Source organism: Engystomops pustulosus, chromosome 4, assembly GCF_040894005.1.
Source record: "Engystomops pustulosus chromosome 4, aEngPut4.maternal, whole genome shotgun sequence".
Classification (NCBI taxonomy): Eukaryota; Metazoa; Chordata; class Amphibia; order Anura; family Leptodactylidae; genus Engystomops; species Engystomops pustulosus.
The window spans coordinates 50,443,427-50,731,784 of record NC_092414.1 but is presented as its reverse complement, the minus strand read 5'-3'; the positions used below and the strand labels follow the sequence as shown (position 1 = coordinate 50,731,784).

At 40.0% G+C, this 288,358-nt stretch overlaps 1 protein-coding gene and 1 long non-coding RNA gene across 2 annotated transcripts; both read left to right on the top strand.

The window, feature by feature from the left end:
• Positions 1–102,319: 102,319 nt before the first annotated feature.
• On the top strand, positions 102,320–197,726 carry GABRA1 (gamma-aminobutyric acid type A receptor subunit alpha1). The gene is made up of 10 exons (XM_072145894.1): positions 102,320–102,811; positions 104,388–104,476; positions 145,917–146,026; positions 158,071–158,138; positions 161,361–161,581; positions 166,904–166,986; positions 169,788–169,931; positions 185,598–185,750; positions 192,058–192,260; positions 194,197–197,726. The coding sequence occupies exons 2-10, from the start codon at positions 104,403–104,405 to the stop codon at positions 194,500–194,502; spliced, it is 1,362 nt and encodes a 453-aa protein (XP_072001995.1). The 5' UTR covers positions 102,320–102,811; positions 104,388–104,402; the 3' UTR covers positions 194,503–197,726.
• A 65,116-nt stretch (positions 197,727–262,842) lies between these two features.
• LOC140128955 (uncharacterized) lies at positions 262,843–268,721 on the top strand. The gene is made up of 3 exons (XR_011855211.1): positions 262,843–262,965; positions 265,533–265,659; positions 268,648–268,721. It is a non-coding gene; the product is annotated as an uncharacterized lncRNA (long non-coding RNA).
• The last annotated feature ends 19,637 nt before the right edge of the window (positions 268,722–288,358 follow it).

The window sequence follows — 288,358 nt, the reverse complement described above, 5'->3', positions numbered from 1 at the left end:
TCTTGTGACATTTTGTACTTCAAATTAGTGTAAAAATTTTGATGATATCCCAGACAACACCCAAGTAATTAACCTCACGTCTCACCCCCTAACTGCTGCTGAATTATCTTTACTCCAAAAAGGCCTTTCATTTGTACCAAGTTCTTACCTGGATATCTTTGAGTGTATTAAGGACTTAAACCTCTTTGTGAGTAAACTCAAGTGGAAGAAACACTTTGTTAAAAAAGATACAAAAATGTGTAAGGAACTAGGTATACCAGCAGTCCTTCAGGAAGATGTCAGACTACTGTACGGGTTAGATAAGTAGATCCCTTATCAAAATGGTCAGTGCCCTTTTACAGATTTCAAATTGAGGAGCATAAAAACTCCTCCAGTTTCTGATGCCTCCCCCATCAATGTGCTTTTACGTGATGTCACAAATGAGATCTTGTCCTTTGAGCAACCATTTGTTCCCTTCAATTGCAATAAATTGGAAATGGAGGCATTACGCTCCCTTGAGGTCAATAAAAATCTTCAGATTTAACCATCTGATAAAGGGGGCAATGTGGTTGTGATGCATTCAACACAGTATGTAGACATGTGCACCTATAGAAAACCCACAGCAGGAAACACAATCTTATATGCCAATTGTCAACATCCTAAATACACAATTAGGTCCCTCCCTGTGGGGGAGATGAAAAGGGCAAGACGCAACTGCAACAATGATGAGGACTATGAGAGAGGTGATAGGAATAAAAAAACAGTCTGAAAAAAAAGGCTACCGAGATTGTATGCTTAGAAGGGCTAAATACATTATGGACAGTAAAAGATAGGACCCCTCAGGCACAACCAATTGAACTGGCAAACCCACATAGCAACAAAGAGACTAGAAAAAATAGAAAACCTACGGTGGTTCTCAATTATACCCCACAATTTAGTGAGATCAAGGATATTATTCTAAAACATTTACCACTGCTTAATGAGAATCCCATTCTAAAGGAGATATTGATGGGAGGATGCAGCACAGTGCCCCCAAAAAACAGAACTTTGGGTAATATGATCTCACCCTCTGAATTGTCATCATAGTCAAGGAACATGGTTGCGCACCACAGGCTTTTACAGGTGTGGCAATACCCCATGCAAAACATGTACCTATGTAGATAAAGAAAAAAAACACTCACGAACAACACAGTTGGAAAAAAATATACCATTCGGAACTTTCTTAATTGTAACAGTAAGAATGTTATTTACACTGTGTTTTGTAATGAGTGCTAATTACAGTACATAAGTCAAACGAGCAGGAAATTTAAAGTAAGATTTTTAGAGCATCTCCGGGACCAACACCCAGAAGGAAAAAACCTGTCAGGTGTGTCCAAACATTTTTTGGACAAACATGGGGGAAGTACAAGAACATTGAGTGTATGCGTTTGAATAAGTCTGTAGTCCGAAAAGAGGAGGTGACATCAGCCTACTTTTAAAAAACATGGAGGCTTATTGGCAGTTTACACTGAAAACGATTTTTCCTCAGGGGATGAATTTCAGAAATGAATTGATGTGCCATTATTAAATATCTTCATCAAAAAGTCAGTTTGGACTGTGTCATGAATTCTGCTGTATATTATTTGTATATATTGTAACTTATGTGAATAGAAATGTTGTTTTTATCTAAGATTTTAATATTTCAATATTTGGTACATTCTTTTGTTTTTTATCCTTTATTTGATGACCCTATTTTAGTTATGGAGGAGCCTTTACTGTTCCATAGGATCTGTAGCTCTTTATACTTACCTGTATTATGGGCTGAGAGGTAGGTAATGCTAATGTAAACAGACCTAATTGTCACTCCCCCTCCACGCCCATTGTGGTGACATCTGAGAAGGGGTGTGTCTGCAGACTCCGGAGTACGGAGTGCTCACTGAGTGTGAAGCACTCTTCCTCCTAAACCTATGATGCGGTGGACAGCCGATTTATCTGGCGCATGCGCAATAGAGTGGCGCGCACGCTCAACACAGCAAGCAGCATCGCTCTGCCACGCCACTGAGGTAACTCTGACCACAGCTACCAATGTATCACTGTAGCAGTTCTTGCTGAGTGTAGTTTATTTGATTTTTCAGCTTTATCTTCTTGGCCCCTGATGAATCCATGCTGAATATTGAGGAAATGCGTTGGGCCTTTTTTTGTAGGGAGAGCTTACTGTAGGTGGAGTTGTGTACTGTCCTTCTGAGTACAGGAGTCTCTGGGGATCAACAGGGCAAGACTAGCCCACAGGGATTCTTTAGTGAAGCCTGACATAGCCTAATCTGGATTTTCAGACGATGGGACCACTAATCAAAGTGACCTAATATTCCCCCCCCCCCCCCCCCCCCCGAAGGTGGACTACCTTTCTGCATTGACTTGATGCATATAACTGTATTCCCCTGCATATTATCTTGTTTTTAAGCTGTTGTGTTGCCGATCTTCCTTGGCTTCCTACACCATTGCTATAGGAAACCAATATACATGAGAGGCAGAGCCATTCTCTGCTTGGTTCACCACTGTGACAACTAGCAATTCAAGTTATTTGTGAGACAATTAGAAGAGGATTTATTAAGAATGTAATTAAATGTTAAGTTTTATAAATTTTTTCATGATATCTTTGGTGTTTATTTATGAAAAAACTAAATTAAAAAAAAAAAATCAGAAACCTTATTTAGTTGCAAATTTCTTAATTCTCAACTTTTAAAGCAGTCACCCAAATAAATTCATAACTTACATTTCCTAAAATGTCTGCTTTATGTTGGCATGTTTTTTTAATATTCCACATATTTTACTAGACTGGATTTGGGGGCATTATACCAAACCTGTATTTAGATGGGCCTGCTCAACTTTGAGGGTGCCGTCACAGGTCCCGTTTAACGCATGCATTGAAAAACGCATAGCAACAGCTAAAGAGAGATTTTCCGAATTAAGGAGCTGTTAACATTTGTGTTTACTGAAGGCAAATGTTAACACTCATGTTAACTTTGTGTTTAAAAATGCATGTCTAAGTCCAAAGTTAATACATGCTTTAACAATGTGTTAACAGTTGTGTTTTGTAAACGCAAGTGTTAACAGCCGTTTAATGAGGCAAATGTCTCTTCATCTGTTGCTATGCACCCTCACTGAGAGGCCAAAATAATAGCGAGACTCATTAATTACCCCATTATGGATTCTACACCCCTCAATGTATTCAAAAGCTATTTTAAGAGGTTTGTAAACCCTTTAGGGGTTTTATAGGGGTTAAAACAAAATGGAGGGGTGGTCTACAAATTGTAATATATTTTAAAAATAAATTTGTTTTGGGTGGAAAATTAAACCTTTATAATGGATTAAATGAAAAAAGACTCCACAAAGTTACCCAAAGAAATATCCAATTTCTCCCATGTGTGGTGGTGACTGCTGTACGGGCACACGGCAGGGCATAGAATGGAGGGAGGCACCATCCAGAGCAAATTTGCATTGTCACATTGTACAGGCTTTAATTTTTTTCCTTTCTTAAAGTGGACCTATAGGGTTTTTTTTTGTTTGGGCACATGAGTTGCGCTTTTCTGGTACATACTTTTGGGGCATCTATAGCTAATTGGTGAGATTTTATGAACCCTTTGTTGGTGGAGGAAAGGAAAATCATCCACTTTTACAAAGATTTTTTTTACAAAATCTCTATGGGTCTCCACGATTACAAAACTACCAAATTTATATATCTATATATTTTTATATGTTCAAGAAAGCGGGCAGCACTCCAGGTTGTGATAAAAATTAGTGTAGATTCTTTATTCCATAATCAGCAACAAAACAGCGACGTTTCGGCTCCAAGGAGCCTTTTTCAAGCCGTCTATACAGTGTAAATGGCAGTGTTATATACATATCCCCGTGGTCACATGACCCAGTAATCCACGCCCACCATATTACCATATTTGTGATACAAAACTCTGATATACATAAAATTCATTAATGTACAATGACAATATGCATACAATAAAATGTATAAATACATACAACGTTAAGGAGGTCAATATTTAATAAAAGGCCTGTAACAGTGTTCTCACCCGGGTGTCAAACACTGACCTCGCATGTGAGGGTAAAGTGCTATCGTGCTTCTGTGCATAAGACTTAGATGCTGTGCATGTTCTCCAGGTGTCTCCCCGTGTTGGCTGTGTCCTCCGATTTCCACAAACATGATCACCTGGAGAACATGCACAGCATCTAAGTCTTATGCACAGAAGCACGATAGCACTTTACCCTCACATGCGAGGTCAGTGTTTGACACCCGGGTGAGAACACTGTTACAGACTTTTTATTAAATATTGACCTCCTTAACGTTGTATGTATTTATACATTATTGTATGCACATTGTCATTGTACATTAATGAATTTTATGTATATCAGAGTTTTGTATCACAAATATGGTAATATGGTGGGCGTGGATTACTGGGTCATGTGACCACGGGGATATGTATATAACACTGCCATTTACACTGTATAGACGGCTTGAAAAAGGCTCCTTGGAGCCGAAACATCGCTGTTTTGTTGCTGATTATGGAATAAAGAATATACACTAATTTTTATCACAACCTGGAGTGCTTCCAGCTTTCTTGAACATATTGCTGAGGGACCCAAGGCCCAGTCCCAGGACGCCTGCACCCACTATACTCAATGGTCTGTGCTGCTTGGACTTTCTCTTTCTATATATTTTTATAACCATTTTTATGGAATAAAAAGTAATCAGTAGCAAATGGTGTCAATTTTAGCATCACCGTCTTTCATATGCATTACTTTTTTATTTTTCAGCTGACAAATCTGGTTAAGGGATTATTTTTTCCACGAAGAGTTGCTATTTTTAGTAGTCTTATTTTGGAGTGCGTAACATTTTTAAAATCACTTTCTTAAGCATTTTTTTTTAAAGGTATTAATTCAAAAGTTTTTTTTTTCGGAAGGTTTTTTTTTTTCCCCACTGTTTACCGTGCAGGTCCAGTAATGATTGTGTTTTGTTATACAGATTGTTACGGATGCAACAATGCCAAATATGTTCAGTTTTTTTTGTGTGTTTGTGTTTATTATACTTAAGTGTTTTAAGGGGAAAGTGACATTTTAGGGGCTTATATTTTTATGTCTTTATTTTTGATTTTTTTCTAATTTTTAAGCTTTATCTTTATTTTTTATTTTACTTCTACAAACTTGAACTAGCTATACTCTGATTCTCTGATGCTCTGCTCGCTGGTTTAAGTCCAATACACTGCTCTACAATACTTATTCATTGTAGAGCTGTGTAAATATTATGGTGGTGGAGACGCATGCGGAGATAGCTTACAATCAGACCCGGAAGGGGTCTGTGTGGCAAAAACATCTGGCAGCCCCGGGGCACTTAGCAGACCTTGGGGCTGCCCAGAAGTCGATCGGTTCCCCCAATAATGGCTACAGGGGATCCGTTCCATAGGCGGAAGACCCTTACATGCAATGGTCATGCTTGAACGCGGCATGTAAGGGGTTAACACTCGCGATGGGAGCCGCCTCTGATCGCAAGTAATACAGTGCGGTGTCAGCTGTAATATACAGCTGACAGCCGCTGCTTCTGGTGTCAGCTCCATTCGTGAGCCGGTGCAAGAAGCGGGATGTTAAAGAAAGGCCCCATGCAGGAAGTATCTACCCAAGGCAAAATACTATAACATCCCAGGTGCGCGTAGGGGTTAAAAGCACCCAAACACATGGTAAGCATTCAAAAACCCATGCTTTAAAGTGGCCCAAAACCGAAACATGTGGCATCACCCTGAGGCACATTCACATGTTACGTTTTGGTTGTGTTTTCATTGTGATTTCGCTAATTACAATAACTTACACATTTGTTTACATGATGTTAATGTAGAAAATTTTATAATTTCATGTGTGAACACATTGTTAATACATGCAGAACCATTGCATTTACAATGCAATTGTAAAACGCAAAGTTGAACACTAATGTAATTATGTAAATCACCTCTCCTTAGCTTGTTAAATGTTTTTTAAAACACAATCAAAATACAATCAAAACGCACCGTGTGAACAAGCCCTAAGCCTTTACCAAGGAGACTGCAGACGTGTGATAGCCAACCCAATTGAATAGCACAATGAGAACTCAAATTACAGGGTAACCCCAAAGGAAAACATTTCAAAAACTCTAAATAAATGATTTTGAACGTTCAATATTTACCAACTAACAAATCCTGCGTTCTTGAATTTTACAGATGAAAGCCAGGCAGGCACCAGAAATGGCAAAAGCAGGCAGAAGAAAAGTGCACCATTTGATTGAGCAGAGCTCGACGATTTAATTACGATCTGTGACCAGTGAGGCTATGACCCGCTCCGTGAGACTGGAAGCTATGAAGCGAAAACCAAGATCATGGAGCGGGTTCAAGCCCATCTGCTCGACAAATACGGTCGGTACCATTCACACCGACAATTGCAGAAGCGGTTCACGAACATCAAAGTCCGCCAGGAACGGCTTTGGCCGACTCTCCCACTCCACCAAGCCCTGTGCCGCCTGGCCAAGAGGTAAAGACTGACATCCTTTTAGGAATAAAAGATGTTGAAAATGAATCTCTCTAAATTAATTAATAATAGTATTAATTTATATATATTTGTTTAATTTTATTATTTTTTTTTACAGGTTGCCGTGGATCCTGAAGGAGAGGACCTGGTTACCCTGGTGCTGTTACCAGAGGTCCAGTAACCAGAGGTAGCCACCACAGCAGGGGCGGAAGGACATCAGGTGTCCATAGGTGAGCAGATTCTCCATGAAATGGATCTGCTGAACCAAAAGATGGATATTCTGACGTCCGAGTTCGAAAGGTTATTTCACCCTCCTCGTTCATAATTTGTAGTTGTAACCCTTTATTACAAAAATGTTATTAAAAAAAGGGATGTCAAAAAACACAAAAAAATTATAAAAATTTAAAATAAGTTTTGAAAAAAACACAAAAAAACAAAAATGTTAAAAAAAAACAAAAATGGTGGAAAAAAGTTTGATAAAACTAAAAAAATTGTTTAAAAATTTTTTTTTAGCAAAATATTTTAAACAATTAATAAGAGGCAACACTGTCAAAGTTGCCTTTTTACCATGATTATCCCAAAAACAGGCAACGCTGTGTGGAAAGTTGCTTTCAAACAATAGTGTGAGTTGTATTTCTTAAGGTATAATTATTTTACTTTTATGGCTGAATTGAGAGAAATGTAATGTAATTGTTAAAAAATGCTTAATTTTTTTTATTACGACAGGCACACACTGTGGGGGGGGGGGCACGGTGACAAACACTAGGGGGTAAAGGACAGGGACACACAGACACTTTGGGTAAAGAGAATTTACAACCAAGGTGTCTTTGGCTGTGTTCACACCATATTCATGGTATAGGCTCAGCGTGTATGTAACCAAAACACCAGCCATGTATTCTTAGTGTATACATTGGCAAATAGGTGCAGACGAAGGCTAAGTTTTTGGCTCCATCTGATGCTAAAACTTTAAATCAATGACTAAAGGCATGTTGGCAAAAGTTAACAAGATAATAATCCTTATTTATATAGCACCAGCAAATTCTGTAAAGCTTTATAAATCAATATACATCTTTCCATTATGCAGCCTCCACAAGAGCAATGTATGCTGGGTGGCACGGTGGCTCAGTGGTTAGCACTACAGCCTTGCAGCACTGGGGACCTGAATTCAAGTTCTATGTATGTTTTATGTTTGCATGGGTTTGCTCTGGGTTTTCCGGTTTCCTGCCACACTCCAAAACATACTGGTAGGTTGGTTTGATTGTGAGCCATTGGGGACAGGGACCATTTTGATAAGAAATGATCATTAATTATTATGTGCTCATCAAAGACAAGCACTTACGTCACTCATCAGGAGAGAGGAGCAGTGGGGAATGCACGTACATCCCCCCATATCCCTTTAACTGGCAATTTATGAGTGAACATACATGCAGACACATCCCTTTAACTGGGTCTGGTGGAGGGAACATACATGCAGATACATCCCTTTAACTGGGCATGTAGGAGTGAATATACATGGAGACACATCCCTTTAACTGGGCCTGGAGGAGGGAACAGACATGCAGCCATATCCTTTTAACTGGGCATGGAGGAGTGAACAAACATGGAGACACAGCCTTAACTGGGCCTGGAGGGGGGGGGGGGACAGACATGCAGACATATCCCTTTAACTGGGCATGGAGGAGTGAACAGACATGCAGACACACCCTTAACTGGGCCTGGAGGGGGGGGGGACAGACATGCAGACATATCCCTTTAACTGGGCATGGAGGAGTGAACAGACATGCAGACACACCCTTAACTGGGCCTGGAGGAGTGAACATACATGGAGACACATCCCTTTAACTGGGACTTCTTGCTTTTCAAAAGCAACATTCTCAAAGTCGGATCGAAACCAAAAAGAGGAAATTGCCCGACATTCACCGCTTAGTTGGTGGTGTATGTAAGTGCTTGTTCTTGTGATTGTTCCCGTGGTTTGTGGGAATCAGTCAGATTGTCCGATAGCCACTCCCCCGTTTTGTGTTGCATGAAAGCCGGCGCTGATGCGCCACAATCGTCTGACGTGCGACAAAAACCCCCGAGCGATTCAGGGCAAATCATAAATATTCGGGAAACCCGACGGAAATGCGTCCGACGGACCCTTAGTAAATGTGCCCCACTGTCTTTATTAGTGGGGGGTTAACACAGTAATGGTAGTGTGAGCTTAAAGAGTATATATGATACTAGACTGACTTGTGTACAGTAATAATGGGAATGTCCGCTTTGTTATTCTTCAGGTATTTCGTATGGGAACAGTGTTTATCCTCCTAGTAGCTAGGTCTGTGAATAGGTAAGATGTATCGCTCTGTCCACATGACAGTATAGAAAATATCACTGCTGATGCTAGAACTGTCCCTTACTACAGCATCTTGTGTGTACCACTCAGGTCTTAGCTCAGTAGGTCGATTTATCCACCCAGATGACTATAGGTGCAGTCACTAGGTAGGTAAATATTGTCTCACTCCACTATCACATACACACTACCCAATTCACTGTCTGCAACTCCAAGTAAACCTCCAACTCCTAATATTCATACACAGTCCCCTAGTCTAACTTGCATGCTCATGGTAGCTACTAGAGTGGAATAGGGCACTGATCACAACTATATTACTGCTAGTTACAACTGACACACACAGTGCCCCCCAAAAATGTTTCACCATATATACAGCTTCATCAAGGGTTTGGGCTTATGCTGGTGTGCGGGCTGTAGTACTGCTTTATATAAGATTAGGGAGGTCCCATCTCATCCTAAACTCTCCAATCAGGTCCAAGGAAACACAGAGGTGTAACCCTGATGTCATCAGTGATGTAATTAGCTCCTCCTAGGTCTGACATCATGAGTCATATGATCAAGTCACATGACTGTTGTGTCATACAGCCTTCCAGGGGCGGCAGCTCAATGAGTCATCTGATGTAGTCACATGACTGCTGCATCATTCATCCTCATCGCAAATCTTTCTTAGGAGCAATGGAATGTTATTAACTCCTTAACCCCTTAAGGACGCAGCCATTTTGTAGCTTAAGGCTCAGTACCATTTTTTGTATTCTGACCTGCGTCGCATTATATGGTTATAACTTTTGAACACTGTTACTTATCAAAACGATTCTGAGATTGTTTTTTCCCCACATGTTGTACTTCATTTTAGTGGTAAATGTTGGATGAAAAGAAAAAATAAAGGCTTTTCTTTTTAAATTTGCCATTTTTCAAAATTCAAAATCATTGCGCTTTCAGGCAGATAGATTTACATTATTTTCATCATTTTTGTAATGTCTGGATAATTTATTTGATGTTGCGCGGCTTACAAATCGAACATCGCTTTTCCGTATTTTCTGAATTGACTATTTTGGGGATAAATACAGTTTTGAATGAAATTTTACATATTTAACATCAAAACCGCCTATATAACCAACCCATTTTCAAATCTTCACCCCTCAAACTATCAGAAACAGCTTTTAGGAAGATTGTTTACCCCTTGAGGTCTTCATAGTAATTACATCAAAATGGAGGTGAAATTTAGAATGATCAAATTGTGTCTGTTATATGTGCATTTAGCCCTAAAATTTACACATTTCCAAAAGATAAAAAGAGAACACCCACCATACAATTTGCGGGACGAGATGCTTTTTCCATTTTGGGTTAGGTATGCCCTATTGTTGAAAATTTAGGAATTTGTTTTCCTTTTCCTGGATTTTCCTTTTTCCTGGATTTTTTCCTTTTTTTTTCATGTTCACCATAAAGCCCAATAATCATGTTATATTTATTCTATGCATCAATACAATTACAGGGATACCATACATTTTTTCTTACATTTTACTAAATTTGCCAAATAAAACCTAATGTGGGGAAAATCATATTTGCATTGCCGTCTTCCAAGTGGCATAACATTTGTATTTTTTTGGCTACAGAGCTGGTTGATGGCTTGTTGTTTGCAGGACATGTTGCATTTTACAACATTATTATTCTTGAGTATGTTTTTTTGATCACTTTTTATTGCATTTTTTGTGTGATTCAATAGGTAAAAATCATAATTTTTTGGAGAGTTTAAAACAGTTTTTTTAACGAGTTCATCGTGTGGGTTCAATAATTATTTACTTTTATTCTATGGTTTGTTACGGACGCGTTGATGCTATGTATGTGGGGTTTGTGTTATGATTTAGACTATTTTTAGCTTTATATGTTATGGGGATGATGGGAATTTTTATTGATTAGTTACTTTATTTTTTATTGAAAAAACTTTTTTTTTACTTTTTGACTGTTTCCACCATGGGACATGAATAAGCAATCATCTGATTGCTTGTTCATGATAATACTCTGCAATACTGATGTATTGCAGGGTATTAGCAGTGTGAGCCTATGCACATGCATAGGCTGACACTGTGCCTTTAAGATGACATCACTGACACCATCTTTCGGGCACTGCCCACAGGCAGCTCCGGGGTCTGGACCCCAGAGTTGCCATAACAACAATCGGCACCCCCCAGAAAACGGCGCGGGTTGGGGCCTATCATGGGGGAAACTTACAAAGGCAAAGGCATGTTAAATGCCGCTGTCACACTGACTGCGGCATTTGATGGGTTAAACACCCACGATCGCATGTTAAAATATATATAACATGCCAACATGTAGTATAAAATGCATAAACTGTACCACCATGTAGTATAGGGATGAGCGGAGCAAGGGAGACAGGAGCAGAGGGGAGGATGAACGGAGAGAGGGGGAGCTAGGAGCGGAGGGTGGATAAGAGGAGAATAAGAGACAGGAGCGGAGGGGGGATGAGCGGAGAGAGGGGGAGCCGGGAACGGAGGAGGGATTAGCGGAGCAAGGGAGATGGGAGCAGAGGGGGATGAGAATAGCAGGGGAGCCGGGAGCAGAGAGGGGAGACTGGAGCAGAGGGGTTTGGAGACGGGATTGGAGGGGGGTGGGGGGATCGGGAGCAGAGGGGGGTATGAGCAAAGTGGGAGAGATGGAAGAAGAGGCATGGAGACTGGAGTGGAGGGGTTTTGGAGACGGGAGCCAAGGTGGGCTAGAGCGGAGACAGGAGTAGAGGAGGGGGGCGGAGCGGAAAGGGGGGCGGGGACGGAGCTGAGAGGGAGGGCGGGAGCGTAGTGGGGTAGGGGGTTGGGAGAGTAGCATATCAGAGTGTGGGGGCGGGAGCATAGCGTGGGGGCCAGGAGCGGAGCAGAATGGAGCCGGGAGCGGGGGGCAGGAGCAGAGCGGGGGGAGCAGAGCAGAGCTGGGGGAGCGGAGCTGGGAGAGCCGTGAGTGGGAGGAAAGCATGGAGTAGGAAGGGAAATCAGGAACGGAGGTATGTGGAGAGTAAGGGGCAGCCAGGAGCACAGTGCCCAGTGGAGTACTGAAACGTGTGCCGGCTGGCAGGCAGGAGCACAATGCCAATGGCTGTTGGAAGCTTGGTGTCGGCCGGGGGCGGGAGTACAGTGCTGGCCGGGGGGTGGGGAGGACAGTGCCGGCAATGGTTGGGCTGCTCGGTGCCGGTCGGCGGGGTCCGGAAGCGCAGTGCCGCCCTATCATCCAGCAGGAGGCGCGCCGGCTGAGGCGAGATGTTTAACTCACTTCATGGCGGGTGCACCTCTGGTTAGTGGCCTTAAACTCAAAAAAATTACAAACTAAGATACTTTATATTTTTATTTATAGTTTTATTTACAGAAAAGGGGTAAAGGTAAAGCCCTCAAGAATTCCTACTGGGATAAGGCTTTTGAGTCGATGGATCCATCTTGCTTCTGATTACAGTTGCCTAGCCTAGGACCTATTTTGACCTGATCAACACCCCAAAATTTGAGAGTGGTCGGGTCACCCCCATGGTATTTCCATACATAGCCTGAGATCAGTGTGTCCTTTTTAGTGTTGATAGAGATTAGATGTCCAGAAATCCTTCTCAATTCCTGGATTGTCCTCCCAAGATTCGGGCCAGAACAGGATGCCACATAAATCACATTGACACTTTTTCAGTTGTAGAAATCTTTTATTTTAAACATTTCATGGTTAAAGGGATTTGTAAAGTTTTCAACATGCGGTATTTATCTACAAAAGGTACATGTCCCACATGTGAATGACCCTTTCAATATCTAATAGAGAATTGCTTTATGTAGATTATTGCTCCAGAATGGCAGATTTACTACCGCCTAATGGTATTCTATGCTCTTTCAGAGAATATACTGATATTGAAACATAGTAATCTCTTGAATATAACTGTATTTCCCCATCATGCATGCTTAATAACATCCCATCGCTGCTATGACAGCTTTGCAATGAGGTTGAATGATGAACCAGTCATGTGACTTGATCATATGACTCATGATGTCATCAGACCTAAGAGGAGCTAATTACATCACCGATGACATCAAGGTTACACCTCCGTGTTTCCTTTGACCTGATTGGAGAGCTTAGGATGAGATGGGACCTCCCTAAGCTTATATAAAGCAGTACTACAGGCCGCATGCCAGCATAAGCCCAAACCCCAGATGTTGGGGGGCTGTGTGTGTCAGTTTCAATAAGCAGTAACATTGTTTGGATCAGTGCCCTATTCCACTCTTCTAGCTAGTATGAGCATGCAAGTTGGACTAAGGGACAGTGTATGAATATTAGGAGTAACAGCTGTAGGTTTACTTGGAGTTGCAGGTAGTGATTTGAATTGGGTAGTGTGTATGTGATAATGGAGTGAGCCAATATTTACCTACCTAGTGACTGCACCTATAGTCATCTGGTTGGATAAATTGACCTACTGAGCTAAGACCTGAGTGGTAGACACAAGGGAGCACATTTACTTACCCATCCCTGGCACGTTCACTGATGTGCATTGTCCGACCAGAAGGCTCTGTGCCGCGATTCACTAACATTGTGCGCCCGATATCCTGCATGTGTCGCTTCCCCAATAAGGTCCGCCAGAGTTCACCATCTTCTACCTGGTGTATGTAAGTTCTTGCTACACAATTTAAATGTTAATTCCCGAAGCTCAGTCCGAATCAGTCGGATCGCCTGAAGGCCCGCACCCCCGATTTCTGTCACATGACGAAAACGTCAGGAATTCTGACGGAAATGCAATCCGCGGACCCTTAGAAAATAAGCCCAAAGATGTTGTAGTAAGGGACAGTTCTCTAGCACCAGCAGTCATATTTTCTATACAGAGCAATACATTTTTTGTGTGTGTAGATGAATATTTACCTAGTCACAGACCTGGCTACTAGGAGGATAAACACTGTTTCCAGTGTCTAGTATCATATATGCTGTTCAAGCTCACATTACCATTACTGTGTTACCCCTACTAATAAAGACATTGATCTATCATTACACACTTACCATTAGAGACAATCCTCCCAATGGGTGTTTCCTCTGGAAACTTTTAAAGTTTGTGTATTTCACAGCTAATGTAGTCCATTTTAAAATGATGAATTAAGCCCTTAAAGGGAACCTACCACCACAAATCTACCTATAAAGGTAGATCGGGTGGTAGGTGGATCAATGGGACGTGAGGATAGCCCTTTTAAGGGCTAATCCTCACTTCCCCACACTTTTTTGTTAACTTTTATTAAACTTGTATGCAAATTTACTTATGCAGCTACTGGGGCGTGGAGTAGCCGCATCTGAGGTTACACGAGGCGGCTACTCCACACCCCGGTAGCCTCTTTTCCCCTCCTACTCACCATCTTTGGCGCGCAGCTTCGCGTAGCTGCGCGCCCTCGTCCGGCGATCCTACCATCTGCGCATGCGCATCACTGCTCCGAAACAGGCGGGGGCCTGCTCTTCTGCGCATGCGCAGACGTCAGTATCGCCGGACGAGGGCGCGCAGCTGGTGAAGTAGGAGGGGAAAGATGGTGAGTAGGAGGGGAAAAGAGGCTACCGGGGTGTGGAGTAGCCGCCTCGTGTAACCTCAGAAGCGGCTACTCCACGCCCCAGTAGCCGCATAAGTAAATTTGCATACAAGTTTAATGAAAGTTAACAAAAAAGTGTGGGGACATGAGGATTAGCCCTTAAAAGGGCTATCCTCACGTCCCATTGATCCACCTACCACCCGATCTACCTTTATAGGTAGATTTGTGGTGGTAGGTTCCCTTTAAGGACGCAGGGTTTTTTCTCTCATTTTTCGCTCCCCATTTTCAAAAATCCATAACTTTTTAATTTTTGTTTGCGTCACGTTCTTGTGGGCTTAGTTATGACTACTTTCACTTTGCATTCCAAATGACACAAATAACAAGCTTTATTCTTTGGTTTGGTACAATCATGATGATACCAAATTTATATAGGTTTTATTGTGTATTAATACAATTTCAAAAAAAAATTTCCGAAATACGCCAATGTTTTAATTCCTACCATTCTGAGGTCTGTGCGACATTTTGTTAATTTTTATCCCATTTTATGTGATGTAAAATGGCGTAAAAGTCGCATTTTGGACATTTGGGCGCTATTTTCCGTTATGTGGTTCACTGCCGGCAATAACAGTTTTTATATTTTGATAGATCGGGAATTTTGAGAAGCGGTGATACCTATTCTTTTTCTCTTATTTTTCTCTTATTTTTAAACTTTTTTTAAACTTTTTTTATTAGACCCTCTAGGGTACATTAACCCTAGAAGGTCTGATCGTTCCTACCATATATGGCAATACCACTGTATTACAGTATTTGGCGTTTTTGCACTGTATACATTACAATGAGCCACTGGCTCATTATAACGAAACTGCAGAAACCATGCAGCCTCGGGTCTGACAAAGAAGCTGTCATGGCAACCGATCGCCTCCCCCCCTGATGACGATTGGAACCAAGATGGCGGCACCCACGTGCCGCCGTCTTTTAAATGCCAAAGGCCGGCATCGGAAGAGTTAAGCTAGGACAAGGTGGGAGGTAGGACATTTCAATATTACACTCTTCTCTAGTTACAAAAATTATACCAGAACTTTGCTTGTCATTGAATAAACCTTCACCTCTTCACTTATTTTATATACATGATTCAGCCCCTTAGCTACAAGCTCCACACTTGCCAGTGTGGGTGTGTCCAAGATGCACAAGCGTTGGTCTCATAGGTCAGCAGCATGTGCTTGCGATAGTGTTACAAGAGGCAGATCCCTCCCCTCCATCTTGCTGATTTTAGGCTTTTGCAGACCTGAAAAACATGGTTGCGACTAAAGCTTCTAAATGGGGACTGAGAGGCAAAACGCTTTGAGGAAACAATTCCCAGGGACCCCTGGAGCAAACTCATAAGTGTTGTTCTGGGTAAAAAACAAAAACAAAAACTCAACCTTTAAGGTTTTATTTAGTGATGAAAATCCTATTGTTTGTGGTCTAGCACCCAGAATTCGAAGCAGTTAATAAATAGAGAATGGAACAGGAAGTAACTCTGCTAAACATAACTTGTATGCATTAAAATGAGATCAAGAAAGAAAGCACCTGTCACATTTTGTACACGGTGCTTTCATAGTAATTATCTAGAACTAATGGCAGCATAAAACATGACATGCTTTGTTTTAGTACAGAATATCGGTTACACGGGGAAGTATCTGTAGGACACCTTGAACTTGGTTTTCTATCTATGTTGTTTAAACTTGTGGATGACATGTGGTTTCCACACTTTAATTTGTACAATATCTTGTAGCTGAGCCTAACACAGTTTTGCTTCAGTGATAATGATACTTCTTTCAAGAGACAAATGGCTAACTTGAGTTCTTAATCGCTCCCCTTGGGGAAGAGCTGTCATCCTATAAAACATTGTAGTTGTCACCCTTATCACTTTTTGAGTGCCAGTGAAAAAAGATTCCTAGCTGCAAGGCAAACATTTAGTATTCAAGATGATATCAGTGCTGGGCCCCAAATGGTCTGTTTATTTTATGATTATTGGGGGGATTTTCAGAAGTGAGTAACTCCAATTGCCATGAAAAGTCATTCTGAGGAAAAAGGACATTCTGAGGCCTCCTATGAATTTAAGACACTTTTGTAAATCAACTTTCTTTTTTTGTAAAGCCAAAGAAAACATGAGTAACTAGATAGTCTGCATCTGGTCTTTACTCCAGCATCAACAGCAGTACAGTGTTTAACATGTTTTATAGGAAATTTCACATTAAAATCCATCAGGATAAACCAGGGCACTTATTTATAGATCTAGGCACTGTGACTGGGGTCATTTTCTTATACAGGCGGTCCCCTATTTAAGGACACCCGACTTACAGGCAACCCATAGTTACAGACGGACCCCTCTGACCTCTGGGGAAGCTCTCTGGATGTTACTTTAGTCCCAGACTACAATGATCAGCTGTAAGGTGTCTGCAATGAGGCTTTATTGATAATCCTTGGTCCCATTACAGCAAAAAGTGTTTAAACTCCAATTGTCACTGGGGCCAAATTTTTTTGGGCTGGATCTACAATTATAAAATATACAGTTTCGACTTACATACAAATTCAACTTAAGAACAAACCTCCGGACCCTATCTTGTACATGACCCGGGGACTGCCTGTAGTTGTTATCCATGGCCTCCTTCCTTCTAAAATTAAATTCTAAAATTAAGCTAATGAGCTTGGCAAAGATTCATTGTGAATTGAAACGTTGCTAAGATTATATCTTGGTGAATAACAAAAAATATTTTGTACTTATCATTGGAAGTGCTGTGGCTTCCTCTAGAAGATTGGTCGGTATTAGATCTGAGCACCAGGATCATTGGCAGCGGGCAGCTATCGTAGATTGCTTGAATTTGAATCTATGAGTAGATTAACTGGTCTTTCATGCTTGATTTTGGTGTCCCTGGTTTATCATGCTTGATTCTGATGGTAGATTTTCTTTACGATGTTTAATCTGATATATACACATTGGGGCAAATTTATCAGGGCTTTTACACCTAAAATCTGGCATACAAGCCCTGACATAGTTGCATTTGGCCAGGAATTGTCCCTATTTCTTCACTTATGCCACCTCCACAATGGCGGATCTTCATATAGGTGGTGTGGAGCCTATATGAAGATCCAACATCAATCTATAGTCATCTTCCAGCTACTTCTCCCTGGCCCGGCGGCTCCGTGTTCTGCTCTTCCATCCCAGGAGCATCACTATGCCGCTCAAGTTCACTGAAAGTGCATTGTCCGTCTATAATGCTGCATTCACTAAGATTGGACGCCTTAAATCATGAATGTGTTGCTTCCCCACTAAGGGCATGTGAAACGATTTCAAAGTTAAATATGGTGCTTAGCCTGAATCAGTCAGACCGTCCAATGGCACGCCCCCAAATTTGTGTCCCATGGAAGCCAGCGCAGCTGCACCACAAAAGGGTCACGTGTGACATAATCTCAGTGCTAGACACTTCTTAAATACCTGTGCAAGCCATTTTAGCCATGAAGAAAGTGAACAATATATCTAAAGTGCGTCGCAAAGCCCTTACTATACACTAACCGGCCACATTATTAGGTACACCATGCTAGTAACGGGTTGGACCCCCTTTTGCCTTCAGAACTGCCTCAATTCTTCATGGCATAGATTCGACAAGGTGCTGGAAGCATTCCTCAGAGATTTTGGTCCATATTAACATGATGGCATCACACAGTTGCCGCAGATTTGTCAGCTGCACATCCATGATGCGAATCTCCCGTTCCACCACATCCCAAAGGCCATTTGAGTACATTGAACTCCTTGTCATGTTCAAGAAACCAGTCTGAGATGATTCCAGCTTTATGACATGGCGCATTATCCTGCTGAAAGTAGCCATCAGATGTTGGGTATATTGTGGTCATAAAGGGATGGACATGGTCAGCAACAATACTCAGGTAGGCTGTGGCATTGCAACGATGCTCAATTGGTACCAAGGGGCCCAAAGAGTGCCAAAAAAATATTCCCCACACCATGACACCACCACCGCCATCCTGAACCGTTGATACAAGGCAGGATGGATCCATGCTTTCATGTTGTTGACACAAACTTCTGACCCTAGCATCCGAATGTCGCAGCAGAAATCGAGACTCATCAGACCAGGCAACGTTTTTCCAATCTTCTACTGTCCAATTTCGATGAGCTTCGATGAGCAAATTGTAGCCTCACTTTCCTGTTCTTAGCTGAAAGGAGTGGCACCAGGTGTGGTCCTCTGCTGCTGTAGCCCATCTGCCTCAAAATTCGATGTACTGTGCGTTCAGAGATGCTCTTCTGCCTACCTTGGTTGTAACGGGTGGCGATTTGCGTCACTGTTGCCTTTCTATCAGCTCGAACCAGTCTGCCCATTCTCCTCTGATCTCTGGCATCAACAAGGCATTTCCGCCAACAGAACTGCCGCTCACTGGATGTTTTTTCTTTTTTGGACCATTCTCTGTAAACCCTAGAGATGGTTGTGCGTGAAAATCCCAGTAGATCAGCAGTTTCTGAAATACTCAGACCAGCCCTTCTGGCACCAACAACCATGCCACGTTCAAAGGCACTCAAATCACCTTTCTTTCCCATACTGATGCTCGGTTTGAACTGCAGGAGATTGTCTTGACCATGTCTACATGCCTAAATGCACTGAGTTGCCACCATGTGATTGGCTGATTAGAAATTAAGTGTTAACGAGCAGTTGGACAAGTGTACCTAATAAAGTGGCCGGTGAGTGTATGTGCCCCAATGTCTTAATCTTATAGTATGTCTGCAGGTATGCCAGAGATGGTCTGAGATGGAGTGTGTATTAATTAAAATCACCAGTCATTTATTATATTATAACATGTAGATTTGTATTCATCAATTGCATTAAATGTGATTTTTAATTGAAGTGACATCACTATCTGTAGACTTATATGGTCCCATTAATGGCTTATGGTGTTTTTATTTCAAAAATTGTAATTTTACAATGAAATAACGTACTTAGAAAATTATGTTTGTTTTCTAAGTATATTCTAATTGATTTGCTTGTTGATTGACAACTTTTCATCATAGAGAAAGTTGTCCTATAATGTGATAAGTGAATTGTTCTGCATTTTCCAGGAGCTTAACAGTCACGTTTACATGCAAATTGGATATGCACTGCTTTGCATGGATTTTAGTTGCTTAGCAACCAAAGTGTCTCTGTAATTACACTCCTTTTACACAAGACGATACTGATATTAACTGCATGATAATCCTCTAAAATTAAGGACCATTCAGTTTGTCACGTGCTTATCCAAAAAATCCACTGAACAAAATTTCTGGGACAATGCCAATTTAAATGAGAGAGAAAGATACATTGGTCCGGGAAGATAATAAAAGAATCAGACTGATGTTTTGTAAATGAAAACCTGCTTAGCAGAGGACAGAAAAACTTAAATGGCTTTTGATTTTTAGATATCTATAGATTTTATTTTAGCCAGAATCTTATAAACAAGAAAACCTGATTTTCAAGAAGTTGGTAATGAGTATATATCCATTAAGCATTGACGTACCCTGCCAAAAGTCTTAAAGTCCTGTTTTTAAATTTTCATTGAACATTGAGCTTACTAACTGTACTTCTTTTCTTTCTCTGTGTCTTAGAAATGTTACTCCCATAGCTTTGCCCTTGTGACTTCAATGACCTCCTGGCTGATACAAAGGGGCAGCCTAAACATACCCTGGAAGTTGGCAATGTAATAATGTAATCTTCTCCACATAGACTTTGCATTTCTTTTAATGAATTTACAGCCTGCATGAAAACAAGAAATGGCAGGGATTAACAATCTTTGTCCTACTTTATAGAGTATGGGTAGTGGGGAAATGCAATTCATTCCAGTTGTTTAATAGTCGGTCACAGGCCAATGAGGAAGGGGCTGTCTGACCTCCTAGGATATGCAGATTTCGTAGACACTTTTACGACTAGTGTGAAAAAGGTTGTGGCCTCACCCAAGGAATGATGACTTTGAGTGGTCCATGCTCCTAAAAAATATACAAATGTGTCAACACTTTGGTGCAGCTTTCAAGAGTAAACTAGACCAACTACATTGTTAAATAAGAGTTTGTTAAGTTGAAATACTGGTTATTTACCTATCTATGATTATTCTGACATAGGTTCTTATTCATTAAACTAATACATTTTGTTCTTGTATGCGTAATTAATGAGTTATTAAATTAATCATACTAAGGCTTAACTTTTAACATTTGTACAGTATTCTGAATAAATTTGTGTCCCTCTGGGGATCAGATATGAGGTCATTTGATACCCAGGAATACTTACTCTGATGATTCATATACTAATCCAATAGGTTTTATGTAAAGCCCAAGCACACCTTAAATGCAAACAATTTTTTTTAATATGAAGTAAACAGTTAATACAACTTTTTTGCAATGTGTCCGGAACTTCTCGACTTAGTGGCATCCCTTCTCATCTATGTATCCCTGTTATCCACTGTTAAATCTATTACCCGTTCTTGCTGGAATTTGTGTCCCTCTGGGGATCAAGCATGCGGTCATGTGATACCCAGGGATGATGATCCATATACTAATCCAATAGATTTTATGGCTTACTCTTTAACTGCATCATAAGTTTCTTCCAAATTCCTCCATCCCACTCCTCCATGTTGTGTATGACGCAAAAATGTATGACACAAGGAGGAAATTAAGACTGGCCTGTCTTAATAATCCTTGTACTGACACACAACTTGCTGAAATTACTGTTCCAGTCTCTTGTAGATTTAGCTATAACCTGTATCAGTATCCAGTTAAGTCAGTGGGCCGTCCCTGCACAGTCTGCAGGGTGGGTGACAGGTCCATGAGCCAGGAATTTTCTAAGCATCTTTTCTAAGCTTTGTACTCCAGATAACTGGCATGTGAGGCATGCTAAATGATTCTCAAGGAGTGAGCAGTTTTAAGTCAATGAATATGTTGAAAAGATCCTTTTCATGGTCAATGGGTAAAGAAAATATGAAAATGGCACCTTTTTGACAAATACCAAAAATTATTAATAAAATTATGTAACAACAGCAACAAAGGCACTACAAAGTAAAAGGAGAGAAGAAAGATATTGTTTAACTATGTTTGGATCAACCACGGTTATGATTTACAATAATATATAAGATTAATTCTGCATTCATGTGTTCGGTGTTCATAGAGTAGATGTTATATTCATAAGCTTTAAAAAGGACATTAAAATTCATAGTAACTAAAAAAACTACTCAAGTGTTAAATAATCATTTTCACTTGCACATTTGTTTCTTGAAAATTTTCACACCAAAGATAGGAAACAGGTTAATTCTACTGTAACCTCACATTGCATAACATACTAGTGAATTGTTAAGGTGCAAAATAAGATAACGAAATAAGCTAGAAGAAATAAATCTAAAAATAATAGATTGAAAAGGTGGATAACAGGGATACATAGATGAGATGGAAAAGTCACGTTGGGCTACGCCACTAGGTCCAAATGTTACGCACACATTGCAAAAAAGTAATATTACCTGTTTACTTAATATAAACAATTTGCATTTGTTTACGGAAGAATTCTGTTGCATTAACAGTGTGCTTGGCTTTACTCTTTTAAACCCCTTAAGGACGCAGGGTTTTTTGCTCATTTCTCAATCTCCACCTTCAAAAATCCATAACTTTTTCATTTTTCCGTGTACAGAGCTGTGTGAGGGCTTGTTTTGTGCGTAACAAATTTTGCTTTCCCAGAATATTATTTATTATTCCATGCTGTGTAATGGGAAGCAGGAAAAAAATTCCAAATGTGGAAAAATTGAAAAAAAAAATGCACGTTCTTGTGGGCTCAGTTTTTACGACTTTCACTCTGCGCTCCAAATAACACGTCTACTTTATTCTTTGGTTTGGTAAGATCACGGTGATACCAAATTTATATAGGTTTTATATAAAATTTTAATAAATTTTAAAAAATTAAAGAAATTTGTATGACGCTACACAATCTAACAGGCTTCTACTACCCCTTCACACTCTGTGACGCATATGAGATGACATATATATCGGATATATTGCAGCAAAGACCCATCGCTGTAACCCGCGGTCGGTGCTTTCACCAACCTCGGGTGTTAACCTCTTCTCTGCCGCCAGCAAAGTTGCTGCCATGTTTCTTCAGATCGTTGCTTCCCCGAACGTCATCGGGGGGGTGGAGATTGGTTGTCATGACAGCCTCGGGTCTTCGTCAGACCCGAGGCTGCATGGTTTCAGGCAATTCGTTACAATGAGCCAGGGGCTCATGTGCAAAAGCGCGATATACGGCAATACAGTAGTATTGCAGTAAATGGTAGGAGCAATCTGACCATCGATGGTTAATGTATCCTGGAGGGTCAAGAAATAGTGAAAAAAAAAAGTTTAAAAAAATGTAAAAATTAACATAATATAAAACATAATGGCAACTTCTGACGCTAATAACTTTTTCATACTTTGGCGTACGGAGCTGTGTGACGTGTCATTGAGAAATGAGCCGTCATTTTCAATGCTACCATTTTGAGGTGTAAAAGTTGCATTTTGGACATTTGGGCGCCATTTCCCGTTTTGGAGGTCACTTCTGGCAATAACCGTTTTAATATTTTGATAGATCGGGCATTTTGGGACACGGAAATACCTAATGTATTTGTTATTTTTACTGTTTATTAAGTTTTATATTATGTTAATTTTTACATTTTTAAAAATTTTTTTTTTTTCACTATTTCTTGACCCTCCAGGGTACATTAACCATCGATGGTCAGATTGCTCCTACCATATATTGCAATACTATTGTATTGCCGTATATCGCGCTTTTGCACATGAGCCACTGGCTCATTGTAACGAATCGCCTGAAACCATGCAGCCTCGGGTCTGACGGCTGTCATGAAAACCAATCTCCACCCCCCGATGATGTTCGGGGGAGCAACGATCTTAAGAAACATGGCGGCGCCCATGGCGGCGACTTTGCTGGCGGCAGAGAAGAGGTTAACACCCGAGGTTGGTGAAAGCACCGACTGCGGGTTACAGCGATGGGTCTTTGCTGCAATATATCCGATATATATGTCATCTCATATGTGTCACAAAGTGTGAAGGGGTAGTAGAAGCCTGTTAGATTGTTTTTTTCAGCACAACATAAAAAGTGAAAATCACCAAAAAACATTGCATATTGGGGATCAACACTTCCGTAAAAACATGTCTAATAAAATTGTCACTTAACCCATATGGTGCAAAAAAAAAAAGTTTAAAAAATACAATATTTTCATATCTGACCTCATAAAAACTGGATTAGACTCAGTTCACACTACGGGTTTATGATTTCCATCTCTAGTATTCATTGTCATCAGTGATCCGTTTTGGATCAGCTTTTTCATGGAACAAAAGATGGAGCTTGCAGTACTTTTTTCCATTTAAAAACTGATCCAAAACTGATGTTGCCAAGCTGACCACTATGGATGACATTAAGTTTTTTTTTACATTGAAGTCAATAGGACAGATAGTAAGTGTCAGTTTTTTTACATTCTTTTTTAGATGAAGACAATAGACAGATATAGACAGAAATAGTTAATACACAGGGCCAGATGTATCACTTGTTTTTTCTGTTGTTTTTGCACCTTTTCATACTGTTGCACTGTTTTTGCGCCATTTTTGCGACTAAACACCAAGCTAGCTGCACAGCAAAAATAACCATGTTTCCCTCATTTATCCTACCAGTCCAGATGTTTTGCTGCTCCTAATGATATTCATCATTTGCGACTTTTCATTCAGGCACTTCAGGCACGTGCAAAAACACTCCAGCCTGAAGGTGGTGTAAACTGAGAAGCAACACTGAGCTCTTCTGCAAAGCCGTGTATCCCCAGCAGCAGAGCTCAGCAGACACTAGTACACACACTACAGACACTGGGGGTCATTTACTAAGGGCCCGATTCGCGTTTTCCCGATGTGTTACCCGAATATTTCCGATTTGTGCCGTTTTTCCCTGAATTGCCCCGGGATTTTGGCGCATGCGATCGGATTGTGGCGCATCGGCGCCGGGATGCACGCGACGGAAATCAGGGTGCGTGGCCGAACGAAAACCCGACGGATTCAGAAAAACCGCCGCATTTAAAACAAAAAATGTGTCGCGAAAATTACACTTACCTTCACCAGGTATAGGCCGGTGAATTTCAGGGCATTCCAGCGCGCCTCCGGGGAACTTCAGCGCAGCAGCGCCACCTGGTGGACGGCAGAGGAACTGCCTTAGTGAATCCCGGCCGGACCCGAATCCACCGCAGAGAACGCGCCGCTGGATCGCGAACGGACCGGGTAAGTAAATCTGCCCTCTGCAGACTCTATTTATAGTTCATGACCTTCTATTTACAAAACAATCTGCAAAAGCCTCAGCTCAGAGCAGGAGAGAAGAGAAGTTTGTAGGATTTTGCAGATACTACAGAAAAGTGTCCCCCATGTAGCAGGATGACCACACTGGTGTTTGAGGAGGATACTGGACAGAATTACAGAGGTTCAGCAGGTGATCAGCACTGGAGGATCCTTTCCAGGAGAAGCCACTGCACTGGGTGCAGGGTGTCACACACTTGGGTGCTGCTGTGAGTTTTATCTTCATGCTGGGGAGTGGGAGAGAAGAAGAGAGGAGCTTGAAGGAGGATCACATGTAACTGGACTTAACAGGAACGATGGTTGTAGCTTGTGATAATAGTGCAATAGTGCACCAGAATATAGGCGCAGTAGCTACACTTAAGTATAAAAAAGTGATACATCTGGCCCACAGTATACTGACACTAACTGAAAGACAAATGTCAATTTTTTTAACCAAAATAAACAGACACTGTGTCATCAGTTACTGTCAGTTTACCTATCTTTATTTATCATCCTTTTTTTTTAAACAGAGATAAAGAACAGATATGCCGACAGTAGTGTGTACTTAGCCTAAAAGGTAACATTTACCTGACATGATACCAATATAAAGTACAGTTTGTCCTGCAAAAACAAGCCCTAAAACAGCTCTGTAAACAAAAAAAGAAAAAAATGTTATGCCCATTAATGTATGTATGAAAAACAAGTACATTTCTCACAAAATGAGTTCTCTATTCTGCAAAACAAGTCAACCATAAAAAAGCTATATAAATGCGTATCGCTGTAATTGTGGTGACCCATAGAATTTAGCTTAAATTATTGCTATGCAAGTGGTAGATTTCCTTTAAAATTTGTTCACTAAATTACATCAAAAAGACCTGGAGAGTCATATCAGGAGTCATGTGAAAAGCAAACTAGTATCAAACAGCCATTTTTTTTTTCATCTTTTATTTCTAAGAAGTTATGCCTACTTTGAACTTGGCAAATGGATTAAAAGTTCTTGTTTTTTTTAATAAATAAATGTAATATTAAAATACAATTTGAAAAAGATTTCATAATCTAGAAAGTCTAGTTATATTTATTTTGAAGAAATAATAAATAATAGATCTAAAATGCATTAAAATGTTGACTTTTCATCATGAACATCCACACTCGTACTATAATTCTACAATTGTCTTCATCTCATTTAAGTTTGTGAATTTGTCTTTATTTTGTAGCTTTTGTTTTGTTGTTTTCGTGTCCCAGACCTTCTTTATGTTTACCTCACTTTTATAGCCTATGAAACAAATGAGCCATTTTAACCAAAGGGAATGCACATTAGATGTTAATACAGTCTCCCTGTGTTATCATGCTTCAGCTTGTCTCAATTTCCTCTACTACCGTGCAAGTGTGGTACAATCACAGAGGGGACATATGGTATCACCAAAAGGTGGGAGCACTCATATAAATTGCCATATGGCTCATGCAATGCACTGAAATCATCTGCAAAACATCTTGTGGAGGAAAGCTGGTGGGAGGCATTATGTTAACATTGGAGATCTTACAGGCATTTACAAGCTGCAAGTAACAATTCAGTCTGTTTGTTTATTTACTTGAACGTAAATAGATTGAAAAAGTTTTTGTTTGGTGAGATATTGTAGATATATGGATACAGTATTATTACTAGAAAAAGTCAATTTGTTTGTACCATTTACGATCCTCTAGAAAAGTGATATTGATGAGCTACAGCCTGTTGCAGGTGAACTATGTATATATAATTAAATTAATGTACTGTATATTAAGAAAGCTTCAGCTCTCACTAAAGGTGAAACTACATAAGGGGGGGGGGGAGGGGCGTGTGGTGGTTGTTGCCAGCTGCATCCACTAAAGGAATTTTGATGATCATTCTCTAAAAATTATTGTGACAATTTTGTATAGAATTATTATCAAACTTTCTTAATTGGACAAACAACAGAGAAGACAGACAAGTGAAGTAAGGCAGAACTGAGTCAAATCCGAGCTGGTGTTGGGGTACAGATGTGATAAGCAAGAGACAGTCAGGTAAATATTGCAGAGGTCAGATACACAGATGAAAGGGTGAAATGGGCACCACCCCCAGAAGCTGACTGGATCAACCGCCCATTACTAGAGCACAAGTTTCAGGTACAGAAGCCTGTGATCAGCTTTAATTCAGAGGGTTCAGACAGGAGAATACTTACTTCCCCGCTCAGGTCTGCCAGAGTTAATGTTCTTCTTCCTGGTGCATGTAAGTGCATTGTCTTGTAACTAGAGATGAGCGAGTATACTCGTCCGAGTATACTGCTCGGTCGTGTATTAGCATACTCGGACCGGCTCGTTACTCGGACAAGTATTTCCCCTGCTCGCGATCGAGCATTAAATTAAGTGAAGAACAGTGTTTTTATTGTTTAATAAAATATAACAGATGTTTTCTGATGTTTTGCTTGTAAGAACACATTGAAATAACACTATTCTTCACATTGCAGGTGTTCGCGCGTGTCTCCCGCTAGGTTCGGAGATGTTCGGAACATCTGGAATGTGAAGAATATTGTTCTTCCAATGTGTTCCGAACATCTCTGAACCTAGCGGGAGACACGCGCGAACACCTGCAAAGTGAAGAATAGTGTTATTTCAATGTGTTCTAACAAGCAAAACATCAGGAAACATCTGGAATATTTAATTAAGCACTGTTCTTTTACTGTTCTGTTTTAGCAAAAAAATGCTTGGGTCTCCCATTGACTTCAATGGGGCTTGTTATTCGAGACAAGCTCAAGAGCATCTGGAAAAGTTTGTCTCGAATAACGAGCACCCGAGCATTTTAGTGCTCACTTATCTCTACTTGTAACACAATTTAAGAGTAAAATCTTACGCTCAGTCCAAATAAGTTGGAGCATCAAACAGCCCGCCCCCTGATTTCTGTCGCCAGTGCAGCTGCACCAAAAACTGATCACATGCAACACAATCCCAGCGTAGACACTTGTTAAATACCTGTCACGGCCGCGCAAAACCCGAAAATGCCGGAAAGTCAGTCGAAAGTGCATGCATGGACCCTAAGTCAATAAGCTCCAGTATGTACATATTGCTGCACATCCTCCACTCTTTAGTGTGTCAGATGAGATGACGGGACCCCCTGCTGTACCGCTGTAGTTATGACCCTGCTGAAAAATTACAATTAGGGTCGCTAAGAATTTCTTTTTGGCTTCTATAGCAGTCACAAGCAACCAAATTCAATTGAGTCCTGAAAGCTGTGCAAGAAAAACACAGTGACGGTAACAGAACATCAGAGTAAAGCAATAGAGTTTCAAGTTATACAGGTCACTTATAAAATTGTAAATGTTACATGAGGCATCATTTCTTTATACGTAATGAAAATATTAATCAGCCTTTGCACACCTCCTGTCTGTTATCCAACAGAGGCACCAAATACCAAACTACAAACTTCCATGCAGTTCTCCTGACCTTGGACTCTATGTAGAAGATGATGGCTGACGACTGGTTCAAGCAACAGCATTTTTATTTGTCAAATTATGTTTATTCTGTTCACTTATAAAGAATGTCTGGACCATTATACAAGTTCTTATACCTCTTGCATCATTCCCTTCAACCTCAGATTGTAAGCTTTTGTGGGCATGGCCCTCACTCCTATTGTCCTACATTACTCTTTTCACTCTGTATTGTCTTATTTTATTTGTATATGTCCCCTATGATTTGTAAAGTGCTACAGAATATGATGGCACTATATAAATAAAGATCAATATTATGTTGTTTTATCTGTAATATTGCAGCAAATGCTAATGTATCTGTTATTTTAATTTTTTAAAAAACATAGAAAAAACAAAAATGCTTCAATAGCAGCAGAACAATAGCACCAGAAAATGGAACACTAATTTTTCAACTGTATAGACAAATTTATTATGAGGTCTGTAGGTGGAGAAAAATGTCATAGCATCCACAACTTACTTAGTGGCATCGGCTTACCAGCTTTGTTGTTACACTGGCACTAGATAGCTATAAACTTTTATAGAATTATTTAATCTGCGGTGCTGTGCCTGCAAGGTGACAACAATATCAAAGGCAATAAACAGCAGCAATGTCCAGGGAACACATAGCTTCACTTACCTTTTATTGCAAAAATCAATGGTTTCTATAGCTGCACCTACATTCAAGGCACAAAAACAATTATGATGGATCCTTGTTTCAAAGTTGACATTTAATAAATTCAAAAGAAAAGCACATAAATGTTTTCTTACATTCTACACTGGTTGTCCGAGTTAAAATCTAAGTTTTATCTTTGTTTGACCTATGTAACTGGAAAATGGTGAGAATTATTACTCCATTGAACAGAAATATATGTTTCTGACATTATTTCAGCCCAAAGAAGTAAATATGAATGTTACAAGATAAACAGATAATGGGACATTATAAGGCAGGTAGCATTGTGGATAGGCATATGCGAAAAAACTAGAGGAATAGCTGGGTAAAAACAACACAAAGGGTAATTGTATATGTGGAGTCAAGATCTTTTCCCCATGCTAGCATGTATGGGAGTTTCCCCATTTTATTCTTATTCTCTAGGCAGTTATAGAAGAAGGTTATTCCCTTTTTCTCCAAGGGCATACCCTCTAACCAGGAGTGTACTTGCGGATTTTGAGGTAATTGAATACCTCCTCTTGTGCAATTAAAAAATTCCTGCCTATTGAGGTGAAGGGTTTCAGTTTCCCCTCTTCAATCAAGAGCTCTAAGTTCTCAATCCCCTGTTTTTCACAATTATTTAAATTTATTTCTTGAATGTTGTATTCTAAGAAGGTGATGGGGATTAGTTTAAGTGAAAGTTTTTTAGTGCCTTGACTTGATGTGATTAGTGTTTTCCATGTTTGATCAGTAGCTTGAGTTGTGAGAAACGGGGACGGAGGAGGTTTAATCTGCCATAAAATACTGATTAATCTCATTTGTAATGGGAACTTTTTGTTTTGATGTTGTTCTATTGTGGTCCATTTGTTATTGTCAGAGTGTTTCCACCAGTGTCTTGATTGATCTAAAATTGCTGCTGTATAGTAATCTTTAATTTCTGGTACTCCTAATCCTCCGCATGTTTTGGGTCTGACTAAGGTGTGAAGCGAAACTCTGGGGTTGGTGTCTTTCCAAATAAATTTTCTAACTATAGATCTTACTTTCTTAAAATAGGCTTCCGACTCAGGAATGGGGCGTGTCCTAAATAGATAGAGGAGTTTGGGGAGGGTCATCATCTTGAAAGCTGCTATTCTTCCACACCAAGATAAAATTCCCTTGGAGTGTTCTTTTCCTATTTTATCTAGCATTGGGACATAGTTGTGTTTAAAGGAAACCTACCATTTAGAATGGTAGGGGTAAGCTGTAAGTACCGAGCACCAGCTGAAGCCCCTTCTGCTCTAAAGTTTAAAAAGTGTTAAAACCGCGATACCGCGGTTTATAACACTAACGAAAGTAAGTACTGGCACCAGCTCACCCTGAGCTGGTTCTTGGTACTTACAGCTTACCCCTACTATTCTAAATGGTAGGTTTCCTTTAACTAGATCAGCCATCGGATATGCCAACTCGATACCCAAGTATGTGATGTGTTCCTTATGCCAATCTACTAAATAATCGCTTTTTAATTTTTTTATTGTTGTTGGGTGTGTATTAACTGGTAGTATTTGGGATTTACTTTTATTAACTTTATAGTACGAGTTGTTCCCAAAACCGTTTAAAATTTCAAAGATATGTTGTAGTGATGTTTCTGGATTTGAGGATGTAAGAATTATGTCATCTGCGAAAAGGGTGATTTTATGCTCCTCCTTGCCTATTCTAATTCTTTAGATATTCTTGTTCATTCTGATGGTTTCCGCTAATGGTTCAATTGTAAGAACGAACATTATGGGGGACAGGGGGCATCCTTGCCTAGTTCACCCGACAGGGTGAACGATTGGGATAGCGTGCCTTCTAGGCCAAATTTTTGTAGCACTTGAAAAAAAATAGTCCCAGTTCACCCTGTCGAATGCCTTTTTGGCATCAACTGTGAGAAATGTGGCAGGGAATTTGTTAATCTCACAGATTTGGAGGATATTAATCAGTTTTCTTGTGTTGTCTGAAGCTTGCCTACCTGGGGTAAAGCCTGACTGGACGCAAGCTTTAATGCCTGGTACGATTCTCTTAAGCCTATAAGCTAATATTTTTGCATAGAGCTTAATGTCCTCAAACTCTATCATTAATCCACAGTACATTTCGCAGCAGCTCCCACATAGAGGCAATTGTAGTCTCACATGAGGTGGTATTTTACCCCAGCGAGACTAAGTAAAATATTCCCTTCTTCCCCCCAGGGATGCTGGCGCATTTGCGGACAAAAAGGAACCCTTTTACACACGTTATGGGAATGCCCCAAAATCCAGGGACTCTGGCATCAATCTTTTGACTTACTCCATAAACTTGGCATAAGAAACATGACTCTCTCTGCAACTGCACTCCTTCTGATGGGTCTGAAAGAATTCCCATCCAAAACCAGAACCATAACGGCCCATATACTCCTTGCCACTAAAATGGTCCTCACAAGATATTGGAAAGAACCAGACTGCCCAAAACTGGGTGAAGTAATCACCCAGGTCAACAAGATATGTGGGTAAGAAAAAGCTATAGCAATTCAAACAAATAAGCTTAAAGCTTTCCAAATACAATGGGACAAGTGGACACAGAGTTCATATTACCAAGAATAACAAGGAACTTACAACTACCTTTAGGCCTGATTATACGTTAATTAGTATGCTTAACTGTTTACTAAATTGTTTACTAAATATATGTTATGTTAAGTGTTAACAATACTGGACTTTATGAGCCTCCTAAGGCAAAATGGAAATATCGTCAAAGTATTTGAAATCCCGCTGGACCCCCCCTTGACCCATATCATAAGGTCCTAAATGTAGTATCTAGAGGGATTGAAACAAATGAACACTAATATCCAGCAAGAATCAGTGTGAATTATAAAAACTAGCTGTAATATGACCGTGCTCATTTGTCTGTCTTGATTGTAAGGTGGCCCATTGGGTCATAACTCGGTATGTCTTTACCTTTGTTATGTTGTAAAAAATTCAATAAAAATTTACTTAAAAAAAACAACAACACAAAGGATGTCTGGGCTGGTCTGAGGAAGATCGCTGACCTTGGAGACATACTACCCTGTTTCCCCGAAAATAAGACAGTGTCTTATATTAATTTTTGCTCCTCAAGAGGCACTAGGTCTTATTTTCAGGGGATGTCTTATTTTTCCATGAACAAGAATTTACATTTATCGTTAAACAAAAAATCTACTTCTCTAACATTCTTGTAACTCTCCAAACTCTGAATTTCATGCTGTATTTATTGTGACTCCATTTCTATTAGAATCATTGGCCCCAATGTCTCATGTTAAGTAAAAGCAGTTTCCATAAATGACCCTTCTTATCTTGGTAGCTAATGGTTTCACATTTGCAGCACAACAGTCAGTGATTTACTTCCATGAATTCTTCCCCACAACCTTCTGCAGTATCTAAAAGATCTACCAATACTAATATATGGCGTGGGGGAAAACGCTGCAATGACTGCCGCTAGGTCTTATTTTCAGGGGGGCCTTATATTTCTAAGCCGGGGCAAAATTGTACTAGGTCTTACTTTCAGGGGATGTCCTATTTTAGGGGAAACAGGGTAATACAAAGCTCTGGATGTGAATAGGGTATTATGGTAGATATTGGGATGGGTATTCTAAGAAGCACCAGGGGGCCCTCCAGAGCAAACAACGAACTACAACAACTGGTTGATTAGAATACAGCTGTATTAGTGGCCCTGAACCCAAAAAAAGCTACTGGCCCAACTGCCCCCAGCATGAAACTTTGGCTAAATAGTTATGCAATGAGCTTACTGCTTTAACTGTGAGACTGTACTAAATACCTGGAAAGTCTCATGTATACACCCTCTACAGAAAAGAGCAAACAACTATGGTGATTTTAGGCTTAGAGTCACACATAATGAAGGGTCCTTATACTTCACCTAATTGAGACAAGGAGTGGAAGCATTGATCCATTACAGTTTGCATATAACAACAAGATGAACAAAGAAAATGCTATTCTTTTCCTTTTCTTACACAAGACACACTCATATATAAAGCTTAATGTTACTTCTGTGCATTTCACCTATTTCAAATTTCTAGAGCATGTTGAAAAGCTTGAAGCTTTTACTGCAGTGCTGCTCTGAATTTTCAGTTTTTTTAACTACATATACAACTACTCATAAGCAGATGCCTTAAACATATATATAAAACTTAGCATTTATTACAATAATTGTTAAAAGACTTAGTCTCAGCGCCGAAAAAATAACAAACAAACATGTAGGTATTGTCACACCAAATCGAGGACAATACACCATAGCGGGTATAGGTACATATCAGACGTATGGTCAAGCAGATGGGAAAAGATGATATTCAAGTACACATCATAATCAACAATAGAAAAAAGGTATAATCTCACCAGTCTTCATGTTGGGTGCAGCAAACAACATATAGGCTCTCACCTGTCTTCATCCAGGGAATGGGAGTAGGGAAATTGTGCTGCAGCACTAGCTTATAAACCCTACTTACAACTTGGCCCTAAGTCCGTGGATTTGCTCCCAGCCCTTACAAGGGCGGTCCCAATCTGTCCCTCAGTGTACCTATTACGCCCTAAAAGCTCAATAACATGAACAGTTAATTTCCCTACGCGTTTCATGTACCGGTAAAGGTACACTCCTCAGGGGATTATAGAGCAAAATAAAAGTTGTAGAAATCAGCTCAAAAAACGGAAGATAGGGAACATCGGTTCCATATCATGATACAGGACAAGCAGTGGCTTATCCTTCCTCAATGAGCATAGACCCAAATAGCAGGACGGCATGGCCGATGCCGTCCTGCTATTTGGGTCTATTCTCATTGAGGAAGGATAAGCCACTGCTTGTCCTGTATCATGATATGGAACCGATGTTCCCTATCTTCCGTTTTTTGAGCTGATTTCTACAACTTTTATTTTGCTCTATAATCCCCTGAGGAGTGTACCTTTACCGGTACATGAAACGCGTAGGGAAATTAACTGTTCATGTTATTGAGCTTTTAGGACGCAATAGGTACACTGAGGGACAGATTGGGACCGCCCTTGTAAGGGCTGGGAGCAAATCCACGGACTTAGGGCCAAGTTGTAAGTAGGGTTTATAAGCTAGTGCTGCAGCACAATTTCCCTACTCCCATTCCCTGGATGAAGACAGGTGAGAGCCTATATGTTGTTTGCTGCACCCAACATGAAGACTGGTGAGATTATACCTTTTTTCTATTGTTGATTATGATGTGTACTTGAATATCATCTTTTCCCATCTGCTTGACCATACGTCTGATATGTACCTATACCCGCTATGGTGTATTGTCCTCGATTTGGTGTGACAATACCTACATGTTTGTTTGTTATTTTTTCGGCGCTGAGACTAAGTCTTTTAACAATTATTGTAATAAATGCTAAGTTTTATATATATGTTTAAGGCATCTGCTTATTAGTGTATAATTCTTCTGTGCCTTCTTGAAACTCCTGGTTTAATTTAAACAGGGTTACCCTTTGCTTTAATAACATATACAACTACCTATCTGAAAGACCTCAATAAGTCCTAAAGGGCAATGAACGGGGCACCATACTATTTCCATTCCTGTTTACTTTATACACTGTATTTCTTATGTGTACTCTAAAATCAGGTAAGTTGTAAAGAGATGGAAAAAAGTATTTTTCTGCAGCCTGGAAACAGTAGCATTTAGATATTACTTAGAGGATGTCAGGATTCGGCATGTGTGGATCCACTGGACCACCGCGGGAGGTGGTACTAGCCGACACCTGGGATCGGAGTCTAAGTCTTCACCAGAGCTTGCCGCAAAGCGGGATGGACTTGCTGCAGCAGGGTACCACCGGGTCATTCTACAAATGCAACTAGCTTACGGTGGCAGCCGAGGTACTTTAACGAAAGACAGTCTTGTGGTCGGGTCCAGGCAGAGATGCATGGTCGAGTCCAATCCACTGTCAGCAACGGGAGGTCCAGGCAGATGGGAACGGAAAGACAGACATACAGGAACACAGCAACGCAGGAACACAGAAACATGGTGAAACACTGGTAACACTGCAAGACAGGACTCAGGAGCAGGAACACAATGGGATGCAGGAATACACAGGAACACAAAGGAAGGCTGGAGGCACAGGAATGCTCAAGGCACAGGAACACAGGATAATCGCTGGGGACCTTTTTCTAAGGCTGTGAGGCACAAAGATCCGGCAGGGGACACAGGAAGGGGCAGGGAATTCATCTGGGAAGGCGGCAGGCCAGCGGCAATTATCAGCACGCTGGGCCTTTAAATTTTTGCAAGCCAGCGCGTGCCCTAGGAGACGGGGACACGCAGGCAAAACCACGGGAGCCACAGAGACCGCCGCTGGAGCCAGGAGAGGTGAGTTCTCCTGCGGATAGGGTCCGGGGGCACACAGAGGTACACGGGTGTGCCTGCAACCCGGGATATGGCACAAATGACAGAGGATAAGAGATATTATTGGTAAAAACCCTTTATCTGTAGCATAGGGGATAAGTGACTGCTGGGGTAACAACTACTGGAGCTACAACAAATAACTAGAATGGTGGTATCCAATTTCCCATTAGTGCCTCATATGAAAGGTGCATTGGTCAAACAGGCAAACTAATGCTCTATATGTATAGGACACTTAGGGGACTTCTGTGTTTTTGAAAGTGTGTCCAGTTCACCCATAGGATTGGCCAGAATAGATACATAGAATAAAGATAGATAGATAGATAGATAGATAGATAGATAGATAGATAGATAGATAGATAGATAGATAGATAATATGTTGGATAGAATATACGTTGGATAAACTCTGGACACTATCCATTTTCTAACATTCATGTTCTATCATATTTCAGATGTGCTTATTATCTAATCATAAGTACATTTCAGTCAGTAAGTAGTTATGTTTCTACAGTATACCAGTATTTTGCAGAATAACACCTGAGTAACTGAGGACAGTAAATAAGCTACTCGCTGACATTATGGTAACTTAGAACAGATGATGTCAAACAAAATGTGTTATTTATGCATTGTTATTGTGTGCACAAAAGTGCCAGTGAATTGATTTCTGAGGATTTTCATGTCTGCTTTAGGAAAATGAAATAACCTTTCCTACTTGTGAAACATTGCTGTTTACTTTCACCAAAATGATAATATCCACGATGACTCTACTGTATACATATCTTCCAGCAGAGGAAGCAATAACAGTTTTCTTGCTTAGGCTGAGCCTCAAAGGGGATTATTTTCTATTCCTTGTTTAGCTCAGTAATCCTGGATCTGCACATTTGTTTTGTGCTAATTCAAAGATGAAGGTTTTGTCCCTTAATTGTATACAAAAACACAGCTGACTATTAAAATGATCTGTCATCTGTTTCTTTGAGTCATTTCTTTCAGGTTGTGATTGCTGGGAAAAGAAAATGAAGCAATTGCTCTGTTCAGAACACATTTTATAAATAGAAAAAAAAGACTCAAGAGATTGAAGGTACAATGTGGGAATATCATAAAATATTAATATACCTTATATACTCGAGTATAAGCCTAGTTTTTCAGCACAAAATTTGTGCTCAAAAACCCTAACTCGGCTTATACTCGAGTCAACTAAAAAACAAAATTCACCTTTCTGACGTCACCCATAGGTCCTCTTCTGTCTGAGACAGTCTGAGACAGAAGAGGACCTATGGGGGACGTCGGAAGAATGAGTACAGTGTTATTTTTTTCCTACTACAGGGGTTGGGCAGGCTGTATGCTACAGGGGCTGGCAGACTATATACTGGGAGGCTGTAACCAATGCATTTCCCACCCTCGGCTTATACTTGAGTCAATAGGTTTTCCCAGTTTTTTGTGTTGAAATTAGGGGTCTCGGCTTATACTCGGGTCGGCTTATACTCGAGTATATACGGTAGCTAAAAACCTTCCAATGACCTTTCCACCATACATCGTGGTCAGAAGCTAAAAGGAAACACTTACTTTCCAGGTCAGAAACCTAAATCTAAGGTGCACATTGACCCTTTGATAATATAGTGCAAGCGTATTACAATTACTGTGGGATACAAGTCTTATTTAGATGGTGTATGATGGTATAAGACCAAATTGTTTAGGAGCAGTACACAATACTGTATTTGTTCAAAGTTCTAAGATGGTACACTAAGCTTCTGAAACAACTTAGTGTACCATTTTAGTAGATTATAACAATGGTTAGCTTTAATGAAGTTGTGATGGGAGTATACAATATACAGCCAGGGCTTTGTTCAACAGTGCCAATGCAAATGCCACTCACTTCCCTTAGCCTAATCTTGAATAGCTTGATTAAGTCAAGAAGAAAAGCTGGATAGCGTCATTTGACCAATAGAGGGGGGTGGATTACAAGTGACAATGATAGCACCGGAGTTCCCTCCACCTTTCACAAAGAGAGAAAGAGTCATAAATCCAAACAATATGTCAGTTATGTATTCAAAGCCCATCACAGCCAGACAGCAAATACATATATGGGTCAGTTTAACAGGCCGAACGTGAACCTGTGTCTACATTTGTTTTGGTGGCTTTAGAAAAGTAGATATAAGGAACTCCCAATGTGAGCATAGCAAGTTTGGTCACAACAGACCCTAGGGAAGTGGACAGGTCTGATGTGACCAGAAGCATAATCCTATGACCTCCCATTGAGAAGTTGAAGTTAGAACTCATCCAAGGTCCTGGATCTGATCCCAGGTGAAATTTTCTGTAGAACCACCTAGGGGTAGAAGGATGGGAAGGGGTGTGTCTACAGCTAATATAAGCAAGTCACCTGTTCTGTTCATTGTTCTTTTCTGGGAAACCCATTACAAAAGGCCGGAGGAAGTACAGGCCATCCATCTCAATTGATCAGCACAAGGTAACTGACTCACTGATTTGCTTAGACTTGTAGTACTCTGCTCGCAATATTCGAGTATACTCTGTTAATATATATACTATATAATTATGTGTGTGTGTTATTATAGTTCCTTTTATTAATTACAGATTAATTACAGATTACAAGAATCAGAATTCCTTCCTCAAAAGCCTCTAAATGTTCTAATCTTACTGAAGTTCACCAGAAAGTCTTATCCAGATGGTACTACACACCTGCACATCTGGCCCGAATATACCCAGGATCCTCAGATAGATGCTGGAGAAACTGTGGCCACAGAGGTACACTAGCACATATTTTTTGGGAGTGTCTGTAATAAAACCTTTTTGGAAAAGAATAGGAGACATCATACCTTCCTGTAATAAAAAAACAATATGGCTAGACCTGGCATTAGCACTATTAGCCACATACTCCAGACAACTAAATTATTGATCGCAAGATCCTGGAAGTCACCAACCTCTCTTTCAATTCCAGAATTTTTTGCCACTGTAAACCTACACTGTTTACTGGAAAAAACATGTGCCCTTAGACAAGGTACTTTAAGTACATTCCACAATATGTGGGACCTTTGGATTGAAGTCTCTAATACTAATAACCCATCTCTCAACTCAATAACAATTGACTGAAATTGGGTTTAACCCAAACAATCATAACCCTGGTGAAACCTTACCCTCCCCCCCCCCATTTTAATTATTAACATTACTTACCCGGTTGAGTACTTTCTTTGTTCTTAACTAAACAATATCTGCTATTATAAGCTAATTTTATGTGAAAAAAGACAAACATACAATATGTTCTGATTTGTATAATCTGTTAGTCTCAATAAAAAGATTCAAACAGAAAAAAGAATGAGAATTCCTTTTGATGGCAACAGATCAAATACAGAAGAATTCAAAGTCTCAGAGCTATACATCCACAAGAAATACAATGTTAACAGGAGACAATAATTTTAACACGTCTTTGTGTAAATCAATCAAATAATTTTTATATTGTCTGCCTTTTTGAGTTTTCAAACAGTAAGTTTAAACAACAAGCCCCATTGGCCTCAAAGGGGCCTACATAGGGCTCAGAAAAATATTAAGAAAGAGATCCAAGAAAGAGGCAAGAAAAAATCAGGAGCTAGAAAAAAAGGGGGAGGTATATCTCGATCAGGAGAGACAGAAAGTATCTTGAGGTTTTACAATAGCTCTCTATATTCAGGAGACAGTTTGAATTGGATCCAGGGTTGCCATGTTTTGTGAAATGTATTATGAGTTCCATGAATAAGTGAGGTCTATTGTCATTGTTGTTGTTACAGTTTGCTTCCATAACATCGGGATGCTTGCCCTCACAGCAATGATGAGGAAACAGATAAGAGAATTCTTATACCATTGTAAAAACATGTCACAGTGGTGAAGGAGAAAGAGTGAGGGCTGCAGTCTGATCGACTCTTCACACAGTTGGGAAATAATTCTCTCCAAGTCTCGCCAAAATGAGGACAAAATGTTACAGGACCAGAACATATGCAGAAAGGAACCATCCTCCTCCCCACATCTCCACATGTGTCAGGAACCTGTGGAAAGATTGTGTGTAGTCTGGTATCCCATCTTGCTAAAAATTTAAAAAATCCTGTCTTTTTGTTCAATAGTCAATGAGATGTTCAGGTCTTCCTCCCACATCATCCAGAATTTAAAGTTTGCATGAGTAAGTTAAGGACAACATGTGTCTTAGGCCATTTACATTACCACATAGGAACTCAAAGATAGTTTTCTCTTTCGCATACTGTTTGCATGGGGGTAGGGAAGTTAAGTAATGCCTCAGCTGACCTATTCTCCATGCTTTAGTAAAATTTTCTTCTCTGAACCTTCCAATCCCTCTCCACTGCTTGAAGACCAGATCCTCATAGCCAGGGATGAAATCAGGATTGCCAAGGATCGGAGTAAGAGGAGACTTTGAGGGTAGGAGACTGTCTCATACTGGCTAAGACTGAGAAATTAACAGTGTTGGACCAATGGTAGGATGGCATTTCAAAGATCTAGTCTTAGAGGGTTCTAACCAGTGTAAGACCTGTAGAGATGTTTGTGTAAAGGACTGCTCTAAACGGGTCCAGGGCTTAGTGCTTTGGTTACAACACCGATCTAGAATTCTCACCATATGTGCTGAATTGTAATAATTTCGAAAATCAGGGAGCCCCCCACCAGATCGTTTAGGCCTAAGCTAGGTATTGCAACTAATTCTCGCTGGCTTGCCCGCCCACACAAATCCATGCTGCAGGGCGTTTAAGGAGCGGAAGAAAGCCGTGGGTAGATGAATTGGGACAGCCTGAAACAGATATAGTAGATGTGCAAGGATGTTCATTTTAAAGATGGCACATTTCCCAAAGCACGAGAAGAAGTGTTTGGACCACCTAGAGCAATCCTTTTGAATATTTTGAAGGACAGGCAGGAAGTTCAGCATGCATAGTTTGGATAAGTCTGCCGAGAGGTTAATTCCAAGATATTTGATTCTTTCCCCAGCCCATTTGAAGCCAAAGGAGGCTTGAAGCGTTACCCAAGAGAAGTGGGTAAGGACACATTCAGTGCTTTGTACTTCGACCAGTTCATTTGAAAGTTAGATAGTAGAGAAAAATGATGTATTTCCCGCGTGAGGTTGGGTAAGGAGACCTGTGAATTTGAGATGAAAAAGAGCAGGTCATCACCATAGGCTGCTATTTTGTGAGTTCACCCTCTAATTGTGAAGCCCTAAACATCTGGATTGTTGCGAATCCTGTGCAGAAAGGGTTCTGTTGCCAAAACAAATAATAAAGGGGATAATAAACCCCTGTTGTGTACCATTTTGGATGCAGAATTGTAGTACAATATAGTCCTTATCTGAAGGGTGACGCAGCCTCCACATGTCTATTAACTGGTGTTTGTGGAGAAGACCTTTGATTCTGCGCAGGCTAGCATGTGTAAGTGCCGAGGAGTCAACAGATGTGTCTACTAGAGGGTCAAGTGTTACATTAAGGTCACCACCAATTACTACTATGCCCTCTGCGAACTCATCTACCATATCAAGAAAGGAGCTTATAGCCTGAGCTTGCCCTGTATTTGCAAGGTACAGAGAGGCAAAATTATATAAGCTGTCTGCTATTTTGCCTTTTATCATAACTATATGGCTATCACCATCGTTGTGACAGTCTACGAAAGCCCACTGGAGCATGCTCGACATAAGAATAGACATGCCCCTGGACCTTGCGTCGTCCGTGTAGGTATGTGGAAACCATCTGTTCTTATAATTGTACGGTCTCACTTCAGTGAGGTGAGTTTCTTGGAGACGAAGGCTACTTGAATAGAAATTGAATAAATTGAATAGAATAGACCGCTTTTCCGGACTATGACTATGGCATCAAAGCATATATCATAGGTACTTACAGTAGATAGCAACAACCTGACTTGTTGGCCACCAACCAGTTACTCTACATTAAGGCCAAACAAAGAGATAAAGTTCAAATAGTCAAGCATCTTGTCAAAATGCTCAGCAGAGAGTCGGGAGGTAGCACTAAGGTCCGGCACATCACCAACACAGGCCCCCAGCTAATTTAATCTAGAAAAGATATGGTTTCATTTAAGCATCAGTATAGAGGAACAAAGGAAAAATGTGCTTTTGATAAAACTTTTGGAACATTTTTGGACGGTGGAGAAAATACATTAAAACTGGTGTTTTGAACGCCAATTTTAATATTCCCTCCCCATCCCAATGACTCATTGGGGCAGATTTACTTACCCGGTCCATTCGCGATCCAGCGGCGCGTTCTCTGCGCTGGATTCGGGTCCGGACGGGATTTATTAAAGTAGTTCCTCCGCCGTCCACCAGGTGGCGCTGCTGCGCTGAAAAGCATCAGAACGCGCTGGAGTTCACCGAGCCGGGCTGAGTGAAGGTGAGTGCAAGCTCCGCGACAGATTTTTTTTAAAAAATGCGGCGGTTTTTCAGAATCCGTCGGGTTTTCATTCGGCCACGACCCCCGATTTCCGACGCGTGCAAATTGGCGCAAATCGGAAATATTCAGGTAACACGTCGGGAAAACGCAAATCGGGCCCTTAGTAAATTACCCCCATTGTGTGCCTCTACTAAGAGGCTTTTTATTACTAGTGGATCAGGATAGCACACCAGAATGAATTTACACAAGGTTAGACCTGTTTAGATCAAGTGTTATTTGGAAGGGATTTCAGCAAGTTGGTTTTCTGACTCACTGCCCCGTCACGCCCAAAGTAGCACGCGGGATGTACAGGCCTTAAAGCAAATGGGGACTTATATATGCCTTAATGTTTAGTTTATCCCCCCTGTGTCCTTTTGGTTTGGTTTTGAAGTTTATTAAGGATTTTGCCCATGAGAAGCAGCTTGAAACATTTTTGTAGGTCTTATTTATGAATATACAAAACAATGCCCAGTAGTACAGACATTCCCAGGGTTATGTACACGATCGGTTCTGTAGGTTTGCTCTCAAGTTGAATTTGTATGTTGGAACTATATATTTTATAATTGTTATCCCAGCCAAATGTATTTTGGTCTCTGTGACAATTGTATTTTAACAATAAAGCTTTATTAGAGACAGCTTTCATAACTGTTACAGCTGATCATTGTAGCCCAGAGCTAAAGTGCAGTAAATAACCAACATTTAGAGGTCCGTTTGTAACTAGGGGTCGTCTGTAAGATAGGTGTTCTTAAGTAGGTGACCGGCTGTATTAATTGGCAACTGTAGAAGCATTTAATCATTTATATACAACATGACTTACTGAAGAGTGTCAGTGGCACAAGTTTATTTCTGTGAGGAAAAACCTTTGAAGAGATCCGTATCATAATTGATGTATACAGTGTACATAGAGACATCCCATCTATAAACCTATGTAAACCCATTGCTTTCTAGTAGCTCATGATACTGCACTCCAGTAACCCACGAGTAAATGTGGCCATGAAATGTATCAACTCAGTTGCTCATCTACAATCTAAATGTAGCTGCCCTTACACCCACTTCTATACAGCATTACAGATTGTGCATATGGTAAGTTAACCCTTGTCATAACAAATACATGGAAAGGAAATTCATCATCACCAAATAAAAGCAAAAAGTAATCCAGTAAACCTATAGCACACATATAGAAAATACTATTAGTATGCAGTATCTTATGTCCTTGATTTAAGAAAGAATCTCTGAAAATGAAGCCAAAACAAATCCTGCTTATACAAAGGGTAATGGCTGTGACATTAATTTAGTAGACGTAAACATGAAATGCAGGCAAGTGATGCATTGCAGGCTGTCTTGTAATTGTGTATACATATGTACTCTCTGGCTTGTTAGCACTGTCACGTGGTATATGTCTGTTATCTTCAGTGATGTCCTAAAAGTCCTTCACGTAGCTTAATGGTAGCGCTGCTCTCTCGGTTCTAATGCTAATTCTCTGAACAAGAAAATAACTGTGTTCCATAGAGAGAAATTTTTTTTACCAAACAAATAATGAAATATTGTATATATAATTATCCACAATTTATGACCAGAACCTATGGATATCACTGTTAGCTGCTTTACATTGTGATCCTACAATAAAGGTTTCAAGCAAGTCCATATTTTCAAATAATATGATGCCATTTCTAAAGGCTGAAATCATGATATAGGGCACATGTATCATAATTTTTCGGCTGCCACTGTTTCAAGCTCCCTGAAGTTGGCCTACTTATTAATTGTATCTTAATTTTTTCCCTTTGTGATACATGTGATGAGTTGCCTGTTTAGTCTCACTTTTTCAACTTTTTGCTTTTTGTTCTATGGGACTTTTTAGTCCCAAATAGTAGTTTACCAAAAGTATGTCTTGGTCTAGCATGCTCTGTTTTGTGCTTTATTAGGCGCAAGAATGGGACAATTCCAAGCCCAAAAGTTGCACAAGTTGCACAAACATGTGGGCTACACAGATAAATATGGCTACTGCCTTACATCCTTGAGGCTGCTAACTTTGGTACGCTGCTTGATTCTCCACCTAAAAAGACGAAAACTGGTAAAAGTTGAACAAGGTGTAAAGTTACTCCTAATTCTCAAATTTAGGTGTTAATTTTAGTTAATAGCATTCTTTTTTATTTGTTACACAAAAATCTGTAACAATTTGTCTTATTCGTCAACAGTTTTAGACCATTTTATACACTTTCACAATGTGTATGACAAAAAGGTGTGTGGGAAAAAAGTTATTAGAATGTAGTTTATGACATACAGTATGCTCACTCTTACAATAAAATGCTGTTTCATGACATGGCTTCCCTTACAAGGGTCTTACTGATTTTTGTTTTAGCTTGATCAAAATTGTATTACTTTGTTTCTTTGCTTTATGGCCTCTTTATTCTTCTCCACATTTAAGGTTTGTTCTGATAACTTTGGTCTGCAATGAGCCTACCATATGAAGTCTTTGGAAATAAAAAATAAATAAGGGCAGAAGAAGCAGAGGCACATTTCAATCAACTATAATACTATTGCATTTTGAAATGTCAGCATTGGAAAGAAAGATCAACAAAAGAAGCATTTAACAGTAGCAGCAAGTATATAGGGAATCTAAACAGAGAGAGGAACCGCAAAAGGCTCACTCAGAGAACAAGCTAAAGGTCAACTTTTCAACAATAACATCCATTTTGTATGTGTTAAAATTTCTCAGTAAAGTCTGGAAATGCATTTTCTGAATATGGTGAAATAAGGGATTGTTTAGGACTATTATGCATTTTTAACATCTTACATACATAAAATATTGTAAATTATATAGACAGGGAAATAGATAAAGAAATTGAAGGGGATAATATATAAAAATCATTCATGAGTAAACGTCAACAGTTAATATCTTTGGTTAAAAAGGAAATAGAAGTTTTTGTTTTCAGCTCACTGTTAGTTGTCCAAAGGCTGTACGAGTCGCTTGCTCTAGGACTGCGAGACCAAAACCGGAACAAAAGAAGATCGTGTTCCGCCCCAGACATGGATTAAAACTAGAGATGAGCGAGTATACTCGTCCGAGTATACTGCTCGGTCGAGTATTAGCATACTCGGACCGGCTCGTTACTCGGACGAGTATCTCGCCGGCTCGAGATCGAGCAGTAAATTAATCAATTAAATTGAATAAAAGTATTTTTATTGTAAAAAAAAAATATTACACATGTTTGCAGATGTTTTACTTGTAAGAACACATTGAAATAACACTATTCTTCACTTTGCAGGTGTTCGCGCGTGTCTCCCGCTAAGTTAGGAGATGTGCACGAACATCTGGAATGTGAAGAATAGTGTTCTTTCAATGTGTTCTGCACTTAAATGGTCCTGTATTCACTGTTTTTAATGTTTTAATTCTATTCTTCACTTTGCAGCTGTGCGCGCGTATCTCCGAACCTAACGGGAGACACGCGCGCACACCTGCAATGTGAAGAATAGAATTAAAACATTAAAAACAGTGAAAACACGAACATTTAAGGGCAGAACACATTGATATAACACTATTCTTCACTTTGCAGATGTGCGGGCGTATCTCCGAACCTATCGGGAGACACGCGCGCACACCTGCAATGTGAAGAATAGAATTAAAACATTAAAAACAGTGAACACAGGACCATTTAAGTGCAGAACACATTGAAATAACACTATTCTTCACATTCCAGATGTTCGTGCACATCTCCTAACTTAGCGGGAGACACGCGCGAACACCTGCAAAGTGAAGAATAGTGTTATTTCAATGTGTTCTTACAAGTAAAACATCTGCAAACACCTGGAATTTTTTTTTTGCACTGTTCTTTTACTGTTCAGTTTTATTAAAAAAATGCTCGGGTCTCCCATTGACTTCAATGGGGCTCGTTATTCGAGACGAGCACTCGAGCATCTGGAAAAGTTTGTCTCGAATAACGAGCACCCGAGCATTTTAGTGCTCGCTCATCTCTAATTAAAACATGTTGTCTTTATTTGGAAATCCATTTAAATCCAACAAGAATATATTCCATGGCAGTATCTTCGGGTCCCTGGCACCTAGAAGTGAATCTAGGGTGAAATAAGAAGAACCCGAAGTTATAGCCCTCTGAAGTGAGCCCCCTCCAGCTTCTCACCTCACAAATAAAGTTAATATGGACTTAAGTTGTTTTAGTTGACATAACATCAACTGATATTCATTTTATAAACACTCTTCAACCCAATACAATCTGAGAGCAATCTAACAGCAATCTTTTTTAATGTAGATTAAGTGAAACTATGAATCTATGCCTATGTCTTTAAACTTTTTTTTTTTACAATTTTGAAAATTGGGCAGGTGTCTGGTTTCAGAAAAAATATGGTTTGTTGGGATATAGTATAATTCTTTATGCTGTAATTTTGGTTTTATTTTTCTACTACAAAATTGTAAAAATAGCTCTGGCCAATAACGTGACAAAACTTTCAGAAATGTCTAGCAGAGTAAGGGTTATAGAGTTCACCCGACCCCAAAATAATTTTAAGGTTCTGGTTCGGCCAATGTCTTTAGCTATTTCCCTGTCTAGTCCTGGAAATTCCACTTTAAACATCCTTCAGTCTCATTAGTATAATTTTAAATGTTGATTTTTAGAAGGAAGGAATCCATGGATAATAAATATGGTAAAAGCACGTGTCTGGTTCTATGAGTATGTGTCTTTGGTTTATCTTGTTTGATTTTTATTTCCGATTTCCTTTAAGTTCTGTTCACTATGGAGCATTTAGATAATCAGGGCTAGTATTGAAGACAATGAGGCCAGAAATAGGAGAGGCAGAGTCTTTCTTCTAATTATAGTAGTTTAGGCTATTACTTTTTTAATTGTACTGAACTAGCTTAACATTGGACCATTTACACCGACATTTTTCACCCTTTACCCTTTCACAAGGATCTGGAATTTGTTAAAGGGATATTTATACACTTACTCTTAAAGATTATTCAATGTCAGAGCAAATAGAGTTCATTAAGTGTTGATATTCAGGACACAGGTGTATTACACAGTTGACACCCGCTGTGTATGGAGAAAGCTAAGCCTGTGAGCTCTCTCAATATACCCCCAAAGCACCAGGACGTTATAATATGTCCTGGTGCGCATAGGGGTTAATAATACTCACCAAACGACAGTGTCCACCTCTCCAGTGAAGGGTGCTCTACTCCATTGCACTTAACCTTCTGCATTTGATCCAAAGAACAGTCTCACCAAGTCTCAAAATGGTTAAAAATTGAGGAGTTCCTCAGTAATTTTTCCTGGCTCTCTGTATCTTTCCTGCAGTAGTCTCCGTTGTGGACCTCGTTCCATTTGCGTGTCTGGAGTCTTACAGAGATCCTATGCTGGAAATTTAGTACAGGAAGTGAGGATTACCGGGGTAAACAAGTAAAAGCTTTTCATTATCATATACTCACAAAAGTACATTTTTAAAAGCGCGCATAGCATAAAAGTCCATAAGGAGGCCAAACACCTCGACCCACTGCCATTTTTGGCTAATTGGGAGTAGGCCTTGTTAGTTGCCCCTCTGCTTTTAATCCCTTTATTACAAGCATCAAGTTATTTGAATATTTTACATTGGACCCCAGGATGCTGGCCTACAGGGCAGAGTGGCAAAGAAAAAGACATATCTGAGACCAGCTAATAAAATAAAAAGATTGATATGGGCAAAAGAACACAGACATTGGACAAAGGAAGATTGGAAAAAAAGTGTTATGGACAGCCAAATCTAAATTTTAGGTGTGTTTGGATCACACAGGAGAACATTTGTGACACACAGAACAACTACTAAGATTTTGGAAGTGTGCCTGACGCCATCTGTCAAGCATGGTGAGGGTAATGTGATAGTCTGGGGTTGCTTTGGTGCTGGTTAAGTGGGAGATTTGTACAAGGTCAAAGGGATTTGTATATGGAAGGCTATCACTCCATTTTGCATTGCTAGACACTGTGGGTAGAGCTTGATTTGAGCCAATTTCATCCAACCATAGGACAATGACCCAAAGCAGACCTCCAAATTATGCATGAACTATTTAACTCCTTAAGGAAGCAGGGTTTTTTCATTCATTTTTTGCTCCACCTTCAAAAATCCATTTTTTTCATTTTTCCGTGTACGCAGTTAGCTGTGTTACACATTTTTCTGTACGATCACAGTGTTATTTTGTTTATGTTATTATCTTATTTTATTGTGTTTTAATACATTTTCACGACTGCTTTATGGCTATATACATTCTATTTGCACATGCCCCATACAGAAAGGACGTTTATAAACGCCTTGACAGTGACCAACTGCAAACGGCCATGTCTCCTGAACCCTGGCACATAGAAACACAATTTTGGCCTTTTAAAAAGAAGAATATCCCCTTTATTTGTCTGTGAATGTTTAACAGAACTGGAGATATTCACCCTTAAATTTACGCTAAAAAAATATATTTTCATGTACAGCTTTCTATTCCCGGTTGTATATTTAGGAATAGATATCTCCAGTTCTTTTAAGCATCCATGCCCAATCCATATATCATATTAAAGAGGAGACTCTCCTGTTTAATATGACAGCAGAAATGTGTTTCTGTGTGCGAGGTTGCAAGAGAGAATGGTGTTTGAAATGTTCCCTCCTTTTAGCCTGTCAGCTGAAGGCAGACTATAGAAGAAGCTGCAGGAGTAGATGCACCTTCTGCATCTGTAGCTGAACCTGGGAAAGGGTGATGGGATAATGCTGTCCATATTTATAACATATTTTGGTGAAAGTTACTACTTTAGAAAAATGGCAAAATGCTTAATTTTTCATATTATGCCAATTATTGACAAATTTTAAAGAAAAAATATCATAGTATCATAGTATCATAGTATATAAGGCCGGAAGGAGACTCAAGTCCATCAAGTCCAACCTTTAAGAATTAAATAAATGTTTTATCCCCGTAACCCGTGATATTTTTTCTCTCCAGAAAATCATCCAGGCCTCTCTTGAACATGTACATAGAGTCGGCCATAACAACCTCCTGCGGCAGAGAGTTCCATAGTCTCACTGCTCTTACACTAAAGAACCTTTGTCTATGGTGATGGTAGAATCGCCTCTCCTCTAGGCGTAGAGGATGCCCCCTTGTCCTGGTCACAGGCCGAGGTATAAAAAGATTAAAAGAAAAAATATGTAAATATTAAAATTATTCTTTCAAGTGAAAGTCTCTCATGTCACGAAAAAAAACAAAGTAAAAATTGTTGCAATACATTAAGCTTTCCCAGAGATATTTAGAGAAGCGCATAGAAGAACGTCAAAATTGGACCTGGACATTCAATAACCATTGGTCATGAAGGGGTTAAACGAATGTGTGCGGAAAAAAAAAAAAAAAGTTTTGCCATCCTCTGATGCTAATAATTTTTTCTTCCATGGTGGACGGAGCTGCGTGGGGTGTAATTTTTTGCGAAATGAATTGATGTTTTCATTGCTACTATTTTGAGGACAGTGTAGCCTTTTTATCGGTCTTCATTACATTTCTTACGTGATGTAAAATGGTGAAAAAGTAGCATTTTGGACATTTGGGCACTATTTTCCATTATGGGGTTTTCCGCCATCTTTTCTGGGATCGCCGCTCCCCGTGACGTCATCGGGGAGCGGCGATCCGTCGCCATGGTAACCTCGGGTCTCGCGAAGACCCGAGGCTACTTCTGGTTAACCCATGCATTACAATGTGCTATCAGCACATTGTAATGTATGAGGAGTAAAATCCCCATATACTGCCATACTGTAGTATGGCAGTATATGATAGGATCGTGCAGACCCCCTAGGGTTAAAGTACCCTAGGGAGTCTGAAAAGTACTAAAAATAAAAATAAAAAAAAGTTAAAAGAAAAAAAATTATAATAAAAAACCCTAAAAACTCAAATCACCCCCCTTTCCCTAGAACTGATATAAATATAAATAAACAGTAAAAATCCTAAACACATTAGGTATCGCCGCGTCCGAAAATGCCCGATCTATCAAAATATGATAACGGTTTTTCACTGTGTTTAATCCCGTAACGGAAAATCGCGCCCAAATTCGAAAATGGCACTTTTTTTGTCATTTAAAAAAATTAAAAAATTCTATAAAAAGTGATCACAAGGTCGTACAGTCCTAAAATTGATAACATTGTAAACGTCATCAAAATCCGCAAAAAACGACACCACTCACAGCTCAGTACACCAAAGTATAAAAAAGTTATTAGCGCCAGAAGATGGCAAAATCCCCCAAAAATTTTTTGTACAGGAGGTTTTAATTTTTTTAAATGTATGAAAACATTATAAAACCTATACAAATTTGGTATCCCCGTAATCGTACCGACCCAAAGAATAAAGTAGACATGTCATTTGGGGCGCACAGTGAAATCCGTAACATCCAAGCCCACAAGAAGGCGGCACAAATGCGTTTTTTTACCAATTTCACTGCATTTGGAATTTTTTTCCCGCTTCCTAGTACACGGCATGGAATATTCAATACCATCTCTATGAAGTGCAATTTGTTACGCAGAAAATAAGCCGTCACACAGCTCTGTACATGGAAAAATAAAAAAGTTATGGATTTTTGATCATGGGGAGTAAAAAATGAAAATGAAAAAACAAAAAAGGGCCAGGTCCTGAAAGGGTTAACATGATTTTTGCTGTTTATTACGTTTTATATCAGTTCTAGGGAAAGGGGAGTGATTTGCATTTTTAGGTTTTTTATTTTTTATTACTTTTTAAACTTTCTAAAACTTTTTGTTTTACTATTTTTTAGTCTGACCTCATGAGCCCTGTTAATACAGACCCCGCACCTGTACACCACAGAGCATGAAAGGGTTAAGGAAGAGACAGGCAGCTGGTATTCGCTCTGGAATGGAGTGGCCAGCCGTCACCAGATCTCAACCCTATTGAGCTGTTGTGGGTTCAGCTTGACTGTATGGTACACAAAAAGTGCCCAATCAAGCCAATCCAACTTGTGGGAGAGACTTCTGGAAGCCTGGAGTGAAATTTCTCCAGATTACCTCAGCAAATGAACAGCTAGAATGCCAAAGGTTTGCAATGCTGGAATTGCAGCAAAAGGATCATTCTTTGATGAACACAAAGTCTGAAGGAGAAAATTATTGTTTCAAATGAAAAAAGAAAATTCAAAACCTTCTCATTGTCTGGTCTATATTTTCTTTTCAAAATAATTCTTAAACCTTCACTTGCTTGATTATTCAATTACATTCAAATGGCAGCAATAACTGCTACCTTGGTACTAAGGATAAATAAATGTATTAAAATGGAAATTGTTATGATAGCGCTTTGTACTTTACTAAAAAGTTAATAGTACCTTGTGTCCAAATGTGAGCGAAGATCCGGTGACTGCTTGATGTCTTATTCAAGATTCCTTGAGTTATAAGTCCATTTAGGGTCCACAGCATACTCCTAGATTGTATCGATACAGTACTGGCGGGTGGCTTGTATCTGGCAGATCTAAATACACGTGTAGCATTCACGGGGTCCACTTTGGTGATGTTACCCGCAGCTACGGCAAGCTGTAGAGAACAACTGAAATTCCTACGTGAAAGATTTGTCTTGCTTCATCAGGGATCCTGTACTCTATTCCATGGCTTCCTTCTATAGCTTCCTAGTAGACATCTGAACGGTAATTGTGCTCCAGGGGTATGCATGTATGCTATTTAATTCAGTTGGGATAAGTGTATTCAATCATATATCCATTTACACTCTGCACAATTCATCTTCTTAATAAAGTTTCCCCCTCTCTGACCAGGTTTTATTTGTTCTATGCTAAATATTAGTGTGCCTGTTACTTTGCCTGCATTTTGGTTTGTAAAAAACGACGTGCTAATGCATGGCTCCCTTCATTTTTCCTTATGTTCCTCAAATGTTCATTAATTATCATATTCATTGATTGTTTTGTTCTTCCTATATATGTTTTTTCACAGGTACAGTTTATTCCATAAATAACACGTTGTGTGTAACAGTTTATATTAATCATAAAAGTCATCTGAACCGCAAGTTTTTATAGTGTGAACAGGGTTTTTTGATTTCAGTATCCTACACGCTTGGCATTTTTTACAAGGAAAGGATCCATTTACTTTTGTTACTAACATAGTGGGGCAGATTTATCAAGCTGTCTGAAAGTCAGAATATTTCTAGTTGCTCATGGCAACCAATCACAGCTCAGCTTTCATTTTACCAGTGCTCATGAATATTTTAAAGGGGAGCTGTGATTGATTGCCATGTTATTCTGACTTTCAGACAGCTTGATAAATCTGCCCCAGTGTTTTTATTTGTATTATTCCTAGTATTTTTTTTTTACCATGGGGACTACCATGTTACCAATATTTTTTGCTCTTTTAAAGATAAATGTTGGTTTCTTGGGATAAGTTCTCCTATCAATTGATCTTCTCTCAAAATTTCCCAGTGTTTTCTTATGATTTTCTTAAATATACCTCATTGTGCAGTGTATTTAACAATAAATGGGATTTTGATTTACATTGTTTTTTGTTTTTTTTTACTACAATGTTTCTCCTCAATTTTCTTTAGAGACTATAACTTCTCCAATTCATCTGCCTTATAACCCTTTTCCTCAAATTTATCTGTAGGTCTCCTGCTTCTTTCCAATAATCCTCAATGTGTGTGCAATTATGCCAACTACAAATAAACACACATTTTGGTATATTTTTAACCAAATTGGGTAGTGGCAGCTGGTCAGTGGAATATAACTGTTACTGTCTGTTGGTTTGCTATATGACTTCATTACTATTTTATTATCTTTAACCCCTTAACACAAAAAGACGGTCCTGAACGTCTTGTAGCACTAGGGAGAGTATGAAGCGGGCTCATGAGCTGAGCCCTCTTCGTACGCACTGGGTGTTTGCTGCACAATGGCACAAACAATCATCGCTAACACCCGCGATCGGTGCTAGCACCTATGGAAATTTGTTATCCCTGTGATAGTACCGACCCAAAGATTGAAGTAAACATGTCACAAAGTGAAAGACATAAACTCCAAGGCCACAAGAAAATGGCTTGAATACGGTTTTTTCATCATTTTCACTGCATTCAGAATTTTTTTTACCGCTTCTCAGTACAAGGCATAAAATATTAAATACCATCACTATGAATTGCAGTTTATTATGCAGAAAAGAAACCCATACACAGCTCTTTACATGGAAAAATAAAAAAGTTATAGATTTTTGAAGATGGGGAGGGAAAAATGAAAACACAAAAACAAAAAAGGGCCTGGTCCTAAGGATGTGCAATAAATATTTACAGGGCAGTTACTTATTTCCTCTATTTTTTCTAACATATCCTATTCTAAATAATCCCAATTTTAAACCAGGAAGAGAAGATCGAAGCTTTAGAGAATGGACACAGCATGGGAGGGTGCAGGCCAGGGATTACATAAGGGAGAATGCTTTGTGGTCATTGGAGGATATAGTCACATAAGAGATGCCTAGCTACTTGGGATACTGGAGAGCAAATCAATTACAGTTAAGAGATGGGGAGATAAGAGGCAGACCAAATTTTATAGAGAAATGGGAACGAGATCTTGAATCAAATATAACAGAACAACAGGAAAAACATATGCAACATCCCCCACTGGGGCCTAGCCTTTTTCTCTTGGGGCCTGGAGACAGCCGGGGGCCCGGGATACCGGAATGGCTGGCGGTTGCGGCCTAGGCACGCTAGTGTCACGGTGCTTGGTATGGGGACCGGAGGGCTGTCCTACAGCCTGACAGGTCTCCAGCAGGTGGTGTTGGCAAGAAATGATGAGGGAGAGACTGTTATGATAGTTCTCCCTGGGGCAACCCTTTGGGGTCTGGAGTATGAGTCCTTGTGTAGTGGATAGGGTGCCCGTGATGGTGACAGCCGTAGTAGCAGGGATTAGACGGAGGCAGACGTTATCTAAAAGCAACTTACAGTTCTTTATTGGAACAAACAGGAACAGTGGATAACGTACCAAACGAATCTTGACAATGTTAACAGACTGGGGATGCACTTGAAGAGGGAACCACAGGGATTGATCACCAGCCTGGATGCAAAGGCAGGCTGGGAGATAGCTGTGTCCTAGTAGGATGCTTTAGCTTGTCCTGGGTTACTTCAGATATCACCCTTGAAGGTAGGATGATACCCCTTTTCTCTCACTAACTCCTCAGAGCTGTTCAGGCAGTCAGCTAAGCTCTCCTCTGTCTGACTAGACTGGTCTGATCTGGTTTACTGGCTGCATTGTACTGGTCTCCCTCAGAGACCAACTGAACTAGTCTGTCTGAGTGACACTTGTCAGTCTTCTGATCTCTGACTGACTCCTGTCAGACTGGACTCTCCTGACCAGAGGTTTTATTACTCCCACTGGTCAGGTGGTGGTTACTCCTCCAATTACATCCCAGCTTACAATACAATAAGATAACAGATGTGATTGGCCGATGGAATGGCATCACATTAAACAGGCAGGATCTACCGCTGTTGAGGGGTTTGTCAGACTCTACATAGGTTGCGAGCTACATATTGGGATGTATTCGCAACAACCCCTCTGCCTTGCATCTGCAAGGGTGTTGCACATATCTATAACCCCTCCATAGTCCCTAAATAGACTCCAATACCCAGGAGTTAGGGTTTAAATTATTATCTAGGTGGTATAGGGTGCCAGTTGTATTGAAAAAGATGCATTCAACCATTTCACCACTGTGTTGGAGATGCGAGGGGGAAAGGAGATCTCTGATACATATCTTTTGGGAGTGTCCCAATATCTGTCTCCTCTGGAATTTAGTGGGACAAGTGCTAAGGCAACTAGATGAGCGTGAAATAGAAATATATCTACCACTTTGCCTGCTACATATGTCAAAAATCTCATTGGAGAGATATAGATCCTCAATTGTGGGCCCTTTAGTTAATGCAGCAAGAGCATGCATATCCTCAAATTGGAAGAATACAAGTGTGCCTATGTGTAAAGAATGGATACAGTGAGTTGAAGAGATTGGGAGGATGGAGGAGTTAACAGCGTACATAAAAGGAAAATATGTGTCCTACCAGAAGACTTGGGAAATTAGGTAGAGTTCCAGGCTAGATTAGACTATAAGAGGCTTTTTGAAGTATAACACCTTAAAAATTCTTGTGATAGGACAGGGAAAAAAACAGATGATTGGGGGACAAGGGGGATGATGGGTGTGTAAGGGGGAGAGGGGAGGGGTTTTCCTTTTTTTTTTCCTTTTGTGTGTAATTGGCAGGATCAATATCTACATGCTAAATATCATTGCAGGGGAGGGAGAAAGGGATTGTTATAGACATATGGAGAATGTCTGTGTTGATTAAGATCAATATTCTGAAGCTAGAGATTATGGGGTGTGAGGGAGGAAGGGATTGTTAGATACATATGGATTGTATTTGGTTTGTTGAAGCATATGTAAATATTTGGAAAAATGTTTAAATAAAGAATTTTTTAAAAAAGGCAAGGAATAGAAAGTATATGAAGAATCTAATCATAATACAGAAAAATGATCAATTCATGTTTTCCATAAAATAAGTCAGTGTTTGGGGTATTATCCACAACAATAGAATCAATAGACAACAGAATCAAATAGCCTCAGACATACTCTATTATATACTATTAAATATTAAAATATTTTGAAATTTCAAAATTGTCATTTTTGGTTGATTGTATTATTCTTTCAATGTTGGATTGAATAAAACATAACATTCAAAACTTTAATTTATTCTAAACTATGTACATAACATATTTTATCTCCCTTTGCATGGAATTTAACCTACCTTTGCACCGCTGTTTACAGCTTTAAACAAACACCCTGAAGTGATGTTTCTATTTCTGTTGTTTTAACAGCTACTTATTTTGGTAATAGGTAAAGTATAAATCCTTTCTTGTTTGTTGTAGGTTTTAGGTTTATAGGTTTTATTCCAGCAATTTGTGAAAATATATTGTGGGATGCATGAGAAAAAAGAAAAGAAATACAATGGGGCAAATTTACTTACCCGGCCCATTCGCGATCCAGCGGCGCGTTCTCTGCTCTGGATTCGGGTCCGGCCGGGATTCATGAAGGCAGTTCCTCCGCCGTCCACCAGGTGGCGCTGCTGCGCTGAAAATCATCTCCACGCGCCGGAATGCACCACCTCGGACCAGGTGAAGGTAAGCGGTCACCAAGCGACACTTTTTCGGTTTTTAAATGCGGCGGTTTTTCCGAATACATCGGGTTTTCGTTCGGCCACGCCCCCCGATTTCCGTCGCGCGCATGCCGGCGCCGATGCGCCACAATCCGATCGCGTGCGACACAATCCCGGGGCAATTCAGGTACAATCGGCGCAAATCGGAAATATTCGGGTAACACGTCGGGAAAACGCGATTCGGGCCCTTAGTAAATGACCCCCAATGAGTTGTATGTTAGCGAAGGTCACAGAAATTAATTCAAAGTTTTATGTTTAACTAATCATAGTTTGGTAAAACTTTATTGAACGAAAATGGTTTGTCTCCCAAGTCATTCTCAGTAATAAATCAGTAATAGAGATGAGCGAACATACTCGTCCGAGCTTGATGCTCGATCGAGCATTAGCGTACTCGTAACTGCTCGTTGCTCGGACGAGTATTTCGCCCGCTCGAGAAAATGGCAGCTCCCGCCGTTTTGCTTTTTGGCGGCCAGAAACAGAGCCAATCACAAGCCAGGAGACTCTGCACTCCACCCAGCATGACGTGGTACCCTTACACGTAGATAGCAGTGGTTGGCTGGCCAGATCAGGTGACCCTGGGATAGACTAGCCGCTGCCCGCGCTGCTCGGATCATTCTCTGTCTGGATGCCGCTAGGGAGAGAGCTGCTGCTGCTCAGGGAAAGCGTTAGGGTGTTCTATTAGCTTACTGTTAGGCAGGAGTGATTCTTAAAGAACCCAACAGCCCTTCTTAGGGCTACAATAACGTTATAATTTTTTTTTTTTTTTATTTGCAGCTAGTACCATATTGTGAGGAATTAGCAGGGGGACTTGCTACCGTTGTGTTTAGCTCTTAGTGACACACATATCCACCTCAAACACCAAAGTGGGAAAATTTATTAGGGGTTTGAGTAGAATTAGGCACAGTCTGCCAGTTTCTTTTTATTTTACGTTTATTTTTTCATAACTCAGCGTCATCTCATCTGGCATAGTAGTGTGCTGTAATACTTGGCTAGAAAATAGCCATAGGAGAATACAAACGTCTTAATTACGCCTACAGTAGCGTTATATATATTTGATTTCTGGTTGATCTGCTGGTGGCTGTACTTGCTGCAGTGCATCTACTATCAAATTGGGAGCAATTTGGAGTCAGACTTGCGACCACTGTGTTTTAGTGACGCACATATCCATCGCAAAGACCGAAGTGGGAAAATTTATTAGGGCCCGGGGTTGTATTTCAATTAGGCACAGTCTGCCAGTTTCTTTTTATTTTACGTTTATTTTTTTCATAACTCAGCGTCATCTCATCTGGCATAGTAGTGTGCTGTTATACTTGGCTAGAAAATAGCCATAGGAGAATACAAACGTCTTAATTACGCCTACAGTAGCGTTATATATATTTGATTTCTGGTTGATCTGCTGGTGGCTGTACTTGCTGCAGTGCATCTACTATCAAATTGGGAGCAATTTGGAGTCAGACTTGCGACCACTGTGTTTTAGTGACGCACATATCCATCGCAAAGACCGAAGTGGGAAAATTTATTAGGGCCCGGGGTTGTATTTCAATTAGGCACAGTCTGCCAGTTTCTTTTTATTTTACGTTTATTTTTTTCATAACTCAGCGTCATCTCATCTGGCATAGTAGTGTGCTGTAATACTTGGCTAGAAAATAGCCATAGGAGAATACAAACGTCTTAATTACGCCTACAGTAGCGTTATATATATTTGATTTCTGGTTGATCTGCTGGTGGCTGTACTTGCTGCAGTGCATCTACTATCAAATTGGGAGCAATTTGGAGTCAGACTTGCGACCACTGTGTTTTAGTGACGCACATATCCATCGCAAAGACCGAAGTGGGAAAATTTATTAGGGCCCGGGGTTGTATTTCAACTAGGCACAGTCTGCCATATCCTTTTTTATTTTACGTTTATTTTTTTCATAACTCAGCGTCATCTCATCTGGCATAGTAGTGTGCTGTAATACTTGGCTAGAAAATAGCCATAGGAGAATACAAACGTCTTAATTACGCCTACAGTAGCGTTATATATATTTGATTTCTGGTTGATCTGCTGGTGGCTGTACTTGCTGCAGTGCATCTACTATCAAATTGGGAGCAATTTGGAGTCAGACTTGCGACCACTGTGTTTTAGTGACGCACATATCCATCGCAAAGACCGAAGTGGGAAAATTTATTAGGGCCCGGGGTTGTATTTCAACTAGGCACAGTCTGCCATTTCCTTTTTTATTTTACGTTTATTTTTTTCATAACTCAGCGTCATCTCATCTGGCATAGTAGTGTGCTGTAATACTTGGCTAGAAAATAGCCATAGCAATAGGATAGCATCGTTTGGTTTTAAAAACTAAAAAACACAAAAAAAAAAAAAAAAAAAAGTTAAAAAAAAAATACAAGTTATAACTCTCATTTTCAAAATGTTTAACCCGAGGGCTAGGGGTAGAGGACGAGGGCGGGGACGTGGGCGTCCAACTACTGCAGGGGTTAGAGGCCGTGGTCCTGGGCGGGGTGAGACACCACCTGCTTATGAGGGAGCAGGGGAACGCCGCAGAGCTACACTCCCTAGGTTCATGTCTGAAGTTACTGGGACTCGTGGTAGAGCACTGTTGAGGCCAGAACAGTGCGAACAGGTGATGTCGTGGATTGCCGACAATGCTTCGAGCAATTTGTCCACCAGTCAGTCTTCCACGCAGTCCACCCATGTCACCGAAATCGGCACTCCTCCAGCTCCTGCACCTCAGCCTCCTCCCCCCCAGTCTGCCCCCTCCCAGCAAAATTTGCCATTTGAACCGGCATACTCTGAGGAACTGTTTTCTGGACCCTTCCCACAGTCACAAACCACTTGTCCGGTTGCTGATGAGCAATTTTCTGATGCCCAGGTTTTCCACCAGTCGCAGTCTGTGGGTGATGATGACCTTGTTGACGTAGTGGAAGAAGTGTGTAAAGAGGTGTCCGACGATGAGGAGACACGGTTGTCAGACAGTGGGGAAGTTGTTGTCAGGGCAGGAAGTCCGAGGGGGGAGCAGACTGAGGGATCGGAGGATGATGAGGTGACAGACCCAAGCTGGGTTGAGAGGCCGGGTGAACACAGTGCTTCTGAGACGGAGGAGAGTCCTCGACCAGAACAGGTTGGAAGAGGCAGTGGTGGGGCCAGACGGAGAGGCAGGGCCAGAGCTGGTGCATCAGCGCCAAATGTGTCAACTAGTGAAGCTCCCGTGGCGAGGGCTCCTGCGGCGAGGGCTAGATTTTCAGAAGTCTGGAGGTTCTTTAAGGAAACACCGGATGACCGACGGACTGTGGTGTGCCACATTTGCCAAACCAGGATCAGCAGGGGTTCCACCACTACTAGCTTAACTACCACCAGTATGCGCAGGCATATGAATGCTAAACACCCCACTCAGTGGCAACAAGCGCGTTCACCTCCGGCCGTGCACACCACTGCTCCTTCCCCTGTGTCAGCTGATAGTCAGCCCCCTGCCCAGGACCCTGCCACAAAAACCCCATCGTCACCTCCACGATCCTCCACAGCATCCACCAGCGTTCAGCTCTCCATACCCCAGACGCTGGAGCGGAAACGCAAATATAGTGCAACCCACCCGCACGCCCAAGCCCTTAATGTGCACATTTCCAGATTGCTAAGCCTGGAGATGCTGCCCTATAGGCTAGTAGAGACCGAGGCCTTTCGCAGCCTCATGGCGGCGGCCGCCCCTCGGTATTCGGTCCCCAGCCGCCACTACTTTTCCCGATGTGCCGTCCCAGCCCTGCACCAGCACGTGTCAGACAACATAATCCGTGCCCTGACCAACGCCGTTTCTGACAAGGTCCACCTGACCACGGACACGTGGACGAGTGCTGCCGGGCAGGGCCACTATATATCTCTGACGGCACATTGGGTTAACTTGGTGGAGGCTGGGACCGAGTGTGACCCTGCGGCTGGTCATATACTGCCGACGCCGAGGATTGCGGGGCCTACCTCGGTCCAGGTGTTTGAGGCCTACTATGCCTCCTCCTCCTCCCACCCCTCCTCCACCTCCTCCTCCGAACGACCATCCGTGGGCATGGCGCCATCAGTCGGTAGCTCTAGGCACAGCAGCAGTGCCGTCGCTAAGCGACAGCAGGCGGTGCTCAAACTGCTGAGCCTAGGCGATAAAAGGCACACCGCCCAAGAACTATTACAGGGCATCACGGCGCAGACTGATCTGTGGCTGGCACCGCTGAACCTGAAGCCAGGCATGGTTGTGTGTGACAACGGCCGTAACCTGGTGGCGGCTCTGCAACTCGGCAGACTGACACATGTGCCATGCCTGGCCCATGTGTTAAATCTGATAGTTCAGCGTTTCCTCAAGACATACCCCAATCTGTCTGATTTGCTCACGAAGGTGCGCCGCATCTGTGCGCATTTCAGGAAGTCCAGCACAGATGCTGCCACTCTCAGGGCAGCGCAGCGCCGCCTCCAACTGCCCGCTCACCGACTGTTGTGCGACGTGCCCACGAGGTGGAATTCAACACTGACCATGTTATCCAGAGTTTACCAGCAGCGCCGAGCGATTGTAGACTGCCAGATGTCAACTTCCACCAGAACTGGTAGTCAGGTCAGTCAGCTTCCTCAAGTCTACAATGAGGAGTGGACGTGGATGTCTGATATCTGTCAGGTGCTGAGTAACTTTGAGGAGTCAACACAGATGGTCAGTGGCGATGCCGCCATCATCAGCCTCACCATCCCGCTGCTTGGCCTGTTGAAAAACTCTCTGGTCAGCATGAAGTCGGAAGCTTTGCGCTCCTCACAAGAGACAGGGGAAGAAGATTCCCTTGTTGATAGCCAAAGCACCCTTAGGTCTGTTTCTCAGCGCATATCGGAGGAGGTGGAGGTGGAGGAGGATGAGGAGGAAGAGGAGGAGAATGTTGGCGAGACACAAGAGGGGACCATTGTTGAGTCCTACACTGTTGAGCGTGTATGGGCAGAAGAAGAGGAGTTGGAGGAGTTGGAGGAGGAGGAAATGGACAGTCAGGCCAGTGAGGGGAGTGAATTCTTACGCGTTGGTACTCTGGCGCATATGGCAGATTTCATGCTAGGCTGCCTATCCCGTGACCCTCGCGTTCAAAGAATTTATTCCAGCACCGATTACTGGGTGTTCACTCTCCTGGACCCACGGTACAAGCAAAATCTTTCCACTCTCATCCCTGGAGAGGAAAGGAGTGTGAGAATGCATGAATACCAGCAGGCCCTGGTGCACAAGCTGAAACAGTATTTCCCTTCTGACAGCGCTAGCAGCAGAGTGCGTAGTTCTGCGGGACAAGTAGCGAGGGAGAGTAGGCGAGCAGGCAGCTTGTCCAGCACTGGCAAGGGTACGCTTTACAAGGCTTTTGCCAGCTTTATGTCACCCCAGCAAGACACTGTCACCTGTCCCCAGTCTCGGCAGAGTAGGGCTGATCTTTACAGAAAGATGGTGAGGGAGTACGTAGCTGACCATACCATCGTCCTAAATGATCACACAGCTCCCTACAACTACTGGGTTTCAAAGCTGGACATGTGGCACGAACTGGCGCTCTACGCCTTGGAGGTTCTTGCCTGCCCTGCCGCTAGCGTCTTGTCAGAGCGGGTTTTCAGTGCAGCTGGTGGCATCATCACCGATAAGCGTACACGCCTGTCGACTGACAGCGCTGACAGGCTGACGCTTATCAAGATGAATAAAGCATGGATTTCTCCTAATTTCAAATCTCCAGCAGGTGAAGGAAGCTCAACCTGAATAATTTATCCACTCCTCCTCCTCCTCATTTTCCTCCTTCTCCTCCTCTTTCTACAGTAAAGCAGAGGAAACTGGCTGTTTTTTGACAGGGCCCACTGGCTCTAGGTATAGTACTTTATGCATTTAATTTTTCTGGAGGGCCACCGACACGGTCCTCTGTTTTAAACAATTTTTGGGAGTGCCACATACAGGCACTCAATCTATTCAATTTTTCTGGAGGGCCACCTTTCCGGTCCTCTGTTTTAAACAATTTTTTGGGACTGCCACATACAGGCACTCAATCTATTCCATTTTTCTGGAGGGCCACCTACCTGCTCCTCTGGTTTAAAAACTTTTTTGGACTGCCACATACAGGCACTCAATCTATTCCATTTTTCTGGAGGGCCACCTACCTGCTCCTCTGGTTTAAAAACTTTTTTGGACTGCCACATACAGGCACTCAATCTATTCCATTTTTCTGGAGGGCCACCTACCTGCTCCTCTGGTTTGAAAACTTTTTTGGACTGCCACATACAGGCACTCAATCTATTCCATTTTTCTGGAGGGCCACCTACCTGCTCCTCTGGTTTGAAAAATTTTTTGGACTGCCACATACAGGCACTCAATCTATTCCATTTTTCTGGAGGGCCACCTACCTGCTCCTCTGGTTTGAAAAATTTTTTGGACTGCCACATACAGGCACTCAATCTATTCCATTTTTCTGGAGGGCCACCTACCTGCTCCTCTGGTTTGAAAAATTTTTTGGACTGCCACATACAGGCACTATCCAAATTGAATTGTCTCCATAGCAGCCTCCACACGTTGTCTCCATTGCTACCTCCAAAAGTCGTCCATATAGCTGCCTCCATACATCGTCCCTTTATCAAACGAGGTTTGTCAGGCCGAAATTTGGGTTGTTTTCATGGATTCCACATCAAAGTTGTTAACTTTGTCGCCACCCTGCTGTGTTATCCACAAAATACACTGGCAAACTTTTACCATTTACGGATATTATTTCAGCGCTTCTTGCGCATCTGTTTACATTCCCCTCACCCGCCATATCCTAAACTTATAAGAACGCTACTACACTTGATCTTATACAAAAGGTTCTTAGAAGTGCTGTTTGGGGAGTAGCCTAGAGACAGGGGCTTGGATTGGCGAAAGCTCGCCTAGCAGCGGAGCGCCAGCTCCATGCGCATCATGCGCTTCTTGCGCATCTGTTTACATTCCCCTCACCCGCCATATCCTAAACTTATAAGAACGCTACTACACTTGATCTTATACAAAAGGTTCTTAGAAGTGCTGTTTGGGGAGTAGCCTAGAGACAGGGGCTTGGATTGGCGAAAGCTCGCCTAGCAGCGGAGCGCCAGCTCCATGCGCATCATGCGCTTCTTGCGCATCTGTTTACATTCCCCTCACCCGCCATATTCCAAACTTATAAGAACGCTACTACACTTAACTTGGTGCAGGCTGGGACCGAGTCTGACCCTGGGGCTGGTCATATACTGCCGACGCAGAGGATTGCGGGGCCTACCTCGGTCCAGGTCTCAAAGGCCTACTATACCTCCAAATCCTCCCACCCCTCCTCCACCTCCTCCTCCTCCGAATTACCATCCGTGGGCATGGCGCCATCAGTCGGTAGCTCTAGGCACAGCAGCAGTGCCGTTGCTAAGCGACAGCAGGCGGTGCTCAAACTGCTGAGCCTAGGTGATAAAAGGCACACCGCCCAAGAGCTATTGCAGGGCATTCCACATCAAACTTGTTAACTTTGTCGCCACCCTGCTGTGTAAGCCACAAAATATACTGGAAAACTTTTTTCATTTACGGATATTATTTCAGCGCTTCTTGCGCAGATGTTTACATTCCCCTCACCCGCCATATCCCAAACTTATAAGAACGCTACTACACTTGATCTTATCCGAAAGGTTCTTAGAAGTGCTGTTTGGGGAGTAGCCTAGAGACAGGGGCTTGGATTGGCGAAAGCTCGCCTGGCAGCGGAGCGCCAGCTCCATGCCAAGAACCAACTAACATAGTTTTAACTGCAGTACCTTTAATCTACTACTAGTTCACTGCCTCCATACATCGTCCCCTTATCAAACGAGCTGTGTCAGGCAGAATTTTGGATTGTTTTCATGGCTTCCATGTTAACTTTGTCGCCACCCTGCTGTGTAATCCACAAAATATACTGGCAAACTTTTATCATGTACCAATATTATTTGAGCGCTTCTTGCTCACCTTCTTTGGTTCCTCTCTGCTACCCATTGGTTTGAAGCCTGAGTCCATTTAGGGTATGTCGCCATGCCACTCTCTAGCCTTCCGCTGCTGCCGCTGCCTCTGCATGCCGTCCCCTATAGTGTCAGGGTCAATTATTGGATGTTTTAGATGCTATCTAGCTTCATTCTGTCACTCTGTCATGGCCATGCTGTTGCCCATAATTTTGGCATAATGGTGCGATTAAGCAGCCTCAGAGGCATCCATGCATGCTGCCCCTGCTGTTTCCTGTCCATTTCCGTGGTGTTTCCATCCTTTTCTGAGGTTCCCAGGTGTTTGGCCAAGCTTCCCTGTGCAGAGCCTTGGTCCCCTTGAAAAATGCTCGAGTCTCCCATTGACTTCAATGGGGCTCGTTACTCGAAACGAGCACTCGAGCATCGGGAAAAGTTTGTCTCGAATAACGAGTACCTGAGCATTTTAGTGCTCGCTCATCTCTAATCAGTAATAAAACATTAGGCTACAAAAGAAACTTTTAAGGTTGCTAGATAGTTTCAGATCTGCAAAGTCATGCAAAACTTAAGTTTAGGATATTACACCCAGAAAACTATATAGAGTTTAACCACAATAACGTATAAGTTAATGATTTTTAACTAGTTTGTCTTGTGTGGATGGTAGCACATACTATCAATAAAATTTAATGGTGGTCATTTATCTTACTTTTTTTCCTCACTTATATTTGGACCTTTTTTCAGCTCATTTGGATATTTGCACAAAAATGTTTGACTTTTTTTCACCCACCCAGCAAAGTTCGCTACAACCTTTCCTTTCAGTATTCCACCTAATATATCTTTAAAATCCAGGTGGGAAAAAGTAAAAAATATTTTCACAGTCGCTGTAAAAAGTCACAGCACAAAAAACTCCAGTCCCAAGCAGATGTAGGCAATAGAATAGTATTAGTAGCTGAAGACTCTGGGATTTGAATGCTATTTGTTTTGTGAAGTCGCAAAAACCATCATGCTCAAATGCCAAATATATCACCCTTTAAGACAAATTAAACAATCCAGAACAAAAAAATAAAAAGAAATGTAAAATCTCCACACTACAGATAAACAAATCCAATGCATCATTTTTATTCTTATAATAAACTGTTCAATGTGACAAACATTGGGGCAGATTTACTTACGCGATTCACTAACATTGTGCGTCCGAGTTCCTGCATCCGTCGATGCCGTCGTGCCGAGGTCCGCCAGAGTTCACATGCTTCTTTGTGATGCATGTGAGTGCTTGATCTTGCAACACATTTCCTTTTTTAAATTCCGCGGTTTGTCCTAATCCGTCCGACGGCCCGCCCCCGACGTGTGCAAGCCAATGCGCCAAAATCCGATCATGTGCATCGGGGCAATTTGGTGCAAAATGGAAATATTCGGGAAACCCGACAAAAGTGTGGCGTTCGGACCCTTAGTAAATGAGCCCCCCATTGTGTTTTTCAACCAGAATCTTAACCTTCAGTGATTCAAACTTTATTCAGATTCAATAAAAATTAAATAAAATGATATTTTACACATATATTGTATAACTCTGAATCAAAGATAAAATTAGAATATGTCTTTTTGTTCATAATGGGAGGTAGTGAAAATTAGATAATAGCAGAATGTGCACATCATAAATAAATCTATGCCAAGGCAAAAGGGGATGGTGAGAAATTACAAATGCAATGTGAGCTAGAAGATGTCACAAGACACTTTTAGGCTGCTATTCCCCATATGAGAATTAAAGGTGAGTATCTACTCAATGGGGACAATCCAACAAGAGAAACAGAATGCACCAAAAACCACTCAAATATTACAATCAAGTAAATTTTATTTATATCCAAACAAAAAGCGAAAAGTAACACATACATTTAAAAACAATTAAAACATGTAATGTACACAAAATGTAACAAGAGACCGTGGTGTGGGTCAACACAGTGCTACCACCTGCAAAAACACTCAGTGGTGAAACATAATTCCTCCCAAACAAGATCTACACAAGGTATGCGTACGTAAAAGATTTATGCTAAGGCAAATATACAGTTGTACCAATATTAAAGTGCCAAGCAGTAATCAGTTTCTAAAGTGCTAATGCACAGTCAATGAGGCGTCCCAAAGCACATATGAGAAGTTTAGTGCAAAAGATGTAAACCGAGATACAATAATTACTAGTTACCCAGTAAAGTGCTACAGGGCAGGCATACAGGTGGAGGAAAAAGCAGGGATATGAGGCTTCCTACGCGTTCGTCGTGCTAGGCGACTTCCTCAGGGGGGTATCTACTCAATGGGGGTCATTTACTTAGGGCCCGATTCGCGTTTTCCCGATGTATTACCCAAATATTTCCGATTTGCGCCGATTTTCCCTGTATTGCCCCGAGTTTTTGGCGCAAGCAATCGGATTGTGGCGCATCGGCGCCGGCATGCACGCGACGGAAATGGGGGGGCGTGGCCGAACGATAATCCGACGAATTCGGAGAAACTGCTGCATTTAAAAAAAAAAAGTGTTGCGGGACACGCGCTTACCTTCATCCAGGATGGCTCGGTGAACTCCAGTGCGTTCCTATGCTCTTCAGTGCAGCAGCGACACCTGGTGGACGTCAGAGGAACTGCCTTAGTGAATTGCCGGAAGACCCGAATCCACCGCAGAGAACGCGCCGATGGATCGCGAATTGCCCGGGTAAGTAAATCTGCCCCAATATGTTAATCTCAATATGGATCTCAGCAACGATCCTACTAGTGAACTAGTGAACTCAACCATGTCACTTAAAAAACAAATGCAGGCCTCCGACATGTTTCACCGGAACACCAGCATCATGGGGGGATTGTGCTACTTATTCGAGGGAGGAACTTTGGTAGGTATATATAACTTCTGGGTGGGACTAATTCTTGTCATACTACTATGATGGCCAATTGCATGAGGTTCCTATTTCAGTTGCCTAGCAACCTACTATTTAACTGTATATTAGCTAATAGATGTGCAGGATAAGCATCCAGGGCCCATTTGGGAGACCAGGAAATGACCCAATATTGTAGGGACTATCTCCCAATTGGTCTAAACGTCCTATTAACCCTTGATCTCTCTTACCTGATCCACCAATCGTCTTGTTCGCTAACAGCCAGGGTACACTCCGAAAGATTACCTCACGCAAGGGCTATTACCCTATTGGTCCCAAGTATTGTGTCATCAATGTGACCAGGATGCCATTGGACAGTGCCGACAGATCATATTATCACAATAGGTGAGTTGGCCAGCTCTCGCATTAGTCCTGCCTGCTGAAAGTCGTCGCCATTGCACCAAAATCCGGTCGTGTGCACCAAAAACCCGAGTTAAATGCGGTGCAAAACAGAAAAAGTCGGGAAACCTGAAAATACTTTTTTTCCATTTGTAAGTCTTGTTTTGTGTCTGCACAGTGACCTAGAGCGTGATTGTCTTCATGATTGTCACTTAGTATACACAGAGGCAAATAGGCAGGTGGCAGTCTGGGGGACTCAGTTTAGGGCTCACTGTCTTGTTTGTCTTTTTGTAAGTTAGAAATTGTAAGGAGACTTGCTAAAGAACCAATGTCTTTGGATTAAGCTTTAGACTTCTGGCTTCTTTCAATGGCCAGGTCTCTGGTCCATTCTTTGTTTATTTATTTCAATATTTCTGTTATTTTGTTTGTCTAAGAATTTATTTGTGCCATAACCTCAATTCTAAGTAAACTTATAACTGCATCTATCACTCTTGAGTTTTGGATTTCCTCATCAACAAAAAAAACCTCAACAGTAATTTCCAACAATTAGATTTATTTAAACAATCAATCAATCACAATTTTGTATAGCTTTATACTTTTATTTGCTTTTATTTAATGCTTTTAATTGAATATCAGACATTTCATAATCTTTCATGATTATGTCCTCTAAGTACATTTTAAGGATTCACACCTGAGGTAGCTTTGGGGGAAATGCTAAATTGTTTTCTTATGAAAACAAGCAAACAGCAAATCAAATCCAGATGTTTTCTTATATTCATTTCTTATATTTATTTTTGCCACAGACATTTACAGATTTTATTATTAACCTTTTGGCTATTATTTAGCTGTAAATTGAGTAAATAAAAGCTGTTACATAATAAAAACATCTTGGCATACATTCCACTGATTTATAGAAAACAATAGAATGTTGATATGGCTCTTTATTAATATAATTTAATTAAATAGCTAAAACCGTGATATGCATATGTAAATTTGTTTCTGGAGGCAAAACAAGCAAAATGCAAATTGAATCCTTGGCATGTTTTTTACTTTGCTGCATACCCCAATACACGTAAATAACACATGTCACATCTGTGTAACAGATGGATAATACTGTTTACATAATTTCCCCTAGCTACTTTCTGCAACAGAATTAAATCCTTTAATTTCCATTTGCGTTATCCAGATCCAGAGAATTTGTCGATAGTTCATAGTACAGTAAAATTACATTTGTACTTTCAGACAACTAAGCTGTCAACCAAGTTTGTAAAGATTAAAGTAATTGCCAAGATAGATTATCTGAAGTGCTATGATCATTGACATTAAAACAAATGGTAATTTGGTTTTATGCCAATGTTTTCAATGTAATAAATTAATGGAATGTTAGTTGGAACAAAATATTAGAATAATGTTTAGAACAAAGATACAGACAATACCATAATCAGTCAACTTCTGTAAAATACTATCAATGAGAAGACATAACATGCACAATACAGAAAAGAATGTTTTCAAAGATAGAGATGTTAATAGTTTATTTTAATCAATTAACCAAATTAAACATAAGTGTAAGACACATCATAAAACAGAGATGATGAACAGGACACATACACAGATGGCAACACATTTTGCACAATACACAGTTCTTCTAGATGTATGGCTTGAGGAAGTGCGGGTAGGTCAAAATGGACTATTGCTGTCTATGTATGTGTCCGGTCCATGCTGTCTGTTTATGGTACGTGCTGTTCCATAAAGCAGAATTAATTTTGTAAGCACTGTTTTTCTTTTACTGATGTCTCATATCTATACTCACTAAAGCCTCTTTAAAGAAGAGAATCTCAGTGAATCTTTGCCCTGTATAGACCCTATCAGTTGTTGACAGGTTGATTGTAGTGCCAACCTGTTTACTGGGGAAATCCCTGAATCTTGTTTATATAACGACCAAATCAAGTTAATTTTTTCTGTGACCACTCTTTATCCTCCAAACATCATCAATTTTACTAGGAACACAAACAAATAATGTCAAGTAATCACCAGTTAGACTTGATGATGTTAAGATGGGAAGGTGGAGGCATGTCATACCTTCCAGGACTCTTTGATTTACTAAAGCTGAAGATACTTTTGAATTACTTAAACAAAAAAAATGTAAAAAAAAATGGTTTAAAATGGTTACCGTATATACTTGAGTATAAGCCGACCCGGGTATAAGCCAAGGCACCAAATTTTAACACAAAAAAATGGGAAAACCTATTGACTTGAGTATAAGCTGATGGTGGGAAATGCATTGGTCACAGTCCCCTAGTGTATAGCCTGACAGTCCCTTGTAGTTTATAGCCAGCCCCTGAAGTATATAGTCTTCCAGCCCCCTGTAGTATATGGCCTGCAAGCCCCATAGCATAAAGCCAGCCTGCAGCCCCCTGTAGTAAAAAAAAAAAATTACATTGTACTCACCTTTTCGATGCCCCTCGTAGGTCCTCTATAGCTTCCAATGCTCTGGTGCTTCCTCGGGTCCTTTGGTCCTCTTAGGGTTCTTCCGCTCCTCTTCAGCTCCTCTTCAGGACATTCTGCTCCTCTTCGGGTCTTAACGGTCGGCTGGCACACAGAATGACGTCAGCCGCTTATCGACTTAATTGTTTGTGAGCCATCGGCATTGTGAGGGGACCGGAAGAGGAGCAGAAAGACCTGAAGAGGAGCCGAAGAGGAGCGGAAGAACCCAAAGGGACCCAAGGAGGCACTGTAACATAGGAAGCAGAAGAGGTCCTCTGGGGGATGGCGGAAAAGTGAGAACAGTGTTTTTTTTATAGACTCAAGTATAAGCGGAGTAAGGGTTTTACTCGAGTATATACGGTAATTATTTTCTGATGGAATTGTTATATTTCAAAGTGCTAAGCTGGATGGGGTAATATAATATGTAGATATTTACTACAATGATGGCACAGCAAATAATGTTGGTTTATAGCTGGGTAACCACAGTCAATGAATTATACACAAAACCTTTCATGTGTATGACACAGAAAAAAAATCTTTTAGTAGTTAAAACATAAGCAAGTGATAGAAGGAATATCGGATTAATGGAATTCATTGAATAACTTAGTGTCACAGCATTATTTGTGGATGGGGAATTGTTGTATTTCTAATATGATTTATTAATGACTTCTGAGCTATATGACACTGATCATTTGCAGGTGGCCAGGCTAAAGTGGAAGAGTCATCTTCCAGAGAGATTTGTAGCTTGTAGGGTATCGATAAAAGGTTTTAGGATCTGCCTTTTAGTGAAAGAAAAATTTGTTTGTTAGCAAATTTTAAAAAGGGTCAAAGCATATTTGTTTCCTAATGAAACATCTCATAATTTTTACAGAATTGCTGAGACAAGTTGTATGAACTAGGCTAAGCATTCAACACATGATTTATATCAATGGTTTGTTTCGGGTATTCTTAAGGCTCTGTGTACATTAGATATTAAGATACAACATTTTTCCTCAGCCTCTGCCAGGCAAGAGGCTAAATACCTTAACATATTTCAGCTCTTTATAAAAAAATCCCTTAATACCTGATGTACTTCCGTATCTATTTCTTGCTCTACCAACATAAAGAAGACCTTGTTGATATAGTTTCCTTTTCTTGTGGCTCATGCGTTTCTCACCAATTTTTAACAAAATGAAAAGTTATTGAAACTTTAAGTAAAAGACCTGGATATCGGATTTCATACAGTCATAGTTTTCTAGTTACATTTTTGATTCAACACTTTTGAAAGCAGTTTTTCTGGAAATTTCTCTTCCTAAATGGAAAGCCCAAAGATACTTCGTCATCACTAAGCAGAGAAGAACCCCTTCCACTTCCAGGCCTAACTTTTCTGCACCTTGGAGCACCTACTGATGAGATTTATGCTGGTTGTTAGTCTTTCGTGGTTATTTCAAATCAACCCCCTTTAGCTAGACCTGAAATTACTGCACCTCAAAATGACCAAAATATGAAAACAATTATTCCTGACAATTCCCTGTATTCTAAAAGTCTGGATTATCTTTTTTCAACACTTTTAAATGAATAAATATTTGAATAAAAAGTGATCGAAAGGTTGTAGGGTCTCAGAAATATTATCAATGAAATTGTCACCTTATCCTGCAGAAATTCAGTATAATTATAAAGTATAAAGTATAATTCTTTAAATAGAAAACAAGCCCGCATACAACTCTGTATTCAGAGAATCAAAATATGTTAGAAAAAATAATTAACACTGATTGCAAGGGGTTGATTGCCTTTAGAACATGTTTTAATTTTTTATGTAACTGTAAGAAGCTGTATTAATGATAGACAAAAGATGTAGACACATCTGTTTTTTAGGTCTAACACAGTTTTCAGAACTTGGTAAGGGATTGTCCATGGACCACCACATTGAACTTCACATCCACATAGCAATTTTAATATTTTCTTTTAATTATATCTTGATAAATGACTGGTAAAATTAAATGAGGTTTAAATGAAAGCTATTATAATAAACCTAATAAAGTAATAATGTCTATTCTGGGAATTTTTAATGTCTATTGTAAACTTATTAGAGAAACTTCATTGGGTATAATTGGATGCAAGAGCACATTAAATGTCACCCCAAGTTTAGAATTAATATCTAAATTATTTCTTTTATCCTACAACTGCAAATTATTTCTCTAAAGATAAACTGATTTAATTATATAAACTAGTACAGTACGTGATCCTGAAACTCATCGGCTGGAATTTTAAATAGATCTTAGTTAATTTAATTGTGGTCAAGATAGATAACTCTGGATTTAGGCTAAGTCTTTGAAAAGTATTTAAAATTGTAAAAATAATGGGGTAACTATTACTTATAAATGGATTGTATATATATATATATATATATATATATATATATATATATATATATACACATATATATGTATATATATACTACCTTACACCTGATACCTTTGGTGTCGCCCAGACAATTTTGTGTTTTCCATGAAAAACAGATCAGACATTGACAAGGTTTGAATTTTTTTTATTCATTTGAAAGAATATTTTTTTCCTTCAAACTTTGCTTTCATTAAAGAATGCTCCCTTTGCTGTAATTACAGCATTGCAAACATATGAAGAAATTTCACCCTATGCTTCCAGAATCCCCTCCCACAAGTTTGAGTGGCTTGATGGGCACTTTATTTTCCCACAAGAGCTTATTGGGGTTGAGATCTGGTGACTGGGCTGGCCACTCCATCAGCTTTCTGTCTCTTCCCTTCTTTCTACTCTGATTAGAGGCTGTTTGTGCTCTCCTTCAAAGGGAGTTGTATAAACCATTGTAGGAAATCTTTAGTTTATTTCCAATTTGTTGCATGGAAGGCCTTAATTTCTAAGAACAAGAATAGTTTCACATTAAAGTTCTTTTTTTTTTCCTAGGGTTTGTGAGAGTATCATAGTCAGTTTTATAGCTTCTTTAATCAGCCAAACTGTTTTCAGCTGTGCTACAATACTTGGACTAGAGTTGTCAAGGGTGTTCTATACCTTCCGTTAGCCTTCTTACACAGTTATCCAACTAAATGTACCATTAAATCACTGGAGTTGTGGTTAATGGAAATGGGTCAATGAACACCTATGTAGATATTGCATTAAAAAAAAAGACATTTGCAGCTAGAATAGTCATTTACCACATGATTCATTTTATGTTATCTTCATATAAGATATACAATCACCGGTCACTTTATTAGGTACAACATGCTAGTAACGGGTTGGACCCCCTTTTGCCTTCAGAACTGCCTCAGAACTACCTTCGTGGCATAGATTCAACAAGGTGCTGGAAGCATTTCTCAGAGATTTTGGTCCATATTTACATGATGGCATCACACAGTTGCCGCAGATTTATCGGCTGCACATCCATGATGCGAATCTCCCGTTCCACCACATCCCAAAGATGCTCTATTGGATTGAGATCTGGTGACTGTAGAGGCCATTTGAGTACAGTGAACTCATTGTCATGTTCAAGAAACCAGTCTGAGATGATTCCAGCTTTATGACATGGCGCATTATCCTGCTGAAAGTAGCCATCAGATGTTGGGTACATTGTGGTCATAAAGGGATGGACATGGTCAGCAACAATACTCAGGTAGGCTGTGGCGTTGCAACGATGCTCAATTGGTACCAAGGGGCCCAAAGAGTGCCAAGAAAATATTCCCCACACCATGACACCACCACCACCAGCCTGAACCGTTGATACAAGGCAGGATGGATCCATGCTTTCATGTTGTTGATGCCAAATTCTGACCCTACCATCCGAATGTCGTTGCAGAAATCGAGACTCATCAGACCAGGCAACGTTTGTCCAATCTTCTACTGTCCAATTTCGATGAGCTTGTGCAAATTGTAGCCTCATTTTCCTGTTCTTAGCTGAAAGTAGTGGCACCCGGTGTGGTCTTCTGCTGCTGTAGCCCATCTGCCTCAAAGTTCGACGTACTGTGCTTTCAGAGATGCTCTTCTGCCTACCTTGGTTGTAACGGGTGGCGATTTGAGTCACTGTTGCCTTTCTATCAGCTCGAACCAGTCTGGCCATTCTCCTCTGACCTCTGGCATCAACAAGGCATTTCCGCCCACAGAACTGCCGCTCACTGGATGTTTTTTCTTTTTCGGACCATTATCTGTAAACCCTAGAGATGGTTGTGTGTGAAAATCGTATGTAATATTCCATGGCGTGTACTGGATAGTGGGAAAAAAATTCCAAATGCAGTGAAATTAGTAAAAAAAACGCATTTGTGCCGTATTCTTGTGGGATTGGATTTTACGGATTTCACTGTATGCCCCAAATTACATGTCTACTTTATTCTTTGGTTCGGTACAATTACGGGGATACCAAATTTTTATAAGTTTTATAATGTTTTCACACATTTACAAAAATTAAAACCTCTTGTACAAAAAAATGTTTTGGGATTTTGTCATCTTCTGTATGGCAGTTTATGGGGATTTTACTTACCATGAATTGTAAAATTCTGATAATTACAATTAAAAAAAAGAAATTAACACTGGAAAAAGTTCCAGCTTAGTATACAGTAAATTAAGTTCCTATGTACACAGAAAAGGGATAGAATAATTTCATTTTTCATTACAAATTAATAAACCAAATTAATTTATACTTATATTTGTAAAAAAGTTGACCACCTTTGCAGCACATGTCACAGTAGAAAAACTCTATTACTATAACTGCTGATCACATAAGGGATCATGTGTCTTAAACCTAGTGTTTGTTCTATTCATCTTCTTACCAGTCTCTCTATTTGTAATTTTTCTGCTCACTTGCGGTACTCCCATGTGTCACATCTCATGCACAAATATTTTAAGTCTTTTGTAGTTTTAGCCAACTCACTCAACTTTAGAAAACTGTGTGTGGAAATGGTTGTGGTTGACCTCTTTAGTTTTTCAAATTTATATTTCAAAAGTCATAAAAGATTATCGTAATATTTTTCCAATTAGGAGGTAGCTTAGAAGTTAGAGTAACATTTTAGAACAGATTGAAATAAATCAGTAAAATCTATCTATAGTTATTTGATAAATATGGAGAAAATTCTGGCAAAATGTCCTCCAACAAAACTGACCTAAAAAATTCCTCTCATGAAATATTGCCCGCATTGCATTTACCTTCACTATAATTTACAGCATGCACCTTTATAATGGCTATAGTTGAAAATATTTTGTTATAATGCCCCTCTTTCCTCCAGACAATATGATCTATTTTCCATTTTATAACAGTGCTTAATGTAGACATCTTTGTCCAAACCTTTTACATGAATAAGCTACTTCAAGAATGTAATAAGTTAAAGGAAACCATTTGTTTTTATGTATTGTGAACCAAACATATATTGAGAATGCTGCAGTTGCACTGATGCAGAAATATGTCTTGTTTAATCCCAGATTCGAGTTTTTCTCAAAAAACAATAATCAAATTCAGGACCATGGGAAAGCTGGGTTGCATGCAGGATGCCGTTCATAAACACATTACACAGAACTTCCTGAATTGTCCAGACAGGACTATTGAACCTGAGCTGGATGATTCATACACAGCAGCTGGGGGATTGTGCAGCGATTGATTACTTCTGCCTGTCAGGGCAGCCATAGGAGGGCCAGACACTCATTATGATAATTTTATAATTGTTTTTTCAGCAAAACCACACAGCTCAGGGATTAAACAAGAAATGTTTCTGCATCAGTGTAGCTACAGCATTCTCAAAATATGTTTGTTTATAATGCATAAAAGCAAATGGTACATTTCCTTTAAACAAGAACATTCAAGTCAATGGCCTGCATGTATAATAAAAAAGTAAGTGATCTACACTGCTTGTTCTGATATGTCAATACAAACTGTCCCAGATCTATTAAACTGTCTGCGCTAGAGATGAGCGAGCACTAAAATGCTCGGGTACTCGTTATTCGAGATGAACTTTTCCCGATGCTCGAGTGCTAGTCTCGAATAACGAACCCCATTGAAGTCAATGGGAGACTCGAGCATTTTTCAAAGGGACCAAGGCTCTGCACAGGGAAGCTTGGCCAAACACCTGGGAACCTCAGAAAAGGATGGAAACACCACGGAAATGGACAGGAAACAGCAGGGGCAGCATGCATGGATGCCTCTGAGGCTGCTTAATCGCACCATTATGCCAAAATTATGGGCAACAGCATGGCCATGACAGAGTGACCGAATGAGGCTAGATAGCATCTAAAACATCCAATAATTGACCCTGACACTATAGGGGACGGCATGCAGAGGCAGCGGCAGCAGTGGCAGGCTAGAGAGTGTCATGGTGACATACCCTAAATGGAATCAGGTTTCACCAAAGGAGGTGAAATGATTTCCTATGTGAACAAAAGGTTGACGGTATATTTAGTCGATAACACAGCATGGTGGCGACATAGTGACCAAGTTCCATAACGTATCTGGTGAAACACCCGAAAAATGAGCCTGACACAGCTCTTTTGATAAGGGGACGACATGTGGAGGCAGCCATGGAGACGACTTCCATGATTAAGAGCGACAGTATGGGGCATTCATATTGCGCTGCTATGATTGCAACTTCAGGTCTCCAGCATGGCGGCGACAGATGGGCCGAGTTCCACTATGTATCTGGTGAAACACCTGAAAATTCTGCCTGACACAGCTCGTTTGATAAGGGGATGATGTGCTGCATATCCTCTCGTGCTCCAGCGTCTGGGGTATAGAGAGTTGAAACGAGACATTGGTGGACGCTGTGGAGGATCGTGGAGGCAAAATGGACAGGAAACAGCAGGGGCAGCATGCATGGATGCCTCTGAGGCTGCCTAATCTTGGGATGGAGCTGGCGGTCCACTGCCAGGCGAGCTTTCGCCTGTCCAAGCCCCTGTCTCTCGGCTCCTCCCCACCCAAAATGGGCCTGGGGGCCAGAAGCGTTTTCTTTGAAAAAATTATAATTTTCAAAGCAGGCCGGGTCGTTTCACCTAGGAATAATGGAATAGCATAGTGGTTCTATTTTTAATTGTTTTTACGGAAATGGTTCCATGATTAAGAGCGACAGTATGGGGCATCCATATTGCGCTGCTATGATTGCAACTTCAGGTCTCCAGCATGACGGCGACAGATGGGCCGCGTTCCACTATGTATCTGGTGAAACACCTGAAAATTCTGCCTGATACAGCTCGTTTGATAAGGGGACGATGTATGGAGGCAGTGAACTAGTAGTAGATTAAAGGTGCTGCAGTTAAAACTATGTTAGTTGGATCGTGGGATGGAGCTGGCGCTCCGCTTCTAGGCGAGCTTTCGCCTATCCAAGCCCCTGTCTCTCGGCTACTCCCCAAACAGCACTTCTAAGAACCTTTTGTTTAAGATCAAGTGTAGTAGCGTTCTTATAAGTTTGGGATATGGCGGGTGAGGGGAATGTAAACAGATGCTCAAGAAGCGCTGAAATAATATCGGTAAATGATAAAAGTTTGCTAGTATATTTTGTGGATTACACAGCAGGGTGGCGACAAAGTTAACAAGTTTGATGTGGAATCCATGAAAACAACCCAAAATTCTGCCTGACACAGCTCGTTTGATAAGGGGACCATCTATGGAGGCAGTGAACTAGTAGTAGATTAAAGGTACTGCAGTTAAAACTATGTTAGTTGGATCTTGAGATGGAGCTGGCGCTCCGCTGCCAGACGAGCTTTCACCAATCCAAGCCCCTGTCTCTAGGCTACTCCCCAAACAGCACTTCTAAAAACCTTTTGTATAAAATCAAGTGTCGTAGCGTTCTTATAAGTTTGGGATATGGCGAGTGAGGGGAATGTAAACAGATGAGCAAGAAGCGCTGAAATAATATCGGTAAATGATAAAAGTTTGCCAGTATATTTTGTGGATTACACAGCAGGGTGGCGACAAAGTTAACAAGTTTGATGTGGAATCCATGAAAGCAACCCAAAATTCTGCCTGACACAGTTCGTTTGATAAAGAGACCATGTATGGAGGCAGCTATATGGACGACTTTTGGAGGCAGCTATGGCGATGACGTGTGGAGGTAGCAATGGAGACAACGTGTGGAGCCAGCTAAAAAGACGACATGTGGAGGCTGCTATGGAGACAATTTAATTTGGATAGTGCCTGTATGTGGCAGTCCAAAAAAGTTTTCAAACCAGAGGAGCAGGTAGGTGGTCCTCCAGAAAAATTAAATAGATTGAGTGCCTGTATGTAGCACTCCCAAAAATTGATTAAAACAGGGGACCGGGTAGGTGGCCCTCCAGAAAAATTAAATGCATAGAGTACTATAGCTAGAGCCAGTTGGCCCTGGCAAAAAATAGCCAGTTTCCTCTGCTTTAGTGTACAAAGAGGAGGAGAAGGAGGACAATGAGGAGGAGGAGTGCATACATTATTCAGGTTGAGCTTCTTTCACCTGTTGGAGAATGAAAATCCGGAGAAATCCAGGCTTTATTCATCTTGATAAGCGTCAGCCTGTCAGCGCTGTCAGTCGACAGGCGTGTACGCTTATCGGTGATGATGCCACCAGCTGCACTGAAAACCCGCTCAGACAACGGCAGCGGCAGGGCAGGCAAGAACCTCCAAGGCGCACAGCGCCAGTTCGTGCCACATGTCCAGCTTTGAAACCCAGTAGTTGTAGGGAGCTGTGTGATCATTTAGGACGATGGTATGGTCAGCTACGTATTCCCTCACCATCTTTCTGTAAAGATCAGCCCTACTCTGCCGAGACTGGGGACAGGTGACAGTGTCTTGCTGGGGTGACATAAAACTGGCAAAGGCCTTGTAAAGCGTACCCCTGCCAGTGCTGGAAAAGCTGCCTGCTCGCCTACTCTCCCTCGCTACTTGTCCCGCTACTTGTCTGCCGCTAGCGCTGTCAGAAGGGAAATACTGTTTCAGCTTGTGCACCAGGGCCTGCTGGTATTCATGCATTCTCACACTCCTTTCCCCTCCAGGGATGAGAGTGGAAAGATTTTGCTTGTACCGTGGGTCCAGGAGAGTGAATACCCAGTAATCTGTGCAGGAATAAATTCTTTGAACGCGAGGGTCACGGGATAGGCAGTCTAGTATGAAATCTGCCATATGCGCCAGAGTCCCAACGCGCAAGAATTCACTCCCCTCACTGGCCTGACTGCCCATTTCCTCCTCCTCCAACTCCTCCAACTCCTCTACTTCTGCCCATACACGCTGAACAGTGAAGGACTGAACAATGGTCCCCTCTTCTGTCTCGCCAACATTCTCCTCCTCTTCCTCCTCATCCTCCTCCACCTCCTCCAATATGCGCTGAGAAACAGACCTAAGGGTGTTTTGGCTATCAACAAGGGAATCTTCTTCCCCCGTCTCTTGTGACGAGCGCAAAGCTTCCGACTTCATGATGACCAGAGAGTTTTTCAACAGGCCAAGCAGCGGGATGGTGAGGCTGATGATGGCGGCATCGCCAGTAACCATCTGTGTTGACTCCTCAAAGTTACTCAGCACCTGACAGATATCAGACATCCACGTCCACTCCACAATGTAGACTTGAGGAAGCTGACTGACCTGACTACCAGTTCTGGTGGAAGTTGACATCTGCTGGTAAACTCTGGATAACATGGTTAATGTTGAATTCCACCTCGTGGGCACGTCGCACAACAGTCGGTGAGCGGGCAGTTGGAGGCGGCGCTGCGCTGCCCTGAGAGTGGCTGCATCTGTGCTGGACTTCCTGAAATGCGCACAGATGCGGCGCACCTTCGTGAGCAAATCAGACAGATTGGGCTATGTCTTGAGGAAACGCTGAACTATGAGATTTAACACATGGGCCAGGCATGGCACATGTGTCAGTCTGCCGAGTTGCAGAGCCACCACCAGGTTACGGCCGTTGTCACACACAACCATGCCTGGCTTCAGGTTCAGCGGTGCCAGCCACAGATCGGTCTGCGCCGTGATGCCCTGTAATAGCTCTTGGGCGGTGTGCCTTTTATTGCCTAGGCTCAGCAGTTTGAGCACCGCCTGCTGTCGCTTAGCGATGGCACTGCTGCTGTGCCTAGAGCTACCGACTGATGGCGCCATGCCCACGGATGGTAATTCGGAGGAGGAGGAGGTGGAGGAGGGGTGGGAGGAGGAGGAGGCATAGTAGGCCTTTGAGACCTGGACCGAGGTAGGCCCCGCAATCCTCGGCGTCGGCAGTATATGACCAGACTCAGTCCCAGCCTCCACCAAGTTAACCCAATGTGCCGTCAGTGATATATAGTGGCCCTGCCCGGCAGCACTTGTCCACGTGTCCGTGGTCAGGTGGACCTTGTCAGAAACGGCGTTGGTCAGGGCACGGATGATGTTCTCTGACACGTGCTTGTGCAGGGCTGGGACGGCACATCGGGAAAAGTAGTAGCGGCTGGGGACCGAATACTGAGGGGCAGCCGCCGCCATGAGGTTTCGAAAGGCCTCGGTCTCTACCAGCCTATAGGGCAGCATCTCCAGGCTAAGCAGTTTGGAGATGTGGACGTTGAGGGACGTTGTAGCACTGCGGCGTTCCCCTGCTCCCTCATCAGCAGGTGATGTCTCACCCCGCCCAGGACCACGGCCTCTGACCCCTGCAGTAGTTGGACGCCCATGTCCACGCCCTCGTCCTCTAGCCCTCGGGTTAAACATTTTCAAAATTAAAGTGTAAACTTCAAATTTTTTTTTGTGTGTTTTTTGTGTTTTTTTTTTAAAGAAAACGATGCTATCCTATTGCTATGGCTAGTTTCTAACCTACACTGACAGCACACAACTGGATTTTGTGCTGTGCCAGATGACTTTGAGTTATAAGAGAAATAAACGTAAAAAAATAAATAAATCAGCAGACTGTGCTTAATTCAACTCAAACTAATAAATTGTCCCACTTCGGTGTTTGAGGTGGATATGTGTGTCACTAAGAGCTAAACACAACGGTTGCAAGTCTCCCAGCAAATTCCTCAGCCGTTGGGGTTCTCCTATGGCTATTTTCTAGCCCACACTCAAAGCACACTGCTTTGGCAGATTACTGTGAGTTCTAAAAAGAAATAAACATAAAAAAAATAAATCAGCAGACTCGGCGTAATTCAAATCAAACCCCTAATAAATTGTCCCACTTCGGTGTTTGAGGTGGATATGTGTGTCACTAAGAGCTAAACACAAGTCTCCCTGCAAATTACTCACAATATGGTACTAGCTGCACTACTAATGGCAGCAAGCCCAGCCACAGGCAAACCAAAAAAAAGTAAAATAAAAAGTTATTGTAGCCCTAAGAAGGGCTGTAGGGTTCTTGTAGAATCACTCCTGCCTAACACTATTCTAATAGAACAGCCTAACGCTTTCCCTGACCAGCAGCAGCTCTCTCCCTAGCGGCATCCAGACAGAGAATGATCCGAGCAGCGCGGGCAGGGGCTAGTCTATTCCAGGGTCACCTGATCTGGCCAGCCAACCACTGCTATCGACGTGTAAGGGTACCACGTCATGCTGGGTGGAGTGCAGAGTCTCCTGGCTTGTGATTGGCTCTGTTTCTGGCCGCCAAAAAGCAAAATGGCGGGAGATGCCATTTTCTCGAGCTGGCGAAATACTCGTCCGAGCAACGAGCAATTTCGAGTACGCTAATGCTCGAACGAGCATCAAGCTTGAACGAGTATGTTCGCTCATCTCTAGTCTGCGCCAATTTTCTGCCATAATTTTCACTGAAACATCTTTGGAGCGTGCACATATATTTATAAAGTGTCTTCGCCAGTTCTGTGCTGCGGCTGCACTGTGCCCAACAATACAGAAAAATGTGCACCTAAAGGGGCAGGTTAGTGCTTAGATGGAGTTTGCGACTCATTTACTACAGCAACACAACAGAATTTTAAAGGTGCGCCAAAAATAAAATGGTGCACTTCCCCAGCAGTGCAGGGTGCACCAGATAATTGAAGACCGTAAGCCATCATTCAATAATTTAAATAATAATTTAATTTAAATAATATAATGTTAATTTCATTATTGAAAAGTTTATTCCTGGAATCTTACTAAATAAATCTTCACACATCAACTTATTTATATTTTATAATCCTCCTATTACCATCATCTTTTAATCATTTAATGTTCCTATAATAGAAATAGAAATCTCCCCGGGAGATTACTGTGGAAAGCTTCTCTCCACTTTTCCACCTTCTACTTGCCTCCTAAAGAATACTTGTATTTTTTACACACCTTTGTTATTCTCTACCAAATATTTTGCTGTATTTAAGATTTTAAAGATTTTAAATTAATACTTTTCAATAAAAAATATGGACATGTAAAATTGATGAGCCAGAGAAACTAATTATTCTTCTATGTTTTTTTAACCTTCATAATCTTTTCCTTCTTGGGTAGAAAAAAAGGATTTCTTTTTGTATTTTTGTACTGAACTTGGTGCTGTATTTAAACTGTATTGAGCTTGGCTATAACAAATATTTTAGGACAAATTATCCATTATTGGATGCAACCCCCCACCCCATTGATGTTGTGACATGAAAAGAAGCACATGTTTCACTGTTGTAGATATGTTATTGTGTCTTGATTAGTTATTTGTCTTGATTTCCATATAAAAAAGTGTCTTTGGTGCTTTCACATGTATTTATTATTTGCATGTGATGCCACTGTATCTTGTATTCTGCCACAAATTATAGATTATAGTTTGTAACACACTAACAAACTTGGTCCCCACTGACCACTTCATGTATGGCCAAGAGATCCCTGTTAACTTCCCAAATTGTATCTGTGTATCTGTGACTACTGCATTTAATACTGAGATGACCTTATATTTAAGGTAAATCTACCACGTTTCTTATGTTTTGCTCTGCACTGCTTTAAGGGAACCTACCACCACAATTCTTCCTATAGGTAGATCGGGTGGTAGGTGGATGAATGGGACATGAGGATAGCCCTTTTTTGGGCTAATCCTGGCTATCTTTTAGTAAACTTTAATAAGCGGGTATGTAAATTTTTTTAAGCGGCTACTGGGGCGTGGAGTAGCCGGACATGAGGCTACACGCGGCTACTCCATGCTCCAGTAGCCTCTTTTCTCCGCCTACCATTTCATTTTCGGAGCTATGGGCGCGCAACCGCAGCCCTGCGCCTGCGTAGCTGCGCGCCATAGAAGAAATTGTAGGCGGAGAAAAGAGGCTACTGGGGCATGGAGTAGCCGCAACGTGACGCCTCATGTCCGGCTTCTCCATGCCCCAGTAGCCGCTTAAAAAAATTTAAATACCCCCTTATTAAAGTTTACGAAAAGATAGCCGGGATGTGAGGATTAGCCCAAAAAGGGCTATCCTCACGTCCCATTCATCCACCTACCACCCGATCTACCTTTATAGGTAGATTTGTGGTGGTAGGTTCCCTTTAAGGACGCAGGGTTTTTTCTCTCATTTCTCGCTCCCCATCTTCAAAAATCCATAACTTTTTAATTTTTGTTTGCGTTAGGAAGAATTGTGGTGGCAGGTTCCCTTTAGCTCTCTCAAGCCTCTATGTTCTCACCAGTCCTTCTCATTTTAAAACATAATGCAAAAAAATTCTGAACTGTAAAGTGGGTGGATATAGCATACTGAGAGGGTGAAGTCTATTCTGGGCTATGGTTTTTACAGTTTTTTAAATTTTCAAATAGTGGCAGAAAACCTGCCAAGAAACACCATCTTTACTGCAACTAACTAGTGGGTATCTCTTTTTATAAAATCCCTCAATTGTTACTAGTTTTATTTGGCCTGTAATGCAAGAAAATCTTGATTTAAAATGCCTAAAGGTGTATTGAAGGTTATAGGGTGACAAGTAGAGCTGAGCAGACCCATCTAAGTTCACAGAGCCATCTAACTTCGAGTCCGGATGATTTTAGTATCCAACCTGGACATGGGTCATGCCCCCAGTAATACCCACGATTGATGTTGACATGGATGATGAGTTTTACAGCCACCAACAAAGTGACCAACTGCATTTAAATCTATGCAGCGCATATGTGCCAGTACCAATGTGCTAGTAAGGTGCACACCATCATTTTGGGGAGGATGCACTCCTCATGATATCTTTTGAAAATGCTGATCCCCCACGAAATGTCAGTGCACAGCCTCACTTCCATGTAAATGTTGGTGCACATGCGCCAGATGAATTGAAACAGTTAACACCAGCGACTGGTGCCAGCACAAATTGCGGATATTACCAGTGGGGACCCAAGCTGGACCCAAACTGGCAAAATTTGGGTTTGTACATCCCTAGTCACAAGTGGTTACATAAATTTTATACCAGTATTACTATTGCTGGTGAAAGTTACAACTAAACTATTTCCTTCAAACCATCGAGGACACTAAGTGCATTAATAATATCCAGTGTCCTTGGGAGAAGAAGGAGAAGAGACACCTCTTCTTCACGGATAATCTAATAAATATCAAATCTAATATATATCACTAAAACTCTGTGTTCCTTTGAAGTGTACGGTTTTAGAGTAAATGTTGATAAGAGTAAATAAAGAGGTTCCAGCATTAACGAATTCCACTGACCAATGTCCTGGTGATCAGATAAGGTACTGCTCTTTCCTTCTCCCTGCTTGCCCAACATGAGTAAAATTATTATTATTTATTTATAGAGCATCATTAATTCCATAGTGCTGTACAATCAATAATAAGAGCTGCAGGACCTACGAGTGATGAGTGTAACTGAGCTGTGTGTGTTTGAGTGGGTGGATGTAGGATAGCTGGGTATGTGAATGGATGTAGTACAGCTGTTTGTCTATGTATATGCAGCAGTGCTATGTGTGTGTGACCACCAGGGAATTTTTAATTCATTTCAAATTTATTTTTTCTTTCTTGGATGACTAAATCTGGGGTGCAACTTATAGTAAAGAGTGTCTTATAGTCCCAAAAATATGGTACTTCTATAAGTGCACTATATGCCCTATATGCAATTAATAAAATGGGCATGTGCACCAGACCTTAGTATTAGATATAGTATAGATATAATAATATTAGATATACACTAAAATTGGTATATACAATAGTTATTATTATTATATTATATACAATCTATATTATATAATGGTTTAATATATAAAATAGATTTATAAATAAAAAATTCCTCATTTAAAACAATTTTTTGTTAAATGCATTCAACATTTTCATTGATGCGGCTATCAAGTTTCCTTTGGTAATTCACATCGCATTATAGCCTTTTTATCAGTCATTTTGCTTACTAATTATGGATTTTTGGAGCCATTTATTGTAAAAAAAATTCAACTTGTACCAGTTTTAACTAAATTAAAAAATTTTGTTGTCATAAATAGTCCACAAAGCTGAAATCTTTGCTTATTCTTGTTTGCCGCAACATACAGTTATAACTGTATGTAGGAAAGCGAGGCTGCTGACATTGCTAAATGTTTACATTCATGTCTCCTAAAAAGCTACAACTAGCAGAATATTAAATGCAGGATTGTGAATACTAAATGTGAGTTTCTAGTAAACATGAACCTGCTATGACTGTGATAAACCATAATATTCAAACATCACATCAATAACAAATTTAACACGTCAGCTGTACTATAAGTGTACTGCTATCTATTGGTAACACATGTACTGCACTACTACCTGCCTGTGTTAAGTGCACAATATTACTTTCTACTTGTGCTATGTGTGGGGCACTTCTCCTGACTGCATGTGTTAGATGTACAGTACTGCCCTCTACCTGTCCTTCATCTACTGCACTACTATCTGTCTGTTCTACAAATACACTACTGCTCTCTATGTGTGCTACAGGCTGCTTACAACTACTTGACTGTATGAGGTGCACAGTGCTGCTCTTTTCCTGTGCTATATGCACTGTACTACTAACTGCCTGTGCTAGATAAAGAGTACTGCCCTCTCCATGTTCTACATAGACTGCACTACTACTTGACTGTACTAGATGCACAGCAATGCTCTCTTCCAGTGTTATATGTACTGTACTACCACCTCTCTCTGCTAGATAAGTACTGTTTTCTAGAAGTGCACTGTACTACTAACTGCCTGTGCTAGATAAAGAATACAGGCGGTCCCCTACGTAAGAACACCCGACTTACAGACGACCCCTAGTTACAAACGAACCTCTGGATTTTTTAATTTACTGTACTTTAGCCCTTGGCTACAATAAACGTCTATAACAGGTGTGTGCAATGAAGCTTTATTATTAATCCTGTGTCTTATGATAACCCAACATTTTTAAAATCCAATTGTCACAGAGACCAAAAAACATTTGCCTGTGGCTACAATTATATAATATACAGTTCCAACTTAAATACGAATTCAACTTAAGAACAAACCTGCAGAATCTATCTTGTACGTAACCCGGGGACTGCCTGTACTGCCCTCTACCTGTTCTACATAGACTGTACTACTACTTGACTGTACTAGATGCACAGCAATGCTCTCTTCCAGTGTTACATGTACAGTACTACCACCTCTCTGTGCTAGATAAGCAAACCTCCCAACTTTTGTGGAGGAGAAAGACGGACAAAAAACGGTGCCGCGGCAATTTTTTTACCCACAGAAGCCACACCCTAGCCACGCCCCCTAACCACACCCCCTGGCCACGCCACTGCTCATACCTCCAACGCATCCACTGGCACCAATGTATATTTATGTATATAATTGGGGGGCATATTCCACTCCCCCTAGACAATGAGCATGCCCCCCCCTAGACAACGAGCATGTCCCCCCCTAGACAACGAGCATGTCCCCCCCAGACAACGAGCATGCCCCCCCCTAGACAAGGAGCATGCCCCCCCCAGACAACGAGCATGCCCCCCCCTAGACAAGGAGCATGCCCCCCCAGACAACGAGCATGTCCCCCCCAGACAACGAGCATGTCCCCCCCTAGACAACGAGCATGCCTTCCCCCCTAGACAACGAGCATGTCCCCCCCCCATGCGTGCCCTTTTTTGTGTGTTTGTGTTATTTTTGTCTTCCAGGACCTTGCCTGCTGTGGACTACTTCGGATTCGAAGGATTACGTCGATGACCGACATTTCTAACAAATAAAATGGTCAACGAGGGTGTGTCTGCGTTCTTTGTTCAATTAAACTTATATTTGTTAAAAACGGGGTGATTTATTTTTTTGCGACACTCTTTATAGTTTGCCATAGTAGTGGTGCCGGCTAGATGACGGTGCTCATTACTAAGGGCTGACCTTAGTGTTTGTCTTAATTTTTTTGGCACATTCACACTAACGCCCATACCATTACCCCGGTACCCACCGCCGGGAAGAGCCGTGCACAAACCAGTACCTGACCGTCCATAGATGGTCAGGTGCTGGGGCGACTGCAGGCTGTTATTGTTGTGCTGGAATAGCTCCCTAACAGTGGGCTATCCCAGCTCAGTAATGGCAGGCTGCTGCTGATTTTTTGTAGCTGGCTGATTTGAACAATAGGGGGCACCCCATGCCATTTTTTCTTCAAATTTTTGACAAAAATATGCGTGGGGTCCCCCCTTTAAAGGGGGCTCCCAGGCTGTTTCCCCCATTTTTACAAAAAAATGGGGGGAAAAATGGCATGGGGTGCCCCCTATTGTTCAAATCAGCCAGATACAATAAAACAGCAGCAGCCTACCATTACTGAGCTGGGATAGCCCACTGTTAGGGGGCTATTCCAGCGCAACAATAACAGCCTGTAGCCGCCCCAGCACCTGACCATCTATAGACGGTCAGGTACTGGTTTATAATGGTATGGGTACCGGGGTAATGGTATGGGCATTAGTGTGAATTTGCCAAAAAAATTAAGGCAAACACTAAGGCCAGCCCTTAGTAATGAGCACCGTCATGTAGCCGGCACCACTACTATGGCAAACTATGAAGAGTGTCGCAGAAAAAATAAATAATCACACCGTTTTCAGAAAATTTTATTGGACAAAAAACGCAGACACACCCTCGTTGACCATTTTATTTGTTAGAAATGTCGGTCATCGACATAATCCTTAGAATCCGAAGCAGTCCACAGCAGGCACGGTCCTGGAAGACAAAAATAAAAAAACCTACACACAAAAAAGGGCACACAGCCACAGGGGAGTACATGCTCGTTGTCTAGGGGTCGGGGGAGACATGCTCGTTGTCTAGGGGGGGGGGGAATGCTCGTTGCCTAGGGGGGGACATGCTCGTTGTCTAGGGGTTGGGGGAGACATGCTCGTTGTCTAAGGGGGGAAATGCTCATTGTCGGGGGGGAAATGCTCGTTGTCTAGGGGGGGACATGCTCGTTGTCTAGGGGGGGACATGCTTGTTGTCTAGGGGTCAGGGGGAGATATGCTCGTTGTCTAGGGGTCAGGGGGAGACATGCTTGTTGTCTGGGGGGGGGACATGATTGTTGTCTAGGGGGGGCATGCTCATTGTCTAGGGGGGGGACATGCTCGTTGTCTAGGGGTCAGGGGGAGACATGCTCATTGTCTAGGGAGGGGGAAATGCTCGTTGTCTAGGGGGGAGAAATGCTCGTTGTCTAGGGGGGAGAAATGCTCGTTGTCTAGGGGGGAGAAATGCTCGTTGTCTAGGGGGGGGGACATGCTCGTTGTCTAGGGGGGGGACATGCTCGTTGTCTGGGGGGGCATGCTTGTTGTCTAGGGGAGGCGGGACATGCTCGTTGTTTAGGGGGAGTGGAATATGCCCCCCAATTATATACATAAATATACATTGGTGGCAGGGGGGTTAAACAGCAATATATGTGTGTATATATATGCTGCTATATATACATTGGTAGCAGTGGATGCGTTGGAGGTACGGGCAGTGAGCACAGTGGGGAAGAATCATACTTACCAGCGCACACCCCAATACAATAAACTCTGACGTCCTCCGAAGATCACCGGCTGACGTCTTCTGTTTCCCTTGAGCAGCTGCAGTGGTGACTGCGGGGGCTGCGCAAGTGAAAAGATCTCCTGCATGCGCAAGATTTTGGGGGAGCCGCATGATTGGAATGGAGACAATATGAATAGTAAGCAGCCAGGGGGCCACATAATTTACTGAGCCAAAGAGCTCGGTGACGTCACCCTGAGCGCCTCCAGTGCTATTTGCAAATATTATAAAATCATTTTTGCCGCGAGCCAGGAAACTAGTGGAAAGAGCGAGAACCCAAAAAATGATTATGTTATTGATTTTTGAAAGTGGGGAGTGAAATATGGAAACGCAAAAATTAAAAAGGGGCCAAGTCCTTATAGGGGTTTTCCTGCAAATTCAAATAAGTTCCTATCCACGGGATAGGGCCTAACTTGCTTATCAGTGGGGGTCTCAGTGATGAGATCCCCACAGATCATGAAAACAAGGGATCCTACATACCTCCATCGGACCCCTCGTCGCTCCGTCAGAGTAATGGAGCAGACGGCCGTGTATGGCCATTCTGCTCCATTACAGTCATAGAGCGATGACATGTACCTTATGTGGACCCCAACAGACCCCTCGTTTTCATGATCTGTGGGGGTCACATCACTGAAACCCCCACACTATGGATAGGGCCTAACTTGTATTTGTGGGAAAACCCCTTAAACCCCTTAATGCTCTGCGCCGTAGCTCTACGGCGCAGAGGTATAAGGAGTGTATGAAGAGGGCTCACGGGCTGAGTCCTCTTCATACAAGGGTGGGGGTTGTTGCATGTTGCAGAAAACCCCCACCGCTAATAGCTGCGGTCAGTCATTGCCGCCGGCGGCATCTAAAAGACGGCGGCGCCATTTTTTTTATGATCGGTTGCCGTGGTAGCCTCGGGTCTTCGTTTGACACGAGGCTACATGGCTTCTGCAGATTCGTTACAATGAGCCAGAAGTATTGCAGTATTGCTACCATTAGGAGCGATCTGACCATATAGGGTTAATGTACCCTAAATGGTCTAAGAAACAGTGGGAAAAAAGTTTAAAAAATAAAAAAAATTTATAAAATATTAAAAATTCAAATCACCCCCCTTTCCCTAGAACTGATATAAAACATAATAAACGGTAAAAATCACAAACATATTAGGTATCGCCGCGTCCCAAAATGCCCGATCTATCAAAATATAAAAACGGTTACGGCCGGCGGTGACCTCTGAGACGGGAAATGGCGCCCAAATATCCTAAATGCAACATTTACACCTTTTTACATCACATAAAAAATGAAATAAAAAATGATCAAAATATCGCACAGACCTCAAAATGGTAGCAATGAAAACTTTGCCTCATTTCGCAAAAAATGACTCCTCACAAAGCTCCGTGTGCAAAGTATGAAAAAGTTATTAGCTTCAGAAGATGGCAAATTTTTTTTTCTTTTTTGTACACATTCATTTAATTTTTGAAAATGTATTAAAACACAATAAAACCTGTATAAATTTGGTATCACCGCGATCGCACCGAACCAAAGAATAAAGCTGAGTTGTTATTTTGAGTGCACAGTCAAAGTCGAAAAAACTGAGCCCACAAGAACGTGCGTTTTTTTTTTTCAATTTTTCCACATTTGGAAATTTTTTTCAGCTTCGCAGTACACGGCATGTTAAAATAAATAACATTACAGGAAAGTAAAATTTGTTCTGTCTGTACATGTAAAAATGAAAAAGTTATGGATTTTTGAAGTTGGAGAGCGAGAAATGAGAGGAAAAACCCTGCATCCTTAAGGGGTTAAGGGATTAAGTATATGGTACAATAAAAACAGAATAGAAGGGCACTGGGGGGATTAGGGATGGGGGCAGGGGGTCTATGGAGGAAAGTGAAGTGTTTAACCCTTTAGCTGCTGCCTGCAGTCACTGTAGAGTACCTGTTATCACACTGCAGCAGCTGCACACACTTGGCTCTGCTTCATCAGACGAACTTCAGTGAGCAGCAGGAAGAGGTGGGGGCAGGGAGCTGCTGCTACACGGAGGGGATGATGTAGCAGAGCTGGAGAGCTCCTGCCTGCACAGAGGCTGATTTCCTGAGGCTGTTGTGCAGGGGCAGTGCAGAGAATTTGACACTCTGCACTGCTGCTCCATCCATCCATCCATGTGGGGAGACACTGGAGCTCTCAGCATGTGCCTGCATCCTGTGCCGAGTGGCAGCCTGAGGACAGGGAGGGATCTGCCTCCCAGGGGAGGGGATGGGGGAGGTGCCGGCCCTGTAGCAGACAGCCCGGGAGCTGGAGAGGAGGAGGACGCTGCACCCCGCCCCCTGGCTTCTCTGTATCCTGAGCAGGACGGAGCCGGGACAAGATGGAACAATCCGTGACAGCGCAGGAATAACCGGGACTTTCACTTAACGGCCCGTGCAGGCGGGACAAGGGTTAAAAAAGGGACTGTCCCGCCCAAAACGGGACGGTTAGGAGGTATGAGATAAGTACTGTTTTCTAAGTGCACTGTACTACTAACTGCCTGTGCTAGATAAAGAGTACTGCCCTCTACATGTTCTACATAGACTGTACTATTCCAGTGTTACATGTACAGTACTACCACCTATCTCTGCTAGATAAGAAGTACTGTTTTCTAGAGGTGCTCTGCACTACTAACTGAAGGAAAACTTGGTTTTTGAAGACAATCGAAGAAATTGTATTTTTATTCCAGTAATTAGAGTACATGTAACACTGGTAGAGAGCAGTGCTGTGCATCTAGTACAGTCGGGTAGTAGTACAGTCTATGTAGAACAGGTAGAAGGCAGTACTCTTTATCTAGCACAGGCAGTTAGTCGTACAGTGCATCTCTAAAAAAACAGTACTTATCTAGCACAAGCGTGTTCATCATTAGCGGTAATGTTAATCCATTTGACAACTATGAATGGTATTGATAGAGTGAGATAATTTTTGTCTCCAAATACTGCCGGCAATATAATAAAATATGCAGTGTAAATATTTACCTGTGCTGTATGAAAATATGAAGTCATGTGAATATCTGGATTCTCTTCCTGCTCTTACATTGGGCAGACTACTGTCCTCACTCTCCTCTATGTTAAAAAGTCCCCACAAACAGGGACATGGCTTCAAGTAAAAAGGGTGTTTTTTTCATTGTATTGCAATATGTTACATGTGGAATGATTTTGAATATGCGCAAATCAATGGTAAAACAGATTAATATTAGCATCTTCATTAATGGCAATATGCATGCAGTGATGCATAAAGATGATAGTACTATAAGCAAGTGCAGGATCCACTGGTCGGAGATAGTAAGAAAACATACCTATTAGGAGACCATCTGCAAATTTCTTTCAATTTTTTTGGTGTATGCATATATTGATTCTGATATTTGATCATATTTATTTATATAGCAATAATCTTTTTGTGAGATGTATTTCACTTCGGATAGCGTTTCCAAGCCAAGTGGTTATCCACAAAATGCAGATCAGCACACGAGCCCCGGCCGGTGGCTTCGCTGGATCTGCCTAACAAGGTACCGGTGACGTCACCCTAGGTACAGTCCGTCTGGTGAGCTCACCAGACGGACTGTACCTAGGGTGAGCTCACCAGACGGACTGTACCTAGGGTGACGTCACCGGTACCTTGTTAGGCAGATCCAGCGAACGCTATCCGAAGTGAAATACATCTCACGAAAAGATTATTGCTCTACATGAGATTTACGAGACCTACAGGACAAAACCACACTAAACGGAAAGAATCGAACTTCCCACACAGGAGGGGTGCCACATACAGGTTAGTGCATCGTGCACACTGATGTTTAACCCCTTCACGCTCCGCGGCGGATATATCCGCCACGGAGCGCAGTGACTTAGCGCTCAGTGGCGGATATATCCGCCACGGCGCTTATGCCGGCTCGGCTCTGGATCAGAGCCGAACCGGCATCGGGAAACACGGGGTGCCGGCTGTAACTAATAGCCGGCACCCCAGTGTAACACCCGCGATCGGAGTTGTCTCCGATCGCGGGTGCTTAACCCTTTAGATGCCGCGGTCAGCGCGACCGCGGCATCTAACAAGTATCTGGGGGGTCTTTCCCCCACGATCGGCCCCCCCGAACCGTTTTCGGGGGGCGCCGATCGTTGCTATAGTAACTCTGGGGTCCGATCTGGACCCCAGAGTTACTAGCAAGAATTGCCAGTAAGATGGCGTCTGTGACGTCATCTTACTGGCAAAGTGCCAGCCTATGCAAGTGCATAGGCTGACACTGATAATACTCTGCAATACATGAGTATTGCAGAATATTATCATGAAGAAGCAATCAGAAGATTGCTTCTTCATGTCCCATGGTATAAAAGTGAAAAAGTAAAAAAAAAAGTTATTCAATAAAAAAATAAAGTCATAAATCACTAAAAATGCCCCAAACCCCCAAAACATATAAAGAGACATATAACTCAAAAAAAAAGTCTAAATCATAACACAAACCCCACATATATAGTATCACCGCGTCCGTAACAACCCGTAGAATAAAAGTAAATCATTATTGAACCCCCACGATAAACGCCGTAAAAAAAAACTGTTATAAACCCTCCAAAAATTATGATTTTTACCTTTTCAATCCCACAAAAAATGCTATAAAATGCGACCAAAAAACCGTATGTACTCAGACATGATACTGGTGCAAAGTACAACATGTCCCGCAAAAAACAAGCCATCAACCAGCTCCGTAGCCAAAAACGTAACAAAGTTATGCCACTTGGAAGATGGCAATACAAAAATTATAGATTTTTCCCCACATTAGGGTTTTGTTTGACAAATTTAGTAAAACGTAAGAAAATATATTCATGTCTGGTATCCCCGTAATCGTATCAACCCATAGAATAAAGATAACATGATTATTAGTCTATACGGTGAACACCAAAAAAAAAAAAGTCAAAAATCCAGTACAGAATTGATGCTTTTCTACTCCTGCCCTCAAAAAAAGTTCCTAAATTTTCAACAATAGGTGATACCAACCCCAAAATGGTAACAATGGAAAAAGCATCTCATCCCGCAAAAAAAATGCCGTCACATGGCCCCAATAACGAAAAAGCGAAAATTTTATAGCCTTCAAAAGGGGCCAATAAGGAAACTAAAATCCTGGCAGCTGCAGCGCCCTCCTTCCCTTCTGCGTCTCGCTGTGCGCCCATAAAACGAGTCACAGCCACATGTGGGGGGTCTTTGTACTCAGGAGAAATTGCAGAACAAATTGTATGGTGGGTTTTCTCTTTTTATATTTTGGAAATGTGTAAATTTTAGTGCTAAATGAACATATAAGGGAACAGTATGACCATTCTAAATTTCACCTCCATTTTGATTCAATTACTATGAAGATCTCAAGGGGTTAACAATCTTCGTAAAAGCTGTTTCTGATAGCTTGAGGGGTGCAGATTTGAAAATGGGTAGATTATATAGGGGGTTTTGATGCTAAATATGTAAAATTTCATTCAAAACTGTATTTATCCCCAAAATAGTCAATTCTGAAAATCCGGAAAAGCGATATTCTATTTGTAAGCCGCGTGACATCAAAATAAATTATCCAGACATTTCAGAAATTATGAAAATGTAAAGTAGACAAATGGGAAATGTTATTCAGCAACTTATTTAGGTGGTAAATCTATCTGCCTGAAAACGCAAAGATTTAGAATTTCGAAAATGGCAAATTTTTCAAAAAATTTATCATATTTTCTTTTTTTTGTAAATAAACGCAAAACTTATCTGCCAAAATTTACCACTAAAATGAAGTACAACATGTGGGGAAAAAACAATCTCAGAATCGTTTTGATAAGTAACAGTGTTCAAAAGTTATAACCATATAAAGCGAAGCAAGTCAGAATCCAAAAAATCGGGCTGAGCCTTAAGCTGTAAAATGGCTGCGTCCTTAAGGGGTTAAATCATTGTAGATTCATTAGTGGTATAGCGTTTATCCGAACCTAGTAGTCCTAACTTTATAGCCAGCGCAGGTATATTTGTTTTTACTTAAGTAGTGTTTGTAGAAGTAGAGAGGCACACTGTCCTTACCAGCGAAGGTTTCTTCCCTTTTCTTTTCTTGCTTATTTAAGCATTTTTGTCTAACCCATCCACATCTTTGCGCCAGTGTAAACCATAAATACCCCCCTATTTATATAGCACCATCAAATTCCATAGTGCTTTACAAATCATAGGGGATATATACTAATATAATATTACATTACAGAGTAAAAACAGTGGAACAATAGGAGTGAGGTACTTACTATGAGGATAAGGGGGTAACACAAGAGGTATAACGGTCCAGACATTCTTTATAATGAAGCACCATACAATAATAATAAATCTATGTTTTTTTTATATATACACTCACCGGCCACTTTATTAGGTACACCTGTCCAACTGCTCGTTAACACTTAATTTCTAATCAGCCAATCACATGGCGGCAACTTAGTGCATTTAGGCATGTAGACATGGTCAAGACAATCTCCTGCAATTCAAACCGAGCATCAGTATGGGGAAGAAAGGTGATTTGAGTGCCTTTGAACGTGGCATGGTTGTTGGTGCCAGAAGGGCTGGTCTGAGTATTTCAGAAACTGCTGATCTACTGGGATTTTCACGCAAAACCATCTCTAGGGTTTACAGAGAATGGTCCAAAAAAGAAAAAACATCCAGTGAGCAGCAGTTCTGTGGGCGGAAATGCCTTTTTGATGCCAGAGGTCAGAGGAGAATGGGCAGACTGGTTCGAGCTGATAGAAAGGCAACAGTGGCTCAAATCGCCACCCGTTACAACCAAGGTAGGCAGAAGAGCATCTGTGAACGCACAGTATGTCGAACTTTGAGGCAGATGGGCTACAGCAGCAGAAGACCACACCGGGTGCCAGGAAACTGAGGCTACAATTTGCACATACTCATCGAAATTGGACAGTTGAAGATTGGAAAAACGTTGCCTGGTCTGATGAGTCTCGATTTCTGCTATGACATTTGGATGGTAGGGTCAGAATTTGGCATCAACAACATTGAAAGCATGGATCCATCCTGCCTTGTATCAATGGTTCAGGCTGGTGGTGGTGGTGTCATGGTGTGGGGAATATTTTCTTGGCACTCTTTGGGCCCCTTGGTACCAATTGAGCATCGTTGCAACGCCACAGCCTACCTGAGTATTGTTGCTGACCATGTCCATCCCTTTATGACCACAATGTACCCAACATCTGATGGCTACTTTCAGCAGGATAATGCACCATGTCATAAAGCTGGAATCATCTCAGACTGGTTTCTTGAACATGACAATGAGTTCACTGTACTCAAATGGCCTACACAGTCACCAGATCTCAATCCAATAGAGCATCTTTGGGATGTGATAGAACGGGAGATTCGCATCATGGATGTGCAGCCGACAAATATGCGGCAACTGTGTGATGCCATCATGTCAATATGGACCAAAATCTCTGAGGAATGCTTCCAGCACCTTGTTGAATCTATGCCACGAAGAATTGAGGTAGTTCTGAAGGCAAAAGGGGGTCCAACCCATTACTAGCATGGTGTACCTAATAAAGTGGCCGGTGAGTGTATATGTAGATGATCAAATAAAAGTCAGGATTTTAGTGAAACCATTGAGTCTGCATACCTTTCTGCATATTTTTACTTAAAAAAACACAAAATCTGATAGGAAGCTTTCTCTTGGGCTGTGAGGCATAAAGACCTGGCAGGGGTCACAGGAAGAGGCCAGATATTTAACAGGTCAGTGGCCGACCAGCGCCAATTAGCGGTCCAGACCACAGGAAACGCCGCTGGTGCCCAGAGAGGTAAGTAAGGTCACAGATAGCATGATAGGGGGCACGGAAGCACACGGGTGGGCCTGTGACTTGAGACATGGGTCGCAGGGGTACCCATGACAACACCAAATGTTCATTCAGAAATTTGCACATATAATCTCCCTCTAAACTCTTATATCAAGAGTTACAAGGTAAATGACAAAATATTATATATATATATATATATATATATATATATATATATATATATATATATAATATATTTAATAACAATACATCTAATGTATAAAAAGCTAAGTGTATGTGAGTATGTTTGTTAAAAGGAAGCAGCACCGTCACATTTACAATCACAAAATGTTGCACAGACACACCATGTGACCCAAGGAATGTTAAAGACTGGTTTGGGAGGAAATTTTACCATGTACTTTCCAAAATACATTTAGTAAACTAATCACCAAACTACAGGACCCATTGTCTTTTGGCTGCTGTGACAGTTAACCTGGATACCCATGACAACACCAAATGTTCATTCAGAAATTTGCACATATAATCTCCCTCTAAACTCTTATATCAAGAGTTACAAGGTAAATGACAAAATATTATATATATATATATATATATATATATATAATATATTTAATAACAATACATCTAATGTATAAAAAGCTAAGTGTATGTGAGTATGTTTGTTAAAAGGAAGCAGCACCGTCACATTTACAATCACAAAATGTTGCACAGACACACCATGTGACCCAAGGAATGTTAAAGACTGGTTTGGGAGGAAATTTTACCATGTACTTTCCAAAATACATTTAGTAAACTAATCACCAAACTACAGGACCTATTGTCTTTTGGCTGCTGTGACAGTTAACCTGGATAGCAACCAATCACAGCTTTTTTTGCTATAGGTCATTAACATGAGCTCGGATAGGTTGATGTAGTCAATGAAAAACTTTTGCAGTATAAGACTTATGTTTATGTTAAGTCCAGGTTTGGGCCTGGGGAACCCAAACTGTCAAGGTTCAGTGTGTACTCGACCTTTGCCGTTCTGCTCTACTTACTGCCTGTCTTCTCCCATTGGGAAGACCATTTCTAATACTATTGACTTTCCCAGAAGTCTGACCCCATGTGTATGATATATTGGTTTACTAGTTGTTAACTCATCTTGTTTAACAAGTCCTTTTTTCTGCTGGTATCATATATTTGGTAGTTAGTTATCTGATATTTCACATGTTCAGTCAGTATATTGTCCAGTGAATACCTCTCAGTTCTCTGCTCCCGGATTGTCTTTTCAACTGAACTACTCTGATCGTAAGTTTTAGATGTTTCTAAACAGAGTCAGAGTCTTAGCTCAGTCTTTTTATCTGCTAAAAATATTGCACAAGGTGTGGATTGCACAAAAGTCGGGGACGTAGTGGTAGGTCAGGACAGGCAGCACGGGATCGGAGTCAATAACAGAACCAGCGGCAGAACAGGAAATCGCAAAGTAAACACAGGGCATCCGGAACAAGCTTTCTCATTGGCTATAAGGTACAAAGAGCCAGCTGGGTGTACAGAAAGAGGCTGGCTTATCAGGAATTCTGGGAATGACCAGCAACAATCAATGGTGCAGTAGTCCTTTAAATTTTTGGTAAACTGCACACTCATGCCATAGGAGGTGGGGATGCAAGCCATCTAGGAGGCGGGGAAATGTGCACCTGACCGCTGGAGCTGGAACAGGGGCATGGACAGTTAAGGTAGATCACTGGGGCACAGAGAGGGTCACATGTGAGCCTGCGACCCAAGACGTGGGTTGCGGGATCACTGTGACAAGGTCCAGATAATGTTTTACTCCATTAAGCCAAGTTCTTGCCCTGAACGCCATACAGTAAGAGTCCTGATCCCCTCTTTATTAGGAGATGATGTACTGTCATATTGACCAGATGGTGATCCGTATGGCAACTGTTTGTATCATACTTCAGCTGATGACTAAATGAAAAAGCAGAGACTTGTGCACTTCACGCATATTGACATGGGCTCAAATTTTAAATCAATGCATCTAGACACATTACAGCCAAACATAACACATAAAGTAGTCCATTTGTGTTGCTATTGATTGTATGTTTAAGACCTTTCAGGGGGATAACATCCAAAGGGAAGTCATGACCAGTCTGTTTGTAGTTTGGTTGTGGCAAGAAAAAGGTGAACCAATTCTGAAAGCTATTAACCTCCGGAGTTCTCTGTTGACACAGCAGAAGTTGATGTGTAATCACTTGAAAAAGCATTGCTCTACATTTTACATCTTTTTCACAACAGCATTAGGGTTGTGAAATTCAGCACCACAGAGAGCTCCATGAGCCCTACTAATGGATATTTCAGGACTTGATCCTGTTCAGTTGTCTATAACATCAGAAAACACAAGAAATATTGTCAAGCATAATTGTATTGAGTATTTTATACACAAAACAGGGGCATAGATACAAAAATCAATAGTTTATATATCTATAGATTTATGACAAACTTAGGTTTATGCTAATACAAATGAGCATAGAAAACAACAAATGGCACCATTATTTTCTGTATGGCTTTAATAGCCTCTTACATTTTGATCACTTCTTTATTGAGGTTTTTAGGCATTCATTTATGCACAGATCTATTATTGTAATGTCACAAGATTTCATTTTGATTGAGGACTTGGCTTTCACTGGGCCTTTGAAAACACTTAGAAGATTGCTTTACTAAGAACACAGCTGATGTTTTTATTCCAATGTCTTAAATAGATGTCTGCATACTTAAGGCCAGTAAACTTCTGCTTTTATGGAACTGGCATAATCTGTTGAAGATCAAGTAATCAAAGAGACTAGACTAGCACTTGGTTTCAATGGTGTTCATTGCTTCTGCATCTTTGTCTAGTTTTTGTTGAATAATGTCCCAGTAAAATGCATATATTGTTGTGCACCTGAGGTCATATTATATAATTGAGACATTTTGAAAAACAGATATTTCTTTAATATGTCCCAACAAAAAACCCTAGAATTCAAAGAGAGATGACTTTCAGTTTTTCATACATTAATTGGTGGATTAAATAAATATTGAATTATACATTACACTATTAGATGAATCCATCTCTTCAGTAGCACAGACAGTTCCACTCATCAGCTACTCCAACCCTTCCATTCCACTTTTTAGGCATTCTACATCATTCTAGATGCAGCACGCTCTAATAGTTTTGGTGTAATCATTATGATTTATTAATGAATTTAATGAAAAAGCACTTATTTTAGAAATAAACATATTTTTTTCTTTGTCCCGAGAGTCATGACTTTCCAATTACATACCAATATGCTGTTTTGTTATGTATGATATACATATTTTTACATTATACTTATTATGTTTTTATATAACTTATTGATTACAATTATTATTATTGCAGAACTGATGTGTTTCAATAAATTATGCATGAGAGTTTAACACTGAGAGGTAAGCCATTAGACTCTGTTTAATAGGCACACAGACATAACAGAACTTTGTTAGACCCCATATTGACCCATGGAACTCCTCTTCCTGTACTTATAACTACATCCTTCAGCAGATCGGAGGGAAAAAGATCACTGCACTTTGAGTGGACTGTCAGGGTTCATCTCTGAAATGCGTAATCTATGAAATATTAAAAAAATAAAATTTTATTTTAAAAAATTCCATGTGTGGACTTCTTGCCTTACAATGGAAGATCACCAAATACCTCCCCTCACCTTTCAGCCTGGCGCTTTCCCAGTCTAGTTCCACCTGCTGGTACCCCATTGCTTTTCATCAAGTGCAACATCCAGAAACTTGTATTCCAAAAAAATTTCCATGTAAGGTCCTCCTGCTTTGCCAAAGAAGATCAGCCAATACCTCCCATCTTCTAGCCTGGCGCGATTCCAGTCCACCTTCTGGTACTCCATTGCTATTGATCGAGTGCAATATCCAGCACATGAGTCCAGACTGTCCATTATCTATCATGATAATGATAGAGATCATTAATTAATTTCCTTTTAATTGTACTTATAACATCCATTTTACATGCAATAACTATCAGAGGAGGTCATGTATCATGCCTTGTACACCAGTTTTCTAAAGTACAAGGAATGAAAAGGTCAAAATTCCTGGCACAACTAATTTCCCGTGGGTAGTAATAAGATTGGAGCATGATGCACCAGTTTATACATTTCCCTCAATGTGTTTTATTGTAACCTTAGAATACAGCACACATTTATTGTTGATCACTTCATTTAGGAAATTCATGTATAGCTATAAATTAAATATTTTTTACCTATTAAAGATTTTTTGCTTTATTTTGGCTCTAAAATCATATGCCCTTGTTGTCATGGTATCATTTACTTAAACACTGAAAACACAAACTTTTCCCATGCATACAGTAGGAAGCAAGATGGCAGCAGTCATATAATTTACCCATCACTCACCAGAATGCATTTAGCTGAACAAGATATTCTACTTTCTGCATTTGTGCATTAATTTTCCTGGAATTGCCTAGATACATAAGACTAAAAATAATATGATTTGTGGAGTGATTTCTGGTGTGACCACCCGGCTATTGTTACTATAAGTGGTTCATAACTTTTAAGAGTTTTGTGAGCATGTCATGGTATTGTACCTCATTGGTTTTATGAAATTCTGAGGTTCTTAGTGGGTTCTGAATAGTGTAAAAAAATGATCATGACTTATACAGTCTTATAATTTACTCTCTTGGCAGTAACATTGGGGCACATTTACTAAGGGTCTGCACACTGCATTTCCGTCAGGTTGCCCGACTATTTCCAATTTGTGCCACATTTAACAGGGGTTTTTGGCGCACACGATCGGATTTTGGCGTAATCGCACTGATTTCATGCCACACAAATTGGGGGCGTGGCCGTCTGACAATCCGACTCTTTTGGGCTTACCGGGGGATTTAAAATTCAAATTGTGTTGCAAGACATGGACTTACATGCACCGTGAAGAAGAAGGTGAACTCCAGGAAGCGACACGTGCAGGATATCGGGTGCAGGATCTTAGTGAATTCCTTACTGCTTATATATGCTGCTTCCTTAACTAAAGTTACCAATTACTATTGTGGAGACGTCCTTTTAGCACCTGGTGCTGGATTTGCTAAGTCACTGATGGAATTTCTAATTTAAGATATCTATTTGTATGTGCTCCATGACACTGACAGCAGAGGGACCCTGTACATGCACCTATTGTCTAAAAGCTCCATCTTTATCAACCTTTTGGTAATTCTCAGGTATTTATATGCATGCTTTAGAATCAACTTCAGGGTGAAAGTGGGTACCCTTATCTACTCGGCTCTTGTGCAGCTTCATATTTTGTATTAATGATATTTTAGCCCCTTTTTGGAACAGAATCTTATATAAATGTCATTGTGCTTACAAGTTCACCATATCCACCCTCTGTGAGTAGCCATAGGAAACTTCTTTCACAAAATGGCTATTGATCTAAGAAAAGGTTGACAAAAGCGATATCTCAACCATGGCACTACTCAGTTACATAAATTACAGAAGTTTTCTTTTGCAAGCTTTCCATAAACTTCATCTACTTGTGGTTATAGTTTCACCAGCAGCGAAGTGACCAGCTTAAGATATAACCTTGATATATTTTGCCTTATGTATAATGTAGGATTAATAAGTTGGACTTGGTATACCAATGTCTTTTTTTCGACCTTATGTACAATAATTACTCTTACATTGTAGTCTTGTGTGGAGACTTTAGACTTGAAAACTTTCATATGGACTACGTGGAGACTGCTATCATCTGATGTGATGTAAACCATTGACTTCATGACTTTTTAGCATACACTTGTTTAACATTGCTTTGTTTTAAGTGTCTTTTTACTATGGCAGATAAGTTTTGTGTCTACCCTAACTTAGATGATCCATGTGTTTTATTTAACTTCTTGTACGTGTACTTTTATTTTGTTGTACTTATGAGCTGAGAATGAAGACAATGCTCATACAGTATGCTTTAAGTGATTCCTAGAGCCTGAGACAGACTTGACTACACACAGAAGCAAAGTGCTGCATGAATATGAATATGCCTCAGCAGCAGCATACTTTTGCACTATTTGCCTTAGCGGCATACTTTTGCAGTATTTTACCTCCTCTTTCACCATTTATCCACTAAGCAAGCAGAGTAATCAAACGTTAGATCAAATGATCCGACCCCTCACCACCACCCCTCCCCAAACAAGCTTTTCCTTGCAAATTGCATCACAATAAAATGCTGCAGATTGCCGTAGGATTTTATCCAGCATCCAGAGGAAGGGATTAAGGATGAGAGCAGTGCAAGTTAAATTGTGTTGCATATAAAAAATGGGCGGATTGGTCTATAGATGAGAGATTGGTACCACCTTCCTTTCTAAAATAAAATCTCTCTGGCATGAAGTCACAGCTTATTTCACATCCGGTTTACCCCGGGACTGTCTTGGAAATAAAAGAATAAAGGAGAAAAAAAGAAGCATTGTTGTAGCTGTGATCTCCAAACTGGGGAGGAATTTGGGGGGGTTGCTTGTCGAGGAGGGAGCAGCGATGCGCTGCTGATGCTGCTGCTTGTGCTGCTGCTGGATGAGTGAGAGGCAGGGCCGAGCACAACTCTCAGCTTCAGCCTCTATCACGCTCTCTCCCTCTCTCTGCTTTTCCCTGGATCTCAAGTCACTTTCACAAGACTGGATTTTCCAAGCGACCTCCTTTCTTTTCCCCCCACTTCAGATCAGAGGTGTCATAGGTAAGGACTCTTCTATTTCCTAAATGTCATCACTTAGGATCCTATAGCGACGAGGAGGAGAATTTTTTTCTCTCTTCTTTGCAAAATGCTACACTGTAACCATTTTTTCTTTCTCATCTGCAGCGATCGATGAACAGTTTTGGAGATGACTTGTGTGTTATTTTGTATGAAAGATTGATTAAACAAGTCTGTGGGATATAGAGGGTAGACAACAATACAAATGCATATGGCTGGGAACTTGATGGGGATTTTCTCATCTACAAGTCTACAATGAGTGTATTTTATTCTAATTGAACATCAGGGAGATTTCAGGTAAGGGATGATGCTGTATTTCCAAGAAATTCCAGAATCTGAAAAGAGAAGGGATAGTTGCTCAGTAGCTGTGTGTTTTCCAGTGCATGCTACATGGAAGTAGCGTATGTAGGTGCTAGAATGTAAAGCATTCATCTACATCTTACATGAATAAACCTCCTGCACATTTCCATCCAGCTCCTCCAGCATGTGCTGTCACCGTCACAATAGAGGCTTCTTTTATTGATAAGCAGTTTTTAGCCATTTCTGTCTATTTTTAATACAGTGTTTACATGGGAGCAATGCATCTGACTGTGTTATCATTGATTACTAGCACTCAAGTGTGTGTGTGTGTGTATAGTGATATGAGATTGCTTTATTTTTATTCTCTTTTTTACTATAAAATACAGCTCCAGCTATCATTCTTAAAATGAGGGTTCACAGGGGTGTGAATATGGCTTGGTTATTACTGGCTGGACCTGTGAATGGCTGTCTATCCAATGCAACTTTCACCTAGATAACTGTGAATTGCATTGTCTGAAATAGCTACCCAGCCATTATAGGGAAAGTTTAACCTGCTCGAGTTTGTGTTATGAATATATGTGAGTTTAGTGTGAGAGCCTACACCCCCGCCGCCACCAAACACACACACCACCAGAAGCCGGGTAAGGAGCTCCTGAAGGCTATAGGTTATATTGGAGCAGAATGCACCTGCCTTTTTTTTAAGCTAGAGCTTAATATATCATCATGTATGAATGGGGTCATGTGTCAGAGTATGAAACCTACATGTAACAGATGGGGTATTAAAATAATGAGATTAAAGAGCAGCTTTGGAGATCATGTGAGTTTGACATGAGAGCGCTGCTGTTCATATACCTTCAGTTGGCAAGTATGAACGTGTTACTGTAACCGCATTGAGGTGAAGTTCTAGTCTGATGTCTCTTAAGAACATCCATAGCTGCCTCGCTTCATCAACATCTCTGCCTGGTCCATCAGTTGGGTACAAAAAAAACCTGACACTTTTTCAGAACACAGTGGATGCAGCAAGTAGAACATATATATATATATATATATATATATATATATATATATATATATATATATATATACCTTACAAATAATAACCTTTATTCTAATATATATCATCAAGACTTCAGATACTGTACATGAGTATGTGTCCACTCAATTTGTTGTGCAAACTATGAAGATGTGTTCCAAAATGTTTCAAGTAGGGGCAAAACTTTATTCTCTTCTTACAGTGACTGTAATGTGTGTTCATTTGCAGACCCACTTATTCAGTATGAGAAGAAAAATCACCGTCACTGACTGTCTTTGGGCCTTGACAATTCTTTTACATACAATGACAGAAATAAGGTAAGTAGCCTCCACTGTCATGAATTGCTGCTTTGTATGAAGAATGGCTGCAAAGAAAACCTCATTCCTCAGCATGTTATAATGTTATAATCATTATGTACCCAAAGCCCAATATATGAACCCTACACCAGTCCTATGAAATGACGTCTTAATATCATTCAACATTATATTCTAAGTATGATATGACTTGGGAGTATTTTTATGTGTACTTTGGTAGGTAGATAGATAAAAATAAACACATTTGGATATTGTTGTCATTTGTGTATGACATAAGGTGCAGCATCAGCAAAACCTAATACTGAGGTCACTGCACTATATACAATTATATCATTATAGGTACAGTATATGCATCTGAATCATAATATACCTTATATAATTCACCATGAACCTGGTCATGCTTATTAGTCTTCATACTGATAAGTCATAGTGGCAGGAGATGGGCCTGGGGACAAGCCATGATAATCAGGGTGTCAGGAGGAGAACGCAAGGTGATGAGTTTGGGTTTCATTTGTTCATTGCTTGAGGCAAGAACTGGCGACAACTACCATAGCTACAGGCCTACGTTATATTGTATGGTTGTCTTTCAAGAAAGCAAGACAGGGTCATTAGGAAGTCCACCAGTTCATAAATCTAGGGGTAGGATACACCAGACATAGAACACTAATCATGCGTTTTGCTGGTTGTTCTAACCCCTACCCATTACACACACTTATTTCTAATTTTTATTTGCACCAATACTTTAAAGTAAAGTTGTTGTTTTCTCTACTTACAGTCCTCTAGTCTCCTATAGAGATATACTTATTATTAGTATTCTTGTTTGCATGTTTTTATATAATATTGGTGACTTGTATCATATGGCAGGATATATTTTTATCTACCCATTAAACCCTATGTTTTTAGAAACATAATATTTATAGCTAACAAAATACTTGTGCTTCAGCCTTCCAGAAGTAAAACACGTGTCACTATGATAATGACCTGTAGATGGAGTCAGTGTACAGCCTTTTAGTATATGGTGAGGGTGAGGTATACAGCTTATACAGATTTTCATTAGTGAATAGCATAAAAAATACACACAAAGTTGAATTTTACTCAGTGACAACATTGATACCATTGAATTTTCATTAAAATAATATAAAACATTGATCCGGATATTCCCGGTGCTGAGATTAGTGCAGAACCCTCTACAAGGCTCCTGTCTATTAATGCATACTTGTCATTGGTTCTTCTCATTAGTATTATTTATTAATTGTTCTCCGCCTAGAATAAGAAAAGACTGCATTCTAAAGTGAATAATAGTTAACATATTCATAAAGCAGGAATATTAACTGAGTTACAGTTCAGTTTGTCTCTAGATAAATTCATTGCTGTTTGATCAGGGAATACAGTTTCCATTTCCAAGCCAAGAACCCTATTAAGGTTATAATTATTGCTTATCACAAATTTTCAGCTCATGTTGTTTCTCATCCATCATTTTCTATCTTGGAGAGGTTTCCCTGCCCATGCTGGTCGCGTCGCCTATTCATTCACATCACAGCCACTAAGGTGTTCTTGGAGCTGACATTCACCTTAATCTTGATGCCCTTCTGGTCTCCTTGAGAAATGTTCCATATCAGTTTGTAGCCAGACAATAAGTGTTTATAAAGTGCTACTTCTAGACAATAAATGGAATCCATAAAACTGCAATACCCAACAATGAATTATCTGCTAGGCTTGTTAACAAGCATCTTGTGGCATATGGTGGGTGGTGAAACACTGCAATGCAATACAGAGTAAGGTAATAACCATATACTGAAATACAATGTGCTGTAATATGAAGGTAATAAACATATGCGGAAGATCAATGGTAGACGCTTAGATTTGTCTTGTGTTTATGGTGAAGTGTTGTATGAAGCATATAAGATGTCAGGCCATACTTTGCACATGCATATGTTACTATGAAGGTATGATAAGTGATGTAGGGGGGATGATTGATGGTAGCTTCATTGTGTAGCAAGATACAAACACAAAATAATAACATGCATCAGTTACATCAGCCCTCATGTGAACACAGTAGAGAGGCCACATTTAATGACCCGCCTTGGGAATTGTACTTACATATGGTCACGGTTGTACTTTGGCACGTTCCCACTTGATCTTAGTGTAATATCCCATACTGCATTGGGCTACATGATATTGCAAAGCAATAAAGTTGAGGCCCATAAGTGATGAAATACAATCAGGTTCATTGTGACACAATTACTAGTTGCTAATTTGGAAATGTGTATCTAAGTATTGCCCCCCCCCCCCTGATTGCCTGCTGTGGGTCTGCAGATATGATAAATGGTCTTGATTCATTTTATTTTCATTGGACATGTAATCCATATTAATTATCCCGCATTTACATGAAAATTTTGGAGAGATGGAAAATAATTGAAAGCATAGAACTTGAGTGAGAAATAGATCCTCAAAGGGGAAATCATTCATATAACATTTTCAAGATTTGTTTTTCCCTTTTATGCTTTTACTTTCCTTGCAGTGTTTCACTTAGTATTTGACAGAACTATAAAACGGAATTGGTTTTATTGGAATTTGTTATGGAACGGTATCCAGATTAAATACTATGGCGAGAAAAATATTTGATTGGCTGATTAAATAAAATATCTGATTGGATGATTATAGAACGTGTCTGATTGGCTGATTGTAGCAACTTTGTCATAATTCATATGTACATAATTAGTAGTGTTATACATATTTTACCCTTAATGAGCAGTTCATTTGCTCTTTGTTGTTTCCTGATCAAGCTGCTTACACATGAAATCACCTGATACCTTGTTATGCAAATCCATCATTTACATTACAGTTATTCCCTCAAGACCAAATCAATTTTTTACTCTGTTTCCCTATATCTGCATGTTAGAATTTATAATCATTCTTGGGTTTTGCTTACATCAGCAAATTTTTAAAACTTATAGGGAGCAAAGCCCCAGAGTGGGTGCAGAACACATTTGTTTGGGTCTTCGACCCAATATAACAAACATTCATTGATTATACAGTTATAAATACAGGTTATATGCAAGTGTTCTGCAGAACTAAAAAGTTACTTTTTAGTGACTGTAGAGGTGATGTAATTCTGCATTTGCATCCAGGGCCCCATGACTATCTTGTCCAGCTTAGTCTTACGTTTGTAAAGTTTGCAATACATATCTGTTCAGTACTTACCTATGGAGAATGCCCATACTATACTATATATGCAATAAAATTACTCTTCCTATATTCCACATGATATTTTGCATAGTGTAGTGCCCACTAGTAGTGCAGTATATTATCAATATCTTCAAGGTAGAAGTAGTGATACAGTACAATTTCCATAAAAACTGATTAGTATTGGTAAAATGTTGTAGACATACATGCACACAACAGGATTTTGTCATAGCTACTTTATTCAACTTTATCTGCATCTTGATAGATTTGTAATAACCTCCTTGACACCCCCATATTTTGGTTTTTATAGCCAAAAAGTGACAAACACAGTGGCTTGTTATGCCTGTTGAAACCGGACCTCATGTGTTTCCAGTGAACACTGATACTTAAACATAACCGTTATATTGTGGATGACAGAATGCATTAAGAATCCACAGATCAGTGAACGGCAAGACACTTATTATCCTTCTAAGTCAAATGTGTTGGTAAGACTGATTACCACCATGGTAGCAGGCATATCATCTGCCATTGGGCCCAGCAGCTGAGATGACCTCTTCTCCACCTCTGTTAAAGAAGAACTGAGGCGTAAAGGCAGTGATCTGCTACTAGAATCAGTAAGGCAAAAGGGAAAGACAAGGAAAGATAACGCAGAAACCAATGAAAAAAATTGTTATTATAAATTTGGTCCATTAATATAATAAAATAGCTTCATAACTGTAAAGGGATTGGTTACATGATTGTAGTAGCAGTACTACCAATAGCAAAACCAAAAACATTAATATTATAAAAAAAACTGTCTAGGTCCCAACTTTTAACTACAATTTCTTTGAAGCTGTCCGAAATTTCAACATTTGCATTGCAAGATGGAAATCTGAAATGATTAATTGATCACAATATACAACATTTAGAGGTAATTTATATAAATCCCATCCACTACATAAGGCTACCTAAACACGAAGTGTGCAGGTATATGGGATGCAAACGGTTGACCTTTGTTTGCACCATGTGTGTCATCTGCGATGATGACCACTGAAAATAAATATCAGGGACGCAAAAATAAGCAGAAATAGGATCCACTCTATATTTGGGTCTTAGACAGTTGGCTCATGATGATGAAAAAGGGGTTTGGCTTTCTTTTGCAATTGTAGTAGTCAGGCCTTTTTCGGTTTTCCATAAAATAAGCCCTTTCTTGGCCGATATATTTAAATGTCGCACCTACTTGCGTCTTGTTTGGCAATAGCGACCAATCACAGGAAAGCTTTCATGTTGTATTCTGCTCTTAAAAAATATAAACTGCACTTTGATTAGTTAATATGGCCATCAATTACTAAATCTGCTCTATTGTAACATAAAGAAATGACTTACTATTAGTGCTGTTATTAATTAGTTTATATCGAAAGAATAAAGGCATATTTATGAAAACTGTCTAAAATAACTCATTAAGCGCATAATGTACGTTTTTTTAGCACATTTCAAAAATAATGAATGCATCTGGGTTTTTTGTCGGATTTGGGATTAAGTAATAAAATATTGCTTATAAACTTTATAGTTTATTCAGATTTTCCAATGTATCCATAAAATGTTGGTTGTGTGTTCTTTTTGACTTGATGTACTAATGACATTAAATTATAAGTTAGTGAATAGGATGCTCCTAGGGTGTATTGAGACCTCATCAATTTAACTCCAATCCAGTTGCTTGTTCTATTATTTTGTTGTGTGATGGTTTTCATTCTGATCATTAAAACTGATTTTTATATACTTTATCACGTCCCAAAAATGATATTGTGTTCATCCTTCATCAGCAATATGTTTCATGTCACTCCTTTCACTATAACCCACCACTGGTCCTGCCTCTAAGTCATATTGCTTTGTTTCCATTTAGTCCTGATGACATAAGCTACATAAGCTACATGAGCTACTTACATGCCCCATTATGATGGTACCCAACCCCCTTAGCATCACTTCCTGACCCTGGTATTTCCCAGGTTCAAAAGCTAAGAAAACCCACGTGTTGATTGTGTTTGTCAATTGTGGACCCTGCCCCTGTTGTGTTGTTAAGTTTGTTGTTAAGTTTTCTTGTTCTAAATCTTATTATAGTGTTTAACTTTTTTTTAAGATTGTAAGATCTTATTCAGGTTTTGTTATGGAAATTCTAACTTTTCAGGCTATAAGAATTGTGGCTTGTCACTTTTCTGGTAATAGCCATTTTGTAAAATGTCAGTTATCTCAGATTTTTAGGCAAATATACTGTATGAAAGCAAGCTTACCACTGTCAGGAGGTATGGAAGTAATCCGGTGTATGGAAAGAGAGGTCAGGCACATCCGGAGTAAGCACATCCAAAATGGCAAAACGCTGGTATCTATTGAGTTCCATTAAACTTTTGTAGTTTATAATGTTGTGGTTTGTGGGCTGTCTCCAAGCCCAAAAGTTTTGTAATGGAATTGAATTCATTTTAATGAAACCAGTTGGATGCCAGTGCTTTGCCTCTTTTGATGTTTATCCTAAATCCGTTATTTTTGTTGGGAAAAAAAAGTTGTCAATCTTTAAAACAATGATATTTGTGTATATGAGGGCCTTCAATATGCAAATAGTGCTCTGTGGAGTATACACAGCTAGAAATATTAATTCCTTTAAGTTAAGTTATTGAACAGGATGCCATTATGGAGCTCTTAGTTTCCATCATTAAAAAACTAAGCCCATCAGTTCCTTCTGGAAATAGGATGCTTGAAAGGCATTATTCATGTGACTAGACAAGATGGATGATAGAACTTTGTAGTGTTTTCAATCATTAGAATTATTTATTTATTCCTGTGTATTCAACCAAGTCTTTTACTTATTATTTTAATTCTCATTCAGTGACTGTCCCCAATGTTGTCTTGGACTACATATGTATGTGTGTATATCACGTGGGATAGCAGCTCAAATGGTACAAAGGGGCAAGCTGGAAACCAGACATAACAGAAATCAATAGGAGCAGCTAAACTTGTGTTTAATAAAACATGACCATTTGCCCATTTCATTGTATAATAAACATAATGATATTACAAAAGATCCCTGCACTTCAATTACTGTGGTCGCCTGGGTCTAACTCAATGAAATCTAGGAAAACAAGCATTAATGCAAATAGAATACAGCAAGTCAAGGAGCTGTACCGTCATACTGTACTTAGGTAGAATAAAGTGATCTTTTCATATTCCAATAAGATGAATCATTTCTAAACGAGAATTAATATTTGTGTTTCTATAATATTTGTTTGAACATACAGTATTCCCAAATTGAGCCTCACATTCTAGAACATGTAAACATCCGAGATCCTAGAGATTTGCTGGGACTGATTTCAGTTATGTTATGTACCATGACTTCTTATCATCTATAGATGATATTTGTTTATTGAAAATTTCTTTGCATATCATTAAAACTTAAAATGGAAAACTATGAGCACAGACCATACACTGTATACTTAAAGCATGGCAGACCATGAGTAGCAATGCCAGTATTTTGTAGCCAAGCTAATACAAGATAATAATAATAACAAAAATATACATATTTGTATAATCACACATTTATACATTTATGCACTGATATGTTATACATTCAAAAGGGTTTTCCCACAAACAAAAGTTAGGCCCTATCCACGGGATAAGGCCTTACTTGCTGATCAGTGGTGGTCTCAGTGCTGGGACCTTCAGAGATCACGAAAATGAGGAGTCCGATGGGGTCCCACGTGCCTCCGTCTGATCCCTTGTCCCTCTGTAAGACTAATGGAACAGACGGCTGCGCATGACCGTTTTGCTCCACTAATCTCTATGTAGCTGATGGCAATTGCCGAGTGCCACACCATGGATGGGGCCGAACTTAGCTGCTGACCACATGATTGGGGAAATAGATGGCAGGAAGTAAAGATGAGTGATTCTTAGTCCAGCCATTCTGCTGACTCCCTCATCCCTCCCAACATCTGAGCTATCAACTCATGCTTTATACTGTAGGTAAGGTGCACTGCTATATACAAATTATGGTGTACAATGTGAAGCATAATGTGTATGTGATGGGGCATCATCCTCAATTTTTTATTGTGTCAGGTCAGGCCTCCTGGCGCTGCAGGCTCCATAGCAGCTGCTATGGCTGCTACCCCACAGAAACGCCCGGCGCCTGCCCACTTCCCACCAGATGGCATGGTGCAGAAGTACCCCCCTCTGTGTCTTTAGTGAATCTAACAGTGTATTCATTCCATGAGTAACTGCTTGTTTTTTGTTTTTTTTTACTTCACATGAACTAAATGCAGTTAAAATGGGTTGTCACCCTTTGTTATCCCATAATCCTTTATTATAATTCTATGATTCTACAAGTTGTATTTTGTAAGTCCAATCAGATTGTTTTCAAGGAATAAACTGAGGTATCTGAGAGTAGAATATCCACCTCTGTCCATTGGAACATGTGAGCATACCATATGTGTAAGGGATAGGAGTAATAGCTGTCTATTATGGAAGCATGTGGCCATCATAAAGAGGTTTTGCCATTTCCGTAAGATAGGGAATAAATGTCTTATCTTGCGGGTCAATATTTTGGAACCCCTAACAGTTTGTAGAACACAAGATTTAGTGCTCTAGTACAAAGGACTAAAGGGACTCGACATCCTGTAACACATCCCATCAGTCACATATTGATCAGATGCTTCAGATGTCTTTCCAGTGGCATGGGGATACATGTCTGAATTAACAAATCTTTATCAAGTGTCTGATTTTGTAACATGTAGTTTCACTGCTTTGTTCTATTATTAAAACATTTTGGTTAATGTATTCACACCATATCTGAAATTGCTCTAAAATCAGTAAGTGCCTAAGTGTAATAATTTTTCATTAAAAGGCAACAAAAATATAAATGTCTTAAATATCTTTCCATGGAGACAGTAATCTAATATAATGTATAAAATATATAAAAAAGAATTATGGAACCTACACAATACTAAAGGAAATATTTGGCACTTAGTGACTTGAATATCCTCATTGCACAGCAGCTAGGAAAAACATTTTCAGTGTTGAATCTATTTCAGAATTGCCTGATGGTATGGGAATGCGATGGTCCTGGGAGGAAATCCAAGTACTGAAGTGTTATGTTTGACTGGAAAGAGCATAAAACAGCATTGGCCACACAAAATTTAACCTACACAGAACATCCAGTAGACTATAGACTAGCATGAATCCTCTAATCCAATAAATCTTAGAATCTAGCACCAAGAAAATCCTGAATGTGCTGTATAGACATAACACAATTGAAGACACACACACACATATATATATATATATATATATATATATATATATATATATATATAGTATATATAAAATAACTTGGGCTTGTCTGGCCCAGATCCACATAGCATGAAGAAATTATAATGTTAAAGAGGTTGATCTGCATAATACATTCTGCACATGAGAATTGCAATGTTTTTTTCTTGCCATTTACCCATTTCCCTTCATGCATTAAAAATCGAATTTGTGTGATTTCTCTATATGAAAACTTATAAAGGCAGTCCCCGGGTTACATACAAGACAGGTTCCATAGGTTTGTTCTTAAGTTGAATTTGTATGTAAGTCAAAACTGTATATTTTATAATTGTAGTTCTAGACAAATTTTATTTTTTTGTCCACTGACAATTGGAGTTAAATTTTTTTTTGCTGTAATGGGACCCAGGATTATCAATAAAGCTTCATTACAGATACCTTACAGCTGATTATTACAATCTGGGAGCATCCAGAGAACTTAAAGGAAACCTACCACTTAAAAGTGGTAGTTTTTCACACAGATACATGGCATCAGCTCAGGGTCAGCTGGTGCCGGAACATATTTCCCAGTATGAAAGATTTTAATGTTAATATAACTTATATCTAGGCGCACTGCACTAGGGCACGGCACACCGGATCCTGAAGTGCTGGAGAGTCGGTGACGTTGCGCAACTTCGCATGGGGAAACAGGGCTTGCTAAATTGCGCAGGGGCGAGTGTGCCGTAGAGCTTGGTGATGTCAACGGCTCTCCGACACTTCAGAATTCAGCACACACACGGGTGCACGCATGGTGCGCCGTGCCCTAGTGCGGTGCGCCGAGATATAAGTTATATTAACATCAAAATCTTTCATACTGGTTTTATTATACTAATGGAAATATGTTCCGGCACCAGCTGACCCTGAGCTGATGCCCTGTATCTGTGTGAAGTACTACCACTTTTAAGTGGTAGGTTTCCTTTAACCAGAGGTCACACGGGGCAGAGCGATCCGTCTTTAACTAGGGGTCATCTGTAAAAATATAGACGTTAAAAATTTAGTGAACGTTTCTAATCTAAAATCTACAATATCAATTCCATAAAAGTATCACATGTCCAAACCCAGACTCTCTCTTCATAACAGATTATATATAGTGGATATATATTTATTCACAGTGGATCCTGTTTGTTGCTTGTGTCCAGAGCCATATTAAGTAGCTTGGTATCTGTACTAACCACTTCACCTGCCATTTTTAGCTTGCTTTTTTATCAAGCCACCATTGATGGTGTAATTTTGAATATAAGATACTCCCTGAAATACCAACTAGAATGGCAGAATCCACAGTAATAAATCTGTCCTCCCTAACAAGACAACCAAAACATAACTTTTATTATCATAAAGGAACTTTGCCACAAAGTGTAGATTGCAGATTGGAGATTGCATAGCTATAGATTACTGGACAATTCAACAGATGATAATGCTGTGCTGGTAACATTATACTGCTATATATGTGATATCTCAATTATCACTAGTATATACAACAACAGAATGTTCTACAACTGTCACTGTCCCATACAATGTCCCCAAACATATTTTACTGCTTGGTAGTGTCATCAAGGACTATGGACAATTGTTCCTAACTCCTTATAAAAGACTTTGGGCTTTGTAGTTGCCATTTCATATTGTACCTCATTTCACAATACACAGAATATTGTATAATGTTACATTCTAGTAGTGCCCCTATGAACTGATGCATTTATCGCTGACTGAAGTCCAGTAGCAGTATGTTACTCGTCATCCTAAGAGAGAATAAGCAGCAGTCTTATCCTACTGATGATGTGTAATGTAGATGCCACCGGTCCTTAGCTCCCGGAGGTGCTGCAGGTGATAAATCTATGGTGAAACGAGGAGCCTGCCGCAGCTGCTGTTACTACCTGGGACAGGGATCTTTAGCATTGTTTTCCCCACTGGAATAAAGGGTAAAAGTGCTGAATGTATAATAACTAATTGGCCACAGTGCCTTTGAAACAGTATCGGTAGAGCTGCCCCACCTATAGTATGGTGTAGAAGATCTGTTGCCTTGGTTTAAGCTACATGTAAAATAAAAAATGTAATCTGTGCTACACGTTTCCAACAGATAGCACTCTGACAAACGCTGTTATATGCATTTACACTGAGGTGTCTCTTATTAAAGAACCTTGTTCATTTAATAAAATCCACTGAGACTCCTAACTGTGGTTCAGTCCTCCTTTTACCCGATTGTCCCAGACATTCTACAATTAATTAATTTAACTCCTTTTTGTAACTGTAACAAACAGACCAGTGTAGATCACTTATTCATGAACATCTTGTACCTCAAATCTCACAAAACCATCTGGTAAGTGTTTGTTTTTATCCTATAAAAAGAGTAGGGGCTGAACAACCAATAGTTTGCTATGGTTTAAAGGGAATCTGTCACCACAAATACAGCTAATGACAGATTCCTTTAGAGCCCTATTAACTAAATTACACCCTTCTTTTAGCTAAAAACTGTTTCCCTCACATCCCCATAAATCAACTTTATGTTACATTACCTGCCATCAGAGGGGACGTGTCCTGCTCGCCTGGCACCTTCCATCTACAAATCCCCATGTCCTATGCCTCTTCTCAGCATGTCGTGTTAGCAGGGTGATGTCATCTAAGGTCCTTTACCCATTTACATTTGCAATGTCTACCCCATGTATGTATCTGATCACATGGCAGTATCATGGCATTCCATCACAGAAGCCTCCATGGACTTTTACTCCTTCCCTTGACTCCATGGAGACTGCTGTGATTTCATGTGATCAGACACATACATGGGGTAGACTGCAAATGTAACAAGACCTTAGATGATATCATCATGGTCACGTGGTATGAAGTGATCCATAATGTAACAACGTTTTGTCTCAATGTTCTATACAGTAACATCTTATAGCACTGATACCTGTCAAACCGGAACATGGAGGCAGGGCAGTGCAGTAAACACTGAATTTACAGGGCTTCATTGGACTCACTTAGGATTATTGGACTCACATAAGATGATTTGCATATAAGTTTGCAAACTGTTTAACATTGTAGACATGGACAGGAACCATTACTTTGGGTGGGTTAATTTGCAGGACACATTCTTTTTAAATCCAGCCCAGCCACTGCAGAAACCAGCCATCTTTGTGCCATTCTGTATTGTACCCTTGGAACTTAGGGGTTTTCCAATCACTTGATGGTATATCACTAGAGTATAAAATGGCTGTTAGAATCTGAAATTAGATTAATGCCACAAGTGAAATCTACCCAATCTGATAGCAATCCTAAAAATATGCCATTGCTTTAACTTACTGTAAGTTAAGCTTGAGTGCTGGAGGTAAACCACTGTAACTGTACTCAGATTTTAGCTAAATGGATAATGTAAGCAAAAAGGAAGATAAATATAGTAATTTATACCTCATTGCCTATGGAGGGAGGAAGGGTGATGATCTATGTCACAATACAATTATAAACCTTGAGGTCACAGTACAGGGATAATAAACGCAGCTGCATCACAATATAATTAATACAGTGAGGTCATACTACAGGGATAATAAACAGAGCTACATCACAATACAATTAATACAGTGAGGTCATACTACAGGGATAATAAACAGAGCTACATCACAATACAATTAATACAGTGAGGTCATAGTACAGGGATAATAAACACAGCTACATCACAATATAATTAATACAGTGAGGTCACAGTACAGGAATATTACACACAGCTATATCGGAATACAATTAATGCAGTGAGGTCATAGTAAAGGGATAATAAGCACAGCTATGTCCTAGTACTATTAATTCATTGAGGTCACAGTACAGGAATAATAAACACAGCTACAGTATGTTACAGTACTATTAATACAGTAAGGTCACAGTACAAGAATAATAAACACAGCTATGTCACAGTAATGTACAGTGAGGTCACAGTACAGGCATAGTAAACACAGCCATATCACAGTACACTTAATACGGCATCTGACTTCTGGTTAACCCCTCAATTCTAATTTTGACAACATCCAAACTAAACCTTGACTCTGTCTACTGGTACTCCTATGTTTACAATACGGCCTGATATATGTTTTTGACTCAGGCATTTGATTTTGCCTAGTTTACTGCTTCTTTTTGGTTCTCACATTTGGAAATCTTTGGTAAACTTTATTTTGCATACACAACCTCAATCTGAAGCTGCCAAGTCCATTCTGCCTTCCACCAGGACCAGGTAGAATCTAGGGGTAAAATAGATAACCAAAAGCAATATCACAAATAAAACCACAATATTTAATATAAATCCATGAGAAACTAGTACATAGTGAGGGAGTCAATGCCGTATTTAGGACAAACATATATGCCCTTAGTAATGAAAGCACAAAGATGGCAATTGGAGAAGCACAGTGATATAAAAGTTTCTAACCCAAAGTTGGGTGCAAGCCCCAGAAAAACCCGACTCACAGGGGTAGTAGCTAAAATCTTCCAAAAACACATGCAAGGCAGCACTCTTTGTGAAAAAGGCTGTTTATTCACCCAAAGTAAAAATGCATCACCAGTCCGAAAGGTGTCAATGGATGTCTTACTATGCGCACATATTTATTGAATTTATAATAAATGTTGTGGTTTTAGGATTTGCTGAAGAAATCCTTTTTAGTTATTTTCTGCACTCGAATCCTGGAGCGGTCTGCTATTTCTGACCCCGTTTTGAGACCTGTCTCCTTACCTGGATCTTGTTATTATGGGGTGGTGAGCTGACCTGTTAAATCTACTACTTGGTCTTGTTTTTTTGTATGAACCTAGGGGTAGCCTTATTACTATGATTTAAGTAATGTCTTATTTATTACTTGTTTACAGGCATTCATGAACATTGGGAATATTGCTCTGATCTGAGTTTTTGCTTTGCTTACATTTCAGGCATTTAAAATAGCAATTTAATAAAACCAAATGCTGTATTTTTTGAACTATAAGAAGCACCTAACTATAGACATACTCCAGATTTAGAAATTTTAAAAAAGGAAAAATTTATTTTACTCCAATTAAAAATTCCCTGTTGATTACACAACTTAAACATACCAGTTTCCCCCCATAGCATACATTCTAGATCTCCTGAATGAAGAAGACATGACAAATGCTGTCTCTATAAGCAAAGGCAGGATGTTATATCAAGCCCGGAAATTACTTGCTCAACATTAGTTGCACCCACAGTGGAGGAATACATTTCTAGAATGAATGAATATTATTATTCGGTTAGAGAAATGGGTCTATTTTAAGTGTAAGGCCCCATTCACACTACCATATGGGGGAAGTATATACGTCCGCAAGCTTGTAGCCATACAAATGCCCTCCATAGATGGCAATGCAAACCGTACCACTCCATACACAGGGAAAAGACAGGACATGTCTTACTTTTCCCCTGTGTTACGACCTGTACCTAATGCATTGCTACGGAGAGGGGAGGGGTCACCCATCCTCCTCTCCATGGCGCCGAACATATCCTAGGCCCTTGCCATGCAGGCATACATGAGTGTGAATGTACCCTAGGTCTTCAAAGAAATTTGAAAATGTGTGGGATCCTTGGTTGGATGATGCTAATCTTATCTGCTTTACTGGGAGACAACCCATTGAATGCTTTCTTGTAAATCTAGAAGCTCTCTTTCTCTGTTATTCGGATGGGCACCATGAGTCTAAATCGCCTGCATTCCCAGTGAGGATGTAAAGAAACAGATTGCATTACTGAGTCACTGGCAGCAGGCACACAGGGTGACCTGTGCATTGTATTATTCTATCTCTAAACACCTGCTTAAAGAGGTCTAAAAGCTCCTAGGGGATGGGGTTGGGTGGATTCTGAATGTGCCAACATATAACCAGTAGCGACATTACATGAAAATTTCCACATGATATAGTTAAAAAAAATACCTAAATAAAAAACCATGTATGGTACAACAAAGGAAAAATTTAAAAAATTGTAGACTAAAAGTCTATTGAAGAGCTAGATTAAACAAAATGTTGAAATGTTCTATGTATATAATATGTCACAAGTTGTTGAGGAGTTGAAGGTGGATACTGGGAAAAGACAATTAAGTTGTTGAATTTATGGATTTTCTTTGGATTTTTAGCTCATCAAGACAAGCCATCCTCCAATTAACAGGCAGCCAGTGCAAAGAGCAATAGATTGGTGATATGAGGGCATGTCTGGGTTATTTGGATAGTAGCACAGTTGCAGCATAAGACACTTTTTACATGTCCTGAGCTACAAATAGAACATAACAGTAGTCCATACATGAGGTTATAAAATCATGTACCAAAGTAGATACTGTAGATCTTCTGGTGGAATAAAGTGTTTAATCGGAGATACAGGAAGTTAAAGAAATAGGTCAGAACTGGATCTTTAGCGGACACTCACATTTCCTATAACTATTTCCAAGTATGTCTATAGCTCCTGTTCTGTAGAAAACAGAACCACAACTTTCTGATGCCATGGCAAAGATGAAATTCTTATCTTTATGCCATCAAAAGCATGACATAAAAAGTACAGAACCAAAGATAAGGGCAGCTAAAATTATGCTTCCCCTTCAGCCTCTAAAAATTTTGATGCAATTTTATATTGATAAGATTGAAATATAGAAACAAAGCTTATCAACTGCTGAAAATGTCCCTTTAAAGAGTAACCGTCAATTCAGATGATTTTTTTTATATTGTGAATTTGTGACCATTTTTCTAAAATACTTACCGTATATACTGGCGTATAAGATGACTTTTGAAGACAGAAAAATCTTTTGTCTAGTCCGGGGTCGTCTTATACGCCGGTAATCCCCACCGCCCGCCGTGTATTCACGGCGGCGGTCGGGTCCCGGTGCATGGAGAGGGCTCACGGGCTGAGCCCTCTCCATAGCCGGTAAGTCTTTGCTGCATATTGCAGCAAAGGCTTACCGGTAACACCCGCGATCGGTGCTAGCACCGATCGCGGGTGTTTTCACAGCGATAGCGGCGCATACTCACCCTCGATGTCTACTCACCCTCGATTCAGGCCCCGATGTCTGCGCGGCTCGTCTTCAGACTTCCGCGCCGTCTTCTTTCTTCTGCAATGGCAGCGCCCAGCAGAAGAAAGAAGACGGCGCGGACATCGGGGGAGCAGCGCAGCACATCGGGGCCACCGGAGGGTGAGTATATAAGTTTTTTTTTTTTTTTTAATGCTGGGCTGGGCTGTGCTGTATACTACTGGGGGCTGTGCTGTATACTACTGGGGGCTGTGCTGTATACTACTGGGGGCAGTGCTGTATACTACTGGGGGCTTTGCTGTATACTACTGGGGCTGTGCTGTATACTACTGGGGGCTGTGCTGTATACTACTGGGGGCAGTGCTGTATACTACTGGGGGCTGTGCTGTATACTACTGGGGGCTGTGCTGTATACTACTGGGGGCAGTGCTGTATACTACTGGGGGCCGTGCTGTATACTACTGGGGGCAGTGCTGTATACTACTGGGGGCAGTGCTGTATACTACTGGGGGCAGTGCTGTATACTACTGGGGGCTGTGCTGTATACTACTGGGGGCTGTGCTGTATACTACTGGGGGCAGTGCTGTATACTACTGGGGGCCGTGCTGTATACTACTGGGGGCCGTGCTGTATACTACTGGGGGCCGTGCTGTATACTACTGGGGGCAGTGCTGTATACTACTGGGGGCTGTGCTGTATACTACTGGGGGCTGTGCTGTATACTACTGGGGGCTGTGCTGTAATGGTAATGTTGTTGTTGTATGCCTTATGTTTATGAGCGACAGTTTTCATGCTGTATACCTGCATGTCATAAGAATTTAAATTAAAAAAAGGACCATGTTAAATTCAAATCTGTTTTTTTTTTTTTTTTTTACCGGTGTTTTGTATGCGTTGGAAAAGGGGTAGTCTTATACGGCAAATATATCTTAAACTCTATATTTTAAACGCCGTCGTCTTATACGCCGGAATATACGGTAATAAAATAAATTCTACTTTGTAAAGAACCAGGTTGCAATGTGCCCCTCAGTTACAATGTTACTTCTGTGGTGCTATGGCAAATCTGTTTACAATCTGTCCACAGCTTGTCCAAGATTGAAGACAGGTCTCACTTTCCATTCCTATTTGTTACACAGCTGTGCTTGTTAACCCTTTTTGCTCTCTCCTTGGCTGTAGTATGCTTTGAGCAGTATTTTCAAAGATCAAGCTGAAAGTGTAGTGGTTAGACGCTCAGAGCTCTTTAACTAAACACAGGGAGATGTGAGCTCATGCAGCCTCCATAGACACACACTGTACAGGCTGGAATACACTTCTCTTTGGGAGGAAGTTGCATATTTTTTTTAAAAGAAGCTAAGCAGTATTTGTTAATGAAATATTTTTTTGAAAAATGTTCACCACATCCTCCGGTACACAATCTAAAATATTATCTCAAACAAGTTATTAAAACGTATCAATGTTCTTTTAATCACTTATGTCATAATGACATTCACCTTACTAGCCCCTCCCCCCAGCACCCAAACCAACATGTGCCCAAGTATTAGGACTTAAGTATTACTCTATACCCTCAATCTTGTACTGTTCATAAAAGAAAATTAATTATGAGCTTCAAACATGCTTTTATAACCCATCTACAGGCCCCGGGTTACGTACAAGATAGGGTCCGGAGGTTTGTTCTTAAGTTGAATTTGTATGTAAGTCCAAACTGTATATTTTATAATTGGAGATCCAGCCAAAAAATTTTTTGGCCCCAGTGACAATTGGAGTTTAAACATTTTTTGCTGTACTGGGACCAAGGATTATCAATAAAGCTTCATTACAGACACCTTACAGCTGATTATTGCAGCCTGGGACTATAGTAAAGCATTCAGAAAGCTTCACCAGAGGTCAGAGGGGTCTGTCTGTAACTATGGGTTGTCTGTAAGTCGGGTGTCCTTAAGTAGGGGACCGCCTGTATTTAGGAAAGCCAATCACATTCCACAACTGCATGAAACTCCTTTATAGAAATGTCTACAGCAGAGCTCCTATTGAATGAAATGTCCACAGCAGAGACCCCCTGTACTCAAATGTCCATAGCAGAGTCCCCCTTTACTGAAATGTCTACAGTAGAGACCCACTTCACAGAAGTATCTACAGCAGATCCCCCCTTTAATAAAATGTCCATAGCAGATTCCGCCTTTAATAAAATGTCCACAGCAGATGCCCCCTTTAATGAAATGTCTACAGCATATGCCCCCTTTAATGAAATGTCCACAGCAAATGCACCCTTTATTTAAATGTTCACAGGAGATGTCCCTTTTAATGAAATGTTTACAGCAGATGCTTTTGGAAACTGATGTGTTAGTGGATCTTCATATAGGGCCCGTGTATGGGCAAGTGTGGGCCCCTCGCAAGCCAAAGGACCTGGTGCCCACCCATACTGCCTGTATAAAGATCTGTCATTGAGCATGAGCCTGCATAATTCCATGCTGGTAGTACACTCTGACAAATCAACAAGATAGAAAATTCTTATATAGTCTGAAAACTCTTAATATAAATATTAAATAATTTTTGAATAAAAAATAGTTTCAACATGATTTACTTTAAAGGAGCAGCTTATAACATTGCAGCTAGTGCCCCACACAATATATTGTATTGCAGTTGACACAAGTTGACATTTTAAAGACCTTCTTCAGAAATAATAGTGTAACACACACTTCATTGAGTATGAAGCTTGTCTTGAGAGCAAAATGAAGAGAAGCAGGTCACCAAATCCATGTGGAGTTTTGAGAACTAATTACTATCTAAAAGAAGACAGGCAGTTTCATAATCAGCGCGCCATACATGAGAGAACCAGGGCACAATATGATTACTAAATCTGTAGTTATTTGGAATGGAAGCCAAGGTGCGGTGTTGTAGATTGCAATGCCAGCTTCAATATATAAACACCGGGATCTTTAATGAAAAACTGTCTGTGGAATGTACACATAGGTATTTCAGCATCTAGAGCTGTCCAAATGTTCTCACAAAATAAGTGCACTAAAAATAAAAGAAATCTATGGATTATATTTATTATTGCAAGAAAATGCTTTGTGGCGCCAACTATATAAATATTGTCACCCAAAAAATGTAGGATCACATATTTCAGTCATTATTGCTGTTAATGCAATAAACAAAATGTTTACTGGAAATACAATGGTGGTCTTCAGTTACCATCTACAGGCAGACCTCGACTTACAGACGACCCCTAGTTACAAACGGACCTCTGGATGTTGGTAATTTACTGCACTTTAGCTCTAGGCTACAATGATCAGCTGTAACAGTTACCATGGTGTCGGTAATGAAGATTTATTGTTAATCCTGGTTCTTATGACAATCCAACATTTTTTAAATCAAACTGTCAAGGAGAACAAAAAAATTCTGGCTGGGGTTACAATTATAAAATATACAGTTTCGACTTACATACAAATTCAACTTAAGAGCAAACCTACAAAACCTATCTTGTACATAACCCTGGGGCTGCCTGTACATTCTAACTCTTTTAGACTAAAAATAAGTCATTATTTTATAACCAGGTATTAAATGTAATATTATAACTTAAAGGGCATCTACCACCAGGATCAAGGATTGTGAACCAGGCATACTGAAATATTGCTGTGTCCCCTGTGACAGGATCTGAGCTTCTTTAAGCTTCTTATGCCCTGGATTTACAAAAAAAGGCTTTTAAAATTATGCAACTAAGCCTAGGAGGCTCCTCACTCAACAGGTGTTAATGGAGCCTGGAGCCCATCAGGCTCATTATAATTATATAAGCATTTAAGCAATTATAAAAGCATCTCTTGTCTTAAATACATGGGCATAGGAATCATAAAGAAGAGAGGATCCTGTCAGAGGGGGCACACACCAGTATGTGAGTGTGCTTGGTTTACACTCCTTTATCCTGGTGGTAGATGTCTTTTAAAGAGTAACTGTCAATTCAGATAAGTTTTGATAATGTGTATGTGGGAAGTGCTGTGAGTATTTTTCTAATATTCTTTATTGTGAAATTCTTCTTATTTTTGAGAAAAGAGGCTGCACGGTGCCCCTTAGTAACAGTTTTATTTATCTGTGATCAAGGACCCTTCTTCTACCAGACTGAAGATAGGATCACAGCTCTGAACAGTGAGTGTTAAACCTTGGCTTTAGTAGCTTAAGGGGTTAATCTCTAAACTATGTAAACAACAGAGGAAGATTAGATCTTAGCTCACAGGCAGCCCCCATATACACACACTGTACAGGCTGTAATAAGGATCTCTAAGGGCAGGAGCATTCCAGCCTGTTTCTTTAAAAACTAAGCAGAATTTCTTAATAATGTATATTAGGAAAACGTTCACAATACTCCCCTTCCCCACAACAAAATATGAATGGGAAGAGATATGTGCCCTTAACAAATGTAATTATCCCAAATGTTTGATAATCTGTCCCCTTGGCTCAATACGCTGACCTCCAACTATTCCCACTTCCCCATTTAATCAGCCCTTTGTTTCACAAAAGACCTTCTTAATCACTTTGGTTTCTCATTGCCTAAACATATTTATTATGTTTTTGCAATCCCTGGTATCCCTCATTTCTTAATATCTCAGTCTTGCTTGAGATATAAGTGCTCCCTTTGCTATGTCCTACACAAACTTTAACTTGCCTATTTCTTTAGATGATTTAATGATTTGGTTTGTTTTCTTATTGTTAACTCATTTACATATCTGTTTAATATACTTGTTAGATTTAAAAATGAATGAAAAATCAATAACAAGATTTGAAAACTGAAAAATTATCTCAATTGACGGTTACACTTTATACACTTTAAGAAATTTGTAAATAAGTCAATTTATAGTACAAAAAAATTTATTTTCACATTGCTTCCTACTGTGATGTTTTTATACAAATACAAGAGAAAAAATAAAGTTAAGTACTGATGCTTCAAGAATCTACAAAATGTTGTCAGCAATATTAAAATTGATCGTTAACCAATCTTCAGTTGCAATAAATGTATGACATAAAAATCAAGATAGGGAAAAAAAAACCTTGTAATCACACCTACAACAAAGAAAAAACAAGGGACCTTTTGAAAAAGTAATGGGGCCATTAAAGCAGTTGCCCAAGTTCAGTAAAAATCTAAAGGTTGCCTGTGGCTGTAAAAAAAAAAAGTGTACTTTTCTTCTCCCAAGGTGTATTGCGCTAGCGCCCATCACTGGCATGCCCATTTGTTTACACGGGCAGGCACACTCGGCTACGACAATTTTCCCCTATCTGGTACACCCACCTTTCCCAGTGCCTGATACACATTATAACTAATGAAGTACCAGGCGTGGCGGCAGAAAAAGCAAGGATGTGCCAGGCAGAGGGAAGTTGTCGGAGCTTAGTGTCTGCCTTTGTAAACAAAAAGTGGTACGGCACTAACGGTGGTACGGTACACCGGGAGTGTCAGAGACATTTAAATTCCCTTTTTTTTTTTCTTTTACAGACCCCCAGGCCACCTCTACATTTTTTTAATAGACTCGGACAATCCCTTTAATAAAGAAGTGTAAGGAATGAGTAATTCTTTAGAAAACGAGTGGGAATTAGTTAGGCTTTATGGCAACATTGTATTATCTCTTACAGAATTTCACCAAAACTCTATATAACATTTCAAAAGGTAGATTTTTTTCACGTGTAGTTTGAATACCGCCAGGAGTGGGTTTGCAGTTAGTACCCAGAGTGCTGAAAGATACCAGCCCACATATTATCAGGACACCAATACGATTTAAAGCTACTACAGAGCAGAGAGCTAGAGGATCCCTGATCTGCCATTTGGATCAGAACTGTGCATTGTTGGGCCCCCACACACAAATAACTTATGGTCTCAGAAATACTTAATATCTTTGAATATCTCGGATATGTGTCATAAGAAACGAGCTTCTGTTATACAAAAGCATACACCAGTTAATATACTCAGGATTTCTGAGCATTTTCCGTTTAGTTGCGCTCTGAAGTGCATTTTCTACAAAAGCTAATAAAGATGGCCATCTCGTTTAGTAATATTGCTGTAGCTCAGAGCAATATTGCACAAAAATTCATTATCCTTATTTTGACCTTAATTAAGAAAAAGAGCATTAAGAGGATATGAAAGTACTTTAAAAAAGTTAACTGGCTAAATAGCTGGGGAACAGAAATATTTAAAGGAAACCAAAATACAGCGTTACAAACCAGAGATGCTTACTCATAGATCCAAGCACTGTGAATGTACAGGCAGTCCCCGGGTTACATACAAGATAGGGTCTGTAGGTTTGTTCTTAAGTTGAATTTGTATGTAAGTCGGAACTGTATATTTTATCATTGTAATCCTGTGACAATTGGATTTTAAAAATGTTGGGTTGTCATAAGAATCAGGATTAACAATAAAGCTTAATTGCAGACACCTGTGATAACTGTTACAGCTGTTTATCGTAGCCTAGGGCTAAAGTACAGTAAATTACCAATATCCAGAGGTCCGTTTGTAACTAGGGGTCGTATGTAAGTCGAGTGTTCTTAAGTAGGGGCCGCCTGTAATAATCTTATTACATTGTTATCTATGTTAAATATGCTGATGAGCTTGAGGGATTTCTGGGGTAAAGCCCCCTCCATGCTGCAGCTTCACAGGCTGTTAATCTGTCTCACACCTGCCCCTGCTCCTGCTTGGCACTCCCTACTCCCTCTGCTTGATGTAAACTCATTGCAGCACATGAACTTTCTAGCATACAGTTGGGGGTACGGAAACTTTTTGCGCACTGTAACAGCCTGAGAATCTGCAGCATCCCCAGAGCTTTTCTGGTTCACTAGAATGCTTTTGAAAGTTGATTTTAGAAGGAAGAAGGCCATGGATAATGAATATGAAAAAGATTACCTTTATCTATGAGAAAATCTTCCTGATTTATAATGCTCGATTTTTGATGGTAGATTTTCTTTAAATTTTAGAAAATCAATTAATTACATCCTCTCTTACTTCCTTCTTTTTTAAATTTTTAGTTTAAGTTTTTGATGCTGAAAGTTAGTATTTTGCCATTTATTGAAATCTAGAATAAGGAGTAGATTTCCACAGCTCTTCAGTATTGTACATTAAAGAGGTTGTGCATCGAAAAAAAATCTTCTTACAATCACTCAACTGTCTGTGGACCAGATTTCCTACTGTCTTCCATACTGATGCTTCCCATCAACCCCTTCAAATACTATAAATATTAAATATTTTCACATTGTTGTAGATGTAGATTATGTTCAATATTTTCAGCCAAATACTAACTTTAACATATGAATGATATTATTAATATTTCATGCCAGATATTTAGGGCATAATCTTGTTTTGTCACTGCATTAGTTGAAAAATGGCTATAGGCCACATTCAATATTTAAGATGTAAGGTCCTCCAGAGCAGGAGTTACTGATAATCACTTTTTCTACAGACTAATGGATATGGATTCCTAATGGTAATCCTCTTAATGCTAACACAGTCTTGGTTTACTAAAAACAGATTGACCACATACAACTATAATAACAATGACTATATACAACTATAATAACAATATAGAACTATAATATATAGAACTATAAAGGGGTATTCCAACAAAGAAAATATTATTTTTAACATACCCAAGAAAACAAAAAAACACATTCTCTAATTTACTGTTATTAAAAAAGTACAGAATTTTGCAGATAAAAGTCCAACCTGTCTCTATCAGTCCGGGTGTATGCATTTTTGGTTGCCCCAGGATCTGACCCTAAATCTATCTTCTATGGTCTTGCAGGGCAGATTCTTCCCATGAATAGCTATACCTGATGCAGACCTGTCTTCCCTCCATTACAAGATGAGCAGACACACAGACACTCACAGAAACTTCCTGCCAGCAAGCAGTAGCATGCACAGACTTACTCTACAAGCTACAGGCAAGATAAGGGTTTTAGAAGAGGGGAAGGAGGAATGTAGCACAGCTGACAGTGTGTGTTATAGTTAATTTAACCGATTGTCATTGTGTGATTTATACATCTCATGGATCTCATTATCTCCGACCTATCTCATCTCTCTTTTTCTATGTATCATTTACTAGTGAATGTCCAGAAGCTAAATGAACGTATAGATAAACCCTGGTAATCTAAGCACATTGTCAGCACACAGGGATTATAATGTTTTTTCTTAGAGATTCCCAACCCACACTCTGGAATCTTACACTGACCACTACTGAGTGATAAGAGCTAAAACATTAATTAAACTGTAAAAGAGTAAAATTGTAAAGTAAAGGGTTAAAAATGATTGTGTAAAAATAACTAGGGGGTTTTATTTTGAGAACTCTCTTTCATGGGCAAACCACTTAAAGACAAACTCAAGAATTTTTGGTGTTAATATTTTGGTGGCAGACTTTTTAGTGTTCTTAACCCGTTCAATCATTGATGCCTGAATATCCACATAATTTTTTGCAGTGCTGTTATGCACCTCTTTAAATAGTGATACCCTTGGAAAAGTTTTACATATCAAAACATTTTTTTTTCATGAAATGTGAGACTTTAACTAGATAGTTTCACTAATCAAATAAAACTGACCACTATAACTGACCACAAATATCCTGAAGATAAAAAAAAAACAAAAAAGATTCTTAATGGACAAGCAGAATGTACCATGCAAAAAACTGATGTTGTTTTATTTTTATTATTCATTTATTTTATGGGATCATGTTAGCTCCTTTAGGCTCCATGGTCTTAATGTAAGTACTATCTCTGCGTTCTTTATGCAGCAGACATCTTGTCATATAAAGTGCTATTTTTTTAACTTAAAGTGTCTCACAGAGTAATTTTATAGTTTGAACCAAAAGAAATATATAATTATGAACTTTTTAAGAATTATCATGGTACAAATAAAAGCTTTTTAAATGGTTTCATTTTTAGAAAGAACATTTGGTTTTAATATGTATTTTTACTCATGTGGCTTAAATTCATTATGTTCTTCTACGGTAAAAAAAGAACATTAAAATAGTAAAAAAGTAAATTAACTAATTTTAATCTACAACATGGTTAATTGTATATATATAATAAGCAACATAATTCAATAATGCTTTATTAAAATTTCATTTATTAAATTTTTACTGTTTAAAAATAACTTCTATCTTTTATAAAAAATTGCGAAATGACTTATTAAAATGCTAAAATGTGATAACGAAAATAAAAGCAATATTTTAAAAAGTTATCACAAACTCCTCAGTTTGCCAACATACCATGTATATTAACAATGATGGGTTTATTTATTAACCCCTTAACCAAGCCCTTTTTCATTTTTGCATTTTCATTCCCCTTCATCAAAATTCCATATCATTTTTTAGATTTTGCATGTAAAGAGCTGTGTGAGGGCTTGTTTGCTGCAAAACAAATTGCACTTCTTAGAAACGGTATTTAATATTCCATGCCATGTGCTGGGAATTGGGGAAAAGATTGCAAATGCAGTGAAACTGGTGAAAAAAGACATTTGAGCCATTTTCTTGTGGGTTTGGATTTTACGCCTTTCACAGTGCACCCCAAATGACATGTCTCCTTTATTCTTTTGGTCGGTGCTATTATGTGGATAACAAATGTATATAGTTTTTATAATGTTTTCATACATTTACAAAAATTAAAACCTCCTATACAAAAAAAATTATTTTGCCATCCTCGGGCGCTAATAACTTTTTATACCTTGGTTTACGGAGCTGTGGGTGGTGCATTTTTTTTAACTTTTGATGACGTTTTCATTGCTATCATTGTAAAGATTGTACAATCTTTTTAACACTTTTTATTGAAATTTTTCTATTTTTCAAAATGGCAAAAAAGTGCCATAAACGCACTGAAAAATCTTTATTATTTTTTGATAGATCAGGCATTTTTGGATGTGGTGATAGCTAATCCGTGGGTTAACACCCGCAATATGTAGCAAAGACTTACTGGCTATGGAGAGGGCTCAGCCCATGAGCCCTCTCTATGCACCCGCACCCGGCTTGTGACATACCGTTACATCACATGCCATGATTCGTTATGATTCGATTCGGTTCAAATCGAATTTTCTCAGGAAATTCGGCGAACCGGGTCGAATCACATTTACTTAAATCCGCCCATCTCTAGACATGACACAACCCAATGAAGTGCTTTGGACTGGCTCAATACAGGCAGAGCTTCCCCCGAGGTCTTTCGGAATGCTCCTGGGAGGAGAGTCTGGCTCTGTCCACTTGCATAGGCTCCTCTGCAGACGGTACAGCCAGAGGCTGGAGCGCCCTTTGGAAAGCAGGAGCCAGGTGAGGTAGACATCTTGGATGGACTTGGGGTTGCTCATGACGTAACTCCTTGGTACGCTCCATAAACCGCATGTCAATCCAAGTGGCTATGGTAATTAGACCTCTCTGGGTAGATGGCAGGTCACAAGCAGCCAATGCATCCTTAACTTGCGGACAGGGCTTCATCGTTCCAGGAGAGTTCCGAGGCCAGAGTACAGAACTAGACAGGATATTCTGTCATGGAAGAGTTCCCCTGGACCATGTCTTCTCAGTCCCAAAGAGGGGTAGTGCAGGCCAGGACCTTCCCAGAGAAGAGACTGATAATAAATGTCGCTCCGTGACAAATTTAGATGGCATGAGTTCAATGTACAGGGAGCCCCTGCACAGCTTGAGGTCCTTCATCATAAGATAAACGTAGCCTAGGTTCAGAAGCAGGCAGGCTAACCAGAACAGCAGGAGGAGCCGCAGGAGATTGACGCTGTGGCATGGTTGCCATCAATTACTGCAACATGTTGGTGACTTGTCCTAAATATTCACCTTTTGCGCCAATCTGCTGGGACTGCTGAGCCATGATGGTGGTAAGATCAGCTGAATAGGTAGCGGAACCTCAGCAGGATCCATGGCCGGATCTTAATATCAGGATCGGAGGAAGTGGATCCTCTGAACCACCGTGAACGATGACACAAGCCAACACCTAGGACCGGAATCTAAGTGGCACCCTGTCTTCACCGGAGCCCGCTGCAAAGCAGGATGGTCTTGCTGTGGCGTGGTACCACCAGGTCGTTCCATCAGCGTGACTAGTGCTGTGGCAGCCAAAGTCGAGGTACAGGAATTGCAGGCAATCTCATAGTCTGGAGCAGGCAGGAGGTCAGGATGGGCAGAACGGGATCAGCATGCTATCCCTTGACAGTCTACCCATTTCTTCCATTGTTTCTGAAACTTAGCCACTGCCTTTCTTTTGACATACACTCTCAGTTCCATACGGATAGTATTGTTCAACATACCCTTTACTTTACCTATATCTGGAGGGGAGGCATCCAGCCACTGGTGAGCAATAGATTTTCGTGTTTGATATAGAATTTTTTGCCACCGATAACTGTTCCTTCTGAGGCACATCCAAGCTGACCTACACAGCCAAGCACACACAACTTGTGTTCACTTGGGGCCTGCACCTCAAATACCTCATAAATAAGTCTGAGCACATCCTCCCATAGCCTTGACAAGAGAGGACAAGACCAAAACATGTGCATCACATCTGTCTCATCCGCCCCACACCTTGGGAAACATGCATCTCCAAGTAGCCCCATCCATCTAAACACCAGCGGCGTCCGATTTTTGCAAGTATTGGAAAAACACTGTGGTTTGTCAAATTCATATCTCAATGCTTGAAAGTATTTCAGAACATTGTCATAAAAAAAAGCTGCTTCAAACACCACACACCTTCCCTATGCCACACCTGCATAACTTCCAGCATATATACCTATCCTAAATAAGCATTATGGAGTGTGCTGAGGCCCTACCGTCAACAACTTTCTATATATACCCCAGACCTTTTGTATGAGTGCAAAAGTGGGACAGTGCCTAGTCAACCTTCCCAAGACCCCAGCTTCCAGAGCCGCAGCCGGTGACAGTCGCCCACCAAAATGCTTCAAAACCCTTGGACACCATGTTCCCTCCTCCGGTAGTGCTCAACCACCAAATTGCTGGCATTTTGCTGCCAAAAAGTATGCCCATACATTTGGGATGGCCAACCCCCCCTTATCTTTAGGTGGCTGCAATTGCTCCAACCGAATCCTGGGGACCCCTCTTCTCCATAGAAGATCCCGAAACAAACTGTGCAATTTTCTAAACCATAACTTTGGGATCCAGACTGGTGAACTGTGTAGAACATACAACAGGTCAGGCAACAATATCATCTTTATCAAATTAGCATGCCCCAAAGCTGAAATGGGTAACTTATTCCATACCTGAATCCTTTGGAGAATTTTAATCAACAGGGAAGCCAAATTCATATCAATAAACCTTCCTAGATATCCATAGGCCCAGATATTTGAATTAGAGATGAGCGAACATACTCGTCCGAGCTTGATGCTCGATCGAGCATTAGCGTACTCGTAACTGCTCGTTGCTCGGACGAGTATTTCGCCCGCTCGAGAAAATGGCAGCTCCCGCCGTTTTGCTTTTTGGCGGCCAGAAACAGAGCCAATCACAAGCCAGGAGACTCTGCACTCCACCCAGCATGACGTGGTACCCTTACACGTAGATAGCAGTGGTTGGCTGGCCAGATCAGGTGACCCTGGGATAGACTAGCCGCTGCCCGCGCTGCTCGGATCATTCTCTGTCTGGATGCCGCTAGGGAGAGAGCTGCTGCTGCTCAGGGAAAGCGTTAGGGTGTTCTATTAGCTTACTGTTAGGCAGGAGTGATTCTAAAAGAACCCAACAGCCCTTCTTAGGGCTACAATAACGTTATATATTTTTTTTTTTTTTATTTGCAGCTAGTACCATATTGTGAGGAATTAGCAGGGGGACTTGCTACCGTTGTGTTTAGCTCTTAGTGACACACATATCCACCTCAAACACCAAAGTGGGAAAATTTATTAGGGGTTTGAGTAGAATTAGGCACAGTCTGCCAGTTTCTTTTTATTTTACGTTTATTTTTTTCATAACTCAGCGTCATCTCATCTGGCATAGTAGTGTGCTGTAATACTTGGCTAGAAAATAGCCATAGGAGAATACAAACGTCTTAATTACGCCTACAGTAGCGTTATATATATTTGATTTCTGGTTGATCTGCTGGTGGCTGTACTTGCTGCAGTGCATCTACTATCAAATTGGGAGCAATTTGGAGTCAGACTTGCGACCACTGTGTTTTAGTGACGCACATATCCATCGCAAAGACCGAAGTGGGAAAATTTATTAGGGCCCGGGGTTGTATTTCAATTAGGCACAGTCTGCCAGTTTCTTTTTATTTTACGTTTATTTTTTTCATAACTCAGCGTCATCTCATCTGGCATAGTAGTGTGCTGTAATACTTGGCTAGAAAATAGCCATAGGAGAATACAAACGGCTTACTTACGCCTACAGTAGCGTTATATATATTTGATTTCTGGTTGATCTGCTGGTGGCTGTACTTGCTGCAGTGCATCTACTATCAAATTGGGAGCAATTTGGAGTCAGACTTGCGACCACTGTGTTTTAGTGACGCACATATCCATCGCAAAGACCGAAGTGGGAAAATTTATTAGGGCCCGGGGTTGTATTTCAATTAGGCACAGTCTGCCATTTCCTTTTTTATTTTACGTTTATTTTTTTCATAACTCAGCGTCATCTCATCTGGCATAGTAGTGTGCTGTAATACTTGGCTAGAAAATAGCCATAGGAGAATACAAACGTCTTAATTACGCCTACAGTAGCGTTATATATATTTGATTTCTGGTTGATCTGCTGGTGGCTGTACTTGCTGCAGTGCATCTACTATCAAATTGGGAGCAATTTGGAGTCAGACTTGCGACCACTGTGTTTTAGTGACGCACATATCCATCGCAAAGACCGAAGTGGGAAAATTTATTAGGGCCCGGGGTTGTATTTCAATTAGGCACAGTCTGCCATTTCCTTTTTTATTTTACGTTTATTTTTTTCATAACTCAGCGTCATCTCATCTGGCATAGTAGTGTGCTGTAATACTTGGCTAGAAAATAGCCATAGGAGAATACAAACGTCTTAATTACGCCTACAGTAGCGTTATATATATTTGATTTCTGGTTGATCTGCTGGTGGCTGTACTTGCTGCAGTGCATCTACTATCAAATTGGGAGCAATTTGGAGTCAGACTTGCGACCACTGTGTTTTAGTGACGCACATATCCATCGCAAAGACCGAAGTGGGAAAATTTATTAGGGCCCGGGGTTGTATTTCAATTAGGCACAGTCTGCCATTTCCTTTTTTATTTTACGTTTATTTTTTTCATAACTCAGCGTCATCTCATCTGGCATAGTAGTGTGCTGTAATACTTGGCTAGAAAATAGCCATAGCAATAGGATAGCATCGTTTGGTTTTAAAAACTAAAAAACACAAAAAAAAAACAAAAACAAAAAAAAAGTTAAAAAAAAATACAAGTTATAACTCTCATTTTCAAAATGTTTAACCCGAGGGCTAGGGGTAGAGGACGAGGGCGGGGACGTGGGCGTCCAACTACTGCAGGGGTCAGAGGCCGTGGTCCTGGGCGGGGTGAGACACCACCTGCTTATGAGGGAGCAGGGGAACGCCGCAGAGCTACACTCCCTAGGTTCATGTCTGAAGTTACTGGGAATCGTGGTAGAGCACTGTTGAGGCCAGAACAGTGCGAACAGGTGATGTCGTGGATTGCCGACAATGCTTCGAGCAATTTGTCCACCAGTCAGTCTTCCACGCAGTCCACCCATGTCACCGAAATCGGCACTCCTCCAGCTCCTGCACCTCAGCCTCCTCCCCCCCAGTCTGCCCCCTCCCAGCAAAATTTGCCATTTGAACCGGCATACTCTGAGGAACTGTTTTCTGGACCCTTCCCACAGTCACAAACCACTTGTCCGGTTGCTGATGAGCAATTTTCCGATGCCCAGGTTTTCCACCAGTCGCAGTCTGTGGGTGATGATGACCTTGTTGACGTAGTGGAAGAAGTGTGTAAAGAGGTGTCCGACGATGAGGAGACACGGTTGTCAGACAGTGGGGAAGTTGTTGTCAGGGCAGGAAGTCCGAGGGGGGAGCAGACTGAGGGATCGGAGGATGATGAGGTGACAGACCCAAGCTGGGTTGAGAGGCCGGGTGAACACAGTGCTTCTGAGACGGAGGAGAGTCCTCGACCAGAACAGGTTGGAAGAGGCAGTGGTGGGGCCAGACGGAGAGGCAGGGACAGAGCTGGTGCATCAGCGCCAAATGTGTCAACTAGTGAAGCTCCCGTGGCGAGGGCTCCTGCGGCGAGGGCTAGATTTTCAGAAGTCTGGAGGTTCTTTAAGGAAACACCGGATGACCGACGGACTGTGGTGTGCCACATTTGCCAAACCAGGATCAGCAGGGGTTCCACCACTACTTGCTTAACTACCACCAGTATGCGCAGGCATATGAATGCTAAACACCCCACTCAGTGGCAACAAGCGCGTTCACCTCCGGCCGTGCACACCACTGCTCCTTCCCCTGTGTCAGCTGATAGTCAGCCCCCTGCCCAGGACCCTGCCACAAAAACCCCATCGTCACCTCCACGATCCTCCACAGCATCCACCAGCGTTCAGCTCTCCATACCCCAGACGCTGGAGCGGAAACGCAAATATAGTGCAACCCACCCGCACGCCCAAGCCCTTAATGTGCACATCTCCAGATTGCTAAGCCTGGAGATGCTGCCCTATAGGCTAGTAGAGACCGAGGCCTTTCGCAGCCTCATGGCGGCGTCCGCCCCTCGGTATTCGGTCCCCAGCCGCCACTACTTTTCCCGATGTGCCGTCCCAGCCCTGCACCAGCACGTGTCAGACAACATAATCCGTGCCCTGACCAACGCCGTTTCTGACAAGGTCCACCTGACCACGGACACGTGGACGAGTGCTGCCGGGCAGGGCCACTATATATCTCTGACGGCACATTGGGTTAACTTGGTGGAGGCTGGGACCGAGTGTGACCCTGCGGCTGGTCATATACTGCCGACGCCGAGGATTGCGGGGCCTACCTCGGTCCAGGTGTTTGAGGCCTACTATGCCTCCTCCTCCTCCCACCCCTCCTCCACCTCCTCCTCCGAACGACCATCCGTGGGCATGGCGCCATCAGTCGGTAGCTCTAGGCACAGCAGCAGTGCCGTCGCTAAGCGACAGCAGGCGGTGCTCAAACTGCTGAGCCTAGGCGATAAAAGGCACACCGCCCACGAACTATTACAGGGCATCACGGCGCAGACTGATCTGTGGCTGGCACCGCTGAACCTGAAGCCAGGCATGGTTGTGTGTGACAACGGCCGTAACCTGGTGGCGGCTCTGCAACTCGGCAGACTGACACATGTGCCATGCCTGGCCCATGTGTTAAATCTGATAGTTCAGCGTTTCCTCAAGACATACCCCAATCTGTCTGATTTGCTCACGAAGGTGCGCCGCATCTGTGCGCATTTCAGGAAGTCCAGCACAGATGCTGCCACTCTCAGGGCAGCGCAGCGCCGCCTCCAACTGCCCGCTCACCGACTGTTGTGCGACGTGCCCACGAGGTGGAATTCAACACTGACCATGTTATCCAGAGTTTACCAGCAGCGCCGAGCGATTGTAGACTGCCAGATGTCAACTTCCACCAGAACTGGTAGTCAGGTCAGTCAGCTTCCTCAAGTCTACAATGAGGAGTGGACGTGGATGTCTGATATCTGTCAGGTGCTGAGTAACTTTGAGGAGTCAACACAGATGGTCAGTGGCGATGCCGCCATCATCAGCCTCACCATCCCGCTGCTTGGCCTGTTGAAAAACTCTCTGGTCAGCATGAAGTCGGAAGCTTTGCGCTCCTCACAAGAGACAGGGGAAGAAGATTCCCTTGTTGATAGCCAAAGCACCCTTAGGTCTGTTTCTCAGCGCATATCGGAGGAGGTGGAGGTGGAGGAGGATGAGGAGGAAGAGGAGGAGAATGTTGGCGAGACACAAGAGGGGACCATTGTTGAGTCCTACACTGTTGAGCGTGTATGGGCAGAAGAAGAGGAGTTGGAGGAGTTGGAGGAGGAGGAAATGGACAGTCAGGCCAGTGAGGGGAGTGAATTCTTACGCGTTGGTACTCTGGCGCATATGGCAGATTTCATGCTAGGCTGCCTATCCCGTGACCCTCGCGTTCAAAGAATTTATTCCAGCATCGATTACTGGGTGTTCACTCTCCTGGACCCACGGTACAAGCAAAATCTTTCCACTCTCATCCCTGGAGAGGAAAGGAGTGTGAGAATGCATGAATACCAGCAGGCCCTGGTGCACAAGCTGAAACAGTATTTCCCTTCTGACAGCGCTAGCGGCAGAGTGCGTAGTTCTGCGGAACAAGTAGCGAGGGAGAGTAGGCGAGCAGGCAGCTTGTCCAGCACTGGCAAGGGTACGCTTTACAAGGCTTTTGCCAGCTTTATGTCACCCCAGCAAGACACTGTCACCTGTCCCCAGTCTCGGCAGAGTAGGGCTGATCTTTACAGAAAGATGGTGAGGGAGTACGTAGCTGACCATACCATCGTCCTAAATGATCACACAGCTCCCTACAACTACTGGGTTTCAAAGCTGGACATGTGGCATGAACTGGCGCTCTACGCCTTGGAGGTTCTTGCCTGCCCTGCCGCTAGCGTCTTGTCAGAGCGGGTTTTCAGTGCAGCTGGTGGCATCATCACCGATAAGCGTACACGCCTGTCGACTGACAGCGCTGACAGGCTGACGCTTATCAAGATGAATAAAGCATGGATTTCTCCTAATTTCAAATCTCCAGCAGGTGAAGGAAGCTCAACCTGAATAATTTATCCACTCCTCCTCCTCCTCATTTTCCTCCTTCTCCTCCTCTTTCTACAGTAAAGCAGAGGAAACTGGCTGTTTTTTGACAGGGCCCACTGGCTCTAGGTATAGTACTTTATGCATTTAATTTTTCTGGAGGGCCACCGACACGGTCCTCTGTTTTAAACAATTTTTGGGAGTGCCACATACAGGCACTCAATCTATTCAATTTTTCTGGAGGGCCACCTTTCCGGTCCTCTGTTTTAAACAATTTTTTGGGACTGCCACATACAGGCACTCAATCTATTCCATTTTTCTGGAGGGCCACCTACCTGCTCCTCTGGTTTGAAAAATTTTTTGGACTGCCACATACAGGCACTCAATCTATTCCATTTTTCTGGAGGGCCACCTACCTGCTCCTCTGGTTTAAAAACTTTTTTGGACTGCCACATACAGGCACTCAAACTATTCCATTTTTCTGGAGGGCCACCTACCTGCTCCTCTGGTTTGAAAAATTTTTTGGACTGCCACATACAGGCACTCAATCTATTCCATTTTTCTGGAGGGCCACCTACCTGCTCCTCTGGTTTGAAAAATTTTTTGGACTGCCACATACAGGCACTATCCAAATTGAATTGTCTCCATAGCAGCCTCCACACGTTGTCTCCATTGCTACCTCCAAAAGTCGTCCATATAGCTGCCTCCATACATCGTCCCTTTATCAAACGAGGTTTGTCAGGCCGAAATTTGGGTTGTTTTCATGGATTCCACATCAAAGTTGTTAACTTTGTCGCCACCCTGCTGTGTTATCCACAAAATACACTGGCAAACTTTTACCATTTACGGATATTATTTCAGCGCTTCTTGCGCATCTGTTTACATTCCCCTCACCCGCCATATCCTAAACTTATAAGAACGCTACTACACTTGATCTTATACAAAAGGTTCTTAGAAGTGCTGTTTGGGGAGTAGCCTAGAGACAGGGGCTTGGATTGGCGAAAGCTCGTCTAGCAGCGGAGCGCCAGCTCCATGCGCATCATGCGCTTCTTGCGCATCTGTTTACATTCCCCTCACCCGCCATATCCTAAACTTATAAGAACGCTACTACACTTGATCTTATACAAAAGGTTCTTAGAAGTGCTGTTTGGGGAGTAGCCTAGAGACAGGGGCTTGGATTGGCGAAAGCTCGCCTAGCAGCGGAGCGCCAGCTCCATGCGCATCATGCGCTTCTTGCGCATCTGTTTACATTCCCCTCACCCGCCATATCCCAAACTTATAAGAACGCTACTACACTTAACTTGGTGCAGGCTGGGACCGAGTCTGACCCTGGGGCTGGTCATATACTGCCGACGCAGAGGATTGCGGGGCCTACCTCGGTCCAGGTCTCAAAGGCCTACTATACCTCCAAATCCTCCCACCCCTCCTCCACCTCCTCCTCCTCCGAATTACCATCCGTGGGCATGGCGCCATCAGTCGGTAGCTCTAGGCACAGCAGCAGTGCCGTTGCTAAGCGACAGCAGGCGGTGCTCAAACTGCTGAGCCTAGGTGATAAAAGGCACACCGCCCAAGAGCTATTGCAGGGCATTCCACATCAAACTTGTTAACTTTGTCGCCACCCTGCTGTGTAAGCCACAAAATATACTGGAAAACTTTTTTCATTTACGGATATTATTTCAGCGCTTCTTGCGCAGATGTTTACATTCCCCTCACCCGCCATATCCCAAACTTATAAGAACGCTACTACACTTGATCTTATCCGAAAGGTTCTTAGAAGTGCTGTTTGGGGAGTAGCCTAGAGACAGGGGCTTGGATTGGCGAAAGCTCGCCTGGCAGCGGAGCGCCAGCTCCATGCCAAGAACCAACTAACATAGTTTTAACTGCAGTACCTTTAATCTACTACTAGTTCACTGCCTCCATACATCGTCCCCTTATCAAACGAGCTGTGTCAGGCAGAATTTTGGATTGTTTTCATGGCTTCCATGTTAACTTTGTCGCCACCCTGCTGTGTAATCCACAAAATATACTGGCAAACTTTTATCATGTACCAATATTATTTGAGCGCTTCTTGCTCACCTTCTTTGGTTCCTCTCTGCTACCCATTGGTTTGAAGCCTGAGTCCATTTAGGGTATGTCGCCATGCCACTCTCTAGCCTTCCGCTGCTGCCGCTGCCTCTGCATGCCGTCCCCTATAGTGTCAGGGTCAATTATTGGATGTTTTAGATGCTATCTAGCTTCATTCTGTCACTCTGTCATGGCCATGCTGTTGCCCATAATTTTGGCATAATGGTGCGATTAAGCAGCCTCAGAGGCATCCATGCATGCTGCCCCTGCTGTTTCCTGTCCATTTCCGTGGTGTTTCCATCCCTTTCTGAGGTTCCCAGGTGTTTGGCCAAGCTTCCCTGTGCAGAGCCTTGGTCCCCTTGAAAAATGCTCGAGTCTCCCATTGACTTCAATGGGGCTCGTTACTCGAAACGAGCACTCGAGCATCGGGAAAAGTTCGTCTCGAATAACGAGTACCCGAGCATTTTAGTGCTCGCTCATCTCTAATTTGAATGTATCCACAACGGGAATGTCTCCATCCTTCATCTGAGAACAGCCTGTGGGGGACAACGGCAACAGCGCAGATTTGGACCAGTTAATTCGTAACCCAGAATAGTTTCTGAACCCAGAAATGAGACCCCATGACAATGTTCTTTAATTAATTTGCATTCCTGGTAAAAAGCATGCTGAGGGAGCTCAACAACAGCAGTCATTTGGTTCCTTATTTTTAAGAATATGTCTACATTTTTAAAAAGTCAGAACCTCTGAATAATTATTTTTGCCTCAGGTGCCAATTGATCAGGTAAAAGCACTGGTCACAATGTATTGGCCCAAAATTTACATTCCCAGCTGGACTGGATATGCTGACATGAGCAGCCAGTAACTGGCATCTGTGGTCACTGGAGTGTTGGACTGGCCCACTAGAGAATCCTCCGGTGGGCCCAGACTCTAATGCTGAGGTTGATTAGAAAAACAGCCCAATTTGGAGGCTACTATGTTTGATAAAGGGTAGACACTTCAAGAATGAATCTTATCACTGAACATTGTTGTACTTTTGACTCTGACCATTGAAAGCAACAGACGCTGCTTGTAGGGGGAACAGGAACAATATAAGTATTCTTTTCTCCTTGCTCTGGTCTCCCAGGAATGTGAAATTGGACTTAAAATAAGATGTAAAGCAATACAATAAAAGTGCAACTGAAAAAAACACTCAACTTCTCAACTTCACTATAGCAGGCTACTTGTCTAAGTGCCCCTTTATTGCTTTATATAAATTACATTAGCTGGGACCAATTTATAACACTTACATGATTCTTATAAGTACGGTATTTTTTTACATTTTCCCTATTCTTGCCATTTGTTTTCAAGGTGAATACTGTGTAATCAATCATTTTGTGATTATGCAAATTGTGAGTGACCTAATTGCATATTTATATGAACATAGAGAATCATGTATATTCAATCTACATGATTATATGTCTTATGCAAGGAGTTGATGTTTTTGACCATGTGACGAATTAATAGTCATAACTTCCATCTCAAACTCTTAATTTCAAATGTCATGTATGCTATGAACATTAACTATTGGTTGATATAAATTGTGATATCTCCGTTTTCACAGTTTTATTGCATTTACAGTTTCTTACTAATCTCATTGCTATCAAGGTATAAGTATAGGTGAAAGAGTATAATAAGTAGGTGAACTCTGTGTGTATATATATATATATATATATATATATATATATATATATATGCTCGAGTATAAGCTTAGTTTTTTCAGCACAAACTTATACTTGAGTAAAAAAAAATATCAAAACTCACCTTTCTGGCTTCCCAGTTGCTGGCTATATACTGGGGCAGGGGGCTGGCTATATACTTGGGGATATGGGCTGGGGGATATACTGGTGAGGCTGTGACCAATGCATTTCAAACCCTCGGCTTATACTCTATTCAATAGGTTTTCCCAGGTTTTTGTGTTAAAATTAGGGGCCTCGGCTTATACTTGGGTCGGCTTATACTCGAGTATATACAGTATATGTGTGTGTGTATATATATATATATATATATATATATTATGCATATATGCTGCACCAGTTTGAAGGGAATGGGTGCTCTACCTCTGGGTTTGTTAGGTCCTTCAGTAATATAATCCAATGTCGGTGGCATACCAAAATTTATGAAAAACACTGAATTACTTTATTCCAAGAGTGCTACGTTTCAGCCCCTGAATCAGGAGCCTTTCTCAAGCCTGAGAGGCACAATTCCTGGCAGATTTGTGATTATTTCAGGAAATTTGTACCTGGAAACTGCTGTACAAGTCCTGATAAATATTCCCCAGTTTGTGTTCATGTGTGATTGGAGCTAAAGAATCTTATGCCTACTGATGACATGCAATAGATGTGAGACTGTCATACTACTGTTTTGTAGAATGGATCTAACATAGCTGAATGTAAATAATTTTCTATGATAAACGTACTTGGAAAATTTTTCTTTTAAAAATTCAGAGTTCTGTTTTATGTTAAAATCTTAATTATTACAGTTCTGTCACAAATAAAAAAATTTGTTTAGTTCTGTAGTTACTTTGATGTGTTCTAATTTTGTTTTTATTCATAATCAATGTAATATTATTGCATAACAGAAACATGAGCTGAACATGCAATTTTAAAGCAAATCCTATCAACCAGTACAAAGTGTTACCTGCCCTGCAGTCGTTAACTTTGCGTCCATTCCATTTACTATGCCTATAGTTCTTATCAGTGTCCAGAGTATTATTTGGGCTTTGTATACACTGTACAAAGTATTCAGGTAGAGAGTGATAACAAATGCAGGGGATTGTATGGCACCGATGTATAAGAACAATTCAACATTCTTTCAATTTGACATTGATTGGACATCATTTTATGTTGTATAGTATTTGTAAAATAGGTATGACTTGCACAACTTAGGAGAAGTAATATTACAAGATTAATCCAGTTCTGCACACATGGGATACACATTGGCGTGTGTATAGCATGTCCTCTGCACATCCTTTGCGCCCTGTTTCCATTTTGTTTCTGTTTTGCTTCAATTTTTTTCTCTGCATCCAAAAAAACCCCTGAAGGTTTAACATTTTTAGAAAACATAATAACTGGCTTCTCAGTCTCGTCAGTCAAAAAACAGACCTGTAATCAATTTTATTTTGTGGATCCACAGACCTTGGTTGCCTTCTGTGATCTGCATCAATAAAAACAATGGACCAGTTTACATTTTTTTTCCACGGACAACGGATCCTTGGTGAAAATACCCTTTGAAAACAATAGCTAGATACCTCCCTTCTTTCACAATGTCAGGCGAATCTTGATTAAAAATATGTCTGGAAAGGGTCAGAACACAGAATACTCTACCACAATATGATCAGGTCCAAGCATTTAGGGGGTATTGACTTTCCGGATATTCACACCTACTACAAAGCTATCCAACTTCATGAAGTAATAGACTGGCATAAAAAACCTTCACCAAACTGTATGTATCAGTAGAGGAGTCAGAAACTCTTTCACACAGCATCTACACCCCACCTTCAAAAACCCTTCTATGATTAACTCCTTAAATATCCTGACTAAAGCTCAGGACAAAATGTGGCACAGTCTAGCAGAAATGCCCCATCCTTTGGCGATTGGAGATCTACTACATCTGATGGGGGTAGTGTTCCTCACTGTATGGCGATAGTATTCCTCACTGTATGGCTGTATTTTTCATTGTATAGAGGTAGTGTTCCTCACTGCATGGCTGTATTCTTCACTATATGGGTGTAGTATTCCTCACTGTATGGGGGTAGTGTTCCTCACTGTATGGCTGTGTTCTTCACGGTATGGCCATAGTGTTCCTCACTGTATTGTGGTATTATTCCTCACTGTATGGGGGTCGTGTTCCTCACTGTATGGGGTAGTGTTCCTCACTGTATGGCTGTATTCTTCACTGTATGGGGGTAGTGTTCCTTACTGTATGGGGGTAGTGTTCCTCACTGTATGGCTGTGTTCTTCACTGTATGGCCGTAGTGTTCCTCACTGTATAGTGGTATTATTCCTCACTGTATGGGGGTAGTGTTCCTCACTGTATGGTGATAGTATTCCTCACTGTATGGCTGTATTCTTCACTGCATGGCGGTAGTGTTCCTCACTGTATGGCTGTATTCCTTACTGTGTGATGGTAGTGTCCTTCACTGTGTGGTGGTACTGTTCCTCTCTGTGTGGCGGTAGTGTTCATCATCGTAGGCGGTAGTGTTCCTCAATGTATGGCGGTGGTGTTCTTCACTGCATGGCGGTAGTGTTCCTCACTGTATGGTGTAGTGTTCCTCACTGTATGAGGGTAGTGTCCTCACTGTATGAGGGTAGTGTCCTCACTGTATGGCGGTAGTGTTCCTCACTGTATGGCTGTATTCTTCACTGTATGGCGGTAGTGTTCCTCACTGTATGGCTGTATTCTTCACTGTATGGCGGTAGTGTCTCTCACTGTATGGGGTAGTGTTCCTCACTGTATGGGGGTAGTGTTCCTCACTGGATGGGGGTAGTGTTCCTCACTGTATGGTGGTACTGTTCCTCACTGTATGGCGGTAGTGTTCCTCACTGTATGGCTGTGTTCTTCACTGTATGGCCGTAGTGTTCCTCACTGTATGGCTGTATTCTTTACTGTATGGGGGTAGTGCACACTGGAGATATACATTCACCACATTACCCTCAAAATGGGCAAATATAAATTCCCAACTATGTCGTTTAGAGGAAATCTATGCCCTCAGAAATCGCAACTATCCCATATTCATGACAACTTGGTCCCCTTGGCTAGGGGGATCTGAGATCACCCCCATGGGACTTCTGTTTGCATACTTGTTTAACCACTCTCTATTATTATACTGTTCATACATGAGTACTTAGTGTCATATAACAACAATTGTGCTGTTTGTAGGTCACCAGTCTACCAATGTGGAAGTTATACCCATGTAACATACTCTGTCTTGTATATCAAACAACAGTATTTGGCTTTTTTCATATGTTTTGTTACCGTCTGGAAAATGTTTAAACTTAATAAAAATAGATTTAAAAAGAAAAGAAAACAAGGGCGCAGTAAGACATCTGTAAAAATCACTGAATCACGGATTTGTAAAATAACACCATTAAAAAAGAGCCCTTAGACTTTCATAAAACAGCATTTGGTTTCATGCACACTGTATGTATGCTCGCTCTGCCTTAACCAGGTGAGCATATGGCCACACGCTGCAGAGGAGGAGGGATTTACAATACCCCCCTTCATATGAAACAGCGCCGCACGGCTGTTCTAAGGGCCAAAAATGGAGGCATTATGTGCTACTCTGAATGTGATGATCTCTGCTCCAGATTGGGTATTAATTTATAAATAAATATTATTTTATGCATACGCAAAAAATCACACAGACACAGCCATTGTCTCTAAGATTCCCTCTCTAGTTTATTATTGAGCTACAGTGTATTTATCTAGCCTAAGAGGGAGAAGCCCTGCTTGTTTGTGATTGGCTTATCCTAATTTGGTCATGTTTCCGCATATGTGCAGATACAGAGATATAATGAACATCATGTGATATTGATCTACATCAGTCGCCGGTCTTCCACACAGTGTATGGAGGAGAAACACAATGGGCCCTCTTCAAGGCTGTGTTGTAGATGTTGTTGTCTTGGAAGTAAAACAACACAGATGCCATCCTGCATAGCTTCAGAATATGAAACAGAGTTATGTCCATAAAAAATGTTAACTCTTTCTTGAATAATTTTAACGAGACAAAATATCCATAACATATATCCCACAATAGCCGTCCTAACCTTCAAAGTTATTAAACAAATTCCCAACGGGCAATGGTGTGAAAATATCTAACTACTGTAAATATTATATCATGGAAGACAGTCCAGAAGGCAGGCACATGTTATCTTATCATCCTGTATAAATACGCCTTATTTAGACAAGCAATCATTTCCTTTCCATGTGATTCACAGTATTAAGGATTGAGTGATACATTGATTAAAAATAGGAAAAAGCTGAGTGAGTTAGGGGTCCATCTTTAGCAGTAATTGCTTTGGAATGACAATCTGGCTGAATAGAAGAGATTTTGTGGCTCTGAATCAGCATAAGTAAGGATAAGTAGATTTAGAATTACTGATGGCAGGATTGTATTCAGCTCAATGCTTAATAATGTATTTTTTTCAATGTCCTGTAATTTCAGTTGTGGACAAAGCACACAGGATGAGATTAGAGACAATACCACAGTGTTCACAAGGATCCTTGATCGTCTGCTAGATGGCTACGATAACCGCTTAAGACCTGGACTGGGAGGTCAGTAGTTATTTTTAAGCAATTAATAGTCTATAATCACAAAGTTCATTGTATACTGCTTGCTGATGGCTAAATATATGGAAGTAATGTCTACAGTATGAATACATTACTATACAATTGTTAATTTATGAATTCAAACCAAGGTAAGGTCAAATAAACAAGTAATTCAGAATTTTATTTTCTTCCCAAAAGAACTCTATGTAAGTCTTTAGAATACAGCTCAGCATTCGCTAGACTTTTGGCATACATAGACAAGCCACTACACATAAAAAGATGAAGAGGGTTATTTTCACATATATTGCACTTATCTCTAGTGCGATAAATAATAATAAAAAAGTGAATTAAAATATTTGTTTTAACATCTTTTTAAAAATCCTGCATGTTCAGAAGATTGTTTAACCATTTAATGCATATACATAAGGTATGCTCAGTGTACAAATATTGTTGTGTTCACCTGTGAGTAGGTTTGAGGCCCCTAGACTGCCAACATGCCTTCATAAAGCTGGGATTTAGGGTTCCCTTACTTGTGTCTGTAGCCGGGTTCCAGAGAATTCAGTTGGTAAAGGCAATAGGAGGCCGCTTGGACAAAGCAAAGGTCAGTCAACCTCCTTTTACTTTGCACACCCCCGATGTTCAGAGCATGAACAGTGAAGCAAGTATTAACCTCGGCTCACCAATCCCCCACTTTTCTTTATCACCTGGAATCTATGGAACATGGCAACTGACACAGGTAAGGTAAAAAGTTTGGGACCCTAAATTCCAGCAGTATAAAGACATACTGGTAGTGTAGTTTCCCCGACCTTACTGACAGGTTGCCTTTAGCAAGATGGGTGTGGTACTACTGTTGGTAAAGCCGTCGACTGTTGGTAAAGCCCTCAAATTTTTGCTAACTCATTTTCATTAACTTGACTTTGCGGTTCAGGCCTGGCAAAACTAGTTCTGATATATACACTAAACATACACCTGTATATGGTAGAGGTATACAATAATACAATACACAATAATACTGTTCTATACATTTGTAAACATCTTCCATTGAATGACATAGTTAATAAAATGTAGTTCTAAATTATACATTTTTAATACGTGTTGCCCACAGCATTCTCAGAGCAGAATACAGTTTGCTAATGAACACCTTCCAAGTGTAGTGCAAAAAATACTTTTTTTATTATGAAGTCCTTCAGAGATCTATCAATATGAAACAAATACAGAAAATATGAAACATTTGCTGGCTGTGTCTAAATCCTAAATCAGTTACTTCACTGTCCAATAAGTGCATATTAACATTTGAATACCAATTCGGAATTTTTAATCCCAAGTACATCCGTCAGATATGCCCATAAATGGGGTTTAATAGTACAAAGTGTATGTTTAAACACAGGAGATCTGGATGGAGTTTGAGGAAATATACTGCACCCATATATATTTATTTGGCTGAAAAGTAATGTTCATCAAACTAAAGGGCAATTGGTTTATTTTTAGGAGCAATAAAATAAAGTAAAAAAGGTCTTCCATTATTCCCACCATCTGACTCCACCCGCCATTGCAGTTTGGCCCAATACACTTGAGCAATATGTAGTACCAGACACAGCTCATAGACAAACTGTAGGAGACCCATTATTCTTATTCCAGTCTTACAGTTAGGTTATATATCAAGAAGGTGTAAAACAATCATATCTGTTGAAGAATATCAATATGTTTGACATATTTCTTCTTTTAAATGTCACTTCACACTTCAGAAATGTATTCAGCAGAAGGAAGGTAGTGTTAGGTCTATCACCCGAGCTTGCCATGTGTTTTGTTTTACTGCCATCTGGTATAACAAATGCATATATGTGCAACAATACTGCAGCTACCTCTCACTTTATATGAAAATAGTCCAATTAAGAAGTCCAATTATTTATAAGTAATTTATGCAACAAAATCTGCTGTGTTTGGGGTACTTTTTAAGTATACATTTTTATCTTGTGTCAAATAAGATAGAAACCATGTACAGTGTGACTACTGTATACATACACAACACCTCCACTGTCATTCTCCTGTAAATTACATATTTGGCTATAAAAATGTATGGATTAACTACAAAAAACTACAATAAATTAGGTATTCTTAAATGAACTGTACAACCATCATCATGAGTTACATTGCTAAACACACACACAGAAAAGCTGCAACACATTTTTACCTTGGATCAAGAACAAATCTCCTGCTTCCCAAAATAGTAAAAATGACTAATTTACCGCAGTATTAAATTCCATGTTTGAACAATACTGTCATTTATTTCCTCTTGTAATTTTGTCGCAATGTTTCAAAAAATTGAGGCAAAAATTGGTTTGGTGCAGTGTTTTTTTTTCAGTATATGAAGACATATTCACTTGAATAACAAAATTATATACTATAATACATTCAATGGTAGCCCATGATTCATAGATAATTTTAAAAAATATAAGCATGAAATATTGTTATTTTAACGACATTGTAATATGACATATAGAACATGAAATGATATAGTAACTATTCAGATGACAGATCTATTTCCATAGAGTGTTCCCTGATATAAATGGAGTTCTTATAGATACAAAACTAATATCACACTCATTGGCAACAGGGCTTGAGATACTACAGATCCATCCACTGTGGCTTCTAAATCTAGCAAAAGGGGGCTATGCTGTAATAATCTACCACAATCTATATACACTACTGTATCTATGTACTGTGTAGTTCTGGGCTCATAAATATCTAAAGGCTAGAAATGTCCTTCACTCATCTCAGAATTCTTAGAAAACAGCTGGGAATTTAGGATAGATGTATCCACCTTTTGAGATGGATTGACATATACAGTTTGTGAGAAAGTGAGAGGTGTTGTGTGGGAAAACCACTATCTGTCTTACAGGCAGATGAAATGCTGGTGGTAAAAGCCCTGGGTTTGTCTGCAGTAACCCAAGGGTTAATGCAGACATGATAAGCAGGAATAGTCTGTTTGGTCCATGTTGGCCTAGCTAACACAGACACATTTGTAATGTCCGCACTGGGCCTGCTTATTATGGAGTAGGGGTAGGCTGGTAGTGGGACTCCTACTCCACCCGGGCTTCGGTCCTGGGCTTTTGTATAGCCCACAGGTGCAGGTCACAGGCCTCATTAGGGCTTGATTTAGTCTGCAGGCCAGAAGCAGTAGGAGAGGCCCTACCTGGAGAGTTGAAAGCGAGATTGCATTCTCACAGCAAAGATAACTGAGGGTCTCCTGTCTTGCTGCTGGCCAAGAGCGGGTGCCAGGCAGCCTGGTACCCGGATAGCTAGGGTCCGCCAAATGTATTAGACAGCGCCTAGCCGGGCAGGAATTACTTTTGTAATGTTTTATTTGCATGTGCCTAAGCCAAGACTGAATTTGTGTTCTGTTTTGCAAGTGTGAATAAACACTTAAGTTGGACTTTAAACCTGCTTGTGTCCCTGCTTTCTGCACTGCTACCAGTCAACTACCAGAGCAATTCCCCACAAGTTTTTAAGCCAAAGTCAGAAATGAATGAACAAATAGGACCAGATTCTATTGACTTTCTAACTTCCAAAACATTGGCAAAATGGACACTGTAAAGTTATGCCAAAGAACCTATCAAATGAAAATTAATAGGAAATTATTCTCCTATACTACAGAGAATCATAACTTTGAACTTTCTTTAGTAGGTTAGACTGGGTATTGGTATGAGGATCTAAATCTTTTATGTCTTGTTTGACATTGATACAAAATGCATGAAGGTTCCAGCTTTTAGATGTAGTATTCCAGTGTAGACATATCTGAAACATTAAATCATTTGTAATTTCATTGTATAAGTTGTTTGACAGCTATTCTTACATGAGTGTATTGTAGCTTTAAGCCGGAGCTTTATACAGTACTTAGAACATAGGATATTTAACCTTATACTATGAATTTGGGATATCCTATAATACTGTAGATCACTTAGCATCAGTATCCAATGTTAACAGATTAGATTGAGAGAACCCATTTTAACGTTGCTGTAAAGCGCTCTGTATATAGGAAATGGTAACTAATAAAAATAATAACTAATAACTGGTGTAGATACTACATTTCATTCTTTAGAGCAAAGAAAGTGGCAGAATAATGACTAGATTTTGACCAGATTTTGTAAAATCAGCTTGGAACCGATTGCCACTTTTGGAGACATTTGTTTGGAAAAGTCACTAATTCACTAAAGACCAGATGCCCCATCAATAAGGAAAAACCACTAAGGTACATTTGACCAGCAGAAAAGCCAAGAAAAGTCCCAAAAATTAGACAGATAAAGCCAGACTTATACATGTGCCCCACTGCGCATCAGTCGGCTGAGCTCCTAAATGCGCTATGTATCCAGAGAATGAAGTGGAGCCACGTGGAGCATCTGAAGGTGAGTATGTAACTTATTTTTTTTATACAATGAGGTGCTGCAGGGCATTTCCTTATGAGGGGGGCTGCAGGGCATTTCATTATGAGGGGGGCTGCAGGGCATTTCATTATGAGGGGGGCTGCAGGGCATTTCACTACTAGGGTGTCTGCTACAGGGCATTTCATTACTAGGGGGTCTGTTGCAGTCCATATCATTCTGGGAGGGATGCATGGCTCATTTCTTTACTAGGGGAGGCTGCATGGGGCATTTCATTACTGGGGGAGGCAACCGATACACCCTAGGCTTATACTTGAGTCAATAAGTTTTCCAAGTATTTTGTGTCAAAATTAGCGGCCTCAGCTTATATTTGGATCGACTTTTTTCTTGCAGAATGAAAGTTATTTAATACAATCTGTAATTCTTCTACTGAAATAACTGCAGTGACTTTTTCTCATATATTCTGAAAAAGTCCTGTGAGAAACACATACCTTATGGGAAAAAGCATAAAAGGAACAAGAACAAGCCTATGTGGCTAACTAGTCTTGTAAGGAAAGCAATAAGCGAGAAAGATAAAGCGTTTAAGGTGCTAAAACGTGAAGGTAGCGATGAGGCATTACAGGATTATAGAGAGAAAAAGAAATCCTGTAAAAAGCAGATAAAGGCCGCAAAAATAGAGACTGAGAGAAATATTGCCAGGGAGAGCAAAAATAATCCCAAATTATTTTTCAAGTATATAAATGATAAGAAATTAAAAACAGAGAGTGTGGGTCCCCTTAGAAATAACATGGGGGTCATGGTGGAAGGAGATGAGGAAAGGGCCAATCTACTGAATGTCGCCTTTTCAACTGTCTTTACCCAGGAAAATCCCCTGGTGGAAGACACAATGAGGAATAATGTAAATTCTTTTTATAATGTCAACAGTTTAACCCAGGAAGAGGTACGGCGCCGCCTCGCAACCACTAAGATAGATAAATCACCTGGGCCAGATGGCATACACCCCCGGGTTCTGCATGAATTATGTACGGTGATAGACAGACCGTTATTTTTAATATTTGAAGATTTACTAAGGACTGGTTATGTTCCACAGGAATGGTGCATAGCAAATGTGGTACCAATATACAAAAAAGGATCAAATAGCGATCCTGGAAACTACAGACCCGTAAGTCTAACTGCTGTGGTGGGGAAAATATTTGAGGGGTTTATTAGAGATGCTATCCTGGAGTATCTCACTATGCACAACCTTATAACCCAGCGTCAGCATGGGTTTATGAGAGATCGGTCCTGTCAGACTAATCTAATTGGTTTCTACGAGGAGGTAAGTTCAAGACTGGATTTGGGGGACACTGTGAATGTTGTATATCTGGACTTTTCAAAGGCATTTGACACCGTGCCACATAAAAGGTTGGTATATAAAATGAGACTGCTGGGAATAGGAGAAAATCTGTGTATCTGGGTAAGTAATTGGCTTAGTGATAGAAAACAGAGGGTAGTCATTAATGGCACATTCTCAGATTGGGTTGATGTTACCAGTGGAGTGCCACAGGGGTCAGTATTGGGGCCACTTCTTTTTAACCCCTTAAGGACGCAGCCATTTTGCAGGTTAAGGCTCAGCCCGATTTTTTGGATTCTGACCTGCGTCGCTTTATATGGTTATAACTTTTGAACACTGTTACTTATCAAAACGATTCTGAGATTGTTTTTTCCCCACATGTTGTACTTCATTTTAGTGGTAAATTTTGGCTGATAAGTTTTGCGTTTATTTACAAAAAAAAAGAAAATATGATAAATTTTTTGAAAAATTTGCCATTTTCGAAATTCAAAATCATTGCGTTTCCAGGCAGAAAGATTTACCACCTAAATAAGTTGCTGAATAACATTTCCCATTTGTCTACTTTACATTTTCATAATTTTTGATATGTCTGGATAATTTATTTTGATGTCACGCGGCTTACAAAAAGAATATCGCTTTTCCGGATTTTCAGAATTGACTATTTTGGGGATAAATACAGTTTGGAATGAAATTTTACATATTTAGCATCAAAACCCCCTATATAACCAACCCATTTTCAAATCTGCACCCCTCAAGCTATCAGAAACCGCTTTTACGAAGATTGTTAACCCCTTGAGATCTTCATAGTAATTGAATCAAAATGGAGGTGAAATTTAGAATGGTCAAATTGTTCCCTTATACGTTCATTTAGCACTAAAATTTACACATTTCCAAAATATAAAAAGAGAAAACCCACCATACAATTTGTTCTGCAATTTCTCCTGAGTACAAAGACCCCCCACATGTGGCCGTTACTTGTTTTATGGGCGCACAGCGAGACGCAGAAGGGAAGGAGCGCCCTGCAGCTGCCAGGATTTTAGTTTCCTCATTGGCCCCTTTTGAAGGCTATAAAATTTTCGCTTTTGCGTTATTGGGGCCATGTGACGGCATTTTTTTTGCGGGATGAGATGCTTTTTCCATTGTTACCATTTTGGGGTTGGTATCACCTATTGTTGAAAATTTAGGAACTTTTTTTGAGGGCAGGAGTAGAAAAGCATCAATTCTGTACTGGATTTTTTACTCTTTTTTTTTTTGGTGTTCACCGTATAGACTAATAATCATGTTATCTTTATTCTATGGGTTGATACGATTACGGGGATACCAGACTTGAATATATTTTCTTACGTTTTACTAAATTTGTCAAACAAAACCCTAATGTGGGGAAAAATCTATCATTTATGTATTGCCGTCTTCCAAGTGGCATAACATTGTTACTTTTTTGGCTACGGAGCTGGTTGATGGCTTGTTTTTTGCGGGACATGTTGTACTTTGCACCAGTATCATGTCGGAGTACACATGGTTTTTTGATCGCATTTTATAGCATTTTTTGTGGGATTGAATAGCTAAAAATCATAATTTTTGGAAGGTTTATAGCAGTTTTTTTTTACGGCGTTTATCGTGGGGGTTCAATAATGATTTACTTTTATTCTACGGGTTGTTACGGACGCGGTGATACTATATATGTGGGGTTTGTGTTATGATTTAGACTTTTTTTTGAGTTATATGTCTCTTTATATGTTTTGGGGGTTTTGGGCATTTTTAGTGATTTATTACTTTATTTTTTTATTGAATAACATTTTTTTTTTTACTTTTTCACTTTTATACCATGGGACATGAAGAAGCAATCTTCTGATTGCTTCTTCATGATAATATTCTGCAATACTGATGTATTGCAGAGTATTATCAGTGTCAGCCTATGCACTTGCATAGGCTGGCACTGTGCCAGTAAGATGACGTCACAGACGCCATCTTACTGGCAATTCTTGCAGGTAACTCTGGGGTCCAGATCGGACCCCAGAGTTACTATAGCAACGATCGGCGCCCCCCGAAAACGGTTCGGGGGGGCCGATCGTGGGGGAAAGACCCCCCAGAGGCATGTTAGATGCCGCGGTCGCGCTGACCGCGGCATTTAACGGGTTAAGCACCCGCGATCGGAGTCAACTCCGATCGCGGGTGTTACACTGGGGTGCCGGCTATTAGTTACAGCCGGCACCCCGTGTTTCCCGATGCCGGTTCGGCTCAGATCTTGAGCCAAACCGGCATCAGCTCAGCGTCCGATATATCGGACGCTGAGCGCTAACTCACTGAGCTCAGCGTCCGATATATCGGACGCTGAGCGTTAAGAGGTTAATATTTTTATTAATGACCTTGTAGTGGGTTTACACAGTCAAGTTTCAATATTTGCAGATGATACTAAGCTGTGTAAAGTAATAAATACTGAGGTCGATAGTCTAGCATTACAGAGGGATTTGTGGAAGCTTGAGGGATGGGCAGAGAAATGGTTGATGAGGTTTAATGTAGATAAATGTAAAGTTATGCACTTGGGCCATGGAAACAAAAAGTATAATTATGTTCTAAACGGTCAATTACTTAGTAAAAATGAAGCTGAAAAGGACTTGGGCGTATTGGTGGATGGTAAACTTAATTTTAGTGACCAGAGCCAGGCGGCTGCTGCTAAAGCAAATAAAATTATGGGATGTATCAAGAGAGGAATAGATTCTCATGATAAAGACATAGTTCTGCCCTTATACAAATCCCTGGTCAGACCACACATGGAATATTGTGTACAGTTTTGGGCACCAGTGTATAAAAAGGATATAGTAGAGCTGGAACGGGTGCAGAGGAGAGCAACCAGGATTATTAGGGGAATGGGGGAACTAGAATACACTGACAGATTAAAAAATTTGGGATTATTGAGTTTAGAAAAAAGACGACTAAGGGGAGACCTCATTACAATGTACAAATACCTGAACGGACAGTACAAGGATCTCTCTAAAGATCTTTTTATACCTAGGCCTGTGACCAGGACAAGGGGGCATCCTCTACGCCTAGAGGAGAGGCGATTCTACCATCACCATAGACAAAGGTTCTTTACTGTAAGAGCAGTGAGACTATGGAACTCTCTGCCGCAGGAGGTTGTTATGGCCGACTCTATGTACATGTTCAAGAGAGGCCTGGATGACTTTCTGGAGAGAAAAAATATCACGGGTTATGGGGATAAAACATTTATTTAATTCTTGAAGGTTGGACTTGATGGACTTGAGTCTCCTTCCAGCCTTATATACTATGATACTATGATACTATGATACTATGATATGCGTCTAGCACTTAAACATTTTTTCCCAAAATTCCATCTTATCGTCTATAATGTCTCAAACCTGTGCAGGTCTGCCTCCATGACCCTCATTGAGCATGAAAATGTGGGCCCAATATTATTTTGCTGCAATGGAATAATCTATAATGTGCACTTGCACTCCATTTAGAGTTAATAGGATGTCTAAGTACAATGCTCAAGTGTGACTAAAGTGTAGCAAGTTTAGAAACAGCACAGTCACATTAAGGACTTAGATGATAAGTCTTAGCATGATAAATAGGAGCAGCCTGCTGCAGGAGATTATGACTCATCTCACTCTCCCCCCTCCCTTCTGCCACAATGCGTGACGCCATTAGGACGGACTGAGAGAGAATAGGGAAAGGCTAAAGGTGGCAAAGGCAAATGTACATACACATGCAAAGATTTGTCTAATGGAACAAAATTATTTAAAAGTGGCCAAACCCTTTAAGATAAAAAATACTGCAGTAAAAAAGAGAAGGATATATGGCTTGAAAGCTAATGGCTTACTGATAGTCCCATTCTAATGGATTGAGACAGGATGGATAATATAGTAAATATCTTTTTTAAAGCAATTTTCTGAAAGATCGGCAATTTTTGGAGATATCTCTTATATCTCAAATATGAGAGATAAAGAAAATGGGGGATGAACTGAATGTTTATGAGCAATAAGGTGGTCATGGTACACTCAGAGGTGCACAGACCTAATTCCAATTCATTTTTGAAAAGGTCATCACTGTTTAATGACCAAAACAATTTAATTATTTTTTTGCACACAATTGCTTTGTCTGTTTTGTAAAAGAAAATCAATCTAAACCAGAAATCTATTTATTTAGATAATGGCTGTATCTACAGATCATGAGAAACAGAGATGACCATCTTACATGCCATGACTCGATGATTAATGCTCTGTTCAATGGTCTCTTCAGAATAGTGATACTTTATGTTTTATGGGATGACTAGTAGAGACACCCATGTCTGTCCAATACATTGATTAGCATATTGATGACTGTGCAATTAGCAGGACAGATGCTCCATTAGTCTAATGTTCACCTTGGTTACTAACTACTCTATTTACAAAGCACTGTCAAAAATGTTAATATAAGATTTGTTTTACCAGCCTGCGTCATTTACACATATTGAAAACTACAGTGGACCACGCTTTTAAAAACTAATATATAAGCATTTACAACATGATTTACATTTCTTAGCAGACAAGATATGTATAGGCACAATACTTTTCATGCAATAATCAGCTGTGCCCATCAGCCCAGACGACCTAAAAGAATCATGTATTGGTTAAATGACATGATGGGGTACTACACCCCCATTCTAGTGATTTATGGGTAAATAGATATTGTAGTAAATGTCTTTTCTAGAAAGAACCTCTTGAACAAGTACTACAGCTCCATCATTCTGAAATTGATGGGTTCAGCAGCTTATCCCCTTGTGATTTATAGGACCTCAAAATAGAAGTAAACAAATTACTCAGGGTTGTAAATGACCAATTTGTAAAGAATGTTTTACTGATTTTTTTTTTTACTGATTGTCTAGGAACCCACCTCTAACTGATAATTCCCAGGTGACAATTTGTAAATTTCTAAGAAGAGTAAATTAGGAATCCGGATATACCCCTCATGTCAGGCCATTGCTTAATTTATAATGTCAAAAATACTACAGAGAATACCGGATAAAGTCAACCTCCTGATTTCATGAATAACTATCACTGGAACACTGGTGGGGGACTAAAAGACAAATAAAACTTAACTTTTATTAAGAAGGTGGTTAAAATGATATATGATGTATGACCACCCACCCCCAGAGTACCCTGTTGGATGTCTCTAAAGTACCAAACTAACTAATCTATTTACTTCATATATCATTTTAATCACTTTCTCAATAAAAGTTAAGTTTTATTAGTCTATTAGTCTTCCACCAGTTCCTTATTCCAATGATAACAGTCACATGATTTATCAGTGAAATCATAACTGAAGAGAGCCTTCTGTACATGTAACCCTTTAGGAAATGGAAAGTCAATGGAAGACCTACTGTATTTGGCTTGCTTTACTTTCCAATATATGGAGACACGCGATGGAAATAATTGGTGTAGTGTGAACCAGTCCTCACTGTTACTATTTACTACTGAACAAGAGAACTTTATATTTTATTAGTTCATTGATTTTTTTTCTCAATTATCTGAAATTGATTCATTTACTTAGTAATGCAATGTTTTCAATGCACAATAATTCCTGTATTAAAGAAAACGCATAAGGGAAAAAGCCCTAAATATAGATTCAGATTTTAGCTTTCATAATATTATCTTGGGAAAATACAGGTCAAGTAGAAAAAAAATGTGAAACATTAAAACACTGTTAAAGTAAATTTTTATAAATTATCTCACCTTAGTAACTAGTGAAGTCATCACTTGGTTAATCGAATGAAGCTGTGGAGCTGTTTTGACAATGGGTGTTACCATTTGGACAACCCTGTAATACAGTATGGCAAAAATGGTGTTTCTCGGTTATGACACCTATGTAGTGATAAGCGGACCTAAACTGCAATGTTCCTAATATTGTGGGTTCTGGTCCACAGAACATAAAACGGTACTTCAGTAAAAAGTCCGGGTTTGGTTCACCCTCCACCAGTATCAACTGCAGGCAAAGCACACCAAAGTTTTTTCTGAGGATTGTCGATCCCCATGACATCACAAAATTACATAATTGTATGTCGCGGGTGGCTCTTTACTTCTTGTGCTCAATGCCAGCAATGATCGCGGGTGTTACTGGTGGGTAACCTCACCCACTAGACCTACTGGTCCGCTCATCACTTCCCTTCTGCTTCAGTGTCCTTGAAAGTACAAATGAAGAATAGAATAAAATCCAGACAGCTTTTACATATATATTCACAGAAATTCATTGTTCCCAGTTAGGGGATGAGAAAGTGCCTATTTTAGATCTAATGAAGATTGTTAGTAGACATTGAACATCCTCATTTCCTGCTTCAACAGAGCGTGTAACTGAAGTGAACACCGACATCTTCGTCACTAGCTTTGGACCAGTTTCTGATCATGATATGGTAAGTTGCATGCATTTTCCTATATTACATTCTATGTTCATGGAGCCTAACTTCAAGGTCTCTGCACAAAGGGAATAAAAAGATGAATTATATTTGCATATGGTAATGAACAAGTAAAGACTAATTTTACCTAGCAGGCATCTGTGCGCTTTATTACTCCTGTTTTTTTTTTCTCAAGTGTCATGGCTGACCTATATTTGATCTATACTATAAATTTCACATTACCTTTAGTATTATAATAGATGTACATTACTTGCAAAACTGGAGCAACCTTTAAATTATTATTACTAAAATTATTTCACAATTTAAAATTCCTACATTTACTTTCCAATATTCATATTCTAAAGACAATCTACACTCAATACAACCTAATGCCATTGTCTCTTTAGTTATTTTCATTAGTTGATATATTAAGGCACAAATTCAGTGGTGGACTTTGTTCTGCATAACATGACATGGTTGTAGAATATGTCTTGTGGATAACAATGACAAGATAAAAAAAGAAATAAAAAGATATTGATGAAGTAAATGCGTGCAGTAAAAAAAATTAAAAGCAAATGACAGAGAAGTGTGCAGACCTTAAGGGGTTATAGCTTCACACCTACTATTAAGTTTGAGTGCTGCCTTATTTTCTATCTAGCTGTCTATTTATGTCTGTATCTAGTATGCATCAATCTAACTATGAAAAGTAGAGTACAGAGTAGCCCCAATTTTCAACTTTGTTGAGTGCAAGCCAATAAAACCTCCATGGGTTTGTCATATGTAGTGTTGAGCTAACTCGAAACACAGAGTTCAGGTCTTTGGGTTTTACAAGTTCAGATCTAGACTTGAACATCCATCACAAGGGCTCAGGTCCGGGTTTGGCTCAACGCCAAGCCAATAACACCTCACAATTGGTGCTGACACCGATCATCTTTTTAAATGGCGGTAAAGCCAGCACCTGCATTTAAATCAATGTGGTTGACATTTATTTGATGGTGGCGCTTTGTGCTGCCATTTTGGGATGGATGCTTTACTTCCTGATGACATCATGGGGAGCAAAAATCCTTCCCAAAATGTCAGCGACATGTATAACACCTGCAATCTTTGTTAGCTCCAATTGTGGGTGAGGGTTCAAGTTTAGGTCCAGGTTCAAACACAAACAGAATTTTCTAATTTAGCTTTGGACGCTAATTACTATTCATAAACAAAGCTTGTGTGAGAAAGGCTTAAGTGGTGGGAGTTTAACAGTAGCACTATTTTTTATCTTATCCAGTATTTTTCTCAAACATTTTTTTATTTTTTAGACCATTGGTGTGCTGAGCATTTTAAAAGTGCTTTCTTTCTATTTCCTAGTTCTGTGCATCCTATTTATTGTGCTATTTCTATTTTACATTCCATTTCTATAATCAAAAAGCTACCTAAAAAACCTAAAGAATGTACAGTGTGTACAGAAAGTTTTCAGAACCCTTCACATTTTTCACTCTTTTCACATATTTTTGCTAATTTATTAAACAAAAAAAAAACACTGAAATTTAACTCACATTCTGTCCATTTCCTCTTTGAAATGGTTCTTCTCCTTCATTGGAGTCCAGCCGTTTTTAAATAAAATGATTAGACTTGATTACCAAAGGCACACTCCTGTTAATATAGGACCTTACAGCTCTCATTGCATGTTATAGCACATAAGGTCCAAGAAACTGTCCAAGGGGACAGAGTTGTGGCAAGGCATAGATCTGGCCAAGGTTACAAAAGAATTTCTGCAGCACTCAACCATTGTAAAGCACAAATACCTCCATAGTCCTTAAATGGCAGAAGTTTGGGACAACCACAACTCTTCAACCTGGCTGTCCAACCAAACTACACAATCATGGGAGAAGAGCCTTGGTGAGAGAGGTAAAAAAGATCCCTAAAATCACTGTGGGTGAGATCCAGAGATGCAGTATAGAAATGGTAGAAAGTTTCTCAAAGTCAGCTATCACTGCAGCCCTCCAACAGTCGAGGCTTTATGGCAGAGTGTGCCAATGGAAGCCTCTCCTCAGTGCAAGACATATAAAATCCCTAAAACACATGGTTCTCTGGTTCCAACAAGACAAAAGCACTGGCCCAACCAGAGCCTTGGTCTACACCCAATCAAGCATCTCTGGAGAGACTTCAAAATAGTTGTCCACCAACGTGCACCATCCAACTTGAGGAACTGGAAAGGATATGCAAAGAAGAATGGCAGAGGATCCCCAAATTTAGGTGGGAAATCTTGTTACCTCATTCCTAAGAAGACTCATGGCTGTACTTGCTCAAAAGGTGCTGCTACTCAATACGGCGCAAAGGGTTGGTCTGAATACTTATGACCATTTGATATTTCAGTTTTTCATGTTTAATAAATCAGCAATTTAGAATGAAAAATTTAAAGGGGTCTGAAGATATAATATCTGTCTCTCATTAGAGCCCACCATACTACAAAGTGTTATGTATTATGACTAAGATTGGCAGAAAAAGATAGCAGAACCTGCATCTGATCATCATCGGATAGCTGCATTCAGGATAACTCTTTACAAATCTCATTAGCTGCCTTAAGACATTCTACATCAATAGTAACATCTACCCGCTGTGCAGAGAAAATTTACCTCAAGTCTGCCATTTGTTCTTTGAATAAAAGAAGCTCTACATCTATTACATTACTTTATTAAATTACCTTATAGACACATACATTTGCCATATTTGACCAAGTATTTGGTAATTTAAAAAGAAAAAAAAGACAAATTGACTTGCCTGTAAAATTCAATGTATCAGCGCATCCGGTAAAATGACTCATTTATCTCTATTCCCTGATTTATTCTCCATGATGTGCATGGGCTAATAAATGAATATCAGAATTGGGTTACATTGTGCAAGGAACAGATGTTCAATGGTTTTCTTTAACCCAGAAATTCAGATGGGAGCTGGCAGTCTGTATTCCTGTAGATTGTAGCCATGTGGCATGGTACATGAACAATGAGATCAGTGTCATGTGGCCACGTGTGTTTGTCGGTCATTGATCTTAATATTGATATTGCGTTTTCCTCCTTGGCATTTTTCATGTCTGCTTACATTTCAATGACATAATGTTTTCATTTATTGAATAGTAAATTACATAGAAAAGATGCTGAGATTGTAAATCGCAATATTATATAAATTTGTGGCATGGAGGTGAGAACAGGGCGGCATTGTATCTTTAATCTTTACTCTCTGTTTCTCCATATGTAGGAATATACAATTGATGTATTTTTTAGACAAGGTTGGAGGGATGAAAGACTGAAGTTCAAGGGACCCATGACTGTTCTTCGTCTTAATAATTTAATGGCTAGCAAAATATGGACGCCAGATACATTTTTCCACAATGGGAAGAAATCGGTGGCACACAACATGACAATGCCAAATAAATTGTTGCGGATAACAGAGGATGGAACACTACTTTATACTATGAGGTAATTGTTGTTGCTTTTTGTTCACAAAGTAGTAAATAAATTATTTAGCAATTTAATATCACAGTTTGTCATTGCTCTTTGGAACTGAGGGTAAATTTGGAATTCATAGCGAAAGAAAGAGGAGTGGTTGCCAAGGCAACCAGAGTGTTTGTTCATAGAAATGTTTGATAAAACTAGAACAACTTTTTAAAATAGTTATTCAGGAATAAAAAGAAATCAGATATGGCTGAGGGGAAGCTTCAAGAACAATAAACATACCTCCTCTGGCTCTCTTATTCACCTGCTACACCGTTGGTCACTGCTTATATACAGAGGCTTGGAGAGCTATCAGGACTACAGCTGTGCACATGCTACAGTCCACAACTCCTGCTGTAGCAGACGTGCCACCTTAACTCTGCTAGACTTTGTTCAGTAACAGGCGGCACCATAGCTGAATGTGTGCACTGGAGGAAGTAGGTATAAAATGTTTATTGTTTGTTAAACTTCCTCAGCAATATATAAATATATTTTGATTATTCACACTGACATAGTTGTGAAGTTTATCTCCTGTCAATAAAGCTTTAAAGGGAACCTGTCTTCAGGAGCCCTGTTTCTGGGTCCACCATGTCCCCATAGAAAATAGTGTACATGTTGCCAAAACAGTTGTTTTTTCTAAGAAAAAGAAAGATCTAGTAAAAGATTACCTTATTGTATGCAGAGCTGTGTCCCTATTCCCGTGGGAGGGGCCAGTGAGGAGTGTGGAAGACATGTATGACGAGGGGGAGATATGGGGGTCATGGGAGTTTTTTTCTATTTTAAATCGATGCATGAACGGTTTCCTGAGGCTAGGGGGAAACCCTCATTCTCTAGAAGCCACAGAGCCAGTATCATAGCCCTCTGAAGTAAGAATGTATAACATATGTCCTTGACTATACAGATGCTACCTTGTACGGACGTGTGAAGTACCTTCTTGGCAGGGAAGTTTCATTTCTATTATTGCACAAATTTTCTGCAGCATAAATGGCACATGTTTGTGATTATAAGTTTATTTTAGTCACAACTAGTGCAATTATGGACATGCATCCATTTGGCACAGAAACACAATAATACCATCAGAACTGGAATAGATTCCTCCTACTGAGTTAAGTTCCTTCACAGACCCAGCTTGATGGCATTTCCCCTAACCAAGCCAACTACCTACACTGTGTTGACAAGTTGCAATAACATAAAAAAAGCAACGTTGTCATGTGTGGTGTCAACTCCTTTTGGAAAATACTGCTTTGGCTATCTTATTTCATGCCATTAGGCTTCTTGGCATAGTCAGACATGATGTAAAAGGAGGTGTAGATTGATGTAACTAATTGATTGGTAGCATTGTTAGGAATCTGTCTATTTTCAAACACCAAATTGATTCTGAAAATTTTCTGATTTGCTTTGGTTGAATTTTGCATGTACATTAATAACAGAAGTCTAGGGGATACATTAAAATTCCTTTTGATTTTGATGGACTTTTGATGTTTTCTGTTATTGTCTTTTTGCATCATGTCTGTTAGACTACTGTTAATATTGTTTCAGTGAAAACTTCTCTACACCGTGAACTGATCTGTTTGCAGATTTCTGACCTGACTGACTGAACAGACTTGTCTCAGGTTTCTCCACTTCTTGTTGGTAACCCCGCCCACTAATAGAATTAAGTCCCACCCTCTCAGTGACATGAAACCTGCTAAAAGCAACCAACTACAGCCAAACATAGAGATGATCACATGACCTGGCCAGGATACAGCCATCTTTAATCCTAAAGTCAGTGAAAGATACAGAACAAATTAAAGGACCAGTCATGGTCCATTTTTCTGCTAAATAATGTAATAATTACATATTATCTTAAATTATCATTAATAATGAGCCACTTTTATATTAACTATGTTTGATTCTTGGAATATCTCTTTAATTTTTTAAAATTATGAAACAAGGTAGGACCTTTTCTTAAAAAGAACCCTACAGATCCAATCTCATAAAAAATTTAGCAAAACTTTAGTGAAATGAATACTGAATGATGTGCTCATCTCTTGCTATATGATTTCAGACCTGGGGAACCCACAATAATTTTTTTTTGCTTTTGCAGTGGGTTTCTTCTGGAGTAGTGCAGTATACATTTATCTTGAAATATTTTCAAAAACCTGATAGGCGGTGTATTCTATTTCGGGACAGCATTGTAATGGATAGTAACGTGAGCTAGCAATTGATGTTATAGTAAATTATTTGGCAACAATTAACCCTTTAGGTAACATCAATTAATTAGGGTTTTCTATAATTACCTCTGCATTTAAAGGGCAAGGCTATGTGGAGTAGAGCAACCCAGCTATTATAACTCATAAATCTGTAGTAAAAAGCCAAGTTTAACCTTATGGCATAAATAAATCACCTGAGAACAAAATCAGAAGATGAATAACTACATACCAGCTACAGCCATTGAATAACAGTGGAGTAAGCATTTTATGAAATCAGTGCCAAAAATCTAAAACCTAGTCTTATCTCATGAAAAGAGATTGTGACATTGGCCTTAAACATTGAACATGATACTCCATTCTTCATAAAAATAATACTCTTTACAAGTCAGTGCACCTATGTTGCCACAAAATGTCTATGGCAAAAAAAAATCAATCTGTCTACATTGAGAAAAAAGTTTTTAGAAATTGTACTAAAAAATAAAGGATTGGAATGGTAAATTGCTGTCTAGGTGTATAGCAAAGAAAATGGTGAGACACTAGCAAACAAAATATGACAGTTGATATAATAACACAAATTACTTGACAATGTTTTCAGGGGAGAATAACTCCATATACTGTATATTGAAGTGAACACAGACTATGACTAGTTTTATATTTTGTCTTGCTTATTCAAAATAGCGACTACCCATATATGTTGGAATTAGAATCCGTTCAAGCTGGGAAATTGAGAAAGAACAAACGTCAATCTCAATGGAAAACATGGCGATTCTACTTACATAGCCCCCCTCTTACAGCAATATCATTTCAGTTCATAGAAATGTATTAATACAAACAATGAGAAAAGTTTGCAATTTTCACAAAATATTAGACTAGGTAAAGCAATAACTCAAGAAAAACACAAATGTATTTCTGTTGGCTACCTTCTCTATCTAATTTCAAATTAACATAAGTGATTTTTGGTTATCTCATAATTCCTCAAACCTCAACACCTTGTTTGTATGTGGTATATTGGGCAATATCTGATTCTGTATTGTTTGTGTTTGCTGTTTTCTAGCATTTTCTAATTCTAAAAATCAATAAACAAAAAGAAAACAACATGCAATGATTGCTATGGACTAAATATGATGCTACCACAATGGTCTAGATTAGTTAAGTGAGAAAAATTCAGATCTCTCTCCAGCTCGAATACTATATATGCACAGGGGGTCCCAAAAAATGAAGTATGCCCCCACAGGTAAAAAAAAAAAGTATAGTTGAAAAAGGTTCAATTATGACAAGAGCAGAAGCAGAAATGAATCATAACAAAAAGATTGGTGTTTAAATTGGCCAAAAAATACCACAACATCACTAGGTAATACATAATAGCCAAATCTAGCATACTCTTTGACAGACCCCCCCCCCGCCCACCTCCCCAGCAAACACCAAATAAGGTATGACACTATTTGTCACATTTTGGTGTAATCGACTATTGTCACACGAGTAACAAATATTCCAACAATATGTGAAAGGATTATCATAATATATAAAATATAATACACAGTACAAATATCACCGGTCAGTGTCAAAAAGAAGGGGTAAGGGGGGAGGTCAAGAGCAAAAGCAGGACCACAAAGTTGACAAAAAGGTAATACATTTAAGAGATCTTCAAGAAGCAGGGGAAATAAGTTAACGCTAACAAAAAGAATATGCAAACATCTAAATCCTGAGTTAGCCTCAGAGATAATGGAAAACAATTCCAATTACAAGCCTGTTACAGCTAACAACCTGTGAATCAACATAACACTCCTGATGTGGAGTCACGGTTATGTTTCCCCCATATGGGCTTTGCCATCGGGTTGTGCCATTGATTAGTAATATGCCCAACATGCTCTCGTATGCTTTCAAGCCAATTATAGATTTTCTTGTTGATGTAATTTCACGGACACAAGCATATGATGTAGTTGATCACCCCAAAAGTATTACAATTCACAAAGTATCTGGTCTTAACGCAAACCTACCATCAGGAATCTACGTACTAAAGTAGATCCTGTGGTAGATTCCTCATGGCTGCTATTTTTTTATATTCCCCATTGTTCTGCCTTTGTCAACAAAAATGTTATTTAAATAGTAAGAAAATTACCTGCAGAGGCTACAGGGGCATGTAATAGCCTCTGTTAGCTCCGGGGGCTATGGCTATTGCATGCCCCCTGTAGCCTTGCAGAGACGCTTCCTTGCTGCTGTGAACATGGTAGCAGGGTCCAAGAGCTACTGCGCATGAAAATAGCTTCCCTGAAGTCGGTGGCACAATGCCAGCTTTGGGAGAGGGCCCCTGCTGCCACATTCACAGCAAACCAAAATAAGCAAGAAGGTGGCTCTGCAGGGCTACTGGAAATGTGTAAAAGCTATTCTAACAGTAAGACCATTAGGCCCCTTCCACACTAGCGAGTGTGATGCGATGAACTCGCATCACACTCGCAACGCAAGCTGCCGGGAACGCACGGCCCGAACGCTGCACCGCGGGAGTGAACTCAGCATGTCAGTTCACTCCCGCGGTGCAGCGTTCGGGCCGTGCGTTCCCGGCAGCTTGCGTTGCGAGTGTGATGCGAGTTCATCGCATCACACTCGCTAGTGTGGAAGGGGCCTTAATCAAAGTGAACTTGCAGTCCTTCCACTGTATCTTGGTTAATGTTCTTGTTACTGTTTTTACACGTTGGACTGGGCTAATGGGTAAGAGCAGGCCCTAAAATAACGAAGTGGCGCCAAACTTTCCATTATAATTTTTACATATATATCTGGCTTAGTACTCAGAAAAGACATGACAAAGCGGCGTTAGTGAGAGACAATAGAAATAAGAAAGGAAAATCAAGATAATGTAGAAAAGTATGAGTAATACTAAATTGCAGTTGAGTGGGAACATTTTATGGTGCTTTGTGTAAGTATATGACATGAACAAGTATATTTGTCATAATTTTTATAATTGCCTGACACTGAAGTTCCAACAGCACATTAAAAGCTGTGATATATATTATTCTAAAAATTACAGGCTTGTACACTTAATCTATGCTAAAGACTGCAGAAGAAAAAGTGTCTAAGTAGAATGCACTTGAATAAAAAATATTTTTTTCTTTTTTTTAAGGTTGACTGTGCGAGCTGAATGCCCTATGCATTTAGAAGACTTTCCTATGGATGCTCATGCCTGCCCCCTAAAGTTTGGAAGTTGTAAGTATTCTATAAAGGACTTCGATGAAATGCATTTTTTTGTAATAAAATATCGAGCATTACCAAAAATTATGACAGTATTTTTTTCTTTTTATTAACAAATTAAAAAATATGCAGTTTAGTTTTATATTATACTTCTGTAGATTTATATAAAAAAATATCAAAGCCAACTTAATGTACCAGTATTTTCAGTAGGTGTTTTGGAAACAGCAGTGTAACTTTATGGAAATATTTGGACCTCCTTCAACATTTTGGACATTTTGATATAGAAACTCGGTCCATTCCCATAAAATGCTGCTATGTTATTTTTATATTTAGTGATGAGCAAATCTATTTATTGATTTGTAATTTGTTACGAATCTATCAAGTGTCCAAACCGAACCAAATCAAATTTTTTTTATAATTCAGTTTGGACTATACAATGTTGCCCCAATTGTTCTGGAAATTCAGATATAACCTCATGTAGTGCTCTTAAAAACACTGATTTATTATTTATAAGAGGTTTCTGTAATTTTCTATAATTGGTTCCATTAAGGTTTGGGTTAGCAATAGGGTTACCTCTAACCCTAATGATGATCCTAAAACTAATGCTTACCCTATTGCTAACCCTAACACTAACTCCAATGACAAAAATTGTAGAAAATAAGGTAAACAAGATAAAACACAGTTACTGTTAAGTTTATTGTTTTAATTAAAGATCATTTAAAAAGCCTAAATGTTTATGTGCAAGCCCCATGGTTTTATAAGTAAACTTTGTTATAATTTTGTATATGAATTAAAATGATCCATTTCTTAATCATAATGTTTAAAACTATGTTTAAATATCTTATTCAATGGATAATATGAAGGGAAATAAACTAATTTCTGCTACTTCCTAACTGAAAGGATTATGCATTTTCAATTTCTTAGATGAAATTAAGGGAGATGAATACTTAAAACTGGCAGTAGCTAGATCATCATTTTTAGCTTTGATGGCTATCATTTCTAGCTGATTATCTGACCTTTCACCTGCAGTAATGGAATGGTAAACCCTAATGAACCATAACCATAAGTTTGAGATATTGACAGCACCTGTATGTGTAGGAGAAGGTTAAGTAGGGAACTTATTTTTTTTTATAAATGTAATTATAGAATGTAAATAAATAGTTTAATTTCAAAAGTACTTATATGTACTATATGTAGAATATTGAAATAAGTAAACAGGATGGTTATATTCCTTTTGTATTCAGGGTACAGAGCAAAATGTATGGTTTACATTTCAAAAAAGAAATGCAGCCCAAAGCAACAGTGTTCTGAAAAAAAGTAGAGGGCATTCTTGATTGAGCATCCAAAACCTTCATGTTTGCCTGTCAACATGATATGCAAGTGGTTTGTACTTTTCAATTGAGTCCGTCTACATCCAACGTATATGTACAATTATAAATACAGAGTTATAATAACAAATACATAGTTATAAAATGAGAATTGTATTATTGATAATATAATAGTCAAACGTAACTGTTCCAAATGATGGCATCCTGTTTGGGGCTGTTACTCCCTGTTTCAGTGGCCACTTATTCTACTATTAAAGATTTTCATCAAATTGATGGAAACAGAACAGGAAGCTAAAACCAGACATAAAAGATTAATCAACATCTGAGCAAAATTTAAGATGATTAAAGAGAAAAAAATAATACAGGAGGGATGTTTTCAATGATATTGTAGTTCCACAAAATAATATCCTGGAGGGATAAACAGTACATGGACATAAATGCCTTAGTAGCAGATGCAATTAGATACAGGAACTATAGAACAGGTAGAACAGCACTCTGAAATGTAGAACTTCAACATTAAAATAACACTTTATAATGTTCATATCAAAAAGACATGTTACTGTGTCTCTTATAAATGACCTACATGTTTCTAACATTCATATCCTTACTTGTGGTCTCTAGGGAGACATTACATATTCACGTTACTCAGGGTCTCATGGGACACCATGAGAAAGGACATGAAGCAATGTCCAAAGCATGTAGGTCACATATAGGAAACATATAGGAGACATAGCAACATTTTTCTTAACTGTTGTGAATAAAGAATAATATTTTAACGTTGGAGTTCAAACATTCCGAGTTCTGGATTAAAATGTTCTATAGTACCTGAATGATTAAAGGGAACCTATCACAAATTTTTAATAAAAAAACCTAATGACAAGTTCCCTCGGCACCAACAACATTTCTCTTTTTTCATGCATACCACTATGTCCTTTATACCTCCTAACTTTGTCAATTCAGAACAAAGCATAGAATGAGGGTCTGAGGGTCATGCTGAGAGAAACAGTGCATTTCATATATTATATATACCTTACATACCTCTCTGCTTCTTCTGGCAGGTTAGCAGGTATGGCTGCAAAGTTCATTTTCTAGGGATAGAAACTATGCATTTTTTGCATAGGTATAGGTAACAATTACTTTAGTGCTATGGGAACCAGTCATTACATTTATAAGTGAAAATCTGGTGATGGGTTCCTTTTAAGGTCAAAATAATAAGGTACATAGCACTGGGTCTAAAAAATGTTATGTTGTCCAAAGTATTCAATCAGTATCAGCTGTCATTGGTTTCACAATCAAAGCTACACTGAGGCTGCTTGCCATTGGCAACAGGGAAAGACCTCAGAGATATTTTTGAGATATTTTCATTATTTCGAGTCTGCACCCATAGTAAAAATTACAGATATTGGGCATCTCTAGGTACAGATATTGTATATTAAACTTTTTTTCTAAGGATTCTGGAATAATGAACTTAGTTTTCTTTTAAAACAGATGCATATACAAGAGCTGAAGTTGTATACATCTGGACACGTGAACCATCACAATCTGTCGTAGTTGCTGAAGATGGCTCCAGGTTAAATCAATACGATCTTCTAGGTCAAACGGTGGCGTCTGGAATTGTTCAATCTAGCACAGGTTTGTGAATATTTGTACTTTGCTTTCACATATTGTATGCTTTACATCCTATTGACTTCTCCTGTCTAAAGCAATAGAGTCTCACTGCAGCAGCAGATGAGTTGCTATGGCAACAGGAGAAAATCTAATGATCAATTATTGTCCAATACTATCATTTTCAGGCTTAGTTAATCCTGGTAATGATGCCCTTTTCAGCATCTGAAGCAAAATGAAAAGGGCAGATTATAAATAGTAAGTGGAGAAGTAGATTTTAGGACTGTTTAGATTGCTAGAAATAATTGTCATTTATTCTAAATTGCAATTGTTCTGAGAAATGTACATTCTGTTCTCTTTTTGGCGTTGCAATTTTCATTGGTATGTCAAATTAGTATGTGACTGCTACTCATCATTATAATAAGAAAAGTGTATTTCAAGGAGACACAGTTTAATGTACCATGTAAACCAAAACAAACTGGAGGTCTAGTTTATATCACCGTGACATCTCATGACCTTGAATATGTCACCTTACTTCCTTGTTTCTCAGGAACGGAAAATTACGTGTAGTAAAAACATAGAACGTTTTGCTGTAAAAAAAAAAAATAGAAAAAGAAAAGACACCAAAATATTAAATACATGTGCTACTTATAGTAGAGATTGAAAAAATGAAGAGTATATCATATATTTGATTAAATAATATATTACATTGAAAACTGTATGTGAAAAATGTGTTATTGGTGAAGAGACTATAGGTAAAGCAATGTCATCAGCCATTTGACTGTCTAATATCAAATGGGAATATCCATCATGGTTGAATATCCTGTGGTCCACCGTAAGGCTTTTCTACAATATGGAGGATCATCTGCTCCACTGTATATTATGTACTGTCAGCAAATAGAAAAAACAAAGGGAAGAGGAGATGTCTACCTGGAACACAACTCTGTAATGGTCTATTCAAACATCTGTAGAGAAAAGGGTACTCATTTTAAAACCCCACATAATTGACCTATAGTTACCACGTGACCATTAAAATGTAATTTTTACTTGTCACGAGTGTACATAAAAAACTGCAGTTTTATACCAATAAAATAAAATTTAAATTTTAATGGTTAATTGGTAACTATAGGTCAAATAGATGGTTTTCTCACATAAGCACCTTTTCTCTACTGATGAAGAGAGGAAAGAGCAGAATCACAAGCACTTATGAAAAGCTTTGCTTACAGAGAACTGCCCATTTCCAAACAGTGTTGAATAGATTTATAAAGCCAATAAAGTCAATGGCAACCAAATCATAGCTTTAATTTCATTTTAGAAACAACAATCTGATCCTTGCTCATCAGAACAAGAACAGGATCAAATTCTTCCTAATAAATGGAGCAGAAGGTCGAGCCTGTTACCTGCAGCTCCATTTAATGTACATAATGGCAATGGCCAAGCAGATCACTCTGCTGTCTTCAGCTCTGTCAGTGCTTGGCACTGTGCTCAGCTATTTATGACACTTCTAAATACTTGAATTACGTACCTTTTCATGAATTATAAGGGAAAGCAATTGCTATTTTCAAGGACCCAGTGGTTTGATTCATACCAAATTAAAAATAAGAATTACACTTGGGAAAACCCCAGAAAGTGTTCCATTCACATATGTCATTTACCATTAGTTGCCATTAGTTTTAATTTCTCCTAATCAGAATCTTTGTTGCAGTTTTACAATAATTGCTGCAGACAACTGTATTATGGATAAGCACTATAAGGTAAAAGAACCACTCTAGTTACAACATATAATTCACTCGGCAGAAATCTTAAAGGAAATGTACTATATGGTTACAGTATTGCACACCAAACACACTTACGTGCTGGAGTCTTCCCCTTCAAACAAGATCCATTCTTCCTTTATCTTCCAATTGCCTACTTTTATATACAATTGTACTGTAGAGTTATGCAAATGAGCCTTAGGGGCTCCTATGTTCATCAAGGAAACTTCTTCTGGCTCCATCTTCTGCTAACTATGATGTCCCCGGGTTCTGGCTGGAGAAGGGAGGGAAGAGGCAGGCAGTAACATCGAACAAAGGCGTGCATAATTGGTAATGATAATGATGGCACAAGGGGCTTCTGTGGTATAGACACGCGCTCCTAAGATTTATGTCACAGATAATTATGTATGAAGTGAAGGCCATTATAAGATAATGCAAAAATTGATCCTTTTTCAGGGGACAAACACCAACATGTAAGGGTGCTTGGTTTAAGATACTGATAAAAAACAGTTAATCTCTGCTGAATATGGTCTTATGGAGAAAATTTTATCAGATGACAACTCACCAGCACAAAGAGGACACGGACTGCAGTCATGAGAGCTTCTCATGTATACACAATGGGCTCCTGATACCTGAAACATTTGTTGAAAGGTTAAAGGTGTATTCTCTTCTGGGCATTCACATTCAGTTTGATAAATATTCCATATATAAACATTTCTTCAATTAGATGTTATTAAAAAAAATGTTCCTGTGTGAAGATAATTTCTCATAAATGTAGTCATTTTGTCCCTTAGAAACGAAATGGGTTCCTCGGATACGGCCACCTCTGCTGGAGGGATTGCACAAATAAACAAAAAGGTTTTGTATATGAAATGTCCGGGAGTTACTACATGTCCCACAGCCGTCCTGATGGTAATGAACGCTGAAGCCAGGCGCTCAGGCAGGATACGGTAGCGCATTGTCTGGCCACCGCTGCCAGAGTGTGACGTGGTCGTATCCGAGGAAGCTATCTGGTTTCTAAGGGCCAACATGACTACATTTATGAGAAATTATCTTCACACAGGAACTTTTTTTTAATAACATCCAATTGAAGAAATGTTTATATATGGAAGATTAGTGAAACTCAATGTGAATGCCAAGATGAGAATACCCCTTTAAGTACAATTTAGGTGTTGTTTTATATCTTTAAGGTCATATATTGCTACAGATTTTCAATTTTAGCATGGAAAATCCTGATATTATTGATAAGATTTTATGTGCCCTCAGAAAAAAACTGCCTTTCCACATGTTTCTGTTATTTCCAAAGGAAAAAAATGTATGTATTAGCCTGTGTGTCTGCTTCAGATAAAGTAACAGAAGTATAATGGAAGTTACACAAGCAAACAACAATGGAAGAGATTAGAAATTGAAATGAAGTCAATGTATTTTTAATGTACTCTGTAAATGAATAGATAATGGTTGTAAAGAGGCATTATCACTGCACGCACTTTTATAAGCTTTCAGACCCCACATTGCAGTGAATCCCCCAGGCATCCACCACAAGTGTTTTACCTGCAGAAAAGCCACACAGAATTTTCATTCTGTAAAACGCAGTCGTAGCAATAGAAGTAGTTCAATGTATAGGATTATCACTACTACTTTTTCACCAATATTGTTTTTCAAAGCTGGATTTATGATCCGTTTCATATCATTTAATTTCAGCAATCACTATGTGGAACTCAATCTTTGCAATGAAAAGATTGAGCTCCGCCTCCTGTCATGGTTAAAAAAGTGGCCTAACACGCATCAGTAACTGGCAGCTTTCAGCTAGTTTCGGATGCTTGTTCAATGTCTGGAGAATTACTGCTAGAACAAATTCAGCTGCTAGCCCTAATAAATTGGTAAACTCAGGATCGGACTGACCCAGGCTCTAACACTTTAAAATGGGCCCCAAAGATCCAGCAGAAGACAAACCCATTTTGGAATAAAGAGAGCAATCACTTCACTATGGTCTATTTCTCATACATTATAGTAGATCTAACTGATGATGGATCTTACATGGGGATTTTATGGACCAAGGTATGTGTAATAATTGCTCAGGATTTTATTTTTAAGCTTACAGATTCCTTTCTTGTTTTTAAAATTCACTGATAAAATTGCCAGCCTTGTGTTTGCATTGCTGAAGTCCTTGAGTTCCTAAAAGATGTAATGAGTAGATCAGAGCAAATAACAAGCTAAACACATACAGTACAGAATATTTTACTCCAATATATTTCTGTGTACATATTACATGGCTAACAAGGGATTTGCTCAGTGACATGTTCACCAGATGGGTCACTTTATGCCGTGTGTACACAAAATAATGAGCAAATTTGGGCACAGTTGTGACCCCTGTGCTTGCACGTGTCATTTCAGTAGAAGGAGTCCTTGTTAAATGATGAATTAAAATTGAGCTCTGTATGCTCACAGTGGGACTGAGTACACTGGTAGTGAGCACCGGATTACATGACACTTGTTCACATATATACTGCTGTTATTTTGCTGGTACCTTTAACAGGTTCATTAATTCAAATGATTCAAATCTAATTTAAATCTAATCTAAGAGTTAGATTCATGCTGAAGATGCGCCAGAAATCCTGAATCTGGCACACTCTTTACTATAGACAGGAAAACTGCACATAGTGCAGTTTGCACTATTCTTAATATATATGACCAATAACAACCCATACAACAAAATAAAATTGTTACTAAACCAGTACGGTGTATGCCGTTAATGAGAAAAACACAAAATTGATGATATTTTCACATACAACCTCATAAAAACAGGCTAAAAATACCAATAAAAAGCACAGCTTGTCCCACAAAAAACAGCTCCATAAACAAAATGTTATGTCTTTTAGAACATGGCGTTGCAAAAACAAGTGAATTTCTTATTAAATGAGTTCTATATTCTCTATAGTAAACTATTACAAGCTATATAAATGGGGTATTGCTGTAATAGTGGTGACCCATAGAATAAAGATAAGATATTATTTTTATGGCATGGTGACCGGCCAAAGCAAAAGCTAAAAACCCTAAACCAGACTTAATGATTTTCTTATCCGCACCAAGAAAGAGCTAATAAATATCTCATCAATTAGCTGTTAAATCAGCCCAAATGATATACCTTATCCAGAAAAAGATATCCTCATTACAAAAAAATAAACATTTTATAGCCTGTAAAATGTTATAATGCACATCTGCTCTGAATGGCTCTCTTTCTATTCTATGCCCTTCCTTGTGCCCATATAGTAGTTTACCAACACATATTGGATATCGGTACACTCAGAAGAAATTAGCTATCAAATTTTGTGGAGCTTTTGTCATTTAATCCATGTATAATTTTTATATGAATATATAATTTTTAGTCCAAAATTAATATATTGTCTAAAAAAATTACAAAATGTAAATTCAACATTCATTTTGTTTTAACCCCTATGAAACAACCAAAGGGTTGACAAACTTCTTAAGGTTGGTTTTTCATACATTAAGGGGTGTAGTTACTACTATTTAGGCCTCTTAAAGTCACTTAAAGCTGAGCAGGTCCCTCTAAATATAGGTTTTGGCAATTTTAATAAAATTGGAAAAATTGCATCCAAAATTCTTAGCCACATTACATCCTAGAAAAATGAGAGGGTATATAAGCGACCATGCCAACATAAAGCAGATGTTTGGAAAATGTGAGTTATAACGCTATTTGGGCACAAAGTCTATATGCTTGAAAAGCAAAGAATCAAACGTTTGAAAATGAGGGATTTTTCAAAATGTTTGCCTAATTTCCATTTATTTCATAACTAATGGCAAAAGATATCATCCACATTTTTCAACTACTTTGAAGTACAATGTGTCATGAAAAAAAATCTCAAAATCCCCTGGATATGTTAAAGCTTTACAAAGTTTAATCCACTTATAGTGACACATATTGGAATTAAAAAATTAGACTTGGTCCAAAAGCCCTAAAGTGGGCTAGTCTACTAGGAATATCTTGGTTCCAGAGGTCTGGAGAGCTAGTGGCTATAGTCTGGACTCAGACCCTCAAGTCTTGACTAAACAATAAAAATAGATATTAAATATTCTGAATAGTTTATAAAAATGGAAAATTATAACTTTTTAAAAGTATGTTAAGAAAAGTGTAGATGTACCGATTCAGCCAGAAAATAAATAAAAAAATCTTCTTTGATGTTAAATAGTTTTGTGTGAAAACTACAAAAGTCCATAAGGAATGATACCTTTATTTGCTAACCAGAAAAATGTAATTTGTTGCAAGCTTTTAGGGCACACAGGCCCCTTCATTAGGCCCGGTCATCCCCTTTTACTGTAACCTGTAATATACTGCTTATCTTTCATATAGTTTATGGAAGTTCTCATATTATTGTCCAAAAAATGAAAAAGTTTGTGCAGCTCCCCTGTCTCATATATGCACACAGCACACAGCTGGTGCAGGGAACAAGTTCCTCCCACCGGAAACCATTGTTGCCCAAGAAGGTAGGTTTAAATTGTAGTCATGCAACACTGCCATTGGATCAATGGCTAAGGCTTCTTGCCGAAATGCGTCAATCATTGTTGTTTTGCGTTGTATTTATATGAGTGTGTATTTTAAACAATACATTTTGGAGAAGATATCGAACCTCCAAGTGATGGATCTATTTTCTTTTTGGCAACCTCTTATATAATGTTTATGAAATTGCTAATACTATGGCATGCAAAACAAAAGAATAGGATTAAAACACACTGGGGGTAATTTTTCATTGTTTTTTTTGTCTATGTGTTGAGGAGTGAATAGTGAACTGTTTGTCTGTCTGTGTGCTTGTACTTTTTCTTCTTTCTCTCCTTCTGCTGGCCAGCAAACCTTTGTCTTTGTCCACTATTGTTTCAACAGACAAACTAGTTTAGTATTCAACACTTAGCATTAGCTGATCTTACCTGTGTGTGCAAAACCTGATCAGAGGGAGAGCTTGGGTTATAGCTGCACCTGATTAATGCCAGGTGATGCAGAGCTGAAGCCATGCTATATGTGTTTGTATTTCTTATGATTCAGTTACTTGTGTATATTGTAAGCTCCCCTTTATTTTAAAAAGGGAGACAGATTGTAATGTTTTGTACATTATTTATGTGAGAAATCGAAGGGTGTATCCCTTTAGAACTCTAGGGGAAGATTTATCATTAGTCCTATGTAGCTTCTTGGTGTATAATAGTTGCAAATTTTTCCGCTAACATTGTTTTTTCATTTTTTTAGCAAGAAAAAAATGCAACTCTAAAGTCATGCAATGGTGTCAAAAATACAACACAGAGTGTGCAGTAAAGTTTTTGCTCAATTTTATGTTTGAGGTATCTGAGAATTTCCTGTGCAAAAACATCGCAAAAAGGCAGAAATTGAGCAGATGTTAAACATACGTGCTACTGGTGCCGTCTATTCGCATAGAACACACACTGCTGATCACATCAGAAGGCATTTAACACTGCACATACACTGGACTATAAATCACATAGACAACTGCTCAAAATCCTGCCTAATGATAAATCTCCCAATAGCAGTCTGGGAAAATAGTTGGGTATTTAATGCCCCTTGTGTGTACATAGATTGTCTCTAGGTCAGAGTGTCTGATCTGACCACAGGGGAGCTGCTTGTTCCAAGGTAGCTGCAACCTGACCCCTGAATTATCAGCATTTTTGTTGTTGCTACGTTCTGTTCATTTTTTTTTTGTTAAAACAAATGCAAGCCCTCTTTTGATCTGAAGCCTGAGTGAAGACCTTTTTAGCGGCCATCTCAACACTATGTTTGAAATGAACATAGGACAGTTTAAGTCACTTTGACATAGACCCTGCTTGTGCCAATTGTAGTATTTGCATAGATCAGTTTTGCAATACAACTGAATTCATGATTTGAGATTTGACAAAGATTTTTGTTTAAGCACAAGTTTTGGCGCATATTTATGCCAGTCCCCACCCTGGTCTATGTTTTTTACAACTGTATTTTGCAGCTGTTGCATACAACCCACACATCATTGCCGGAGGTTTTATCAAGGTTCAAAGCCACTTTAATGAATCTGACTGCAGCGGAACTCCAAAGACAGACATAGAACTATCGTAAGGAGGCTAATAATAAATTACCCCCAATAAATACATTTAAATGAATGACTTCCACCTAACACTGATCCTACTATACCATAGCATTTATGTAGCATGAACTTTAATGGCGCCGGTTGAATGGTATGAAATATGTGTTCTTTGCTGCCACATACAATTCCTCTCAAAGTGCATATCTTTCCTGCTCGACAGACCATGCCGCATTTTCCAGTGTGAGCAGCATTCACATGAAAGTGACGAAGTCAATGGCAGCCACATTCACACCTGACAGATTTCAGATTTTTGGCTTTAACCTGTCATTGGCACACTGAATGAGAATGTGAAAGTGTTTCATCAGCAGTCGAAGTAGCTTTTGTACTTACAAAGGTAGAAAAAGTAGAATAACAATATAACACTTTATTCACGTAATATATAACTTCCAATTACGTGACCTAACAATAACTATTTCATTTTACATTGCCATAATGAAAATTGGCCTTTACTAATCACTTTTGTTAACATATAGCAATGCTGACATCAATTCTTCAGATGTCTATTATAACTAGGGAAATTGTCTTAAAATGTTGCAGAAATAAGCATGAATAAAAGTAAATAAGCTTAAAAGTAATCAATAATCAATATAGGGTAAAAGAGTAAATGGCACAAGATGTCACATGAAGGGAGAAAATGCACTTCATGAAGAAGGTCCTACATCAAGGAAGAGGTTTCCCCTGGTTGAAGACCTTTCAATCCATTGAAAAATTGTTACATTTAATTGGATTGATATAGACTGTGGTTTAGCAGCAGAAACATAAGTGGATGGTACATTACATTTAGAAAGCTGGGGGAGCTGGATTCTATTTTGAGAAACAAGACTAAATCTACCCCCCACAAACTACCACTCATCAACTGCTCTGGTTTCCATGTACCAATTAAAGCACAGCGGACTGTCTAAAATGTCTTTCACAGGCTACAAACTTGAACAAGCAGTGATACTTTCCTGTTGTGGTTGCTACCAGAGCAACCTTTACGATATCAATGCCCCAGGTGTCAAGGAGCTTAATTGTATTTCATTTCACAGTTTAGTGGTCAGGATCAGTGTAGAAAGAATTGCTGCTATGCCTAAAAATCTAGAATTGTGGACCCTTTATTCTCATAGTCAAAAGTTGTCCATCTACTTCACCTTAAGGCATATTGCATCACTTGACATTATTGTGCACCAATGTCTAGAAATGAGTGGAACTGAAATGTAGGATTGGGTTTGGTGTTCAGGTGTCTTCCTGCTGACCTTGGGCATATTTCTGAGCAGCCAATCTGGTATATTAATGCCCCTAACAACTAGCCCTTGCTATTATTGGCCAGGAGGACCAATTATATTAATTGGAGGAATTAATTGACACCACTGTATCTATGCAGAAATGAATATGGGGCACTATGTTGATCAATTAGGAGTGCACTTTATATATGAAAAAAATATTTGAGTGTACTCTATATATTCAAAATCAGTTGAGCACTGTATCCATGTAGATTCATTGGGGTTGACAGGTTATATGTAAATGAGTTGTTGGGACAATGTTTAAATGCATTTTTATTGGAAAAATAAAAATTGCAAAATTAAAAAAAAAAATTACTTAGTTTTAGTGATATATTTCAGCCTGGAAACCAGTTCTGGTACTGTATTTTTACACAGATTCTGGTTTTGGTTTATTTCTATAAAGAGCCTGGTTCTAGTGCTGTATTCATTTACTGAGCTTACACATATTGCTTTGCTTCTGTATGTAGCCCAGTTCTGATGCACTATTTCTGTATGAAGCTTGATTCATGAGCTGTATTTATTTACCAAGATTTTATAATCAATTCAGGGAGTTGTGCCATATTAGAATTTGGGGTTAGGGATTTAATTAATCTCAAATAAAAATGAAGCCACTGGTAATGCTCACAGTTTAGGGGGAAGAAGTACAGTATTTTTTGGACCATAAGGCGCACCGGAGTATAAGGTGCACCATCAATAAATGCCTGCTAAAATGTCTAAGTTCCTATATAAGGCACACTGGATTATAAGGTGCACCTGATTATAAGGATGAATGACCAGCAGGTGGCAGACCTGTGCACAGTTCAAGGCAGCCGTTGTCTGTCAGTACAGTTCATATATAAGGCGCACTGGACTATAAGGCTCACCTTTGATGTCTGAGAAAATCAAAGGATTTTTTGCGCGCCTTTATGGTCCGAAAAATACAGTACTCTTTATTTTTTAATGACTTCCAGGAAGTATGAACTATATGTATCAATAGGACTGTACCAGTTCTGGTAGTCCTAACATTCCTTTTTATGTTAGAGAAAGTCTGTGAGGGACATTTCTCAAAGAATTGCATTGCCTTTTTGGCATAGGAAAGTGAAAAAAATAATTGCAATGGAGTTTTAACATAGAAATAGTGGCTTAAACATAGATCCACTCACTGCAGGTGCAACACTGTGTAAAGCCGTTTTTTTGACTAGTGATTTTTTAAATAATTTCATAAAAATAGCAAGGCCACTCCACTACCCCGGGTTTATGTGCTAGCGATTGTTTTACTCATCTTGTAGTTATTTTGCTATTATTTAAAAAAAAAAATCCCAAAGATTTATTAAAGGGCTTACTCCACTTATATAAATCTGATGGGACTCGGAGCTCCGCAGGAAGTGATAGGACTATCGCCAGGGGCTGACTAATGATAAATAACCCCCTGGGAGTCCTGCATTCTGCAACATGAAAAGTTGATTGACAGCAATTCTTGTATGACATGCATGCAGGGAAAACTGTCAATCACTCAGTAGGTGGGGGAACCCAGAATTCCAGGGTTACTCTCAAAATCCTGTATAAAAAATGTAATTGCTTCTGCATCAAAATTCTAAATCAAACCAAATAAATTATGTATGACCAAACTCAGCAACTATGTATTTACTTTATGATGTGCTTGGTCAAGTTCAACCTTGTCACAACAAATGGATTTTTATTTTTAAAATCACTCAATTTATAATTGATGGATATGAAATAATTGTTCAAGGTAATTGCTAGGTAAGTAACAAATGTATCTGTTGTTGCTCCATCAGGGTGTCAGCAAAGTACAAATTAATTTTAAAACCAGTCTTTATTCTAAAATATATAAACCATGTTTTGTAGGTAATGGTTGCTGTCAATCATTTTCAAAAACTCACTTTATAAGAACTGCATTGTTTTTGTACTCCATGACAAAAAGTACAATGTAAAAACAGATGGAAATAACAATTATGGTATAACTAATGTGCTAATGAATGTGCTATACTTCTACATATTACAACTGCAGAAGCTTTTATGACAATCTATTGATCCATATGGAATTCACACTTTGCACCCTAAAGAGTTTCATATCTACTGTGAAGGCTTTCTACAATATTTGGGTATGTATCTGTAAGCTTTTTGGCATATTTATCCAGAAAAACACAAATACTGATGTTTAATTTGAGGATGTGCTTCACGATCTCAAATTTGTTTTAATGTTTACAGCCAGTAGAATTTCTAAAAAATATACCCATCCACCCCCAAAAAAAGAAATATGTATATCTTTTTATCTGTGCTTTTAGTGTTCAACTTATTTCACTCATTTCATATCAAATAATAACATAAAGGAAATCTTCCATCAAAATCAAGCATGGTAAACTAGGGACACTTACTCATAGATCCAGGCACTGTGACTGTGGTAATCTTCCTATATATGTTTTCCATGGTCAACTTGTTTCTAAAATCAACCTTTAAAATTATGTTAATGAACCTGAGGGGTTACCCTAGCATCTTGTGTTCTGGCTTTACAGGCTGTTACACTATTTCACTGTTCTTCCTTGTTCCCTCTGCACTTATGCAGTACTTCCTACTTTTCTGAGGGAGTCGGGTGAGATAGTTTATGAACCTGTAAAGCCTGATCACAGAGGGGCTAGGGTAGCCCCTCAGGTTCATTAGGATAATTTAAAAAGTTGATTAAAATGAACAAGGCCATGGATAACAAATAAAAAAATATTACCATAGTCACGATGCTTGATTTTGATGGTAAATTGTGGTAAAGCACAATAAGAACAATATATATCAAGAACAATACAGGCAGTCCCCTACTTAAGGACACTCGACTTACAGACGACCCATAGTTACAGACAGACCCCTCTGACCTCTGGTGAAGCTTTCTGAATGCTTTAATATAGTCCCAGACTACAATGATTAGCTGTAAGGTGTCTGTAATGAAGCTTTATTGATGATCCTTGGTCCCATTACAGCAAAAAATGTTTAAATTCCAATTGTCACTGGGGCCAAAAATTTTTTGGTCTGGATTTACAATTATAAAATATACAGTTTCGACTTACATACAAATTCAACTTAAGAACAAACCTCTGGACCCTATCTTGTATGTAACCCGGACACTGCCTGTATAATGAACAAAGGTGACACCAAGTTCGCTTATTTCCTCTACTAAAGATGAATGTCGAAATTCTACTTTGCCAAATTTTTTTAATTAATTTCGAGTCTAAATTGAGTCAGTCAAAAATCGATGTTGCTTAAATTTTCTGAAAAATCAGTACTTATCCCCGTCTAAAAGCACAGATATAAAAATCTCATAAATCATTTTATACATTTTTTGCAATTTTTTTAATGACTGTATTAGCTAGACGCCATTTTGAAACATTTATCCAAAGCGATTCAGAAAAGAGCAGATTTTCTCATCTCTATCCTGCTCTTATTTATGCAAGAACAGGATCATGCAATGATTGCGCCTAGTACTGCATCCACTCTGAGGTCCGTTTTTGGGGGCCCAAACTCATGATGTTCGGCATGGATCCAAATATTATTAGGTCATTTCTGCTCGTCAATAGTCACCATGCAGTGCCCTTTTAACTTAGTTAGAATATTAAATAAGTGAGGACCCATTTATAATGCATTTTCAGAAGCATTAGAAGTTTTGTCACATTTCTCTCTTTAGCTTTCCATCCGAGCATAAATGCCATCATCCTTCTAGGCTGGAAGTAAAATAGTGTATTTGAAATGCTCTGTGCATAATCCACCAGCAATGTCTAGACATGATTTTTTAGACTAATTCCGATTCTCTTAAGCGAGAAATGAGTATTCTTTTATCTTCTAGATGGTGAAAACATTGATGTTTAAAATATCGGAATTCGGCAGATTACTTGTTGTTTACATTAAGTATAATGATTTTTGAAATAACTCTGTAGAATGCATACAGAATGAGGATCCTTATTCTTTTGAAAGAACGAGTACAATGTAATGGATATAAATCAACAATAGCCCACATTTGTTAAAGCGTTTGCACCAGATTTCTGTCTGAAATTGCACAGAAAAGAATAAGCAAACTGCTTGCACATGTATTTATGAAGTGTCTGTGTTAGTTTTGTGTCGCGGCCTCACAAGACAGAAAAAATGTCCACCTAAAGGGGTGTGTTAGTGCTTGGTGAGTTTGCACCACATCTATTACTGACGTACCCAACAATTCTGCAGCATGAACAAAGTGCTCCAAAAAATGGCTGCACACTTCCAAAGCAGTGCAGGAGGTGCTAGAATAATGAAGATCGTGCACCAGTTTTGATTGATCTGGCGCACTCTGCCCACTCCACTGGCAAACTGCACATTTTGCACTAGTTTTGAGAAATGTGTGCCAATGTTTATGTAAAACAAATGTCCATAAAAGTATTCATATTCCTTAAAGCAAACTTGTCATCAGGACACACATTTTCACCTAATGATATTCCTATTTTTAAGGCCTCATGTGCACAACATTTATGGGGGTCGTGATCTGGCTGTAAAATTTTTGGCCAGATCATGGCCCCCATAGTGGTCTATGGCACTGAATCATGGTGACCATGATTAAGGACGGTTAAGCCGTCGGAAACGTGTTGGTGGATGGAATCTACACTGTGGATGTTTTTTGATACTATTACTTTCATTTACCACTCCTGCACCCTTTCGCATGCTTGCCCAGGTTACAGCCCAGCGCGCACTTGTTTGTGTGTATCCAACCTAATATTAATTCCTCATCTACTTCTATAATTCACATTATTGGTTTCACTCCCTCCTCCTGCTCTCCTATCACCTCCCTCCTTTCCCTCTCCCTCAAGCAGCCATTAGCAGACCATAGTGGTTGCAGGAAGGGTGTCACTTCAGAAGCCTCTATCTTCTGTTCTATAATACATACAAACATGATTTTATTGTCATATTAAAGATAAGATTTATGGATTTGTGATCTACAGAACCAGAGATACAGGCAGCTAAATACATAGTTGTAAATGCAGTAAAGAGATAACTAGGCACGCATCAAGCCAAATTCTTGTTTTATTTCATCAAAAAACAATCTATATAATTTCTTTGATCTTTTGGTCAAAATATTCTGCTCCTCAGAAAATGGATTGCTGGAGGGTAAGGCACATGGCCGTGTGGTGATCTCAATACTCCAGATGCTATCAACCAATACGGCCACGGGACTTCTTACTTTCATACTCTTACTCTCCACAATCCATTTTCTGAGGAAGGTTATATTTTGACCAAAACATCAAAGAAATTATGAGGATTGTTTTTTGAGTAAATAAAACAAAATTTAGCTTGATGACTGCCGAGTTATCTCTTTATTATTGATTGGGTTGGTACCCTACTCTTCCATCTGCTTTGCGAGTAGAATGAGGCATATAAAGACATATTATAGTTGTAAACACAAGCTGCAGATAAAAATCCAGTTCTCGTCTATTTTTAACTCCTTGTGTGTTTAGTTTTGTAGCTCACAAAGATGAGATTTTTATCTCTATTACAACACAAAAGGCATGTTTCTAGCTTCTGAGGTGACATGCGAAAATGGGATGAGAAGAGTCATATTTACTTGACTTTTGGGGAGAGGTAAACAGGTGAAATTTTACATAAAAGAGGGAATTCAAGAACTGACATTTCATACCCTACCAGAGGGGACTTGTAGTTTAGTGGGGAAAAACAGGGGAACTGTGTAAATTATTATAGTTCCGGGGCGGCTGTTAGGCTGGCAGAAAAGACATCCTTGCATTATATTTGTATATGTGTGCAGCCCATGAGATTGTGCCCACAAGTTTGTGCGCAAGAGCCATTAGTCTGATTTTTCTTAGATGTATCCTGTGTTAAATTTCATGTGTGCATTCCGGCCTAACATTACTGCCTGGTGTGCACACGTTTTTTTTTTACCCAAAAAGTTGCATAGTTGGTTGTCCTGTTTCCTCCTGCCAAGTTCCACATGTGAGACCAGATGAGCTGTTGTACACTTTTTTGCAACTTTTTCAAAAGTCACAGATGTCGGTTCAAATAACTTTAGTCTAAAATAACTGATTTATTAGATAAATAATGTGAATCCTTCCAATGTTCCAAAATGGAAAATTCATAGAAAACGGGCAAAAAGCAAACAGCTCAAAATGTGGGACTATTTTGCACAAAAAAAACTGAAAGAAAAAAATGATTAATCTCCCTTCTTGTTTTTTATTGTTTTTGTATTTTTTGTCATGCATTTGAAACATGGGTCGTTATGTAGAAAAACTGAACATGTCACATTCCTGCTGTTACATAATTTAGATTAAAATTTGTTCTTGTAAAATCTACTTTGATGTTTAAGTGGAAAGTGCATTTCACAAAGATTTTTTGATGGAATACTGTATGTGCCTAAATAAAAGTTTGTTTGTTAAACATACAGTATATACCCTTAATGGACAATTTATTATATAGTCACTAAGATTTCTGTCTACCTTTCTATATAAATTCTCATGAATGTGCACAATTAAATAACACAGCTCACAGCGTAAAAAAAATACTAAATTTTGCTTTCTATTTTAGGTGAATATGTTGTTATGACAACTCATTTCCATTTAAAAAGAAAAATCGGCTACTTTGTCATTCAAACGTACTTACCATGCATTATGACAGTTATACTGTCCCAGGTATCATTTTGGCTTAACAGAGAATCTGTGCCTGCAAGAACTGTATTTGGTAAGTGCTTTCTTTCTTAAAGTAAGGACAAATGTTTTGCTGTAGAGTCTATGAATAAGGCATGAATAGTAGGAGAGACTCTTTGATAATAACACCAACGAGCTGTGTAATGCAGAGAGTGTGACCCCAATGTGCCAAGGATCTGGATTTGATTTGAGGCTACTCCTATGGTTTTCCCCACTCCCATATGGAAATTTCACAGTAGGGGATCATTGTCAGTCTCCAGAAGGAGAACTTTTACTTCCTGACCATAGTCACAAGTCTCTCACCCAGTCAAACCAGTTCCCTACACTGTACAAAGTTTGTGAATGTAAGTACCTCTGCAGGACACATGGGATGGAGAATAGTGATGAGTGGACCTAAACAACAAAGTTCAAGTTCGTACTGGGTCACCTCCTCCAAACCCTGAACTTCATTGGAAGTTCGGGTCCATGTCCAGGTTTGGCTTAAATATCCTCCTACCTCTGGGATTGATGCTGTCATCGATGGCGGAAATTAACCCTTTAAATACTTCTGGCAAAGTCGTCAGCTGCATTTAGTGGCTAAACCAGGCTTGCCAACACTAGTTATATCTAAATTGGAAGAAACGATCATCTCCCTAAGTGGCGGTGCACAGTGCTGCATGTTAGGACCTGCGCATGCGGAATTTGATGCTGCCGGCAACAATGCAGGGAACATTTAAACAGTAGGCACCAACGACTGTTGTTGGTAGCACTGATCATGGGTGTCACTGGTGAGGGGTCCAATACCCGAACACAGATTCGAACAGTGTTTTTAAAAACATACTTAACTTTGTTGCTCAGTTAATAGCTATGCAGAAGGTGACTTACATAATTTGATTTACATGGTGATTGATGTAACCATCATTAGCAGCCCCCCCAAGAGCACATGTACACACCCTGCAATCTTCCTTCACTATGAGGAGGAGGGAGTATTGAAAAATTGTAGCTTATGTGAGTTTGTGACTCAGATCACTGAAGATGATAAACAACAAAACCTGCCTTGTTATTTAGCAAGTAGGTCTTGACTGCTTTATTCGCTTCTGTTATTGTTATAACTATATCCTTATTTTGGATATTTGTTGTTGAAAAGATATGCACATATCTGGCAGATTACCACATCAGTAAGAAGATCATACAAATATTCATGACTTCAATAAAAAGTAGGCACAAGCAGTATTGTATATGGCAAACAAATCTATGGATAACAACTAATTGGCTAAAGCAGCCACTGTTGTTACTACCTATTCATTTAGATTTCTTTGAATTGATGCAGAAGGGAAAAAAGGAAAAACCTATCTGAGCAGTTTTGCTGTTACAGCAGAATATACATTATAAGTTATTTGTGCATTTGATGTTTCCTTAGGGAATAAAATAACAGGTTTCCCAAAATCCTATTAAATGCCATAACACATTACTTGTAAGTGATACTTGTGGTCATCAGTACATTCCTGCAATTTTCATAGCAAACGATGTGGAGAAAACACTGCAGTAGATGTAATATATTAATATCTTCAGTTGTCAAGGTAACTGTGAGATATGTGATGTGCAGAACATGTTCAGAAGCCACCAAAAAAAGAGAAAAAATTCGACTTTCTGTTGGATAGTCTTGAAATAGTGCTGCAATCTGATGCAGCTTTCACACAATCCATAATAATGAATATAAATTTTAATCTCCAAACACGAGGAATGACCATCGTCATTGCAGTCAAGACACCAGCTTAGTCTATCTAATGGCACATAGTCCAGATTGACCATAAGGCCATTTTACCTTCTCCCCAGCTTCTATGACTGGACATTGCTGGGACGTTTTACTCTGTTGCTAATGTCGAAGAGACAACTCATCTATGCACATCCCCCTCATGTAACAATGTCTGTGGATTCTGCCTGCAGCCACAGCAGTAGCATCAGCAATGCCTTATTACTGATTCAGTTTTTATAGCAAAGTAACTGCTTGTGATGGACAGAGAAGAGCTGCTGCATTGGCGGGGGGGGGGGGAGGGGGGAGGGGGGGGCAGAAAATTCCCCTGTGATACAGAGAAGGACAAGAAAGTTCTATCATTCTTTTACAGAGAGTAGAGATACTGGTCGGATGAAAAGGTGTGAAGAGATCTACTATTTTCCCTACGTAAAAAATAAAAGAATTGAATATTGGAAATGTTACAAAAATACTGCACTGAGGACATTTTTAATATAATGCATCTGCTTGAATCGTCTGGACCCAACAGGTCAAAAAAGACCATGATAGTAGGAAAATCATAAAAATTCTTAGTCTTATAAAATATCCTAGTTATGTAATTTCACATGTAAGCATTATTGGCTTTAAAGGGAAGCTGTAATCAGAAATTGTCCTAATAAAGCACTACCATTATGTTATCAAGCAGCTGAGCAGCTTCTAGATCATGTTTCTTTCATGGACTGGCGTGGTGTCATCATCCAGTAGATCAACTTTGAAGTGAGATGTAAATTGGTTTTATGAAGTCAAGGAGGTGGAGAGTTTAACACTAAAAGAGTTACTGTAAAGGTTTTTTTTTATTTTTCACAAATCAATAGCTCTTGGGATGTAAAACAACTTTGCCTATTATCTTTGTTACCACTATTCAGTAGTTTCTTTGCTATACCCCTCAGATTACCTCAGAGCTGCAATAGCTACTTCCTCTCCATGTGCTGATATGCACTGGAGTCCGTAGATTTGTTTATCTGTTGTTTATCAGACGGATTCATAGGAGGGGAGGGGCTGTTGTTCCCTGCTCACAGATGAGGAGGGCATGTGACAGGGTAAGAAGCAGAGCTGAATGTGTGAATGTAGATGTCTCCTGCACGGAATACTGAGGTTAAGGTTCTCGTCTGTTCCTTATCAGTTCCTCCAACCCAGTCTGTTATTCTACAGAACTTTCTCTGTTTTTCTCCTCTCCTAATGCTGCTTCCTCCCCCCACCTTGTCATCGGCAGTATCAGCTCTGTGTAGATAAACTATTAACCCTTAGTGCTTACAACGCACAGTATATAGACTTCATGTAACTGTTTTACTTATGATTTCTACCACTTATTACATGTTCCCTGCTCCTCTATGTTTTGGAAGCTGCCAGGATGGTCACCATATGCACCCTGTATGTGCACTGTGCAGTGTTCAGTGTATTTACTTGTGGGAAACTAAGTATATTTAATGCTAAATTACTTTGAGAGAGAACATAAGGCATCATGGGATTTGTGGGCAAGCTAGTTGGCCTCAGCCTGAGGGCATATACTGACAGATATTAGTCTCTGCCCACTTCACCTCTAGTGAGAGAGATTTTTGTCAAACACTTTCAAAACAGAAAATGCCATAACTTTGGAAAGAAAAGGGTGAGCAGCACAAAGTAGGCATCGTTCTGTTTGTTTTCAAAGGGGGAATCACATATAATAATTTGGTAAAATCACTATAATTTTACAGTTACACTTGAAGTCAAGCTCTCCCTGTCTCAGAATGCTCCTTCACTGTAATTTATTGTCTTATGTCCAGGGACATCATTTGACCAGATCTACTGAAGTCTGGGCAATAATGTCAATCACAGAGAAGAAGGTGTTCAGAGGCAGAGAGAACTTGACTCTCCACCTCCCTGACTTTATACAATCAATCAACATCTAACTTCAAAGAAGATATTCTGGATGATGCCACCAAGAAAGAAACATTATGTAGCAGCTGCTTCAGAACATACTGGTAGTGGTTTATTAGGCCAATTTCTGATGACAGGTTTCCTTTAAAGCCTTTTTGCAAACTGCCGTAATAGTACATCAACATGCAGCAAAAGGTGTATGAAAATATGAGCTGATCCCTCTACACACAGACCAGGTGTTTGCTGCAGATTGCAGCAAGCGTCCAGCGTTAACCACCACGATCACCATCTTGGCTGTGATCTTCACTCATCGGGGAGTGTTGATCCTTCAACATGATGTCATCGGGGAGTGGTGATCCTTCAACATGACAGTCTGGAACCTTTATGAGACTCCAAGCTTTGTCACATCCAAAGATCTGTTACAATGTGCCCATGGCAAATTGTAACAGAGCATGTGCAAAAAAGCCATATAGTAACAATTAAAAAAAAAAATGAAAGGAAAAAAAATAAGTAAATAAAACAACCTAAAAGTTCAAATCAACCCCCCCTTTCCCAAGAACAGATTTATGAAAAAAATACTAATAAAAAACATGCTAGGTATCGCCACCTCCCAAAGTCCCAATCTAGCAGTAGATAAAAACAGTTATTCCCGCCGGTGAACCCCGTAACAAATAATGACACCCAAATGTCTGAAACACCACTTTTTTGTAATCAAAAGATCATGCAGTCCCACAATGGTATAAATGTAAACGTGATGGTGTCCTTCAAAAAAGACACAATAGCACAATTAGCATCAGAATATTGAAAAATGCTGATTTATTTTTTCATGCAAAGGTCTTAAGTTTTAAGATCCATACACAGACCCAAAAATTAAAGTGGAGGAGCGCATAGTGAATACAGTAAACAAAGAGCCCACAAGAAAGTGGTGCAAAAATACTTTTCAGTCAAGTTTGCTGCATTTAGATTTTTATTCCTGATTCCTAGTACATGGAATGAAAAATTAAATTCCGTCTATAGGTAACACAATGTGTTACACAGAAAACAAATTGTGATATATTTTTAAAGAAAAAAAGCAAAAAATGGAAAGGCAAACATAAAATAGGGCATCAGCGGGGCACACTATGGATTATGAGCCTCTGTATGTATAGAGATGGTCCGCATGATGTCGCAACTGCAGTGTGCTTACACATGAAGCATGGCACACTATTGATGTTGAGCCCCTGTGTGTATAGAGATGGTCAGCATGTTGTTGTGACTATAGCGTGCTTACACATGGAGCAGGGCACACTATTGATGTTGAGCCCCTGTGTGTATAGAGCAGATGTTGTGACTATAGCGTGCTTACACATGGAGCAGGGCACACTATGAATCTGATGTCTCGCTGAGCCTCTGTATGCATAGGCTGGTGGTAGAAAGAAGCATATATCTGGACCGCATCGCCAAAGAAAAATAAGAATGTCTTTCTTGATTTTACAGAAAGAAAAACAAATTGAATGCCCGGATAACCCCTTTGCATAAATTTAAAATATTACTAAAATACTAAAATATTTTTTAGGGTCTTAAAATAAGGTTTGGTTTCCTTCATAAACTCTTGGCAATCTAGCAGAAGACTGGTACCTAGCCCGCAGTATTGTGCTGCTTGCACACAATAATAGTACAGGGCAGAGCGGAGAGGTCCTGGCCGCTGTTCTGCCTGCTGTTATGGAGTCTCCTGTGGAGTCTGTGAGTATAAGACAAGAGGTCTTGAGAAACGCAGCTCTGCCAGGGGAGACAATTATTATCGCTAACGTATGCCTTTAACTATGCAATAAAACACATTCTGGCTTTTGGATTATTGCTTTATAAAGCAATAGATATACCTAGTATTTCTTGCTCACAGATTCCTTTTTACATGAAATTAGGATGACACAATTTACTTGTATTTGACTAATTCCCCACTAATTCTGACAGTGGGACACTGCCACTTAGCTTACCAAAGCCCCAGAGAAGAGTAGCAATTGACAAAGATGCAAAAAGGCAAAACAAAAAGATGCAATTATATTCCCTCTAGTGGTAATGACCCTCCTACATGTGTCCGGTGATCCTACATAGAAAACACTTAACCTACTCAAAGAGATAACATAGAGCTAAAGCCTGTAAATAATGACTCATATGACCTATTCTGGTCTCATGTAATACCTTGTCCATGGACTACTGTGCAGCTTATTTAACATCAGGACACAGCACACTTCACACCAAAGCTCTTTTTTTCTGCGCTTTGAATTATTCAATAAAAAGAATAATACTAACAATGAAACACAAACACTATAGTACTGTATATACTCTTGGATCAAAAGGATTTGGGAATGGAGTACATTTCTAATGAACATAAAAGTTCAACAGCAGTCTCCACAATTGTGAGAGAATAGACTGAAAGCCTTCAGCTTCTCACTATATACCGCACACAATTCAATAGATCCAACATCTGAGGCTCACACCATGGTAAATGCACTGTGCTCATGAAAAAAGGAAGTAAAATTATTTTAATACTGTAGGTTGATATTAATTTTTACATATTTATTAGTCAGGGACACCATAGCGTGTTTGGGAAACAAAGGATCAAAGATGAAATGCTTAAAAATGAATGAAATCAGCTGACCCCACACATCAGAAGGCCACCCGCCCTGATGATGCATGTGATCATAATAACTGATCCACTCTGTGTTGTTTGCAGGTGTTACAACAGTACTTACCATGACCACGCTGAGCATCAGTGCCAGGAACTCTCTTCCCAAAGTTGCATATGCCACTGCCATGGACTGGTTCATAGCCGTGTGTTATGCATTTGTCTTTTCTGCATTGATTGAATTTGCAACAGTAAACTATTTTACAAAGAGAGGTTATGCGTGGGATGGAAAAAGTGTCGTTCCAGAAAAGGTAACTGTATTTTTATATTTCAATTATTATATCCTGCATTAGGCAACGCATTTCTAAGCTGTTATATAAATCTTCCCATACTAAAAATATAAGAAGTCATAGACAAGCCAATAAACATAAGTAATGTGAGATCACAAAAAACCTCTAGTACTAGACAAACGTTTGTGTCTGAAAATATATACTATAAAGGGTAGCACCACACCCTATACTTTCCAGTGACCATAGATTTTGGATGCCTACCTGTAATATATAGATGGCCTAGCCTAATTCCAAAATATTTCCTAAAAGTGCATGCGGAAAGAATCTAAAACGTTACATATTTATAACAATAATAACAGTGATAGTAATAATATGCTACCAAAACTGACAGGGATTATTTGAGGAAGGGTAAGTGCTGCTTGTTATTTTATTTTGACCCAAATGTTGCTAATGTATAGGGTTGCTTTGACATGGACTTCATTACCATCTTAAGTGCTGCATAGAAATCTATAAGGAAGTACATGTTCTCCTGTATATTCAATGTTCTTGTGAAAAATCCAACAGACACATAAATCAAAACATATGATGGAATACAGAGAAGTTCTGATGAAATGAATCTGTGGTAAATATATTGAAGTACTTAGCAGTCACATAGAACTGAAGGAGCTGCAGCAGAAGTAGTGTGTTCATAAACTACATACAGAAAAGTGCTCTTAGCCAGGATCAGTTTAACAACTTACAGACAACGTCAACTAATAGTAAGAGGTATCCTGTTCCGGTATTATTTACTGTAAGGGATTACAACGCAGGTGAAATGTAGTAATATCAACACTAATGGAACATTGCCACCCAGTGGCTTCATCTGAAAGTAAATGCACAGAAAGAAGCAGAAGAAGTTTGTTTAGTACATTTGTTTTAAGTAAATTAGTACTTCATAAGGACATTTCTATAGAGAATTATAGTTATTCAGGAAAAGTTATTAATTAATAAAAGGTACGTTATAGCAGACTCAGTTACATACAGAGTTGACAAAGAAAATAATAGCCTTTATTACTATGGACGTGATAGTTGTATTACTGAACTATCCTAAACCATGGGCAGTTTAGTACACACAAACATTATGGTGTATGAAATATTGATTGAATCCTGATTGACATCTATGGCACTGGTGGCAGAGGTGGCTCTCAAAGCAAGGGGCATAACATGAGAGAGTGCGGTCACAACCAGGCCCAAGAGGCTTAGGGGATCCATAAGGTGTCACTTTCCCATATGAGAAGACTAATACTATAAACAAGCACAGGGCCTGGCACAGACTTGTAATTGGGACCCATCAGCTTAAAGTTACACCACTGCTCAAAGCCCATTCTGTGGGCATGCAGACTGTCACCTCACCACAGATTTGACCAGAAGGACTCAAAGTCTTCTCCTGCAGCTCCACACAAGTCCCCTCAAACATACATATCAAATGCATGCCACAAATACATCTACCACACACAGACTTAACATTAGAATTTCCCATCAGGCATGTACAGCAGAACATGCAAGCAACATAAAAGGGACATCTGCAAAATCACACAGACCATGAAACCTTTAGGCCTTATCCCCATGGAAATGAAGCAATACACTTTGTTGCAATATTCTGCACCCATAAAGGACTCTACTTCAGTCTGTCATTTCTAATGTTCGGAAGGCCAAAGGTTGCACAGACTATACTATGTCCACCTCTGCTGCTCTGTGTGTGAACATGGATGTATAGTTAGTACATAATTAGTACATTGTATGCAGGTTTGAATAATTCCAACTGGACCACTCCTGTTTGTAAGTACTATTGTGGTTGCAATTATGATGATTACTAAGTTAAGAAGACTTTGACCTTCTCATATTTTGCTCTGTATGGTAAGGTTTGAAGGATATGGTGATGAATACTGTACTGATGTTGCACTTTCTGTTTATCTAGCCTAAAAAAGTAAAAGATCCTCTTATAAAAAAGAACAACACATATGCATCAGCAACAGCAAACTATCCACCTATTGCTCGAGACCCTGGTCTGGCAACCATTGCCAAAAGTGCAACCATAGAACCAAAAGATATGGAACCAAAGCCAAAGCCTGCAGAACCCAAGAAAACATTCAACAGTGTAAGCAAAATTGACCGACTATCAAGAATAGCATTTCCGTTACTTTTTGGGACCTTTAACTTGGTCTACTGGGCAACATATCTCAATCGGGAACCAGCGATCAAACCATCAGCGCCACCTCAATAACCCATCAACTCACATTTCAATGTTCTGTCTTTTGCACTGGGAATTGCTTCAAGTATTCAACACGGAATAATTCCTATTTGCCATATTGCCTCTGTCTTAAGGAAATTGAAGGTTTGCTAATGAAACATAGTTAAAATACAAAAACTAGAGGAGGCCTATGCTTGATGCCACGGTTCCAAGGTTTGGGGTGTACAATTCAAGAGGTATCTGCTAATCTTGTTTCTTATACTGAAAATGCGAAACTAGACCTCAAGTTTGTCACATAGCATGGTGGTACAATACATAGCAGTTACAGATGTGTCCTATTCATCATACAGTTTATGGGTAAATTTGTTAAATAGTTGACTAATGACAGTGCTATTCTGTAAATAATGGTAATTCATGTGATAAATCATTACTTTGTTACCACAAATAGAATTTAGGTTCAGAGAAACTTTTTACTATAGACATAGGGGGTTAGGAAGGTTTCTGAATTGTATTGTAAGTGCTGTGCACCATAATTCTCTTACAAACTACAGAATGACGATGACTGTGGATTTACAATACAGAAATGTTGAACCAACCCAACCCTTGCTATAGATATTAGGCAATGATCCATGCTTTGAACCGCTTCTCAGATCACAACCATTGAACCTTTCATCCAGAAGACTATTACACAAATGCATCATTGTTCAACCAAACATGTTCCCTTTGCAAAACAAATTACCCCAAAAATATCTATTTATCTTAGGAGTGGTGATATTAACACTTTTATTATATTAGGTTATTAGACATAGTGTATGATCTTAAAAATCTGCACCCTTAAAATATTAGACTGCTATTGTATGTAAATAGTGGGTAGGAAACTATTTCAACATGAATGGTTCATTATTACTGAGCATTTACATCATTGACATTCATACTGGGGGTTTTAGGTTTTTTTTGTCTTCTTTTCATTAACCTTGAATACAAACCTGAAAGTAATGAATTAATATGTGTATTACATTGGTAAGTATTGGAAAATTAAAAAAAATATGCAGGGAGGAAAACCTTTGCACAGCTTCCATATAACCTGGCATGTAAAAAATCTTTTTCCCACCCACCAGGGACTTAATGAGACATTTTGTCTGCCTGCAACCACTAGTGAATATGGATTCATACCAATAGTTCTCAATTAAAGATATAAAATCTATATAAAGTAAATTAAGTTGGCCACCCACTTGAGATAGCTGTTGTATAAATGCTCATTTGACTGACTGCTATCTCTTCTGATCCCCTATATACATGCATGCTTGGCTTATCTTCTTGAGTAGAAGAGTATCAGGCCCCAATCCACAATAGATTATCTGGAGGGCCACAACTCGAGGGTGTACAGAAGGTGAAGTTTTACCCTTACCAAGAAGTTTTAGAGGCACATAAGAGGTCTATTCCCTACCTGAAGGGACTAAAAAAGGCACTAAAATGTCACATCATTATTAAGAGGTCTGCTATGTAGTAGATTGTATTAGGGAACAGCAACTTACACTTGTGGTCCTCCGGTGGCATCACAATCATCAGGTTCAGCATTGTGTATGATCAGCTTAACCCATGGTAGTGACTATAGGCAAAAAGTTGTTTAGTGCTCGGGCATTGTTTTACAGTGACCATAACTGCAATTGCACAGTAGGTGTACTCGTATGATAGCTCTTATTTTTACTTCTATGATGAAATATACATATATTGTCATAATTAACTAAGTGCGTATAATACAAACCTGTGGTTAATGCATTTCACACACATTTTCCCAAACAGAAAAGCACTTAACAGCATTAAGTGGGTGTAAATGATATCATTAAAATTTTTTAGGATGTGCGATACTTTGCTTTTACACTAATATCAAGAAATGAATGTGTTTATATATTGACTAGTAATCTATTTCCATCCCTTATGTCTGCTGTACGATCAAACTTAAACTGAGGAACCTTGTGTTAACATCCATGTGCACACGGTGTATTCCAAAGGGGATTTTGGAGATATGTTTGTTAATGCTCTTCTTCTTCAGGACCATCATTATCCCTATAATTTGCCTAACTAACCAGCGAATGTATAAACAATTCTTTTTATGAAGTATAGCTGTATTTTTCCCCTTTGATGGAAGAATTTTTCATGTTTTTTTGTATTCAGGAGGGTTAGGCAGGGAGCCTGGTTGCTTTGAAGAAGTAGATGTAATAAGGTGGATCACCCATCATGTAACTGTTAACGTTTCTGGATTATGACAAAGTTGTCGTGTTTATTCTCCATTTAAATAATTTAATCTAGAATAATTGATATATTTTAAACTCTTAACTACTATATTTATGCACAGAACAAAGAGGGCTCCCATTTTAGTATGTTTCTGTTATACGGTCTGTAAAGAGGAAATTCTTTCAAAGATTAACGCAAGCCATTCATGATATCAATTGCAGCCAAATTTGTGTGGGTTCTGTTTCTCTAAGTAACCTACATCCAGCAGACAGGCTGCAAATAAAGTACAATATACATTAGTAGGTAAATCAATTGGAAAACTTTTTTCTCTTGCATAAATTATCACATTTTTTTACATTTTAAGAGATTCATGTTAAGTATATTAATTGTGTTTTTCATTTGGATTTTCTTAATTTTTTGTAATGTGTAATTGGTAACATTTTCTAATATCATGCCCCCCACACATTAAAAAAGACATGAAGTAAACAGGGTATCACCTCAAACTGCAGATCTTGTATCAAATTTACTAAGCTCTGCGCGCCATTTTTCTGTCAGACTTTGCACGTTCTTTCTAGTGCAAACTGCTTGCACATGTATTTAAGAAGTGTGGCACGGCTGCATTATGCTTCATGCAACACAAATTTCTGCACGGAAGGGGGTGCTCCGGTGCTCAGTCGGACCGTGCATTAGATTTAATATGCAAAGTCAGAGAGAAGTGTGTCATACTCCCTAGTTAAAGTTTCACCAAAAAAAAGTGGTGCACTCTTTCGTGCAGTGGGCACCAGATTCATGAAGAACGGATGCCAGAAATCCTGAATCTGGTGCCCCCTGCGCACTACACAGGCAGACTGCACATAATACAGTCTGCACTGTTCTTAGTAAATGTGCTCTCTTATTTTTCTTAAATGATTTATTGAATTCATAATGCAGAATTCCAACTTTTAAGGTGAGGTTTAATGAATGTTTTTGAGTTTATAAGTAGTTTTTATTGTTAAATAATCAATAAACATTTACTGCAGGTATCATCATTGTCCGATAGATAAGTTAAATTATCCAGTAGCAAATGTTATTTTATCTATCATGAATGTAAATTGAGCTTTAAGGAAATCTATCACATGGATGCAGTGATTTTAACCTAAGCACATAGTGTGTGCCCAATGAAAAGGGATCTTTTCTTCATTTTGCATCAAATGGCTTTGTTTTCGTGAAAAAGGACATTTACAAATATGTAAATGAGCCCCAGGGGCTAATGTGTACGTAACAGGAGCACCTGTAGCTCCATCAGCTGCTTGGTTCGGTGTTAACGCCTGTTTCCCTATCCTCCCTTACAAGGGAGCTGGTGATGTCAGTTGCTCAATGTGTAAAACAATTACCGAGAATCGACTAATGCTACCAGCTGTCTTCGGCTCTTTACATATTTTTAAAAGTCTTTTTACACAGAAACAATGCCATTTGATGCAAAATGAAGAATGAATCCTTTTTCGATAGGTACACACCAGCATGCAAGGGAGCTTAGGTTAAAATTACTGCATCCATGTGGTAGATTTCCTTTAAGCTCAATTCATTCACATGCATTTCTTTTAATTTTCTCTGAATCATTGTGATATACATAGCATATGTTATGTTTATAAATAATGGTTATTTACGATTCCTATTAATTTTTCATATTGATTTAATATTCAACATATCATAATGGCATTCAATTATAAAAAAAACAATTTGCTCATATGACAATGGGTAAGATATCCTATAATGGTTTGCTAAAGTACATGTAAGAATTCAATACTTTGTTTCTTGTCAAGTTGTCATTTTGTTTTATTTTCTTTATTCAGTAGATGGAAGGAGTGACACACAATATGCATTACATTACAATGATTGTTGTATTTCTACATGATAAGAGAATGGGAACATTTAGTTCTGCAAAAGAAATTGTACTGTTGAATAAACATAAGGAAATAAGCCAAAAAGAGATCTGAATGATTGTGCATGTATTTTCCATATTCTCTATTTGTTAATTTAATGTATTTATTTAAACAGAGATGATAAAATATATACTTATCCTATTCTGCATTAATTCTCCAAATTATTTTTCAGCCCGATTCTAAAGAAAAGCTTTTGGTGGATCTTTTTGGCTTTAACAGATTTTTTGGGTCCTTAAAAAAATACAAGATATTAAAATAGAAGAAAATGCAGATTGGTATCTCCTTTTCTAATTTTTGCATGGGAACAACATATTGACACGACAGATGAAATACGTTTTTGGAAATTTGTATCACAGAAAAGAAAATGGGATCTGTAAAAGGACAGGGATTTTATAAAAAAAAAATCTTTGGTTCAGAGACTAGATTAAATTTGGCCTCATTTTTCCATCGGTGTTCACATTTCCACTTGCCACTGACTCTTATGTTGTCAGCTGTGTGTTACTTCTTAGTTACCTTACATGAATAAGAGAAAGATGCAAACTATATTTTTGCATAGTTCACTTTGAGTCTACACTAAAATAATGGCACAAAAGACAATTCCTCATGGCTTTGTAGATCTCTGCTTTCTGTCTTTCCACAGGAAGCGCCATTGTTTACTTCCTGGGAATAAAAACCATCCTTTGTCATATGATGTCACACAGGTGCATTATAGCACACAGATCTCTTAACTGTGTAATGCTATTAATGAACAGCTCACCTGTGTGACATCACATGACCATGAACTGATTTTTATCCACAGGAAGTAAACAATGAAGCTTCCTGTGGAATGACAGTAAACAGAAAAAGGTTAGGAACTGATACAAGAAACATATTGGAAATGTATAACTTTTCTTTACACAAATAATATAAATACTTTTCTGAAAGTGAACAACTCCTTTAAAGCAAGAGTTGACAAAAAGTGCAACTGCTTAAAACCTAAAATGACAAATGCCAGTAGATACCATTAAAGAAGATTAGATCCAAAAAGAGATGACAAAAATCTTTAAATAAGCATGTACACTTAAGTATGTAAAAGCATAAGATACAAAGGAGATAACTAAAAATGTTTGGTCATGAAGTACTGGTTATTAACTGGTTAATAACTTGAAGTGCTGAAGTATTGGTTATTAAACTTGCTTTTTAATAGGTTTACATAGAGACATTATTATTCATATCTATAAATCTTAGCTCAAACATTATACTTTACATTTTACTGTGTCTATTATAGCTTATACAGTCATATATATTCATATTTCTGGTTTTCTGTTTATACATTATTGTGCTGTGCTAGTAGAATCTGTAGAGGCTCTGTTCACACTTAGACTTTTTCAGGGTTTCTGTTGTTGCTTATGGTAAATATTAGCTATTATGTGGCCATTTAAAATTAATGGAAAGCAGATGAAAGTAATGGAAGCCAAATGTTCAAAATTAATCCAGTGAAACCTTAAAGGTTCTGTTGTGAATAAAAGGCAGTATCTAAGACAACAAGTCAGATATCCATAACAATAAATCTATAATGTTGTGTGAATTAAATTGCAGTTACACATAAACTGAATTTTTATTTATTTTGTATTTATTAATTTATTTATTTTATATTCAAAGTTCATTACCGCAAGTTCCACATTTTTTTTAAGCTCTAGCTCATTATAAAGACCATAAAGTAGATCTTTGCTTTGCTGAAACACATATATCTACTTACACAGTTTTGTTCTACAATGAGGTTTTTTTTGTTTTTGTACAAAGTTCATAGTTGTTTATTTGTTAATAATTTGATGTTGTTTAATTTTGTAATACCTGCCATGTTTTATAATAATATTCAACAAGTAGCCTGTTTTATAATTTATGCCTTTTAGAGAAAAAGTTTGGAGAAAAATTGCATGATTACTTCATATGTGTTTTTTTATGGGTATGTATTGTATTATTTATTAGAGCCATACCACCAGGTCTGTAGAATTCAGTACTGAAAGCAAATATATTTAAGACCATAAAGATGGAAAATATATAATCCCAACTCCAAATTTTGTCAGTGACATCTCCTATTTGCATTGTGCATTTTAGCACTCTGTTCATTCATGTAGTTTGCCTTAAATTTAGATAAATGTTCTGTTTACTTTGTGAAATAATTTATGAGCATAATGGATGAATTACTGTATGGCTACTATTTCTACTTCATTGTCTTCTTAATCCATACTTGGTTCACCTAGCAAACCTGATTCATCTTAAGACAGAACAACTTTAACATTGTTATTTCAACAATTTCATTGCAATTTCAGTAATGTAAAAAATGTAGCATTAAATGCAGAACTCATAAACAAAGGAATGTACAGAATACAATAGATTTTATTAAGTAATGTTTTTACAGTAGCAATATATTTGTAGAAACACTATGTAAGGGCTTTCAATACTGGATGTCTTTTGGGTAGGTTGGACATTCCCTTTAAGATATTGAAGACAGTTTGATTGCCTCTTGATCTACCTGCACAAGTGATACGTCAATGACTGTACATCTTAGATAGTGGATGACAGTGGTTAAGAATAATTGTTAAAAACACATAAAACCAAGAGCTAATTCCCATACAATGTGCCCTTATATGACCTATAGCATCTTCTATAAATAATATATGTACTTCATCTTCCATGAATTTATGTAATATTATACTTATTTGTCATGGACATCATTGTCTGCTATATCTGTCTGTTAATTGATAAATAGTAGGTTAGAAAAAATAGTAAAATGAAGAATATGCAGCATTTCTGCTCCACTTCACAAGAAGACAACCTTTTGCATTGTATTGTAACACCACTCACTGCAATGTTAAAGATAAGTTGGGAGAAATGTTGGGCGTGGTTCCCTGCCAGATATGAACATTTTAAAAAGTAGCAAAAATTGTCCTAATCTTCCTCCAGTAAAAAGGTTTTGTGGAAAGTGGATATAGCATGAGCTTTAAAATTTAGTATCCTACATTTGATAACTTTGCCACAAATAACATTAACTCCAGAATATTTTTTTATGTTAATGTAAGGTCTTAATGTTTCCTTTGCAATAAAAGTCATTCACCAAAGACAGAGATCTGAAATTTTAATAGTTAACAAACAGCTCTGCAACAACCAGACTTAACGGTTGTTTAACAGTCTGTGTGTTATTGTGTTCATCTAATTCTTAAACCGCCCCAAACATATGACCATGCAGGCCACATATACAATATTCTAAAATTGTTTCATTTATGATATAATGATATGATATAATGGGAAAAATACAGATGGATAGATGCAGTATACTTCTATCTTGAAATAGTGTTTGGCTGAGTAGTGCTTACAGTTTCAATTAATTATTTTTATGTCAAATAATTTCTATATTAAGTTCTATATTACAAACTACATTCAATATATGTACTCTTAGGCCACATTCACACTGCTGTATGGGGGGCGTATATACGGTCAATATGCCCCCCCCCCATACACGGCAACAGGCGCACGGTGCCCAACTGGAGCTGTACAGCTCCATAACCCTTAGAGAGATAGGACATGTCCTATCTTTCTCCGGAATATGGCGCCACGTGCCATATATTCCTATGGTGAGTGGCGCTCTCCCCCACCTCCTCTCCTTGGCATTGTCGTAAGGGAATGAGCCTTAGATGTTAAATGCTTATTTCTTCTGCAACCTGTATCTATTTGTAGGCTTACATTATAACCTGGTAGAATATCTACAAGTGTCAATAATGCACATAAGCTTAGGTAATGGGAATGGGAGTAGACATTTTGTAGACATTTTTTGTAGACATTTTTACCATGTATTTATGTGTGTATTTGATCTTAAATTTGTTTAAGGTCTCTTGTTTCTCATGAAACCTATTCAACAACATCCTAACAAAAGCTTTGAAATGCTAAAATTATTCTGTAAGGCTAGAGACATTTCCGGAAGGCCAAATAATTACATACCTCTGTGTGTGTGCCAGGAATTGCAATTTTTTTTTACCCCTTATGACACCTTCATGCCAAGTGGGTGTGGAGGGGCTTTGAGTGTAGTTTGCTTTTGGTGATGGCTATAGCGCAATTCTATGCCAGGGAGTGCCTGGAGAAGAATTGCTCAGCTGCACACTTTTGATATATCAAGCGAGAACCTACAGGCGCACCAGCACTACATAAATCTTTCCCTAGATGTTGAAAATGCCTCCATGGCCCCATTCTGAATGGTCATTACTCAATACAACACTATGGTCCCCCCCAAAAAAAAAATTAATATGTCTTTTGGCATAAACAGTCCATCATGTTAATTTGTATGTATGTCCTATCCTGTACATTAATGATGTTGCATTTTGTGTCCAGCTACATTTAACATATCACCAAAATAATGTTTGGTTGAAAGAAAACACTTAGTAAATCATTTTATCTTGAGGCCTACACTCAGTATCAATCCCTATATTACTTACTTACAAATAAACCACAAATTATTTTACTTATTTTTACTATTTTGGATGCTGTCCCTAAAGGATGGCCAAAACTACCTCGGACAATAAGTAATCAACATTACTCATTGGACAACAAGCACTAAACTCTTCTTCCTCTAATATACACTTCCCTTTCCATATATATTCAGTGTAATCAGTATAAATTATATTGTTCTCAATATTTCTTCTTCATTAAAAAACAACAAAATATGTGGTATTCAGTGAAATAACTGAAGCTTATGTAACCTAAGGAGAACATTGATTACTTCAACATGTTATAGGTGAAAAGCAGAAAACAGAACAGATAGAAGAAATATAAAAACACATAACAGAGGACACAAACTGTACTGTTAACCAGCTAACACGAAGTTGGACTCTTAAGGGGGATGTTCTACCTTTTAGTACCTTGTGTAGATATTTGTATAGAATAATAAACTATTAAACTCCGGTTCTATAAATTTAGTGACTATTTATATTGTTACTTTGAGCGTTTAGCAAATGTTCACTTTTTGACCTTTTCCGTTTCCTAGTTACTACTCATAGCTACCTTTCTGGGCTTGCATTTTGCACACTAGCTGTGTATATTATTTATTTAGTCTGCTTTTGCTATGCAATGACAGCATTACATTAAATCTTAGTTTATAAGTATGTGTGAATAGTACCAGACTGTATAAACCGAATGGCACAGTTTATCAAAGGAATGGTATTCTATGTAGCTTTTATACAGTGCTTTGCTAAATCATGTAACAATAGTAAGTCTTCCTTGGGAATAATGATCCACTCTTATAGAGGACAGTTTCTGTTTACTCTTGGGTAATTTTAAAGATGACATTGAATGTTTATTGCACCTCAGTGCAGTGATGTGGCAATAAGTCCTAACAAATCTAATAGAGGTTGTTTATGGCAGGTGCATGTATTGCTTTATAGAGTTTAGCTAAAGCTCTTTATTTTATGTCAGATTGTAATTCTCCTAAAATAATAAAGTTCAAAAAGTCAAATTATATAATTTGTAAGTGTTTTTATTTAATATTATTTAATCTTGTTTATTGATTAATTTAACTATAAAATATTTCAGATAGATCTATTTTATAACAGTATAATGTCAATTCGTATTCACTAAAATAAACTTGGAGTCTAAAATATACTTCATTTTTAGTATGACTTTAATGGGAACCTGTCAGAAATTGACCTAAGAAAACCCTATCAGTATGTTGACAACCAGAATAAAACCTTCCAGATTATTTTTCTTTCAATGTCCAGCATGGTAGCATCATCAAGAAAAAAGTGGTTATATACAGTCATATAGAAGGAGCGTTTGGCACTGAAGTGCTCATCTCAGCAACCCCCTGTCCACTATGATTGACATAATTATTCGCCCAGCCTTCTGAAAAGCTAGTTATCACTTTAAGGACATAGGCCTTTTTCAGCTTAAGGATACAGCCATATTTTCCAACTCTAACATGCATTACTTTGTGTGGTAACAGCTTTTGAATGCTTCAACATATCCAAGTGATTTTGAGATTGTAAGTTTTAACTGTGATGGGCACAAATCACTTCAGACAACTTTTATCTCTGATCTCCTGGCTTAACTATTTCTTTTAACTTTTAGCTATGATTTGTTGGTCAGATTTGACTGACCAATCACAGCAATCATTGTGCAGGGAGGTCTTGGGAGTGATGACACTGACGATCACCCATCTGTGACAGCTTTCGCCACTGCCCTATCACCATGTTTAAACTGGTAACTGCAGGATGAAATAGATTGCCCAAATGCAACAAGAGCAGGATGATCATGACAAGTATTCTTGCACTCTGTCTTCAACCATAAATTATGTCCTTGAATGCTCTGAGGTCAATTATAGTAATAAGGTTATTCTAAAGAGTGGGGAGCTTAAATTTATTGTTAAGATCCCTCCCTCTTTGACTCAATACAACCATTGTAGGTCATATCCTGCAGACAGGTCCCCTTTAAAGGACATCTACCACCAGGAGCAAGTTTTGCAAACTAAGCACACTGACATACTGGTGTGTTCCTTCTCTGACAGTAGCAACTCTTCTTTTAGCTTGTTATGCCCTAAATCCTTACAAAATAAGGTGTGTAAAATAATGCAAATAAGCCTGAGGGGTTCCTGGCTCCATAGGTATTAATGGAGCCTGGAGCCTAATGGTCTCATTTGCATAATTGTAATGCTTTTTTTTCTTTTAAAAACAAGGGCATAAGAAACTAAAGGATGAGTGGATCCTTCATTGAGGGGGCACATTCCAGTACATCAGTGTGATTGGTTTACAATCCTTGATCCTAGTGGTAGATGTCCTTTAAGCCAATCAACAATTGAAGTAAGGTCTTCTACTGAGAAAGAAAAAAAAACGAAGTAATGTGCTTTCCATATATGCAGTGCGATAAAATGCAACAGTATAAATAAAGATGTGCTCTAAGCACATAGATATACCCTGATTTCCCCAAAAATAAGACACCCATTGAATATAAGACCTAGTAAAATACTTTTTCAAGCCTAAAAAATAAGACCTAGCAGCACTCATTGCTACAGCTCCCCCATGCTGTACATTAGTAATAGTAGATCATTTAGATACAGCAAAAGGTTGTAATATGGGTGAAGAATTCATGGGATAAAATCACTGACTGTCGCATTGAAAATGTGTTACGAGCTGCTGGGTCACTGAAGGAAAGTGCTATTGCTAAACACAAGCAAATGATTCTAAAAGAAATGGAGTCCCAAGAAATTCAGCATGAGTTTAGAAGTTATAGGATGTTGCATGTGTTCATAGAAAAATAAGATCTAGTGCCTCTTTATGAGCAAAATTTAATATGACACTTATTTTTGGGGAAACACAATAACTAGAAAGGCACTTTAAAGTGACATTATGGTACAACAAACAGATACCAAAAGCATATATCTAGGATATATCTATATATTTAGGATATATCTAAAAAATTTCAAAATGATAAATTATTGATACCTTTCATAACATGTTCTTTATCAAAGGGGCCATGTGGGGCTTGCATATCGGCCTTTGATTTTTATGTGGTAACATGCCAATAAATGACACATTACAGGACAATAGAAGCATTAGAGCTCATGCGGCTTATGGGGAAGGTATGTTATTTTTTTTGTTTAATAAATGGAGTGGATTTTCATTTAAGTCAGATAACCATTTTAAGTTCTTGTGTAATCAGAACAGAATCACTAGCAGCAAAGCAGCAAATAGCAGCTAAGCCTGAGAATTAGCAAAATATACACACATGATACTCCCCTTCTTGAGATTACAGACAACACACCAACATTTTCAGTGAATTGATAGAAGTGGTAAGTCTTTGCCTGTTATCTTTGATGGATTATATTCAGTGTAGATTTGATAAGATCTCAATGGAGGATGACCACTATTCAAGGGCCAAATATGTTTTGCTAATGATGGAGAAACATGCAAGCTGGGTCATTGATTGACTGAAAAGCTCTAGGTCAGGGGTTGTTGCAGGCGTGACAAACAATAAGCATGATGAGCAGCTTTGCCAGTATCTTAAAACCTTTTTTCATCAGCATCTTATTAACCCTTCATGAGGCCTTCATAGCACTCAACACACAAGACATGAATCAATATAAAACACTTCTCCCTTTCTCTATTTGGGATGCAGCCCAATTGTTTTGGCCTTGTAGTAATCAAAAACTGATTCATATGATAAACTTACTACAGAACTAAATAAATATTATCGGTCACCAGTAAATAAAATTCTGGCCCAGAAATTTTTCTGTGGCTGAATACTAAACAGAGACAGGGCCTTCAAGATCTTGCTGATGCAGTAAATGCTAATAATCCTGTTTGAAGTACATGGCTAAAAAGAGAAGATAAAAGTGTTCATAGGACAACTCTACTTTAAGATGTGTACTGGTGCTGCTCACCTGGTTTGGTTATGATTAGTGCATAACTGCTTCAACTCGCTCATCAATCTCTGAGAATCATTATAGAAAATAATATACACAAACCTTGTTGGAGAGTTCGCATAAAACCAAATTGAATAGCCTAAACTTGCCTTAGTTAAAAAAAATTTAGTTTGCTTTATTTTACTTAAGTGTCCATAAAATATATACATTATATTTATTCCTGAGGCTAGGCATTTTGAGGCTCAATCCTTGCCTCCTTTTCAAGCAAATAAAAGGAAAGTATACATACATGCTGACAAAACACAACACTGGCACCAAAAGTTACAAATTACTTCATTTTACACATTTGTTGGTATTAGAGATGAGCGAACATGCTCGTCCGAGCTTGATGCTCGGTCGAGCATTAGGGTACTCGAAACTGCTCGTTACTCGGACGAATACTTCGCCCGCTCGAGAAAATGGCAGCTCCCGCCGTTTTGCTTTTTGGCGGCCAGAAACAGAGCCAATCACAAGCCAGGAGACTCTGCACTCCACCCAGCATGACGTGGTACCCTTACACGTCGATAGCAGTGGTTGGCTGGCCAGATCAGGTGACCCTGGGATAGACTAGCCGCTGGCCGCGCTGCTCGGATCATTCTGTCTCTGGATGCCGCTAGGGAGAGAGCTGCTGCTGCTCAGGGAAAGCGTTAGGGTGTTCTATTAGCTTACTGTTAGGCAGGAGTGATTCTCAAAGAACCCAACAGCCCTTCTTAGGGCTACAATAACGTTCTACTTTTTTTATTTTAATTTGCATCTTTTACCATTTTGTGAGGAATTAGCAGGGGGACTTGCTACCGTTGTGTTTAGCTCTTAGTGGCACACATATCCATAGCAAAGACCGAAGTGGGAAAATTCAGTAGGGGTTGGATTTCTATTAGGCAATAACTCAGTGTCATCTCATCTGGCATAGTACTGTGCTTCCTTTGATACTTGGCTAGAAAATAGCCATAGGAGAATACAAACAGCTTCTTGAAGCCTACAGTAGCGTTCTATATATTTGATTTCTGGTTGATCTGCTGGTGGCTGTAGTTTCTGCAGTGCATGTACTTGCCAATTCTGAGCAATTTGTAGTGAGACTTGCGACCGCTGTGTTCTGCGCTTAGTGGCGCACATATCCATAGCAAAGGCTGAAGTGGCAAAATTCAGTAGGGGTTGGATTTCTATTAGGCAATAACTCAGTGTCATCTCATCTGGCATAGTACTGTGCTTCCTTTGATACTTGGCTAGAAAATAGCCATAGGAGAATACAAACAGCTTCTTGAAGCCTACAGTAGCGTTCTATATATTTGATTTCTGGTTGATCTGCTGGTGGCTGTAGTTTCTGCAGTGCATGTACTTGCCAATTCTGAGCAATTTGTAGTGAGACTTGCGACCGCTGTGTTCTGCGCTTAGTGGCGCACATATCCATAGCAAAGGCTGAAGTGGCAAAATTAAGTAGGGGTTGGATTTCTATTAGGCAATAACTCAGTGTCATCTCATCTGGCATAGTACTGTGCTTCCTTTGATACTTGGCTAGAAAATAGCCATAGGAGAATACAAACAGCTTCTTGAAGCCTACAGTAGCGTTCTATATATTTGATTTCTGGTTGATCTGCTGGTGGCTGTAGTTTCTGCAGTGCATGTACTTGCCAATTCTGAGCAATTTGTAGTGAGACTTGCGACCGCTGTGTTCTGCGCTTAGTGGCGCACATATCCATAGCAAAGGTCGAAGTGGCAAAATTCAGTAGGGGTTGGATTTCTATTAGGCAATAACTCAGTGTCATCTCATCTGGCATAGTACTGTGCTTCCTTTGATACTTGGCTAGAAAATAGCCATAGGAGAATACAAACAGCTTCTTGAAGCCTACAGTAGCGTTCTATATATTTGATTTCTGGTTGATCTGCTGGTGGCTGTAGTTTCTGCAGTGCATGTACTTGCCAATTCTGAGCAATTTGTAGTGGGACTTGCGACCGCTGTGTTCTGCGCTTAGTGGCGCACATATCCATAGCAAAGGCTGAAGTGGCAAAATTCAGTAGGGGTTGGATTTCTATTAGGCAATAACTCAGTGTCATCTCATCTGGCATAGTACTGTGCTTCCTTTGATACTTGGCTAGAAAATAGCCATAGGAGAATACAAACAGCTTCTTGAAGCCTACAGTAGCGTTCTATATATTTGATTTCTGGTTGATCTGCTGGTGGCTGTAGTTTCTGCAGTGCATGTACTTGCCAATTCTGAGCAATTTGTAGTGAGACTTGCGACCGCTGTGTTCTGCGCTTAGTGGCGCACATATCCATAGCAAAGGCTGAAGTGGCAAAATTAAGTAGGGGTTGGATTTCTATTAGGCAATAACTCAGTGTCATCTCATCTGGCATAGTACTGTGCTTCCTTTGATACTTGGCTAGAAAATAGCCATAGGAGAATACAAACAGCTTCTTGAAGCCTACAGTAGCGTTCTATATATTTGATTTCTGGTTGATCTGCTGGTGGCTGTAGTTTCTGCAGTGCATGTACTTGCCAATTCTGAGCAATTTGTAGTGAGACTTGCGACCGCTGTGTTCTGCGCTTAGTGGCGCACATATCCATAGCAAAGGCCGAAGTGGCAAAATTCAGTAGGGGTTGGATTTCTATTAGGCAATAACTCAGTGTCATCTCATCTGGCATAGTACTGTGCTTCCTTTGATACTTGGCTAGAAAATAGCCATAGGAGAATACAAACAGCTTCTTGAAGCCTACAGTAGCGTTCTATATATTTGATTTCTGGTTGATCTGCTGGTGGCTGTAGTTTCTGCAGTGCATGTACTTGCCAATTCTGAGCAATTTGTAGTGGGACTTGCGACCGCTGTGTTCTGCGCTTAGTGGCGCACATATCCATAGCAAAGGCCGAAGTTGCAAAATTCAGTAGGGGTTGGATTTCTATTAGGCAATAACTCAGTGTCATCTCATCCGGCATAGTACTGTGCTTCCTTTGATACTTGGCTAGAAAATAGCCATAGGAGAATACAAACAGCTTCTTGATCTTGAAGCCTACAGTAGCGTTCTATATATTTGATTTCTGGTTGATCTGCTGGTGGCTGTAGTTTCTGCAGTGCATGTACTTGCCAATTCTGAGCAATTTGTAGTGGGACTTGCGACCGCTGTGTTCTGCGCTTAGTGGCGCACATATCCATAGCAAAGGCCGAAGTGGCAAAATTCAGTAGGGGTTGGATTTCTATTAGGCAATAACTCAGTGTCATCTCATCTGGCATAGTACTGTGCTTCCTTTGATACTTGGCTAGAAAATAGCCATAGCAATAGGATAGCATTGTTTGGTTTTAAAAACTCAAAAAAAAACAAAAAACACAAAAAAAAAAAAAAAACACAAAAAAAAAAAAAAAAGTAAAAAAAAAAATAAAGTTATAACTCTCATTTTAAAAATGTTTAACCCGAGGGCTAGGGGTAGAGGACGAGGGCGGGGACGTGGGCGTCCAACTACTGCAGGGGTCAGAGGCCGTGGTCCTGGGCGGGGTGAGACACCACCTGCTGATGAGGGAGCAGGGGAACGCCGCAGAGCTACACTCCCTAGGTTCATGTCTGAAGTTACTGGGACTCGTGGTAGAGCACTGTTGAGGCCAGAACAGTGCGAACAGGTGATGTCGTGGATTGCTGACAATGCTTCGAGCAATTTGTCCACCACCAGTCAGTCTTCCACGCAGTCCACCCATGTCACCGAAATCGCCACTCCTCCAGCTCCTGCACCTCAGCCTCCTCCCCCCCAGTCTGCCCCCTCCCAGGAAAATTTGGCATTTGAACCGGCATACTCTGAGGAACTGTTTTCTGGACCCTTCCCACAGTCACAAACCACTTGTCCGGTTGCTGCTGAGCAATTTTCCGATGCCCAGGTTTTCCACCAGTCACAGTCTGTGGGTGATGATGACCTTCTTGACGTAGTGGAAGTGTGTAAAGAGGTGTCCGACTATGAGGAGACACAGTTGTCAGACAGTGGGGAAGTTGTTGTCAGGGCAGGAAGTCCGAGGGGGGAGCAGACTGAGGGATCGGAGGATGATGAGGTGACAGACCCAAGCTGGGTTGAGAGGCCGGGTGAACACAGTGCTTCTGAGACGGAGGAGAGTCCTCGACCTGAACAGGTTGGAAGAGGCAGTGGTGGGGCCAGACGGAGAGGCAGGGCCAGAGCTGGTGCATCAGCGCCACTGTCAACTAGTGAAGCTCCCGTGGTGAGGGCTCTTGCGGCGAGGGCTAGATCTTCAGAAGTGTGGAGGTTCTTTAAGGAAACACCGGATGACCGACGGACTGTGGTGTGCAACATTTGCCAAACCAGGCTCAGCAGGGGTTCCACCACTACTAGCTTAACTACCACCAGTATGCGCAGGCATATGAATGCTAAGCACCCCACTCAGTGGCAACAAGCCCGTTCACCTCCGGCCGTGCACACCACTGCTCCTTCCCCTGTGTCAGCTGCTAGTCAGCCCCCTGCCCAGGACCCTGCCACAAAAACCCCATCGTCGCCTCCACGATCCTCCACAGCATCCACCAGCGTTCAGCTCTCCATACCCCAGACGCTGGAGCGGAAACGCAAATATAGTGCAACCCACCCGCACGCCCAAGCCCTTAATGTGCACATCTCCAGATTGCTTAGCCTGGAGATGCTGCCCTATAGGCTAGTAGAGACCGAGGCCTTTCGCAACCTCATGGCGGCGGCCGCCCCTCGGTATTCGGTCCCCAGTCGCCACTACTTTTCCCGATGTGCCGTCCCAGCCCTGCACCAGCACGTGTCAGACAACATCATCCGTGCCCTGACCAACGCCGTTTCTGACAAGGTCCACCTGACCACGGACACGTGGACGAGTGCTGCCGGGCAGGGCCACTATATATCGCTGACGGCACATTGGGTTAACTTGGTGGAGGCTGGGACCGAGTCTGACCCTGGGGCTGCTCATATACTGCCGACGCCGAGGATTGCGGGGCCTACCTCGGTCCAGGTGTTTCAGGCCTACTATGCCTCCTCCTCCTCCCACCCCTCCTCCACCTCCTCCTCCGAACTACCATCCGTGGGCACGGCGCCATCAGTCGGTAGCTCTAGGCACAGCAGCAGTGCCGTCGCTAAGCGACAGCAGGCGGTGCTCAAACTGCTGAGCCTAGGCGACAAAAGGCACACCGCCCAAGAGCTATTACAGGGCATCACGGCGCAGACTGATCTGTGGCTGGCACCGCTGAACCTCAAGCCGGGAATGGTTGTGTGTGACAACGGCCGTAACCTGGTGGCGGCTCTGCAACTCGGCAGACTGACACATGTGCCATGCCTGGCCCATGTGTTAAATCTGATAGTGCAGCGTTTCCTCAAGACATACCCCAATCTGTCTGATTTGCTCACGAAGGTGCGCCGCATCTGTGCGCATTTCAGGAAGTCCAGCCCAGATGCTGCCACTCTCAGGGCAGCGCAGCGCCGCCTCCAACTGCCCGCTCACCGACTGTTGTGCGACGTGCCCACGAGGTGGAATTCATCACTGACCATGTTATCCAGAGTTTACCAGCATTGCAGAGCGATTGTAGACTGCCAGATGTCAACTTCCACCAGAACTGGTAGTCAGGTCAGTCAGCTTCCTCAAGTCTACAATGAGGAGTGGACGTGGATGTCTGATATCTGTCAGGTGCTGAGTAACTTTGAGGAGTCAACACAGATGGTCAGTGGCGATGCCGCCATCATCAGCCTCACCATCCCGCTGCTTGGCCTGTTGAAAAACTCTCTGGTCAGCATGAAGTCGGAAGCTTTGCGCTCGTCACAAGAGACGGGGGAAGAATATTCCCTTGTTGATAGCCAAAGCACCCTGAGGTCTGTTTCTCAGCGCATATCGGAGGAGGTGGAGGTGGAGGAGGATGAGGAGGAAGAGGAGGAGAATGTTGGCGAGACACAAGAGGGGACCATTGTTGAGTCCTTCACTGTTCAGCGTGTATGGGCAGAAGAAGAGGAGTTGGAGGAGTTGGAGGAGGAGGAAATGGACAGTCAGGCCAGTGAGGGGAGTGAATTCTTACGCGTTGGTACTCTGGCGCATATGGCAGATTTCATGCTAGGCTGCCTATCCCGTGACCCTCGCGTTCAAAGAATTTATTCCAGCACCGATTACTGGGTGTTCACTCTCCTGGACCCACGGTACAAGCAAAATCTTCCCACTCTCATCCCTGGAGAGGAAAGGAGTGTGAGAATGCATGAATACCAGCAGGCCCTGGTGCACAAGCTGAAACAGTATTTCCCTTCTGACAGCGCTAGCGGCAGAGTGCGTAGTTCTGCGGGACAAGTAGCGAGGGAGAGTAGGCGAGCAGGCAGCTTGTCCAGCACTGGCAAGGGTACGCTTTACAAGGCTTTTGCCAGCTTTATGTCACCCCAGCAAGACACTGTCACCTGTCCCCAGTCTCGGCAGAGTAGGGCTGATCTTTACAGAAAGATGGTGAGGGAGTACGTAGCTGACCATACCATCGTCCTAAATGATCACACAGCTCCCTACAACTACTGGGTTTCAAAGCTGGACATGTGGCACGAACTGGCGCTCTACGCCTTGGAGGTTCTTGCCTGCCCTGCCGCTAGCGTCTTGTCCGAGCGGGTTTTCAGTGCAGCTGGTGGCATCATCACCGATAAGCGTACACGCCTGTCGACTGACAGCGCTGACAGGCTGACGCTTATCAAGATGAATAAAGCATGGATTTCTCCTAATTTCCAATCTCCAGCAGGTGAAGGAAGCTCAACCTGAATAATTTATCCACTCCTCCTCCTCCTCCTCATTTTCCTCCTTCTCCTGCTCTTTGTACAGTAAAGCAGAGGAAACTGGCTATTTTTTGACAGGGCCCACTGGCTCTACCTATAGTACTTTATGCATTTAATTTTTCTGGAGGGCCACCTACCCGGTCCTCTGTTTGAAACAATTTTTGTGAGTGCCACATACAGGCACTCAATCTATTCCATTTTTCTGGAGGGCCACCTACCCGGTCCTCTGTTTTAAAAAATTTTTGGGACTGCCACATACAGGCACTCAATCTATTCCATTTTACTGCAGGGCCACCTACCTGCTCCTCTGGTTTGAACAATTTTTGGGACTGCCACATACAGGCACTCAATCTATTCCATTTTACTGCAGGGCCACCTACCTGCTCCTCTGGTTTGAACAATTTTTGGGACTGCCACATACAGGCACTCAATCTATTCCATTTTACTGGAGGGCCACCTACCTGCTCCTCTGGTTTGAAACATTTTTGGGACTGCCACATACAGGCACTCAATCTATTCCATTTTACTGCAGGGCCACCTACCTGCTCCTCTGGTTTGAACAATTTTTGGGACTGCCACATACAGGCACTCAATCTATTCCATTTTACTGGAGGGCCACCTACCTGCTCCTCTGGTTTGAAACATTTTTGGGACTGCCACATACAGGCACTCAATCTATTCCATTTTACTGCAGGGCCACCTACCTGCTCCTCTGGTTTGAACAATTTTTGGGACTGCCACATACAGGCACTCAATCTATTCCATTTTACTGCAGGGCCACCTACCTGCTCCTCTGGTTTGAACAATTTTTGGGACTGCCACATACAGGCACTCAATCTATTCCATTTTACTGGAGGGCCACCTACCTGCTCCTCTGGTTTGAAACATTTTTGGGACTGCCACATACAGGCACTCAATCTATTCCATTTTACTGCAGGGCCACCTACCTGCTCCTCTAGTTTGAACAATTTTTGGGACTGCCACATACAGGCACTCAATCTATTCCATTTTACTGGAGGGCCACCTACCTGCTCCTCTGGTTTGAAACATTTTTGGGACTGCCACATACAGGCACTCAATCTATTCCATTTTACTGCAGGGCCACCTACCTGCTCCTCTGGTTTGAACAATTTTTGGGACTGCCACATACAGGCACTCAATCTATTCCATTTTACTGCAGGGCCACCTACCTGCTCCTCTGGTTTGAACAATTTTTGGGACTGCCACATACAGGCACTCAATCTATTCCATTTTACTGCAGGGCCACCTACCTGCTCCTCTGGTTTGAACAATTTTTGGGACTGCCACATACAGGCACTCAATCTATTCCATTTTACTGGAGGGCCACCTACCTGCTCCTCTGGTTTGAAACATTTTTGGGACTGCCACATACAGGCACTCAATCTATCCCATTTTACTGGAGGGCCACCTACCTGCTCCTCTGGTTTGAAAAATGTTTGGGACTGCCACATACAGGCACTATCCAAATTAAATTGTCTCCATAGCAGCCTCCACACGTTGTCTCCATTGCTACCTCCAAAAGTCGTCCATATAGCTGCCTCCATACATCGTCCCTTTATCAAACGAGGTGTGTCAGGCAGAAATTTGGGTTGTTTTCATGGATTCCACATCAAAGTTGTTAACTTTGTCGCCACCCTGCTGTGTAATCCCCAAAATATACTGGCAAACTTTTACCATTTAGGGATATTATTTCAGCGCTTCTTGCGCATCTGTTTACATTCCCCTCACCCGGCATATCCTAAACTTATAAGAACGCTACTACACTTGATCTTATACAAAAGGTTCTTAGAAGTGCTGTTTGGGGAGTAGCCTAGAGACAGGGGCTTGGATTGGCGAAAGCTCGCCTGGCAGCGGAGCGCCAGCTCCATGCCAAGATCCAACTAACATAGTTTTAACTGCAGCACCTTTAATCTACTACTAGTTCACTGCCTCCATACATCGTCCCCTTATCAAACGAGCTGTGTCAGGCAGAATTTTGGGTTGTTTTCATGGCTTCCATGTTAACTTTGTCGCCACCCTGCTGTGTAATCCACAAAATATACTGGCAAACTTTTATCATGTACCGATATTATTTGAGCGCTTCTTGCTCACCTCCTTTGGTTCCTCTCTGCCACCCATTGGTTTGAAGCCTGAGTCCATTTAGGGTATGTCGCCATGACACTCTCTAGCCTGCTGCCGCTGCCTCTGCATGCCGTCCCCTATAGTGTCAGGGTCAATTATTGGATGTTTTAGATGCTATCTAGCTTCATTCTGTCACTCTGTCATGGCCATGCTGTTGCCCATAATTTTGGCATAATGGTGCGATTATGCAGCCTCAGAGGCATCCATGCATGCTGCCCCTGCTGTTTCCTGTCCATTTCCGTGGTGTTTCCATCCTTTTCTGAGGTTCCCAGGTGTTTGGCCAAGCTTCCCTGTGCAGAGCCTTGGTCCCCTTGAAAAATGCTCGAGTCTCCCATTGACTTCAATGGGGTTCGTTATTCGAGACGAGCACTCGAGCATCGGGAAAAGTTCGTCTCGAATAACGAGTACCCGAGCATTTTAGTGTTCGCTCATCTCTAGTTGGTATATAATTTTGGTAGTACAAAATTATTTTCCATTCATCAGTATGGTGTTCCGTAAATTCCTACATGTATATTTTATACTGGATCGTCCACATGGAATCTTGAATTGCTGGCCCGATTGTTAAAAATATACACGTATATGAATGAAAATTGTTACAATTATATACAGCTCAGAAAAATACATAATGTCGAACTACATGAAGTGTGACTGTCTATTCAGTTGAGGTACATTTATGATACCTTATATGTGATAGAAGATTACATATTTTGACCATTCTGTGTTTCCCCCAAAAGAGTTCTTCAAGACGCCCCAGTGTAACTTGGTGCTACTCTTGTGTCCATCACTTTTCCAATTTTTTGTAAATAGAATTGCTAGTTGAAACTAAATTAGTTGGTAGTCAGGATAAAACGGAATTGGGGATTCTGTTTGCCATGATCTTTCTAGTTTCAGCTGCAGTTCTATGAATCCAGTAATGTGGGTAAAACAGGGAAATTCCTATTTAAAGGAAACCTACCATTTGATTTGATACATTATGAAGCAAACATACCTTGAGAATGCTGTAGCTACACTGATGCAGGTGAGGGATATTTCCCTGACACAGGATCATATCTTGTTTAATCCCTGGGCTGAGTGGTTTTGCTGAAAAAACAATTATAAAATTATGATAATGAGGCTCTGTCACTTTTGTGCCAGGGATGGGCGCTTTTTCTTTCACATTAGTTATGAACTGCCGTACAATAAGGTTTTATAATGTGTTACAATGGGCTTTGCCAATCTAGTCTCTAGTCTTTAGTTCTCCTTCTGACCTGTTTTTTTTTATTTGAATAAAGCACAAATGAAGTGGTGGAGAAGCATGAGAAGTAAGGATGCAAGAGAATCCTGCCATCACGAATGCATTCCAGTACTGTTTGGAGTGTAAGCGCCCACTAGCCATTGGATGTGGGACTTCTTTGTTATGCCTACCTTCAGCCAGTTCATGTGATCCAAAAGAAACTTTTGCAAAGAAACTAGAGAAGAAGTACCTATCATCCATACAATTGGGGCTGGATACTTATAATGCAGAAAGCTTTTGCAATTTATGGCCAACCACTTTAATCCTAGAAAGGAAAGAAAGTCTAATGCACTGTAACCAATGTATTAATACACTGAATTGGGACTTGAATCTGACCAAGAACAACAGCTCCAAGGAATCTGTATTCTGATACATTTATTGTCTTTTTATGAAATTGTTGGTCTCTTAACGATAAAAAATAAAAATTGTGAGCCCTTTAGGGACAATGTTATAATATTCTCTCACTCTCTCTTATATATACTGTATATATACATGTAGAAATTTATTTAAGAAGAAAAAAATTATACATCTTTAAATAAAACATTCTGCCATGATGTGCGAGAGGTATATTTCTCATATTGCATTACCATTTGAATTTGAGAAAAAAACCTGTGTATGATTTATATGGCAAAGTCATAAGTTATTAATCTGACATTTTTGTGTATTTAACTTTGAGCACAAGAAGACAGGCATGATGGATACGTCTTCCTTTTAAATTCTTCAGCTCAAGAAAAAGTTGTCAACATTCTGGTGCTGGCAGGATAGCGACATAAATCCTAGCATTGCAGGATGGAAACATCATTGTAAAATTGTACATTCATTTTATATCCACTAATAACCATACAAAACATGGATTTGGATAGCGTCTGACACATGTATCACAAATCATTTTGTGTTTGTATGTGCAAAGTTACTGTTTTTGTGACCACCAATGTGGTCACAGAACCCACAGTGAACCCACATAAAACATCTTACACATTTTCTCATTGTATGTAGATACAAAAACAAATATTAGCATATGCTAATTCCTCAATTATCGTTATTAGGTGACATAAAAATCTATTTAAAGACTAAGAAAAGTCATTAAAATATACTCTTACTTCATGGTCTAATGATGCAAAATGTACTAAAAATGCCAACTAAATTCTCTTTTGATCAAATGTATTTTAGTAAGAGCTGTACCAAAAAAGCCTGTGTGACCTGTATGGCACTTCTGTCACCTTAAAGATCTGTGTGACAATATTCTGATTTTTTACACATTACCGAAATAATAGTGCATCAGCATTTGGCAAGAAGTGTATGGAGAGGGTTCACGGGTCCTGCAACAAACAGTATTAACCATGAGATGGTGGCCCTTTGTATCAGATCATAAGTAAATCCTCCCAATGGTGGCTCCTCATTAGGGCGTTATAGGTTGCCCAGTGCCCGACACTCCCCTGGCCCATAGCCACTCATAACGCCCATACACACACTCTCTGGCTCTGATAAGCATTAATGATACAAGGTTGAGAAAAAGGGAGAGAGCCAGGTGGGTACGTTGTAACCAAAATATAATAGAATAAATTAAATCTTCGAGTGTAGCGGAATTGACAATATTTATTGGTAGCAAAAAATCCAATTGTAACCAGCAGCAGCAGCTGACCGCCTGAGTAACAGCTCAGCGCTTTCATTTTTGGTCTGACGAAGGGGTTTCCCCGAAACGCATTACAATTGGATTTTTTTCTACCAATAAATAATGGAAATTCCGCTACACTTGAAGATTTAATTTATTCTATTATATTTTGGTTAAAAGCGCACCCACCTGGCTCTCTCCCTTTTTCTCAACCTTGTATCATTTACGCTACGGTGCCTTTGGTTACCGGTTCTTTGGAGAGCCTAGGAGTTGCTGCAGTAACCTAATATTGTACCTTTCATTCAAGTAAGGAACCTTCCCCTTATTGGAAAATTAACACCACTTACCCACAAGTGGTCACCAGGTGAGTTTTCTCACCACAGTAGGTACCAACTTGTCTTTATGTTATCACGCAAGGCGTCGTCCTCTTCCATTGTTGTTTTTGTTTTCCTTTCTTCTGATAAGCATTAAGCAGCCGGGAGCTCCATCTCTAAACAGTGCAGAAGAGAAGGGCAAGGCTTACCACATCTGATTGTGTCTCATGATAACCAGAGAGTGCAGAATACAAGTACATCTTTATTTGAAATTCACATAATACACTGATTAAAAGCGGAAAACAAGCTAATCACATAAAAGGGGAAACAAGGACACTACATATAATCAGACAAAAGTTGCAGGGTGATGAATGAGGATACGTGCTACCCTCCTAAGACCTGAGTTTAGGGGGATATCCTATGGGTCCAAGAAAGACAGTGTCTATAAGATGGTTAGTATATAATTTACACAGCATAATGCTTGCACATCAAATAAGCATATCTTATTATGGGGACACATGGATCGAAACATTCATCATCATGATTACACAATAGTTGTATTGCACATACCCATTATAAATAGTTCTCCTGCCGTCTGACACTAATTGCCCCGACGCGCGTTTCGGCGCTAGCCTTCGTCTGGGGGTAATGTGTGGTACGAGCATCTGGGTTTTTAAATAGGCAGTAACCAATGGTGAAGAGGCAAAACGCCTCCATACCTGTCAAAAGATGTCGTTTCCGGTCAGCGTTATTGAGCGCACTCCATCCGGGAGGAACATCCCCCCACCCGCATCCCGCCCAGAACACGTGACCCGCTACGTGATGGTGACGTCACGGCAGGGCACGTGATGCAGGCGCTGGATCAGGTGATCGGGGGGCGTCCACCACCGAGCGTGTGCGCTGCCGATCGGAACTTGACAGGTATAGTGATCACCATACTAGTAAGAGGGGATCTAATGTGTATATACAAGGAAGAAAGGATAAGAAAGAGAAAAATTGAGACATTACTTCCTAAGATATATTACCTATCTTTCTAATCTTAATCTAAATAAATAATTTTTTACCAATAAATTCAGAGTATCCTAATTCATACGGTGTCCATGACATTTTTTTAAAAGGTATAAAGTGCATGATATTATCAAGGTTAAAGTGCATACAATACATGATGTAAACATATGTGAATGTTATTATAAAGTGCAATAGTGACTATAATAAGAAATATACATATATATATATTCAATACTACAAAACCGTTGTGAAAAAGTGCAGACAATTGCTTAACTACTCAACATAGTGTATCAAAGTGCCACAAAAGAATATATATATATGATGTGCCATATATCATATTGCATACAATCCATATTACTTCCAAAATTAGTAAAAATGGTGAAAAAATATATATAGCAAAAAAATGGTGAAACACAAATTATTAAAAAATTTTTTTTTTTTTTTTTTTTTTTTAAATATATAGGGGTGTACTACAATTACAATTATATAGTTGTGTCTTAAATGCATGATATTGTGAATTATGAAAAATGTCTGCCGAAGTAGTAAATCTTATGAAAAAGTCTCATATATACGATTTCCCTCAAACATCAAAATTGAAAGATATGGGAAAATATGAGACGACCACCAGGGAAAAAAAAAGAGGAGAAAAAACGATGAAGATGTATTTATACTATTGTACTATTTATATGTATTATTCCATAATCCGATGGTCGCTGGTCCGTGTATCCTTGTTGGAAACATATAGTAGAAAATGGTAAAGTTAATTTCCTTTAGATCCAAACGCTCCTATTTTCGTTGTATGGTCTCACAGTAAACCTGCTAATAACGGAGGACAATAACATAACATTAGTGACATTCCATTCAACATTAACTTTAAAAGAAATTTTTCTTTATGTACAATTTAAAAACCCAGTGTGAACCGGGTCGGGAGTCAGAGGAAGGGTGCATAGCTCAGGGTCTCATTCAGGCCAAATGGACTTAAAGTTTTCAAGGTCCAGATCCATCTGGTTTCAACTATTGTGTAATCATGATGATGAATGTTTCGATCCATGTGTCCCCATAATAAGATATGCTTATTTGATGTGCAAGCATTATGCTGTGTAAATTATATACTAACCATCTTATAGACACTGTCTTTCTTGGACCCATAGGATATCCCCCTAAACTCAGGTCTTAGGAGGGTAGCACGTATCCTCATTCATCACCCTGCAACTTTTGTCTGATTATATGTAGTGTCCTTGTTTCCCCTTTTATGTGATTAGCTTGTTTTCCGCTTTTAATCAGTGTATTATGTGAATTTCAAATAAAGATGTACTTGTATTCTGCACTCTCTGGTTGGAATGGCTTTTTTCTCCGGTAGGTTTTGCATTCATTTAAGCCAACCATATGGTAATTGTTGAGCTAACATTAGAAGTGGGGACTTTAAATATATATATATTGAAGCTATATGTTATTGCACTAGCCCCTTCTCCCATTTTATATATATGTATGTAGCTGCATTATTGGTACTAATTGTGTCTCATGATGTACGGTACATAGTGAGATGTATTTATATGTATATAGATAGGTATAGTGAGGTATTATATATGTGTTATAGTACAGTATATAGTGTGGTGTATATTTGTGTATATAAATAGGTATATGTATGAGCGTATAGTGAGGTATTTATGCGTATGTACAGTACAGACTAAAAGTTTGAAAACACCTTCTTATTCAAAGAGTTTTCTGTATTTTCATGACTATACAAATTGTAAATTTACACTTTGATTACTGTTTTGCACACTCTTGGCATTCTCTTGATGAGCTTCAAAAGGTAGTGACCTCTTAGAACCTGTTGGTGCTTTTGCCTTCACTCTGTGGTCCAGCTCTCTCCAAACTATCTGGTTTGTGTTCAGGTCTGGTGACTGTGGAGGCCAGTTCATCTGGCGTAGCACCCCATCACTCTTCTTCTTGGTCAAATAGCCCTTACACAGCCTGTAAGTATGTTCGGGGGTCATTGTCGTGTTGAAAAATAAATGATGATCCAATGAAATGCAAACCAGATGAAATAGCATGGCTTTGCAAGATGCTGTGGTTACCATGCTGGTTCAGTGTACTTCCAATTTTGAATAAATTCCCAACTGTGGCACCAGCAAAGCACCCCAACACCATTACACCTCCTCCTCCATGCTTCATGGTGGGAACCAGGCATGTAGAGTCCATTTGTTCACCTTTTCTGCATCACGGTGGTTGGAACCAAAATCTCAAATTTGAACTCATCAGACCAAAGCACAGATTTCCACTGGTCTATTGTTCATTCCTTGTGTTCTTTAGCCCAAACAAGTCTCTTCTGCTTGTTGTCTGTCTTTTGCCTATTTTCCTATTTTACCATGTAGGCTGCAGTACACAGTCTCCTCTTAATAGTTGCTGTAGAGATGTGTCTGCTTCTAGAACTCTGTGTGGCATTGACCTGGTCTCTAATCTGAGCTGCTGTTAACAAAGTTATACATTTTTTTTAAAAAAGGGGAGCAAAAAATGGAAACCCAAAAATAAAAATGGTTATCGAAGGGATGGGGGTTAATGTCCTTTGTATTACTTAATGGATAGTGTTGAGTAGTAAACAAGGAGTATGTACATTGTAAATTTATTAAATCTTTACAAGCTCTTTCAACCCTTGTTGTGTTATCCAGTGTCTGTTATCTAAATCTTCATTACTTTATTATGAGAGATTTTGGTGGCTTGTTAAACCTTCTTTGCAGGCAAATTTTTCAGGTGTGTAATTCTTACAGGCCATGCATTCTTCTCTGAAAATTCGGTGACATTGTCAAGTCAGGGAAATAGGTACAGACACTAAAGCATCCTACAACTCCTTTACCGGCCTACATGCCCATACTTGCGCTAACTCATGGACTCAGTGCTCAGAACATAAGACATACAATTGGAGAGAGTAAGACAGACACAAGCATGGTCAGGATATAAAAAACAGATGCGGTAAAGTACAGAAGCATAAGGCAAAAGAGTAGTCCAAAAATAAGGCAAATATGAAAAAAGCTGAATAAAGAAAGTAAAACATATTGAGCCTGGAAGCCACTCCAGCCATTTATCAGTTAAACCACAACTAAAACACACACTAGCTGACTTATGTTATATGCCTAAAGGACACTTGTTTGCCATAGGTTAACAAAACACAGCCAGTTTGGGCCTTTAGCCCTATTTTTCTGTTAAATTAACATATTGATAACTTTTGAACATCTCATTAAACAAACTGATTTTGAGAGGTTTTTTTTTATCTTTTTCATAACATATTGAGGCAGATTTATCAAGCTGTCTGCAAGTCAGAATATTTCTAGTTACCCATGGCAACCAATCACAGCTCCCCTTTAAAATATTCATGAGAACTGGTAAAATGAAAGCTGAGCTGTAATTGGTTGCCATGGGTAACTAGGAATATTCTGACTTTCAGACAGCTTGATAAATCTGTCCCATTGTGGTGGATGTATTAAGTTTGGTATGTTGTGCACCAGTTTTAATAATCGGTGCAGCCACCACAGCCTCCATGTGTCATGTTTAGAGAAAATTTGATTCGAACCAAATCGAAATATTTCACGGCATGTGATGTAACGTTAAGTCACATTCTAGGTGGGGGTGCATGGAGATCGCTCACGGGCTGAGCCCTCTCCATAGCAGGTAAGTCTTTGCTGCATATTGCAGCAAAGGCTTACCGATAACAACCGCGGTTGGTGCTAGGTCGGTTCCCACAAATCACTGTAAACTTCGGATTCATGACGAATCAACGTTTTCCTGAAATTCTAAATGAATTTAGAATCGTTAGAATCGATTCACACATCTCTAATGTTGATCATAGTGAAATTGTCAGGCCTTGACATTCCTTCATTGGCTCAAATTATTCTGTGCTCTACCATGCCCACTTTTTTAAAGTTTTTTTTTCCTTGTGTAAGTATTTAACACAGTACATTTAGTGAACGGTTTCTGCATATTAAATGTAGAACGAATCGTTTTGAAAACTCTTTTATACCTAGGGTAATTGCACTAGTTAACTTGGGCAAGTAACTGATGCTATTTTAACCAAGGTGTTTTTTCTTTTTACTTTTTTAAAATTTGTAATCATTCGTAGATGTATTTATTTGTACGTATTATATGTATGTTAGTATCCTTATTGTTCGTATATGTATAATTGTGATCATGAATGGAGGAGTTGTTGCTGCTGTTGCGACAAAATCAATTTCCCCTATGGGGACAATAAAGCATTCTATTCTATTCAATTCTTAATACCTAATGCATTTATTAAGAGGTTGAAAAAAAATTCCAAATGCAGAAATATTGATTTGCACCATTTTCTTGACGGCTTAATTTATAACAGCTTTCACTTAGTGCTCCAAATCACACATCTGCTTTATTTTATTTTTTTATGATTAGTTAGGAGAACATGGATATCAATATTATATAGTGTTTATTTTGCTTTAATACATTTTTAAAAAAATCTCTAACAAAAAAATCCTTTATACCCCATCTTCTGGCCCTAATAATTTTTTTTACACTTTGATGTCCTAAAGGTATTAATTTAAGGTATAGTTTTCATTGCTACCATTTTGAAGATTGTACAATCTTTTGATAATTTTTTGTTAAAATTGGATGTGTTGTAAAATAGCAACAAAGTGACAATATGGCCGTTATTTTATAGGGTTCACTATCAGGATTAAGTGATTTAAAATTTTGATAGCCCAGACATTTGGGTATTTGTTTATGTTTGATTATCTATTCTTATTTTAGTTCTAGGGAAAGGAGGATGATTTTAACTTTTTTTTAGTTTTAGAAATTTTTTGGAAATTGAAAATATTTTGGTAGGCTCTCTACAGTACTTGAACAACCCAGCTTTTCACAGAACACATGCGGGAAACTCCAAGAGAACTAAACTTTGAAAGGCAAACTGTTTTGGTGAGGTTTACAAGCACAGAAATCTGCAACCTGCAGCCATTTAGAGGGTTCTGACAAAGTGTTGCAATACTACTAATGCGGATCCCAGAACTACTAATGCCTTTTCAAAGACCAAGAACACACTGGGGCAGATTTATTTACCCGCTCCTGTTGCGATCCCCGTGGAGCGTTCTCCGACGAGGATGAAATCCAGTGAAATTCTTCAAGATAGTGCTTCCATTTTCCTGCATGTGAGGCTTCCCTGCTAAGGTCAGTGGGAGTTCACCTTCTTCTTCGCAGTGTACGTGAGTGCATTGTCTTGTGACACAATTTGAATTGTAAATCCTGCGCTTAGCCCGAATCAGTCAGTTTGTATCATTGTATCATAGTGTATAAGGCTGGAAAAAGGCACAAGTCCATCAAGTCCAACCTTTAAGAATTAAATAAATGTTTTATCCCCATAACCCGTGATATTTTTTCTCTCCATAAAGGCATCCAGGCCTCTCTTGAACATGTACATAGAGTCCGCCATTACAACCTCCTGCGACAGAGAGTTCCATAGTCTCACTGCTCTTAAAGTAAAGAACCTTTGTCTATGTTGATGGTAGAATCGTCTCTCCTCTAGGCGTAGAGGATGCCCCCTTGTCCTGGTCACAGGCCTAGGTATAAAAAGATCTTTGGAGAGATCTTTGTACTGTCCGTTCAGGTATTTGTACATTGTAATGAGGTCTCCTCTCAGTCGTCTTTTTTCTAAACTGAATAATCCCAAATTTTGTAATCTATCATTGTATTCTAGTCCCCTATCCCTCTAATAATCTTGGTTGCTCTCCTCTGCACCCGTTCCAGCTCTAATATGTCCTTTTTATACACTGGTGCCCAAAACTGTACCCAATATTCCATGTGTGGTCTGACCAGGGATTTGTATAAGGGCAAAACTATGTCTTTATCATGAGAATCTATTCCTCTCTTGATACATCCCATAATTTTATTTGCTGTAGCAGCAGCCGCCTGGCTCTGGTCACTAAGATTAAGTTTACCATCCACCAATACCCTCTTTTCAGCTCCAGTTTTACCAAGTAATTGACCGTTTAGAACATAATTATACTTTTTGTTTCCATGGCCCAAGTGCATAACTTTACATTTATCTACATTAAACCTCATCAACAATTTCTCTGCCCACTCCTCAAGCTTCTACAAATCCCTCTGTAATGCTAAACTATCGACCTCAGTATTTATTACTTTACACAGCTTAGTATTATCTGCAAACATTGAAACTTGACTGTGTAAACCCACTACAAGGTCATTAATAAAAATATTAAAAAGAAGTGGCACCAATACTGACCCCTGTGGCACTCCACTGGTAACATCAACCCAATCTGAGAATGTGCCATTAATGACGACCCTCTGTTTCTATCACTAAGCCAATTACTTACCCAAATACACAGATTTTCCCCTATTCCCAACAGTCTCATTTTATATACCAACCTTTTATGTGGCACAGTGTCAAATGCCTTTGAAAAGTCCAGATATACAACATCCACAGCATCCCCCAGATCCAGTCTTGAACTTACCTTCTCGTAGACACCATTCAGATTGTACTGACAGGACCAATCTCTCATAAACCCATGCTGACGCTGGGTTATAAGGTTGTGCACAGTGAGATACTCCAGGATAGCATCTCTAACAAACCCCTAAAATATTTTACACACCACAGTAGTTAGACTCATGGGTCTGTAGTTTCCAGGATCGCTTTTTGATCCTTTTTTGTATATTGGTACCACATTTGCTATGCGCCAGTCATGTGGAACATAACCAGTCCTCAGTGAATCTTCAAATATTTGTGTCGCATGCAAGTCGGCGCAACTGTGCCATAATCCGATCGCGTGTGCCAAAAACCCCACTTTAATGCAGCGCAAATCAGAAATAGTCGGGAAACCCAACAAAAATGGGCCGTTTGGACCCTTAGTAAATGTGCCTTAATATCCACATCAGCTCCTCCCTCCAGGCATCTGCTCTCCTCTTCATAAAAGCAGATCAGGTTAGTCTGACAAGTTCTATTCTTAGTAAACCCATGCTGGCTGTCACTCCTTATACGATTTGATGTCACATACTCCTGTATGTAGTATTTAGCAACCCTTCCAATATTTTCCCTAGAATTGCAGTTGAGCTTACAGGCCTGTAATTGCCTGGCAAAGTTCTAGAGCCATTTTTAAATATTGGCACCACATTTACCCTGCACCAGCCACTTGGCACCATACCAGTCATTAGGGAATCTCTGAAGATTTTATACAGTGGCACAGCAATAACATAACTGAGTTTAAGAACTCTGCGGTGTAACCCATCTGGTCCAGGAGCCTTTTACACATTTATTTGATTGAGCTTTGATGGGATCATGTCAACATTCATCCAGTCTAGTATATCCACACTGGCACCACCCACAGTAGAATTTCATTCCGCCATTGTATAAAGAGAGCTAAAAAAAACATTTAGTATCTCAGCTTTCTCTTGGTCTCCAGTCACCAAAGCCCCATTGGCGGGCAACCATTTTTGTTCGCATTGATATACCGTATATACTCGAGTATAAGCCGACCCGAGTATAAGCCGAGGCCCCTAATTTTACCACAAAACACTGGAAAAACCTATTGACTCGAGTATAAGCCGAGGGTGGGAGATGCATTGGTCACAGCCTCCCCAGTATATAGCCAGCCAGCCCCTGCCCCAGTGTATATAGCCTGCCAGCCCCTGCCCCAGTGTATATATCCTGCCAGACCCTGCCCCAGTGTATATAGCCTGCCAGCCCCTACCCCAGTGTATATAGCCTGCCAGCCTCTTCCCCAGTGTATATAGCCTGCCAGACCCTGCCCCAGTGTATATAGCCTGCCAGACCCTGCCCCAGTGTACATAGCCTGCCAGACCCTGCCCCAGTGTATATAGCCTGCCAGACCCTGCCCCAGTGTATGTAGCCTGCCAGACCCTGCCCCAGTGTATATAGCCTGCCAGACCCTGCCCCAGTGTATATAGCCTGCCAGACCCTGCCCCAGTGTATATAGCCTGCCAGACCCTGCCCCAGTGTATATAGCCTGCCAGACCCTGCCCCAGTGTATATAGCCTGCCGCCGCTGCCGGACAGATCGCACAGAAGATATACAGGGGTCGCCGGAAAGGTGAGTTTAGATATATTTATTTTTTTGACTCGAGTATAAGCCGAGTTTGGGTTTTTCAGCACATTTTTTGTGCTGAAAAACTAGGCTTATACTCGAGTATATAAGGTACTTAAAAATGTTTTAGGATTTGTTTTGCTATCTTTGGCCACCTGTCTTTCATTTTGTATTTTGGCTGATTTTATTTCCTTCTTACAGATCTTAGTAAGTGTTTTTTAATTATTGAAGGCTTCAGCGGACCCATCAGATTTATATTTTTGAATTCCCTTTTTATCATTAATTGCCCTTTAAACTGTAGCTGTAAGACACACGGGGTGTAATCTTGCCCTTCTATACTTGTTACCTATAGCAATAAATTTAGAACTATAATGACCTAGTATAGTTTTGAATGTCATTTAACATTAGTATCATCATGTGACAGAAAACTGGTGCAAAGCCAGTTGTAAATGTGCCCCATTATGTCGCAGGAGTACTCATTTTAACATAAAATAGTGCAGGATGAAAGTTTTAAAGCTAAATGTGGCCATTGGTCTTCGTTTCGACAGCTTCGAATGATGAAGTCATTCTTCTTTGAGGAGCACTGACTCATGTTTACAATGCCAAAATATAGAAATCAGGATTCTTAAACCAGGGCAAAATGCCTTATCTATAAATTGCAAAGTATTGGAAAATAAGAATGTAAAACAAGTAGAAAGTGAGCAAGGTTCATATTGTAGATTGCACATTTTGTTAGTCATGTATTAAACAGATTCTAAGAGATGTCTGAAAATACAAACGCATATCTCAGAACAGATAGTTGCCACCCACATAACATAATGAACACTGTTTATCCCTGCCAGGTTTAAAGACTATGTAGATTCACAGAAACTGCATTCAACTGTAGAAGAAAAGTAGAGATAATTCTTAAAATGTAAAGCTGATTATATGAAACATTTTATAAATGTTAGGCAATTAGAACAAATGGTTTAGAATGCGCCTATGGATTTGACATTTAAAAGAATTGTTTCAGAAACATTTTAACTTTTCAGAACAGACAAAATTTTACAATTAAATGTAAAGTTGAGTTTAAGTATAAACCTTCACTATTGGTTTGGGTTTAATTACTAATTTGACCTTTTTGAAATATCTTTAATCCCTTAAGGGCACAGCTCATTTTCACCTTTAGGGAATAGCCCGATGTTTTTCAAATCTGCCATGTATCACAATATGTAGTTATAACTTTGGAACACTTTATTTTACCACGTTTATTTTCAGACCATAACCATATATCTAAAAACTTCATGAAGGAGAAAGGAAAGTTGGCACTCACCACCTTTTGTAAAACTCTTTTTCTTTATTAATCCGTGTTAAAACATGGTGTACACGCCAGGGGAGGGTTGAGAAAATGGATGCGTTTCTTTGTTCAGGGACGACTCGTTTCGTGCACAGTTTAGCGCTTCATCTTGCCTCGCGCTAAACTGTGCGCGAAATGAGTCGTCCCTGAACGAAGAAACGCATCCATTTTCTCAACCCTCCCCTGTTGTGTACGCCATGTTTTAACACGGATTAATAAAGAAAAAGAGTCTCAAAAAGTTTTTTGGTTTGAACTCTATATTGACTCAGAATATGGGTCTCTATTATAATGACGGCATAGGAGTCTCCTCAATAGGGCCCCCGATCGTCCCTCCTGCTTACTACTATAACCATATATCTGCTTTATGATGACGTACATATTCATGGAGACTAAAATGAGAAAACACATCCCAGATTTTGTTGTGAATATCCCAAATGTGAATATAAACTTCTGAACGGGCCCAATGCAGAGCACAGAACAAAAGGAGGTCCATTGAACTTTTGGAGGGCAGATTTTGACATTGTTTTCTGGGTGCATTTGAAATGTTCCTGTGGCATCAGAACAGTGACCCCTACCACTCACAAATGATCCTATGCTGGAATCTCCACCACTCAGAGAATTTATCAAGGGTTATTCTTAAGCACCCATAGTTTGTTTCCCAGTTTCTCTAGAAGTAATACAGAATACAGTAATACCAAACAATATCTAACAGTAATATATAACATGTGGTCACAAACTGTGCACTAGGGGCTCAGAAGAAAAGGAGCATCTGTTGGCTTTTGGAAGGCGGATTTTGCTAGAGCAGATTTCAGGTGCTATGTTGCATTTGCTGAGCCCCTAAGATTGTAGGGCAGTAGAACCCTGATCAAACCTGTCCCAAACAGTGGACCTATTTTTATTTGGGGCTCATTATCGTGTTTTTTTTTATGTAATGTAAATACATAGGAGAAATACGGCCAATTGATCCATAAGATACGGTCTGCAAAATGGCACATGATCAGTTCCTCTACCCACTAAGAGCTCCCTTAGAGTATTAGAGTGCAAAATCTGTACATCAGCATAACTCTTAAATTTCATAATGCTATAAATTTCATTTGTTATCAATAGTTTAAGCTTTACAACATAGAATAATGTACAACATGGAAGATGTAATAGAATGTAGATCAATGTCCAATGTTATAAGACACCTTCTTTGTGAATCTTTTTTTTTTATAAATCATCTTTATTTGATTTTTTACCATTTTTAGAAAACCTTACACACCCCCTTTAGGGGTATCATTTTCATTCTTTACATATAAGCATATTATACAAACCTACTTTTATTAACATTGTTCGTTTATCATTATATTATTACAGCATTCTTCACCCTTCCCCCCTCCCTGAGATGCAACTGGCTTCCATATAGTACATTTACTAATTAAATTTCACCATATAATGCGCTTATTTCCTCTCTTGAGAAGATCCTGTTAACTATGGGGCCCCAGACTAGCAACCACTTCACCCTGTTGTTATTTTTATATTCACTATTCTTTTCAACCCATTCACTATTCTTTTCAACCCAAGTACATAAATTCTTTCCATTTCCTTTTCACTTGTAGCATTGTAGGTAGGTGTGTGGATATCCATTCCGCCAGTAATATTTTCTTTACCTCCAATATCAGCAAGTCTACCAGTTCTTCTTTCTGCCTATTTGGTCTTCCCTCATGGTATTGAAAAATACACTCACCGACACTTTATTAGGTACACCATGCTAGTAACGGGTTGGACCCCCTTTTGCCTTCAGAACTGCCTCAATTCTGGAAGTATTCCTCAGAGATTTTGGTCCATATTGACATGATGGCATCACACAGTTGCCGCAGATTTGTCGGCTGCACATCCATGATGCGAATCTCCCGTTCCACCACATCCCAAAGATGCTCTATTGGATTGAGATCTGGTGACTGTGGAGGCCATTTGAGTACAGTGAACTCATTGTCATGTTCAAGAAACCAGTCTGAGATTATTCCAGCTTTATGACATGGCGCATTATCCTGCTGAAAGTAGCCATCAGATGTTGGGTACATTGTGGTCATAAAGGGATGGACATGGTCAGCAACAATACTCAGGTAGGCTGTGGCGTTGCAACGATGCTCAATTGGTACCAAGGGGCCCAAAGAGTGCCAAGAAAATATTCCCCACACCATGACACCACCACCATCAGCCTGAACCGTTGATACAAGGCAGGATGGATCCATGCTTTCATGTTGTTGACGCCAAATTCTGACCCTACCATCCGAATGTCGCAGCAGAAATTGGGTGGCGATTTGAGTCACTGTTGCCTTTCTATCAGCTCGAACCAGTCTGCCCATTCTCCTCTGACCTCTGGCAACAATAAGGCATTTCCGCCCACAGAACTGCCGCTCACTGGATGTTTCTTCTTTTTCGGACCATTCTCTGTAAACCCTAGAGATGGTTGTGCGTGAAAATCCCAGTAGATCAGCAGTTTCTGAAATACTCAGACCAGCCCTTCTGGCACCAACAACCATGCCACGTTCAAAGGCACTCAAATCACCTTTCTTCCCCATACTGATGCTCGGTTTGAACTGCAGGAGATTGTCTTGACCATGTCTACATGCCTAAATGCACTGAGTTGCCGCCATGTGATTGGCTGATTAGAAATTAAGTGTTAACGAGCAGTTGGACAGGTGTACCTAATAAAGTGGCCGGTGAGTGTACATCTCCACACATTCATCTCCACTTCTTCCCCCAAAACAATACCTCGTTCTTTAATAAGCTTTTGCAAAAAAAAAATATTCTGTAATTGGTTTTTAAATTTTTCTCAACTTTACACAGCAAATAGCATAGTTATTTATGTTCTATGGGTCAGCATGGTTATGGGGATATCCCATTTATATAGATTTATATGTTTGAAAAACTCATTTGAAGAGAAAAATCTCTTGATTTAACATTGCCATCTACTTATACTTATACTTATGTATAACGTTTTTATTATTTTGTTGATTGAGCTGTTTTAGGGCTTATTTTTTGCAGGATGAGTTGTAATTTTTATTGATATCAGGCAGCGGTAAATGTGACTCTTTGTTCACACTTTATGGTGTTTTTTGTTTAGTTGGATGTGCAAAATTCTGCATTTTTAGTGTGATTTTATTCTATGGGTTGTTATAGACATGATGCGATACCCATTATGTGTTATACGTGTGGGGATTTTCTCCTTTTACTGTGTTTGTGCGTTTTTGAATATTTGGTGCATTTAAAGGACTTTTACTGTGAATAAAATGTTATTTTTATGACACTTTTTTGTCCCCCTTTGGTACTTGATTAAGTGATCACCTGAACACTTGTTTAAATAAAACCATTGCCAGACTAATGTATGGCACTGTATTATACACTGCTTGGTCTTGTCCCTGACAGGGCCCAGCATGCAGTCAGACTGGGCAGCCTTGGGATCCTTCATTGGACCTCAGGGTTCCTCCGGAGATGATCGGGGTAGGTCACTGGTACAGCCTCTCCCAGAAAATTAAAAAATATGAACAAATCCATGCTGATAAAAGAGGTGCTAGTGGGAATGGGCTGAGATCTGGAGTAAATGAAAAATGAGACAGTGAACTGAGCCAACTTGATGGAATTGGCAATTAATAGTTAGGGAATTTGAGTTTTTTCTTTCTCTTCTTCTTTTTCTCTCTCTTTTTTCAGTAGGGTGGGTGGGAAGGTTATGGGGCATTGATTAAATATATTATGATTTATTAATAAGTGAACAGGTAAAGATATGTATTTATATGAAATTGATATTCACAGAATTTCTGATGGTATGTTTTTGTATTTTGAAAAAGAATACAAAAATTAAAAAAAGGCCTTTATAGAGTTTATTTAAGTTTATTGCTTTGATGGTGTTGTCCCTGGCTTCCCAGCCCCTGCCTACCTGAATTTGAATGTTGTTTGTGGGGGAACGCTCATGGGTCATTTCTAGAGACCTGATTTTGTCCAGTAAGGATATCCTTAGCCCTCTCTCTTTTGCGGTGAGAGTGTGTGATCAATATACTTTGGATATTGTGTTTATGGCCTTCCCATCAATACATTGGTCGATGTCTTCCATTGAATTCCTAGCAAAGTGGTTCTGTATATATTACCTAATGTCTTCTGCGACCTGGGTGTCCTCCAGCAGTGATGTGTTTAGTTTCCATTGCCATGGAAAATCGGAAGAGTCAGGCAGATTAATTATGATCGAGACAAGAGTGGTCAGAAAAAAGTGATGTTACCAATTGTAGCTGCTGGAAGGAGGCCCAGGTCACCGTGTCTCAGTAAGTGGTAGTCATGTGCTGGGGGTACAATGAGAAGTCTTTGTCATCGAGGTGCATAAGTCTCCATGTATCTGAAAATTGGTGTTCATGTAGTAGTCTCTTTATTCTGAGCAAGCTACACCCTTAGATGGCTGAGAAGCCAGAAGAAGTTTCCATGCTTAAATCTATCCCTCCAGTGAGGTCTCCCCCAACGGTCTGTTTTCACTAAGATGGGTTTCTTGAATAAACAGGGCAATGTAACACCTTTACATTGAGGGAACCAATCACTATCTTGTCTCCACGGTCCGGGCATCGCCATGGGTGTGGTTGAACTTATGGGGTTTGGTGGGGAAATGGGGGAGTGTAGAAGAGCAAATGAGGAACGTAAATAGAGAGAAGTAAAGAACAAAGTTTAGGTTTCACAGGAGTTCACCAGTGGAGAGGGTACAGTATCAGCTATGGGTTGTGTACTCTAAGGTGAGGATGAAGATCAGCAACATCTGGACAGCTACTTCACTCTGGGGAGGTCCACGGTAAGCCAGTTGGCGATATCCACTGGAGGCATATTCATGAACCGGAAGAGTTCTGGATGGTCATCTGGCTTCTGTATGACGTATGTACTGCCATTGTGTCACACAATCCTATGGAAAGGGTGGCCCCACTGGTATGTGGCTCCCAGCTCCTGTACATGATGAAGCAGAGGTTGCAATAAGTGCTGCATGTTGAATGTTCTTGCGGAGACATCTTGTTAGATATGTGTTTCAGAGCCATCTGCTCTCACTGTTTCCACTTCCCAGGCTGCTCTCATGATCTTTTTTTTATCCGTATAGTTATGCAGATGACACAGTGGGGCAAATTTACTTACCCCTCTGGAGGAGTTCACTGAAAGTGCACTGTCCGATGATAATGCACTGTGCTGCGATTCACTAAAATCGTGCACCCGATATTCTGCATGTGTCGCTTTCCTGCTCAGGTCCGACAGAGTTCACCTTCTTCTACCTGGTGCATGTAAGTGCTTGATCTTTAATTTGAAAGTTAAATCCCGCACTCAGTCCGAATCAGTCGGATCGTCCTACGGCACGCCCCAACGATTTCTGCGTGCGACAAAATACCCTGTTAAATACTTATCACAGCCGTGCAAAACCTGATAACTTCGTAAAATCCAACAAAAGTGCAGCCATGGACCCTTAGTAAATAAGCCCCACTAAGTATCTTGGAGTGGCAGAATCAGAGTTATACATTCTGGAGACTCTGTGAACTCTATCTATCATTATCTCCGAAGTGGCAGATCGATGGAGAATGTCATTGGAGATACGCAACACCCTTTTAAGCAAGTTGTCAGCAGGGGAGCATTCAGGAAGGCCCTATAAGCGAACATTTTTACGGCTGCCATGGTTCTCTTGGATGTCCAATAGGAGTGTGAGATGCTATATGTGCATTTTGGACTGGACATCCTCCTGCTCTAGGGTAGTAACTCATTCACCGCTGTGGAATTTTTCACGTTTAAAGTATTCAGTGAGCATGCCACTGGTCTCTGGTCCCTGTATTTGGTGTGTCAGGGGGACCCCTGATGGAGATGTCTCTGGGGTCTCTGAGTGTCCTGGGTGCTGTATTGAGGGCCCAAGCAGTACCTGAGGTGCAGAAGGAGACATGTCTCTGGCAGGCCGGGTTTACTGATTTTATTCAGGTCGTCGATCTGTGGGAATGGGCACCATGTTGGTTATTGGTGGCTACATGGAAACTGCGCCATGCGGCTGGAGAAACCATGTTCGGGTTGGCCGTTCCAGATTTGACAGGAGGTATTGCTGGGGTGACTTGAGCTTCTCCCCCGTCTGCCGGTCATATTGTGGTGCTGGGGAGGTGAGTTCTGCTACGATTATGGCGCCCGTCAGGACGGAGCTCACACGATGAGCGTCCTCACTCTGCCATTGCCAAGCCACACTCCCAACCACCCTTTTCTGATACATGTATTTGTGTTTGCTATTCTCATTGACCACATTTTTCTTAACTAAGTATAAAAGTGCATTTTTTTCTGACAACGGTAGAAGAGTACAATATTCTCTGAAAGGAGCTCCTTTGCAAACAGGGTATGATTGATATTGATGATTTATGATTTTTCTGTAGCTGAATACTAGACATAGACAGAACTTTCAAGATCTTGCATGATGATGAAGTACCTGCTAATAATCCAGAATATCCCTGAACAGAATTATTTCTTCAGTGCCCTGACAAGGGCAATTGCTGTTGTTTCACAAGTCCCTTCCTAGCAGATTGACTTTATGATGAGTAGCAAGCTCTCCCTGGACTTTTGACCCTGCTGTTACACTGCAAAGCCACATGTCCATCACAGGCATGTCTACAGCGAACATGCCTGTTATTGCTAAGGGGCTAGAAGCTGCATGTCTGGCTGCTTCTGCAGTCAATCAAGTAGCTTTGCACTTATTTCCCTGAAAATGGATCTGGATGCTGAATAACTGCATGTGTTCAGGATATGCATCCGTGGGTACCAAGCCCATGATATTTGGTATGGCCCCAATGTGCGTCTGTCTCATTTGCATAAATGTAAAAGTTGATTTTAGAAGAAAGAAGGCCATGGGTAACACATTTTAGAAGATTACCATAGTCACGGTTTGTTGATCTATGAGTAAGATCATCCCTACTTATCATGTTTGATTTTGATGGAAGATTTCCTTTAAATGCATCAGAATTGAGAGGAGTAATAAAAACAGATGAATAATTGGGAATGCTACAACTTCAGATGGCATTACTATTGTTTTTAAAGTAAATGCCAAGTTCATGAACATTTAATGCAAAATAAGAGATTAGAGCATCTGAACTGAGTAATGTAGTGATGATGAAAGAGAGTCACCAAGGATTAGTCAAAAAATCCAGAAACAAGACACGAGCGATGAAAGCGTGATTACACTGGAAGAATGATCGAGGATTTACAAAAGAGAAAACTAATTTCTAGAGGAATTTTTTTGCTTCTCTCAATTATGTTGTCTCACAAAGGTGAATATTACTCTGTGTTGTAAACATCACATACAGCAACTGGGCTAATTGGGACTATCTATGGACCTAGGGAGGGATGGTCTTTTTAGTTTTCCTGTATCGCTTAGCATAACCTGAGGCAAGAAGGCAGGTGACAGTTTAAATGATAACTGTCCTGTCTGTCTTCACTGAAGCCCAGAGTCCTCATTAAACTTATGCAACTAGTATATACTGGCGATGTGACCTTGCAGCAAGTACTGTAGGTATAAACTTAGTTTTTACATATGGCAAAATGTTGGCTTATTTTCTTATGTAAACTGCACCAACTAACATGACCTTGATAGTCTTGAACTACAAGAAATTTAGTATCCATCAATGGAAACTTTCAGAAATGGTGGTTTATAAAGATAGCTTGTCAGATTCAGGTTGATACAGTCACTGGCGGATCTTCATATAGGCGGTGTGCGCGGGCGTACTTTGGCTTGCAAAGGGCCCACTCCCTCCCAAATGCTGGCCCTATATGAAGATCCGCCATCAGTCTTAAAAAAAACAAACAGTCTACACTCACCTTCCAGCTTAATCTTCCGGGCCCGCGGCCCCGTCTTCTCTTCTGCTGGCCTGGGGGCAACACTACAGTGTGGTGGTGTTGCAGCCACTGGACATCATAGTGTATGCACCGAGTGTGCAAGAAGAGTAATAGAGAGAATAGAAGAAGGAGCCGCAACGAGAAGACAAAGCCACTGGGCCAGGGAGAAGAAGCCCACAAGGTGAGTATAGATTTTTTTTGAAGCAGGCCCTGCTGCTGGTGGCCATTTATGTAAAGGGGGACTCTGCCGGTGGACATTTCTGTATAGAGGGACTCTGCCGGTGGACATTTCTATAAAGAGGGACTCTGCTGGTGGACATTTTATTAATATAGCGGCTGCATTTCCTATCCTAGGGCTTATACTCTAGTCAATAACTTTTCCCATTAGTTTGGTGGCAAAATTAGGAGCCTTGGCTTAAATGTATTTACATTATGAGGGGAGTACAGCTGCAGAGCACTGTTGGGGAATATGATTGGCTATCCTAGATAGATGGGTTATAAGAGCAGTTTTGAAGTTCATCATTAAATTACTTTTATGAACAGTACAAGATTAAGGATTTAGAGGATATGGAGTAGTACTTAAGTCCTAATATCCAGGCACATGTTGGTTTGGACGCTGTGGGGCCCTAATTGTGTGAACAGCCAGGGCCCATGGGACCCTTTATCCGCCACTGGATATAGTTCACACAGATAGACGCAAGTGCACTACAGCTTTACCCCTATTCTTGTATACTAGTATACTATTTTTACCAATTGAACAAAGTAATTTCCTCTACTGCTTAAAGATTGTTTTGCATACAGTTCTGTATGATGCTTCATTTTCTCATAACCATATCTACATACTGTATAAATCAAGGAAGATTCAAAGGTTAGTTTTGAACATTTACCTGTACTTCATCTGCTCCTAAACAATATAACATTGTCTAGGCTGTATCAGCAATTGAGTACATCTGACATTTTCTGTTTTTCAACTTTTAACTAAAGGACATATTTTATTGGCTTCTTGGTTTAAAATTCATGAGCAATGGTTAACCAAAATGATAGAGGAAGTGTGTCAATGGAATATTAGCTATTTTTGAGACAAGCTTTTACAACATTTTCTCTTACAACATTACCTCTTACAGCTGACACATGCTTATTTTGTAGGAGATCTCTTTAATGCAGTCACCATCTCTACAGATAAAATGAACATGATGCCATATGGAGATAACACATCTGGAGATGGGTGAATTTTTCAGGTTGAGAACAAGTGAGGGCCACTGACTGGCTCCTAGGCCATGCCAACTAAAGGTTGTATGTGACAAACCCTCAGACTCTTGGCTCGGGTTGTGTGATGTCATTTGGGAGGAAGTGGATGACCTAGTCAACCCATTCGAGGACCTTTAGCTTGTTCATCAACACACTGCCTCTAGATGACACTGGCAGTTCTGGCCTCACAGAGTCACCCCTGTTGCAACGTCCCCTTACTGTGCTGTAACCTGTGTCTGCTCTACCTGCCTCCTCTCTGTCTGACATATTGGTTAATCAACTATGATTTGACGTGGATTTTTTAATATCAACTTTAGCAACAAAAAATAATTGAAATTTGGGTTACACAGATCCCCAAAACAAACACCCTGAACTTTGAGCAAAAATCACTCTATCAGCTTCTGAGACACCAGAGACAGCACAGGCAGTGTGAAATGATTGGATTACAAATAGGACTGTGATATCACATAAGCCTGTCGGTTGCTGATTGGCTTACATGTCTGTACATGTGATCAAGGGTGTTCCTTTGTTATTCCAAGAGTTCTCTGCTCTATGTAACTTAACACGTTGTGTTTGCGGCCACTTTGCTAATAAAGGGGGGGGGGAAACTTTTTTCCCTCGAATCACTGTAAGTTTTCCAAAAATTCTAAACGAATTCCAATTCATTAGAATCTATTCGCCCATTTTTAAATACATCTATTAAGAACCCTACTGTCACTTTCACAACTGACAATCCCTGTTGTTACAGCTCATCTAAAGCACATGCCAAAAAAGAACTTGCATAGACTTCATTAAGTCAGGTCAAGACTATTGCTGTCTATGGCAACAATACTATTGTAAACCTTGTGACTAAATGCTGTTAACATAGCAAAAATTCAGATAAGAGGTGTTGAGATGTGGGGTCTTCTGGCCATAACAAAAAAAAAAAAATCTCAGGCTTCACGTCCAAAGAAAAGGCTTGCATTTATTTGAACAAAAATAAACTGAACAGAACAAAAATGCAGATAATTCAGGGGTCAGGTTGCAGCTACCTTGGACCAAGCAGCTTCCCTGTGGTCAGATCAGACACTCTGACCTTGAGACCATCCATGTACACACAGGTGTCATTAAATAAACAACTATTTCCTTTAAGTCTTAAAGGGATACACCCCTGGGTTGCACCTTTAGCATCAAACATCACAAGATACATTTCTTACATAAATAATATATACAATATCACAATACAGTATAATACACAATATAAAAGTAAAGGGGAGTTTACAATATTCACAAGTAACCAAAGTAAGAAATACAAACACATATCTCATGGCTGCAGCTCTGCATCACCTGGCAGTAATCAGGTGCAGCTATATAACCACAGCTCACCCTCTGCTCAGGTTTTGCACACACAGGTAATGCTGAGTGGTTACTGTTGAACTAGTTTGTTGAAACAATAGCGGCCAGAGACAAAGGTTTGCTGGCCAGCAGGAGGAGAAAAAGTTCAAACAAACAGAAACTGTTCACTGTTCACCATTCTACAAGAGGATAGCTACTTACTGGGGCACATTTACTTACAGGGTCGGCAGACTTCACTGACAGTGCATTGTCCGTCCATAATGCTGTATACGGCTATTCATTAAGATTGTGTGTCTGAAATCATGAATGTGTCACTTCCTTGCTCAGGTCTGACAGGGTTACCATGTTTTTTGTGGTGCATTATAAACAAAGGGCTTGCAACGCAATTTAAAAGTTAAATGCCCCGCTCAGTCCGAATGAGTCTGACTGTCCAATGGCATGCCTTCTAATCTGTGTCACACAGAAGCCAGCGCATCCCCACCACATAAAGGGTTGTGTGCGTCACAATCCCTGCGCATACACTTATTAAATACTTTTTCAAGTCGTTTTAGCCCCGGAAAAGATCCACAGTCTGACTAAAGTGCACAGCGTGACCCTTAGTAAATGAGCCCCATTGTGTCCATCATTTTCTGTAGATAGTTTTCCAATTACTTATCCACTATTGTTGCTTGCATAACCCTTATTCTAACATTATTCCTCCGAGAATAATTCTGTTTTATTTGCTTCATTTCCAGCTTTTTCTTTTCCAACTGAGCTCCAATCTTCCCTGTTTTTTTATATTATCTTTATTAAGTCTATATTGGAGCCCAGTTCTGTTTGCTGTGAAATCTTTTACTTTAAGGAGATTTAAAAAAAAAAAAATCTAATTTACACCCAAAAAGAAAGTCATGAGATTAGAGTATACAATCCAATAAACATCATTTAAAGCATAGGATACACTCATCTGTTTATTACAGCATTTGTTCTTCACTGCTATTTTTCAACAGTTAGTGTTCTTAATATGTTTAACTTTACAAAAAGAAAAAAGGACTCAAACAACAATCCATAGTATTGTCCATGTTCAAAGGTCAGGGTATATCAGTACATCAGTACATTGCCACGTGCAATTGTCCAACCAATAACATTAGTAGTTTTGATCCGAATCAAATACCCAGTCCATTGGTTAATTCAGGAAATATAGTTAGGGTGGTAACTTTGCATAGGCTTCCGTACTTATTCCAGTTCCATGTTCTTTGATAGATGGCAAGCTGCTGCGGTGGGAATATGGTATAGTTGGCAGATAGATTTAGTTAATTGCCTTCGCTGGTATAAATCAGGATACCCCCTTACTGACAACAAGTATTTGAAAAAAGGAATTAATCATTATGATACCTGCACTGGCTTAATGTACAATAAGAGTTGTTTTAGGGTAACCATGACAATTGGATAGTGAACAAGCAAACACCAACCTGTCGGCATTTGAAAGTCCAAGTGTGAGTGCCTCCATAATCTGTTTCTTGTACTAAACAAGTTCCTTTGGTTGTTTGCTGTTTGTCTTTAAATCACCCAAAGATGCTTCAACTTCATAGTCACTGCTGTAAATTCCCAAAATTAACTACTCGTTACAGAGCTACTTTGCTGAAACTGTGTGTCGGAACTACCAGTGACGTCATCTTAGGTACGGAGAGTTCAATAAGACAAGAGACTTCCACCGATGCATATTTGAAATCTTCAGATTTCCGCCTCAAAGCTTTGCTTTGATCGGTACTCTGTTTTGATATTGAGTTTTCACTCTGTTGCTCCATAATTTAAATAAAAACTGCACTTATTTGTTCTTCGAGCAGTGTAATATGTATAAAATACGGACATCTAAATGATTTTATTAAAAAAATCTTCTCCCTACTGCCAAAAACGGTGTGGTATAAACTACAAAATGTTAATGTGTATAGTACTCTTCTAAAAAAGTTTTTTGTATCCTAATTATGAAAAAATGCCTTTGCAAAGTCCAGGAACACAATATCCACAGCAGCTCCTCCATCCAGGCATTTGCTCACCTCTTCATTGAAGCAGATAAGGTTAGTTTGACAAACTTCCATTCTTAGTAAACCCTTGCTGGCTGTCACTTATTATACTATTTGATGTCACATACTCCAGTATATTGTCTTTTACTAACCCTTCCAATATTTTCCCCACAATGGAAGTTAAGCTTACAGGCCTGTAGTTGCCTTTTTATATATTGGCACCACATTTGCCTTGCGCCAGTCACTTGGCACCAGACATTACGGAATCCCTGAAGATTTTAGACAGCGGTACAGCAATAACAGAACTGAGTTCTGAGAAATGAGAAGAATTAAATCTACAAAACAGACTGGAAAAATAATTATATTGTGATATCAAAATTGTGATACATTCCCTTTTAAGAAAGTTTATATATATATTCAGTCCGTGCGATCTATATCCACAATCTCAGTTTATTGTTTACATTATAGGTCCTGGCACTTTGAATATAATCAATATGAATTATATTACTGCACTTTAGTACAATACTTAATATATTCTAGGTATGAATTATTTTATGGCTATTTGGATATATGGAGCCATACCCATTCTATTTATGCTCTTTAATCACTGCCCTTACCTTCGCCAGGCTCCAAGATGGCGGCGGGATGCGCATCATTTCGGCGCATGCACGCGTCTTGATGGCGGCGCCGGACTTCCGGTCACGATGATGCGCAGATCCTGCGCGTCACTCGTCTCTCGGAACCTGGCCCCGCCTCCGGACGGCGTGTATGGAGACCGCGATGAAGCGCTAAATCACCCACCTGCAGTCCATCTTGTCCTGCACCTCTATTGGCCCCAAGGTATTTCCTTCAGTCCAAGCCGGGGATATATATACTGGGCACCTACCAGACCACAGCACACCCCCTAGAGGAAGCGACGGCGAAACGCACGTCGGGGTGCTGTGGCGGTGGTCAGAATTACTACCTTTACAATTGTTGGCTGCTCATTACACCCTGGTGGGTAATACTATTGGTTATAGCCTGATTGTGTATATACTGGTGTTTGTAATTTTGAATGTATTTAACATGTACTGCATTATTTATGACCACCGCCACACCTTTTGTGGTTTTTATGTGTGTGTTTTTTAACCGTATGTTTTTTTCATGGCCGATTAAATAAAGTTACATTGGAATTTTGAATTGAGTAAGTAATTATGTGATTTATCATTTGTTCAGTTACTGAGGCATCCTATATACTCCCATTGGTATTGCTTGTTTATTTGTTAGTAGTAGGACGAGTACATAAGGGACTGGGATATCTTATGTTGGTATTCATGAACTGTGGGAAGGCCTGATACAATCAAGCACACAACTGACTGTGATCATTGTTTCAGTGCCAATGGTTAGGTCCCCCCCAACTCCTCCAAATATCCAGATAGCATTCCTTATTATGTGGCCCTCTAACTAAAAAACAATGAATTACACTTACCGGTAATGTTGTTTCCTCAAGTCACGATGGCACCACCAGAGAGAGATAGGGATCCGCCCTCCAAGGACAGGAAACCTGAGCATAGAAAGAGGCTCCTCCTACTACATTTCAGTTTGATTTCCTGTCCTTGGAAGGAGCACGCCATGATGAAGGTGTCCCTGCGGTGTCTCACTTACCCTTCTCCATGAAAGGAGTGTGGGACGCCGTCAGTTCTAGCCTCTGGTGTGGCTCTTGGAAGAGCAGTTTAGTTAGTAGACAAAAACATATACACATATTCATTCGGCATATATTTATATATAAATATATCTTCTTAATGTCTCTTTTTTCTTTTGCGACACCCGTGAACCAACACCACACAAAAAAGTAACACCCGGGTGGGAATACCAGGTGCCGTCGTGACTTGAGGAAACAACATTACCGGTAAGAGTAATTCATTGTTTTCCCCTGCATCACGACGGCACCACCAGAGAGAATTGCAGAGAAATCACAAACAATTAGGGGGGGGATAATAGAGGATAAGACTTTTCTTCCAAATGAAAGAGAAGAAGAACCCATCACATCCACCCTATAGTGTTTAAGGAAAGTGTGAGGGGTAGACCAAGTGGCCGCCTGGTAAATTTGTTCCAGCGTAGCATCCCTACACTCGGCCCATGATGTAGCTAATGATCTAGTTGAATGAGCACGGATGCCGTCCGGGACAGGAACTTCCGAAATCTCATAGGCCATATGAATGGTCACTTTAATCCATCTAGCGATGGCTGTGGAAGATGCTTTATTCCACTTATTCTTTCCTGAAAAGAAAATGAACAAGCTATCTGACTTCCTCCACCTAGAAGTAGCATCCAAATACTGTACAATACTCCTTCTAACATCAAGACAATGAATAGCCCTCTCCTTCTCTGTCTTGGGGTTACTACAGAATGATGGAAGGATGATGTCCTGAGATCTATGGAAATCAGATACTACCTTAGGCAGGAACCCTGGGTCTGGTCTATGGATAACCCTGTCATCCAAGACTCTACAATATGGATGTTTATAAGACAAAGCTGCCATTTCGCCAACCTTTCTGGCTGAGGTGATGGCTGTAAGAAAAACTGTCTTAAGTGTGAGAAGCTTTATAGAAATACTTTCCAATGGCTCAAACGGAGGGCCTGACAAAATCTTGAGGACCATTGACAAATCCCAGGGAGGCAACTTATCCCAGGGAGGCCCTATTGTGGGCCGAATTCTACCTGCTGCCCTAATAAATCTGGAAATCCATGGATGTTTGGCTAACTCCTGATCAAATAAGGCTCCTAGATACCTGAACCTTAAGAGTAGCTGCCATGAGACCCTTCTCTAGGCCTTTCTGCAGGAACTCAAGGATTTGACTAACATTAGGCTAAGCCAACTGCTCTGGGTCCTGACCAGAAAAGGAAAAGTAAGCCTTCCAAATTCTATGATAGATCTTACATGTTACTGGTTTCCTACTCTTCTGTAGAGTGGAAATCACCTAACGAGACAAACCTTGCTTTTGGAGAATCATCCTCTCAATAGCCATGCCGTCAGATGCAGGGCTTTTATCTCTGGATGGAGGATCGGGCCCTGTGACAACAAATTCCTGGATTCCGGAAGCACCAAGGGATCGGCTACTGACAGCTCCCTTAGACTTGAGAACCATGCCCGACGAGGCCAAAAGGGAGCGATCAATATCACCTTTGCCCTCTCCTGTCTTATCTTCCTGATAGTCCTATGCAGGAGAATCATGGGAGGAAAGGCATAAAGAAGAGGACTGTCCCACTTTTGAGAAAAGGCGTCCACATCTAAAGGAAGGTCTGTCCTGTTGAGGGAAAAAAAATCTTTCTACCTTGCGATTTCTCCTTGTGGCAAAAAGATCTATCAGTGGCATCCCCCAAAGCCTGACTATCTTCTGAAATACTGACTGTCTCAGTTCCCATTCCCCCTGATATAGGGTCTCTCGACTTAAAAATTCTGACGAAACATTTTCTACACCTCTCATATGAATCCCTTTTAGAGATGTAAAAAAGGTCTCTGCCAAGGTTAGGATCTGAGTGGCTATGAACATAAGGCCTGAATTCCTTGTGCCGCCCTGTCTGTTGATGTAGGCAACTGCTGTAGTGTTGTCTGACATCATGGCCACTCCATGTCCCTGTTATAGAGAAAGTGCTTGCATCAGGGCTTTTAAGACTGCTAATAGTTTTTTTTGTTGGATGACAGGTCCCTTACTGCCACATCCCAAGTACCCTGAAAAAACTGATTCTACATGTGGGCCCCCGACCCCCACAGACTGGCATCCGTAGTGATTAGTCTGTCCTGACGGGGGTTCCAAGGAAGATCAACCTCTAGATTTCTTATGTTTCACCACCAATCTAGGGAGTTTAAGATTTTTATGGGGAGGAGAACTTTTACTTCTAAGGAGGTCTTGAGTGGAACTGAGCTCAAGGAACAGCAGGGATGGCGGCTGAAAAAAGACCCAGAAGAGACATACCCTTTCTTAAGGATATCAGGGGATTTTGTTTTACCTCTAGCACCAGTGATCTTATTTTTTCTACTGGAAGAAAGGTCCTCTGTCTTTGGGAGTCTAACCATGTCCCTAAAAAGAGCTTTCTTGTTGTGGGAACCATAGATGATTTTTCTTTGTTTATCAGCCACCCTAACTTCCTCAATATCTGAAGAACCCTGGACAGCTGATTTTGTACCTCCTGACTCGATGACCCAACCAGTAGGAAATCGTCCAGATATGTGTTTCTCGTATGTGGGCTGCCATTTCTGACACTATCTTTGTAAAGATTCTTGGGGAAATAGCGATCCCGAATGGTAGTGCTCTGTATTGAAAATGATGAACCTCTGAGTTTACCTGAATGGCCACCCTTAAGTATCTCTCAAAGTCCTGATGTATGGGGATGTGTTAATATGCATCGGCTAGGTCTATAGAGGCCATGAAGCAATCAGGGAACAACAGGTTTACTGCTGATTTCAAGGTTTCCATCTTGAACTTTGGAACAACCAGGAATTTGTTTAGGGGCTTTAGATTCAAAATGACCCTTAATGAACCCCCCGGCTTCTTTACCAGGAATAGATTTGAGTAAGATCCCTGGCCCTGTTCAACAAGAGGAACCTGACACAGTACCTTTTTCTGGACCAGGGTCGGGACCTCGGTAATCATCGTTTCTCTGTTTTCTCTGGAAGCGGGATACATGATGATTAATCGAGAGGGAGGAGGAGAGAGAAATTTCATCGAGACACCCTTTTGAATTGTCTGTAACACCCACTTGCTCCCTGATATCTCTGACCATGCTTCGTAAAGCATTTGGTCTCTAATGCTTGGGGTCTCTGGATTGATTGAACAGGAGTCCTCTGTTTTTTTGAAAGGGTCTGAAATTCTAATTCCTTTCTGCCCTCCTTCTCTGAGACCTTGGCCTCCGAAAGGGACGAAAGGAACCACTTTGGGTAGAAGGAAAAGATTTTACCCTACTCCCTGCATTCTCCAACAACTCTTCCAACACCTTCCCGAATAACAATTTTTCATCACAAGGGATTCCACATAGTCTATTCCTTGACCCTATGTCCCCTGGCCACTTTTTTAGCCAGAGGGCTCTTCTGGCTGAATTGGACAATGCTGATGAACGAACAGTGAGTCTAAGGGCATCGACAGAGGCATCTGCTAGAAAAGCGGCTCCCTTTTGTACATTAGAAACCGACAAGGCTAGGGCATCCCTCGGCACCTTATTTCGAATATCAGTTTCTAGTTAATATAACCAAAACAACATAGAATGGGAAACACAAGCAGCTGCAATATTAGGCATAAAGGCCGAGGTAGCCGAATCCCAAGGCCTTTTGAGAAAACTTTCAATTTTCTTATCCATGGGATCTCTTAGGGAACCTAGATCTTCAAACGGGAGAGATGACCTGCGACTGACATTTGCTACAGACGCATCCACCTTAAGAGCAGGGCCCCATGCACTGGATACATATGAGTCAAAGGGATACTTCCTCTTGACTGATCTAGGAATATACGACTTTTTATCTGGCTTCTCCAATTCTTTCTGTATCAGAGATGACACTGTCTCATGAAGGGGAAAAGACTATTTACGTCCAATACAGGTGTTTCAGGTGGCTTTTTCATAACTGGAAGGGAGTTTATGAGCATAAATTTTACACTCTCTATGGTGCGTCTTACGGGTAGCCTTTTTAGGCCTCTCTTCTCCCTAAGATAGTCAAACAATAACACCCATTATAAGATCAGTACAAAAAAAGTGAAAACACTCACCACCCTGCAGTATAGTTACTGGGGCTGGAGTCGTGGGTGTCGCTGCAAGATCTCGCTTGTCTGCCATGCTGCACAGCTGACTTGTAACCAGCACTCAGCAGTCCCCCTCTTTCATTTTTAAAGCTCCCGCCAAGTGGGCGTGGCCCTTGACCATACTTCGGGTCCGGACAGCCAGCAGTGAGAGGAAAACAACCAGAGGGGCTTAATAGAAGGCAAAAACACTAACCCCTGTAATAACACAAGAAAGGTGAGCCCCACCACTTTAGAATATATGTGACCTGCTCTATTTTGATTCCAAGCGCCACTTCGGGCGCTCGTAGCCGAAACCGCACTTTTCACTTACCCCCGCTGTTGGCAGCCGCCGGCTCCTAGGAAATCAGTTCCGCGCAACACAGAGGGAGGAAGCGCCATAAACCTCATCCCCACACTGGAGGATAGAACTGATGACGTCCCACACTCCTTTCATGGAGAAGGGTAAGTGAGACACCGCAGGGACACCTTCATCACGGCGTGCACAGGTCTCCTTCCAAGGACAGGAAACCAAATTGAGGTGGAGTAGGAGGAGCCTCTTTTTATGCTTAGGTTTCCTGTCCTTGGAGGGCGGATGCCTATCTCTCTCTGGTGGTGCCGTCGTGATGAAGGGGAAATTAAAAATATGTCCACTAAAGGAATCTGCACCGCCCGTTTACTTTCACCAAATTTTGCACAGTCGCTCTCTGTGACTCATTGAACGTCATAGACTTGGTTTTGAGCAGAAATCTTCACCCTGTACTTTCTAAAATACACTTATTAAACACTATATACAGGAGCCATTGTCCTCTGCTCCTGATGCTTTGGCATTTAGAAGCTGAGCCATGATTGGTTGCTTTAGGCAATGAGTATAAGATGCTTACGTGTGAGATAAGATGGTAAATGTAAATGTGTGAGGTAAAATGTTTCCAGTTGCCTATGGAAACCAATCAGAGATCAGCTGTAATTTCATAAAGAGCTGTGCAAAAATGAAACTTGACCTCTGATTAGTTGCAATGGGCAACTAGAACAAGTCTGATCTCAGACACTTCTGGTAAATCTCCCCATAGACACAAAGACATTCAGAGAGAGAGACACAGAGGCAGTAAGAGAGAGCCACAGATATAGTCAGAGAAAGAGACACACAGACTGTCAGAGAGAGAAACACACAGAGACTGTCAGAGAAAGGGAGGGACACAGAGACTGTAAGTGAGAGATACACAGAGAGACAGCCAGGGAGAGACAGACACAGAGACTGTCAGAGAGAGACACACACAGACTGTCAGAGATACACACAGAGACTGTCAAAGAGAGCGACACAAAGAAACTGTGAGAGAAAGAGAGAGAGACGGCAAATTTAGCAGGACCTCTGCACCACAAATTCTAGCTTGTTGCTAACTTGTTGCCCCATCCGCCACCTTCACGTCAGTGAGAAAAAGAGAGATAGATGAATATAAAATATTTTTTGTTATAGCTAAGAGCAATAATTTAATATCCTGGGCAATGCTGGGAGCTACAGCTAGTATTGTTATTTAGTAGATTTCATTAAATAGTAGAAATGAATAGCAATTAGAGAAAATAATTGTTTGCTTTTCATGACACATGCTTCAGATTTTTCCTGAAACATTTCCATTCCATGTATTTTACAAATGAGCTGGCGTAAACAAATGTAAAGTACAATGTCAAACAACACAGTCAATTCAGAAAGATTCAGTACAGACTAGATCAATTCCTATGTCTCTTCCAAAGTTATTAATGAAGGAATGAGTCACATTAAACATAATGTTAGATAATCAGATAATTATTTTGCTTCATGCACACAATCTGACTACATCAACAGGGTTTGGAGGCAAAGATAATGGGAGGTTACAGGCTACGAAAGCATAAGACACTAGGAGGGGAACCAGATGTAATTCAAGGGTGGCAACTAGAATGGGGGCCAGCTAACTCATACTGGAATTTCACAATTAAACGACAAATACGCTAAATTATAAATTTATTTAAATCTACTGATGAAATATGATTAATTTGTATACATCTGTAACTCATGACTTCTAGTACAAAAGAACGATATAATAGTAACTGATGCAAGAAAATGAACCAAAGTGAAACTGCACCTCAAGTGGAACACTTGTTGCCCTGACACCAATATAACCCATCTGATACCTCAAAACATGTGGGTTCTCGAAGGACCTTCACTCAAAGCTCGAAGTGGCCCACTCCCACATTAGTCCTGACACAATCATTTTATGGTGCCTCCATGAAACTCACAAAGATGTCAAACTGTCATGGAGTTATAGTTAGAATTGGAAAGAGCCCATAGGGCATTAACATCCCCCGCAGCTGATGAAATGTCTGGTTATGTTGTGGTAAATTTGCATTATTATTCCACTTAAGAGAACATTTTGGTTGCAGCAAGAAAAATAGATACTATTCAAATACATGATGTCAAGTTAAAAATATTTGCAGATAAAGCCCCATCTATCATTCAGAAATGCAGGGTGTTATGTCCATTACTACAGACCCTTCATAAAACAAGTAATTCTGAATCACTGGGCTTTCCCATTCAGCCTACTGCACAATGGGAAAGGAGTTTTGAACCTTTCTTATCTCTTCTAAAAGAAGTTTTACAATAGCCAGTAGTAAAGATATGTTGGAGGGTCTTCATCCCTGCCCCATTCCAATTAGTAAAAGAAGCATATGAGGATGATCACTTTCACCAGCACTATTTACCTTTACCATAGAACCTCTGATGTCATTGATTAGAAACAATGCTGGTGTCCGAGGCTTGAAGGTGAGCCCCCATCTATCATGTCCCACACTGTGACAAAGTAAAACAGTCTAAAAGGAGTACAAGGAAAAAATAATAAAGACCTCCTAATGCCCGATCAGAACAGATATAAAATTCAAATTTCACATTAAAAAGGGAAAATCAACACAAAACACTATTTATTGGGTATCTCCGCGTCTATAACAGTCCATTTAATAACTGAACCCATACTATGAACACTGTAAAATAAAATTAAAAAAAAAACACAAAATTACAATATTTTTTAAAAAGTAACATTTAACCCAACACAATACAAATAAAAAGTATAGCTTGTCCCGCAAAAAAGACATCTCTAAAACAGCTCAGTAAATGTTATGCCTAGAGATGGGCGAATCAGTTCTAACATGGTGGAATTCGTTTAGAATTTCAGGAAACTTCGGTACAGCATGAATCCGAAGATTACGGTGATTCGTGGGAACAAATGTTTTTTCCCCTTTATTTACATGGGGCAGAGAACTCTGGTAAGAAGAAAGGAATCACATGTGCAAACATGTAAGCCAGTCAGCGACCGGCAGGCTTATGTGATGTCATAGCCCTAGAAAAACAGACGACCATTTGCAATCCAGTCATTTCACACTTCCTGTGCTGTCTCTAGCATCTAGCTGCTTGTACTCAGTAACTGATGGAATGATTTTTGCTCAAAGTCCAGGGTTTCAGTTTTTGGGGTTCTGTATTCCCCAAATTTCAATTTTTGTTGCAAACGTAGATATAAACATATAAAAGGAGGAACAACTGGCATACTTTAGAGAGATACTGTGCAGACATTTGACAGCTGCCCATGTGCGCCATTGTCCATCTCCAGTAAGGTAAGGTCAGGGGATTCCTGGCAGTCATCGCTCACGTACTACTGCCACAGCTGCTGTGGGGAGATGGGGGGTAGGAACTGTAGCAGCTCTATCAGAAGTATGGAGTCCTTTATTTATTTATTTTTTTTCATTATACCAAAATATAAAACCATACATCTCAATATTACATTTATAGCTCAATACATCTCATTTACAAAACATGATTGCAAAAAGAATTTTCTTTTTTCCCCAGCCCAAAATTCCTACTAAATTTTTTGAAGTTATAATTATCCCATATTGGTGAAAAGGAGAAAATTCCCTTCAAGTTCATAAAGTCTTTCAGTGCCTTCCAAACTTTATCCAATAATATTGCAATGTGCATACCTCTATATCTACCTTGTGCGAGTTCCCCGCTTTCTAATAACGTGAAAATTGATTCTCTACACCCAACACTAATATTAACTAACCTATAAAATGCACTACAGTTACGTCTACTCACTAAGAATTTTAATTGGGCTGCTATATAGTAACCAAAGATCCATGGGATTCCCATTCCCCCTTGCTCAATTGTCCTGCATGTGATAGAAAATTTCATCCTTTTTCTTTCCCAGATCAGTTCGCCCAAAATAGAGTTTATTATTTTAAACAATTTTTTGGGAATCCACACTAGGCAGACTGATAGGGGATATAACAATTGGGGTAATAATATCATTTTTATCAGTCCGACCCTATGTGCTCTTGAAAAGGGCATTTTAAGCCAGTTGTTAATATTATGCCACATTTTGACTAATGTAGGCGTGATATTTATGTCCAGATATTTTCTTAAGTCAGAAGTAACCATGACCCCTAGATATTTAACAGCATCTTCCTTATGTAGAACATCTACTTGCATCCCGAGATCTGGTAGTTCTCCATCCAGCGGTAGTAATACAGTTTTTTCCCAATTAATTTTCAGTCCTGAGAACTGTCCAAATTATGAAACCAAACTAAATAGATCTTTCAATACTTTTTCAGGGGTCTGAATGGTCATCAAAATATCATCGGCATACAATGATATCTTTTCCTGCTCCCCCCACTACCGCACCCCTTTATCCATTCAGCCTGTCTAATAGATGCTGCAAGTGGTTCAATAAATAGGGCGAAAAGTAGCGGGCACCCTTGATGAGTGCCACGATATTAAGAGAAGGAATCTGAAAGTTACCATTAATACTCATTCTGGCTGTGGGAGCGCCATATAAGGTGCGGACCCACTTAATAAATTCTTCCCCCAGGCCAAACCTTTCCAAGACCTTCCAGAGAAATCGCCACTACACCCTGTTGAAGGCTTTCACAGCGTGAAGTCTGGAGTCCTTAATGAGCAGCTTTCTTCTCCCGCCTAGTGAGGGGGGTAGCCGCCACCAGAAGCAGCAGCAGGACATGGAGCAGACCCTGCACCAGCAGGTGATGGCCTACTTGGACAGTACTCTACCACCCCAGTTAAAGGATCCCCTGAAATATTGGGCAGCCAAACTTGATGCGTGGCTGCAACTTGCGGTGTTTGCAGTAGAGAAGCTGTCCTGCGCAGCCAGTAGTGTGGCATCAGAGTGGGTGTTCAGTGTGGCGGGGGGGGGCATCGTTACCCCAAGGAGAACCTGCTTGTCCACCTGTAATGTGGAGAGACTGACCTTTTTCAAGATGAATTACGCGTGGATCGGCCAGGATTTCAACACATTAATGCCTTATGCATCAGATTAGATCAGGCATGACACCTCCCCCAAACGTTGAGAAATGAGGCTGGATTCTAACTACCTGCCTCAGCCACTATTCTGATGCTGCCACCCACCTGATGCCACACATCTGCTGCCAGTTGCTCCATCTGCCTCCCACCATCTTCACCAGGGACTTATCATCCACCTACACACTCTGTCACCACTTTCTGACTACTTGCTGCCGACACCTCCACACTCTGTCATTTTGCCACACTGTGACCTACCATGCTGCTGCCACCACCAGAATTTGTCATTGTGCCACTATCTGACCTTATGCTGCGGCTATTGCTGCCACCCACCTACACACATTGTAATTGTGCCATTCTCTGACCTCATTCTGCTGCTGCCACCACCTCCACACTCTGTCATTGTGGCCTATCATGTTGCTGCCACCACCAGAATTTGTCATTGTGCCTCTCTCTGACCTCATGCTGGTGCCGCCACCTCCACACTCTGTCATTTTGCAACTCTGTGGCCTACGATGTTGCTGTCACCTCCATAATTTGCCATTGTGACACTCTGCGGCCTGGAACACCCTTTGATTACCAGAATGCTGTTTTCACTTTCCACCACTCTATGACATTGCCACTATGTTTGGTTTTCCCCTTAATTTCATCTGTCAGAAGGAATGAAAAGCTTCAGTATTGATAGCTAAAAGCAGGAGTGGGTGCAGATCACAGAGGACTTGCAAATATCCCATTTACTGGTCATCTCTCTTTTGGATCAACTCCTGTTTGAAAGCGGACACTGTCGGATGAAAAGAAGGGCAAAATGATCAGTGATGTCAATGCAAGATGACTGCCGACACCTTCTTCACTCTTTTTGGGGGTTTCTACATGTATCAGCGTTTAACCCCTTCCCACACCTTGACGTGATTCTACGTCATAGGATGCTGGTCATTCCCAAACCTTGACATAGAATCACGTCAGAAGCTGAGCACGTGCAGTCACCACAGGATCCCGATGGTATGCGGTAGCTGGGATCCCGCAGTAACAGCCAGGATAGCGACTATCGCGATCCTTCCTTTTTAACCCAATAGATGCCTTGTCATAGTGACCGCGGCGCCTATGGTGCATCGTTGCCATAAGGTCCGATAAAGACCCCAGGGCTGCCTTCAGTAGAAGCCTGTTAGGATCGTGCACCCTCATGATTTAACAATGTAGCTGTCAGTCTATGCAGGATGCAAAGGCTGACTATGTAACATGCTGCAAAACATCAGTATTGCAGTGTATTAAAATTAACAAGTTTTCAAATGATCACTTGTTCATGTCCCACCCTGGGACAGAATAAAACAGTAGAAAAAATTAAAAAAAAAACTGCGAGATGACATCAGTAACGATGACATCAGTAACGCAAATGTGGAGTCCCTATGGGTGGAGATAAGAGGAGGGAAAAATAAAAATAAAATATTACTAGGGGTTTGTTATAAGGCTCCAAATATAATGGAGGCAGCAGAGGAAATGCTGATAAGTGAAATGGATGCGGCTTCAAAGCATGGTGAAGTACTTATCATGGGGGACTTCAATTACCCAGATATTGACTGGGGGGCAGAAACCTGCAGGTCCTTCAAAGGTAGCAGGTTCTTGTCAACAACAAAAGACAATTACCTGTCGCAACTAGTCCTGGAGCCAACAAGAGGGGGGGCACTGCTGGACCTTATCCTTACCAACAGACCTGATAGGGTATCAAAACTACAGGTTGGGGGGAACCTGGGGAATAGTGATCATAATATCATTGATTTTGTATTACGCTTTACTAAGCACGTTAGTGAAGGGGCAACCAACACTCTAAACTTCAGGAGGGCAAATTTTCATCAACTAAGGGAAGACCTTAAAGGCATAGACTGGGATAATGCTCTCAAAGACAAAAGCCCCCCCCAAAAATGGGACTTTTTCTCATATATTCTGAAAAAGTCCTGTGAGAAACACATACCTTATGGGAAAAAGCATAAAAGGAACAACAAAAAGCCTATGTGGCTAACTAGTCTTGTAAGGAAAGCAATAAGCGAGAAAGATAAAGCGTTTAAGGTGCTAAAACGTGAAGGTAGCGATGAGGCATTACAGGATTATAGAGAGAAAAATAAATCCTGTAAAAAGCAGATAAAGGCCGCAAAAATAGAGACTGAAAGAAATATTGCCAGGGAGAGCAAAAATAATCCCAAATTATTTTTCAAGTATATAAATGATAAGAAACTAAAAACAGAGAGTGTGGGTCTCCTTAGAAATAACATGGGGGTCATGGTGGAAGGAGATGAGGAAAGGGCCAATCTACTGAATGTCGCCTTCTCAACTGTCTTTACCCAGGAAAATCCCCTGGTGGAAGACACAATGAGGAATAATGTAAATTCTTTTTATAATGTCAACAGTTTAACCCAGGAAGAGGTACGGCGCCGCCTCGCAACCACCAAGATAGATAAATCACCTGGGCCAGATGGCATACACCCCCGGGTTCTGCATGAATTATGTACGGTGATAGACAGACCGTTATTTTTAATATTTGAAGATTCACTGAGGACTGGTTATGTTCCACAGGACTGGCGCATAGCAAATGTGGTACCAATATACAAAAAAGGATCAAATAGCGATCCTGGAAACTACAGACCCGTGAGTCTAACTGCTGTGGTGGGGAAAATATTTGAGGGGTTTATTAGAGATGCTATCCTGGAGTATCTCACTGTGCACAACCTTATAAACCAGCGTCAGCATGGGTTTATGAGAGATCGGTCCTGTCAGACTAATCTGATTGGTTTCTACGAGGAGGTAAGTTCAAGACTGGATCTGGGGGACGCTGTGGATGTTGTATATCTGGACTTTTCAAAGGCATTTGACACCGTGCCACATAAAAGGTTGGTATATAAAATGAGACTGCTGGGAATAGGAGAAAATCTGTGTAGCTGGGTAAGTAATTGGCTTAGTGATAGAAAACAGAGGGTGGTCATTAATGGCACTGTTAAGATTGGTACACAAAAGACAGGGGATAGTGTGCCCTGAGCTTGCCCCAACCTCTGTCCCTTCCTATAGCCCCCCCCATGCTAAACCGTGGGGCGACTACTTGAAGACTTCGAGATACGCTGGAATAAGTGTGGGAAGGAAAACAAACAGACTGACAACATAAAACACAAAAGAATGGTAAACAGGCCGGAATCACAACGAGAGGGTACGTCAATAGCAAAATCAGTAAGCAGAGAGTCAAAGTCAAAAACTAGCCGAGGTAACAACAATACAGATAAAGATACTGAGCAATACAACCTAGAGCAGCGAGTGGAGAAAGGGATTTTCAAACACTGGCACAGGTGACTAGTGAAGCTGCAATTTATGCAGCCAGAACTCCACCTCCAGAACCTGATAGGAGCTGGACAGCATCTGGGAATTAACCCCTCATGGTGCAGAAACAACCAGGCACCAAGCAGAGGTTCAAAGTCCCAGCCACTCCTAGACAGCGCGAGATCTTAGCAGCCGCTGCCCAGGACGAGAGGTGGAGTTTGCGCGGATACGCGCCGGGGTTCGGAGAACGCTGCTGGTACCACCAGAAGAACCAGAAGTCCCAGCAATCTCCCTAGCGAACCTGACAGGCACATTCTCAGATTGGGTTGATGTTACCAGTGGAGTGCCACAGGGGTCAGTATTGGGGCCACTTCTTTTTAATATTTTTATTAATGACCTTGTAGTGGGTTTACACAGTCAAGTTTCAATATTTGCAGATGATACTAAGCTGTGTAAAGTAATAAATACTGAGGTCGATAGTTTAGCATTACAGAGGGATTTGTGGAAGCTTGAGGGATGGGCAGAGAAATGGTTGATGAGGTTTAATGTAGATAAATGTAAAGTTATGCACTTGGGCCATGGAAACAAAAAGTATAATTATGTTCTAAACGGTCAATTACTTAGTAAAACTGAAGCTGAAAAGGACTTGGGCGTATTGGTGGATGGTAAACTTAATTTTAGTGACCAGAGCCAGGCGGCTGCTGCTAAAGCAAATAAAATAATGGGCTGTATCAAGAGAGGAATAGATTCTCATGATAAAGACATAGTTCTGCCCTTATACAAATCCCTGGTCAGACCACACATGGAATATTGTGTACAGTTTTGGGCACCAGTATATAAAAAGGATATAGTAGAGCTGGAACGGGTGCAGAGGAGAGGCGATTCTACCATCACCATAGACAAAGGTTCTTTACTGTAAGAGCAGTGAGACTGTGGAACTCTCTGCCGCAGGAGGTTGTTATGGCGGACTCTATGTACATGTTCAAGAGAGGCCTGGATGACTTTCTGGAGAGAAAAAATATCACGGGTTATGGGGATAAAACATTTATTTAATTCTTGAAGGTTGGACTTGATGGACTTGCGTCTCCTTCCAGCCTTATATACTATGATACTATGATACTATGAAATTAAAATTATTAAAAAATAATAAAAGTCCCCTGAAATATGTGAAAATCACCAAAAAACACAACATATAGGGTATCACAACATCCCTAACAACCTGTACAATAAAATACAGCTGTGAACGCTGATACTTGTGAAGCATCTAAAGGGTTAACACACTTCTTAAAGTTGATTTTTCACACATTGAGGGGTGTAGTTTCTAAAATTGCATAATTTATGGGGTTTTTCTGCTGTTTAGGCCTCTTAAAGTCACTTAAAGCTGAGCAGGGGCCTCTAAATAAGAGTTCTGCAAAACAAATCAGTCATAAAAAAAATCTATATAAATGGGGTATCACCATAATAGTGCTGACCTATAGAATAAATATTACATATTATTTTTATGGTATGGTGAACGCCTACAAATGATTTTTTTTATCCCCACAAAGAAAGAGTTTATAAAATCTTATCAATTAAGCTAGTTAAATCCCCTAAATGATGTAAATGAAAAGTGGATCTCATACCAGAAAAAATATGCTCTTACCTGTCCACATTACATTACATGTCCGTGAGCCCATACAGCAGTTTACCAACACATATAGAATATCACCATGCTTGGGAGAAATTGGGTATTAAACTTTAAGCTTTTCGTCATTTAATCTATTGTGAATTTTTAATTTTTGGGCTAAAATTAATGTATTGTCCAGAAATATTGCAAAATACAAATTCCACCTCCATTTTATTTTATCACCTGTAAAACACCTAGATGGTTAACAAACTTCCTAAAGTTGGTTTATCAAACATTGAGGGGTGTAGTTTCTATAATGGGGTAATTTATGGGGTTGAAAACTGAGCAGGTACCTGTAAATATAGGTTTTGGTGATTTTCACAAAAATGTAAAAATTGCACCCACAATTCTGAACCCCACGACATTCTCAAGAAATGAGAAGATGCATAAAAAACATTGGTAACATAAAACAGACATTAGGGAAATGTTAGTTATGAAGTTATTTTGGAAGTATGACTATCTGCCTGAAAAGCAAAAAAAATTGAATTTTACAAATTTCAGGGTTTTTTTATACTTAAACACCAAAGAAATCATCAAAATTTTCCACCAATTTGAAGTGCAATATTTGATGAGAAAACATTCTCAAAAGGACATGGATATGTTAAACAGGTCGTAGGTTAAAACCACTTATAGTGACATAGGGCAGATTTTAAAAATCGGGCTTGGTCCGAAAGCTCTAAAGTGGGTATGTCCAAAAGCACCTCATCATTAATTAAGAAAGCACATTTTCCCAGTATATATGTAGCCCAGAAAATGTCCCAAGTATATAGGTTTAAGCAGGCCGGCACATGGCATTAGTATATAGGTAGCCCTGCCCATTTCTATAGTATATAATTAAGCAACCATAGGCTCCCAGTAGATTGGTATAAAGATAAAAATGCTATTTTCTCTATAACCACTGGGAAGTAGAAAGGAATGTTTGGAATTCTCATAAAGGGAGTCTACCACAATCGAACTTATGTTTTTGGCCATAGGGGTCACTCATGAAGATTGATCCATATTCTTTACGTAGATTTCAGATTGATGTTTTTTGCAAGGCACGTTGTATTTTTGATAAGTGACAATTTGGTATAGCTATAACATTTGGACTATATTTTATTAATTCTTTCTCAGGCTAGGTGAAAAAATTTCCTACGGAATTTTATTAACATTTTTGGTGCTGTTCATTTATGGCACAAATAACATGTTAAATTTGCATGTCAGAAATTAACTGTAATTATTCTGGGCAATGAGCAACTTTTTGATCACTTTTTCTTTTGTTGTTTGAAAGTTTTGTCACCAAAAAGAAAATACATTTTTGGCACAATTTTTTAGTTTTTTTAATTTCTAAAATTCACCGAGCAGGATATGGAAGCTGTTAGATTCATAGTACATAAAAGGCCGTGAAAATGCTGCTCACTTTACAGTCACATTGTGCTATGAGAACTGGTCATGGTGACTCATCAGTTCTCACTTCTATTCTAAAGTGACAATGTAGCTTCACTTCCTATCATATAGTTAGCTCATGATACAGGCGTTGTCGTGCTACAGGATAATGAGAGAAGATTATGAATGTATGTAAATTAGACAAATTACAAGGGCACATGTAATTTTAAAGTAGCCTGTGTGCAAAATAGTTAAAGCATAGATAAAACTGCAAACTGTCCATGTTGTGCTTGTCAAAGCATTTCCCTTATTTATAACCCAGATTTATAAGGCTTTTACGCCTGAACTATTGATAGGTAGATAGAAGATAGAATATACATAGATAGATAGATATAGATAGATATGAGATATAGATAGACAGATATGAGATATAAATAGATAAATAGATAGATAGATAGGAAAAAGTTCAAGTCCGCACAGTAAAGTGACTCCTGAGAACGAGGGGTACAATGCCTCCAAGGATTTCGGCTTGATTTCGGCTTGGTTTGTAGTCAACGAATGGAAAAGGCAGGCAGCACTCCAAGGCTCAAATCAAACGTGAGTGATTTTTTTTGAAACGGGTAGCGACGTTTCGGTGTTGGACTTCTGATAAATATTAATTTTTTCTCTGTACATGAATTGTATATCCCTGACATCTATGTATAGCCACCTGTTTCTTTATCATATGTAGTTATTTCTGGAGAAATCCTGCTATATCCAATTAATTTTGGTTCTTTCTATCTTTAAAGATCATAATATGCTCTTTAATGACCCCCATCGGATGGACCATCCACTTCACATGTCTCCTTTTTTTTGTAAACACATTTTTTGTAAACATTTTTTTTTTAAACATTGTTTCATTGATCAATTCCCTGTAAAATCCCCGGTCTTGTATATGGAACTTTGTGAGGTGGGATTATTATCCCTTTCTGGCGATTACTTGTTTCTTGGTGGTAGGTACAATATACCCTGGGAGCTGCATGAATGTCACTTGACGGACGTTGCACCGAGTGGGTAGTACCAGGCATATTGTGATTCCTGTTCTGCACGGGTTCCACACAGTTGCCCACCTATATAACACACGCCGGCGACAACAGTATTATTATCCTTACCTCTTAGCTCCAATCGCTTGTACCGCGGGAACAGGGCAGCCCGACCTTAAGATGCCCGCCGCTCATGAAATACATTTAATACGCCTGCGCAGTCAAGGCCGCCTTGCTCCGTGAGGTCACTTCCGATTCTGCGGAATGCGAACCAGCTGTTTTCCGTCTCAACAGGTAATGACAGCGTACGCCTCTAGATGGCCTCGGGTAAGCAAACTAAATTCATGAATGAATGTTAGGAAACGTGGATTGGGTCCTGAAGCCGATGGGTGGAGCCTGTTTTACAAAGAAAGCACTATGTCACTTTTTATTGTTGTCACTGCAAATTTCATTGCACAATGTACTTAGACACTTTATGATCTTCACAAGAATGATATTACGAAGTATTGCAATGTAATTTTTTTCACGTTCTATCATGTATTTGTTCATTTTATCACTGAGTCCGATCAGTGAATGGTTTGGTCTTTAAATAATTGGATACCTGACACACATGTTATGCTTGAGAAACCTCGCGGTTCATGGAATAAAGGTTCACCCCCTTTCAACACTACTTGGAGTGCTGCCTCTTCACTTTGATATATTTGGGATTCTCCGCCAAGAAATCACCGGCTACTGCACTCACTGCTTCAGCTGTGCTGCTCAGGACTCTCCCTTGATTAGATAGATAGATAGAATACAGATAGGATATACATAGATAGGAGATAGAAAGATATTCGATAGATTATAGATGTGAGTTGATAATAGATCGACAGATAGATAGATATGGGATAAATAGATAGATACGATCTATTACATGCAGTCAAAAAACATTTTAAGTCCCCATCCACTACTCTAGATGGGCTCTAATCTTATACATTGTATAGAGCGTTCTTACTGTGTTTCATTAATTAACTATGATATATATATATATATATATATATATAAGTAATTCTAACATTCATCCTAATAAAAATGGTTATTTTTAATATTGTTATTGTAGCATCTAGAGATGGGCAAATTTTTCAAAAATTCGATTCACCGAGTTTGTCAAATTTTCCGACAAAATTAGTTTCGACCCAAATCGAATCATGGCGAATCACATAAAAAAGCAGGTATTTCCTGGGTGCAGAGAGCCTGTTGGGAGTTGAAGAATGTTGAGCCATGCTCAAATGCACAGGGAGCGTGGTTTCATCTTCAAACAATGTTGTGTTTCAGAATGACACGCACATGACAGCCGCTGCACTTACAATCGCTTCACTCTTCAATTCTATGGGCACTTAGAGAGTGGCACAATGACAAATTCTGGTGGTGGCATTAACATGGTAGGCCACAATGTGGTATAATGACAGAGTGTGGAGGTGGTGGCAGCAGCATGAGGTCAGAAAGTGGCACAATGACAAATTCTGGTGGTGGCAGCAACATGGTAGGCCACAATGTGGTATAATGACAGAGTGTGGAGGTGGTGGCAGCAGCATGAGGTCAGAAAGTGGCACAATGACAAATTCTGGAGGTGGCAGCAACATGGTAGGCCACAGTATGGCACAATGACAGCCTGTGGAGATGGCGGCAGCAGCAGCAGGGGGTCAGACAGTGGCACAATGACAGATTTTGGAGGAGGCAGCAACATGATAGGCCACAGATTGGCACAATGACAAAGTATGGAAGTGGGGGCAATCACAGGGACAATCACAGTGTGGAGGTGCTGGCAGCAGCAGCAGGAGGTCAGAAAGTGGCAGAAAGACAGAGTTCGGAGGTGGGTGACAATTCCAGTCCCTGGTAAAGATGGTGTGAGGCAGATGGAGCAACTGGCAGCAGATGTGTGGCATCAAGCGGGTGGCAGCATCAGAATAGTGGCTGAGGTAGGTAGTTTGAATCCATTTCTCAATGTTTGGGGGAGGTGTCATGTTGGAGTTTAATCTGATGCATAAGGCATTGGTTTGTTGAAATCTTGGCCATTTCATGCCTGATTCATCTTGACAAAGGGCAGTCTCTCCACATTAGCGGTGGATGGGGGGTTCTCCTTGGGGTAATGATGACCTCGCCGCACTGAACACCCACTCTGATGCCATACTACTGGCCAGGCAGGACAGCTTATCTACTGCAAACTCCACAAACATATCAAGTTTCCCTATGCCAGATGTTGACTATTCGGCTGTCACTAGTTAGGCAAAGCACTATGCTGCAGGCCATCTGTGCAAGTGACTCTGAGGAAATCATGAATAAGGACGAAAGCACACTAGTCCGAAACGCATAGATGCTGTATTGGATGTTATGCAAGATGTGACCTTGCGTTTTTTACAATTTATACAATAAAAATCATTTATTTTTAAAGAAGAAATCGAGTGCTGGAATACCTTCGTTTTCTCAACTTGTATGTAGCTAAGTCATCCGACAGGACTGCTAATTCCATGCACCATGAGCTGGAGTGGAATCGGACCTTGTCTACATTGAGAATGCAAACGTGAGTGAGCGGTCACTTTCTTTATTGTTTCCTTTTTTTCCAACTCTGAGGGAATCCCGGCCTACATCTCCACTGTATACTGCCACAGTGCTTCTGCCTTGTCTTCTACCTCCTCCAGAGGCTCCTGCTCCTTCTCTCTTGTCACCTGAGTAGAAAAAACACTTATTTCACCAGACTGCTTGTGCTCCAATGTCCTCCTCCTCTGGACTCATGTGGCCATGAGATGTAGTCACCACTTCCATGAGTTCCAGGATTCAGTGGAATGACATTATCCATCCCGTAGTCCTGGCGACTGACAAATACCATGGCCTATTCAAAGGGCCTGGGCAAACTGCAGGTGTCACGGTTGAGCTGCAAGTGGCTGACATCATCGTTACATGGGGGAGTACTTCTGTCCGCTTGCATCATAAAAAAAATCATTAATGGCTTTTTTCTGGCCATTTTTAGAATGTCTTGCAGATGGGTGGAAGACTTCAGTTGTTGACAACCAGGGTGACAACCTGTTGACAGCAAGATTGAACATGTGCACCATGCAGGGCGCATTGGCCATCCCTCATCGGTGCAGTGCGGACATCATGTTCCTTCCGTTGTCTGTCACCAGGGTTCCGATTTTCATTTGTCACGGAGAAAGCCACAGATTGATTTCTTCTTGCATGATGCGGAGGAGTTCCCCCCCTTTGTGACTTTGTTCTCCCAAGCAAACCAGGTGTAGAACTGTGTGACACCGCTGTGCCCTGCACATGTGGTATGGTGGAGGAGTACTTAGACTTATGGAGGCTGAGGTGGTGGTGGAGAAGGAAGAGGAGGCGGAGGCGGAGGACACTGGCGCATGAGCAGCAGTTTGACAACGTGGAGGGGAAAGCGGTGTCTCTTGTTTAAGTTGTTGGCTGGATGGGAAGCACATTCACCCAGTGGGCCGTAAAGGAGATGTACTGGTTCTGACCATAGTTACCGCTCCACATGTCCGCGCTGCCGTGCACCTTGGAAGAAACCGATAAGCTCAAGGCCTGGCCCATCTTGGTTCTACATATTTGTGATGGGCTGCCACTGCCTTTTTGGAAAAAATAGTCCACAACTTGGAAAAGGAGGGACTGTAGGACCAACAACTTGGACAGGAGCACGGTCAGCTTCTGCACCTTAGAATGGCTGGATGCATACAACAAATGCTGCCACCATGGGTAGCGAGGAGCAGGAGCATCTGGACCGGGAGATGATGTCAAAGACAAACAGCTCCCTTCGGCAAAGGTGCTGGAGCCTTGACTGGCTGAAATGGCATGTGTGCCACTAGGTGTTGCTGCAGCGGCAGGATGGACCACCACATCTGAGACACGTTGAATTATTGTTATATATTCTGCCCTTAAATGTATTGTATAATAGAAGAAGTCTATTGATATTGAAAAAGCCATTTAAGCTATAAAAATGACCAGTAGCTAGTTTACAATACAAACAAACAGAAGATGTTGGTATTTGTATCCCGATGCTCTCAAAGTAACTCTCATTGCATATTTCAAAGTAAAATAAACCTATAGTGACAAAATAAACTAGTCCCCTTTGTTACAACTTAATTTGTGCTTGGTATGAGTATTGATTACTATGTTTTACTAAGTGAATATTGAGTTGAAAAAACGCCCAAAGGGGAGTAAGTATTGATGTGTGTGTTCATTATTGTGTTCCAGAATTTTTTTTTTAAATGGTCAGGGACTTTTTTACTCCTGCTTTTGTTTTCTATAGTGTAAAATGTAATTGGAAAGTAAAAAAAAAAACTAACCAATAGAATAATTTATAAAGCTAAAGTTAAAAGTTACATTTAAAAGTATACTTTGCCCTATTTTCCTCTTAAATACATAATAAGAAAGAAAAAGGAAAAACTACCAATGAGTATGCACTAAATTAGACGTAGAAGTATTTAGTTAAGTGACTCATTCAAGATTTCAACCACTTTGCCCAATTTTTTGCAAGATTTGCTTTGGGTCTGAATGTATTTTGATTCCTAATAAGTGTGACTCATGTAACTATAGAGGCACAAATGGATTATTCCTTTCCTGGATGGTGGCTGGCTGCTACAAAGGTGGCTGTGAGAAGAAGCCAACTCCACTTGTGGTAGCTGTCAACAACCTTGGGGTGACCACACTTCAAATGGTTCCAAAGGGCTTACAAATTTCAGTGCTGCAGACTCATGGCAGAATAGTTAAATATTTCTTTGTCAACCTGATTCAACTCCTATGTCCTGTCTAAAACACAATCATCATCTAATTACTCCCCACCACTTTTATCCGTGATAGCTCAGGTTGTTCGGCTGAGGTTCCTTGGCCCACCTTTCCTGCTCTCATTGTGCCACCAACACTTCTACCACGTGGTTACTACCAGTAGTGCCACTAGCACTGTTGTACACTGTATCCCTTGCCTCTGAGTTACCATGAACCATGAGGCAGTCCTTGTTCAATATCTGGTTCCGTGTACATTGCACTACTAGGAAGCACAGATCCAAATGACATGCTCCCCTTGCTGAAAGTAGTAAGAGCAGGAGGCCCGCTTTTCTGACTCTTAGCTCTAAATTAATGTTTCAGACCCAGAAGGAGCATCATCCTGGTATGACTAAGAGGAGTGAACCAACCTCCAAATATTCCTCTTCTATAATAATGTGGCACCTTTTTGAAGCCCAGGGAAACGGTTGCCTAATTCTACTGCTTCCAGGTAAATTATGCATATGTTGCTTTCCAAGGGCACACTGGGTAACAACAGAAGTGGGAGCAACTTTTCAATAAAACATAAGTCTATTTTGAACAGAACACTAAAATTCACTGCCCAGCTGGGAAGCTCTTGTTCCTGCCTGCAACCTTCCCTAATAAAATACCCAACCTAGTTCCTAGACAACACTTTTTTTTATTAGCCCCAAATCTCTACAAATCTCTGTCCTTGACATCTACACTACACATCTACAGATGGATGAAATATGGCTGGAAACATCTGCTCAGCTCACATTGACAATCTGCCAAGTGTTCCTATCTCCTCTTAAAGGAAACCTACCACTTTCAGATGGAAATACCTTCTGTTTTTTATATGTGTAAGAATTAAAGGGGTTGCCTAATATTAAGAAATATAGATTAGGCACTTTCTTCTACACTTTGCTGTATCTTCTAGAATGCACCAGCAGATTTGATCTTTCTTCTAGAGACTGCAGCTTTTTAAACTGACAGTTCCTGGATTGCTGCTGTAACTTTTATTGGCTATGACAAGCATTTAGAACTTTTCATTGTTCTCTTAAAGGAAACCTACCACTTGAAGTGGCAGGTATAAGAAGGAACTACCGAGCACCAGCTCAGGGTGAGCTGGTGCCGGAGCTTATTTTTGTAAGTGTTTTAAACCGCTGTATTGTGGTTTAAAACACTTTTTAAACCCTATAGCCGGCGCAGGGAGGTACACGCTCGGCGCTTACCATGCGCGCGACCGTGCGTGCGGCTACATAGGAAGTGAAGGAGAGCCGCGCGCATGGTAAGCGCCGAGCGCGTACCTCCCTGCGCCGGCTATAAAGTTTAAAAAGTGTTTAAACCGCGATACATCGGTTTAAAACACTAACAAAAATAAGCTCCGGCACCAGCTCACCCTCATGTGCGCTGCAGGTCTCATTCACCTCTGTCTTGCTGCATGTTTTTATGAAGAAAAACAGTTAGCACCCGCCGCCACCAATTAAATTGTTGCAGTTGCACCATTTTTCTTAAGAATCGGAACTCCCCATGATAACATTGAGGAGAGTCAATGCTCCCCAAAATGGTTGCACACTTTTAAATAGTTAATACCCACAATTGGTGCCCGCACTAATCACTGGTGTTACCGGTGGTGGGTTGAATCGGACCCAGACTTTGCGGTTCAGGTCCTCATTGATTGAGGAATCGCTGTGAATATTTGAGATGTACAGGGGCACAGTGTGGTAATTTATGGTGTGAGGGATATATGTAATATATCTGGAAGGCACTGCATGGTGATAGTGTTGAGTGGGAATGTTTATTAGAAGCATAGCATAGGTCATCATTTTCTTCCATTATTACAATTCTTTGTTTACTACTCTTTATTTGATATTTTGGATTGGACAATAACTTTTAAGCAATTAAAAAAGAAAAGTTACATCAATAAGGTGGCTAAAAATACCAAAAACTGGTATTCAGTATGGCAATTTTCAGAAGTTTGAAGAATGCCTTTTAAGGTAATTTCAACTAGAAAATGTGCTCTGAAAGATCTGTCATTGAAACTACAATATCCACTAATGTAAAAAGATCCTTGAAACTTACACACAATATTCTGCTCTTGAGTTGACATTTCTATACTTAAGGTCAAGGCATATCATGTTTTATCATATTGTTTAAAACTAGTTTAAAAACAGGAATCTGCAGACCGGAAAAAATAGCACCAGCATTTTGCTTTAAATAATGAAAAACTTTTGGATAGTTTTATTTTTTTTCCAGTCTAGAATAAAACTAGTTTTGGTCATGAAAATGTGCATATGATACAGCTAATAATAAGTATTATGTGCGGTTTTAATGCGAGCCAGTTGCTATTACAGATGAAACATTTATTTTGAAGATATACGTGTTACTCCACTTGGGGCAAATAGGGTGCACAATTAGAATACCAATCCATATCACTAGAATAACACATTTCTTTTTTCTGCGGCCACATCATCAAAATGTTACATATTCCTAATTCAGATCCAGCATTTAAGGGGTTGGCCAATTTACCTACCTGTTTTTTGTCATGTGTGTGTAAGTGTGGGCTAAGGATATTAGGTAATTTACCAATATACGTCTATTAATAGTTCAGCTCTGCTTTCTTGATATGTAAAGTGAAGCCTTCTTTCTTTTACCTCATCAGCCAGAGATTGCTGTCCATAACATGGCCGCAGATGAAGGGTCATGTGATCTGATGAACTGTCAATGAGCAATCGCTAGAGATCACTCCATCTGCAGCCATTTTATGGTCAGGAATGTTTGGTTTAAAGACAAAGATGATTCACTTCACATATCAAGAAAGCCGTGCAACCCTTTTACCTGCATATAACTGATCTGTGTATATATACCCTAATTTAGTAGTGTGGATTTTTAAACTCCTAGGTCTAGCAGTGACCTACTGCTACAGTTTGTGGGAAGACAGTGATCACTGGCTTGGTCACATAGTGTGATTAAGAGACTCTGGTGGCTACAAGTCAGATGTGATGGTCCTGGACTCTGGCGTCATAAAAGAAGGCAGTATAAGTGCTGGAATTGACATGATGGTAAATGTAGGTAACAGATAAATTAATCATTTACTGTACCTTTTGCTTGTATTGGATACAGGCAGGCAGCATCTTCTATCACTGTCACTAAACATTGGGTGACCTGTTTTGTGTTCTTATCCACAACTGTCTTGAGACGATAGGGCAATGAAAGTTGAATTCCCTCCTCCTCCTTCATCCTTCAGTAGTCATGATCAGCACTGTACAGACAGGATTTTAATCGATGGAGGATACATGAACGAGTGGTGCTGCCAACTACTGGACACATAAATTATCTCTCCCCTTCAAAAGAGGATAGCTAATTATTGAAGAGCACCTCAAGCCCTCTTTGCAATGCAGGGTACTTACACCTACCAGCATCGCCTTCCTTGCCCATTGTTAGTTATGCCTCTGTGTATGTTCTTCTCTTTATACAGTATACTCTGAATAAATCCTCTTTACCTGATGAGAAGGAAGTCTTCTTACACTGGATGGAGATATTAAACCTGTATGTATTCACAGAAACAATAAAGTAATTATTCTTCCAATAAGCAGCTTAAATTCAGAAGCCTGTCAAAAGTTATTTTAATGTTCTGTGCACATATTTCACTGCCTGATTTCTTTTCATTTTGAATAATTGTATTCGTCTTCCTGCTTCCTGTATTCTAATGATGCATTTTGCTCCATAATCAGAGAGTATATTTCAAAAGTTAGAAGTTTGCAAATTTATTATTGAATGGAGTACCAGAATATAAATGCTTGGTTAGAATAATTAACATCTTAGCAATTATAGCTAACAGGAAAGTGCTTTATTAAAATCCTGAAAAGCTGAAAATATAGAGTAAACCAATACATGCCCTAGTAGTATATTAAAGAAAATCTACCACCAGGATGAAGGATTGCACACCAAATCCAGATCCAGGTTACTGCTCCCTCTGGCAGGATCAGCTCTTCTTTTAGCTTCTTTTTCCCAGTTTTTTTTTTACAAAAAAAGAATTTAAAATTATGCAAAGGAGCCAGAGGTGTTAATGGAACCTGGATCCCCTCAGGCTTATTTGCATACTTGTTAAAGCCTTTTATTCTTAAAAACAAGGGCATGCGAGGCTTAAAGAAAAGTGGTAGATGCCCTTTAAGTTACAAGAAAATAATATTTTTTTCCTCTGTAAAAGTTGGCACCTTGTCATCTTTGCAGCAAAACTTACAATAAACCATGGGACAATATAAAACATGTACTGTACATACTCCCCCTATTCTTCTTTTTTATTTATGTTTACCCTTAAGTAAATGTACATTAGACATCACTGAAAATTGTCATCAATATAACATTGTGGTATTTTATCATAGAGACCAAACAAGTGTAAAATGCTGAGAAGTAATCACCTCTACCACATACTTAAAGGGATTGAGTGCTAATGTTTTCATTCGTTCATAAATATTTGAAAAAATGTCCCAGTGATACTAATTGTTAGAGATGGGAGAATTTTTCAAAAACTTGATTTGCAGAGTTCGCCAAATTTTCCGTCAACAGGTATTTCCTGACAGCAGAGAGCCTGTAGAACATGCCATGCTCAAATATGTATAGGGAGCGTGGTTTGGTCTTCAAACAATGCTGTGTTTTAGTATGACACGCACATGACAGCTGCTGCTCTTAAAATCGCTTCACTATTCAATTCCATGGGCACTTACAGGGGCCAACTTAACCAAATAAATGAAGCAGGAACACAGCCTGAGAAGGTAACATCTGTGCCAACTCAAAAGGACTGAACTGAGGGCCAAGATCCCACTATAACATCAGATGATTCCATAGATTACTACAGAACATGTTCTGTTAAACGGTGATATATGTAGAAGCCCCCCAATAGAGTTGAAAGGGTGTCAGGAGTAATTTTGCATTGACATCACTGATCATTTTGCCCTTCTTTTCATCCGTCAGTGTCCGCTTTCAATCGCTCAATAATCCATCAGTATTGCGAAAGCCCAAAAAAACAGAAGTTGATCCAAAACAGAGATGACCAGTAAATGGGATATTTGCATGTCCTCTATGTTCTGCATCCACTCCTGCTTTTGGCTATCAATCCTGAAGCTTTTCATTCCTTCTGACAGATGAAATGAAGAGAAAAACCAAACATGGTTGCAACATGATAGAGTGGCGGAGGGTGAAAAAAAGCATTATGGAAATCACAGGGTGTTCCAAGGAGACAGTGTTCAATTGGCAGAAGCATGAGTAGGCCGCAGAGTGGCACAATGACAAATTATGGCGGTGGCAGCAACAAGGTGGAGGTTGCAGCAGCATGAGGTCAGAAAGTGGCACAATGACAAATTCTGGAACTGGCAGCAACATGGTAGGCCATAGTGTGGCAAAATGACAGAGGGTAGAAGTGGCAGCAGCAGCAGGAAGTCAGAGTGTGGCACAATGAGAAATTCTGGAGGTGGCAGCAACATGTTAAGCCACAGAGTGTCACAATGACAAAGTGTGGAAGTGGCAACAGCAGTAGGAGGTCAGAGAGTGGTACAATGACAAATTCTGGAGCTGGCAGCAATATGATAAGCCATGGAGTGGCAAATGAGAAAGTGTGGAGGTGGCAGTAACAGCAGCAGCATGAGGTCAGAGAGTAGCACAATGACAAATTCTGGAGCTGGCAGCAATATGATAAGCCATGGAGTGGCAAATGAGAAAGTGTGGAGGTGGCAGTAGCAGCAGCAGCATGAGGTCAGAGAGTAGCACAATGACAAATTCTGGAGCTGACAGCAATATGATAAGCCATGGAGTGGCAAATGAGAAAGTGTGGAGGTGGCAGTAGCAGCAGCAGCATGAGGTCAGAGAGTAGCACAATGACAAATTCTGGAGCTGGCAGCAATATGATAAGCCATGGAGTGGCAAATGAGAAAGTGTGGAGGTGGCAGTAGCAGCAGCAGCATGAGGTCAGAGAGTAGCACAATGACAAATTCTGGAGCTGGCAGCGACTTTGTAGGCCACAGTGTGGAACAATGACAGAGTGTGGAGGTGGGTGACAATTCCAGTCCCTGGTAAAGATGGTGGGAGGCAGTTGAGGAACTGGCAGCAGATGTGTGGCATCAGACGGGTGTCAGCATCAGAATAGTGGCTGAGGAAGGCAGTTGGAATCCAGATGCATTTTTCAACATTTAGTAGAGGCGTCATGGCTGATCTAATCTGTTGCATAAGACATTGGTGTGTTGAAATCCAGCCCGATCCATGCCTCGTTCATCTTGACAAAGGTCAGTCTCTCCACATTACAGGTCGACAAGCAGGTCTATAAGTGGGTTCTTCTTTTGGCCGCACTGAACACCCACTCTAATGCCACAATTCTGGCCATGCAGGACAGCTTCTCCACTGCAAACTACGCAAGTTGCGGCCACACATAGAGTTTGGCTGCCCAGTAGTTCAGGGGATCCTCTACCTGTTGTGGTAGTGTGCTGTCCAAATAAGCCACCACCTGCTTGTGCAGGGTCTGCTCCATGTTCTGCTGCTGTTGCTGCTAGTGGCTGCTACCCTCCTCACTAGTTTGGTGAAGGAAACTGCTCATTAAGGACTCAGGACTTAAGCTGCTGCTGATGGAGCTTCTACTGCTCTTACCCCCCATCTCCTGTAGCAATAGTACATGAGCAATAACTGCCAGGAATCCCCTGCTCAGACCTGATAGAGGATGGAAAATAGCACACATAGGCAGTGGCCAACTGTCTTTTCAGTATTTCTCTATAGTGTGCCAGTTGCTCCTCCCTTTTGTCAGCTGGAAAAAAGTCACCCAATTTTGAACGGTAGCAAGGGTTCAAGAGGGTGGAGAGCCAAAAGTCATCCCTATTCCGGATGTTGACTATTCGGCTGTCACTAGTTAGGCAAAGCAGCATGCTGCGGGCCATCTGCGCAAGTGACTCTGAGGGACTCCCGGCCTCCATCTCCACTGTATACTGCCACGGTGCTTCAGGGTCATCTGCCTCATCTTCTACCTCCTCTGGATTCTCCGGCTCCTCCTTTCCTGTCACCTGAGTAGAAAAACCACTAATTTCACAGCCCCCACTGGACTCATGTGGCCATGAGATGTAGGCATCTTCAAAGGGCCTGAGGAAACGGCAGGTGTTACGCATGAGCTGCCCGTGGCTGACATCAAAGTTACACAGGGGAGAACACCAGTCCGCTTGCATAATCAAAAAATAATTAATGGCTTTTCTCTGTTCATAAAGGTCTAACATATGGAGGCTGAAATTCCATCGGGTGGAAACATCACATATCAGCCTTTATTGGGGGAGCCCATTCTGCTGCTGCAACTCGAGGAGGGTGTGCTTGGCTTTGTATGAATGGCTGAAGTACAAGCACAGTTTCCTGGCCATTTTTAGAATTTCTTGCAGATGGGTGGAAGACTTCAGGAACCTGTTGACAACCAGATTGAAGAGGTGGGCCATGCAGGGCACATGGACCATCCCTCCTCAGTGCAGCGCGGACACCATGTTCCTCCTTTCCGGCAGCTGCATCGCTCCGTTCTAAGCAGTGACACGTGCGTCATGACGTAACGGCGTCTGTGTCACTGTGCGGAGCCGCGCGCCGAGGGAGCAGCTGCCTACAGGTGAGTATATATTTTATTATTTTTCATGTATTTTAATTAATTAAATGTGGCTAATAATTAATACTGGGGGGGAGGGCGCTATATATATGATATGGGGCCAGGATTATTTTATATTGGGGGGGGGGGGATGATGGAATGCTATGTATTTTATTTGGGGCTATAATTATTTTATACTGGGGGGGATGCTATATATATTTAGATTATTTGGGGCTATACCGTAATTATTTTATACTGGGGGGGGGATGCTATATATATTATTTGGGGCTATGATTGTTTTATACTGGGGGGAGGCTATAGATATTATTTGGGGCTATAATTATTTTATACTAGGGGGGTGCTGTATATATTATATGGGGCCATAATTATTTTATACTAGGGGGGGGATTCTGTATATTTTATTTGGGGATTTGGGGCTATAATTATTTTATAATGGGGGGGGGATGCTATAGATATTAATTGGGACCATAATTATTTTATACTGGGTCGGGGATGCTATAGATATTATTTGGGGCTATAATTATTTTATACTGGGGGGATGCTGTATATATTATATGGGGTCCGGAATCATTTTATACTGGGGGGTGCTGTATATATTATATATCACTATATCACTAAGCTGGGGGGATGTATATGGGATAGAGTATATTACTAAGCTGGGGGGGACTGTATATGGGATACAGTATATTACTAAGCTGGGGGTCTGTATATGGGATACAGTATATTACTAAGCTGGGGGGATGTATATGGGGTACAGTATATTACTAAGCTGGGGGGCTGTATATGGGGTACAGTATATTACTAAGCTGGGGGGCTGTATATGGGATACAGTATATTACTAAGCTGGGGGGCTGTATATGGGATACAGTATATTACTAAGCTGGGAGGGGAGGGCAAGATTTTATCCCTATATAATGAAGGGATGTGTTATATGTGGGGTAGCGTGCGGTCAGTTGTGTTGTGAGGGGTATATATTATTTAGGAGCACAGTGTTGTTATCCAGGAGACTTTATACTGTAAGTGACTGTGGTATTTTTAGGGACGCCGGGTGGAGATGCTGCACGAGCTGAAGATATCTGGCCGTGAACTCAGCAGTAATACGTCATGGATTGGAGAAGCCGGAATAAAGTCCTACTGATGGAAGAGATTGTCATCTATAAGGTACTAGATGCCACTAATGTCTCTCAGATCCTGTAGTCAGTCACACAGTGTCAGGGAGCTGTCTGTAGGGTTGTTAATTGTTAGTAAAGTTTAAGGATTTACTTAACAGGGAGCTGGGGGGGGCAGCATTTTAATATTTGCCTCAGGCAGCAAATATGCCCTGGGTTGACGAACCCATGGACTCTTGGCTGGGGTCGTCACATGTCATTTGGGAGGAAGTGGATGACCTAGTTAACCAATTGAGAACCTTTGGGTTGTTGATCAACACACTGCCGCTAGATGACACCGGCAATTCTGGCCTCATAGAGTCACCCCTGCTGCGACATCCCCTTTCTGTACTGCAACCTCTGCCTACTCCACTTGCCACCTTTCTCTTTGACATATTGGTTAATCCACTATGTGAATTTGACACAGATTTCTTGCTATCAACTTTAGCAACAAAAAATAATTGAAATTTGGGGTATAGAGATCCCCCAAAACGGACACCCTGGACTTTGAGCAAAAATCACTTCATCAGCTACTGAGCAGAAGCAGCTAGATGCTAGAGACAGCACATATAGTGTGAAATGGCTGAATTACAAATGGCCATCTGTTTTTATAGGGGTGTCACATCACAGTTGCTGATTGGCTTACATCCCTGTACATGTGATCGAGGGTGCTCCTTTCTTCTTCCCAGAGTTCTCTACCCCATGTAGCATGTTGTGTTTGCGGGCATTTGCTAATAAAGAGGGGAAAAAATTAAATCCCACAAATCACATAAACTTCGGTTTCGTGGAGAATCAAAGTTTTCCTGAAATTCCGAATGAATTCTGATTCGTTAGAATCGATTTGCCAATCTCTACTAATTGTCAAAAACTATAGCAGTTAAGCCTGAGACCTTTATGTGATTTTAAGGAAATTCCATGGTTTATTCACTTTTACATTTAAATTTCCTTTGCAGGGGTCCAAATTTAAATATTGGGAAATATATACTTTACCCTTCACTTTAGTCAGCAGTAGCTATGTCAACCTAGCAGCAAAACATTAAATCTGAAAGTAGATTGGCTACAATAGAAATGTCACAACTTCTGTCAATAATGCTAGACGAAGATGTAGTTGACGAACCTTGAGTGGTTTTCTTAGCTCCCTTTCATTCAGCTTATTTACAGGCAATAAAGCTGCTTTGGGACTGGTATTCCCTGCCAGTTATTTGTTTATCTACATGTCAGTTAATTCTGGCTAACCTATTTTCAAGTTGCTTACCTTCAGTTTTTATTTCTGAGTAGCTCTTATTTTTTGATTTTGTGATGTTCTGACATCTAGTTGTGGCATACATTTGTATACTGACTATTCTCTAGAGTACAATTTTGTCTCTAATGTACTCTGTAGATTTTAATCTACCTGATGACTTTTTCCCTTTTCCCTTACCCTCATTTTGTGTAGTTAAATTTGCAAATCTGGGGATGCCTTATAGTACTGTTATCAAGTAGGCAGGGGCAATAGCAGAGCTTTATAACATGCTCACACTCTCTTTTTTTATCCTCCTGACCTGACAAGGTAATTATAAATATGAAACTGAATTACTATAGATAAGAATTGGGCTTTCAACCTAATTTATTTTATCTACACTCTATTAAAGTTAAAGGGTAAGGTAAGCTTTAGATGCTCTATGCAGATGTTATGATAGTATGGCAATAGCAACCTTTATTTAAATTCCTAGGATTGTAACATTGGCCAAACTAGGCCAAAATATACCAAAACATTACTGAAACATTTGTTGCCTATTATGTTCAGTTAGAACTCTACTTTATTCCCGGCAATGCACAAGGCATTGATGCTACATAATACTGTATGAACCTAATTCATCCATTGTATACATATTAGTAATGATTAGTACAACATCTGTTACTGTATACTGCAGACCCATATGCTTTCAAGAATCTAGCTTACCCTTCAATAATCCACATTTTAATCAACTTGCAACACGTGTTCTCAGCAAGTGACTAAACAACAATGCATTGTGATATGAATTATGGTAGTACTGCTGTCTGTGTGTTTATGTTCATTGGTAAAACTAAAACCAAAATTGAGCTAAATGCAATGTAAGCTTGTCAGGCAAAAGTGTATTTTCTAATCCCATTTATTTGAAGAAATCTATCACTTACAAAACAGCTTTTTAAATCAAACATAACTTTCCTCTATAACTTACTTATTCGTTGTGTGGTTTTGTTTCCTAAGCCATTTTTACTTTATTTTAGAAAGGCTGCATTGTGGAAAAATAGACTTATACAAAATATTCAAATGAGCTGGAGATTTGCAGCAGAGCGCCTGCGTTCTCTGGGGGATGCTAATTTATTGATGTCCCTTGTAGTTGGATCCCGCTTGTGTATCACTCCACGAGATTTGCAGACCACAAGGTGATATCGACGCCTGAGCAATACACAGGTGGGACCCAGCTACAAGGGACATGAATAAATTATGAGCCCCTAGAGTGGGGAGGCACTTCGCTGAGCACCTCTGGCTTATTTGCTTATTTTATATACCTTATATATTTGAGTATAAGCTGAGCTTATGAGCTTAATTTTTTTGCTGGAAAAGCCCCACTTGGCTTATACTCGGGTATATTAAAAAATCAAGTTAGTACTCAGCCTAAGGCACTCTTTAAGTGCAGGAATTATGAGGCGACATTGTCAACACTGACGTTATAGTTTTTATATTTTATTAACGGGAGCACTCTGCTGGACATTTTATTAATTGGAGGAACTGCTGTGGACATTTCATTCATGAAAGGAGATAACTGGACATTTTATTAAGGGGCACTCTGTTGGATATTGCATTATGGTGGGCACTCTGCTGAACATTTTATTAATTGGAGAGGTTGCTGTTGAATTTTCATTCATGACAGTAGCCTACTGGACATTTTATTAAGGGGCACTTAGCTGGACATTTTATTAATTGGAGGGGCTGCTGTGGACATTCATTCATGAGAAGAGACTACTGATCATTTTATTAAACAGTAGCTGCTGCATTTCCCACCCTAGGCTTATTCTTGGGTCAATACATTTTCCCAATTTTCTGTGATAAAATGAGGTACCTCTGCTTATACTCGGGTCGGCTTATACTCGAGTATATACAATATGTCTATTTTTCCAAGATGCAGCTGTTCTAGGGTATAGAATAAACGGACTAGAAAACAAGACCACACAACAAATAGGTAAGTTACAGAAGTCTACCATCAGATATACTGTCCTTTAATATGAATGGTAGACTGGTCCTACTGAAATCTTTTGAGAATTTCAATGAAAAAGTATACAAATAAATAATGTACCTCATTTTAAATAGATAATGGATAAATAGAGATGGATAAGGAATTATATTCTCTAAAGAAACCATATCATCAATTAATTATGTGCATATTCAATCAATGATTAAAGAATTCATGAGCGTAAGGCTGAAATAGACAACAGAGCTAGAGACCATCACTGGAATTAATCATTAAAGGGATACTTTCATCTTGACCGATAGTTTCTTCTGCCTCTTACCAATAATTTATAGAAATATAAGGAATAAACACTGATAAAAGGGCTTTATAATTCTATGGGTGCTCACTTTTAAGATAAGCAACAGTTTGGACATACAGTATGCATTGCACATCGGGCAAGCATTTGCATACATAATAAAAATGCACTTTAGAGATGCATTGCTACCACAGTTGTGAAGCACAGTATATATTTTTAATAGACATGTTAATCTAGCACAGTACACATGTAAGACACATGCTGCGCAATTTGGGAACATAGTCAACAAACAGCATACAACATGCACATTTTGGACTGATCAAACAAATCCTACATAAATCAAAGAGGCGATTTACATGCCAGTCATACACTGCACAAATATAAGAATAATATACTATATATGTGCCTAGAATAACAATAACTGATTTTGTAAGCCTCCATTACCCACCCATCCCTTTCCTGGATCAAAGTGCAGAAGTATAGGCTGCACATGTTATTTATCTTTAGGGAAGACTGACCCCTTACAGTAGATTATGTGTTAGGTGCCTACTTCCTGAATACAACAAGGTTAAAGGTTCAGCAATCTCTGAGTACAGCACCCTATGTCATATGATCCTAATAAGTAGACTGGAACAGAAGCTCCCTCAAACATTTCCCTAGGCAATAGAGGAAAATCTGTGTTATGTCCAGGCGTATGTCCCCCAAAACACGCTCTCTACCCATATTAGATATTGGGAACCTTCCTCTTCTATGTCCTTATAGGAAGACTCTTTCCCCATTTAAATAATGGAAAACATCTTTCAAATATGGAATCGTATAATGTCCTCAGTCAAGCACAAAATTTGACTAGGAAACATCACTCTTTTGCAAATAAACCCATTCATTTAAAAAAAGGGAACTGAAATGCTTGTCTTTCCTTAATAGACTAAGATTCCGAGCCTTTAACCTTCTCAGTAGCATTCTCTGAGAGAGGCATATGGAGTGAGATCCATATATTTACAGTGGGTCTCTCTAGCATGAAGCATTACTAGCATTGTAATTAGAATTTTTCTATTTATGTATTATTCATTAATACTATTGAACCCTGTCACAGGCATTGTTCAATAGTAATCAGTGATAAATGTGCCTTAAAGCCGTTGGAGCTGGGCACCATCTACCATGGGAGAACCCCTTATTTCCTTTTACCTGAAAAAAAAGTAGAGTTAAATGTCCATGATCGGAGTTTCCTCCATGAGGGACCATACTGGTCTATATCTGCTGTAAACACTGTGCATCACAATTGTAATTATGCATTTAGATCTTAATTAAACTTTTAAATGGATGACCATTATAATTTATCTTATTATAAAATTATCTTATTATAAAAATCAAATATAATTTCGAATCCCATTTTACTTCTTCAGCTGTACTGAGATCTCCTCCGATTGCATAGGTTAACTATGCAAAGATAAGTAACCTTGCATTCCTTTCAGTGAAGACATCATTAAGTTCCAATAAACGTCTTTTATGTGGCGTTTTTAGTGATTCACAATTCTGTACTGCATGATTGCCGGCATACTGTCTATATATTATCAAAATGGTAACATCATGACAGAAAATTACTGTAAATTAAAGTTTAACTCCTAGAGATTCCATAGTCCACATTTCAGATAGTTGGGAGAATTTCTCCCAACATCAGCCCAGAGAACATCAGCCAATTCTAAGGACCAAACTGATGCTGCATAGGGAAAATGCATTCTCTCATAAACAGCAATATGTGGGCCCATACAAGTTATACAATTTTAAGAAGTGAATGGAGTATCAACATAAATGTGCAACTTTTTTTATTGAGAAGGGTCCATAAAAATGATCATTGGTGTTGACCTGTTAAATATAACAGGCATAGCTGCCAATGGCATTTAAGTCGCCAGTGGAGCATGGGTGCCACCATTTTGGAGCAATAGTTGCTCTCTGTGACATAATCAGGGAGCAATTATCCATGACAACCTGGAGTCTGTCAGTACAAGTTTTGTCATTTCTGAAAATCAGTTACAATGTACAACTTTCACATTGTAAGAGATCATCACCAAGTACACCATATACTGCAATACAGCCCTATTGTTAAAGTATCGTGGGGGTTCTGCAAGTTAAAAAAATAAAAAACCCTAACTGAGTGGAGGAGGAAGAAACATGGGAAATAACAGAATGAAAATTAGGGAAACTGAATAAGGAGGGGAGAATATGAGGGAGGAGAAAATGAAGGGGGCTCAGAAGGGAGTGAAGTGAAGGGAGAACATGGGGGGGCGCTAACTGAATGATTAAGTGGGAGAACATGAGGGTTAAGTGAATAAGGAGGGGGGGAAACATAAGGGCAATAACTGAGTAAGGAGGGGTGAACATTATGGGGGTAAGTGAGTGAGGAGGGGGAGAACATGATGGGTGTAAGCGAGTGAGGAAGGAGAAAACATGAGGGCGGGTAACTGATTGAATAAAGGGGGTGAACATGATGGAGGTAACTGTATGAGGAGGGTTTAACTGAGTGAGGATTGGGGAGAACAAATGGGGTGTATGCAGCAGACATAAGGTTGCCCATAAACATATTTCCTGGTATTACCATATACAAAAGTTCTAACACCAATTGATAGAACCAGAGGTCTATCCCTGAAATCATAAGCATGTGCGGTATTCCTATCTCCCAATGCCAGATCTAATAAAATAAAAAAAAATTTAATTTCAGATGCATTTGGAATTTTTTTCCCATCTTCCCAATAAATTCCTTTGGAAATTAGTTGGTGTGAGTAGAGAGAATAAACTCTCCTGTAGATAACAAGCCTCATACAGATATATAAATGCAGAACTAAAAAAGTTTTGTATTTTGGAAGGTGATGAATAATGCCTGTCGCGTTCAAGGGGTTGTCTGGTCATAGCAAGTTCTCCCAATACACAGAATAGGGAATAAGTTGCTGTTTGTTGGAGTCCTAGTGGTGGGACCCCCACAGATCATGGAAACAGGGGTACATTGTACCCCTATCAATGGAACGGCAGGTTGAGCATGCTGCTGAAGCTCAATTCCCTGATGGAGGCAGCCGAAAAAAGAACTTAGCTACAACTGCCACAGAGATGAGAACATAGCAATAGGGAGTGTGTGCAACCATCTCCTCTGTTAATTTGCATACATAGAACCCCCATTTTCATGATCTGTGGCTTCCCCAATTGATTATTAGCACTAAGCATAGTATATAACTATTTGACCAAGTGAGGGAAGGGTTATAGTACTGCTCTTCCGGGCAGTGTATTTCAGTCCTTTCCCTTTTAAATTTCTCTAAACTGTCTAGTCTGTTTTCAGACACCCGCCTGCACCTGGGAGCTACTTTAGAGAGATCCTCCTAAACCTTACCAAGATGTGCCTAGCTTGCTAAAGTCTTTAATTGTGTTAGAACCTTTGCCTGACTTTTGATCCAAATCTAATCTTCCTGCCCTGAACCATTGACTTAACACAAACACTGGGATTGATAATGTCTCTGACTATTCCTTTGGTACCACTTTTTAATTTGTCTTAATCCGCTCAAATCCAAAATGGATAGGTAATTGGAACCACACCTGTTGCCAGGGGCGTTGCTAGGGAGGTAAAAGATCCGAGGCACGGGCCCTAATGCATATGTATCACAATTTCAGTAATGCCCACTCCTGTATATACAAGCTATAGACAACACATACAGCTACAGAAAACACAGGAGAAATCCCTACTTGTTACATCCAGTGACTGCAGGTGATGTGTCTTCTATCTTCTCCATTAGGTCCTGGCATCACCATGTCTTTTCTTCAGCCACGTGTTCTTCACCACACAGGCATCTCATGTTCTTTATTGTTCCTACATCTTGGTCCCCTAACAGTGTTATCCTGCTGCTACCCCTAACACTCCCCCTCCTTTACTGCAGTGCCCCATTCACACACACACATGCTATGCCACAGCCATGACTGCTTGGTTGGGGAGGTGGAGGGGTGAGCTCTCCTCCCCCCTCCTATCTCTATAAGAAGCCTGGCAGCTGGGCCATTCTTACAGAGAAATGGCACGGTGACACACGACTGTGCTCACTGTACCATGCACAATGTACTCCTACGGTGGCCGTATGCTAGCCCATGTGAAAGGGGCCAGAGACAGAGTCCTCCTGAAAATACTGTTAATGCAGAAATAGTAAATGCTTCCTAGTAAAAAATGTTGTAAAAGCCATAAAACACCTAACTCACCTAATAATGTTCACTAATCTTGAACTAACAAGTAAGAATGTGACCCTAAACTAAGTGATGCCATCCCTAATCGTGCCCACATAAAGAATCCCCTCACCTAATAATACCTACACTAAGTAAAGTCCCCCTAGCGTTCAGTAATGTCCCCATTAAGAAGTTCCCCAGAGACCTCTATAATGTCCCAGAGCTCCCTGTAACGTCCATGCGCAGCCCCCAATAATGTCTTCACAGCCGCCCGAATGTCCTCATAGCCCCCAGATGTCCTCATAGCCCCTCAGATGTCCTCACAGCCCCCAGATGTACTCACAGCCACCCAGATGTCCTCACAGCCCCCCAGATGTCCGCCACAGCCCCCCCGATGTCCGCCACAGCCCCCTGTAATGACCCCCAGAGCCCCCTGTAATGACCCCCAGAGCCCACTGTAATGTTTCCCACAGCCCCCTTTAATGTCTCCCACAGCCCCCCCAAAGTTTTCACAGCCACCAGTAATGTCCCCAAAACCCCCTGTAATGTCCCCCATATCCCCCCAGTGTCTTTGCAGCCCCCTTTAAAGCCCCACAAAGTCTTCACAACCCCCAGTATTGTCCCCAAAGCCCTCTGTAATGTCCCCAACCACCCCCCATGTCTTCACAGCTCCCAGTAATGTCTCCACAGCCCCTTGTAATGTTCCCCATGCCAACTTCCCTCAATGTGCCGCCCCCCCCCTTGCATAATTAAAAAAAAAACACTGATACTCACCTCTAGCTCTTCCTCTGGCATCTCCCTATTCACTGTAAGACACAAGAGCGGTGACGTTATCACCTCGCGTCTCCTGCTCCCGGCAGCAGTAGTGAGCTATTCCCTGAGGACGTAGATAGCGATGAGAGTAGGGAAATATGCCCGGACAGCGGGACAAGTGTCCCACTGAACTGGAAAATTCAGAGCACAGGCCAAAAGATCCGGGACGCCCCTGCCTGCTGCATTTCTTTCAGCAGCACTCCACTCTAAACCACAGCAAACACTAGAAGATACCTTCCAAACCAATTATTGACTGAGATAGGCCATTGATCTTACAAGTGATTGTCTTAGTAGGCCTCACCAAATATTTCATCAGGGTTTAGTAAACCCATAAACTACAGTGATGTAGAGACTATTAGTGGCACATGTCAAATCTACAGGTTAGTGGAGGCTGTAGGTAATATTTTACTAGAGATGGAGAATAGATGGGGAGACAAAATGAAGAACAAAAGCACTCCTATGGTGTAATACGCTAAACGCAAATTTTAGTTTTCCATAAAACAATCGCGTTCCATATAAAAGGTTTCAAAACAGAATAATGCGTTTCGCACTTCTTCCAATCGCTTCATCAGATCTGATGTAAAAATAAATTTTTTATCACGCCAACACGAGGAAGCCAGTGCCATTCTTTAGCGTTCCGAACCAGGGGAGAAAAAGCACACCCATTTATCGGATGCAAAAAAACACAAAAATTGGATAACTGCTTCTCCAACAAGAAAGGGGATACCAGTGGAACACGGCAGCGGCACCGAGTTTACAGATAAGTTCTACAAGGACTTGTGCCCTTTTTGCACAACTCCACCAGGTGAGTGGAATACTACACCATTCAAAATGAATATTTCTACTGAGGGTATTACACCATAGGAGCGCTTTTTTTCTTCATTTTGTTTCCCCAACACGAGGAAGCCAGTGCCATTTTTTAGCGTTCCGAACCAGGTAATATTTTACTGGCATTTGTAGAGCCGTTTTAAAGGAAAACTGTTATGAAAAATCTACTATCAGAAGTAGATCTGATGGTAGATTCATCCTGCCTACCTTTGTCCTAATCTGTAATTTAACAATCCTGGAACCTAACCTAATGGCATGCAAGAGGAATCTACCATCAGATCTACTTATGTTGGTAGATTCCTCATGACACGTTTCCTTTAAATGAGAAAATGTTATGAAATCAAGCCAGCCCCATTGGATTTGATTTACATTTGGTATTCATTTTGTTGAAGTGTGGGGGTATGCTTGGTGTATGTAATTTTTAATACAGGCAGTCCCCGGGTTACATACAAGATAGGGTCTGGAGGTTTGTTCTTAAGTTGAATTTGTATGTAAGTCGAAACTGTATATTTTATAATGGAAGTTCTAGACTATTTTTTTTCTTTTGCCCCAGTGACAATTGGAGTTTCAAAATTTTTGGTGTAATTGGACCAAGAATTATCAATAAAGCTTCATTACAGACATCTTACAGCTGATCATTGCAGTCTGTCACTATTGTAAAGCATCCAGAGAGCTTCACCAGAGGTCACAGTGGGCAGAGGGGTCCGTCTGTAACTATGGGTTGTCTGTAAGTCGGGTGTCCTTAAGTAGGGGACCGCCTGTAGTGTTTTCAATGTAAGTGTTAACAAAAAGCTAGACGGGAGGTAAAAAATAAAACTTATTTGTGGCTGAATAGTGTGGAGAAGAAAACAATTGTAATGAAAGAAAGGACTCACATCAAGTTTTAATGCATTACATAGCTCCATGTTATGATCTGGTAATTAAATGTTTTTCTGCAGAATATATTAAAGTTTAATGCCATGAATATCACAAGGATGGGCACATCACAGGATGATTGGTGTATTACATGCTCAGATCACACTATCTCCAGGTAATGTAAATGAAAATGATTGCCTAATTTCCATTAGATGCAAGGATTGAATACTGTACTTTGATGCAATTTCTTCTTAATCTTCTAATTGGGTTGTATTTTCCTTGCACATATGGCTTCCGTTCATCAAAAGACACTGTTTAGCATTGCTTAACTTTCATTTGCATATACAGAAAATGCAGGAAAATATTCCAGGAATAAATATCTCCAATTAATGTAGGTCACATACAAAAAGTTAAACCTAAATCACTTAATTTACTAAAATATCTTTCTTCGCCAAACAATCCATTATTTTGAGGAAGGTTGTAAAATATCAAATATATAATTAAATATCCATCCTCAGCATTTCAATTAGGACCACATCTGGATTGTGTCTTTGCTTTAAGAATAGTTGATATTTTTCTTTTCTAGAAATTCATTATACCATTTTCTGGAGTCATTGGATTATTCTCCTATATATATCCTATTTTCAGCAAGGCTTGGATGTATAGATAGCCTTGCTTTTAGCTCCAAAATTATTATTTATTTATAGAGCATCATTAATCCCATGGTATTGTGAATCCCTTACTGATAGTACATCACATTATTAAAAACAAACAAATGCAAGTACAAAATGAAAAACTACAGAGATCTGAAACAAGTGAAAGGAGGACCCCCCTCTGAGGGCTCACAATCCATATGGAAGGGTAGTTGGATATATGAGGTGAACGGTATTGCAGTGTAGTTATTGTGTGTTGTAGGCAATCCTGAAATGATGAGTCTTTGGGTTACCTTTGAAACTTTTGAAGATTGGAGACAATCTGTTTTTTGAGTTATATAACCAGTGACAAGAGGTAGCAATAGCCAGTGAGAGGAGAGACATTGTGGTTTCGCCCATTTATGAACCCAGGGTGACCCAACAGATGAGTGGGAAGAAGATATGGTGATGGATAGAATTCAATAGCAAATGGTAGATAAAACATTCTTTGTACCGTGTTAGCCAGTGGTTAAAAAGATAAGAGACTAGAGTCCTCAGTTGACGGAACCTTTTATTGGCTTACATTAAAAGGTGATAAGCTTTTGAGGCTACGCCTGTCTCTTCTTCAGCTATAGTCTCTTCAGAGTGTCCAGGCTTTATGGCAGCAAAACAAGCTGAAATCATCTACCCATGTTCACCACGCTTCACAGTTTATATGCATTAGCAAACATCAGCATGTTTTTTAGGGTACATTCAGATCACGTTTTGTATACACTCAGTGTATATGCCAGGAAGGCTCCAGAAGTATGTTCTAAGCAAATGCATAGACTTACAGTATACTGGCAGACAGAGGCATTGGTTTTCCCATACGTCTCCACAGTATACATGGTATACTATAGAAAAGGATGGAAAGCCTAAGCAAGCAATGTCTTTCCATCATGTTGCCTCCTTCTGAGCAACGTATATGCTCAGTGTAGAATATTGAAGCCTATGGGAGAAGCGTATCCCCCAGACTCCACTGAAGTTATTCTCAGGGAGGTTCCCAGTGGTCACTGGCTGCTGCAGATATTCACTGGGTGGGAGGAAAAGGACATGTGTACATACAGTGGGATATGTCACATTTTGGAAATCTGCAGATGTATCCCAGATGTATTTTTACAAAGAAGGGCAAAAACATGGTGTGAATCTAGCCTTATTACCACCCCAGTGCAGAACATAAATCATGATATTCAATAAATTATGTCTAGTTTTAATGATATATCTCAGAGCATAATCCAGTAACCACAGTGTATTTTCTCCTCATCGTTCATTAATATAATTAATATAATTAATTATTCATTATATTTGAAGTTGATAAAACTCAAGTCAAGTCTAACATAAATACTACTTGATTTCACATTAAATTGAGTTAAAATTTGAGCAATGATGGGAACATGGTCCACATTTTCAAGACCAGATTTTGTTCATCTACCATACAGAACACAAGTATAATAACAATCATAAACCCTCACATGTTTTTTATGGTCTTCCAGCTATGTAGCTCTTCATATTGAGCATGGCAGCAGTCAATACAATTCTGATCCAATTGGCAAAAACATCCAGCTATAAGAGTAAGAGTATTGTAAGAGAGCAGTAGGCATGATACATCACTGCTGCAATTATTCATTCACATAGGGTTCAATTGATGGACAGATACTTCACTTTTTATTCTGATAAAACATTCAAATTTGTTAAAAATTAAAGGAATAAAAAGTAATTTCTAATCCAAAGTTTTCAAATTTTATACTACTTCTTAAAGAATTCTGTATTTAGCAGTAAAAAAGTTATTTTCATGCATTTCAGCTGAGTAATACATCCCTCTTCCTTTATCATTTGATTTCTTTAAGCTTCTTAAGAATACATTTTCATTTTCCTCCTGAACATAAACACTGTTGTCTCATTTAATACTGTTGATAAGTATTTTTCATTATTTCTAGTCAGCTCCTTTGTTGTGTAATTTACGTGACTATTCTACTAAGTTAACAATATCATTCCTATAACAGATCAACATTCTAGGCAAAAATACTCAATTAATGCGACTGAAATTGTGACATAATTATAGCTCAAATGGAATTTGTTTTTCGACAGGTTTCTAAAATGCAAACCATACCTGCATGAATAATTCTACCACTATTTTACTGCATACAATCTAGAATTATGGTTTCTAAGATTTCTTTACAAAAGCGCCCAGTCTGAGCCTGTGGAGAACTCTCATTGCTTTGATTGCATTTTAACAGAAGGTCGAAAAGTCTTTACTTGAGTTGGAAAACATTGGATTTTAATTGGTTAGACTCAACCGCAGCTTCACGAGAGAAGTGCCAGTCATTCTCAAGCATGATTACTTGATTATAGGTAGCATTCCATGTTCTCATGGCTTTTTAATGTTTTCTACAGATCACAACAAGTAGAATTCCAGCTGCGCATTATACAGATTTATGTAGTAGCAGTTACAAAGCACAAAAGCTCGTTTATTTGCTTTATGACATCCGAAAGTGCTATAAAATCTTGTGTGTTAAACTATATACCTTAAAATTCATTGGCGCTCAGCAGAGTGCCGTTTTATCTTTTGGCAATGCAGTAAAGTATGTAAGTAATTCCAGGATCAAGATAAATAATAATGTATGTATTACATGTCTTCACAGATTATATTTTTAAGGTTGATTTTACACAAAACTATATATAAGGCTTGGACAGGCAATACAAATATTATACTGTCCGGAGTTAAGTTTCTCCTATGGCGGCAACTGTATATTGAAACTGATACTATAGCAGGCAGGCATGCGGTAGTGGTGGGAACAAAGCTGCATCCTCTTTAAACAAACAGTGGCCAGAAGGGACGGGCGGTGAAGATGCTGAACAATCATGAGTCCTGATGAATTAGCTTTTGGAAATGCATAGGATGGTATGTAGTCTTGGTTAGTGAACAGGTCACTGGTTTCAGTAAGCTTGGTTCCATTTATGAAAATAGGTTTAACCCCTTATTGACCAGGCCCTTTTTTATTTATGCATTCTGATTGTTCAAAAATGCATAATTTTTTTTATCTTTCACAGTAAAGAGCTGTATTAGGGTTTGTTTTCTGCATAACAAATTGAATTTTATAGTGGGGGTATTTAATATTCCATACCATGTACTGGGAAGCCAAATGCAGTGAAATTGGTGAAAAAAATGCATTTGAGCCATTTTCTGGTTGGATTGGTTTTTATAGCTTTCACTTTGCTCCCCAAATTACAAGTCTCCTATATTCTTTGGGTTAATAAAGGGGGATATTAAATTTATATAGGTTTTATAAGATTTTCATACATTTACAAAAATTAAAACCTCCTGGGCAAATTATTTTTGCCATTTTCTGGCACTAAAAACCTTTTCATATTTCAGTGTATGAAGCTGTTTATGGTGTCATTTTGTTTGCGAGAGGAGATGACATTTTTAGTGCTATCATTTTAAGGAGGATACAGCCTTTTGATCACTTTTTATAACATTTTTTTATATGTTGCAAAATGGCAAAAAAAGTGACATTTTCAAGTTTGGGCGTGATTTTCTGTTACAGGGTTTAA

Bases quoted from the DNA above. Each gene is read 5' to 3' on its own strand.
- GABRA1 (XM_072145894.1), top strand. From the start codon at position 104,403: ATGAGAAGAAAAATCACCGTCACTGACTGTCTTTGGGCCTTGACAATT. The intron at 166,987-169,787 runs GTAAGTATTCTA...CTTTTAAAACAG, and splicing joins CCCCCTAAAGTTTGGAAGTT to ATGCATATACAAGAGCTGAA. The intron at 185,751-192,057 runs GTAAGTGCTTTC...TGTTGTTTGCAG, and splicing joins GCCTGCAAGAACTGTATTTG to GTGTTACAACAGTACTTACC.